This window comes from Anser cygnoides, chromosome 2 (assembly GCF_040182565.1).
Source record: "Anser cygnoides isolate HZ-2024a breed goose chromosome 2, Taihu_goose_T2T_genome, whole genome shotgun sequence".
Lineage (NCBI taxonomy): Eukaryota > Metazoa > Chordata > Aves > Anseriformes > Anatidae > Anser > Anser cygnoides.
In genome coordinates, this window is record NC_089874.1 from 31,612,564 (window position 1) to 31,852,366 (window position 239,803).

Here is a 239,803-nt window from a genome sequence, read left to right on the forward strand (position 1 = left end):
CTTCACACATCTCACCTTCCCTGTAGGATAGTCTCTGAGCTGAACTGGTCCAATATAATTAAAAACCTGGAACTCATTTTCCAGTTCTCCACAGTACCTGTGGATATTAGTCAGGGGACCTCTTCCTAGTTAGATTTTCCCACATTACACAAGACTTGGGAAAGTCAGAGATTTCCTTGGGAGGTGTTTCCTTTGAAAAATGGCACACAACCTTCTCACAAGAAAAATGTATGGGAACTTGGATTGCCTGTAGGACTGAGCCTGCAAGGAGCTTGCTAAGCCTTAACCTTCTCAGTTTTCAGTGAAAGCTAAAATTCATCCTTTCAAATTTGGGCTATAGGAAACCATTAAGTTTGTCACATGCTTCTCTTGGTCTCATCACTCAGAGAAGGAAGACCTCAGGACAATCCTCTTAAAGGCTTCGTAAAAGAAAAATTTAGTCCTGAATTTGTCATAAGAAAGATAACACAGATAACACCTTGTTACCTTGTTTTTCTGTGCACTAGTAGGTTGTAGACATTTTAATTTCATTTGCAATTTCCACTTATTACAAATATTGTATGAAAATCTCATGATTTCAGTACCTCTGGCAGCGCTGTCAGCCTCCCTGCTTTGAGAGGTAAGCAGGCTTCTGAGGAGTTTCTCAGTCAATTGACTTTATCCTTTCTCTTGCCAAACGTTTGCAGTCTTTCACTTTGGCTGAGTTTTCTTGAAAGAGATTAGGAGTCACATGAGGGAAAGGGATGCAGGTTGATCAGATTTTGTTATTCTTCCTGAGCAAACTTCACAATCAAAAGGTGATTCCTAAAGCTCAGCTCAGAACGGGTTCCTAGATTTAAAGTGATTTCTGCTACCTTTACTCAGATGGTTATGATGAGTTCTCAGAGGTGAAGGCTGTAAGTTGCCTATGCTTTCATGGCCTCAAAAACAGACTAATACAATGAATGCATAGTCAGTCCTTATTCTAGTCAGATTCAATGGATTGTGTGGAACATTGCTCTGTGCTTAATCTGTAATATTGGCCATAAGGAATATATTACACAAGGTCTTTGAAGTCTGTACTGGCTTCCTTTTTGCCTCTGGGCATAACTCAGGATGTTCTTATTGATCTATAAAACCCTATATGCTTTGAGTCGTAGGCAATAAATTCTCTTTCCTTTATCTGCCATTATGACACTTAAGATCAGCCAGGACACACTGACTGTATCTGCGTCAGGACGGTTGAGTGCTCAGAGTGGAGGGCACAGTGGCTGGATTTCACTGCTCTCAATGATCTCTGAGAGATCCCTGAGAGATCCCTGAGCCCGTCCTGCTGCTTGGTGTGGCTGCCCACAGCCCCCCGTGTATTCAGATCCTTGAAAAATGGCTGTCAGGAAAGCTCAGGGGAGAAACCTGTTAACCAGATTCATTTGAATGTTTGTGCATGTACCCAGGGATGAGGTGGTACATTTTAACTATGTTTTTTTTGTTTGTTTGTTCTGTTTTGTTTTGTTTTGTTTTTTTTTTTTTCTGCTTAACTGCTTCTTGTATCTTAACAGCCTTGCTTCTGATGGACCTAGATATAGTGGTAAAGCCATCCATCACTCTTCACAGGGAATGGTATCCAGAGGTATCCGCACCTTCAGTTGTGCTTTTGTCATGTTCTGTGATGCAGAAACACACACTTCTCTCCCTGTATGCAGAATACATTGTGTGCAATACGTATGCTCTGTAAAGGTCCCAAAAGAGAATTCCCTTCTTCATAGGTGACTCCATGGTCATTCTTAAGCCTGTCAGGATCCCACCCTCCGTGTTTCTGAGGCACTATAATGATGTCCGAAGGGCAAGGTTTTGTGCAGAGTGCACACACCTGTCGAGCAGCACAGAACAGCCACAGGGAACAGAAGGGTATGCATGGACAAGTACAAATGACTGCCAGAGAGCCTCGTCCTTGCAATCCATGTGATTGCTGAACAAGCACAAAATAAGAAGGATTTTCCAATTTTTCCTATATTTGGACCTGCCCATTTTAAATAATGACAGGAAAGGGCCTGGATGAGAACGATGGCTACGTGGAAAGAAAGGAGTAAAATTAATTTTTGTATTTTATTTTTAGACCCAAAGAGAAGACCATTAGAGCACTGCACTTCTGACTTGTTTCCAAAGTACAGGCTCAGATAAATGACTGCAAAAAAAAGAGACTGACGTTTATTACTTTGCACCTTAAAACAGAAATGACTGTCAGGCTATTTTCTGTTAAGCAATAAGCATATTAGTAATGTACTTCAAAGCAGCATAAAATGTGATTTGGAGCATGATAAGAGAACTTGTCTGAAAGTGAGGTAAAATTGTAATAAATGTAACTGTTGAGAACTTGTAAGCTGTTGTGCAACAAGTTAGCATACTTCTAAAACTCACACAGAAAACGTTAGCGAGATACCCCCACCCGCAAATTCCCAAACCAAAGAGTTTTTAAATACTGTTTTTTTTTTTTTTTTAAATTAAGTGTCCATTTTAAATTTTCTCATTAAATTACACTTGAGTGATCCAACAGAAGACACAACATATATTCTCATTAATGGGCACGGTTAATTAGGTCTGATTTATGTCTTCTTCCTCTCCCTAAGATTTTGTACTGCAGTTTTATTTTTTTTTCTACTTTCTCTTATACATAATGTAGACAGAATAATTTAGGTCAGGCTTTGCCTTCAAAGGAAGCAATTCATCACTTCTATCAAAAAAAAAAAAAAAAGACTTTAAGTATAGACTGAAAAAAAGGAAAATATTTAAGTTTATTTTGAAATTCAAGGCAAATTTACAGCAGAGTGAAGAACTGCCTGCACTAATTATCATCGCCACCTCTTCTTGAGCATTTGTAGTAAGATTTTAAGACCTGACTGAAGACAATGTGGCTTACTATCACCCAAAGTATGTTTTATGATTTTCTGAAAACAGAAGAAATAAAACAGGGTTTTAGAAGCATAAAACTATAGGGACAACGGCTTGTCTATTTGGGGTAACATTTCTGGGAAACTCTTAGGTGGCAGTGAAATGTAACACTTTTTTCTTTTTTTTTTTTTAAGGGATTTGAGGCAATAAAGCAGGATTTTTTAATATGCATAGACACAGAAGTCAACTGGACTTCAGTATCTACATACTTTCTAAAATGTTGCCCTAAGGAGTAAAAGTCCTATTGATTTTCAGTGAGTCAGTCACTTAAATGCTTTTGAAAATTTTACCCTCAGGTTAAAATTCTGAAACTCCTACTCAATGTTAAGCAGGCAAAGTCCCATCAACATGCCCCAGTTGCAAATAAAATAGCAACTGAGTAAGGGTTTTGAAGTCTGTCCTGTTTCTTTACATGTAATTAACTGAACTCTTAATATATCACTATGTTTCAGTAAACTGCTTTGTGTTTCTAATTACGTGGTCTGAAATGATTACAGTGTATTTAAAAAATGCACACTCTACAACAAACCAGCTAAGAAAATCTGGCATAGGTTCAGGATTTACTAAGCAAACACTTGCCAAACCTGTTGTTAGATCCGAAGTCATAATTTAAAAACAAGCCTACAAGGTATCTGGAAGAAGATCCTTCTTTCCTTCCTTCTTCTCCATCTCCCACTCCCTTACAAGGAAATCACTTTCCCTTATCAAAACAGAACAGTTACTGACATTTGTCTCCTGGTAAGAAACCTATCCCTGCTATATTCAGATCCTAGATTTGGCTGGTGCACGTTCTTGTTAAAGAAAAAAGTTACCTTCACCAAGAATGTTAATGTCCAAATTCTTCAATCAGATAAATATGCACAACTCCTACTGAAATTAAGGAAGTACCTGAGGGTAAAACCTGGCCCCAAATTAGAATTTTAATAATTGTAATATTGTGTAATCCCTTCCCTGCCAAGAGACAGAAATGGCCCATCTTGCACAACGAATTCACAGACTTACCATGCATTTGGTATCTGGGTTTCATTCATAACACACAAACCAGAACATAATTGAACAAAGCATATACAGCTTACTTTGTTAAAACAAACACATAAAGTATTACAGTGCATTTATGCAGTATTGAAAATCTCTATTCATTGCACATATAGGAACTTCTACAGTCCAGGGAATGTTTCCCTGTTATCACCCCAAACAGTTTCAAACACTGGGAACCTCAGTTAAAGTGGACTTAACTAAGGGCTTAGCTGTGTCCCTCTCTCAAAGGATCCATAGGAATATCATTTCAACACATTGGTTTTTAGTCTCAATTATTAATACTTTCCTCCTACCTGAAGTTAGTTTTAGCCACCTTGTTCTTTTTAAGTCCCAAACTGTTTCGTGCAATGAGTGAGTGAGTCAGGTTAAATGAAAATAAGATACAGAACTGAGTACCACCTGCCTACGCAGACACTACAACCCATTCCAGATTTCCTTTCCAGCAGTTTTATTTGCCTTGAATTCACAAGTAAAAGAAAATGTAACAGAAGTAGCTAATAGCACCCTGCCAGAGGAAGGTCCGGTCACTGAAATGCTCTAGAATCTGTCTTAAAGCAACAAAATTACATTTCTACTGAACAGAAATATGACCACCCTACAGCCCTAGCTAAGGAATTGGCAAAATTCTCACTGAGAGTCAAGTTTCCAAAATCTTAGGGCTAAGTCCTTAACAGTTTTTAGGCTTTTTTACAGCAAGAACATTTTGTTGTTGCTGTTGACTCGTGTACACATATATAATGTACAGGAACACATGCGCACTCAATTTGGATAGGAGTCTAAAAAATGCTATTGCCATGAGGTTGAGAGATGGGAATGAATATTCAATACATTCCACCCATTCTCTATGTTGCAGATAAAACTTAGTATCAAAACACTTCAGGGAAGAACAAAGAATGGAAATTCTTTGCAGCAGTAGGTGTCAAGATTTCAAAATCTTTTTTTCGATCCAAGCCAGAAAAAAACTAAAATAATAATAACCTTATCTTTCTGTGCTTCCTTGCTGAAGAAATTTTAGTCAAACAATAAAATATTACCAGATGTTATTGCTCAGTTTTGATTTTTCCTTTGATTAATCTTGACTTTTTGATTTTAACATAATGGCGGTTTAACAGCAGCAAGATAATCCCTGCCTTAAGCATGACATCAGGTTTTAAAGGATTATTTATCTTATCTTATCTGAGCCTAGAAGTCTCTTGGTATATCTTTACAGTAATAAACAGATATTAGCTGTGCTTGCTTAATCACAGAGTTTTAAGCAAAACTGTCCTCTAGCCTGAAGTGCACTGGGGGTTCAGTCTTCAGCTGGTGCTCTACGTATCTGTATGATCACAACAGATTAGCATTTTGAATTAAAATGTAGTTAAAGCGATATGGTTACAAAACAACTTAACAATGAGGTTGCTGTCAGCAGAGATGATCAGCGATGATGAACTTAAAATGACTACTTCTCCGGAGATTCAGCTCTGTCCATACCGACCAGCAGGACGATGCATCCGCACCAGCAGTGACAAGAAACTGAGCGGACTCCTCACCGTGTGTTAGGCCTCCTACCCCCTACCCAAAATCTCATCACTCTTCACATCTGTAATCTTAAGGCAACGAAGACATTAATTTTCCAATGCAAAGCACGGTTGTTGTGAGGGAGATTTGTTTGGGGATTTCAGTCTTAAGTCCATTTGGAGTTAGAAACTGGTGTAAGCGACGTGCTGCCATTAGTCAAGCAGGGAAATGTCACAACGGTCTGTTTGTTCGCTCGGCCTTTCTGCAATTCTTCAAAGCTTTTCACAGGGTTGCTTTTCTAAAATGTATCCTCGCATGGAGACATTGTACAAATAAAGCTTTCATAACTGTCAACATCTGAATTTGTTTTCCAGAAGGAATATTTCCAGTAAATTTTCACTCTGAGGAAAAACAGAGTAGCATCCTCCCTTCTGGTAGTTTTCATCTAATATGTAGCTCTCATCTCACACACTCATGCCTGCTTGATCAGGCCAACACAACAGTTTTTGCTGTAGATGGAAAATCCTACAGGTGGAAATCCCTGGCGTGATTCTTCCTTGGTGGGTACCAGCTTTGCCCCCTTTAAGTCCAGGAGATGCACGTTTCCTCCTGAAGGCTGGATGTAGCAAGCTGGCTTTGTATTGAACAGCCAGGAAGAGACGGTGCTTTGGTATCTGCCTCCGACCTGTACAATCTTTATTTTCCTCTTGACTTTATACCTGCTGCGTGTGGCTGGGTGGGTAGCATCACAAAATCCTACCTTCCAGCTTCCCTTCAGACTTTCGCATCCCAGGTGCTCACTTCCACCCACCTGTTGTATAGTATCCCATACTGACTCCCTCCTTTCTCCATAGCAAACTCTGGCAAGCTATCGAGTGCCAGAGGTGTGACGACTGCCTGGCGTTTCCATTTCTATCCACCTGGCTCCTCTGCACAAGAAGCACCTTTAGCAACAAACAGAGGAGATACGGGGTTGTGAAGGTATCTTTCTATATATATATATGTGTATATATATATATATATATTTTTTTTTTTCAGCTTGCAGCAGGATGTTATTTCAAGAGAGGAAAAGTGTTTGAGGTTCTTACCAAGGCCATGAACTTGCACAATGCTATAAGGAGCTAGTAAGTCAGGCAGGTCCAGGAGGCAATTTGGGGACAGATTTCATAAGATTAGCATTCTCAGATTCTGGTAACTAGTAGGTAGCAATGCATTTTGCATCCATTTATGTAAAAAATGAGTGGAAAAGAATTTTACTGGTTTCTATGACATGCAAATTAGGTGTTGCTGTAAAACTCCTTAAAATACTACGGAACCATATCTGAGAGTTTTCTTCTCTTAAAGAATACTTAAATTATTTCTACTTCTAGGAATTCAAGAAGTTCTAGCGTAATTCCTGTTTTATAGTTGTAGAAAATGTCAGTAAATGCTGAAATGCTTATCTTAAATGCTTATGTGAATTTTAAGGTTGAGTCCACTCTGTCCTACATCCAGTTATCCAGTTTTACACCTGCTTCCTACCTGAACTGTACAGCATTTACATATGTAGCATGTTACATATTTTGCAAAGAATACATATTTTGTGCTCCTTCTAAAAAATAATATGGACAACATTAAAGAAGGGTATCTTACTCAGAACAAGATACTTGTTCTGGGCAGCCCAAAACATAATTTTTGTCAACACTCGGTATCATTATAAGGTCTTTTAAAAAAGCACTAAAACTGAACTACTGGAACTAATTTACTCAGTAAGACTTTAATGACTTTCTCTGTTTTTAAATGAAGTGAGGAAAGTGGTTATTTTATTACTATTCATTTAGTCAACAAGTATAAACAAAAATGAATGAATATGATGTTACAAAGGGCAGTGGTATATATGGCCATCAAACACTTTGTTTCATTTTTCATTCTAGGAAACACGTGCTGTCAAGAATGTTATGTGTTTGGCAATAAACTGCTTAAGATAGATCTTTTTTTATAAATAGTAAGGAAGAACAATGCATGCTTTTGCTACAGCATTAAGTTTTTCTAAGGGTCCAATTCAAACCTCATTGAAGTCAATGGAAATCTTTCAATTGTCTTAAAAGGAATTGTGTTTTGAGTCTCCATGCAGTAAAATCACAAAGAGATTTATTGGCAGTGTGCCTATAATCTGTGTTCAGTGTGCACGTTAAATTAACTTAAAACATCTGTCCAGTAGGTGGCATGTGAGATCTCATAGTCTGAAACGTAACAAAGCAATGGCATGTCATCACCAACACAGGAAAATGGTATTTCATCAGATAGATCTAAAAGGCCAATATGAACTATAAGAGTCTACACGCAGAAACCAATGTGGTCTTTTTATTCACTTTTGTTTAATTTGTATTATTAGATTCACATTTCCATGTTAAACAGAACTCATATTCATTGAATAGCAGTTATAAAATACTTGATTTATCCATCTTGTTACAAATAGTCTGTATTTTTCAGTTTCTCCATTACTTAATGTTTATCACTCATGTCAGCACACTTATGCTTATAATATGGTGGCGGTCCTTCCCAGACCTTTTTCCAAACATCTGAGGGAGGACTGAGACAGGCTCTCCAAGGCAGTGGTCACGGCACCGAGCCTGTCAGAGTTCAAGAAGCGTTTGGACAACACTCTCAGACATGTGGTCTGATTTTTGGGTGGTCCTGTTGTGGAGCCAGGAGTTGGACTCGATGATCTTTGTGGGTCCCTTCCAACTTGGAATATTCATTCTATTCTATTCTATTCTATTCTATTCTATTCTATTCTATTCTATTCTATTCTATTCTATTCTATTCTATTCTATTCTATTCTATTCTATTCTATTCTATTCTATTCTATTCTATTCTATTCTATTCTATTCTATTCTATTCATGACTTTTTCTCATTCCTCCTGACTAAAAGGTTAGTCTGCTTAGAAGTCATTAGCGAATGTAGTCCCTCATTCCCTCGAAGTCCCCTTCCCCTCCAACACGCACTGCTTCCTAAGGGCATTCCACACCGAGTCTCTGGTTTCATTCTCGTGCCACATGCAGTTATACCAGTGTAAAAAATCTGGGGTCTTCCTTGAAAGGCAGTCTTGGGAATCCTCCAGTTCTATTTGACTCCTCTTTGTATCACTAACCATTCTTCGTTTTGATACAATAGATAGTGTAGCAGCGACTTAATACCACATCACCACATAAGACTAAACACCACTTTGTGAAACTACAATACCTGAAAGAACTTCAAAATATCTTAATTATCCCACACACAAAGATTAAAGGAAGGAAGACAGTCCCAGAAATACAGAGGCTGCTAAAGGTAATCATATTTCAGGATTACTCTTGGTTATTAAAGTCCTTTTTGGCTAGGGATTTTGCAGAGGATTGAAGTCACTCATTGTTTGCCTTATTACCTTCAGCAAAACATCTGAGAAGCAGCAGCACTGTTTGCTTTCCAAATCTAGCCTTCAGCTTTGTGGCACACATAATCTTTGCATGGTAAAAGTTCAGGCCGTATCCCGAACCCTAATTGGTTTGGGCTCCAGCATCAAAAGTTGGCGGTGTACTTGAAAATATCTCATTAATCTAATCTTGTGACTTTGGGGCCATTACAAGGTCTAGGATTTGCATCTGTACTGTCAAGCATGTGTGGATCTCAGAATATTCTCAAGACCTAACTCTCCCATAATTCACACCACAAACCCTTAAACTAATAGCAAGGCATTATTTTAGCATAAGTGCCAGGAGGTGGAAAAACACTTACTATACTCAGAAACACTGATTATACTCGGTGGTTTTGTGTGGGCCAAGCTTTTGTTCAGGCAAGCTGCCTGGACTGCACCCAGGCAAAATCAATCACAGTAATGGTTCATCAGCAAGTACTGGGAGGTTGTTTTTCCTTACAACAGCATAGATTATTTAAAACCAAGCTGTAAGCGGGCTACGTACAAAAGTATAGATGGAAAATTGTGGGACATGTGGCTGAGTGTGCGCATGTCTGCACTCAAACCCACTTTTCAGTTTGTAGTCTAGACATGGCCTTATGGCTTGGATTTGGAAATGCTGAACCTCAAAGAGATGAAAGTAAGGTTTAATACCCTAAGGCAGATGGGTTGGAATGTGAAGAAAACCTAATAATGCAGGTTACTTTAAAGTCTGAAGTATGACTGTGGTCAATCCTGCTCTTTTAAATGGGGAGGGGGGAATTTCATCTCATCAAAATTTGGCAGGTACCATTCAAGATAAACAGTCTGAATCTCTAGTGACTGTGGTTTGGAAACAAAATTAAGCTTGTAATAAATTTCTGTAAATTTTCTTTCTGAATGTTCTGCTAAACACAACTTCTCTCTTGGAGGCAGCTGTAATAATACAATATTTTACATTTATGAAGCGGTTTTCAGCCTGAAAAACCCCAACAGGCTTTGCAGACTGCACTCATTCACAGTCACCTAAATGTGACTGAACTGCGTCGGGAGCAACAAGCAGACACGGAGGTACATCACATACCTGGGGCCATGGAAGTTTTGGATGAAAACACTGAAATAAAATCCTGTCACTGTTGAAAGAATTACACCTTTTCATCTGCTTAAAATGGGCAGGACCCTGGCTTTTTCAAATCACTTAGTTGTAAACTTTACCAGTCCACTAAATACTTGGGTAGGTAGAAGTGCTGAAATGGTTTGGTTGGGACTGGAATAATTATAGCCAAGGTGTCTTACCACTAATGCTTAGAGTATTAAGGTTACCTGCGAGATAGATCTGGATATCCAGCTCTGTACGTTGTCGCACATGGATAAGACAGTTGTTGGGCACAAAGCCTCAGTGAGGCTGCAGATGAGTAAAAGCACTTCCCTACAAGAGGGTGTCAGACTGAACGTTACTAGCAACTGTTTGCCAGGCTGCCATGCTCCTTTAAAATAGAAAATACTGCACATAGCAGTAATTTAGAAAGAAAAGACGTACTGCATGTAAGGAATTAATGCAAGCAATAGTATTCGGCAAATGGTTAACATCATGGTCTTTTCCATTACAGTGGAAAGAAAATGGAGGATACAGTGAATGCTCATTTTGTTAGCTTACAATACTGTCATACAGCATTATGTTTTGGCATCAAGCATGTTGAAAAATCCAAAAATGCTCAATACAAGTTAGAACTCAGATGTCTACTTCTTTAGAAGAAAGAGCTCTCACAGAGTTCAGCTGAAACCGTGCATAAGTGAGGCAGGATCTAGCATGCTGAAGAGTAGCTGCACCATTCATTGAAAAGCAGTTATTTAAGTCTGGAAAAGAATGGACTTAGTATGTGGAATTAGAAATATTAAATCAAATCAAAACTGCATTTAGTACATTGAGAAAGAAATCTCAACAAATAAAAATATTTTTCACTAGAAGAAATAGATTACACTGATTCTTGGTTTATGTTCTCCATGCTGCCTCACTCTTGCCAAAGGGTAAATCCTTATCCAAATATTTAAAATAAATTATCAATAGAACATTTATATATGAAACACAACTCACATGGTACAGATAATTTATACATAAAAATAATATAAATCATTTTTAAATGTACATTTTCCATTTTTGTTTCTAATAGTCAACTATAATCTACAATCTTTCCCTTTTTTTTTTTGTTTTCATGTATGAAGTTTTGGAAGAATTCTCTTAAAACAGGACCATTTTAATTTTAAAAGAAAGTCATAATAACATCTGATGTTCTTTCTTGGGATCTGTTGTTCATGATTTTTTTTTTTCTCTTCCACACAAGGCCTACTGGCCAAGCTGTGTATTGTTCTGTGCCACAGGCTGTACAATTTTTTATATAGCATTTCTTTGTCTCAAGCATAAGTGTTTAGAAGAACAGAAGGAAAGCACTCTATTTCTTTTTATGTGGATAGAATGCAAACTTTTCTTGTTCCTGGGGTTATATTGGAGGAGAAGCATAAAAAATGAAAAACTGATTTTGGCTGAAGTCTTTAAAACAGCTAAAGGAAGTCATCTGACCACACAAGTTGGTTCACCAAGAGGATTTCATTTCTACCAGCCTTACATTTGTCTGAAAATGACAGCCACTAAAGCAAGACACTATTCCTCGTTAGATCCCAGTAAGGCTATGTAAGCCACACAAAAATATGCAAGTTATTCATTCTGAAGGCTACAGGTGTTGCAAAACTATGTACACACTAGAAGTATTTTAAATGTTATTTGTTACTCTTTTTTTAATAGAAGAATAAACAGAACATGGATCCAATTTTATTGTATTTCCCTATGATTTTTTAAATATTTGAAGGTCAGAGAAGATTGTTAGACAATTATATGAAACACATCCAGGTACTTTTGTATGGAGCTTTCATTTGGTCCCAGAAAGATTTCTTCCCTATACTACCACCCCGTATTTTCCCTTGTAAGGTACAGGCATGCTAGATTTTAGTAATCTCTAAGTCTTTATTTATTTATTTATTTATTTATTTATGTCTCCCTCATCACTATTCAGTCTATCAAAGTCCTACCAAGCTACTCAGCTGAAAACGAATTATTTTTGTCTTTAAGAATATGGTATGAGGCCTACTGTACACAGAGTACAAAACATCGAGGTGTTCATGACAAAAATCTAATTTAAGAATAGTGCTGTCAAATTCTCAGCAGTATCAAAGTGAATAAAGTGAATAATTCCTTGATAAAAACAGTTGTATGTGCTCACACCTTTTACAAGGTTTCTTTTATAATGCAAATAGCTTCTGCTAGAAAATTACTTATTGGGGGAGAGGGAGAGAGGCACCCCACCTCCTTCACTCCTGTTTTTTGACATGTTTTTATCATGTCTTTTCTTTTTTTTTTTTCTGTTTTTATCTACAATAACGAATATATAACAAGAAATGTGCCCTTTTCAGGTTGTTTGATGATTTTTCATTGGATGCTGGCCATTTTTATCTCCACGTAATCCATTTATGCATTCTCTCTAGAAACATCTTACAGTAGAAATTCCAGAATCATTGCATTGATTTCATTGGAAGGTGCTGGTTTATGAATAACTAATAATGATGTTGTCTTTGATTCTTAGGAATCTTTAAAAAAATGAGTCTAAAACTAGACATAAATCAGGAGGTTGGTGCTTTCATGGACATGCAACTAATGTGTTCCTTGAAGGCTGGTGTCATTTGACATGAACTGGGGGCAAGGTTACATGTTTGGGAGAGTACTGCAGGTACAGACCAAAATTTCCATATTCTAGGGGTATATTCCTTCTGTATTCCATCAGGGCGAACTCTTGAATCTCCAGAAGGCCTTAGCAATTACGTGGATGTCCCACAAGCCAGCAAAATGCTATGGTCCAGGTGCATACCAATGAACAAAAGCAGTAAAATGATGACGTTTTAAGCCACCTAAGGATACATATAGTTTTCATTTTGTGCCTTTCCATGAGATTTTTCTTAGTCTGTCACATTTCTTTTCCCTGTTGTTACTACAGATTCAGTGGGATACTATAAGTGAAAATACACCAGAGTTCTCCATTGTAAGATCTTTCTTTTGTGCTGACTTTTGTCCTGAAAAGAGATAAACCATTTCTTTCAGTTTGTCTGGAACACGGATGGGTATGGGCAACATTTTTCAACTGCTGAGTAGTAATCAAAAGGATCTATTTCACCCTTTTTCAAAATTCTGTCATTGACTAGACTGTTGATTATTTATTTATTATTTATATATGCCCGACCTTCTCCTACTAAATCAGCTTGAATAGATTAGTTTAGTGTCAATAATCTCTACACCACGTAGTTTTCCTACACTTAAAAAAAATATGGACACTTGACAGCTTCCTGCCTCCATGGCTCATTGAAAGACAAAAAAATGGGCACAAGGTACTGCACCAATAAAAAGCACCTTTCACCATGATTTTTCCAGATATGGCATTTTGATAAGATTTTATATTTGCCCTTGAATGTTCAAGTATTGAAAAATATTTATGAGTTTCAAAACTCCAGTGTTGGTAACTGTGAAATATAGATGTAGAACCATTCCTCATTCTTTCAGGCAGTTCCTGAACGGTATGTTGTGGGACACCATCTGGTGGATAACTGTAGTTAAAGCAAATATTTATATTTGCAAACAAGTTTTTTTTTGTTCCTTGAAGTTCATATTTGCTCAGATACCCAACAGTTTCCCTAGCCTTAACCAGTCTTGTAATAAGGGAAGGTTAAAGAACTATTCAGATGCAAATCCCTCCCCAACATGACCTACTTACTCTTTAGAAAGTAACGCAGACCATGTAAGACCTTTGTGCCGAAAGTACTGAATTCTAACTCATGTTGAATGTTGATGATTCCCATGGGTGCATTTCAGCATTAGCATTTTAGCATGTGCTTCTGTGGAACTTACCATGCTTTCATTCACATCATAAAGCAGTCTCAAAGCACAGGGATGAGATTCTTTTTGGGTGAGATTAAACCAGAAGATACGCTCCAAAAGCACACCTAACGCTCTCCATCTACAGGACCAGGTTAGAAATACTAAACTTGCCTGATATATGTGTTGTGGATGTTGAGCTCTCAACACAAACACTTCAAATCCTTTCTTATTAGCCTGCACTACTTATGAATGTAGACTTCATGTGACTCGCTTGGACCTCGCTGCAGAGCACAGCCTAGGTGGGCTTTGTGAATCTTACTGGAAACCAGTCCATCACAAAGTGAACTTCAAAATGGAAACAGAGATCAGGCAGGCTTCTCTGCACTTGAAGATTCATTACATGGCTCAAAGGTATGTGATTTAGTCATTGAGTAAAAAGTCCTGAACCAAACCTTTTCTCTTTAGTCAAACAGAGACCAGAACAATTCATTTTAGAACATTTGTCTTTTTTGTTTTGTTTTGTTTTGTTTTCTCTTGGTGTGGCAGGATGAATGTTTTGAGGGATTTCTCTAGAAGCAGGGTTATTTTACTCAATTTCTTTAGTATTTGGAAGACAAGATTACTGATAGTCATGTTACACATGTGCTTGAAAAACATATTTTGTCTGCTACTTTTATATTTCTCTTGAAGCAACCAAACAAAAAGATAGGGTGTCTTTTCTAAAAGTTAAAATAATAGAGGGAGAAAGAATTGCATCTGTGTATAATTATAGCTGATGTGCTGAAAATCTACTGCTCTTTTGTAAGTTCATCCTCAGCAAAACCTCACACGATCAGCTCTTTTTTATGCCAAATAACCCACAAATTTTATAGCCTGGACCTTTCTACATCATAAATGTAAAAATAAAGCAGAGTGTTATTGATGGGAAATATTATTGGCACCAACTATAGTTCTAATGATCTGTAATACATGTATGATAGTTTATAGGTTAAGGCTGGCTGTAAATTTGTAAATGCATACAACCACGTAGTACTTTCACTTTGTGTGATACGATATAGAATCTTAAAATAAACAAGCCATATATTTAAGATAAACATAAATTCTTAAAATTCAGAAAGCAGCAACATTCCTGTAAAGAGAGGACATCATTTACTGGAATTGTTTTTACTAGGAATACCCAGTTTAGACATTTATGAGGTCAAGATAAGCGACACTGATTTATTAAGAACAAATTTAACTATTCAAGCTTTATAGTCACTTTTAGGATTAGTAATGCCTATCAGATTGACGCTTGCATTTAAACAGAGCTCTTAGTTTCACATTAAGAACGTAAGAAAGGCCTGACTAGGTCAAAACAAAGGTCCCTCCAGCTCAGTTTTTGGCCTTCAGCAGTGGCAATAGGAGAGTCTATCCATGGTGAGTAAAGAGCCCCATCATTTTCAGAGGTCCATTCCTCTTTCACTTGACACACCATTATTGTATTATGGACATGAGAAACACATCCCTACCCTATGGAGATATCCCTTATTTGTCTAATCCCTTTTTGAACCTGCTGTCAGTGTTTGCTTCTACAGTCTCATGTGACAATAAATTCCAGAAGCCCACTACCTTGTGTTTAAAGAAATGCTTCGTTTGATATGTTTTAAGCTGCTGTCCTATTATTTTCAACAACTTCTCGTATTATGGGATGCAGTGAACTAGTGGTTCTGCTTTAACCACTATTTTCATCACTTTTCTCCCCAGCCTTCTCCTTTCACTGCTGGAGTCCCAGCTTTTTCAGTTTCTCCTCAGAAGGTAGCTGCTCAGTCCCTAATTCATTTCAGTTGCCCATAGAGCTTTATGTTGTTATGCAGAATGCCAAGACATTTTTTTTTTTTTGCGAGTTTCTCAGCATATTCTGGGATCAAACTGTTATACTGCTGAAAAGAATACTGAAGGTTTCCATATTATCAAGGTGATAATTTTCGTTCTTATTCCTAAGGGTTCACAAGAATTCATACCTGGGGAATATAGTTTGATTTTTTCCTTTCTAATTTCCAGCTACTATTTTATATGTAATGCTATTCATTAATTCCAAATTTAAAATTTTGAGAAGTACCATATTTTTTGCTATAACAAGCTAAGCATAAATATATTTTGCTGTGTTTCAATAATACTTGCACTTTTCTCTAATGTGCTACTTGGTTATTCCTTTAATGCATGTATCTATCTACAGAACTTTTAATTATGTTAGGCTCTTCTGGAATGTCTTTAAAGTTTTCCTCAAAGACTTTGAATCATATATATTCACTACCTTCTCTGACACTCAGTATTTCTCCCACTCTAACAACTTCTGCTGAACACTAGTTTTGAAAATTTTCCTTCATTTGAGGCACGTTTTTTCCACCTCATATGTTAAGGGTTTAGTTCTGCATTAATTACAAATATTATCTACTAGTGCAGAAGCTTACGGCCACAGGTAGCTAACTTCTTTTCTCCCAGGAGAAAAATGCAAGCATTGTGTTGACTGTTTTTGATTTATAGAACACAAAGGCCTCATTCATTCTGATTTCAAGGTCATCGCTATGTGATCTTCTTGACAAGTTCGAACAACTTGCAGATAAGCATCAAGAAGTCCTCCTGAATAACAATGACTAGACTGTCAGGATAGTAATAGTATGACTGAAGGGAGCATCCTCTAAATGCAACACATACTAAGGAATGTGGAGAAAACTTCTAAGACCTACTGTTGTGATAAAATGGCATGTGCCATTTTTAATGTAATGATGAACTGGATTGCTGATTGGAATCAAGAATTAAATGAACCTGCTAATTTAGCTAAGAAGAGAGGGATTTTGACCCTTTCATATAAAGCAGAGTGATGTGTAGGAAGCTCAAAGAATATGATATCTTTCTCTGACTCCTTTGTTCCTCTGTGGGAGGCCACTCTATAACATAGAAAAAATTTCTTGATGCTGCTGAATTTCATATAAGCAGATTGACAGGATGCAGAGTTTGGCACAGTTGTCTTTTTTTCTGATGAGGATTACAAATAGCAGCAGTGGCAAAGATCCAAACTGACCTATACTGACAAAATAATTCAAGTAATTCTTCAGGGAATCTGACCACAAACACATTTAGTCCTTTACTTTCATGTGGACTTCAAAACACTGCAAAAATCTCATGGTATGCTGTACAGTTGTGAGCTCTGTGCTGCACACATTCACTTGGTGTAGTACCACATGAGGCTGAGACAAGCGGATACATACAACAAGGTTCTAAGGAGTGATAAATAAACTGGGTTTATTTCATTCCTAGATAAATTTCATAGAAGTAGGACATGTGAAAATTGGGTGATAAAGATTCCCATGCCCAGCATAACTAGGAATGTCATGTATATTAATTAAGCAAACAGAAACAACAAAATAGTTTGTATGTATTTTTGAGGTGCATACAATTCACAATAGAACAGGTTTCCAGTCTCAGTGCCAGATCAACCTAGCCAAAAAGGATAATTGATTGGTTTTATGCATCATTGCACAGTGTCTAAAGGCACTCATAATCTATGGTTGATTGCATTTTGAGTATTGCCAAAACGAATACAATCCCCTCACTGTTGAACAAGATCATAATATTTATATTGACAATTGAGAACTTTGAATAATACAGTCACATCATGTCTTTTCTATAAAATTAAGACCCTTTTATGTCCAAAATCAAAAACAGATTGCACAGGCCAAATAGTTAGGATCTTGTCAGCATTTTTCAATTAAAATTGCTTATTTGTCTAAGTTGTGTCTTTGTCATATAAATATGAAAATATATTCTTACAGTATGGACTTGGATTCAATTCAACTTCAAGACTTTCTTGTATTTTCTTATAGCAAGCTATCTGCCCTCTCAAAATGAGATATAAAGGAAATAAAGAAAAATGCCTTTTTAGTTTATGAGGCTGAGAAAATACAGAACTGTTCCCATTTAGAAATTGTCTCAAAAGGTAGTATTAAACCTAGAGACATCTTTCAAGAAGAATGACCAGATTCACTTTGACAAAGAACAAGCTGAGGGAGAGTATGTTCTCTCTCTGAAAACCAGTGAACCAAAATTTGGAATAAAAAGGCCTTTTAAAATTTCTTATGGAACATGGAAACAGTTGATATATTCTGTGAGTGTCCCAGTCAAGCAAGAATGTAGGATCACTTTTAACAGACCGTTTTTCAGGCACTGAAAATTTTCTTCAAAAAATTCTTCTCAAATTTCACTGAGTGCCGTTAAGTTTTTTAAAAGTTTCTAAAAGCAGATTATTAATATATCTTTACATCAACTTTTTATTATTATTATTATTATTTATTTCTAATTGCAAGGAGATTTGTTATTTGGGCATAGATTTGAGAGCCAGTAGATCTAAATTTTATTTCTGTCACTGCCATTCTGTGCTTTTAGAATTCTGTGCTTTTATAAAACAGGGATAAAAATAATTTCATTTATATAAAACTTCAGTATCTATTGATGAAACTATCTTTTCAAACGAAGTAATGAGATTAATTTTGGTTGCTGGGATTACCAAAAATAAAAAATAAAAATAAAAACACACCACCAACAACAAAACAAACAAACAAACAAACAACTGCAATGTATCTAGATATCCCAGAACAGTTTTGAGACTTACTCTCCTAAAACGGTTGATCTTTCTTTAAGGGAACTGTGTAACAAGCTTTTACCTGCATGAAAGGCAAAGAGGCTATCCCAGGCCAAGGCAAAAGTACCACCAGCCACACACAATTCTCTTTCAAGGGAATAGTTTTGTTGTCAACAAAACCGGGAAAAAAAAAAAAGTTAAGTGGAATAGCCTCACCATTGCAGTAGATTATAGTACAGTACACTGCAGTTACATTATGCTCACACAAGGCTTAAATTGAAATTCTTGCAGCAAATCTGGTAGGGGAGTTATCTGGAGCCCTCTGCACATTGGATTTGGGACACAGAAGACCTTCTCAGGAGAAGATGCAGACAAAAAGATTGATGTGACTGGTACATTGTGCTGATGCTGTGTCCGGGACAGAAAAAGTCCCACTGAGTACAGTGCTCCTGCCCAAGTATTACCTCCAAATATTCTCTCCTTCATTCCTTATAGGCACTGGGATGGTTTGGGCACCTAACTCCCACAGAAGTCACAGCTGCAGACTGCGTTTTCTGTTGACTATCTTAGTTTACACCATGCCCTGCAAACTGATTTTAGTTAATCACCTCCTAGATACCTAACTTTTCCAAAGCTTTGTGTATGACAGACTCACTTGAAATTCTGAATTTCTCTAAATGAGAGTGGTTTCCAGGAATCGGGTATAGCATTACTGAGTTTTAGTCTCAGACTCATGTCTCCCATTTAGACTCATATGTCTCCCTTTCAAATCTAGCCCAAGGTCTTTTACTTGTGAGTGCTAGATCTGGGGCCCTCAGCACAAGAAGTACATGGAAGTATTAGAACAAGTCCAGAGGAGGGCCACAAAGATGATCAAGGGGCTGGAGCACCTCTCCTACGAAGACAGGCTGAGAGAGCTGGGGTTGTTCAGCCTGGAGAAGAGAAGGCTCTGGGGAGACCTTACAGCGGCCTTCCAGTACCTAAAGGGGGCCTGCAGGAAAGGTGGGGAGGGACTCGTTGTCAGGGGGTGTAGGGATAGGGCAAGGGTAATGGCTTTAAGCTAAAAATGGGGAGATATAGATTAAACATAAGGAGGAAATTCTTTACTATGAGGGTGGTGAGGCACTACTGGAAGCTGTGGGCAGAGAAGCGGTGGATGTCCCATCCCTGTAAGTGTTCAAGGTCAGGCTGGATGGGGCTTTGAGCAACCTGATCTAGCACAAAGTGTCCCAGACCACAGATGGGGGTTGGTACTGGATGATCCTTAAGGGCCCTTCCAACCCAAACCGCTTTATGATTCTATGAATCTAAAAAGGAGTGAATCTTTCCTGGGTGAAGGTGCCACTGAAGCACAGCATTGCTTCCCTCTCATTTTCACGCAGTTAAATTTCATAATGGGATTGTTAAGATGGGGGCATTTATTTCTAATTATTTTTCTTACCTTTACATCTCTGTGATTCTACATCTTAATTTTTTCTTCCTTCTTGTCTACCATTCCTCCACTATTCTTGTGACACAAAATGGCATCAAAATTTCTGACATTCACTGGGGAATCTCTCTGGTACCAGCTCCAAATAGCCATTTGAGTTATTTCTGAAGATCTGTGAGAATTCTGCAGAACTGCTTCCTACCTTTGTTGCAGCTATTTCTTTTGGGCAGCGTGGAAGATCAGAGAAAATGGTGCAGTGTGTGCTATTTAATTCTTTGTCCTCGCATACTATGCCAAAACTCTTTATGTGGTTTGCACAATAATGGAGTAAAAAACAAAGGAAAACCAGAAAACCATTTGCAATGAATAGCAGTTTAGCTTGTTTGTGTGGTTTCATTGTTTTCTTGTTTGTTTGTTTTGTTTTTAGTAGTGATTTTTTGGGAGAAAATAGTATTTAACTACAAGCCCATCCATTCTGGAGTTACAGCATTGCCTACTAGTGACCTCACATTAGCATTTTAAAACACAAGATCTAGTAGTTGTTACTGTTCAAATAAAACATGTTTTAGAACATTCTGAAGGATAAGCTGGTTCTGTATAAACACCTTGCAGATGAAGATTCACCCCCAGTAAATTCTGAGCAATGCACTGTCAGACACAGGGAAATTTGTAGACAACTACCCCAGTGCAGACTGGGCAATATTGTATTCCTGACCATACAGAATATTGTAATTAAGGCATTTATGTATATTAAGTGTAGTTTCAGAAACTGTACATTTTTTTTGTTGTCTTTCAAGCTGAAACCAAGAAATAGATTTAAAAGCTATCCATAGGTCTAGAGTTAAATCAGCTTTCTCAGGCAATTAGATTGCTAAACATTAATTTTTAAAAATTTGCTGGAACTGCATATGACCCAAAGAACCAAGGGTAAACTGCAATAGTGGAGAATTTTCTTAGAGATCCCTAATTTTATCCCAAATGTATTAGCCTGGGGATGTCAGTAACTGAGGCTAAAGAATTAATACAGTCCGTTGAATCATAGGACCATTCAGGTTGGAAAAGACCTCTAAGATCATCTAGTCCAACCTTTAACCTAGTACCAAAGTCCACCACTAAGCAAGCCATCCTGATAAGTTCTAAATCTACACGTTTCTTGAAGACCTCCATGGATGGTGACTCAACCACTTCTATGGACAGCCTGTTCCAATGCTGCACAACCCTTTCAGTAAAGAAATTTCTCCTAATATCCAACCTAAACCTCCCCTGGCACAACTTAAGGCCATTTCCCCTTGTCCTATCACTTCTTGCTTGGGAGGAGAGATCAACCTCCATCCCACTACGACCTCTGTTGGGGTAGTTGTAGAGAGTGGTAAGGTCTGGCTCTGGCACCTCAATGTCCTTGCAGCGAGGGGCCCAAAACTGAACACAGTATTTGAGGTTTGGTCTCACCAGAGCAAAGTACAGGGAGACAATCACTTCTCTAGTCCTGCTAGCCACACTATTTCTGACACAAGCCAGGATGCTGTTGGCCTTCTTGGCCACCCGAGCACGCTGCTGGCTCATATTCAGCCAGCTATGGACCAACACCCCCAGGTCCCTTTGTGCCAGGCAGCTTTCCAGCCACTCTTCACCAGCCTGTAGCATTGCGTGAGGTTGTTGTGCCCCAAGTACAAAACCCAGTACTCAGCCTTGTTGAACCTCATACAATTGGCCTCAGCCCATCGGTCCAGCCTATCCAGATCCCTCTGCAGAGCCCTCCTACACTTGAGCAGATCAACACCCACACCCAACTTGGTGTCATCTGCAAACTTACTGAGGGTGTGCTCAATCCCCTTGTCCAGATCATTGGTAAAGATATGGAAGAGAACTGGCCCCAGTACTAAGCCCTGAGGGACACCACTACTGACCTGCCTCCAGCTGGGTTTAACTCCATTCACCACGACTCTTTGGGCCCGGCCACCCAGACAGTTTTTTGCCCAGTGAAGCGTATGCCCATACAGGCCTTGAACAGCCAGCTTCTTCAGAAGAATGCTGTGGGAAGCCTTACTGGGTCAAAAGCTTTACTGAATTCTAGAGAGACCACATCCACAGCCCTTCCCTCATCCACTAAGCGCGACGCCTTGTCATAGGAGATCAGGTTTGTCAAGCAGGACCTGCCTTTGATAAACCCATGCTGACTGGGCCTGATCACCTGGTTGCCCTGTAGGTGCTACGTGATGGCACTCAGGATAATCTACTCCATGCACTTCCCTGGCGCCAAGGTCAGACTGACAGGCCTGTGGTTTCCTGGATCCTCCTTGCGGTCCTTCCTTTGGATGGCCATCACATTTGCTAGTTGCCAGTCAACTGGGACCTCTGCTGATAGCCAGGTCTGATGATAAATGATGAAAAGTGTCTTGGCAAGCACTTGAGCCAGCTCCCTCAGTACCCTCGGGTGGATAATATCTGGCCCCATAGACTTGCATACATCTAAGTGGTTTAGCAGGTCACTAACCATTTCCTTGTGGATTATGAGGGCTTCCTTCTGCTCCCTGTCCCTATCTACCAGCTCAGGGGCCTGAGTACCTGGAGGACAACTGGTCTTGCTGCTAAAGACTGAGGCAAAGAAGGCATTAAGTACCTCAGCCTTTTCCTCATCTCTTGTCACTGTTTCCCCCTACATCCAATAAAGGGTGGAGATTCTCTTTAGTCCTCTTTTTCTTATTTATGTACTTATAAAAAAAATAAAAATAAAAATATTGTCTTTAAGAGTAATAACCAGATTGAGCTCAAGTTGGGCTTTGGCTCTTCTAATTTTGCCCCTGCACAGCCTCATGACATCTTAGTAGTCCTCCTGAGTGGCCTGCCCCCTTCTTCCTAAGGTCACAAACCCTCTTTTTCTTCCTGAGTTCTAGCTACAGCGCTCTGTTCAGCCAGGCCAGTCTTCTTCCACACCAGCTTATCTTTCAGCATGTGGGGATGGCCTGCTCCTGAGCCTTTAGGATTTCCTTCTTGAAGAGCACCCAGCCTTCCTGGACTCCTTTGCCCTTCAGAACTGCCTCCCAAGGGACTCCTCCAACCAGTCTAACAGGCCGAAGTCTGCCCTCTGGAAGTCCAGGGTGGCAGTTCTTCTAACCTCCCTCCTTACTGTTCCAATAATCAAAAACTCTATTAATTCATGATCAGTGTGCTCAAGATGGCCTCCAACCTTCACGTCACCCACAAGTCCTTCTGTATTTACAAACAAAAGGTCGAGTGGGTTACCGTCCCTAGTTGGCTCGCTCACCAGCTGTGTCAGGAGAGCTGGGTTCTTGGTATACCCTTAGGTATATTCACAGTTCAAATAGAGGAGTCTGGAACATAGTGCAAAAACTAAATTCCTTGATATATAGAATGAACTAGGAAGTAACATGGACCAGAGGATTTTCAAAGAATGGATGTTTGTTACTTCCCCAGAATCTTGAAAGTAAAAATGCATCAGATTGAGAACCAAAATTTTGTAAATATAGGAACAGATAGTTTGACATGAATTTTATGGAATATATATTCTTTGCTTAGATGAAAAAATGGAAAAATTGATTAAATTGAGTATCCTTCTAGATACATTCCTTTCTTCTTGATTATGCAGACTAGTTTAACCAGGGTTTATGTACATATATAAAATTACCCAGTTAAACTGAACCAATGCTAATTTTTACAGCATTCTACTTTAAATTTAATCTATGATTTTTGTTGTAACCAGGAAAGAGAATTTTGAGATACAATAATTAGAAGGTAAATAAACCCAAACTGTATTCTGAACTGTCTGACAAAATGCTAGAGGCCTTGGAAAACAGAATTATGACAAGCAGGATCAGACTTTAGTTATTACTGATGGTGAAGACATAAATAACTAGAAAACATCCACTCCATTTCACGAAAGTCCTTCAAAATTCTGAAATACATCCTTGTTGAACATAACCTTTAAAATATTTGTGTTAAATGGTTTGTTTCAAAGTAGTATTTTTTATCAAAAAGTTCAGATCTTACAATTATCCTTTCCATTCTGAAGTGATGTAAGTTTCTCAGATCACTAGAACTTCCCCAAAAAGTTTTAGTTTTAACAAAACAATATATTTAAGTAGTATTTTCTAGGTGAAAATCTTCTTATCACCTTGAATGAGATAAAATAACAAAAGCCAGTCCTTTGTATGTATGTGTGGCGTTTTTTTTCATCACATCTGATATACAGCTTTTAATAAAAAGCTTTTCCTTCTCATCAATAATCAGACACACAAAAGAGGGAGCTTCCTTCTATCAATAACCTTTAACTAACATCAAATCTTCTGTTTCCTCAAGGCAAACAATCAGGTAGCCCTAACACCTGCAGCTACTGGAAACATTTGTCTAAGAAGGAATCAAACTAGTGGGAGCCTGGGGAAATATAAATACGGTAAATGGATTGCAAATACTTCAGCTGGTGCTTAGAAATTGTCCAGTCATGAAGTGCTACTTTTTGCTAATAAAACCCCCTAGAACTCACCAGAAGTTAGCTTACTGTGGTGTTGGAACAATTATCAAATATATTTAGAAGAGGACAAAGATGCATTATGGATGAAAATAGTGTTTATATACCAAACTGTAAGAAGGTAGAAGAAAAGCTCTCTGAGATGACAAATCACAAACTCAGACTGAGAGACAATTTCTCAAGCATACTAGTGTGCCTATATGTCCAAGCAGTTACATAAAGCTCTTTATACTTCATGTGGTGTTAGAATTTCCTCTGTGCTTAACAGTCCAAAGCATCCACATTGGATTCAAATTGTGCTTTGCTACAATGACTGTTACTTGTTAGAGTTCCCTACAGCTTTTACAAACATATTCTCCAGTATTTTTCGCCCTCAAACAGTTTTATGAACTTGAACACATATCCGTGTTAGTCTTGGGCCCACATAATTCCAGTAGATATCACTATACATGTCATGCCTCTACATACAATGCCTCTCTATATACATTGTCTCTACATACAATGCCCCTACATATCAGTGCAAGATAATAATATGAGAAATGGCATCACGATCATAAGAAATCTTTAATTTGAATTTATTAAGCCATTCCTACATAAGTTAAATCACCATGCCTACCAGCTGTAGAAAACCCTCTAAAGTAAATCACAGCTATATAGTCTGTGAAAATGTCTCAGTTTACGAAGGTGTTCTTCAAGCACCTTCTTGAATACTTCATCATTCAACACTACCTGCTCCCTTTTTCTCAAGCATGAAGACAAGAAATTAAAAATAGAAACAGTCGTGAAAGAGGAAAATAGTGGACTTGATTTAGAAAGTCTCTTCCAGTCCTTTCTATGCAGGACAGTATTGTAATGGTGGCCTTTTCCATGTACACGGATTCAAGAGACAACTGAGAATTAATACATTCATTACTTCTGATATGCACTACAGTGGTGAGATGTCATTTGATCCTCTTTTAGTAGCCTTAGCTACTCTAGTGCCTTTAGCTTAGCTACAGTTCTGAGTATGTGGTAATTGTCAGAGAATAAGAATAGAGAATAGAATAAAATAGAATATAAAAATAATAACGTAGTGTATCAGTAATTCATTTTCACAGCTTGGGTTAGAATAGATTTGGCAAACTAAACAGAAGTTATAGGATCCCAAAACGTGAGACAGATGAGTCAGGGTTTTTCCCAGGGCAGAAGGCACAAAGAAATGTGCCAGGTAGCCAATAAACATAATTTATACAAATTAAGTCTTCATATATGATTAAGATAATAATTTTAAGAGTTCTGGTATTGTGACTGCACTCCTTCGCCCCTGAGTCAATGTACATTTCAAGTTTTTATATGTATATGCTCAAACTCTTCTTCAGACTTCAGTTTTATTTAATATCAGCATAGTTTCGTTTGCAGATATTTCATATATTACAATATGAATTCACTACAGACCATGCATTTTCCATGTTATATCTCCACAGCATTAATTGCACAATTAAGTTATTACACTTTTAAAATTACTCTTATTATTTTACAGGAATGCCTATGTTGTCTGATCAGGTTTCCTGAATCCTTGTTGTTCCTCAGGAAGCATTTAGGGGCCACCAATGGTTACAGAGCTTGTAATACCCAAGGTAATTCATTTAGAGCTGCTTTGGTGTATCTCTGCAAGGCACAGTCTTGCACCATGTAAATAGTCTGATTGCCAAACTAAGACAGAATACCTGAATTTTATATCTGAAAATTACTTTTACAGCCATCATGATTAGGATTTTATTTGAAAATGAGAAGTTAGGGGATGTTTCAATATTTGTAGGTAATGAAACAAGAAAAATGATCTCCAGTAACAAAGATTTCTCTAAATCAATAGGCAAACTGCTATTTGACATCAGTAAGAACACTATTGACTTCTACATCTAGAGAGCTCTGAAGATATCATCCTTTAAGAAACAGTTTTTATTTAAAAGGATGAGGTGGTCAGTTTTGTTAGGAAGTAGTATTAAAAGTTTTTAAAATGCATATGTTTTAAGACAAATACCAACCATGTTAGTAAGTAACATGATTTCACATAGTGAGTATAGAAATTTTTACTTACATGACTAACAGCAATACTTTTATAATTACTTCTCTGTTGGATTATCTTCCCAAGAAGCCTTAAGCATTACAGGCATGTACATTATAGAGGACCAAAAAATCTAACTATCATGTTCTGGAAAGCATATGTGATCACAGCAACAGAGATTTGTTTTTAAATGTTAGGATAGATACAAACCATTGTGGGGGTGTATATACAAAGTTTTGAAATATTAGAATGCAGACTTCTGAGACTAGAGGAATAGGATTGTTTGACATAATGTTATTTACACATCCATAAAAGAACTGCAGCAGACAAGAGTTTTACTTCTGACTGTAGATCAGACTTGGAAGCTCCACGTGCAAAATTTTCAGAGAACGAAGTTAAAAGTGAGTATGTTGAAATGAGTGATACATGGTGAGAAGTAATACTGAGCCACTATATCTGTTCAAACATTTCTCCATCAGACCTGTCACACTTGTGGTGGTGGTCTTTATTCTCCGGGGTAGTATTCAGATGTCAAGTCAGATTAAAGCTGGCTTTGAATGAGCTAGTTCATCCATACCATGCAGTCTACTGGGACTACTTTGCCATACGCTTACCAATGTGCAAGATGTATCAATTTATATTACACATAATACCAGAAAAAAAAAAAATAAAGAATTCGGATTTCTTGTTTCACAGGCACTGCTTTAACCATTCAAATTAATCACTAGTTTCAAACTGAAAATAGCCTGAACTTTTTAAATACAGGGTCAAGTTTGTAATGATTATTGAAAAATAAATGTCCTCCCACAATTCTTCTCCTGAACTTGTTAGTGTCACTGAGATGTGTCGTCAGTACTATCAGCAAGATTAATAGTGTGAGCAAGAGAAGTGATTCAAATCACACAAATGCCTGAGCAGTTTAGATAGTGTGGAGTATTTGAAACATCTGCACAGGGCTTGCAGCTACTGGACCTACAGCAGACCTGCGCTCTTCTGGAGCAATAGCTGGAATGCAGGTGGGATATCCTAGTGATCTTTCCTCAGGCTTCTAGGTTTCACCTGATAAACACTGATAAAATATTTCCGGTAGCATGAAGAAAAAAAGGAAATATGCATTTATCCACAATATATTGCATCTACTTCACAGCTTTCCGAGTCAAATTTATTTACAACCGCAAAAGCATGTGAATTGTACTAATTTCTGTGTAGCATTGGCGTAACACAGGCAATTTAAAATTTGTCCCAGTTACTAAATAGCAGAAAATTTTCTTATTTTTTGGTGGATGTTCTGTAAATATGCAGAACCGTACAAATGTGGGATTGAAAATAATTCTGTAGTAGGATTTGCTTTGGCTGGGGAGTTGGACAAGATGAACTCCAAAGATGCCTTCCAACATAAATTAGCTGATTCTATAAAATGCAGATGCAGTTTTTAAAAATACCTTTTGTGAAAATCCCGTGCAGGACAGTACCTTTGATAATAAGGATTTGATTGCAGAACATAGCAAAGGAAATAATTGTGAAAGCACAGTATTATATGAAGTTTATTTTATTGATCTCTTTTAAAAAGTAGTGAGTGCAATCTTACTATTTTATTTTTCATTGTTAAATATTTTATTTTTATGATAAATATGTTGTAAAAATGTAGGCCTCGTCAGGGAGATGCATTGAAACACAACATTAAATCAGAGGTCAATAAGACTACAAAGCTGAGACTAACATGCAAGTCATTTAAATTATCTGTATGAAAATGAAAGTAAATTTTATTTAAAATATTTGGAACATTGTGTAAAAAATCTTACTATTATAAAATGGATAGAAATGGAGACCTTGACAATAGTAACTTTGAGAAATTATACAGAAATTGAAAATAAGCCCTCAAAAATACAGAACATCATTCCAATAATATCGTAGACAGAAAAAAAAAAAAAAAAGAATTTTGAAGATTTTAAACTTTGGCAACTAAAAATATCATTTATTACACTGTTTTTAGCATTTTGCATCTTTCACAGCTATTGAATAATAGCTTAAATTACAAAGATCCATTGTGCTCTCAATTTTTCAGTACACTTTCAAAACCTACTGTACTAGATTTTGACTGGGAAGTCAAAAACTAAATAAAAAATGGTCGAACGGTTGAATGACCTAGCCCATCACCTAATAATTGTGTTGAGTGTCACTTGCTAGACTAACCTCATGAAGAATTAAATCTGAAATATATGACAAGGCCATTCTAGTGACTACAGCATATTAAAACAAATTATTTAGGGGGGGAAAAAAGGATGGCAGCATAACTTTGGAGGAATAATTAAGCTCAAGCAGAGACATAAGGACTCTTTCTTTAATCCAAGTAATGTCTATCACCACAAAACAGTAATTGGCTAGATTTTAGGTAACACTTAAGCTTGACAAAAACTTACATCTATGCTGTGCATATCATACCCTGAAGAAGAATGTTTAGGATATGGGAGACAGAAATGATAGTAAATACATAATGACAACATGAATGAGAGACTGTTATTTTATTTCTAGAAGAGACAATAAGGATGAGTGTCTGGTACAAGAGGCTGTCATTTTTTGCTGTTCATATTAACACTTTTCACTGGACTGTAAGTGTCCCAGGGAGGTAGCATAAGGCCAAAAAAGAGTAAGTCATGCAGGCTAATTAGGCTAAGTGGCTGTGTTTTGTTACAGCAAGACCATCCCCAAGCCCACTGAAATTACTGGTGCATACACAGCCAGTCAATGGTTTCAACTGGAAATCAGAAGCATCTACTTGCAGCTGGGGCTGAAATTTGAGTACAGACCTCTCCTCCCCTCTCTGTACTCCAGAGCCAGGCTATCAGCTGATCGGCAGCGCTGTCAGCAGCTCAGCAGCCTTGGGAGCCTGTCTCAAGAGGAGGGACAGATCTCCAAGTAATTCTTGCTCTCGTTTGCATCTGTAGGAAGGAAGTAGGCTTGGAAACTGGCTGAGCAGCTCTGTGAAGAACTCTTTTTCCTCCCCAGCTCGTGGGACGAACGCCTTTTATCATTTAACACGGTTAATAAGTTGTAATAAAACTCTCCCCACCACATTTTCCCAAGATACAATAGATAATGTGGGGGACTGGATTAGGGGACACCCAAGCCCATATACAGGGGTTCAGCAATGTGGAAAGAGACGGGTTTTGTTTTAAACCAGGTTTAACCTGAACTTTATTATCCAAAGCAAATATATTTTTCTGTAATGAGGTCTCTAAAGAGATGCAATGATAATCCCCCTTACCCATGGTGTGGGGATGAAGAGTGTACATACTCAAACACCCAAGAATGCTTCTGAAATACCTCAGGGAATAAACGGTGTAACACTGTGGATCACATGAACTCTTCCAGATACCTGTGATTCTGGTGGTTTACACAATGGAAAATCTCCCGAGCTGGCCTACAACCTTTGCCAGAAAAAACATAAGATGTGTGCTTCCCCTATTTTCATATCCTGTTATCACATATTTAAGATCACATTGTCTTGTTACAACTGTGCACCCGTAATATAAGCAAATATAGCATTTTCAGCACAGAAATATAATGAGGACTTTTTGGAAAAATGTATACAGTAATTAAGTCATTACTCTGAATATCCTGAAGGGCAAGAATTCATTTATGCACAGCAATCCAGGAATATGTTTAAATATGTTAGACGTCATGTGTTTTGGAAAAGGACAACACACATGCAACATAAAGTATGCTGATAGTGCAGTTTGAATACAGAAATACTCATTTTCCACCCAGCTTCCTTTAACCTTAGTGGGGATTTTAGGAGTCAACTTGCAGAAAGAGAAGTTTAAAAAAAAAAAAAAAAGTTAACTTTAATTTTAAACAATTTTATACATTTAGGCATATTAGTTTTATATATTTAGGCACTTAGACTAAATCAATAGATATAGATTAATTATTAACAGAGAGATGTATCTCAACAAAACAAATCAAAACAAACCTCAGCACCTCAGCCAATGTGTGTCAAACGTCTAATGGAATGAAACAAAATACCTTCTAGAGGCTCCCTTTCTCTTCATACATGTAAACATGATATGACAAGCAAATTCAGACCCAACTACTTGATAATATGATTTTATTATGAATGCTTTTTCTTTAATAACCATCTCACCTTCCGAAATTCTAAAGTGGCACCTTCATCTTGTTTATTGAAAATGCAGTATTCCAACATAAAATAAAAAATACGGATCTGCGTACCTTCTGCGATCTTCTTCTCAAGTACATTTCCTCTTTTTATGTTTTTAATACCCTAGAGGTATTTTTAGAAGCTAAAATAAGTGATTAAAGACACTTCTGTTGTCAGTTTTATACTTTTAAGATGCCTAGGCTTTCTTATTTGAGGTTTCTACTTGTTTAAAGCTAACTAGCTGAAATGGAAGCCACCCACACAATTTTGCTATGAAAATGAGATATTTGCAACATAATACTTGTACTGCAGTTCCATTCCTCCATCATACACACTACATTTAGTTTCAGTGGTCTGAACAAGCAAAGGCATGCACATAATTAATTCCATGAGGGACAGCTTATTCATATACTCGCACACACAACTCTTGCTCTTTGTATATCAGTTGCACATAATTTACAATGGCTATTTCTGCTAACTTGAGTACTCTGTAAATTAAATTCTAAATAAAGCTCCAAGTTTTCAGACTTATTTTTCTTGTAGATCCATCAAACATTTTCTATTGTCCTACATTCACATAAGTGCATGCACACACCCTGGAAAGGACTTTTTCTATTCTTCAGCCTGTGCTATGTAGTAAAATGGTTTTAAAAATAACATGGCAACAGTTGCTTGCACATGTGGATGTCATAAACATTTTGTGTTACGTTACAATCCAGCTCAATCAAATGCATTTTAGCAGCAGCGGGCATGGGAGTGGATATGGAATGCATTTTCTTAGACACGAAGGTGATTTGAAAGTTGCAAACGGGTAACACATACGGTGCGTATTAGTTGTAAGCTCACAAATGTTTTCCTGGTGACATACATATATGTATGTAGGGTCTGCACTTAAAATAAATAGGAATGTAGTTAGGAAAAGAGCCCGTTTTTTCCAGGATTATAAGAGAATACTGCCCAGGAAATCTCCTGGAGGAGATCTCCCGGAGGCAGAGCAGCACTCCGCGATCCCCCTCAGCCTTCGCGGCCCCGAGGCCTCCAGCAGGGCCCCCCAGGCCTCACAGCCCCGCGGCCGCCCGGCCCCGCCGCGCCCCGGCCGCCTAGGAACGAGCGCCGCTCTAAAATGGCGGCGGCCGCCGGCGGGCAGGTGAGCCCCTAGCCGCCCTCAGCGGGGCCGCCTGACGGGGAGGTCGGCGCGGGGAGGAGGTGGGGAAATGGCAAGTGCCGGGCCCGGAGGAATGGCAGTCGCGGGGCGCTGCCCTTTTTTTCTCCGTGCGCGGGGGGTTGAAGGCAGCACCTGGGGTTTCTGGTCTGAAGTAGGTGCGCGGTTCCCGGCTGCGTGCCTGTCAGTGCCTGGCAGCTGGCCCCAGCTGCAAATCCTCAGGGACAGGCGTTACTCTGTGGGGATGTCGTACAGCTGCTGTTCTCCCGACAGCTTTTCTTTTTCCGTCTGGGGATTTTGTGGGCCATTTGGCCGGGATTTTCCCCCACCTGGCATCTGGGAGCTGTATCAAGTTCCTGGACAAGTGGCCACTGTCCAGCCACCAGCTGTGCTGAGTAAATGGCTGGAGCGCCCTATGGGCCCCACTAGCTCTGTGCTTGCCCCACTGGGAAAGCCCCACAGCTCCAGCCCATTTCCAAGTGTGCCCAAAGTTACCTTATGTCGGCCCAATGACCCCAGGGCATGTTTCACAAACTCATTGCGTGCCTTATACAGGCTGCTCTAAGCATACCCATCAATACTTCCAAGCTTGCAAAGTTTTGTATTTGCAGTTTCATGTTGTAAGCAAGAGTGATCTTAAAGGGCATGGGGCATTTACTAAAGCCATTACTGTTTTACTGATGAGACGTTCTGTTTTTTATCAGCTGCTAGAAATTGAGATCCATAATACTCATGTTACTAGGATTGCTTTTACAAATTATGGCACATAAGCACTATATTCTGAAAATGATATTTGTCTCTACATTCTTCAAAATTAAATATACATGCAGAGTTTTCTGGATGCATAGAATCATATAATGGCTCAGGTTGGAAGGGACCTTAAAGATCACCTAGTTCCAACCCCCCCAGATAATTTTAAAAAGTCATGTGTGTAAAATAAATTTGCAAATTTATTGCAAGGTAAGCCGTTTTCATGCTGATCACCTGTACTGATTTGCCTGACATGAGCTGAGAAGCCCGTTCTCCAGCCAATCTGTTTTCATATATCTGTGAGCTGTGGGTCTCTATAGAAAACTGGAGTAACATAACTGTTGATGTATTTTTTATCAATTTAAAATAGGAACTGCCAATTTGATATCTCTTTATCTGTCTTAGACTATGCTATAGTTTGCAAGGTGCTGTGATTCATACATTAATTTTGGCATGTGTATTAATTTAGACACTGAATATGTATATGTTATAATGTAATGAATTATGCAGTATCTTTTGCTGACAAATGTACTGTGTACTGTCAGGCAGTAGAAAAACAGCTGAAGATCTGTGGCTTTAAGCGGAATATCGATGTCTTAGTATTGTATCTGGCTGGACAGTAAGTAACATGTTTCTTCGGCTTTTACTAAAAATGAATCACATGGTAAGTGGTAACTTTTCATAACTCTTTCCATCTCTGAACATCATTTATATGTGAATTCTCGGTAAATCGTATTTATACCTAGTCTATACATGTTGTGCAAGAAGAAATGGTGGAGATATATATGGATGTAGACTGCAGAACTGCACTCCTGATGAAGTAGTTAAATGCCTCAGCCCTAGACACACAGTCCTCTAGCAACCCAGAATTGCTTGAGGGTCGGTAAGTTCATAGTTTTGCGTGAACTTCTACCACAGGGTACAGAGACGTGAAGCTTAATGGGCTGATCTCTACCTGTTCTAACTGGCTTGTAAGGCTGGGTGAAAGACTATCAAGAAAGCAAAAGCAAAAACACGGGACCTGCCCAGTCTGAGAACTGCCAAATTTCTGACCTCCCTGAAGAAATCTGTTGTTGCAATAGCAAAACTCATTGGTAGCACCTTTGAAATTACCTGCATTGCTACCATTAAGAATTGAAGGGAGGGCAGGGCAACACAAAGTGAGCACGAGAACACTTGTTTGGAGCTGACAGCACTGATCAGAGAAGTGATCTCCTCTGTGAGCTTTATGAAGCAGCTTAAGAGATAGGGCAGGTGAGGAGAATAAACCATGCAAAGTGAAGGAAGGCAAAGCTTTCATGAACCTGTGGGTGATCTAGTTTGATAGAGTGATATGCTGTAGGATGAACATGCTGAGAGGCTACTGTAGAGAGATGGATACATGACAGGACATACTTCAAAGTTTTTGAAAAGCATACTTTGAATTTCTGGCCAGGGCACAATTCCAACTGTTACATACCTGTCTGCAGCCTCACAACTGTGTCTAGTGTTTGTACTGTTGATATCATATGTAAAGAACTAATGTAGTTCAATAATTCAGGGACAACGTTTTAAAAGTCTCTAGGTTTTATGAATGAAAAAAAAAATGTATTACAGGATTTCAGTGATTTTAGTGGAAATTAGGTGCTCTTGAGAGTCTCCATGTGTCCACTGGTATGTCTAAATTCCTTAGCGCATCTCCCGATTTACACCAAGAAAGAATTTGATGCTCTGTGAAAAGAAAATATGAAGAATATAGTTACTGTTAAATTATTATAAGCTTTATTAACTTTATTTTAGAAAGAATAAAACACAGAAAATCCAAGTAAGGAACAAATTTAAATAGAAAGTTACAAGATGCATCTATATATTATTTAAACAATATGATAAAAATATTCTAATGCATATGTGTAAAATATTAAGACTGTATATATATACAATCTTAAGAAGCACATTTTCTGATATTAAATACTTAAATATATGCCCTGACTGGCTTTGAAATACTTTTTTGTGTGTGGAATAAAAAAATGAATAAAAAGAAATTACCAGATGGCAGATACAGAAGTGATCTGTCTTCCCATTAAACCATTTTGAGAAAGATGATGCAAGCTGGCTTCTTTGATGATTGGAGAACCTATTTCCTTTTATTCTATACCAATTTATATAAACCTTGAACCTCAGCCAATCTCAGTGTCAGATCATGCCTCCTTAACTGTTGATTTGACATATATTTCTGTTGGCTAAAGTAAGAAGAAAATGAAAAAATAATAATGAAAGTCAATCAAATTAGAGGGGACAAAATTATGTTTTTAAACTACTGCTATTAAAGGGACATGAAAAAATTTACTTTTCAACACTGAAAGCTGTCATCCTAGGAAAACTGATTAACTTAGCAGTAGGTAGGAGTAGAGGGCTGGAGGCCAAAAAGTATCAGTTTGTAAGAGACATGCAAAGTCTGGAAGGCATACAGAGCGGGACAGGCTCCTTTGGAGGAATTAAACTCTACTTGGGGCAAATTAAATGCCTTAATACCAGGAAAAAAAAAAAAAAAAAGAAAAAGAAACACAGATCAAGGCTTGGATATAGTAGACATGAGACTGTTAAAAGAGAGGGAGTAAAGCCTATGAAAATGTAAACCTGTAAACTAAGTGTAGAATGGCAATGACAAAGAATATGAGGAGATTTGGGCTTTGCTATCTGAAAAGTAGTTCAGGGGTGTACAGGTAAAGCTATACAGAAGAAAATAGAAAATAGTTCTGTAAGAGCTCTGTATGTCCTGTCAGCATTCAAGTGATTATCTTTAGTACTTGCAATAATGTATTTACTTGTGACAATAAAATAAACACATAAATACAGGAGCAGCATGGGGTAATCTGATTTTCAGAAATACAGGAGAATAAAATTACAGCACATGGACTTTGTGGGGTTCGCTCTTGACTTTTTTTTTTCAAGAACAAGATCAGAAAAAGTGTCCAATTCTCCTTTGTATCTGGTGGGTTTGCTGGAAAAAAAAAAACATGGGAAAAGAGACTAGGCTTCATAGCTGGAACATGAGCAGATTGAGTTAGGCTGATAATGTAAGGTTAATTCTTACCAATGCTATTAATTCTTTCTGAAACACTGGCCCTGGTGCTGCAAGATATTCAAATCAACACAGAAAGTTTTATTATGTCAATTAAAATTGTAAATGTCATCTATAATTATTTGAGAGGAAATCAAGAATATTTATTTAAAACAACAAAACCCAGCAACAATTAGTGAAATTACTCAGCAGCTCACCCATATTCTCTGGTTAGTAGGTAATTTATTACTTATAGTACACTAGCAAGCTCAGCTTCAACGTGCTACATACAATTAAACAAAACCCCCTACAAGCGGAGAGTACCAGCTTCAGTGAATGTACAGTTTCATGTAAAACAAAACTGGTAATGAGTATGAGTAAATACGAAAGTTTGTATGAGGACAGGAGAGGAAAGGGGTGAAAAAAGATAAAAGATTTCACAGTGTGCATTAATACGAAAAATAAGAAAAGTACAGTGATGTGCTAAGTGTCTTTCTTGCATCTCTGGCACTGTGGCTGGAGAATCTGCGTTGTACTGAAAACAGCTCTCTTTTTACGTTTTGCCCTCTAGGATGCAAAAATTCTCCTGTGTTTTGAGCAGAATTTTAACAAGCTCCAAAGTAGATGAGACTCATGCTCCCTGGAAAATAAATGCTGTTATGGAAAAATAATTTATAACTGAGTTTGTTCCAATTTCTTTACTGCCTGCTGCTTTGTTATGCTTTCAGGTGTTTATAATGCATATATTGTCTCTCCCTTTTGTTCTGTGTGTCTATTTTTTATTAAAAAAATTATCTGTTTTTTAAGTCAGTAAGCACCATGAATATTAACAAATTTGTTTTCTTTTCCACCAGAGGACTAAGAAGCATTCCAAGTCTATCACGCTTTCATAGGTTGAGGTATTTGTGGATTAACAACAATAAGGTAATAAGGTATACCTTTAAAAAGCAGAACAATGCATTAACACTCCCTGTTTATTGCATCACGATTTTTCTAACATAAAATATGACTGTAGTTTCTAGCAAATTTAACTGATTTATATATGACAGTTTTGAAGAAACAACTGTTTTACATTAGAGTACAAGCTGATTTTGTTTACTTTTTTTACAGATCTCATTTATAAATTCTGTGAAATTAAGGAGCTGAGTTTTTGTACTAATGTTTTAGCAATAAAAAGACAGATTAAGTACACTTAGAACTAAGTTATTGGAAAAATTGCCTGATGCCATACTGATACGTGAGGCCTAGGAGAGCATTTTCCAGTGTAGCTCATAGCCAGTGTACTCTGACCACCAGAGTGGGCAGCTTTTGGAACAGATTGACTTTAAAGTATGCTTACAGAAACTTACAATTTTCCTAGTTCTTCAGGAAAGGTGTGGACTGCAGGAAATGCATAGGTCCTTCATTGTGCCCTTCCAGACATGCCTAGTTGTTTCATTGCAGGCTGGCAGCTGAGGTGAGACTCCTTTCTGCTGTCACGCACACAAGTGACATAAAACCCTTTCAAGTTTGCTCCCGTCTGCACACGAGTAGCACTGCCATGCTAGGATGGATGCAATATCTTCTGTCATTATGCAGGCTGTAATGTCATCTAAACATGTTTGAATTAAGAGACTTTTCCAGGCAAATGACTAGAGTTTGACAATGAACCACTGTAAATTGTTATATGGTCCTAAGACAGTTATACAAACCATGAGCCATACTTTCTCCATCTGTACATATCTAGATCATAGCGCTTACTATATCCTGTATGAGTTCTAAGATAATGCTCTGTAAAAATCTCCAGACACTACATTTTTCAGCCAAGTCTAGAATTATCTGTTTTAGAAATCTCCAAATACATATCCAATCCAACCTTCCCCATTAGCCACTGGTACTTAAACAAACAAACAAACAAAAACAAACAAACAAACACAACAACAAAAAGAAAAAACAGGCTGGAACCCGCTTTTAAATTTCTTATTTTACAGTAGTTTACATGATTTTTACAAAGGGTGCAAGTTCTTAAAACACCAGAAGTGCTCGCTCAGGTAAATAAACAGCTCTGTGAGCAGCAGGAAAAAAAAAGAAAAAAAAAAGCATTCCATGTAATTTAGGAGTGTATGTATATCTGCTGCCCCAGGCTAACATCAATTATATAGCATGTTATGTAGACTTGGTTGAAAGACCTGTGGTTATCCAACTGTTTTCAAAAAAAGCAAAAATACGGATATGTGAAAAGGTTGAACTAAACCCACAGGTACAAGGCTTTCCCTTTTACTTCTAAAGGGCAGTAAAGAATAAGGAGAAATGGCCTGATGACTAAGCAGAGCTGAACTGGTTGATCAGTAAAAGATAAATAAATCTGATTTTTGCATAGATCCTACTTTCCTACTTATGCAGTAACAAAAATCATTCATCCAATATTCTACGTAACTTGTGGAAAAAAAATCATTTTCTGTATAAACTGTGTGGAGAAGCCACTAAGTGGCTGTTCTTAGTAGCTGACTTCAGCTAATAGGGGAAACGTATTTTTCTGAAGTTGGAAGAGCTAAACACTTTTTTCTTTCCTTTAAGAACACATTACAATAATTTTATCACAAAAAGTAAACTTAAGATGATCTTAAAACAAACTTCTCAAAGATAGAGAAATGCCGCTATATACGATAGGTATGTGTAGGCCCTACACTATACAAGGTACAATAATCATTGTGAAGAATGTGATTTTAGTTTCAGATTACTACTGTCTTCACCCAACCAGGTTTTTCTGAACCTTAAAGTATCTTAAGTGTCTTTTAACTTCAAAGTATTTTTTCTTAGAGGATTCCAAGAGAGCTTTAGGAATGTGAGAACCTCTGTCTTACTGCCCTCCTTCCAACTTCAGATAATGTTGATACACACAGCAAAGCACATTTGTTGTAAAGTCAGTGGCACAATTCAAGGACTGAAATAATTCCTGTACTAACGAATCACTTTGCATTACAGAAATTAAAATAGTGTCAGGAATAGAATTCTATTTCTTGTTCTTGTCTTTCAAAACAATGCCCAAAAAACTAGAGTACCATTAGTAGTGCTCCAAGTTCTCAGCTGTTACAATGGTCAGCTTGCTACTCCATTGCATATACTTTCCCTTGCAGTCAAGTCAAGACTGATTATTAAAAATTTCTTATCGTAAACGGGTTTTAAAATAAGCCATGTTTATACTTCTCCAAAGTTAATATCAGAATGATGTATAGCAGTTTTCCTAACTCTAATTTCAGATCCAAGATTTAACTTTCTTGAAGAAAAACTACTGTTTGACTGAACTATATCTCAACGACAATGAGATCACAGATATATCAGGTACAAATCTTCCCTTGTAAGATTATTGGACAGAAACCTATGCTTTCGGTTCTATGTATTGGCATTCAAATTTGTAACAGTGGACTACAGCCAGTTAACTTAATGGTTGAAAGCTCCCATGTATGAGTAAACGTTATTATTTTCTTCCAATGTACTTGAGTGGCAGTAAACTGATAGCCAATATCAAGTTTATGCTGGTCTAAGGGAATGAAATATCATTCACTTTAATGTCAGGCAACTGTAAAATATTTTTGATCTAGCATGACCATATTTTATATTCAAGATGGATATGCAAAGTTCTTTTTACATCTGGTGATTTGTAGTCCTCTTGCTGACCAGGCACTGCATAAGCTGATAGAACCTTCTGGGAGCCATTTATGTTTACGTGATGGAAAACTGCAGTGCTAACGGACTTAGCATGAAAATTAAAAAGCAATAAATTAATAAGTTGTCCGACTTCTAATGTAATTGTTAAGGTTTTGCAGTTTCTTTATGATGCAGTTATATTTATGATCAGAAGCATTTTGCAAAGTTACTGCAAAACCATTTTATTGCAGAATTCAATCTTTATCTTATACATCCATTTAAATTTTGCTTGCTCTTGTAGATTAAAGTATCTATTTCAGACCAGTGTATTTCTGAATGAAAAGCCCAAAACACATTAATAAATCTGTGTATTTTAGATGTTTTAAATGCTAATATTTTACTCTTCTCAGTCCCTATAAACTGTTCAGATGATAAATGATGTCGATTAGTTCTTGTGAGATTTTGAGAAAAGTGAATGTTTGAAAGAAACTTTCAGACACAAGAGACATTAAAGTAGATACCAACATATGTGTTATCAGAAGGGCAGGTGTCGTCAGCAAAGAAATGTGGATGAGAAAAACTGTGTAGAAATTGGAAAATGAGGTATCTAAACCTGTGGTGTGACGATGTGAATACATAGTCTGGGTCAGCCACAACAGTGTTTGGAATAACTTATTTAACACATTTATAATAACTTGAAATTGAACTATTTTCTAAGGCATATGCTATGCATTGCTTGTAAGGCAAAGGCAGTATTAGCTAAGGATAAAAGGAAGTGAAGATGAATTAATCAAAGATCACTGGGACATAGGAGGAAGGAAGGGATACAGGAAGGGAGGAAGAAGGCAGTTGATGTTGATTTGTTGAGGCAAGAGTGATGGAGACAAATGGAAAGAACTGGAGTCAAAAAAACAGCGAGGCACATGTTTAAATGATGTGACTAGAAAGACAAAAGAGATATTGAGATCTCTGATAGTGTTTGTTTTTCTTTTTACTATTCTCATGCAAGGTGTTATAGAGACCTAGGTGGACAACTAGAATGTCAAATTTAGTGTGCAAGATAAAATAATGATTTAATAAATACAATGAGATATGATGAAAATAATCATTTATTTATTTTTCATTTCATTTCATTTCATTTCATTTCATTTCATTTCATTTCAGGTGCTCTGAAACACTTGTGTGCACTACAGATTCTGTTGCTTCACAACAACCAGTTAAAACAACTTGGCAAAACAGTGAAGGAATTAAAAGGAATAATAAGCTTGCAGACCCTAAGTAATACCTTATTTCTATTTTGCAGAACACAAGCACTGTTTTTTTAGTGTATCTTCCCAGGATGTTTCTTGTCTGTTTCCACATCATTTGCCAATAGCTTTTGAAGCTAATTATCAATTTCAACCAAATGTGACTGAAGAAAGTGATCTGTAAGGCATGACAATTCCACAGAGAGTACTGCTACTAAGGAAAAAACTGGTCAGTGAGTTCAAAAGTTAACTGCTTTTGGCTGCTGGCTAGCCAGTCTCCGGGATGAGTAGTGTGGAGGCAGTCAAAGCAGTTTGCTACTACCTGTTCGTAAGGGAACATGGGAGTACACTACTCACAGAGGTGAAGGGAGATGAGAAACTGATGTTACTGCTGTTGAGAGTGTGAGGAAGGTTATAGAACCCAAATTCCTGTCTCGTTAATTACATTGCTTGAATAACTTTTTTTTCTTTTTGCCTATTTTTCACAGAATCTATGGATTTCTGGAGTCTAAGATTAAGATATTAGTCTTCAGATATTAAGTATAATAGTATCTAAGTGGTATAATTTTTGGTATGCTGATTGGAAATGAAAGTCGCATAGGATCTGAAATTTGAAATTAAATTATACAAGACAGTGCTGTCACTCCTGAGTTACAGTGTAAGGAGTAGCCTTCAGGGAAGTAGGATTATATGCTATTAACCTGTTGAAAATGTGAATATAAACAGGGTTTTTTTGCATGGTTCCTAAACAAGTGTTGTCATTGGACATGCCAAACTCTCAGTACTTTGAGGAAACAGGAAATTAGTTTCATGTCTTAACTATCACAGTTAATGGAGGGGAGCATCATCAAACCATACCTCTTTATGCATTCAAAAATGGAATTTCTGACTGCAGGAAAGGAAAAAATGGCTTGAAAAGTATACTTTTAATTGGACTTGCTGTTGGGCTAAAATTCACAAACAAATCAAGTGTTTAGGAAGACAACATGCCAGCAAAATCATTATAATTTTTTCGTTATGGGCAAGACTGAAAAATAGTCCATGTAAGAATGCAGTTGTTTGAAGTGATTAGGCAAAGTCTGGACAGACATCCTATGTATGAATGGTGCTGTCAGTTGAATTTAATGTTATAGTCCTGCCAATTAATATGGTGCTTCAAAAAGCACAGCAAGTTTGTTGTGCTTTTTGCAGTTGTCTATGGGAAATAAAGAGAAATGGTTAAAGTGCTGCTGAGTTATTGTGAGTGGCAGTCACAAAGACACCATGAAAACTGGATGGATATTGGACTGGTCACTGCTACAGGAAAGCAATTATTTAAAAGTACTATCAAACAGAATACACAGAGTAAGCCGGTCTGCCCTGATTAAAAATTCTTCAGTTCAAAGATATGAGAGTAAATGCAAATCATTGGAAGAAACTTAATAATCTGCTTTACAGTCATTCCTTGGTAAGCTTTCAAAAATTTGTCAGTGCCTTTGCTTCAAAGAAATTAGATAGTACTGAGTTCTCAGATTAACAGTACTCTATTAGTTTAATAAAATAAGTTACCATATTTGAAGTAAATGACAGCAATAAATGAACAAAATACATTTTAAAAGTGATATCCTACATATCCTATTACTGTAGCGTTTATCTGCCTGCCTGCAGTGTTCAGAAATGTGAAATGGGTGCCGCATTTGGGCTGTGTATCTTTCAAAAGGCTTGTGCCCATAATTTATCTTTATACAATAAATACTGTTTTGGAAATTGGAAGGTTCTCACTGTTGTGAGGTAGATCTTTTAGATTTATTTAGTTAGCTAGTTATTAGCTGGACAAACTGATTAAAAAAATAAATAAAACAGCTTGCAAACCTTCAATAGAACTTCTGGAAAAATAATACTTTATTATTGTGTAGCACTGTTGGACATTAGAATTATTAAAATGGGACAGTCTAATACGCTATTATTGCTCACTTCAGAAGCAATGTTCAGCTACCAAAATTTTGCATTTCTCTTTCTTAAGGCTCTCATGATTTTTAGCCACTGCACTGCAATGGAATTGAAGCATAACAGCATTCTTCATCACACAGTTAGGGAAGACAGTCAGCTTCTAAAGATTTACTGGATGGGTTTTTCAAACCTGCAGCCTTTTGGGAGATACAGAGGGATTCTTTATGGGCTCACCTTGTGCTCCCATCTCTCCTTTGGAATCCAAGATTTTTGTTATGTACTCTGTAAATTGCCTCAGCTGATTTATTATCCACAACTGATAACATCTTGCTGCCAGTCCTCAGAAAATTTGTTTTGTTCTTCACTGTGTTTCTACCACAATAGCTCCTTTCTGTCTCATGTGGGATAGGCACACTGTTTTCCTACAGTCTCAATTGAGAAAACAGACAAAACTGTGGAGGAAGAAAGTATTATCCCCAATTTGTAGAATGAAAATTACATGACTTTGACTAGAAAGTAGATAGCACAGCCCAAAATTGATCCCAGATGTTTTGTAAAATAATACCATCTTGATCCATACAATGGCTGGATTTATTTTAAGAACAAGCAGCAGAAAAATTTGTATACTCTAAAAAAAACCCCACCAGTCAGTACTGGGGAGGAGGGGTGTGCTCCAAGTAGCATCCAGATTCAGAAGGACTTAGTATCAACCCCTCTTTTTGTCTTGGAAAAATCTCTCTTGAATTGCCATTGCATTCCAGTACTGCTTAAAAAAAAAAAAACACCAAAACTTATCAGCTTTTAGAGAAATTTCTGAAAATTCTGAAATTTCTGAATTTTTGTCTGTAATACTATCACATATTGTCTTGACTCAAAAACAGGCTTATCAGACATATACATAATGTTATTTCAGATTAACACCACCTAGAAAAAATGGCTGTACACTACTGTGTTCAATAAAAATGGAACTTTCTATTGCTGCCACCTTGTGGCTCTCTTACTACTTCTGAATACAGTGATTTTGTTGAAAAGTCATTAAAGAATTAAAAATTTTCAGTTCTTCTCTCTATACATGGACAGACACAAAAGCTGTCATTTGCCCTTTCCAGACTTACTGAGCCCTCAAAACAGTCGGGCAGTACCATCAAACACTGAGCCTTCTTTGGCAATCGAACCAGTCTGAAGAATAAAAAATGACAACCGGTTCACAAATCTGTGTAGAATATTTCCAAATTTCTTTCTTCTTTTAGTATCCCTGAAATATCAGAGCCCTTATTTGTGTCTGTAATACCACCTTTCCCTACGTGCAGAGATTACATAAACGAGAGGATTTTTTTGCACTAGAGTGAATATTAGCGACAGCCTCTCGTCAAACAGAGCAGTGTAGAAGTTGTCAAAGTTATTAACTTTAAAAGATTTTTTTTGCCTTTTCTGATCTTAAGGTAGCAACCTTCTGATTATTTTTACTTTACTGTCAAAGATGAACAGTATTTGTGTAAGGAGAAGACAGCATTATTATGTTTTTAATTTTGAACAACAAAAAAAAAACAACACAACTTTGTTTTCTGATTTGGGAATGAGCCAATTTCTGTTTTAATCAACCTCAGATATCATTTGCATGAACCAAACCAAATCTGGCATGTAAGCTAGGCAAATTTTCCACATCTGTAAAAAGCACCAGCACGGGACTAATACCTGCCTCTGTGTTGGAGTCTTAGTCAAGTTGCCAATGGGCTTTTGAAGCTCACTGCCTCACCTCTTAATGAAAGTTAGTGGCATCCAGGTTCCAGGAGCTTAGGCCCTTTTAAACATTTTAGTCTTTAGGTTGCTGAGTTTTCAAAAACTCATCTTCCATTGGAACATCAGAAAACTGAGTATTTACATTTCATATTGCATCTGTGGGTTAAAAACTTTATATCAGCTCTGATAAAACCTTTGGAGTCCTAAAGCTCATCTTTTTGCAATTAACTCTCTTCCCCTTACAAATTTGGTCTTATCTTTAAGCCATCACACCTAAAAGACTACTACAATTTAAAATAGGCATCACCTAACAATACACAATAAAATCAAAGGCAAGCACTTAGTGGTTTTGTCTGTATGTCGTAAAAAACACAAAAAAAGCTTCAAAGGCTCATAGTGCGTGATGGCACCTTTACTCAGTTGTTGGCTGTGGTATTTTGAATCCTGTGCAATAAGCCAGTTCTTGCAGTCTGTGCTCAGCTGAGTAATTTTGTCTGTGTAAAGAAACTGCTTTATTTACCTAGCATAAAAATAATTTGATTTTTGTGCAAATTCTTTGGCTACTATTGTTCTTTAATTTTCCTGTCTTGCTAAGTTTGTTGTTTTTCTTTTGTTCTTTTGTTGGTGGTATTGGTGTTGTTTATTTTGTATATATTTTGCAGACTTATTCCATAACCCTCTGGCACATGATCCAGACTACCGGCTTTACGTGATACACTTCCTTCCTTCGGTACAGCTCCTTGACAGGAAATGTAAGAATTGCTTTTCTCTTTTCACAGAGATGGTTGCTTTTGATTTTAATCCGTTTGGAAAAATAGGTGAATTAATCTCATCAAGTTTTTTACATGCGCTTGTTGATACAGCAAAAGATCTAATGAACTGGTACCTATTTTGTGCAAGGTTTGTCATGCAAATAGACATTTGGCATAAATAGTTGTATGGCATAAACAGTTTACTTTGTCAAACATTTTCAATTCCTGTCTTTTTTTCTATTTGAATTGTGTATGTTCATCCTGTAGTTGGTCTGTATATTTTGGGGTAAGAGATAAAACCCAGTGTTAAGACTCATCTACCTACATTTTGTATGTGTATGTATGTGTACATGAGTATACCTACATACACCTACCTACCAGGAGTTGGACTCAGTGATCCTTGTGGGTCCCTTCCCACTCCGGATATTCTATAATTCTATATGAATTCTGTGTGCATTCAGACCAATATATTTACAAATGATACTGTGTACTTAGATGGGGATAATATTCTGAGGTGTCTAAGTGTTTCTGTACAGTTTAAATGCATATGTGCACATTTCCTGATAAGATCCATGCTGACCAAGCTGTCAAATATAAATCTTCATGAATCAGGAGATCTTTCACAGCTGTAAATGCTACTGAAAAAATAATGATCTTGAGAATAGCCAGATGATAAATCAATAAACATGACAGTGGAGCCGGGAACTTAGCTTTTTGATTTTGTCTTTGGTGTTGGGATGGCCGTGTGATTCACTGGGAAGCGCTGTGAGAGGTGTTGATTCGTACCCCGCTTCTTCCTCATAAAAAACAATGAGGTGAAACAACAACATCATCTTGAAAACCTGCTCCCAGTCTCTAGGAGAAACAGGATGCAGGACTTGAGATGGCAACCACAAGATGTCTGCATGGGCTGGCAGGTTGCATAGCTCCGTCATAAAGGATAGCTGGCGGATGGGACACTGTTAGGGGTTAGTGGGCTGCTGGATTTGACCATGCAGCCATTTGCCTACATTCATTTTGGCAAGCGTTACCTCCAGTCTCTTCAATATTTGGTCTGGTGTTACACCTGTGCTTAGCACTTCCATCAGACTATTTTACTAATGATCATTTTTGGCTAGGGAGGGGTGACTAAAACGAAACCTGCTGGAAAATACATGTGGCATTTACAGTTCTAGAAACATTTCCATAAAACTTCACGGACTTCTCTCTTCAATACACCCATAATGTAATTAGTCTTGGATCAGGACTTGAGGCATTAATTTGTATCAAACTGTACCCTGGACTTTCTATTTAGTGAACTATTTCTTTAACGTTACAGAGACTGTACTGTTAAATGAAATGTTCCCTTTTTTGTGTTAAATGGAAAATGTTCTGGCCGTGGAACATTCCCACAGCGCTGTCCTGGCTGTCTGCTTTACTCAGGACACGTGCTGACACTTCTGTTACCTCCAGGCACGGCTACTGCAGTTCCTTTCTAATTAGTCCCCCAGACACCATGACTTAAAAACTCCCCTGAATTCAAAATGCTTCTGCCAGAGTTATGTTCTAAACCTTCAGCTCACTTCTATTTCCTATCTGAAGTGCTGGATTAGTATGCAGTTCAAATCATGGAAGTTAAAATCCCCTATTTGACTTAGAGTCTCAAACTCTTTCTTTAAAATGTGAAGTTACTTTTGAAGTAAAGTGCAAAACAGGAAAATGTGAAGCTTTTGGTTGCAGTCCTACAGTTTTCTCTGTAATTGAGCAATGAGAATTGAACTGATCTTGAAGCAGGATTTGTTTTCACTATTCATACAGAAACTTCCAAGTCCTTACTGACTTCTACAGTAGGTCTCATTTAAATGGTAATGAGAGACTTGCCTTCTAGTTTCTTGGTTTAAAACTCCTGATCCTACTGCATCCAAAAAAAATACTTGATTTTATTTGACGGGGCTTCACTGCAAAGCCATAGGAAGTATCACTCCATGGTGCCATTCTGAATCATGGTGAAATTATGCAGTTACAGCACAATTGTTGTAAAACTCTGTACAAAATAACGGGAATTGCCTTCTGCATGCAGATAGTTGATACCAGACTTTTAAGTTGATAGAAATAATATTTTTTTTAATATCACTTTTAACAGCAGTTACACAAAGAGAAAGGGAGTCAGCATTTCATCTGTATAGCCATGAGCGGTCTTGTGTTATGGAGTCAATAGCTTTTGGAAAGAGAGTAAACACACCACTAGGGACTGCCATGGGATGCAGCAGAGGCGCCCAACCAGCCAGAAGATGGATGATGGCCCCAGGTATTTATAATAACACAAATGAGAGCATATACTTTTGAGTGATTTGAATTAGAAGAAAACAAGTTATTTTCATTCTTTACAACTTTAAAGTTCTTTACATTCATCTGATAAAAAGTTGTTGTCTTTAGTAGTAAAATATAAATGCATCAGGATCTCAGCCAAACTGCTTCAAGTCAGGAGCACTGGTGGCAACAGCCAACAAATGATTCCTTCGCCTGTGTATATTATGACAAATACGTTTTTGCCACTCCCTGTCGTTACAGAATTGTTTTTAAGATAGCTGAACAAACAGCATTGTTTTTTCAATATGTATCTTTCTGTTTTGTTGCTTTTTTGTTTGTTTTTGGTTTTGCTTTTGTTTTTTTCTTTTGTTTAGTTAAAACATTTCAGTATACTACTGTGCTGTCTTGGTGATCAGCATCATAGAGTTTTGATGCCCTCTAGTGCTTTTATAAAATAATCTCTTGAAGAACATGCTTCCTCCTAGTGAAGTAAATTTTGCATATCTTGCCTAGTTTTGTAAGCAGAATCCTCTTCATGCTTTCCAAGCTAAGACTATTTTAATGATGTCTTGTAATAGCATATAAAGTAATTTTTAAAGAGTCCTGAAAACATTCACAGCTGTAAGACTGTGTAAGGTCCTGGCACAAGAAAGCAGGAGAGTACCATCCATAACCTTGTGACTTGTATCATGGGACCATTCAGAACAAACCCTGGATTTCCACACAATACTGTCTGCCTTCTGTGAAAGAAGAAATAAATGCATGGAAATGTTTATCTAGGGAAAATAAAATATGACAACTACATAAGCTTAAAAAGAACTAGGTATTTGTTTCCACAGTAATAGAATAAAAAATGGTATTACACATTTCAAGTCTTTCGCTGGTTTTTAGTTCATTTGAACTTTAGTTCATTTGAACTAAAGAGGATTTTAGGATCAGGATGGTAATCCTCAGGTAATCAAAATGCTGTATAGACATTAATGTCTTAATTTGAACTTTTTCTTACAGATCATGAATTTGGAAATCACACAAATAAGTACGTATTTTTTTCTGTACTTTTTTGTTTCTTTTTCTTTTGTATTTCAGAAACATTTAATTAATTTCTTCTTCCTGTACATAAAATAAACGCTAACAAGAGGAAAAAAACAGTAGAAATAATCTTTTGAAAAATTTTCTGATCTTTTGTGTTTAATGTAGTTGTAACTCTGCATTATTCTGCTAAGGAAACCTACTCACTGCTGTTTTAAATTTAATATTGAAAGGTATTCCAGGTATATAAAAATGCTATTTATTTTATAAGATCAAATACTGATTGCTAGAAAGAGCGTGCTTGAAGCATTACTGCATCAGAATAGCTGTTCTGTATTGTGACATTAACAGCTTTCTCCTGGCTGGCTGTTCAGTAATACACACTGTCTGGAAAATATTACTTACCTGTAGAAGGATATTTTTTTTCAGTCTATAGTTGATATTATATTTCAACATTATAGAAATAAATGTAAAATTCACTTCTGTTATCTCTGTGCCTAGACTGAGGCAGTATAATGGCTGCATTTTAATGCGATGACATTTTTAGATGCTATTTTTATACAGCATATTTACAATCTTAAGATATCAGGTTTGTTTATGCTTTCTGGTTTCACACATCAAAATATTTGTAAGATGTATTAAAGGAAATAACAAAGCCTACACATAGAATTTATAGATTTATGCATTCATAGAATCGTTTAGGTTGGAAAAGACCTCTAAGATCGTCTAGTCCAACCTTTAACCTAGCACTGCCAAGTCCACCACATCTACACATTTTTTGAAGACCTCCAGGGATGGTGACTCAACTACTTCCATGGGCAGCCTTCCCTTTCAGTGAAGAAATTTCTCTTAATAGCCAACCTAAACGTCCCCTGGTGCAACTTAAGGCCATTTCCCCTCGTCTTAACAGTTGGTGCATGGGAGAAGAGCCCAATCCTCACCTCACTATAGCCTCCTTTAAGGTAATTGTAGAGCGTGATAAAGTTTCCCCTGAGCCTCCTTTTCTCCAGGCTAAACAACCCCAGTTCCCTCAGCCGCTTTTCATAAGCCTTGTAGCTTCTAGAGCCTTCAACAACTTTGTTGCCCTTCTTTGGACATGATTTCCCTTCTTTAGACAGTATGATGATTTCCTTTAACAATTTGATATTATATAACCATTTACTTTGAGTACAGCTCTTTACAATCAGCCTAATTTATGTTCAGAAATTGTTTCCTGCTTTCAGTAGAGTTAGTTGTCCTCATGGATACAGCGTACGGTTTCCTCTCCATCTTACTTACGTAGATGCTTAGGCTTTACGAGGTACCTGAGCATTTGACAAAGAGCTATACTCAGTGGGAATAGGTATGTGTTACTACAGCTACACATTTGTGAAATAAGTTCTTACAAATTCAGTTTTTAATACTGTATCCGAGTCTAAAGCTTTTGGTCTAACTCGAAGTCCTTGTCAATTCTGAACTGATGTTGCAAGTCTGCTACTTCTCTCTCCCAAACTGCAGCTGTGGCAGGATACCTGAACAACACAGGTTCACGGTGTTCTGCATTCAGTGTTCTGGATTCACTTGCATGGTGACTATTTAAAAGACCCATGCTGAAATAAATGTTGCATTTACATTAATGGATTCATATCATTATGAAATCATAAATTACACAAAGTTTTATGATTTCCACTTTAAAGAATCCAAACATGAAAATGTACAACAATTATACTTTTCGTGAAAAAGAAGCAGTGAAAACAAAATAGCAAGTTCAAGTCTGCTTTAAATGCATTTTAAATAATTTATTGCAGGATTTTTTCCCTTAGAGTCCTATGATTCTGAACTCTTCTAGTTTTGTTTTGCTTTTTTAAATTTGGTAACAGAAGGAAACCTTTCAAAATTAAAATTTTCAAATCCTCGCTGTTATTATCATCATGATTTCTAACTTCATTTTCTACACAAAGTGTGCGTAGTAAGTTAGCTCCAAATGAGTTTGGAAACATTCAGATAATTTACACTGGCTTTGTTCTTTTTGCAGAGTTCCATTTGAGAACCCTGAAGATGCTGTTTTACTACGGGCAATGACAAGATCTGTAATGGAATTTTCCTCTCTTGACTGGAACAAAGTACCCACCTGTCGAGAAAGACGTCTTGAAAACAAAGCAGAAGATTCCCCTGAGAAGCTTACAATCCAATTTAGATGACTGCTTTCTTCCTTAAGAAAAAAATTACTGCTCTGTCGAGAGTGCATATAAACTTCTTACGTAAGTTAATATCTCTATAACAGAAGTACACTAAACCCCACATCCAATTAAATCAACTTCCAGCAACAAAAAGTATTTGTGTAACATTCCTTTTATCATCAAATATATTATGTGGAGAATCAAGAAATTAAGAAATCAAATGATAAATAGTAGCAATGTTACAAGAAAAGATGTTTGAAATGCAATTCTTACCATGCTTCTGTTATCACAAATTATTAGAGCCAAAATGGAAGTTAATTTTTTAAGAAATTAAGGATGAATTATTTTATTCTTTACAGTTTCTACTGTATAATTAGTTCACTACTAGTAATTTGGGTTCCTCCGTCAAAATAAAGATATCAGATAAACCTCATTGAGCTTTTCTAATTTCTTAGAGGAGTTAAAATTCCGATTTGCTGATTTTTGTGCTGCATGAATTCACTGAAAGTTCTTAGCTGTATGAGGATGCTGTGTTGGGTCTCACTGCTGTGGAGCCAGGAGCTCTTAAGTGCTGAAATCTGGCTCTTCTCTCTGTCTGCTCATATTTCCCCAGGATGCAGGCCTCTGTTTACCAGTCCTTGTGGAGACGGGGCATATCATATGAAGCACTGGTCCCAGCCTGCTGACAGTGCTGTAGCAATACACCTGATGCTTTTGGCTTCTCAAGGCAGTTACCACAAAGGGAGCTAGCAGGCGATGTGTATGTAGATGTAAAGTAATACATTTCCTCACATCTTTCCCTCTCCGTTCTGCCAAAGGCTTAGTTTCAGTCAATGCTATCTGACATATCAAAGCCCTTCTTCAGCCCGGGGCTTCTCTTCTGAGTTGCTTCTTTTTGTCCTCAGCTAGCACTGAGTCACAGAGCAGTCTAGGTTGGCAGGGATCTGTGGGTCCAACCCCTGTTGAAAGCAGGGCCTGACATTAGGTTATCAGCACCCTGTCAAGGCAAGTCGAGTATTTCCAGGGAGGGAGAGACCACCACTTCTTGGCAACCTCTGGCAGTGTTTAATTGCGCTCCCAAGCAACTTTCTCATATCCAGATGGAATTCTGCCTGCAACAACGTGGGCCTGTTGGCTCTTGTCCTGTCATCGTGCATCCCCATCAAGACAGTTCATCATCTCTGTAGCTACCTCTAGGTGTTGTAAAACTGATTGTATCTCTCCAAGTCGTCCTTTCTCTGGAGTTGAACAAGCTCCTCGAGCTCTCAGATCACCACAGTGGCACACTCGCTGGAACCTCTCTTGTTTTTTAATGTCTCTCTTGAACCAGGTTGACCAAAACTGGACACAGTATTCCAGGTGTGGCCTAACAAGTGCCAAGTCAGGTGGAATAATTACACCCTTGATCTGCTGACTATACTTTTGTCTTTACCTTCAGTGCTGCCAGGGCATACTGCTGGCTCAGGGGCAGCTTGCTGCCCGCCAGGACTTCCAGGTGCTTTTCAACAGACCCAGACAAATCCCAGCCTGTACTGCTGCTTGATATTATTCCATCCCAGATACAGGACTTCATCTTTTGTTAAACCTTGTAATTCCTTTCACCTCTTTGATGTTAGATTCCTTCCTTTTTGATTTCAGCTTCCTTATTTATCTTGCTTAAAGCTGTATGCATTTTGTAAATGCCCTTAAATCATCCTCATCTCTGTGGTTTTAAAAGGTAGATCAACACCTTGGTAGGTTTCAAGAACATTTAATTTCTCAAATAGAGTAAGTTTACAGAGAAGCTAGATCAAATAATCCCTAGATTTTCTGGGTCTTTTGAACTCTTACAGCTGGCTGTGCTCATGGAGGTAGCACAATGTAATAATTTCATAGCAGCAATTTCACAATCCCAAAATCTGTAGATTCACATCAGATTTCACATGTCATAATAGACATGGAAAAGGCTGAATTTAACATTTTCTCTGAAAGCAGACTGCACCCCACATGGAAATGGGAGTTCAGGTAGTAAGCAATGTCACTTCAGGGTAAATTTCATTGATTTCAAATTTTTGGATCAAATCAGAGGCACAATATTTCTGGCCTGCAATATTTCTTTTGTCCCTGTCTTCTTTTGCTTAAAGAAAAATCAAAGTGAAATAAAGACATATTTCAAAGTTTTCTGCTTAGAAAATGCTAGAATGCAAAACATGAAGAATTTTATTATAGAATCCTTTTTTTTTAACAACTAACTTGAAGCTTTCCCCAAAGAATATAGAGTTTGAAAACAACAACAAAAAAACATTTCACATGTGTAAATCTTAAAGGATTTTAACTGTACTTCTTGTAATCTTCTTGAGCATACAGATGGGCTCAGAGATGACGACTGAGTTACTTTATACTTACATGGTCTTTGATAGTGAGAAGTCCTACAAAACCTCTAGAGTTTTGGCCCTCTCACTGTTGCACACAAACGTCCCAGGAATACACAGAGTAAACAAACAAACAAAATCCAACAGCCTGCCATGGCATCCAGAAGCCCTTCATTGTAGTATTTGCTGCCTGTTCACCTTTGTAGTTTGTAAGTGTTGGATGCTGTCAAACAAACCCCAAGTCAGTAGAATCACCGACTATCAAATCCACCTTGCTCACTAGGCAGTGCTTTCCATTATACTCCTCCATTGAACTTTATCAAAAAGTCTGTGTTTTACAGCCATTAGGGAAAAGATACGTTCGCTACTTATGTACGAAGTACTCAAATTACAAAGGTAATTTCAAATTTTGCTGAAAATTTCCCTTCGTTAGATGAAGAAAATCCTTGAATATCTAACTGCATCAGTAATCTAAAGTGATTGGAACGTGCAATTTTAGTTCACTAGAAAATATACTTAGTTTTAGAAGCTTGTTTTAATGTTCCTAATTCAATCAGATTTCCCAGAAGGCAATAGCAAGAGTAAATATTAAAAAAAAAATAGCCTTGAAGTGAATTAGGAAGCAAATACTGTGGTTCAGCAGGCTGTAGACATGCACAGCTGCTATGTCCTTATATCTAGCACACAGCTGGAAAAGCAGAAGGGAGGACATCATGTTTCCTAGAAAGCGAAGTCAGTGGAGGGGAAAAAAAGTCTTGTGACTCATATACCCCTGAAGATGCAAGAGCTATCTGTTGGCTATGCACTCCACAGCTGTCTTGTCACTTAAAACCTTGCTTAATGAATCAGTAAATTGTATGTGAATTTTCATTCAACATTAAGCTCTGTATCAGTAATGTCACATGAGATGTTTCCTCCAATTCATGATCGTACCAGGGCTCCTCATTATCCCAAGTGTATGCAGAACCTATCATCATTTCCCAACAGAAAAGCTGTCACCAGCTCAAGTTGAGAAAGGCTGAAGTGGCTCTCTTCTGAGGCCACCAGGGCCTTAATTTGTATTGCATTTGTTCTGAGATTCACTGCAAAGAGAAGGAAGCGTAGCATCCTCTGCTCATAACAATTCTGAAGCCTTCTGAAGTTAGAATGAGAAAAACGCATCTACATAATCTCCGCCAGGTAGCCTGTACTTTACACTTACTTCCAATTTCCAGACTTTCCCTGTTGCTTGGACTTTCCTTTATCAAGAAAGGTGTTGGCTGGTAGAAAAAAAGCAGGATTTGTGCTGTGGATTTTATGACACTTCTAAGATCCTGAATCATTTGCTCTGAATGAATGGCATTACAAGTGTTAAAGAGAAATATATCCCCGTGAGCCCCAACAGCTGATTATAGAATTGGGAATGAGGAGCGCTTCTGCGTGTGGTGACAGTTATTGTGACTCCCTATCTAAGTTTCAGACACAAATCTCTTGCTTTCTGCCCCCCGTTGGCTCTTGGCCCCAGCTGTCCTAAAATTAAACTTGCACACCTGAGCTACAGGAAGCCCACACATCTCCAATGAGAACATCACAGTATGCCCCGGCAGCCCTCACAGATGCAGAAAACAGAATTGCCACTCAGCTCCCAGCTTTTGAAAACCTTCCCTTTATTCTTCACATTTTATTCATTTAATCAGTGAAATTAAAACACTCTTGGATCGTACAAAAGATACATTCCCTGCATTTATGTATCCTCACTCTTACAAGTTGAAGAATAATAAACAAAAACTTTCAATATATTAAATAGTAAAAAATTAATAGCATTTTTCCTCTGTATGGAGGGTGGTCCTTATTCTTCTACGTTGAAGGATATTGCCATGTTCAAAACATCAGTTATTCATCCAACAATTGTAGGATATCAAACTCTACCATCCTTCTTATGCAGCAAGTAGTGCTTTAGGTTGTGGCATTCCCTTTAATTTCATAGGAAACAGCAGCTAATCTGAGTGAAAACAGCAAAGTTAAGGGATGCTATTTTCAAGATATGCCATTTAGTTGAAAGCCTAAGTGAAATCACAATTGTATCAATGAATACATGAACTTTCCCATTTAATTCATTCTGACCAGGTTTAGCATGTGCAATATTAAACATCTTTTATGTTTATAAAATAATTCATGAATATCCCAGTGTGCTCAAAGGCATCTTCACCTGAAAGCTGGGATTTAGAAACTATTATTTGTGAGAGTCAAAATATTTAAAATCCTTCTGGTCTTCCCTTCATTAGGCTTTGATAAACTTGGACTATATTTGAGCAAATAAATAATGAAGTCAATTCTCTTGAAACACACATTTCACAGTAAGTTTGAGATATCTGAAACAGCAGTTATCATTTAATAAAGTTGCCACAAAATAGACACTATTGTTGTGCACTCACTAGTCAAAAATATTTACAATAATGTCATGAAAAGTTGAGAATTCAGATGAGTATCTTTAGAAACTTAACTGATACTGAATTCTTTCAAATAAAGCTTCCTAAAGCGGTGTAAAAAAGCAATTTAACAGTTGGCTTCCCAATGTTTTAACTGCAGTTCTGTGTTCTTGCAGAAAAAAAAAATATTTGAACTACAAATAAAATAGATTTCATGTTCTGAAAACAAGAATAATCCAAAACACTTTTTTATTTAAACTAAGTGGCTGATTGACCACAGATACTCATAGATTTTACTATGGTTACTGTTGGTACACATACAGATGGATCTATGCCACTAGTTTTTATCATATTTTTTTGTTATTATTATTTTCATTCTACAACAGATCCTAAAGACAAACTAGCCAGTATTCCATCTCAGTGTGAACAGAGATATGCTTTCATGGGGAGTCTTGCATAGGCCATGCTGTAAGAACTCAGACATGGTCAGCAAAAAAAAATCTGACCCTTAGGGTACAGGGACTTTGCCAGAATGCTTAGTCCCTTCCTTCCCTCCTCTTATTCCTCAGAATCTTGCATTTTTTGAACATCAACGGCAGCTAAGCTAGTCTCACTTTCCAGTGGACTGCCAGGATTCAGGGCTAGTGCCTCGGACTCTTTGGCAAGTTCGGCTTCTTCTGTTCGGTCAGTAGCATGATTTGGATCCACTTCTTTGGTAGCATCTGGACCAGGAGCTGACTGTTCTTCATCTGTGGTACTAGACTCTCCTAGTTGCACTTCATCTAGACAAAAGAGAAAAGCCATCATCAGTAGACACAGAACTCATCTGCTAGCAAACCATTTTTGTTCCAGAAGAATAAATGCTAGGAACCTTTGCATTAAAGAAGTGATTAATTTAACCAAGATTCATCAAAAAAGATGTAAGACATGAGAGTTCTGCCTAAGTCACTATAAGATTATTCTGAAACTAACTCTACACAAAGCTCTCATTAATTTCTCTACATTAATCTACAATTGCCCCAGTTCCTTTTCATACATAGAGGAGCAGAGGAAGACTGCTGTTATTTTTAACTTTTAATTCAAACATGCTTTACTGACGCTACAGTTTGCTTTTCAAAGAATGGCTGCAGGATGATTAAACATAGAATACAGGTGTTCTGTAAAAAAAAAAAATGTATTTATGTGATTATGTAGGAAGCTTTTTTTGCACGTAACAGATTGAAGAAATTCCTGCTAATGAACAGTTGACCACAATGAACTCCAGTTGAAATGAGTCATCCCAAATTTTATAACCTGACTGCACGGAAAGGAGTCAGCTAGTAAAACTTTAATTTTTAAGCAATTTTTTTCAGAGAAAAAACACTTAAATAACTTGATGCCCTGATTCTGCTAAGTGGGGGATCACATGCTAACACTTATGAAAAGAAAGAGGGGAAAGCCTAGTTGGGGGCCCTTCAGAAGGCATCTTCAGAAGTAATTTCCCTTGGTTTCTTATTCTGTTATGACTGATAGCCAGTTGAACACACTGTCCTCACAACCTACAACATTGCCAAAACGTACCATGGTCCCATTGGGCTATGGAGCTAACAACTTCCTTAGTCTATGCTTCAGCCTGTGCTTTCTTAACACTCACCCTTGTGCAGTAGACACTACTAAACTCTTGTTTTTACTTGTAGTTACAGCTGTGGATTTTTTTCTTTTTATCATTTTCGCTGTTATATAGGATTTGTAAGGGGTTTTGTAAGGGGGATTAGTAGCTTTCTGAACTGAAACTACTGTTGATATGAAGACATTTGATGCACCACCATCACAAGGGGACTTGAAGCTAGGATGAGTTCACTGTCTTGTGAAGAACAGATAATCTGATAAGGTCTGTAGTGTGTTAACCATGTGTCTAAAAATTAGTTTAAATTAGATAAAATTAATTAATTAGTTTAAAAATAGTTAAAATTAAAATGTAGGTACTGCAGTATTAACGTTATAAAAAAAGTTAGCCTCCCCTTTTAGAACGGGAGGGAGAGGAGCCATCTACCAAGACCCTGTCTCTAAGGAGCTTGTCCCTAATACCTCCAACGAAAAGCAGAGTGTCATGAAACTTCTTCATTATTTTGTTTTAAAATTTGGATTTTGAAATAGTGTAGTGTAATTCAGAATGCCTCAGTTGCAGAAACCTGTGTAACTCTAGCACCAAAACCCAGGTATTAGAAAGTACACAGCATTTGTAAACGGAAGGACTTGAATTCCAACAACTGCCATGTTTATGTTGTTACATTATAACAAAGACATTTCTTTTAACTTCAGCTGTTACAGATTTTTACGACCTGTTACTGTTGTTCCTTATGTTACAGTTCATGTTGCATTAGTTTCAGCAAGCAAACCATAGATCCTAACCTTTCTTTTGCTTTTTTTCTTGTTTCCTTTTTTCTTTGGCAGCTTCTAGTTCTTGTTTCTCGTGAATTTCCTTCAGGGTCTTGCAGACTTTTCTGTGGGTAAACCAGTGTATTTTCTGGCAGTTCTGGTCGCAGTACAGCACCTGAAAGTTATCAGATCTATCAATTCATCTTCCTGTATTATAAAAATACACAAAAGCCTTACATTTTTTAGAAAGATTTTACTTGAGGCACTATGTATAGTACTTAATGGTATTTTTTTAAGCAATTTGTAAGGTCATAAAGCAATTCTAACCTATATAAAACTCTAGAAGAGTAGTTTGTTTTGCTTAACTCTGAACATAAGAAATTTTATTCTTTCTTAATCCTTAAACATATACACTTGGAAATCCAAGTACGCCTACTTGGAACTGCAGCCATCTCTCCTAGAAGCAGATGACTTGTACATTTGCAGTGCAGGCATACATGTGATTTGATTCCTCATAAGCTTACATGGTAAATAGTCAAACATTCAAAATCCTCATCACCTCAACGGCACTAACTTGTGTGATACCTTATAACTACTTACGGATTCTTACCATTTTACATACTGAACATCTTTTGTCTGCTCCCTTTTCCCCACAAGTTGTACAGAATTCAGCATCCACAAAACCCACTTGACCAGTAATAGCTTGTGTAAGTACAGAAAATGCTGTAGGATCAGAACCCTGAAATAAAGAAGGGGTAATGAGAACAAAATAAATTGTAAAACACAGGAAATACCACAGTTATCCTGTAGGTTTCCGTTAAAAAAAAAAAATAAAAATCAACGTGAAAAGGGGCAATAGAAGAGAAAAACAAAAAAAAGTAATTCAAGTTTCCAAGTGGCCAGCTTAGTCTCACAGAAGATGCTGTAGCAGCAAGAATACAAAACAAAATCATAAAACTTCAAGTAACATTAACAATTTAGCATGTATACAGCTACATCCGTTTTTGTATATAAAGTTAACTTAGACCTTAGCTTCTGTGGAAGGGAAGATAAAAATTACCATTTTTTTTTATTCTGCAAAAAGGAGACGGATTTGAAGGTAACTAGCTCTCAGCTTTTTAGCACATGCTTACATTTTGAAGAATCAATGGCTGCACAGAATGCTCCCTTATCCTGTGCCCTTGTTTTGAATCAATACAAGAAGCATGGTGCAATGAAATTAAAATTTCAAGGCAAAGATAACAGGACTTTTTAATAACTGCATATTGTGGGATTATTCAAGAAGCTCATTATAAAGAATGAGATTTACCCCCCTTCCTTAACTGATGAATACCGATAATTATAAAAGCTATTTTGGAGGGAAGTGTTATTAATGCAGGGCAAATATTTGGATAATGTAGAAGGCACCACCTAAGACATAAGCAGTCATTAAGTATGTGAGTAGTCCTAAATAACACTGTTAGTTTCACGTAGAACAGACAAATTTAAATGTAACAAATACATAGAACACAAAGCACCTGTTTTAGCCTGTATATTCAAACAACTGCTATTTTTCTGTGCAGACAAGGTAGATAATTTGAAGTGTAAATATTCCCCACTGATGCTGCTGCATTTGGAAAATAGATTCCTTTCTCTTCAGAGAAGAGAGTAAGCTTTACTTTTAATGCTCTGTATCATCCTTGAAGATTTATTAATTGCATAAGGTTCCTAAATTAGAAGGCTAGACCTCCAAATGAAGCACTCAGTCACATTAAAACACGGAGACAAAGTTCAGAGGCTTTAAAATACGATTTTTGTACCCGTTGAGGCTCACAAATATATTACTACTAATGGACAGCTTTGCTTTCTTCTTTTCCACCTGAAATAACTCCTGAAACGTGCTGCATGTACATCTATTCCTGTACTACTTCAACTATTTTACTTTTGTGCCATCTGTTCTTTGTGCCATTCTTCTATGGGAATATCCCATAGCTTTTGTTGTTGTATCATGGATGCCCCTGTAACGTATCTGTTGGATGAATTAATGAACTGTTATTAACTATAAATAACAAATATTACTATATTTATTCTTAATACTATTAAGAACTCAGTGGTCTTTTCACAGGCACCCGCTTGTAGATCCCATGCAGCAGGTTTTTGCAAATTAGTCTCTGTGCTGGTGTGCAGGCATTTTTTGTAAAAATGTGTTTTATTTGGCCCTGGTGTACTGTTGTGCTCAGTGTACTCAGACTACAGACCAAACGGTCAGAACTTGGCATTTTCAAAACAATTATTTGCTTACTATTATTTATATATTATTTATTATTATTTGCAGTATCTTTCCCATGCAATACAAGCAGTAAGATTGAGTATATTTTACTGGTAACCATAAACTAAGTTATTTTGGGCAATAATGTAAACAGAGGAAAAAAATGTCAAGTTGCTCCAGCTCTGCGTAAATCCTTAAATAGTTGGACCACCATGGAATATGCAGGGCCCTAACTACTAGACAGCCCAAATCCAAGTAATTGCCAAAGGTTGAGGACTTCCAGGAAATTAAAAATTTATAGCATCTTCTCCTTTCCAGTTCTGTAAAATGGACAAAAATACAGTGTAACAAAGCAGATGTCTTTAAAGGGAGAAGGCAGTAAAGACTGCAAGCTCTTCTAAGAAAAGAGACAGGAAGGAATATGTTTACTCTAAGGCAGCTCTTAATGCATCATGAAGGCTTACGTTTTCATACTGTGTTTATTTTTCTGGCTTAGGCAAACAGTAGGGATCGCATTAAACCTCAGGACATTTTCATTCACTGGAGCCACTTAGGCTAGAGGCTATTTTTAATTCACTCGGCGTAATCCAAGTATGTCACAAAACTGTGCCATTTCCCCAGTGTTAGTGTTTGTAACATCCAGCTCAGACACCAGAGAGTACATAGGTTTTTTAAAAAGAATAACAACTTTTGTGTGTAAGATTTATTATGAACTAACGAGAAGTACTATAATGAAGTGTGTTAGCAAAGATGTATGAGGAAAGCTGAAGTTAGATATTTTACTTGTAATTATGATTTCCTAATTCAGATACACATTGTACTGTGCATATGACATCATCTTGTCTCTCCCTGTGATACAGGGAGCTTCACAGAATGATTTTCCCTTTTCTGCCATCATATATTATCAACTTCTCACATTCACTGGAAATAATGAATGTATTAAGCTTAGGAAATGATTCAATCTGGAAGTCCATTTAGACCCTGGGAAGAAGAAAAAAGTTTCATCTCTATCTGAATCTACAATTTGTAAAACCACATTGGAAAAGAAAAACTGGATGGACATCCCGGAGTAGGAAAAGCAAGCTCTGCCACAGAAACAAACTGTTTCAATTTCCTTTAAAAACTGAGGCATTTAAGCATTCAGTATTGGCACAGGGAAGAAAACAAAACAAACAAACAAAAAAAACCCACACTACTAGGTTGAAATATTTTACAGTACTCTCTTGCAAAATGTAAAATGAATTTCCAGTTTACCAGAGAACTCAGGGACATCCAAAAACTTTGCTTAGCATAAAACACTGAAGAAGCTACTAAAGAGAAAGATGGCTTAGTTTAAACTTAATTTACTATTGAAGTTATTAGAAAATATTTTCTTGATAGAAAAAACTTACTAGTTCAACAGGAGCAATACTTCTCACAAGCTGCTGGAGCAATGTAGCTTCACAGTAAGGAAACTTTCGGATACTTTCTCGAATTAGCTTCTCTTGATATACAGGGAAACCATCTTTATCTCTCCCCTTCAAGAGACTAAATTTTTTAAAAACAAAGTCAAATAAGAAATCATACAGTTCAAGAACAAACACAGTATGCTGTACTCTGTCTTCATTCCATCCTATTCCATATCTCAATTAATAGAGAAGAATTATAATTCAAAATAATTCTGAAACTTTGAACTCTGAAGTGTTTACAATGCAAATGAAATTACTTGTATTCTAATGCACGAGTGTTATGAAATACAAAACTCAGTGTATGCTCTAAAACCAGTAATTAATAATTCAGCCACCCAGTGAAAAATAATCAGCTACAGACGGACTAGTATCTATGTGAGAGTGAAGTAGCAAAATGCTTTGTTGGGGTTAAAACAAAATAAACAGTGAAGAATGCACTGGGATTATTTCAAAATTGATTTGTCAGAGGCTTTACCTAAACTAACCCAACTATTCCTATTATTACAGTTGTCTTTTTCTGATATCTGTAACCCTAGCTCATATGCATACCTTCAGACCTTTGTGTAGAAATACTTACCTTTTGATGAATCCATCTAGTTTATCGTCTCGTTCTTTTAGGAACGTAACGCATTTCTGGAAGATGCAACTGATGTAGTGCATTTTCATAGCAAGTACTTCATTCATATCTTTCTGCTTCATACATTTCTCACAGATTAGATCCAGAACCCTGTAACATTTCTGCAGTGCTTCTACTTCGGCCAACAGAGGGTTCTCTTTTACTAGCAACACAATCTATGAGAAAGATTGAAGAAGATGTAATCCAGTTCAGAGATAGTATTTCTATAAACTTACTCATTAGCATTAAAGGTTAGATAGGGAGTTTCTAATGTTCCTGTACTTCCATCTTATGCTCTCTTCCCCTTCTTCTGTCAGTGTCATTATTTACTATTATTTAGTATACTGTAATATACAGTTCCCATACAAGAAGCTTCCAAAATTAATACTGGTATTAAAAAAAATATAAGGAACAGAGCTACTTGAAGAATTACAGCTATTTTAAAAGAAACACTTACAGAAACTACTACACAATGTCCTAAAATGTATTTCCTTTTGAACACCTAAAATAAACTGGACCTGTACAATTTAAGTGGTTTCATGGAACACATCAACCTCACATAAACTTTATTTTCAGCAAATATACTGGCAAGTAAAAATAAATGTCTCTTGCATATACGTTCAGAAACAACAGCAAATGTTACTATGGTTAACCAATGATTAAGGTAGGAAGATACATGCTGAGACAAGCACTGACAGAATAATGAGAATTGTTTTATGTTTTCACTTTGAGTAAGGCTAGGAAAAAATAAATCCAGAAAAGAAATAATTTTTTGTTTTGTTAAAAATATGAATCTCTCCACTTAAAGGTATTAGTTCAAGGTTCTAACTTATCTGAACACTCAAATAGTTTCAGTTTTTGAGTCATGTCTAGACATTAGGCCTGATTCTTCTTCATTTTTAGAAGCATCTGAGTTAGTAGATAATGCTTTTGATCTCAACTGGATTCATGGAAGAGCTGAATGCTTTTTGACATTAAAAAACAGTTCCCATGCCAATGAACACATACAATCCACACGTTACTTCACCTTAACAGGATGCATGTTAGTAGTAGTAATAATTTTATGGAGAGGCCCAGCCAACTTTACTGGCAGTTTTGGTTCTTTATCTAAGCCTTGTTGTTTAGTATAGTAGTCCAGCCTTTCACGTGGAAAAAAGTTGTTGATGATGGTCACACAATCATGCTGACCTAAAAGCACACAAGAAATAAAAATCACCAACAGAATGTAATCATAACTAAAAAACACCAAAACACCCTGAAACCTAATACAAGCAACACAGATGAGGATTACCCACAAAAGAGCTAAGCTTGATATGCTTTACACTGGTAACAGGCAGGTCTTGTTTTTCCTCTTTATAGCATGATTTACTAACTTCAAGAAGAAAATGACTTCATGAAATTTCATTTCAAGAACTCCATCCCCATCATGCATCCTTTCTCCCTGTTAGGCCAAAACTGAAAGAATAGGTATTTCTCCCCAGAGTTATTTATTATGTTCAGAATCAAGCCATAAAGACGGTATTTTTGACTCTGATGTGCAACTATACTAGTAGCACCATATCGGTGTTAGAATTTCTTAAGGGAAGTTCTCTCCATGTTGCATTTTCAAAAGTTAATGACATTTGCATTCAAACTTCTTACAAGTTCTCAGATCCCAAACACACAGTAGTGTATTAATCTAAATAACAGAACATGCTTAGTATTTGCCAAAAAAAAAAAGGGGGGGGGGGGACACTATGATGAAAGGAAGAGCACGAGAGAAGTTGCGCCCCCTCCTTGTTTTCTCCATCTGACAAAATGATGGATTACTTGGCTGAAGCGAAAGTAACATTTAGCTTCTCTAGTTCAGGGCCACATTCTTTAAATTGACTGATTTATCTTGGCATTAACCCAATTTATCATCAGCGGAAGACAAGGCCAATCAAATTCCAGCATTTAAAACCCTCCACTCTTTTTGAAGAGACTGTTAAAAGCTAATAGAGCACAGGGTAAGACAATGACAGGAGAAGAAGAATCCTCACTTCCCACACAAAGACAGATGAATTGATTGGACAGAGAGTAAAAAGGAAGTGATTCCACTGTTCAGACTTGTGCAGCGTAGCATATCTCAGTACGTTTGAAAATATTTACTCTGGTGATATGATGATTTTAAACAAGAATTCTCCAAAATTATGTTGAAGATGCCACTAATCATTCACTAATAACACAATTCAACATCCCATTCCAAAACACTCTCCAAATCCTAAGTGTAATTAATAGGAGTGGACTTCTTCAGCATGTTATGTGGATAGTTAAGGATTTGCTGCTTGAAACTCAAGTGAGTAATATCAATCTTTTCCTCTTTAAAAGAAGAGGAAATATGATTGAAGTTGAAAGTGCACTAACTCACTATTAAAGGAAGTAAATCTAAACGGCAAGGTAGGGTTTTGAATCCAGAACAACTAATGGACTTGCAGGAAAGTTCTCAGACATTTAAAGAAGATGAAAAGGCTGCATTAAAATGAAAATAGACCCCCATTTTTGGTTGCTGGGGGTGGGGCCATCTGGACAGCAATAGCAAAATCATGAAAAATACACTTTTTTTCCAGTATTTTATCACAAATCTTTGCTGGAAATAAAGAAAAAGAGTGCTATATTTGGGTTGTATTTGGGAACGTTAATCCAGGAATCTTCTGATCACTGCTGAGGTGGGTAAAGAAGTAAAAAGCGTTTAGAAAAAAGAAAAAGGTTGCACATTTTGCCCAGGATTACCTAGCACTCTAATGACAAATCTTTTCTTATTCTAGTCGAGTTTAGGTCAGTAAGTACTGACCTATCTCAGAACAGGTCCTGAGAGTTCCCCCTCTCACATGTGCAGAGGGAGAAGGGCAGGAGATGACTAACCATTGCAGTACAGCATGCTGGTGCCAAAGCTCAGATGAGAGCTCCTGATTTGTAGTGCTGTGTTTTTCCTTCCTACAGAGGAAGCTCCAGTTACACACTTCGCACTGCAAGAGCACATACGTGCACTTCAGAGACCTCAAATATTACAAGCTTCCTCTTACTATCTGCAAAATAACGACATTGCATAAATTTGCACGCTTGGAGAACAGCAACACCTATTCTTATAGATATCATCACTTGTGCATTTAAGAAACAACCATGGAAATAAAACACAAATGGACTCTGTTACAGGATGAAATGTGAAGAAAAAGAACTGTGTCAGTTCAGAACAGGTTATTAAACAATGTTTCGCCAATAAAAAGCATCAAAACCTAACGTTTTACTTTAAGGATTTAGGAAATGATATTACACCTTAACCTTACCCACAAAAGCAGCCATCTGAGCTGCTGTCCTTCCCACAGAGTTGACAACATCAGTCTCTGCTCCAGCCTCTAACATCATCCAGGTGATTTCTTTGTTTCCTGAATTTGGGAGAAGATATGGGGAATTAGAGAGAATAAATCAGAACTTGTAATTCTTCATACTATAGAAGAACAAGGAGTGAACTTCTTACTAAAACCTAATATGATTAACAGTGAGGAAAAATAATAATATTAAGAACATTACTTTAAGAGTGAGCTAAAAGAAACACAGTGCTGCCTCCTTATTTACAGTCCCAAAGCATTACATCAAAGTGAAAACTGAATTAATGCAGGCTAAAATCCTGCCCTTCGTAATGTACATTAAGTTTCCCAGGGAGCTGATGGGAGTCATATGCCTCTAACTATCCTAGCGCTTGGTCCCCCTGGGTAGCAGTACAGAAGCAAATTCTACTAATCCGGTTTGGCAGTTCAACTACAACGCTTGCTATTCTAAGAATAAAAAACAAACTCAGTACTATTATGTAGCAGGAGCATAGAGAAGAGAACAGATTGTTCCTTTCTCCACACTGGGAACTGGGTGTTCAGACTGGGCTAAATACCAAATAAACTGAAGCTAAAATTTGATGGGAAGATTATATGACTTAAATGGTGCCCTTCAGAGGTTACTAAGGGCACTCGTCACTACTTGTGCTGGTTCCGTTTTCAAAGGTACTCTTTATCAGTTTTTGTGTGCATGCTAATTGGAAAAAAATATATTAAAAAAGAAGGGGGTGGTAGGTAGAATTTAAGGTTTCTGATTTAAAAACAAAGGCAATGCATCAGTAGTGCTCGTGTACCTTTTGTGCTCACAAATAACAGACCTTAAAGTCAACACTCAGAAGCATTCAAAGCCAGATGGCAGGTTAAAATCACAGCTGGGAGAAAATGGTAAAAGTACAGCAATTTCCATAAAGATGCAGGCATTTTAACAGCCTCTGACAGTTTGTTCCTATCTATTTGCTGCAGCTCAGGTATTACTCAGTGCCATAAAATGCTGAAATTTCCCAAATCTTTTTACGAAAGTCTTAGCAGAAAAGCAGTCTGATATGCCAGTTAAGAGTTCATGTACACACATGCCTTTTTAAAAAAATATACAAAGAAAGAAAGCAGAATTTAAACTACCTGATATGGAACCTTACATCTTCCCAAAACAGAAAGTTATAGGGAAGTAAGTGTCCTAATAAAATAACTTAGCATTCCCAAATGTAATCCTTTCCCTAGAAGGAACAATGTCTTTATGCGATGCCTTTTCTTCACTCAAGAATATAATTGTTCCTTTCATCAGGGAAAAAGAAGAGCAAGAGGAAAGTTACAAAGCACCACACACACACACACATATAAAAGAGGAGAACAAAAATAATGTAAGGAGAAACATTTTTAAAGCTTACTAAATAAATTTGTAAAAGCCCACAACATAGTTGCAAAAATAATGTAGCAGAGAGGCAAAATTTGAAAAATATTGGATTGACGTGACAAGCTTCAAATATTACTACAAGCTAGTGGTACGAAGTCCTAAAAAAGTATGGTGCAGCATCATTTTCAGTGTAACAGTATGATTAAACAGAACGAATCCCACTGCAAAAGAAAACTGTCATTTGAGAAAACTCCCCCTCTACTCAGCCGTGGTGAGGCCACATAGAGAGTACTATGTCCAGTTCTGGGCTCTCCTGTACAACAAAGACATGAAGCTCCCGGAGAGAGTCCAGGGAAGGGCTACTAAAATGATTAAGAGACTGGAGCATTTCTCATATGAAAAAAGGCTGTGGGAGCTGGACCTGTTCAGCCTGGAGCAGAGAGGGCTCAGGGGGAATCTGATCAATGTGTGAGAGTTTCTCATGCGAAGGTGTCAAGAGGATCAGACCAGACTCTTTTCAGTGACAAGAGGCAATGGGCACGAAGTGAAATGCGGGAATTCCAGCTGAACATAAGGAAAAACTGCTTTACTGCGAGGGTGCCAGAGCACTGGCACAGGTCACCCAGAGAAGCTGTGAAGTCTCCTTCCTTAGAGATACTCAAAAGCTGCCTGGATGTGATCCCCGTACAACGTGCTCTAGAGAACCCTGCCTGGGTGTGGGGGGGTTGGACTAGCTGATCTCCAGAGGTCCCTTCCAATCGCAACCATTCTGTGCTAGAAAGGTGTCAACACTTTCCTTTAGATTATTAATTTATGGCAAACTGTACATGTCAATGCCATAAAAAAATCAGTGAGATAAATTTAGTCAGAAGTTACCTGAAAGCCCAGCGAACATCAAGGCAGTGTACCCATGCTCGTGTTCATTGCAGTTCACATCAGCTCCGTGGCGCAAGAGCAGCCTGCACATGTCCACTTTCCCTTTGTAGGCTGCATGCATTAGAGGGGTCATGCCATGCTGAAAAGAGGAAGAAGCATACGAGAATTAGTTGCATCTCTGTCTTCATGCCACAGACAATTTTCACTTGTTCACACGTATTCAGTGTACCTGCCAAAGCCTCGTGTAATATTTAAGCTAGGAAGAACAAAAAAAGCTCACAAAATCATGATGAAAAAACATGGTTACTAACATGCAGTATATTTTCTATTTTCCATGGTGTCAGTGTTTTCTGCTGTGTTATATATCTGAAAACAGACCAGTCTTGAAAAAAAGAAAGACATTTTCCACGAATGAGTCATCAACACTAACGTCGTATACAGAAGACCAAAGACAACTAATGCTCATCACAGCAGGAAAAGCTTGTTTTTAGAAAATTTGTCAGGTTCCTCAAGTTGTTATTTCTCCCTTGCATTACATGCTAAGTAACAAGAAAATTAGAAATAGGCTCTTATTGCAAAAAAGATTTGCAGTTTCTGAAACTCATCTTGTTTAGTCACACTTACTGATAATTTTACTGTCCTCCTCTCTCCCATTTATCCATCCTTTCGGTATTGTGTTTGTGATCTCACTCCAGTCAGAGCTCTAAATGCCCTTGTAAAGCTATCCAGCTCTAACCAGATGGTAACAACCATACATTCTCAAACCTTGCCTTTTGATAAACTGCACCAGTGTGAAAAAGGCTTACCTTCAGCAAGGGAGGCTCTCAGAGTCGCACTGCTGTAATTACAAACATGAACCTGGGCAAGCCCTAGGGGCAATTTTCAGAACCGTGGTGAACTGTTAATACACGCTTTCTCCCTCTCAAAGGGCAGGGAGAAGCACAGTTATTTTTGAGCAAATTGCATGACATTCGGTTCTGAGATTTTGATACACTTTTTCCAATATACTGTTCATTTCCACTTAACATCAAGTCAGGATTCAAGCTATCAGCCAAGACACAGTAATTGCCTAAAAACATTCTCCAGCACTGAGTACATGGGAATGTGATTTAGTCTGCCCCAGGTGGAAATTAAAATAGCATTTTCTTCCCTTTTTTGCAGGTTAGGGATATGTGCATGAATACACTCATGTAGAACATCACTGCAGCTCTATAAATACAGGGTAGTGTGATCTTCTGAAATAATCTACTTATCAGTTTGAGCCTTAATATATTTTTTGCTTCCATTTATAATACAAAACCTAAGGTTACATTTATCGGTATCATTTAAAAAATGAATCTTAAAGGTGAAAGAAATTGGGCAAGTTAATATTGTAACATCTTTCAAGTATAATTTCATTACTCCCTATCCTAACTGAAAACATTGAAAAATAATTTCTTGATGCACTATACTTTTAGCAACCTGATATACTTTTACACATTGCAATATAACCTGCTATTAAAGAAACAGAAGATCTGAAGAGAAGTTCATGAAATGAGTTTGTGACTGTTTTTGCTAGGTTTCATTTGTGGTCCTGTAAAAGAAAGGCATTCCTTCCTACTATACATAATACATTACATAGACAGTAATTTTTAGAGGCCAGTCCCAGTTTGAAGCCATATTGTAGAAACTCCTCCCTTAGTAGCACAGGAAAGTATCTCTGTAATGTGATGCAACTTCAGGAAGGTTTTTGATTGGAGAAAGAACTTTAAGAAAACAAGGACCTTAATTTTGGTTATATATAGAATGAGGCGTTTCAATTTAAAAATCTGTCTGAAGATCGTAGGACAAAGGAAAGGTATTTTCTTTTGTACTCTCCTCCTTCTGGGAAACTTTCAGGAAAGCCTTTGATTAAATTTTGAAAGCATCAAGCTGTGGTGTGGATCAAAAAACATACCAAGCAAAAACATGTGGAGAGATGTTATAAAACTGTATTTAAAGTCACACTAACATCAGCCTTTTACATTCACAGCAAACTAAAAAGGGACAGGATAAACACAAGCTCATCTGGAAAAGCTTGGTATCTTCTATTATGATCCTATGCAGAAGCTGAAGTGGCTGTAAATGTGATTCACAGGTTGAATATCTAAGATGGGTCCAGAAACAGTCTGTTTTCTGACATGACATTTGGTTTGTCAATGCACCATATTTAAAAGACTAAGCTGGCAGTTTATTAAGCATAGAGATGAAAGGAATTAATTTATTCTCCCATAATGGAATATAGGATGAAGCAGCAGTTTTCTAGCAGCTACTATGAAACCTTCTTCTGTCCAAAAATCCATTCTTCTAAATTCATTCCCTTGGGGAAAAAAAAGTGACTCTTCCCCAGTTTCGTTTGCTTTGTAGGGATGCCACACGGATTCTAAGGAGGAAAATTATCATCTCCTGTCTTCTGCAGGGCTGTAGGCATTCCCTGTATGCCTGACTCTGCCATGAGGATTGAGTTTGCAGAGCCTCTAGAAATTGCTTGGCATCTCCCTGACCCAGTTCTTCAGCTAATCCACCACCAAGGACTCCCAGACAAACAGGGGCTGTGCCTTACGCCACACCAGCCCAGCTCTGTTGCACACTGCCACACCCAGTTCCCGATGCTGAAAACACAGCAGAAGTAGACGAGGAAGAAGATGAGATTTCAAGAGCCATTGCTGCCATGGTGGCAGAAATGAAGAAAAAAATACACACCATGTGTTCAGTAGGCTGAATCGCCTCAGAAGGGAAGAAAAGGACATAGTGGGAGGCACGAGGGGCAGGTGAGCAGCAGAACCAGGGAAGGCTTGGACTCCACTGCTAGAAGTCAGGGCAGAAGAAAGCAGATCAGTATTTCTCTTCTGCACCTGGGAGCTTCTACATCAAGGTGTGCTTCCACAGGATTAACAAAGCCAAGTTTATAAAGATCAAACTGTAAAAACAACCTTCTGTCTTCGAGGAACTATAGAGTAAGTTTTCAACAATGCTCTTTCTCAACCTTCATTAACTGGAGGAACTGGGGGAAAAGAGGAAATGCCAGGGAGCAGGAAGTGGGATAAACCAAAAGAAAAAAAGAATACACATATACCAGTGACCTGTATTTGGCAGAAAAGCTGACAAGCTTATGTGGCCAAACACTCCTGCTGAGTATGTAAGAACACAACACAGGCATACTTAAGTCATTGTTTTGTGGGTAACACTAATGATTTACTATCACAAACTGAAGCAGCCACACGACCTGTGTTACTCAAGAGGAAAAAGGAATCAAAGTAGTACTAACACTCCCAGTGTTTTACACCTCTCACGCTCACTTCATTTGTCTTACACCACAGCCATGAAAACTTGGCCACAACGTGGCACACGTGGGCTGGATCACACCAGAACGGTTCCCTCCGCAGGTTCTCAGGCAAACCACAGCAATGCACTTCGGAAAACTAGCCACCTAGCTAGAGTTCAAGTCAAAGGTGATTTACACTGAAAAAAAAAGGGAAAAACCTTGGCCAAAAATTTGCTGTACACACTTATATGCTTCCACTGCTAAAGAAACCACCTCTCCCCTTCCCAGTTCATTTTGCATTGAGGAAGCCACCCCTACATTACCACGGACAAAGTGTGTTATTTTATTCTTTAGATTCAGACAGTCCAGTTCATTCAGAAAAATCACAATTTAAACGCACTGGCTGAAGGTTTGGCTTTTATTTGAGACAATATTTGGGAAGCTACTAGAAAGGAGACAAATGACACAGGAAGAACAGGTGCCACAAGGAACACATAGATACTACTGAGGAATGTCTTCAAAATCGGCTCCTTAAAATAAAAAAAGGAAAGCATTATTAAAGTTAGAACAACTTACTAGTTCAGCCAAATGTTTGGATCTGAATTGTAAAAATGCATCTAACTTAAAAGAAATGGTACTGAATGCTGCTAGTCTAGTGTCCTAGTTTTGGCAGGTAGGTAGGTACATGACTGGAATCTTCACTGGACAAAAGCATTCAGAAACTCCAGCCTTAAAGCTTTTGAATAAGATTGCCCTTACCTACTTAAGGTTGCTGCAAGAACGTAATTAATAGATATATTAATAAAAAAGTTGTCTAGAGTTAAGTAGGAACTAATTCTAATATGAAACACTCTTCAGTGAGTACAGATCTCCTCGTTACATTCCTCCTCCTTTATAGCCAGTCATCCTGCTGAGCTGCTGTCTTCATGTAGGTAATACATTAAATTTGACTGATGATTTGTTTAACTGTAGTGATGAAAAATTACATTCTACATCAATGTCCTGAACTGAAGTCAGGGAACTCTTAAAAATGTTGAATTTTCTTTGGTTTGTGGATTTTGAAGTACTACGCAAAAATATCGAAAGACAGACATGCACTAATAGGCAGGCTGCTGCTGTAATTTCAACAAATTTTTAAATTCTGCTAATTAGCAAATAGATGGGGACTGTTTCTAAAAGACATATTTTATATTATAGAATGAACAGCTGAATTACCAAACTAGAAAAAAAAAAATAATGCTGCCAATGCCAAGTGAAAGTTCTATATGTGATAAGATTATGAACCTGGAAATTATTTTAAATAGGGAAAAATTGTGAAGTCTTTTAAGGTTAAACCTTTCTGCTTAATCTGCATAAATCAATTATCAGGAAAACATGGTATTGTAGTATTACAGTGCTCCTTCATAACCTTAACTACCAACATGACTGGAGGTAACTTCCATATCTAGAAGCCCAATCTGCTTCTTCTAGATCGTATTTCTGTAGTTATCTTAGTCCCAGTCGGCAAATTGATGGAGTTAAAGTCAGCAAATTGCCAACATGAAATAAGCAATGTTTACAAGCTCTGTACTGCTAGGGGAAAGAAGACTCCTGAACATTTTCTTCCACACCGCATTTCTAAATTAGCAACCTCTCCACCTAAAAATAGGATAAGAATGAATAAGCAGTGTGTATTTAAGTTAAGTATAATTGTGGGTGGGTTTTATTGTTGTTTTGTGTTTTGTTTTTTTTTTTTGCACCTGTTTCCATTGCCCTTTTGTTTATTATCTGAGTATAAATGCCTCTTAGATATAAGCTGACAGAATCAAACAGCTAAAAACTTAAAAACTTAAACTTATGGATGAAGAGCTATGTATGTCTTTGTTTTCACAGGGAAAATATTTAGGCTTACTTAATGTCCTTTTCTGCAACTACCTAAATCCACAAAAAAAAGCAATAGAACAACAACAAAAATGATTTGGTGAGAAAGAACGCTGGGGAAAAAACAGGGCTGTATCTGCTGGATACCTGCACCAATCTGGAAGACTGGCACCTGCAAAGCTAATTTGAATAAAGGGATCCTGTGCTACTTCTAAGTGACCTACTGCTTCCAGTGCAGTACTGCAGATAGCAGGAGGTAAAGGATGAGCAAGTCCTGGACACATGAGCAGTAGAAGCAGATAGGCTTAGAGTCTAGCTTTTTAAAACTATCTAATTTTTAAATATCTGTAACAGCCACAGAAGCAATGCTGCAATACTGTATCCAGCTTATGCCTACACTCTTGAAGGAAGAAGCTGAAACAACTGGAAAGGATTTGGAAAAGAGCCATGAGTATAGCTCAATTACTAGAAAAAAATAACTTTAGGTATAATAGTTAAAAGTCGATGTACTTGCAAGGTACTACAAAGCAACTTCATCCTGTCTAAAGATACATAGAGAAAAGATTGCTGATTGTCATTAGATTTTAACCTAGAGGAAAGTGGACCTAAGCAGTTAGAACATAAGGCTAGAAACATTCAAAACAGAAATTAATGGGACATTGTCTTATGTATTGATATTTTAAGTCAGGAAGTGCAATATGTAACAGCCTTCTACTAGATGTGGATTCTCCAGCACACAAAATTATTAAACTGTGATTGTATATTTGCTGTACCACAAATAGAATAGAGAATTGCATTAAAACCATGCTCATTCTGTTGACTCTCTCATGTTAAAAAAAACAACTTTAAGAAAAGGAAATTGATTCTTAGTTCCCTCCCCTTTCAGTCTCTAAGCCTTTGATTTTGTTAGCATTCTGTTTTCTCATTTCTTAAATTAATAGAATTTAATAAAATAAGTAACAGTAGTAATAAAAGTGATTTTCAAAATAAACAGCTAAGGCAGTTGAGGAAAAAAAAAAAAAGAGACCTGATGCATTCAAAGCAGTCTCCAGTTCTGGCAGCCTTGGATAACAGACACAGCTAATGTTTAATTGTTATTTGTACATATATAGTGTATGAAACATTAGAATAACACATTAGAATTTTTCTATTATGAAATATTTTGCCTCTAAAAGTTGACATGAGATGACCGCTGGATTAAAAATTTTAAATCTGAACCCTTTTTGGTTCAACATGTATCACTACGTACCACTCTTGGGAGAGGGGAGGATGCCAGAAGTCCATCACATGAACTATTTAAATATACCCAAAGCACATATGGCTCAGGCAGATGTGAACACTAGACAAGTATTGTTAATAGTGTTTCTTCTCTAACAATAGCTTAAGGCATAACTCACCTATGCTGTCTATTAATAAACCATATCCTCTCAGCAGTAATGTTGCACTAATACTGCATCATGGGTACAGTCATTTCAGGTCCTCCAGTACAACAAAGTCAAGGACAAACTGCAGCAAGTTAAGCAGGGTAAGACTGGGACGTGGTGGGAGCTCTCAGGTTAGGGGTTGGAGCATTTGTGCAGTGAAGAGAGGCTGAGGGAACTGGGTTTCATCAGCCAGAGGATAGATGGCTTTGTGGGAACCCAGAAGCAGCCTGCCGGTGCCTACAGTGAAGTTCCTGAGAAGACAGAGCCCGACTCTGTGGTTATGGTGGTGGGAGGGCAAGAGACAACAAGCTTAAGTTCTGAGGTCCTTTCTAGCCTGAATTTCCTAGTGATCCTATGACCTGATAAAACTGGGAAAAACACAAATTGATACAAAGTACCTAATCAAGAACATATACAAGCCACTGGCTATTTAAATTAATAAATTACACATTGATCTAACATGCATACTGGGCAATTACAGTTTTGCTCCCATGTTACACTTTAACATTGTATGCTTTTGTAAAGAGAAACATTGTAAAGAGACAATGAAGAGGAAATAAACATGAACCTCATACAAGAGTCTTTTCTCCGACAACTTCCTCCCATCTTCATGTAACACAAAGAACTGCATCTTCTACATGGCTATCACATCTGTCTCCGCAAAAGACAGCATTTTCCACTTTTGACCTAGCTGCTCACTCTCTCTCTCTCTGTTTATGGTTCTGCAAAAGGTGACGTGGTACAGGCCTGAGGGGTGAAAAATGGGGAGAGGTATTCTTTGTTTATGCTGCCTGCTGCTAGATAAACAGATGGACTGCAGTTTGGTGGAGGTGACAAGAAGCCAGGGAGCATCCCCGCATATCCTGCTGTAGTGTTCAACTTACCTTGCAGACACCAAAGTTCATTCAGCAATATGAGAGGAAATACAAACTGTGTACTACCTTATATAACATTAAACTTCGTTAAAGAAACTAAGAGCTCTTCAAAGGTTCTTTATTCAGCTGCAGGCTGGAAACTTCTTCAAAAGAATTCTGATTTCCAAGAGTCTGTACAGCAATGTTATTTAACACCAAGCAGGCCTTTGGACCTAGTATTTTCATTGCTAAACCCAGTATAATGCTTGTACAGTTGTGTCGTACCTCATCCAAGCAATTGACACGGACATTCTTGCTGCCCAGTAGCCTTCCAGCCTCTTCGGTGTTTCCTTTAATTAAAAAGAGACACAGAGAGAAAAGGGGATGAGAAAAAGGAATGAAGAATTAAGGGGGAAAAAGAGCACAACTGATTAGAATAAAAATCTTTGCAGATTAACAAGTCAACCATACCTAGCAAAGAAGCACAGGAACAAACTGCCTTCTGCTCTAGAAGCTAAAAGCCAAGAAGTCACAACATCAAAGAGTAGACTGAGAGCATGCAGCATAAGTAAGCATTCATTTCTTCTGAAGTATCTGATCTACACACACACACACGAGCATGACACTAATATGTCTCTTCATAAACTGCATCAGAACAACTCTGAATGAGTAAAATTATATTGAGTATTTTAACACATACTGTACTTCTAAAGCACCATATGTGTATAAGAGCTACCTAGATTCTCACAGAAGGAAGTTTGCTACAGGAATCTCCTCAGTTAGGCCACAGATGTAAGAATCATTTAAAGCCCACTGACATAACTGAAGGGACCTTTGATGCAACTTCATTCAAACAAATCGAAACAAAAGAACATCGACTCTCAATTCATAGAATTTAATTTATTGCCAATTAACAGAAAGTTCTGATCACCAATTCAATCACAGGCAAAGCTCTTTTAACAGCGGCCTGCTTAAATAAGGATAAACATTATAATCCCTCATTTAACGAGGGTCTTCACATTTTTCTTCATGCATCACAAAGAGGTACTCTTTCAGCAATTTTCCAGCAAAGCAGCTTTTGCAATTTCAGTTTGGGCTCATGTTGTTGCCCCCCAAAAGATTACAAACACCAGAAATGATTTTCTTTCATGAAGTTTTGGTATGGTATGTATACAGGAAGCATAAACTTTCCTTGTATCTGGAAATTAATTGTCCCAGGGAAGAGGGCCAATAACCTGGGTCAGCTGACACAGCTGATGATAATGCTGTAAATACAATGACCAATGGTCAGGGCACCGTCAACTAGCCTGCTCACCCAAATAATTTTTTTCTAAACACACAAGAAGCTTCTTAGGACCTGGTGCAGTTTTCATAACGTCTCAGCAAAATAACAAAGTGTTAGAAACAGCAAATCCTCAAGGCATGATTGTCAAAGTAAACTTTAATGCAAGAAAAGCAAAGAAAAATTGCATTTACGAGTTCAGAGTTCTGCATGACAAACCACCGAAGGATTTCCAAACAAGGCACTAAATTTTGGCAGAAGTCAAGCTTTCAGAGTTGGCTAGCTCTCAGAAGTTGGAGCCAAGCTGCTCATAATGCTGTGTGATAGGAGGACAAGAGGCAACAGGCAGAATTTGAAGGAAAAAGAGGATCATACCAGATGTAACAAAACCCAACATTTTCACTATGGGCCCAGTAAGGCACCTGAAGAGGTTGCCCAGAGAGGCTTTGCAGTCTCCATCCTTGGAGGTTTTCAAGGCCTGATCAGACAACCCCTGAGCAACCTTGTTAGGCCTCACAGCTGACCTGTTTTGAGCAGGAGGCTAGACTAGAGACCTCCTGAGGGACCTTCCAACCAGGATTACCCTGTAATTCTAATTATAAGCATAAGGTAAATTAGAGGCATTTCCAAGAGTAAGGTCTGAAACTGCTTAAAGCGAGCCAGACTGACTCTGAGGCACAGCAAGTTCATCACTGACTGTCCCATGTCTATGTCTGACACAGAGAAACGGGTGAATATAATTGAGACTGAAACCCCAAAACGATAAATAACATTTCCTATTGGTTAAAACTCACTCAAAACCACATACAGAAGTGCACGGAGCACATCAGGTGGATTTTGTTCACCTCCAACTAACAAATACCACTCACAGCTTTCAACACACAGGTCAGAAAGCATTTAGGCAGGGCTGCGAGGATCACTATGCAGCACCATGAAATCCAGCAAGAAGCACAGGAATCCCCCAACCCCTAACACGCACATAACGCGACGCGGGGAAGCTGACAAACCGTACAAAACACAAGGTAACGCGTCAGGAATGCCAGGCGCGGGGGGAAGCCCGAGCCCTGTTAGTTGAGGAACGCCGTGCCTGCAAGGACACCCTGCTGCGGCGGCGGCACACGGGGAGCGACGTGACAGGCTCGGGGCCCGGATTATCCCCAGCAAAACCTCCCTGTCAGGTAAATGGCAGCGCAAATCCCCTCAGCGGCGCTGGGCCTCCCGCCGGGAAGGGGGAAGGGAAGGAGGGGTGCAGGCAGCCCCTTCCCGATGGGAGGGAGCGACCGCGGCCCACCTGTGGCGATGACCCGCAGCAGCTCCTTCTCCTCGGGGCTCAGCTCGCCCCGCCGGGGGGGCGCCATGGCGGCCGCTCGCCTCCCTCAGGGCAGCGCCGCGCTCGGGGCCCAGCCCGGCCCCCCCGCCCCGCTCGTAATGGCGGCTCCACCCCGCTGGCGGCCGGGCGGGACGCCACACTGCTCTCGCCGTCTGGGGGGGGGAGGACCGGCAGCGGCTTTCACCCGCCGTGCCCTCATCCTGGTGCGGCCGGAGCGAGGAGCCCGTTCCTCTTTTATCACACCCTAACAAGCGGGTCGGCGCGGTTTGCGCTGTGTTTCAGCCATTTTCCCCCTCCTTCCCTCGCATCTCTCTGCCCGCTCCCCCGCTCGCCGCAGTGGCGCGGCCGGGCGGAGGGGCGGCGCCGAGCCGCCCGTGTGTCAATGTGCCCGGCCTGCGCGCCTCCATTGTCTGCCGCCGCCGACAGCACCGCGAGCGCTGCTGCCGCTGCTGCCGCTGCCGCCACTGCTGCCCCTGCTACCGCCGGCCGCCCGCCCGCCCTGCCCTGCCGCAGCGCGCAACCACCCGACAGGTGCGGGGCGGGGAGGCGCGGGGCAGCGGGCGGCGGCCGTGGCGGGGCAGCGGGCCTTTCCCCGGCCTCCGCCGGTGCCTCGTGGGGGTTTGGGGTTTATTTTCTTTTTATTTTTTTTTCCGCGGGTAGAGTTAAAGCAGCCGGGTGAAGACCCGGTAGGGCACGGCACCGCGTGCCGGAGGGGGGTGGCGGGCTTTGGGGCGTGGGGAAGCCCGGCCCCGCGCCCGCTGCTGGCACCTTTCTAAAATTAAACCCGCGGCGCGGAGGGAGCCGTGGGGCACGTCCAACTTTCCGATCCCCGGCCGGGCCGAGGGGCACGGCACGGGTTTGTCCTCCGGGACCTGTGGCGGTGTGTGCCGGGGCGGGGAGCAGAGCCCCAAAACCCGGTGCTGAGCGAGGGGTCACCCCGCAGCTGCCCCCGTCCTGCTCCCCGGGTGCGTCCCCTGGCTGCTGGGGCACCTCGTGTGCCTGTAACCGGTGGCTGAAGGCACAGCCTCACCAGGCGACCGCCAGCACTTGCCGGTCGCCCCACGGCTGCTGCTGGCTGGGGTCTCTCAACCACGGCTCCCCGGCGGCGTTCCCCGTGTGCCTGAGCCCCTGGAAGGCATGGGGGTACCCGGCGGGGCGCCGCCTGGCCGCAGGCGCTTTGTGAGCCTGAGCCTGGCTTTACAACTACCTGGGTACACGGCCAAAGCGTAACTCAATTTTATTTTAACAAAATGGTTGAGTTCTGTATGTTTTCCTGCTTTTAAAAGCCGTGGGACTATCATCCAATTTTATTTCAATCAACAAGTGCAAATAAGTGAGACTGCTGCGTTGGGGCTCTAGATTATAGCCGGTTCCCTCAACTTCTTTTCGTGGGGGGCCAAAAACACCTCGAAGGAAACGCTCCGAGGACAGAAGTGCTTTTTGTACGCTAGCCCTGAAAGATATGCCTGTTTGTGCTAGCAGAAGGCTGTCACTGGCTCAGCCATGAAGGCTGAATTTAGGGGTTTAAATAGTCTTTTGTCAGTTCACTGCAGGGGGTGAATTTTACCCGCTGCGAACAAATTTTGTGATATTATAGTATGCTGATAATCTCTGTGACACGGTTAAATAACAAGAGCCTACAAGATTCCTTTCATATTCTAAAATATCCTGTCAGACATTCAATGTACAAAAATATGCACGTTGCGTTTTTTTTTTTTTAAATGTGGCAGTGTCAGTACTGTCATCGCACCCTTGTTCACTGAGTAAATTGGCAAATTAAATTTTTCCTTGGCAGCCTCACTGGAGCTCGTTTAGTGGCTAAGGCTACGGGAGTGCTCCATCTAAAAGAGAAACAGAATACTTTTAAAATAATGCTTTGAAATGTTTCTTGCTCTTACCTAGCAAAGGCTTCTATGTGACCTTCAGTACAGTAGTGAGCGGACATTTCGCAATCTTCTGTTTATCCTTCCTGTGTCCTGATGAGGTAACGAAGTGCTGTTGCCTCCATTTTATGTATAGAATCTGAAGCATGGGGACATCAAATGACTCTTCCACAGTGGCGTAGGAAGTCTGTGTGAGGGCAGGGAACTGGAACCTGAAAGCGTAGGTTCTAAACTCTCGTGTCTTACCCCTTAATGCATTTTCCTTTATCTACTGTGTCATTTTTTTACATACGTTTAAGTTGTGGGTATTGTGTAGTGATTAATAATGTAAGCGTTGGGCATTACAGAGGGAGAAGGAAATGTTTTTTAAGTTTCAGGTGATAAGTATCACATATGGGAATTTCCCATATTTCCTCGTCAGGTTATGTGTATGTCTGGTGCTTTTGATTTCTGAAGCAGGCACAAATGGTGACATGTTTACTCCCTCCAGTTTGCTGCAGTTGTGTTCATGGGAAAGTATGATGGCTGTTGTAATGAATGCACAGGTGATTCTAAACACCTGATTTTTTTTTTCTACGGCTGTCAAGAGCAAGATTGATGCAAGAAAATAACAGGGATTTTTGAAATTTAATAACGTTTGCTTTTGGTGTGCAGTAAGTTTTTTGGGGACTAAATCTAGGGTAGAAGAGACTGTCTTATTTCTTGGACAGTGCACTGTGAAACTCGGGTCTTTGGATGTGAAAGAGAGGAAAAAGAGATGTTGAACTGGTTTCACTGGTTTCAAGCTGTTTTCTCCTTCCCTATCAAGTGACTATCCTTCACTTGTGTCTTGGTGGCTTGCTTGAATCGTGGTGATTGTACTCTGCTGCTCTGCTGTTGGTGTCACGGCTCAAAGGTCCAGTAGCCTCTTTCTGTGCCAGATGATCAGAAACTTGGTCAGACCTGCTACGTTTTCACCTAAGGAAAAATAAAAGAACATGCCAAACAAGTATTTCCATGGCATACTCTCCGAGCTTCCATCCCACTGGCTCACAGCTAGGCACTTCCTGAACGCAGGATGGTCTCTTGGTGCTTACCTTTGAGCTTGATAACCTGCCGTGTTGTTATGGGTTCTTTTTTGGAATTTAGGTAAACTTTGCCTCTGCAGCATCCTGTGGTTATAACTTTCACAGCTGCATGAAAAATTATCTCCTTTTATTTGTTATTGAACCTACTACTTAATGGCTTCTTTTGCTCTTTTTCCTCTTTTTTTTTTTTTTAAATCCCCTGCCCTAGTTCCTCTTTTGAGAGTCAATGAAAAACTGTTCACTGTTCATCTCTGACAGGCACCTAAAGCTTGACAGACCTGTATCATCCCCCACCATTGTCTTTCTGCCACGCTGACATTTTAAGTCTATTTAGACATTCCTGTGTAAAAGCCATTTCATATGGTTCTCAAGTGATTTTTTTTTTAAATGGTTCTGCCTTCTGCATGGCCTGTGCTGTGGGGAGTCTCCTTCAGTTAGAGCCGAGCCTTTGAAACAGACCTTTGCTGGATTCTGGACCTACTGACTCCAATCCTGATAGTTACATCCTGGCCAAAGGAAGGAGTGTCTAACAGGATTACTCATTTGGATCAATTCAAGTTCACGCAAGTTCAAGTTAGTTGTTTTTTTTTTTAATTGCTAGAAACATCTAATTTTTTTCCCTCTCTAAATAGCCTGTGGATAGGTTACATTTTTTCCTCCTCCCTGTTGATTGGCATTGTATAACTCTGACTTCCTTAAGTATTTTTGTTTCATTGTAAACACTTTTTTCTTTTTAGATTTCTTCTGTATTTGCATCTCAAGACAGCTGCTGAATCCGTGGTCTGATCTGTCAACATTGCTAAGTCTTATTTTGAACCAAAAGCAGATTATTAAAATACCTCAAAAAAAAAAAAAAAAAAAACAACCTGAAAGTAGCTATGTGCAGGAGTGAATGATACGTGTTCAAATGCAAAAGATACATCTTTGAATGACCGGGTTTTCCTATAGCCAGGGTGTTCACCTGAGACATGGAGAGAGATTTCCATCTGCTACCATCTCGTATTGGCTGTGAAGTGCATTTCTGAGTATATGCTTTTATTTCTGTGTATATCTTTTAACTCCAAATTGTGCAAGGGCTACCTGTGTGATCTTCCCCAGATAGTGAGGCAGTGTATAAAGAAAGACTTTTGAGGTGCTCGGGTATTGTGATGATGAGGATAATGTGAATATTTTAGATAAATGTGCATTTGTAGTACCTGGCTAAAAGTTTCTTTTCAACATAATCACCATTGCTTTCAGACATGTTTACCCCCTGCTCCATTAATATGATCAGCAGTAGATCTCTAATATGGCAAACAAATGACTCGATTTCGTATTCTCTTAATTGTTTCTTCTGGATGATCCTGATATAAACAACTTGGTCAGACAGTAGGTATTTTTTTGCTTTTGTTTTTATTAGGAGACTTTTAGCCATTATTATTCTCTTTGATTGAGAGAAACAAATTATTTTAAACTTGGCTTTCATGTATATGAATTCCAGGTAGGTAGATACTTTCATTTTAGTCCAACTGTAATAGAACAAATGCGTACAAGCAGCTTTTGGCTGAAAAGGACAGATGTGTTTAGTGGTTGCAGAGTAATATGTATCAGACAGCCAGCTAAGCACCTTTGCAAGACGAAGTTCTTTCCCACTTAAGCTTTGCAACTGGTGTCTCCTACACTGATTGTGGATTACCACAGCTTCTGTAGGAATTGGTTTGCTGTGCCCGTTCAGATAGGTGCTGGTAAAATAAATTAAAAATTCCAGAGATGTAAGGTTGCGTAACACTGAAATACAGCTTTGTGCAGAAGGACACTGGTAAAGTTTCGATGCAGGACCCACTCCACCATTCCGTAGTTGTGAGCACCACACCGGGGGAAGTCCCTGGCACCTGTGTGTCAATAGCTGTTGGTGATGTAGGCTGGAGAGTCCCGAGTTATTTTCTGTCTGTGAGTATCAAAGCTTTTATCTGATGAACGGTGGAGGTAGTTGGCTTAAATATATATGAATAGATCTAATCTGGGAGTAAATTTTTAGCATAAGATTCTTTAAGCTCTGCTTACATAATACAGTCACCTACAGATAACATGTATGTGTTTGCAGACCTAAGCTGACTGTTTAGGAAGGATGAGTAAAATTATGCATTGAATGGATACGTGCTATTCAAATTGCTTTGAGAGACTTTTTTCCCCCCACTTCTCAGCTTATTTTCTGTCTTCATTCCTTCTGTTCAAAGTGAAGAATTCTCATGTTTGTGTTGCACATCTGACAGTAAGCTGTTGTCTGTGCCCATCTCACTGCCCAAGCCTACAAGTAAAATTATTTCCTTTTAATACAAAATTTGTGATAAATTTCACCTCTGAACTGCTGTGGCTCCCCTTCAAACTGTGGATTTGATTACAGGTACTGTTTTTTTTTGCCACGTGATCCACTATTATTAAATATGAGCTCTCCTCAACTGTTGCTCTGTTTTCTTGTTAATTTGAAATCTCAATGATCTGTTCAAAGGTGACTGAAAAACTTGAGGATCATTCAGCGGTAAAGCTGGTGTGCGAGAGGGAAATTGACGAATGGAAAAATCTATTGCTTCTCCCTGGAGAGACCAGTGTGTGGAGTGCAGTGCCTGAAAACCCTTTTGAACTTGCTGTGCTCTGCTTAGATCTAACTGGAGATCTTGTAAAGAGTGCAAAAGTCAAAATAAAAGCTAGTCCAAAGTAAAAAGAGAGTCCAATGACCAGAGGAAAAGTGCAGTGGTGTGGTGCTTGTATGTAGCACATGCACCTTGAGAGCTTCCTACGTGCCATAAAGCTGAGAGCAGAATGAAGTTGAGTTTCAAGAAAAGAGTATTTGTTGACTTTGGTTTAACTACTCTGGTCATCTGTAAAGTGTGGTTGTGTAGTGCAAACACAACAAAGGGCAGTCACGTATTTGTAAGGCATTGCTGGCGAGAGAACCTTCTGGATCGGATCCCAGTTAGTGCCATGGGGTTGGGTGGCTGCAAGGGGCAGTTCACATCCATCAGATTGAGACACTAGGGCATCCTTATGCACACTGCCTAGGCAAAGGGAAAGCTGTTAAGAGGTGAGCTGGCCGTGAGTAAATACAGGAGCTGAAACCTGGGTAAAGGCCGGTATATGTGGTAGCAGCTTTATTTTCTGTTGCTTTGTCGTGTTCCCACTGTGTCTTCAGAAATGCTGTTATCACCAGGTATGTCTCAATATAGGAAAATGCTTCCTCCGTATAAAATAAATAACCTTTTTTTGAGTTGCACATTGTGTTTTGTGAATTCCTAGAAAGCAGGAAAATATTTCCAAGAAGTGAATTAGTAGCAATTCCGACCCTGACAGAGACTCCGTAAGTGCTGTTTGTTTCTATGCTTCATAGAGCTTTTAGACCAGAAATGTGGTTTAGGAGCAGTATTTGCGTTGTTTTTTTCCTGTAGAATTTTTGAAATTTATTGAATGTATCATACATACATGTTTTTTGGAGTCCTGTGTAAGGATTTGCTCTGTGTTGAGTTATTCTTAGTGTCAGGTGTAGGCGTTCTGTATAGAGATTGTTTGTAGTTATTGCAGACTCATAGTAGAGGACCAAGATTACTGCTTTCAGCTTCAGTAAGAAGGATGGATTATCTCTGGTGAGAATTAGAGTGGAGAACAGACAGGTCATGCAAGGAAAAATGCTAGACGCAGTCTGGGACAGAAAGGTCAGTCAGGGAAACGGGAAGGAAACATCTCCTGTGATGTCTTCAGTCCCAGTGAGTTACACCCTTCTGCTACTCTAGATGAAACAATTAAATACAGCTTTGGGGTTGCACCTCATTGCGCTGACCACTGTTTAACGTGTTTTTTTTAAGATGTGTTTTCTTTTCATGCAGAAAAAGAAGTCTAAGCAGCTCAACAGTTTGTAATTTACAGGCTTAAACAATCCTTTAATTTCAGGTTTTGTTTCCATAAATAAAATCCCCTGCTTCTCTAGAAATGATTTGAAGAGGGAAAATCCATTCAGTCCATTGAAGTTGTACATTAATCATTTTTCTTTTGATAAGGCACAGGATGTGGAATCTTAGCAACGTGTTATTGAGCCTTAGTAGATAGAAGGGTAGGCATTTATTTGCACTGACAATTAGAAAAACAAAGTATGCTCTTTAAATACGCAAGAAGTTAACCCTTTTAAGAAGAAGTGGAGATGGTGAGATGCTTCCCAGTCTGCACCTTTCTCTGTGCTAGCCAAGGTTGATGTGATGGGTTTGGCTAGCGTCTTGCTGCTGATTTTGTCATCGTCTCTGTGCCTGTGAGGTTGCTGCTGAAACTTGTACTGGTGGTCTCTCTCCTGCCTGCTTTGACTGTCTTATCTCAATGCGTGGCGTTGTGTGACTGGGACCTACGGACCCCAAACCCTCAGCCAGTGAACTCTATGGAAGCTCAGCGTTGTGCTGTTGAATCCCATCTTCTGTCCGAGATAATTTCATGTTTTTTTCCCCCCTCCCTCTGTTTTGTGGCAAAAGGAGGCCCCAGTCAACATGTCCGCAGGGCCTCCTGAATCCTGAAGCCCAGGGAAACACTCACTTCTCCTGTGCTCAGATAAGAGGATGAGGTCTTTTTTGGGTTTTGAGCTTGGCCACCTTGTTCTGTATAACTCTAATGGAAGACTTTTCCTTGAATTAGGGAAAGCATGCTCATAATTCACTTCTCCAAAGGAAACGAGGTGAGGTCTTTATATTCTCAATTTTTGTTTTAATTCTGTTACAGTGTTAATAGAACCACTGGTGTGTACTGGAAAGTCAGGGTGCTCTCTTCCCAATGTGCACTGCCATCGCTGTGTCATTTTTTTTGCATTGCTGTGTGCCTCCAAGGTCTGTCCTTACAGAGCAGGCTGCGCGGTGACTCCACTGCTAAATTGCCAAGGTGCAGTACAGTCATGTCTCTGCTGTGATGAGGTGGTGTGGTTCTTGAGCTTTCATCTGTACAGCAGTCCCTTACAACTCCTCTGTGATCACAGTGGCATGTGTAACCGAGATTCATAACCTGCATTATTTATTTATTTATTTCTGGGGGAATGCCAGTAGTAACCAGTGGTCCACAGCTCCCTGAAACCAAGTGTTTCAAGACAAAGCATTTCATGGACAGCCTGCGTGGTGCTAGGATCAGTTCAGTGGTTGAATGCCCTCCCTTGGCTGCCTTTGTCTCCTGGGAGCAGGAAGACTTGATTCTTCTCCCCTTTTCCTTTGTTTTCTGTTGTCAGTGTAAACAGTTGTTGACAAGTTCTCCTTTGGTCAAAATACCTTTGCAGTCTGATCTGGGATGGCTCAGCAGTGCGAAATCGGCGTTATGGTGTGAGGAGGCATGGCAAGTCTTGTGCAGCTGAGGGAGAAGAAGTTGGTTCTGGGGGAACAGGCAATGTCTTCCTGCTGTAGACCAAGATGTTCCCCACTTATTCTTTTTAACATCTGTTACCTTAATTTTTTTTTTGTCATCCCAGTATAAATTTCTCAGGTCCTGTTAATAACTAGGTTATTAGATTACTGAATTACCTTAATTAGTGTTCTACCTTAATTAGCGTTCTCAACAATTGGTTAAAAAAGCTTCATATCAACATATCCACAGTCTGAAATACCAACTCTGTTTTTTTCCTCAATATTTGTAAAAGAGGAACGGCCTTGCAGCGTTGCCAAGAATAGAGGAAAAATGCCAACTATCACAAAGCCCCTGATTGGGTCTCATGTTGAATATCTGCCTTCTTTTATTTTACATTAAGAAGAATAGATTTAGATTGGCACTTCAGCCACCTTTGCATGTTATCTTCCATTAGCAAAGGACACATGCCAGGTTTTTCAGTTTCTCAACTCCACTCAGTGTATCAGACTGGGCAGGGCAATATTCAAGGTGGGATGCAAATGCATTGCACTGCATGGGTTTTAACAGTCAGCTCATTGACTTTGAGAATTTGACTGTCTCCATGACTAAAAAGATCTACGTTTGGGGATTTTTAGCAGGAGTTCACTTTTTTTAATGTTGGAAGCAATTTCTCCATCTCACCCCCCCCCCCCCCCCCCACTGTATAGTAGATGCAGTAGCTGTTAACAGTTTTTTTGGCTTTAGAAAAGCTGCTGCTTCTTTCAGAAACCATGAGGTGTAGCACCGAGGGGTATATGCCCTTTTTTCACTGAAAGTTAATGTATTTCATAGAAATCTTTTCTAGATGTACGAGAAATCCACATTCAAGAGCCCTGGGTTAACTGGTGTGACTTTTGAAGTCCTCAGGGAAACTAATCAAGCCTTCCATTGTGTTTTCTCAATTCAGGAGAAAAAAAATCCTTTAGCTGTCTCATTAATAAATCTTTTAAATTCTTAATATCTTTAATTCCTGTAAGAAATGAGTTGTAGAAATCTAACGTAGCTTTTATTGGCGCTCTTACTCACTTCCACGTCCATTTCTGTGTATACAACTCCAGACATGCATCCGGTGGAGCCGTAATTGTGTTACCCTCAGAAGGAGGTTGCTGATGTTGGTCTTTCTGCTGCATGAACAATGATGCTGTAAACAATAAAATAGGTTTCCCTATTAATTGTGTCAAGTACCATTGTGCTGAGCTGACATTGAGGCAGGCCAAACGACTGCAAACCGGACGCACGCTCCTCCTGCTGAAGGAAGCGAGGCTGGCTGGCATAGGGGTGTTTTGATGCCCATTTTAGAAGCTGTTAAACCTATTCTGGTGATTTTGGGTTAGAAATAGGTAATTCCTGCACTGACTCGTGGCTTCAGAAGGTGGGTGGCTTCTCATGGTCTCACGCTTGAGCCTATTTGCCGAGCGTGTTTGTGGTAAACTGGATTTTTAACTTTAAACAATGGAAATTTATGAATCATTTAAGAAAGATAAGCAATTAAGTCTACTGATTTAACTATAGAATTGAATAATACACCATTAGTAATCACACTCTTGTTAATTTTGACTGTATAATTAAACTCTGAGGTATATTTAGCTGTCGCTGAGCTATAGACTTTCACACAGATTATAAATTTACAGGTATGAATTGATTTTGCAGCAGTGTAGAACCTGATGTAGGAAGTTGGAAATTTATGACGGAGTCTCTTTGATCTGGTTAAAAATCTAGAGCTAAAGCTGTTCACAGGAGACTCCCCTAAGATCTTACCCAGAGGTGGGCAAGTAGATTATTTCAGACAAACTGTTTTCTGGAAATGTTTGCTTTTCTCCGTTGTTTGTGAAGGGAGCCAAGGGTTGCGAGGTCAGACTTAGAAGTCTGTTGTTGGTTATTTTTAGAGTTAGGTCAAATGCAGAAGCAGCTGTAGTGTAACCGTCGCTGCCCTCATTTGGGATCTTCTCCATAATATGGTGGAGTGGGGTGGGTGTTGTGTTTGTGCTCTGGTCTGCATCGGGATGAAGTAGGTGCCTCAGCTGAAGGAGTGTTTTTGGCTCTTCAGTGTAAGCACAGGGTGAGTTTCATGCCGATGGCTAAGACTTGGTGCCCAGGTGAGGTGGGGCGACCCAGCAGCGTGCCAGCACAGCACTGAAAGCGCGTGGCTGGCCGCGGGTGGGAGCAGCCAGGAGCTGCCTCTTCCACCTCAGCTGCACAGACGTTGGGCTTGGTTTAGGAGAACTTCAGCATGGCATTTGTGTGATGCCAGGCTGAGTAGCATAGGATGTGATACGGCTGGATTCATTGGTTTGTTGCTTCCCAACATTTTGGGCAGGGTGTGGGGAGCTGTGCCGTGGCCAGAGCCCTGAGCTGCCTCCATGCTCTCACGATTCATAATGGGCAGCAGCCGCTGCTTCGTAGTGCTCCGTGAGGACAGTCGTGGCAGTTGATTTACTGACATCAAAATACTTGGTCCTGTTCAATATCAATTAGTAATAAATTTGACGTTTTGGCAAGTGCCATAACAGGCTATCGACTGAATAACCTGTACCAGTTAACTGCTGACCGATTTCTTCCTTGCCTGGCTACCTTGCTAACCATGGACCCAGACCTCTCATCAGGCAGTGATACCTGTGTAAAGTCCTCGCCACGTCAGTGTTTGCCGTGGTACTAATTTTGATGACAGAATACAAAGAGTTGAAGTAATGCAGGGCTTTCTTGACGCTGAATCAAGCAGCGGTGGTTATTTTCACTTGTGAATATGGATTTAGCTCTTGTGTGATTTCTTGTAACTTGGAGGGGAATTCACTCGTAGTAGCCCCTTCACCTACACTCGTAATGTAGGCTGACATCAGTTGTAAAAATTCAGATGTCCCAGTGCTGAGACTGGTGACATCACATGGGAACAAGCAGTAGGAAGAGAGTAACTGGAACAAAGCAGCTGGCTGCATGGAAGTATTTAACACTGGAGTGCTTCAGCTTTTTGCTTTCACAGTTGAAGACAACCGGTTTAAATGTCTTCCATCTTCTCAAAAAGAAGCAACGTAAAGGCCTCTTATAGGAGTAATATAACATGCAGACTCCAGTCAGTGCTCTTGTGATTTTGGTTATTTCTTCTCCATACCTGGGCTTAACTGGTCTGCCACCCAGCTTGCAGTGCCTTTGGCATAGTGCTCCCAGGTGGAATATTCTGTCATGGGTGATTAACACCTCTCTTGTGCATTTGGGGATTTGGGAGACAGCATTTCTTGAAGTGCAAAGCTAAGGAGCTATGTGGGATGCATGACGCCTGCAAGTTTCCTGACCTCAGACCAAAGCTTGACTTGTTAGGACAAATGGGCTTTTGCTCCCGAGTCTGGTCTCTGAAAATGGCCTGTAGTAGTTGGGTAGGTTTTCTTTAAAAGAAAAGGAAAAAAAAAAAGTGTGTGTCTAAATCTAGATAGATGGGAGCTCTACATTTCTCTTTCTTTCATGCACTTATCACACTTGCAACAATTTTCAATTCAGGAGTTTCTGCCATCCATGTGCTTGATAGCCCTTCTGTTAGACAGACTCTTCTTCCCTGAGTTTGTCTTAAGAGCTTTAGAGTTGCTGCACAGAGGTGAAGAAATTACTTAATTACTTTCTGAAGTAAGACCCAGAGCTCTGATATGTTGGCTGCCAAGTCTTGGGAAGGATAGCAAGTACTGTCCCCTCTTTGCTTGTCCAGTCTCTACTACCTATTTTTTTGACCTGCAAAGGCTAATAGTTATACAGGCACTCTGTGCCACGTGTTGTTGTGTGTGTTTTTTCAGCTGCCAACTTGTTGATAGAAATTCATATTTATTGCCATAGAATTATCTCAGCTTAGACTGAGAGAAATTGGATCAGTCACTGCCTAGAAAACAGCTGTCTGTTTTCATGTTGAAGGTGTGTGGATGTTTAGTGCTCTCATCACCCACTTGAGCAATTTGCTCACCAAAACAACTGCATCCTGTCAGCGTGTTCAGCCAGCCAGGAGAAGAAGCAGCAGCCACAGAGACTGCTTTTGGGATGCAGAGCGATGCAAGTCAGTTACAGGCTCCTTTTCTGTCCGAGTGACTGCTGCTAACAGCATAATCGGCGTTAGTAGGTATGTTTGGAATAGCTGACATGGTGCAAAACATTGCGTGGTTCTGCTGCTGGCTCTTTGTACCATCTCTTTTTAGCCAGAAATACCAGAATTCAAGCATCTGAAAGCCCATTCATTGCCCTGAAGGTAAAGAGCCACGTGTTAACATGGTGAACTCATTTTCCTTGTACAAGCTTTGAAGAAATAATCAGAGAATTTTAAGTTAAAACGAGCTTTACTGCATGCAGCAGTTGTCTCTTACTAAAGCCAAGGCCTTCACCGCTTGGAAGTCTGTGAGAGGTGCTGACTATTAATACATCCCTCCTCCAATTACTGTATTTAGTTCCTGAAATAATAAACTGTTAGCAGCTGGGAGGCAGTGCTTTCTGCAGAATCCATACTTTGTATTTAATTTTTTGAGCTTAGCCATTGTTGTTTTGAAGATAAAGGTTTTCAAATCCTGCAGTGCCGTGTCCTGGAAATACTGGTGGTCTCCTGTGCTTTTGCTGCTGCACAAAGCTTTAAGACAGCAAGAAAGATGGAACCGTCACACCTCTGATTTTATTGATGTGATTGTTGAATTGTATGAGTAGGGTTGATACTGAAAATATTACTGGCAGTGTGCATTAAAAAAGAGGAACAGGGTGGATGTGAGCAGAGGATTAGTACCGTACGTGAGAAATGTGCTCTTGTACTTGCCTCCATTGCCGAGCTGTTCTTATATTGTGTCTGACTGATTCATTGCTACGAACAAGGCTTCTCTGATAATTTTTTAGCATGCTTTCCCCTGCATACTTGTGTTTTTTCGTTTGTGAGTTCCTGGTGCACAGGAAGTATATAAAGTAACTCCAGTAAATGATTTCTTCTCTGTATATTGTGAAGAGCATCTAGTACAACTTTCTCTGCCAAACAGTACTTTAATGAAGGATAGAGCGAAATTGTGGCAATACCTTTATAATCACATTTTTGCAGAACTTCGACTAAACCATGTTCCTTCAGCAACATCATCTCTTATAGTGATAGCTGAGATGGTTGTATTTTTCCAGGAGAAACAGTGCATATAATGCTCCTCTAAATTAAACAATCATTTTTTAGCATCTATGTAGTCCATTGAAAATGGTGTCTTGCATTAAAAACAGACAACAACCAAAAAAAAAACCCACCACCACCTCTAAAAAAAACCTTGTTAACTTTGGAGAAGTGTTGTGTTCTGCTTGTTTTCTAAGTTAACCTGATCCTAATCTCTGCCAATCCGTATTATCGCCTTCTTTTTCTAAGAGGTTTCTCTTCTGGCAATCCATGCAAGCTTTAATTTGATGAGTACCATCACCTTAGAATTAATATTTATTGTATATGAGTGGATCTGTAGCAATACATTGTCTCCATTACCTTGGGGTGCTCCAGTTAGGAGCGCAGCAGTCTGAGAGAACTCTCAGTTGAAAAGCTCCTGCTAATACCTTGCCCTTGCAGAATTATATCTAATAACCCCTTTCAGCTGCTAAAAGAAACCTTGTTACTGAAAGATAGCTTTTTGTGTGTGTCAGCCCAAGTGTATGATTTCATTTGCTTGACTTGTATTTTCACCTGTCAATGATTAAGATTTTTTTTCTCTGTTCTTTTTGACTGTGCCGTGACTCACGCATATTTCATGTGGTTGCTGATTATGAGACACAGAAGCCTGTTGCCTTGGTGGTTCAGTTTGCAGTTCCCTGACTTGGTGGAGTGCATCTGGAGTGCTTCAGGTGTGGGAGGTTTCTGCCTTGTTTTTACCTCCTTATTCAGCTGAGCAGCTTCTTATATACCTCATATTCCTTTTATTCTTAAATACCTGCTTTCCTGAAATCTGTGCATTGGGCTCCGTGTCTAATTCAGTCTGTGATTGTATTATAATTAGTGGATGTGAGGTAGTTTGTGGTTGTTTTTTCTTTTTGACTGTTTTTCAAGAAGCATATCCCTCTGCATCCCAGTTTAGCAGTTAGTTGATGTGATTTATGGTGCGAATTTTTGTGAGTTTGTCTTCTCATTTTTGTCTGCGCTTCCTTAGTTGTCAGCTGGATAACTAATCACAGATTACACAGAATTCTTGGCTGCGGAGTCTTGCGTGAGCACAATTTTTTATTTTTTTGTTTAACGTGGGGTAAGTTTCATTCTGTTCTGGTATTGTTTTCTACTGGTTGAGTTCTCGCTGCAGAATGGAACAAACTCCAGTTGTTTCATCCCTTTGTTTTCTCTCTCCCATTAGACATAGTATTAAAAGACAAGTGCTTTTGTTGCAGTGGGCACTTGCTTTTTAGCGTGGAAAAACACTGTCCTGTAATTTAAAAAAAATAAAAATAAGGAAATTAAGTGCCTTCAGAGCTTCTGGAAAGCTCTTTTGGAAAAGACAAGGCATTCAGTGCTTGTAGGAAACCTTCTACAACACTGTCTTAAGATATTAAACATGATATCCACTGGTAACTAGGGCATGTTTCCAAGTATGAAATTAAAGGTCGGTAGCTAGTTGCTTCGTGCACTGTAAGATCATAAACAAAATTAATCCATAACAGAAGATGTGTTTTTCAGCAATAAATTTGTGAATTAACAGTGTTATTTTACACAGAAATATTAACAGCACAAGGTTGATAATATTTAACTTACACATAATTGTGTGATTGCTTAATCCTTGCGTGTTTCCACTGAGATCATATTTAAAATAAAACCTGTGAGGGAATTTTGAAAGGGTGAGGATATTACAAATGTTTTACTAGCTCTTTGTAATGAGTGAGATCACTGGGAGAACGGTTTCCTAAACGTTATAACTGAGGGCAAAATAGCAAGATAAACCTTACAGCTTCCAGTGTTGCTCTTACTGCTGCTGGTTGAGGTTACAGACGTTCATGTTATCAGTCACTTCTTTAAAAATAAATTATGTTTTGGGAGTAGAGGGCGAGAGCAAGAAAATGGTGATGAAATGGTACAAGTCCACCTGAATGCTTGTAGCTCAACCCTAAGTGAGGGCACTTGCCCTTGCTGGATTTCCAGAAGTGTAATTGAAGAGGGAGAAGAGGCAGAGGAGACGTGTTTTCATAGACCTGCTCCTCTCCCACCCTCAACACTTGCGACCCTGGGAAACAGCAAACAGAACTTTTTTTATTTCCTTAATTTTGTAACGGTGTCAAAGTGAACTTTGGAAGGCTGTAGGGAGTGTCCCTGCTGCTCTTCACGTTACTGACAACCGACGTACAGGCTCACATGGGTAAATACAGGGCTTCTCTTTCATGCTGACCAAATCCGGGAAATGCTGGCACCCAAGGTGAATTTCTTGCGAAGGGTGTGAAAGCCATGTTGTAACAGAAAAGGTTTTATTGCTGCAGCTGTTGCTGCGGTTGTGAGGTGAACGCTGTGGCAAGCACAGAGGTTTCGTGATGGATGTGCTTTGCTTTTGCTCTCCTTTCACTGCGCTGATTTGCAATGAAACGCCTGCAGAAAAAGAATCGCAGCACAGGCTGAACATCACAGTGGAAAGTGGGAAGCCTGACAAGGATTTGGCAAGAACCCGTGGCTACATTACATCCACTCCGTCCTGTCGTCCCCTTAAAACGCTTTGTTCCTCTGCACTGGAGATGATTTATGAGTTTTCCACCTACAGATTTTGTTCACTCATAATCTAACTGCCTGCTGCCTTCCCGGACAGCAGAGGCAGCTGCTCACTGCATGTCGACATGTTTCCGCTCTAGCAGAAGTGCAAGGGCAGCTCTTCCTCTGTGCCACTGGAGTTGGGTAATTTGTTTTTAACATACCCCCTTGGCTTGTTGCTGAAAGACAAAAAAAAAAAAAAAAAAGCCCCAAACCTAAACCTGACATCAGCGATGAGAATGTGAAAACACCTAATTACTTTCCTGGATAAAAAAGACACAATAAAACCTTTTAATGTCCTGGATATTCCACTTCTAGAGAAGCTTCATCTTAATACATGTTTTTTTCATAGAAACTCTCACCATCTATGCTTGTATTTCATTTGACTTTGTGATGAGTACTAATGTTTTGCACGATGTCTGAGTGAGGGAGGGGGTTGGAGATAATTTCTTCCAGCACCCGTTCCCTTGAGAGCTGTGCTCGTGGTGCCCTTGCTGCTCCCCAGCACCACCTCAATCCAATGCCAGCAGTGTGGGGACCGGTGCGGCTGGGACCCACACGAGGGGTTGCAGCCTGCCACAGCGGGCTTCCTCGCTGGGTTGCGCTGCCCAGGGCACACAAGGCCGTAAAATCTTGGGAGGGGAGTTTAATAAATGGTTGCTCTCTTTTGATGTTGCCTGGCATTGATTTCTGTCCTTCTGCAACTGGGGCAGTGAAGTTTTGCTGCCGTGGAGCAACTGGTTTTGAATTCTTCATAAGCATGTTAATGTTTGAAGAATCTCAGATGTTTCTGACATTTTTGTTAACGTGTAAAATAATGCTTTGAAAAATAGAATTGGTTTGGATGAAGGTTTCCGGTATTTATTTTTTCAGTTTGAGCTATATATTTCCACAACCAAATGTTCCCAGTGTTTTAGCTTGGCAGAAACATTAGCTTTATCAAGGCTTTAAATGATTTAGGAGTTAATCATCATAAGAATTTCCCTGTGGCGTGGATAAAAGACTGCATTTTTCTAACTTTTTAAGCAAATTCAAACTTGCTAAAGCTCTGAACTTTCTGTTGCTGTTTTTTATTAATTAATCTTTTTAGTTAATGCTGGTTTTATTGATTGCTACAATTTTTATTCATTGTGTTGTGAGGATTGTTTGATTATAAGAACTGCTGTATCATTATGTGGATCATATCTACAAATGTAGATGTCCCTCAGTTCTGTTTTGCAGAAGCCTCGTAACAAGAGTGCAATCTGGAAAACTGTTTTAAATCATACAATTTTTGATTTTTCTAATAAATCTTGTAGCTGCAGGTTAGTTATCAGCAGGCTTAGACCCATTCTGGACTGTTGTACATGGTTGTCTGATGGTAATGATTTCTGGCACGTCCCACTTGAGTCAGCCCAGCTTCGCTTGTGAGACACCTGCTTATAAAATACCAGATATTTGGGTGTGCAGTTTGAACACACGAATTTTCTACAGAAGATTTTCTGGATCCAAAAGAGAGAATCAACAGTGAAATGGCTGTTGCTCTGCCTCTCCCATTTTCCCTAGAAGAGTGGGGTCTGTGAAAGAAGCATGCTAAGGAGCTGTCACTGCCATATCTCTTGGTCTGTTTCCTGCTGGCAATTCACACAAATCCTGGAGGGTGGTGGACTTGAAGATGTAGGGATGACTCTTGTTTGGGGTTTTCTTTTTGAGGATATTTCCTCCCTACCCTTAGCCATCCTCTGAAACCACATGACTTACCTAGCTGGTGTTCCAAACCTTGCCTTTGGCTTTGAGCTAGTCTGTAACTTTCAAAAAGGAAAGTGTATGTAATAGCTCAAGGTTTTTATGATTTTAAGGTTTGATAACTACATGACACAAGGCAGGCTTAATGTGGTGCAATCAAACGTTCTGTGCAAATTTGTATGCTGTCATGTTGAACTTGCAGCCTTCAGCCATCAGTTCTGTGCTGACTTAGATTTTTTTTCCTTGCATTCACTTCTGTAAACATCTGGTATGGTAGCAAAAGCACTTCAAAAACTCATTTGCAATACCTGGTGTCATTTGTAGTAGAGAGAAGCCCCGTGGAAAGGACAAGACCTATGAGGAGCAGCTGAGGTCCCTTGGTTTGTTCATCCCAGAGCAGAGCAGGCCGAGGGGAGGCCTCATGGCGGCCTGCAGCTCCCTCACGAGGGGAGCGGAGGGGCAGGCGCTGAGCTCTGCTCTCTGGGGACAGCGACAGGACCCGAGGGAACGGCATGGAGCTGGGACAGGGGAGGGTCAGGCTGGGTGTGAGGGAAAGGTTCTGCACTCAGAGGGTGGTCGGGCACTGGGACAGGCTCCCTAAGGCAGTTGTCACGGTACCAAGCCTGCTGGAGTACAGGATGCATTTGGACAATGCTCTCAGGTATTTGGTTTGGTTTTGGGTGGTCCTCTGTGGAGCCAGGAGCTGGACTTGATGATCGTTGCGGGTCTCATTCAACTCAGGATATTCTATGGTTCTACAAATCACTGGGATAGTTTTGCTCAGGCTTGTGCTTCTGCAGTCTCCTGATGACAGCGCCTTTGCTCCCGCTGGGCCAGTGCTTTAGGGAGTGCCTTATAAAGCCCGGCCCTCACTCGAGCAGATTAGAGCACGATGTATTTAAAGCTAAATATAGAAGAAGGCAGATCCTGTGTTCCTAGTAATTAACTGTTCAAGAGTCTCTTCTGTTGCACTGAACCTCTAGTCATTAAATCTGCCACAACTTGCAAGTCTTTAACTTTTTTTTTCCCGTTCCCAGCTGTCTTAAAGGGCATAATTTATATTCACAGGAAACTTTTAAAATCCAGTAGACAACCTTAAGGTGCATGCAGCTCTTCTAGCAGTTTAAAAATACACTGTGTCAAAGGAAAGAAATCTAGTGCTAGAAGTTGAGCATATGCATTTCTAACTTTTACAGCAAGTGGAAAAACATACTGGTAGTGCTAGGACGAGGTCAAATGCCTTTGTTCATTTCTTTGCCCCCAAGCTTCTATTTTTTTCATAAAGGAAGTAAGCAGTGTTGATACTAGCCCAATGGCACATTTATGCTCTGTAAGAACTGAGACAGGAGGATTAGTTCTTACCTGTGGCGTGGCTTGCATGATATTTTACAGACCCCATGCCCGTGGGGTTTGAATCTATTGAAACTAACAGTTGCGGTCCCAGAGCAAGGGATGAGGCATCACAGGCAAAGCATTAAAAAAAAATAAAATAAAAATATTGGAGAATATTATACCTTGCAGTGTCTTTTACAAATAAGAGATGACGACAAAGATAAAGTGTATAAATACATCACACCTAGCCTGGCAGTGGCTGGAGGCTGGGCTGTTGCTCATCGCAGCTGGCTGCTGGATCACCTGCCTAAGGGACTTGAAAAGCACCTCCTGTTTCTTGGTCGCTGAGACAGCTACATGGGGGAAAGAGATGTCTGAGCTCTGTGTGAAGAGAAGCTCGGATCCTAGAGCATTTTTGAAAGATCCTGTGGTATCATGGTTTGCCATTTTAACTCTCCTTGCAGATGTGTGAAATCACTTTCCAGAAGGCTATTTAGTGTTGCGGTTGTTTTGAAATGCTCTTAGTCTGTTAAAGCAGTGGCTCTAAATCGTGGTTATGAATGTCGGCCTCTCAGTTTAACTCTTGATTTTTATTTTTTATGACTTGCAAGAAACAAAACCAACCTGGACTGTGAACTTGACTTGGCACTTCCCAATGCGTGCTGGCATTTTCTGACTGTTAATAAATCGTAGACCTAGACTAGAAAGCAGCGGTTTGCCAAGTTACACATTTGAAATACTGCTAAAGCGTCCAGCTAGTGACATTGCAACTAGATGGTGAATGGGAACGTGTTATACAGTTAGAGCACTGTTAACAGAGTTAAGTAAGCTTTCAGGGTAGAGAGACCATTGCTTACATAATACGATGTGATTGATGGCGTCTTTCTAGCCACAGAGCTTGAGTTTCTCTTTCTTCACGCTAGGAAGAAGTGTTGGCAAAAGTACGTACTTGTAAACCGGGCCTGCAGCAGCATGAGCTTCCTGTAGTAAAATTTTAATTGAATGAGTCCATGATGAAGAAATAGTACAAATTTATGTAAAACTAAACTTCTTTGGCGAACAGATCCAAAGGACAAAGCTTCTTGTACGGTAAAGCTCAGTCCTGGATGAGCAAACCATCAGTAAGGCTGACCTTAAGGCCCTCAGGGGGTGAAGCAGGTGGCTGGTAGGTCCCAGCAGTGACACCTCTGGTGGAGCAGGACCAGGACAGCGGTGACAATTGCGACATGCAGCAGGGCTTTGCTGTATGCGTGGTTATTTGCATCCAGCTGTCAGGTTGGCTGCTCCTTGCGCAGGCTGTGTCTTGAGCGATTGAGACAACTATATCCGTAGCTGAAATATATATATATGTGTGTATATACATATATATTTGTTGTTGTTGTCGTTAGATAAAATGGTGTTAACTTATCTGGTTCCCAAATATTTTAACGCAGTATGATGAGATCTGCAATTAAGGTCTGAAGTAATAAGCCCAATATTTTTCACCGTTCTTGTTACATGATTTGCCGTATAGGTCCTTACCTATGTATTTGTACACAAAAATGATGGGTGGAAAAGTCGGTTATCTTTTATTATATTCACAACAAGCACATGATAGCGTTTTAGGAAATGAAAGTTCATCAATGCATCTTCAGCTTGGAAGAAATGTTTGGGAGAGAACTGATGGTTAAGGCGTTATTTCTCCAGCAGAACAGCGTGTAGCCCTGAGACTCCAGCAGCCCAGCGCGCTCTCTGGGCTGGTCGGGTGGGCTGCGCTGTTGTAACCCTGCCCTGGCAGTACAGACAGAGGCTCCTTCCTTTTTCTGCTTGGCTTTGAACCCTGTCTTGTGTGGGGACAAGTGGCTTTTCTGTCCGTTTCTTGTATTTATGGATGACAAGCAAATGAAGATGGAGGCAGCAGGGGGACAGGAGCAGTAGTTTGCTTTTGCCTGCTGTCCAGCTAAGGTATGAGAGAAGTACATCTCAGCAAAGTTATTATTGGCTTGTAATGCTCTTAATCTTCAAAATAATGTGCATTATTCTTTGAGTATACATCAAGAGTTTCCTTTCCCTTTTCCACACCAGTATTTTGCTGTGTTGAATGTTTGTTTTGCCTTTAGGTTAAAATGTTGTCTGTGAATGTAATAGTGAAAACCTTTTTTCTTTTTTTTTTTTTTTTCCTCCAGAAATTTTATGAATAAGAATCAGAAGCCGGTGCTAACAGGCCAGCGGTTCAAAACTAGGAAGAGGGGTAGGTTAAGCTACATGTTTTTATTTTTCTCTTTGTGAAAACTACTAGAAATGGAATAACTGATGTTTAATAGATTAAAGTTTTTCTCTTAGCCATATTAAGAATAAAAATGGTATTTGTTACTGAGCTATAAAGATTCTGTTATTTTCGCTATATATTTAGGACGTTATTGTTACTTAGTTTGGTTTTACTTGCTAGTAATTCTTAAAAAAACTTTAGTTAAAGAATTACATTCGGAATGAATTTCTACTGCATTTATGTATTAGGAAGAAAACTTACGGAATGTTTGTCTCAGATATTTCTTAAAGTGCCCCTTCTGACTAAGAAAGCAAACTATGAGCTTTCATTTAAAGTTTGCATAAAGAAAATAATGTGGAATTTTTGTTTTTATTTCTTTGACTCAAGTCAATGCCAACTCTATAAATGAACCTTTTACTTCTAAAAAGGAATTCTCTCACCTTGCTTCTCTATGAGACAGTCAGATCATCTCATTGGACATGCTTTCTTGAAGAGCAGAGGTCAGAAAGCTCCTTTAGAAAAATAACAAAACCACAAGCAACCAAAACTCCCACAAATATTTTTCTCCTCTGTTGATGTAGTTTGTTTGCTTCCAGTTGTTAAAAGAAACACTTAATTGCCGTGGCATAAATGCCCTATTTGTAATAGTGATAATAGGGATTCTGATTTTCTACAAACATGACCAACAGTCTTTTTTTTTTATATACTCTATCAATTTTTAATGAGGGCAGCTGGTGCTGATTGTAGTGATCATCCAAGTACTCTGTATAGCAAGTGTCATTCTGACATGCTTGTTCATATAGAGTTCATTTATCACAATTTAGGTGTTTGAGACAAATGAAAGCCGAGCACTTTGATGCAGAGAGCAAAAATATTGATAATATATTGATCTACTCAAAATATTGATAATACAGTAATTGATGATCTTTTTCAGAAGATGTCTGGTTTGTGAAAAGACAACCTTGACATCTTTTTATTTTATTATTTTGGCATGCACAGATGGAGTTTCTATCTGTCATGTTAACAGATTTTTCCCATCTTGACTTTCCTGCTTCTCGTTAGAAGCTAACACCTGGTCTGAGCTTGTTATGACAGATAATGTGAATACGAGCATTTTCTCAGTATGGATGAGAGAAACAAAAAGAGTTTGTAGTCTTTCTCAGAAAATCACTGATTCTACCACGAATCTGAAGAGCTGAGTGAATGTATTAAGATCTGTGAAAGTCGCAGAAAGAGAACTGTGAAATATTTTTTGTAGTTCTGTTTAAATATGATTCCAGCTTTCTTTCATCTTTCCTCCCTTGCACACATTGCATCCTCTGTTATTTTGACTGTCACAGTTCATACAAGTGAAGGGGATCTCTGAAGTTGAAAACGTCCTTCCTATGATGCACATACAATGTTTATAGGTAGAACTAATTTGAAAAAGAAACCTTTAGTGCTTGCAAATAAATGTCACAGGGCTACAGTAGTTAGTGGGATTAACTTTCTGTCAGCATGGTTCAGAACAGCATTAACCAGCAACAGCATAGTTGTAGCTGGAGGGGTGGAATTAGCAGTCCCTGAAAAATACCTGTCAGATCAACCAGTAATGGCAATCCAAGATATGCATACTGCTGGATTGATTAAATGTATTGTTTGGTCCAGGTTAGTCAGTTACGGTAGTTATTTGCCATATTTGTCTCAGACTGTTCTTTCTTTTGTAAGAGCATTCTTTTCAGTTTGTGTTTTGCATTGTATTTAGCATAATGAGGTCCTAACACTGATTTGGTCTTTGAATTCTGTTATAATACAAGTAATAATTAAAGTAAATAAAGAGTTTGTATTTGTAATTCTGTGTGCCTATCTATTAAATTTCTGTTACAGTGATTAGAAGTGGCAGTAGATACTGGGTGACTGCATGGAAGAAGGAAAAGACTTGGAGCAGGGGTTGGAAGATTAGGGGGGCTGTTTGTTTTTCGTTTTATTTTAAAAGATTACTTAATAGAACTGGGGATGTTAAACACCTTTACTATAGAATTTGTAACATGCAAACACTTCTTTGTGTCTAAAGTGTAAGCAACGTCTTCAAAAATGGTGACATCCTGGTTGCCTTAATATTCAAGGCTCCTGCTTTGAAAAACCTGTAGATACCTGTTTTCTTTCTAAAGGCAGAGGAGTAGAAATGACTTCTAGCATGTTTATTCCTCTGCATGTATATACATTTCATTTTGTATCATGGCAGTGTTGCAGACTGTGTCTTGGTCTTAGACTAGAAGATACTATAGTTGTTTCTATCCTGACTTCCAGCATCTCAAGGAGTCATTAAATTGTACCCAGATATGACCGAGCGCAGTGAGTGTGGTTTGACCATGGCATTTCAGAGACTACTCTGTGTGCAACAGGCAGGTCATTAGGAGGGGCTGAAATGCACAGGGGGGAGCTGGTTGAGTGAGAGCTGATACTTCTTGACAGTTGATTTGTGTCTCAGGATACTGTTTTTCCCCTTCTACAGCTCCTGCTAAGAGCACTGCCACCTGAGGAGCCAGCAAGGTGTGATGCAGCAGTCAGGCATTTAATGAAAATACTTGTTCGTATGAATTCTGTCACTGATCATCTAGCTGCAAATGTGGCCAGTTTCTGAGCTTTCAGAAAGCAGAAAGGGAAAAAGACGATGTTGTTTTTTCCAATAAAGTTTGAAAGTGTTTTTAGTGACTAAAATATGTTGAAAGGAGAGCCATGATCTGAAGAAGGAACTTGTGAATCCCCCTCCTTCCAGTTCTATTAGTTGACCTAATAAAAGGTGTAAACCTTGCCTCCAGTGTATGTAGTGGCAGGCATTAAAATCAGTTTAAAAGATTTGAAGGAAGAAACCTGATGTTGTAAAAGGAAAGAACCTCTAGGGCAAGGAGGCAGCTCACAGTTCCATGTCAGGCTTTTGGCAATCTGGGTAAATAGTTTGGTTAGTTCCAAATAAAAAGTAAATGACATCTTAAAAAGAAACTAAGCAGGGCAAACAATGCATATTTACCTTCTTTCATGAAGAAAATTATTTAATAATGACAATATTAACACCTTTATATTAACGTGAAGTCAGAAGAGGTGCCAAACAGGGCAGCTCGCTTTTCTTCCACAGAAATACAGTTGTGGGCCTTCTCTTGAAAAGATAAAATTGATTCTTATGGAGGGAGGTACAAATGTACTTCGTGATTTCCTTACAAGCAAAAGAAAGGAAATAAGGATCTAGGAACATGATGAAAATGAAAAGCTGTGTGTAGTGCTGCTGCATTGGAAATTGCATGCATCACATCTGCGAGCTACACCTGCCTCCATTAGCCTGTGATTGAAACTGTGCTTGTTCAGTAATTATGTACTTGACAGCTCAACATACTGTCACCACTTCTTGATGATGGCTTCTTACTCACCCTGCTGTACGACATCAGCATATTCCTCCCCAGTACGTTAGTTCGGTAGGAAATGTTTAAAATAAAATTATAAATCATTTTTCATGCAGTGAGTTCACCACCTCTTCCTGCATAAATTTTTAGGTTATGATAGACGAGAAAATAGTAGGGTGCTCCAAATGACACGAGGACTTCTGGGGCAGGAGAAGAATCCGTTTAAAATAGCTAAGAAATATTAATCGTGGTGTTTGTGTTTGTACTGAGGACTGTATACCCATGCTACCAAGCACATAACACCTTGAAGTTTAAACATGAATATCACAGGATTGTAGGGGTTGGAAAGGACCTCTGGAGATCATCAAGTCCAACCCCCCTGCTAAAAGCAGGTTCCCTACAGCACATTGAGCAGGAGAGTGTCCAGGTGGGTCTTGAACATCTCCAGAGAAGGATGCTCCACAACCTTTTTGGGCAGCCTGTTCCAGCGCTGTCACCCTCACTGTAAAGAAGAAAAATCTTAAATTTTAGACAAAATACAGTGAAAAAGGAAAAATAAGATTTTTTTATTATTATTATATTTATTTTTTACTTCAATCTTACTTTTTTTTACTTCTTTCTTACTTTCAGACAGAAGTCTGTCATCTTTCTGGTTACTGAGTTACCATGCTTTTTTTTTTTTTTTTTCCATGTAAATAGTGCATACTTATGTGGTATTTAAGAGAATAATTATTCTTAGGTATTTATTTATGGGTGGAGCTGTGTTTCTTGTGCACAAGTCAAACTGGCTGAAGTACATATGCCAAATTACTTGCATTTAAGCAAAAGGCTTGCTTGTTTCTGGGTTGGTTGGCTTCTTGCTTTAGTGCTTCAAGATAGAAGAGAGCTGCACCTGAGTATTTGGTAAGCAGTCTGATAGCTCAGGTGGGATTCTGGTGGTGTTTTTCTGTAGGCATGTCCTTCTGTTTCCCTGCTGGACCCTCTGTAGTTTGCCCACCGTGGGCTACCCCCCGTGGCAGCTACGTGAGGCAGTTGCTCGGTGGGGTTGAGTAGGCCTCAGCTCTTCCATTTGGAGGATGGGGCTGCAAGCCACTTGGAGGTAGGAAATAGAGTCAACAAGCCACTAAAAGCTGGGCATAGCAGCAGGGAATTGTTGAAAATTAGGTGATTAGATTAGAAGGGATGTGTTGAAGGAGGGGGAGAACATCCAGGTGATGTGCTGGAGGTGGTAGAACAAGTCAACCGCAAGGGCATGCGGGGAAACAAGGAGAGCTATAAATGTTTCAGTACTGTAAGTGTTAAAGCTGATAAGAGTGGGCATTTAGCTAAAAGTTACTTAATTGCCGGAAGGCAGGAGGAAGAAAGGCAATTAGGATCCAAGGTCTTTTGGAGTTGCTTTTGACTTGTGTTTGGGGTAGCATTGCTTTTTCTGTGCTGCAAGTCCCAGAGAAAGGAAACCTGCAGCCAGAGGATGGGTAACGTGGAGAACCTCCTCTCCCGAAAGCCTGCCACAGCCGCACCTGGCACCTTTCAGACTACAGCAGTGCATGCTTATTTAGACGGGAATTTTACCAATTATCATTTGCATTAGTAACTAAAATCTCTGGATTTGTCTTCGGGTTATGGTGTGTGCAGGTTTGTTGGTTTTTTTGTGTTTTTTTTTTAAAGATTTTTTTTTTTATCAACACTTAAGTTAGCAAGTGGTAAGAAAGTAGGTTCTCTTTTTTTTCTTTGGAGTGTCATAGAACTGTTCCCAGATGTGTTTCTGAAGTTCAAAGTTATTTAGATGGTAACAAGCACTTCACCTGTGCCCTTGTGTAAAGTCAGGACTTGTACAAAGCAAGTTATAAGGTATTAGCTGTCTGCAAGAAAAAGCAGCAGGAGGCATGTGTAAAACCTGCCTAGATTTATCTGGAGTTTGTGGCTGTGTCTGTTGTGACTAATGGCCTTGGCATAAGGATGTGTTTGTGTGGGGGTCAGACTGTATCCTAATTTAGTTCAACCAGGGACAGCTGTAGAAAATGTGGTGTTAGTGCCGCATTTCTGCATTCTTAGTGCTGCTCAGGTCTGTAAATGAAAGATAAATTTTTGGTTACACCATATTGCAGAGTACTAAATGTTTACAGAAAAGCTATTTTTATGAATACCTTGATCTTTTTTCCTGAAGGCTTGTCTCTTTGAAAACATTTCAGATATGCAACCATAATTATTTAAAGAAAAATATTAAGAAGTGGAAAATGAAGTACTTGTACAGTGAGATTATTTACACAAAACTGTCATACCCTTTATCCTGCTATCATTTAAAAATACATAGTGGTATGCACATTCTGTAATATTTTCAACAAGTGAAGAGGATGAAATTTGAAAGCAATTTCAGTATTTGTCTCCCCTTTTATTTATTTATCTCTGTTTGTATGTGTCTTGGTATCTGGGGGGAATGAAGAGGAGAGGGAAGTGAGGGTAAACACAGCAAAATTTCCGGAGGCCATGAAAGCCAGCCAGACTTCTGTACAGTGCGTTGACCAGAATGGGAAGAATATGTTTAGGTGCCGTGGTCATTTGAATTGTTGGTGGATACAGGATTTTAAAACTGTCCGCCTCTCTTTTTTCTTCTTCCTGTCTCTTCCAGATGAAAAAGAGAAATTTGAACCCACCGTCTTCAGGGATACTATTGTCCAAGGCCTCAATGAAGCTGGGAATGACTTGGAGGCTATAGCCAAGTTTCTGGATGCAACGGGCTCACGGCTTGATTATCGCCGCTATGCTGACACACTCTTTGATATTTTGGTAGCTGGCAGCATGCTAGGTAAGTTGCAGTGTACCCAATGCAAAATTTTGAGGATTAGCCTTGCTTCTTTTAAGATGCTGTCTTCCTTTACAAAGTGGAAATTATAAACTGTATTTCAATTGCACTTATCTAGCTACTTTATGGATCCAGTATCATAGAATATTTTATTGTTTGTAGTGACACAATACCTAGGGACTTCACCTTGGCATTCTGTAAATACAACAAAAAACTGGTACTGTTCTGAGAAGCCCTCAGTCGGAGTTGAAACAGCATACAAATGCAATAGCAAGCAAAGAAAGACACTAACTAGGGGAAACCAGAACTTACTAGCCTGAAGAGTTGTCATACGGCCCTCCAGGTTATTAGCTGTTGCAAAGCTTTCTTCATAGACCTTGCAACACAGGCTATCTGAAAGAACTGAAGGACAATGAGGAGTGCTTTATGGATGTTTATGGGGAGTTTCCCCCCGGGTGTTAGTGGCAGCATGGGAGAGGACCCCTTTTGCCTTCCTCTGTGTTTTGAGTAAGTGGGCTCTTTTTCTAGTTACGTTAGTTTGATTCCTGCTTCCTGCTCTTTGGTAAGAAGAAAGATATTTTTGTAAGTCTTAAGGTAACGCAGGAAACAAAAGCCGGTGGAAGTTCTATTTAAAAAAAAAAAACAACACAAAACTCTGAACAAAGTAAGCCAGGAGAAGTCTTTTGTGTCAGTGTTTTGAATGTTTACATGGGGTTGGGAGGATGTTCTGAGTCCTCAAATTAGTAACAGAGCACTAATACTTTTACCTTTGGAAATGATTTACATTATTGTGGTGTTTAAAGTAGTAGTTAAAATAAACACAAGAGTTATGCTGCAACCTGTTCTTATTTGAACCCACTCCATGCTCCCAAAAGCAGCTAAGATTCCTTAGTGTGACCTGAATGTCTTTGTCCTTCGAGGTTTGTGATCTCAGATGCAGTGTATCAGCCAGCTGTCCTTTATGATGGGTGCCACTACAGCTTGATAAAGTTTCCCCCTCTACACTCTTCTCTCCACTGCCCGTTTTCACTCCTGCCTCATACCTCAGCGGTACTAATGTAAGACTTACTAAATCTTACTGTGTTTTTCTTTTGTTTGTTTTAGCTCCTGGAGGCACACGCATAGACGACAATGACAAGACCAAGATGACCAACCACTGTGTATTTTTTGCAGAAGAAGATCATGATGCCATCCGAAACTATGCTCAGGTCAGGATAATAAAGGGATGGTTGTTTTCCATTTATGAATCAAAAAGGATTATAGTAGAACACTTGTAGGCTGCCTAGAGTGCAACTGGCTAATTGTAGGGTAATTGAAAAATAGTTAACCAGTAAGCTGCCCTAACTAATAAATTTTAGGTAACAAAATAAAGTGTCTATGATTATCTGATCACAGCTGTCAACCCTTTCTTTTATAGAAAGCAGTCTTACTTTTTTCAGTCTACACTTGGGTTCAGTATATTTTTAGACACCATCCCTATTATTTCTGTTGGCCTTTCCTATATGCAACCTTAAAGATTTGCATAAACATATTTTTAGAAACATTTGAAGGATGTTGCACAAGAAGGATGTCAATCTGTTAGATTGGGTCCAGAGGAGGGCCACAAAGTTAATCAGAGGGCTGGAGCACCTCTCCTATGAAGAAAGGCTGAGAGAGGTGGGGATGTTAAGCCTGAAAAAGAGAAGGCTCCAGGGGACCTCACTGGAGCTTTTCAATACTTAAAGGGGATCATAAAAAAATAAAAAAAATAAAAAAATAAAAAAGAGGGCGACTCTTTGCTCAGGCAGACAATGACAGGACAAGGGAGAATGGCTTTAAAGTAAAAGGAGATTTAGATCAGAGGTTAGGAGGAAATTCGTTACTCAGAGGGTGGTGAGGCACTGGAACAATGCCCCATCCCTGGAGGTGTTCAAGACCAAGTTGGACAAGGCCCTGGGCAACCTGATCTAGTGGGAGGTGTCCCTGCTCATGGCAGGGGGTTGGAACCAGGCAATCTTTAAGGTCCCTTCCAACCCGAGCCGTTCTGCGATTCTATGGTTCTGTGAATCGCAAAAAATATAAAGCTCAAGCCTCCAACCGTTGGTTGTTTAGCTAGTTAGGATTCAGACTCATAGTGAAGAAAAGCTCTTGAAGAGCTTTCATTTCTTCTACATATGCGCTGTACAGTTCCTTTTTACAAGAATAATACGGCTTGCACAAATAGGTCTATGGGAAATGAACACAAGCGATGAAGCCAGAAACATTATTGAAGAGAAGCTAATGTTGCATAACTCCTTAACATAAGATAATTATTACATGAGAAAATATAGTAAGAATTCTAAGTTCTAAGTCACTATGCAATTCTGAATACATGGTAGGATTGCATAAAAAATGAAGCATCGTTGAAACTCACGTATGTAAAAAATATATTGTTAATTAAGTAATGTTCATCTTTTTAATTAACTGGTTATTACTGGTATGTTGAAGACTAAGTAAAAACTAGGTGATCCTGCTTGGCAGGGGGGTTGGACTAGACGATCTTCAGAGGTCCCTTCCAACCCTGCCCATTCTGTGATTCTGTGACTTATCAAAATACACATTTTATTTGGAAATATGAACAAAATTCTAGGTAACATTTTTTTGTCTTTCACGTCTTACTTTATTAGACTTCTGTATGTCTTTGCCTTTCAGCATGGTCAGAACTTGTTAGTTCATTTCCATTTCACTTGTTCAGAGCCAAAATACTACCATTTAGGGTGCTTGAGTGTATTTTACGTTCTCTGAAAAATGAATTGAAACTTTCTTTTAACTTCATTTCCTCCTTTACGTCCCCCATCCAGCCTGATAATAATGTCATTTTTTTTCCCCATGTAAATCTTTTTGCCTGTGACAGCGAGTTATATGTTTGGTGTACTTTGTATATGTACTTTGTTCAGTAATAAGGGCAGTTCTTTGCTTATTTAATTTCTTATCTCTCACTTCTTCTATCAGAATGCAGTCTGCACCTGTGCTGCTTCTGCTTTCATAATCTGGGGTCACAAGGTGGGGAACAAATAGTGAAGACTAGAGATCAAGCATTTCCAAGAACATAGTTGTTGTAAAAGCTTTGTAAAATGTTCTTCCTCTTTCCCTGACAGCGGTGAGTCTTATTGTAAGCATTCGTGGTAGTGGATTTGATAAAGATCCTGCCTATACTGAAGGATGACCAGCAGTGCTACCTGACTGCCTCACTCCATTGATTTACACCTGACAGCTTCCCCAGACAGCTGCTTTAACAAAGGAAGGGGGCAGAGTGCAAATTTCCTGTATCTGTTAACCTCTTCTTTCCCCTGCTTTTGATCTATGGATAGGGTGTAAAAGAGAGGGAGAATAAAATTTTGAGAAGTAGGAAGAAAATGAAAACTCTCAAACTGTAGTAAATTCACAGATTCAAACGTTGCTTTATAAATCAAGAATTGCAGAATTCATGGTTTCCAATTTTGAACAAGCTAATAGAGAAGGATGTTTCATAAGTCATGAGATGGACAGTATGTCAGATGATGGCAGAAATATACTGCTGGCTGCTTATTTTCTGGAAACAATGTCTTTATTGTTGTCTAAAGAAAAAACAGATAGCAGAACTTTAGTATGTAAGAAGCCATCTAGGCTTCCTACTTTTTCTTTCCTGTTGTGAAGACATTCAAATGAAAAAAATAGTCTCATCATGGTTTAGCCATGGACATTCTTTTTGGGTTCAGTAGCATCGGTCTTGTTTCTCTTTGCCTTTTTTTGTAAAAGAAGATGGGTAAAATTTTTACTGTTTTTTTAAGTTAACCTATGTTTATCTTTAGGTCTTCAATAAACTTATCAGGAGATACAAATATCTGGAGAAAGCATTTGAAGATGAAATCAAAAAGGTAATGGTGGTGGTGGTATCCTTAAGGGTGTTTTTTTTTTTTTTTTTTTTTTTTACCCTATGTCTAATATAATTTTGTATGTAAGTGCTGCTCTGTTGTGTATTTTATTTAGCTCTCATGGAAAAGAGGATGGAATCTACAGTTGGCAGGGGTGGCAGCTTTAGTGTGCAACTTTAGCTCCGTGGGAATGTTGCTGGCAGCACTTGGTCTTGAGTAGTTCTGAATTAATGCTTCCTTTGGTTGCTTTGACCAAACTCACCTTCTTATTCTAGGCTTTTTCTGTACAGGATTTCTGTGTGATTTGGGTTATAGTTCTTAGAGAAAAGTTTACTGTCCTGCTAATAGAACAGTTTTTTGTGTGTTTTTTTTTAATATATTTTGTGGTGTTTTTTTTTTCGACATAGAATAAATGCAAATGTGCTGTGCAAAACAGCACTTGATTTATGAGTAGTAAATTGCTCCTGTGTTGCCGAATGAGTCCTAACCACAAGTTTTAGTATTTGAGGCCACAGATATGTGCAAGAAAAGTCATCACCACACTGATGGAGATTTCAGGATTTGCCTGTTAGATTCCAATAGATGTGGATACTGTTTTGTGGTATTGAGTTCTACCGATGTCTCTCCTGTCTCCTGATAAATTTCTGGAAGAAATATGTGAGTTTTTGAGCTCCTGGTAGCAGATGTAAACACCTTTTTCTTTTCTAAATGGCCTGAATAAATGATAAACTCTGTGCTGTGCTGTAAGTTAACAGGCCTGCGGGTATTGGCAGAACCTGTCCTGTGACTAAACGTCATACGCGTTAAAAGGAAAAATGTATTTTCATGTCATCTGAGCATTAGAACGACTGCTGCAGGGGTCAAGTGAGGATAAGTCTGGAGTGTGATGCCTCACCACCACCTCCTGTGGCTGAATTAATTTGGCACTTATTTTTGTACATTCTTGTTCACATTGGAAATTATTTTTGCACTTGCGGCCAGCATGCCTATTAACTGATTCTGATTGCTCAATACATCATTCTAAAGACCTAAATTTACCTCTCTCCCCACACAAATCTAATGTTCTTGCTCTTAATTACTATAATCATTGACATGAGAAACGCTGACTCATAGCATTCAAGTTTCAGAGAGTGTTCAGCTTATTAAACAAATGCCATGTCAATCCAAACCGCCTCCTCTCTCTCTTGTAACTTGCTTTTGAATCCTTTAAGTTTTTAAGAATTCACTTTTCACAGTAGTGACTGGATAAGACCATGGTCAGTATATAATAATTCGACTCTTCAGCTGAGGAACAAATGCCTTTAATCTGAAGATTAACCATTTGCTACCTTGAGACAAAGCAGTAATTTGAGGTACAGTTTGGCTGGAGTCCTGAAATCTTGTTTAAAGCTGTTGGGAGCATCCTGGCTACGGCAGCATGGGGCTCATAGTGAGCTTGTTCAGCTTGCAGATCACAAATTTCAACTTTATGTACATACTTTTTGCATGGTTTTCAGCATCCGATTACACACATCTTGTGTGACAAATTGCAGGAGTAGGTTTGCACACTGGTCGTAGGTTGGAATTAATTTTTCCACCCGCCCTTCCATTGCCACCCTTAGCTCTGTGCTCTTGTGTAAGTCTTGGTGTGGCTCCTGAGGACCAGGACTTTAAGCACAGGTGCCAGATGCATTCTCTTTGTCGGTATACACAGTTTATTTGCCAGTGCTGTGGAGGCAGTAGGGAAGAGTCCTTTAATACACCGTATTGCAGAATTAAAAACTGGGAAGGTTGTTGCCCAGATTTGGGCTTATGTTTTGCATGTGCACTGTCATTGCCTTAAACACTTGAGGACTCTCTGTGTTGCCTTCTGCTCGTCCTCTGTTTTTGTGAACCCATACTTCAGGTGTCTGACTTCTGACAACGCTACTGGATTTTTACTTATTTAATGCTTTAATCAATGTGGGTAGTAATGTGTATGAGAGTAGCAGCCTGTAAAGAAGAGTCACATGATAGATGCATTAATATTTCTAGATGATGTTTCTGCAGGAGTCAGTAGTTCAAAGGTTACTACAGTTTGGCAGCAGTTAGAAAAGAGTGACTCCTAAATGTTTCACTCTTTTTTTTTTTTTTTGGCAGTTTCATTAGGCAGTTAAAGTACTTGGAGGGAAAACCAGCTCTTCTCACAGAAGTCACGCTTTAAAAAAACAAAGCAAAACAACACAAGGCAATACCAGCAGTTTCATTGTAATGAAGCAGATGGTGTCAGTGGGACTTCTTTTTCAAGAGAGTTTGTCTTAGATGGCAGTATTCGTACAAGTATTTGCTTTATGTCTTCTAGTTCATAATTTTATCTTTAGGATGTTGTTATTTCCCAGCACCCTTCCCTTTTGTTGAAAAGCTTCTAGCTTTAAACTATTTTTTCTTAATTCTTATCCCTCAAAATTGTGAATTATTCTTTCTTCCAATGGCATAAGTAAACTGTACATCTGAATTTCTACATCTTAATTATCTTGTGCAAGCAGTTTCAACAGAAGGCGAAGATGTTTAAGTGCATTTCTCACCTGGTGATTTTTAATATGGTCAGTTTAAATTCATATGAGTACTGCCCAGTGTTCCTGTATAGACCTGTGACCATGTTTTGCAATAACTTACGTAAAACTCTCAGTTCCAAATTTGTGTTCATCTTTCTTATGTAAGTATTTCTGCTTAGGTCAGTCGATGAAGTATGCAGTGTTACTAGCTGTCTGTATCCTAAATGTCTGAATAATATTTTGAGACCAAATATGACAATTCAAAACGGTGACAATTCAGTGCTGCCTACAGTCGCAACAGATTATCAAATACAAAAGCAACAGGCTACTTCAGATAGTGAAGATATAAAAAGACACCTTGCTCCCTGCGTGGATAGAATTCCTTAATTTTCACTATTAAGATCTCCAGATGGTAATAGAAGAGTAGAAACACTGTTTTATTTTATTTTATTTTTTACATGCATATCTTTACTTGTGTATGTATTATATACCTAGAACTTGTGACTGAAAGACTTTTTCGTAGAAGACGAAAATAGCACGGAACAGAACATTAGGTCTGGTCTTGTGCTTATTAGGCGTTCTAAACTCCCACTAGAATAGGTGGGAGTTCTTATAACTATGCTAGAAATATAAAATTGTGGGCCAGAGTTGTGCATTTTATGCCTAGAATCAGTCTGTATTTGTAACAAAAGCAGTAATACCAGTGCTTGTCTAACAGCAGGGAAGAATCAGCTTGGAACTTTTTGTGGGTGTTTTCATACTGTTCTGAAATAACTTGGACATTTTGTGACTTCCCTGCAGAGGTTTGTGATAGTGATGGTAAAAGAAGAGCTCTTAAAGCAATCAGCAATAAAAATCAGAAACAACAGCACTGAACTGAACATTCTGTTCTTTTTGATGGTTTCTAAGGGGGGTTAATTAAAGGTTTTGATTCTTCCCATCACCCAGTCTCCTCCTAAATTACTTGAAAGTATAGAATAATATCCTAACAGCAGAAAATGGCATGTACTAGTTTGTTAGAGATGCTTTTTGCAAATCATAAAACAAATTATGCTATTTGCACCAGCAGTACTTTAAGCAGCGAGGGACATATAGATGACCTGGTTCCTGCTCAAAAGATATAGCCATGGGTACAGCTCGAGAACATCATAGTTCAAATTCATTGAAAGAGACTTGCAAGAAGCATGTTTCAGCAAAAGGCGAAGAGGAGGAGGCTGTGAACTTCATAGGTGCATGATTTCAGACCTTCCAAAACATTTGAACAATTACAGATTTCTCAAAACTAGAGTTGATAAATGTTTGGATTCTTCTCTTAGGGTCCTTTTGCACCTTGGGTTGCATAACTCTCACTTTACAGCTGGATTTACTGGTGCTGTTGCTTTCATGACTGCAATCTGACATAAATGGGTACAACTCAACTCTGTTCATGGTCTGCTCATTACTGACAAAACCCAGTGCAGGTTAGGCCTTAGAAATAAGTCAAGACTTGGTCTATGGCATTCAAGTAGTCAACATGACCACTTTCTACTCAAAATCCGTATCTGTTGCTTGTCTGGGTGCAGAAGGAATGAGCATTAAGTAGGCTACACAAAAATGAAAAGCTGTTTCATCTTTATTAGCAATCTTGGTCTCAGTACTTACAGTAAAGAGCATAAGGTCTAATTCAAAGTTTTTTCTCATACAGACTTCCTTTTGGTACAATATTGTTGATTAAAGCTTGCGTAAGGAAAACTTAAAATCCCTAAGCTTCCAATCAGGCTTTATATTAGGTTTATATTGAAATTCTGTAAAAATGACTTTTGTCTTTACATTAAAGGTGGCACTGGAGTTATTTTACCTGCTCCATTGTATATGCCAGTTGCTACATTTGGAAATACAGCCTAACATTTGTCTCTCGTCTATGCATTTAGAAATAATAAATGCATTCATCTGCATCCCAAATTTTCATCCATTTTTTAGTTGAGTCACAGTTTGTTGAAATAAAATGACACCTTGAGATTTTATAGTTTGATATTTTTTCTTTTGAGCTAAAACTGCATATTGCAATCATTTGTCTGGAGCCCACTAAAAAGCCAAATGATATGTCTGTGGCTGAATCATTCAGGCTTGTGTAAGCTGTAATTTAAAGCTGATGTTATGTAAGTGCTACCGTATGAATCAAAAGAGCTTTTTTCTGGTTTTGTTTGCGGGTACAGATCAGAGGTATTCATAAAACTTTGCATGCCTTTTAATAACTTAATTTGTTATCTGGATTTTTTTTAAATGTTGTTACACTTAGAAATATTTACAGTTATTGGTAAGATTCTTGGATATCTTTGAGAAGAGCTCTCACTGTCCATGGGAACAAACAAGTACAGGGACGTATCTGGTGTCCTATCCCTTTGTATGTGTAGGTATTGCTAATTATGAAATACACTTTATCTGGAAACTGGGTGCAAATTTTCCATTAGAATGAGCTGCTCTGCTTTGATTGCATCTGGTGCTCATTTGGGGAAGGAAATAAAGGTGATGACCACAGGAGGCACTTGAATCAAGTGCTGGTAGCTGGAAATGGAAACGAAACTTCCTCTTTAAGTCCAGAAATTCATGCCTGCAGTCTTTTTTTTTTTTTCCCCGTCCTTTGCTGTCTAGCTTCCTCTTTCCCATCACCCATATTGTGATTGCTAGCAACACATTAAGAAAACATCGTTAATTCTAATGCTTTTGAGAAAAAGTTATTTTGCATAACTTTTTTCTTGCTAAAAAGGAAAAGAGCTGTAATGCTTCAATATACTTTCCAAGTAATTCCTTCTAACGTATGAAATGAAGAAATTTAAAATAGACATAAAACTTAAAATTACACTTTAGAAGATCTGCTTATTTACCTTTTAGCACTTAAGATCTAGTGAAATTTGTATTTTTTCCTCAAGCTGTTGTAACTAGGAGTGGGAATGGCCAGGTCTTCGAGCAACTTGTGGTCCTGTCTTTTCTTTGTCAGCTCCACCAAGAAGGTCTGAACTTGAGAATTGTAACTTTAGCCAATAGAAAATCTGGAATAATTGTGCTGTGTTTCCTTCCTCAAAAGGAAAACGGGGAACTTTCTCATCCTATTATTGTTTGTATGAATAATGGTTTTTGCTAGCTAAAAAAGGAATGGCAGTTGTGTGGGGCTTAGTCCACAATTTGGCGATGTGAATGGGCAGGCTCCTGTCAGCCTGTTGCAGTCAGCAAGTCTGTGTTCCTGAACAGCTCCCGTTAATTTCTGTGGGTGTTATGCCTTTAACGAGCATTTTTTTTTTTATCACTTATATACTTTTTTTGAAGAAGATGACAGACCTTGTCTGTCTGAGTAAGGCAGTATTCCACATGCTTGTATCCCTATGGAAAGTGAAATTGTAAGTGATCACTGAAATGGCACTGCCATGTTTCAGGACAGATTTTGATATGAGTGCTACTAATTACAGCAGGAGCTGTTGAGAAATGAATATTAATGGATAGTTTAATTCTTTATCTCTGTTATCACTGCCTATGGCTCAAATGTACCTGTCTTTTCTTGTCTGTCCTGCAGCTCCTGCTGTTTCTTAAAGCCTTCTCTGAAACAGAGCAGACGAAGTTGGCGATGCTCTCTGGGATCCTGTTAGCCAATGGGACTCTTCCTGCTACCATTTTAACAAGCCTCTTCACTGACAGTATAGTCAAAGAAGGTAACTTTCTATATGACCTTTTTTCTTACATTAGCTTTAATAGGAGATGTATTTTACTGCAACGTATTTTGTATGCTGGAAGCCTGTAAAAACTGTTAAACAGAAAGCAGGATTTTAAAGCAGAAGCATATACAGACGACAAAGGGCAATGTACTTTCTGAAATATAACAAGAAGGCAGTCAGTAGTTAGCAGAATACCAACAAAATAAAAAACGACAACAGAAAACTTAAACCACTTAGTTTTTTTGGATATTATACAGCAAAAATGTATTATGTCTGGATTCTTGTGATACTATACAAGTATGAAGTGTAACATCTTTTTCTGAGATATGCCTAGTAATGTTTTGGCAAGTGTTGCCAATATCTTGCCCAATTAAATGTGAATTGGGACATAGCATATACAGAGCAAGTGGGTATTGCAGAAGGGAACAAAATAATTCAAGCCATCAATCTTGCCTTCATACGAGTAATGATGAGTATTTGATGTGCTTCTCCCATAGACTCATCTTTACCGTATGATGGGTAACAGTTCTTCCACTTTTGAGGCATTAATGCCTTTTTGTGACAAGGGTTTTGGTTTTTTGTTTGTTTGGGGGGGGGTGGGGAGGGAGGCGGTCTTGGGTTTTTTTTTGGAGGGCTTTTATTAGTAATTTATAGCCATCTACCTTGGAATGTTATTTTCCAGGTGTTTGCCCGACAATATCTTTCTCTGCCAGTTACTGACGACCTGGAATAATAACAAATGCATTGTTAGTGTTGCACAGCTTTCATAAAATATTTTTTTAAAGCTATGTATTAGCTAAAATGTATCCTAACTTTGATTTATTAAAAAAAAAAGTATTCTAACTGCACATTATTGTTTGCAGCATGCATTTGTTTTCTAAATGCTGCAGAAAGAAAAGCCACAGCTGCAGTTTTGCTCTGTCATCACCCACAACTTTCAGTATCAGAATTAAAGTAGGAGAAAATTCAAACAGAAGTAATAATCCCTGTCTTAGGGTGATGGACTGCAATGTTTTTAAATCAAATTCTGTTCTTAGTTACAGCAATACAAGAGGCATCTGAAAACTCAAATTTATCTAACCAACTTTTTTTTTTTTAATTTAACATTTCAAGAATGCAATTGTTACGTACAAATGCAATGCTAGAACAAATTTCATTCGTATGATCAATTTATGTTTCTGAGAGCTCTAAACTTTTGTCGGGATCTTACTTACGGTTTTGTTTCTTGGTATATTTGTGTGTGTGTGTGTGTGTATACACACTCATGCATGTATATACAGACAAAATGTACCCATATCACCATTTGAGGAAAAGGTTGTTCAGTCAGTGTTCTGGAAAAGATGTTTTATGGAAGAATGATTAAAGATGCAAATACAAATGAAACAGAAAAAGGATCAAGGCTTAAAGCAGGTAGATTATATAAGAATATATCTGATACCTTTCCTTAAATTATGGAAAAAAAATTGCTGGAGGCAAGTGAAGATAAACTTTTGTAAAATACATGATGAAATGATTAGTTGAGCTGATGGAGCTGTTGGATAAAAACAGGAATTGTAACATGGGCAAAGAAAGGATTGGCTGAAAGAAAGGTAAGGGTAGTTTGTACTGATAGATGATCTGTCAAGTTTGAGGGCAAATATCTTATTGATTTTAGTATTACCCCTTTTCAGTGTTCTCATTACTTTTAGAGTGACATATAAATGGGAAAAAATGTAATCTGGGGATGTCTGACATTTCTAGCAGAGACAGAAAAATGTTCATGGTACTGGTGAAGCCTTATCGTCACTCGTGTTGAAAAACTAATGCAAATACAAAGAACAGCTAATGGGGATAATCACTAAAGTGAATGGCTGAAGTTGCTGTCTGCCAATAGGGTTGATAGGGGGGGAAAAAAAGAAAAAGACAAGCTATTTTGAAGGAAAAGACCATGGCAGACAGGAACAGAGTACAGCAACTGACCAGTGATGAATTTGGACTGTAAATTAGAAGTTTAAAAACATGAGGGTGGTGAAGCCTTGGAACAGCCTCCCTCTGATACTGGTTACTGGCTTAAAACTTGTCTTGTTTTAAGATAAATCTTGAGAAAAGGATTTAGGACATAGTTATGGGAGCAGTGCTTGGTGACAAAGACAGTTCCATTCGATCTTGGTCACTATTCTGCAGGTCTGAGGAGGAGTGCTTTTCCGTTGCAGGCATGCTTTTTTTGCAGCTGGTCGACATTTTTGCTATTCCATACTTGCTTTTATAAGGAAGAAGCCTGTGACTTAACAAGCTGCAGTGTGGATCTTACTGACATCTAATAAAAGAAGAGTTTCAAGCCAAATTCCGACGTGTGTGCTACCAGGCACTGCTTACTGAGAGGTTATAGTGATGCTGCAGTGGAGAAATTCTGTTTGCATTACCCTGCCCTCTGATATGAATGGGTTATATTGTCACAGCTTTGTATAAGTACTGTACAGAGCATGTGGGCTGTGAATAATGATTTCCAGCTATAAAAGCCTCTGACTTCTTTATCAAGTTCAGCCGCAGCTCTGCAATGCACGTGCACGTTTCAAGTAGGCTGAATGGTGTTTGCAGGTTCAGAGTTACAGGTGTGCGTTATTCTGAGGGCCCCTGTTAGTTGAACCGGCTTGGTCAATTCATGACTGGTCAGCTCATAGCATATATGATCACTGCATCGTGCTGGTTTCATTTGGAACATGATGCACAATATGTAAAACAAGCCCAAAGTGGTATTTTTAGGTCTCTTTCGTGGCATTATGCATCCATAGTTACATATAGTACTTCTCAAAGGATCATGCCTCACAACTAAGCTCTTGAAATAAGGTTGGTGAAACTGTCATAACAGTCAAGATCTGTAATGAATGTTAATGAAGTTGATGCTGCTTGGGGAATAATTGCTTCCATTTTTGTTTGGTGACTCATTTAGTCAATGTATCCTAGAAATAAAAAGGAATGGGTATCAATTAAGTGGCTAGGAATGACTAAGCTACTTCCCATCAGAAGGAGCCATGTAGATGGAACCATGTAGATCTTAGGCTTTTGGGACTGTTTGAAGTGGCTGGCTGTACACAGTTACATATTATCACCACCCTCAGTAGTACTGTAAATGTTGACATAAATGTAGTATGGAGAAACATAACAGGGACCACTTCAGCAGGGAAGAGCTGAGTCTCCAGCTCTGAGACACTGCAGCTCACTTTCAGCTCCTTGCAGCCAAGAAGCTGGAGCAGAGCTGGAAACCTGCAGGTAGTGGAAACAGAGTTATTTTGGATTTAATGTAAAAAATAATAAGTTGCCTTGAGGAAGGATTTTTTTCTCCTCTAAATAGTATTTGTGCCTGGGTCTACCAACTTCAAAGTACCTTCTAGGAGGATGGGGTACAATCGGTTGTTACCTTGAAGCTGTGAAGTTATTTAACCCTATCCAGGACTTAAAAAGCCCTTCGAGTATACTTTTTATTTCGAGTTCTTATTCCTGACTGTCTTTTATTTTGTGCATCAGTTTCCTAGCTGATTTAACACATAATTTTTCCTTTTGCATTATATTTGGTCTGTAACTTGGGGAGGTAAGAAAAATAACTGTAAGCAAAATCTTTGAACAGTTAAATATACATGGGTAAAAGAGAATGAAAGGATTTTCAAACAGCGTAGCATACTTCAGAAAATTAATACCTCATTAAAGAAAAAAGTGCACTTCAGCTTCACATGTTTGGTCCTGCTGTCATAAATGTATTTTCATTACGTATTAAATTCTTGTAACCAACTCTAATTCATGTTGAAAATTGCTGAAACATGTTTTGTGTATTTTCTCAAACAGGGATTGCAGCCTCTTTTGCTGTAAAACTTTTTAAAGCATGGATGGCAGAGAAAGATGCCAATTCTGTTACCTCTGCTTTAAGAAAAGCCAACCTTGATAAGAGATTGCTAGTAAGTACAATATATTTTCAATAATCCTTATCTCTCCTTGAGGAAAAGAAGGAAATAAAATGCAGGTGGTAGTTTGCTCTAAGCATGTTAACTCCCCCTCAGACTCTCTTAGCATTTTTAAAATATTTTGAATCTCAGCAATATTGTTATGGCTGTGTAGCATTGATACAGGTTCTGGAACACTAAATAACACGTTTCAACATTGTCTCTATTTTTCCTGTAGTCAAATGCCTTCTGAAAGGCTGTATACACGGCGGTTGGGAATTAATTAAATGTTTCTTTCTAACAAAACACACCACTAGCAACTGTGCATGAAGGTTTTTATTTTTATTTTTAATGTTTCACTTTTGTAAATAAGAATTGAAGTATAAAGAGTTTGTGTAATCACAAAAGATGAGCATATAGGTTTCCAAACCGACAATGTTTGAATAGTATGGAGGCAGCAGAGTAAGCTAATTCTCCACAGCAGTAGCCATCTGGGTAACATAAATGGTCCTGCAGTGATGACAGCAGAACGAGTAATAGCAATGCAGAGAAAGCTTTCAGCCTTTTTGACTCAAAACCTGTGTTCTTGGTTTGTAGCAATGGCCTGAGGTGTTCAGTATATATGAATATGGAACAATGTCATATGCCTTTCCCTGCCAGTTTATTTCTGAAGATCAATAGTTTTTTTAATCTTCAAAAAGATTGCTGCGATAATCTGATCAGATGTGCTACATCCTGTGTAGCACTGCCTAGAGAATTTCAGCAGTATTTCCTGTTTCTACTTCAATAATTTATGATTAAGCTAGAATCTTTCAAAAGCAAAGCAGCCTCCCACACCCCTTCATCTCTTCAGTTTGTATTTGATTTCAAGAGTCCAAATCATAAATCATTTGCCACAAAGCTGGGAAATGGGCTAATTACACCATTTATTAGAAGGGAAAAAAGCCAACTGTGTCTTATTTCCATTTTGAACTTCAGTGACTAAAGCTTTCAGCTGTTGGCTCTCATTATGCTGCTATATTAAAGAACTATCAAGTGTCAGATGCTGTTGCTTAGCAGAGATGAGTTGAGGAAAGTTTCTTCTTAATCTGCTTTTCAGTAAACAAGTACACTGAGGGTCTGGAGTCTCTCTGGGGGAGGGTGGGGAAGTACTCTCCATTCCACCAGAGTTGCATTGTAAGCAAATACCATTGAACTCATGCTGAGACATGGCATACACTATAGCAATTTTTAAGAAATATATATTTTTTAAGTAGCTGGACTTTGACAAACGATATATTGACAGTTTCTTTGAATTAGAAGCGCCTCCATGAGTTCATGTTAACAGTGTACATTGTGGATGTTGTGATTTTTGTTAAGTGATGCATTAGTGGTAACCATTGCTCAGCAGAGTAGTGATATTTAGGCCAGAGTGCCTGTACCAGGTATGTACTGCTGAGGTAAACGCGTGGAAGCACTGGGAGGGCATGATAAACGTGCTTAGCGTATAATGGCTTTACCATCTGTTCCCTTGCACTTTCCCTACAAGACTCTCGGAACTTGGAAGGTGCTCAACTGTTTGGAGCACAGTCATAAGCTCACAGCTGTTCCTAAGTATGTGCCCTTAATATGTACCCTTAGTATGTGTAGAAAGGGTGTTAGGCTTTTTCCACAACTGACCATCATTTCTTCCCTCTGCTCTAACTAAACAACAACGGGAATGAAGTGTTGACTTTTCCAGTGTTAATACAAGCAGTAACAGGTGCAGCAACAGGTGATTCCCATTGAACAGTCTTAAAAATTTTTTTCCTTCCATTTTGTCAAGAGCACTTGTTTGTTATTTACGTAACAGAGCTTTCCTGTCTTTTTAGGAACTGTTTCCAGCCAACAGGCAGAATGTGGATCATTTTGCCAAGTATTTTACTGAAGCAGGTTTAAAAGAGCTCTCAGATTTCCTTAGAGTTCAGCAGTCACTGGGGACTCGTAAAGAACTTCAAAAAGAGCTACAAGAACGTCTCTCTCAGGAATGCCCAATTAAGGAGGTAAAGAGTGTTTTACAACTTCGGTTTATATAATCATAGTCAAAGACATAAATAAAGAATAAGTAGAGAGGAGCAGATACAGACACCTGAAAGATTTCCTCTGTTTTTCTTTAAATTATTTTAATGTATTGATCAACTCACTCTGCCTTCAGAAGGCCAAAACAACAAACCACCTTATGGATTTACAAGTGTAATTGACTACATTTTTATGTTCAGTTAGGCTTGATGAGAATGAAGTTCATGTACCTGCATTAACTGTTAGTTTGAATGGGAAGGAGAAAACTTGTAGTCAAGTAATAGTAATGTTGCTAAATAAAAACATGGTAAATGCTTTGTTTTTATTCTTGTTCTAAATTTGTTTCTTGTTGTTTCTGTACTGTGGTGATGGAGTTGTTACTGGCTGATTGGAAATGTTGCTCAACACAGCATTTTATTTCATGCTCCAGGTAGTGCTTTATGTAAAAGAGGAAATGAAAAGAAATGAGCTGCCAGAGCCAGCAGTGATTGGTCTCCTGTGGACCTGTGTAATGAATGCTGTGGAATGGAACAAGAAAGAAGAGCTGGTTGCAGAGCAAGCCCTCAAACATCTAAAGGTGTGTACCTGGGTGACGAAGGGAAGAGCTTGCTGTGAAACAACACATTCTAGAGCTGCCAAGTTCTTACTTGTTAAATCCAGGAGATTTAGTCTTAAGGGCTAACAGTGATACCAAGCACTGCAGTGTCTTGTATGTAGTAGCTCCTCCTTCATTCACAGTAATGCTAAAATGAGGTTCAGATTATTGAATGCTGTACTGTCCCCTGAGGCATACAGTGCAGAAAACCAGGGCAAGCTGAGGTGGTTGTAGCTTGAGTGAGTGCCTTTGCATTCTGCTTTCTCAGCGTGCTGAGAGGCTCCTTGCCTGGGGCACAATGCTAAACAAATGCTGAGGCTTGAGTCTTTTTAGACCTGACTAGTAAGCCTGCTGGAATTGTCTTTGCAATGTCTTTGCCAGGAGCAAAGAAGTTTTGGGAGCATGGTGAGGCAGCACCTGTGCTGGCTTTGCACAGAGCTGGTTAGATCCTGGCAGGACTGCTGAGCTCTGAACTTGTGAAATGTTTGATGCTGTTGTTAACTGAGGGAGCTGGGTAGCTGCTACTCAGCTAATAAGACAGGAGCTGACTTGAGAGCCCTTGCACTGTGTAGTGAGTGTGCACTTTCTAGCCCAGATGCTCTGCTTAGGGATAAGAGAACTAAATCCATAGAAAGCCAGGCTGTGATTTTTTTTAAGTGATGACAGGCTGCAGTGTCACAGCTACATACTGGTACAAAAGCCCTTGCAACCTCAGGAGGAAAAAAAAAACACAACACAATGCAGAATAATCAGAGTCCTTGCGACGGTTAGCATTCCTCAATCAAATCGTGAAGGATTGCGCAGTGCAAGACACTTGAACTCAGGACATGGAAAGAAAGGCTTTTCAGTAAACTTAATCCTTTTCAGCTGGTAAACCATGAGCAAAAAAATACTCCCTCACAGCAAGGACTGCAAAAATTTACCATAAGACAAAAGCAATTAGTACTTTTTTTTTGGTGATAAAATGGATCTTGAGCTTGATCAGAATTTCTTTCCTCTTTGTATTGGTGCCTTTCTCTATTTGAAGTTCCCACATCAGTTTAGCTCCTACTATGACTGTCGTTTCATCTGAATTCAGGTTCCCAAGAGCAACATCAGTCATCCTAGAAACTTAGTCACTCGGGATCTTGTATAGTCTTTGATGGTAAAATTGAATGCCTTGAAGTCTTCTGCAGCTACAGCGACCCAAAAAAACAGTAGAAAGATGAGGGAGTTTCCAGAAGGAGGAGAGACGTTGTTTTTCTTGTTCTTTTGATGTAGTGATTGATCACATCTCTTTATTTGAGTTGTAACAGAGTATCCATTGAGATTTATCATCTAGTACCACAGGGCAAATTAACAAATACTTCTTGGAATATTTGAACAGTGGGAAGAGAAACGTATCTGGCTTTGTACAGATACTGTTGACTGGATGCTTAGTCCTACAAGCCTCGCTTACCAAGCCATCAGCTGTGTGTGTAACACCACTAAATTAGGTAAAGCAACTTACCTACATAAGATATGCATCTTCATAACTATGTCCAAAGGCTAAAATCAGATGATAAGTTTGTATGGGGTGTTTACTATTTATACTTACAGGTAGGAGTTTAACAGAAGCGCTAGAAATAGAAGCATAGATTTTACTAGCTGCTGCTTCTTTACTTGTCATTGTTCAGAAATAAACAGCATTTGTTCCACATTGGTCTTGGATTTCCCTCTTTGGGCTCTAAGCTGACCAAATGTGTGATCCAACTCCAGAAATCAAATTGTGTTAGCGTGACACACAGCCCAGTTCCTCCCGTGTGTTGACATTCCCTGAAACGATTATGGAGTTGCTTTGCCCTGATGGTGTGAGTCAGTATGCATATAAATACCTACTCGAAGTGGAACATGCCAGGTGCTATGATTTACTCTTGTATGGCTGTACCAACAGATAACTCACAGTTCTCATAGCACTGACGAGTAGGTACCAGGCTCTTGAAGTCATTAGATTCCTTTTAGTAAGCTGTGTGCAATGGACCCCTGAAAAGAAATATCAAGGTGCAGTAAACATGTGGATGTCATGTGTGCCATCTGTACAGCAGGACCGGTAAGTCCCGAACTGAGGAGGAGATGTGGAAAGCTGTTAAACCCTGAATCTTACAGGGTAAACTCCTCAGCCTTCCAGTAACCTCACAGCTACGCGAGGACTTGACCCCTAGGCCACCTCCAGTTTGGCCCCCTTCTCATGCATGGGGAGAATCCTCTAGACAGTTCTCACTGCAGACAAGGCTGTGGTGTCAGCATTGTGACACTAGAGCTGCTGACCTGTTGCAACATAACCTGAGGCAAATGGAAAATAATGCAGCTTTGCTTGGCCAGCAGTGAGAGGAGTCTAATTTTATGGTTCCTCAGTCATTTAGACACTTGTGAAACTTACAATTGTAAGTCTGTACCAGTTAATGAGTGAGAGGAATGTGTCGGGCAACTTGGCGATATGAGGATCTCTTATTTCTAAACTGAAAAGCTAAGGTTTTTTTTTTTAATAAATTACTTAACACTGAGAGGCAGTTGTACATCACAGACCTGTGGATGGGATTGGGTTCTGCTGATACTACTAAATAGACATAAACTGCAGTGTATATTGCCCTGCCTCCCTACAACTTGACTAGGTAACAGCTGGATATTTACAGGGCCAAAGAGGAGAAAAGGATGAATCTTGCTACCCAAAGTCTCCCTATTTTTGCAGAGTAAAAAGTAAATTGTTTCTGAAAAATGTATGTATACCTTCCTGAAGTGGAAAAACTCAACTTAGTGTTTAGCAGTGTTGTAGTCTTTTTTTCATAGTTAGTTTGTAAGATAGTTTCTTCCAAAAGTAATTATACTGGCTGCCTGGCTAGCTGATCTTACTAGTTACTGTATGATTTCTTGCTCTCTAAGTTAATAGCTGATAAAGGTTGTTCTAGAACATCTTTTGAAAAATAATTCAGATTTTGCTCTTTTTTTCATGTGTTTCCATTGTTTTTTTTCTGTGGATCACATTGAGTAAGATCCTGAGGGATTTAGCCCCTTGTAAAGATGTCCTGAAGCATATTTTTGAACATTGGTATCACTGCTGCTGAAGGTGCTCAGTTACCTGACTGCATCGGTCGGGAGCCCTAGTCACACAGGTTTAACACCATTATGTCAAGCCACTGCAACTCCAGCTGGCAAAAGCTAAGCGGTGTTATTGAAAACAAAGAAAGGCTGAACTGATCAATGCAAGGACAATTTAAATAGTAATGTTAACATATATTTATGGCCGGGGTTCTGAAGATCATGGGTATTCTTTCTTCCTTCAGCTCTGAAAAATGCTTTTAATATTATCTTAAATTTAAGATTGCAGCCTTAGCTGGACTCATTACAGGCTAAGAAAGGAAATTGGAAAGAGAGATGGATATAAACACTGTCATTTTTTAAGGAAAGAGTGAATCAGATTTGATCCTTTAATGTAATTTCTAATTTTAAGATCTGAAATAATAGAAATTGCATAAAGTGAAAAATATTTTCTTATGTTTTATTATATTAATAAACTCCAGGAAAAGATGATGAAACGTACAGCTGTTGTCTTATCAGGATCTCATTAGCACTTAGTGCCATGTTTTGACAACCTTTGCTTTGGTAAACAGCAATGTTTTCATGGTAGTTTGATGGTGATGATATGAAAAAATAATGACACTTGAACACAGTTAAACGGGAATAATTGAATTTCCCTGAGACTTCTGAAACCCCTGGGAAACTGGAGATTTGTATTTTTATGTGCTTCATCCTTGGATATCTTACATAATGATCATCAGTAAAGTGTTATTCCTTAATCTACATGCTGTATGGTGTCTTGTGAAGTACTTAGTGATGTGGACTTTATAAATTCATTTTACAAAATTCAGTATCTAAAAGTAGTACTGAAATTTAGTTCACAGCATGCAGCACATCTTACAAATGCTCGTTGATATTTATACGTGCACTGTATGTATTTAGGTAAATGTATTGGCAAGTAAATCTAAGGTTTCAGTGAAACATTTTCAGGGATGAAATTCATGATGCGTACAATTAAGAAGTTATGTTTATTTTATTTTCACTATACTGATATGCATTTTGCTTTTTTTTTGTGTCCTCCTTTCAGCAATATGCCCCTCTGCTTGCTGTCTTCAGCACCCAAGGCCAGTCAGAGCTGATTCTTCTCCAGAAGGTGCAGGAGTACTGTTATGACAACATCCACTTCATGAAAGCCTTTCAGAAGATAGTGGTACTCTTTTATAAAGGTAAAAGTCTATAGCCACTGTCACGTACTGTGCATGGACATTGGACCTGGCATTGACTTGACCATGTTGAACTAAGTTATTAAGCACGTTATGGGCATTTATTACAGGCAGGGTTGGACTGTAGCTCTTTTGTAGGGAGACCTTAATTTTGAACTCTCAAACCATTCTCCAGTGGCATAGTCTTCCTATGCCAACTGCTCACCTGTGATGTAATAGGAAATGGATGTTCTCTAGATAACAGCATATGCAAAAATATGTTTGAATTGAACTCTGAAATACTTTATGCTTTGTTAGTTCAAAGGAGTGTGTGGCAACAAGTCAAACAAAGCCCTTCTTTCTCTGTTTGTCCTGCAGGACTTGAGCAGGATATAAGCAGTATCTACAGTCTGAGGGGATTTTTGTCCTAGTATATTACCAGGTCCGCAAAGAAATCTCTATACATTTCTGACAGCTTTAAAAAACAAATTTAAGTTTAGTTTTTAAAAAACTTGAAAGTGCAAACCATCTTGGCAGAAAGATTTTTTTGTTTTTGGGTGTTTGTGGTGATTTTGCCCTGCTGGGCAGCTGAGCTCCACCATAGCTGCTTTCTCAGCCGCAGGGGAACTGCTGCTCCATGCCTGGAGCACCTCCTGCCCTCCTGCTGCACTGACCTTGGGGCTGCAAGGCTGCTTCTCACTCCTCTCTCCCAGCTGCTGTAGCAGAGCAGTTCTTTCCCAGCTTTTATTGCCCAGCGTGACATCAGGTGGCATGGAATATCCCTTTGGTCGGTTTAGGTCAGCTGCCCTGGTGATGTCCCCTCCCCACCTCTTGCCCACCCCCAGCCTACTGGCTCTGGGGGTGGGGGGGTTGGAGGAGGTCGTGGTGCTGTGCCAGCACTGCTCAGCAATACACATATACTGGTGAGAGATCAGTGCTGTTTTAGCTACAAATGCAGAGCACAACACTAATATGGGCCGCTGCAGGGAAAGTTAACTCCATCCCAGCTGGACCCAGTACAGTGCTATTCCCTCTCTGCGAGAATGGAGCTCTTCTTACTTTAATTCTTCTCCTTTTTTCTTTCCTGACAGTTTCTTGCAGATGCCACAGTTTGACAGATTTTTTTTTTTTTTTTTATTGTAAAGTAGACTTCTTAGCAAGTTTATTCAGATCAGGTTGTCATAGAGACTAATGGTCTTGCAGCGTGTGTGATGGGTGAGTGCCAAACCGTTTGTTCTGACATTCTTGCTATAAATAGTTGAAGGAGAAAAATCAGCAGGAGCAGAAGCCCAGTACCGACCTCTGTTCACCCTGTGGTGTCCAGGTGCACATTCAAGTCAAATGAGTTCAAACCGATAAAATAATTTCATGGCTTCAAATTTGAAGCAAGTGAATCAGACGGATTTATTTCCATCCTCCTGTCGATATACTGTGGCTTCAGTGATTAAATGAAAAAGCAGTACACCTAGTGGTCCCTTTGCCTTCAAATTCTATAATTTGTAAAGATCATTAATGACTGAGGAAAAACCTGACAGTGCAACCTGCAGCAAGCACTGTATTGAGTTTTCTGTGGAAAAGGAAAATTCACTTTGCACATGGCATTGTAACAGCTGCACACTTGGACAATAAGTGATGGTTAAAACAAATACTTTTGTACAGGATTCCTTTCAAAGTTTTTTGTAAGTTCACTGCTGCATTAGCCTGCAAGAATAACCCTGACAGTCCACAGAACTTAAAAACAAAATACTGATGGGTACATTAAACATAAGGTGCTGCAAAAATCCAGTTCCCACGTACTCTGCTCACCCCACAAGCCCTTGTTCTGGCTCTGGAGATGTACATGGGCAGGCTAGTTAGGAAAGATGGGAAGACCTTAGCCTCAGCACTACAGGTGTCACAATATCCCATAATGTCTAGAAGAACGTTAGGAGCCATGGCCCATCCATGAAAGCGCACTGCAGCAAGTAGTGCTTATAGAGTGCAAGAGTGCAAATAGAGTGTCCAGAATGTGCAATACTCAGAGAGCACGTGCCCGTATCTGTCTCGAGTGTCTTGGGCAGGCGTGCCAGAGCACCTCATGCTCTGTCATATGATGCAGTCATGAGGCAGCACAGCTGCCAGCCCTTCCTGTCCCCATTTAGGCTGAAGCTGTGTTTGCCCGTTTGACAAATGGACTGTTGCCTACCATCAGTTGCAAGCCCGATGTTACAGCCAGTAGTAGTAGGACCCCTTTGAGCCTGGGCATGGTAAGGAGGTTATTAGCTCCATCCATTTAAGGCAGCTTTGGTGTCAGAATGCCTCCATTAGGTGAGGGTGTGCTTCTGCATTAACCAGGAAAGATTCTGGGAGCATTAGTGCTCCCATTCCTGTTTTTCCCACATGATCCTTATTATCACACTTGAGCTGCTCATGACTTTGCTTTCTCTAGAGGAAGATATGAGCCTGAAATGGGGACTGTGTGCTGTCTGCCTCGGCTTCATTTCAGTGCTGCTGGACCTCGCTTTCCTCCCCAGCTCATACCTCTCCCCTAGAAACAAGCCATCCAGTCCTTTTAGAGACACATGCTTTATCACAATTTCTTTGCTGATGACAGTGTATCTTATGTTTCCTATTAGTCAAGGAGAACAGCCCCCAAAAGCTATTAATGGCTATGTTGGCAGTGAGGGAACAGCAGATGCTTGTATTCCCCTTTCTGTTGTGCTTCATCTGTAACTTATATAGGATTTGGAGAGGTTTCAGGGTACCTAGAGACAAATACAGGCATCTGGATATCTGTGGATGGGCAGTCAGAAATGCAGCTATTTACCAGCAGGCATGTGGACTGCTTATTGCTTGTTACTCATCATGAGGGAGTGTTTCCTGGGCATGAAGATGATTATCAGTGATGTGATTGTCACCCATGCTTTGACAAGTTTAGTTTAACGTCTTGCGTTTAAATCCTTGCCATTTTCACATCATAAAATAGCCCTTGGATTACTTTCCTAGGAATTATCTGGAAATGTCTGAATATATTAATTGGAGTGGTTGGTTCATTACTATCTAGAAGGCCTGAAAACCTGTGGTGTTTTTAATTGTTCTGAAATCTGTCCCATCTCTAAACAATGTGGAATACAGTATTTTTACCGGTTTGTAGGTATAATCTACAAAAGCAGTTCTGCAGTTGATTAAAGCTTGTCGACATTATTATATCTTTGTCCTCCTGGTAGAGTATAGAGGAAAATAACCTGTCCTGTTCTGTACTAATCCCTGGCTGTGACATTGCTTCTCTGGTTACCACTTAAAGCCAGTGCACTGTAATCAGTGTTTAAGCCAAGCTTAAAGAGCACAGCTACAGGATCAGAAATCAGAGCAGAAAAATTGCATATCTCTTACACAAAATAGCCCAGGCTCTATGCCAATATGACCTAAAGCCTTAGTGGTTAATTAGGAAAAAATAGATGACATTTGATCTACAAAGGGTGCCCCAATACCACGCTAAAAACAATGGGATTTTTCTATTTTCTTTTTTACCTAAAAAATAAAAATAAAAACATCTGCTATTCTTACTGAATATATTTGTGTAGAAGAGTAGCGGTCCTTGATATTCTTTTAAAAATGGCTAGAACTACACTTAATCATAAACTGTCTTCGTACTGCATTTTGACCTGTATTCTAAAGGACAGATGCAGAGTAAGAATGACTGAATTTTTACTGAATGACACCTAAATTTGCCAGCTCCTTTGCTAGTTGTGCAGGCACTGTAAGACTTGTGCTGGTGTTTGTCCATGTTGCAACATTTCTGTTAATTGTAGTTGAAATAAGCATTGCTGCTCCTGGATTGCATGTTACATATATAGTATTCGCTTGCAGAATCTCCTTTCTTCTAGTTTGTGTCCAGCTTGGAAATTTCTTGTGTGAAATCTTGACGCTATTGAAATTAATAACCATTCATGAGGATCAGAATTTCATCCTCTGAACAACGAACAGGCACAAAGTGTCTGTGTACCTTTGCATTAAAAGTTAGGTCTGTTTACAAAATAACGGGGGCGGAGGGAAATCTCATGTGCATGTGGAACAGAACTGCAGTCAACTGTAGCACAATTAGACCTCAGAGATGCTCTCCTGCAGTATGGAGGTCTCGTAACCAGAAGATGCAGACTGTCTTCTCAAACAGTAGGAATCTTGCGCTTACAAGGACTGAATCTTCAAGTTCTGCTTGACAATCAGGTTTTGGTGGTTTTCTGTTCTTGATAGAATCCAGTTATCTTTAAATGATCTTCAGTATTCAAGTACCTTCTTTTGGTACTGGATGCAAAATCTTCCCAGGAAAAAAATAAATCATAAAGACCATAATTGTACTGTGGGTGACATTCCCCATATTGAAAGAGCTCTTGCCCTAAGGCTCTGTCCTCCCAGCTGAGTTGTCTGCAGTAGAGTTGAGCTGAAATCTGCGGATTGATTGACTGTGCTGGCAACTGACAGCGTATGCTTTTGTCTTTACCACCGATGGCTATGCAGTTTGAGTTAAAAGCAGAAGCGCGTTCATGCTGGGTGATTTAGTACAAAGCTGAGACCTAAACTTCGAGTAACATTCCAGTTAACCCTGCAGTAAAGAAATTGGGCTCTTCGGAGTCTGTGCTTTGCAACCTCTCTCTTTCAAGACAGATGTCCCTGGAGGCTCTCGCAGTGGGTGGCTTGAGTGGAGGGTGGCTGCACCTGCAGGAAAACCGTCTCTTGGGCTGACATCACCTGGGACTGCAGTGAAAATGATGCGCACATGCCAACAAACCACAGAGTTCAGCTTCAGCAGTTAAAATATACCTATAATCAAGTTTAATGAGAAATAACTCATAGATGATATAGCTATATGAGTTTATATAAATGAGTCATTCCCTTCTTCCTTCTGTCCCCTCCAGTGTTCCTGTTGCTTCAAAGCAACCTAGGGGTATGATTAACTACACCCTGTCCTGCTTGATTGCTAAATTGAGCATCTCTGTGCTGACAGGAGAATATCATCTCTCATGAGCACTGGAGGCATGAATGTAGTTCAGATAATATTGCTCAGAAATGAAAGGAGAGTTGCAGTTGTCCTTTTTGCAGTTGAAAGCGTTTTTTCTTCTCTGTTGGTGTAGGAGGCTTATTGCTATGGAGTTATATACAGGCAAATTCCTCATCCACCCAGCTCGAGAATGTTTTAATCTTCGGGCACGTTGTGAGATTGCATACTGCTATTACCAGATTTAGGGTTGCGGGTGGAGAGAAGTACGTTTCCCCTTCCTCTTTGGCAACAAACCCACCAAGTTTATAGGCTGCAAATCAAGAAAATGATTGACATACAAGGATGAAATTCCAGCTTCATGAGACTCCATGTGAAATATATTTTAAGCTTGGTAAATGAAAATCCTGAATTATTAAATGCTGTAATGCTTTTGAGGTGCTGCTACAGACTACTGACAAGTATTTAATGCAAAGTGAAACTTCTTCCTTAGCTCCAGTGCTTCTTTTACTTTTGGGGAAAAATTCACTGGGGGGTGTCAGGATTTCTGAAAGATAACAGCTTTGTGTTGCTTGTAGAGTTCTCTCAGCACAACTTACATGCACTGAAAAACAACATACAGCCAGAGCAGTCTTGCTTTCCCTGTGTTTTCAGCTTGCTGTCAATTGCAGCAAACTGGTTTTAGTTTGAAAAAGTGTCTGAGTGACAAGGTAACTTAAAGTCACATGCAGTCACTGAATTCCAAATTTTCAGGGAGATCTTTTGCATTCAGTTACTATGGGATGTCTTGGGGTAGTTTTGATTAAGTTCAGACGTATCCCAGGTTGCCTCCATCTGTTTATTATTCAACAGCATATGTGAAGTGTGTCTACTCTGTCTGGTTTGATCAGATGCATTTGATCAGGTGTCTTATTTCAGTTTGCCACCTTCTCTTCACTGCCACATCTGCTGTGACCTTTAGGCTGTGGCAGAAGGTGATGGTCAGGGTTCACACTTCAGCAAGTGAATGCCAAATCGGCGGGACAACTCCGAGGAGTTCAAGGCAGCAGAAAAGCACTCAGCACAAATGTGTTGATTTTGCAGAGCAAGGGAGGGTAGTGTGTTCAAAGACAAGAAGAATGGAAATTTTAATGAGATGCAGAAAGCTGTCTTTAGTCTTTTTATAGAACAAATACAGTTTGATTTTTGTTCTTTCCTCCTGCATTATGTAACTGCCAAAATGCCATTGTGGATCCCAGATTTTGCCTCCGCAGCCATCAATTACTGAGATATTTGGCTTGGCTGGATCACAGAAGCTTTGTTCCTGGGGCTAGAGGTCTGTTGCTAGACCTAAATTTGCATCTGTTGGAAACAATAAGTGTCCTTGCTGTTTATTAGGATTTCTTTATTCTGAATTTTACTCAACCTCACGCTCCCTCAGACAGTTATTTTGTTCTTGATACTTGACAGAAAAATGTCAGCTGTGCTGTCCATCTGAGCAGTTCCCTTAAAATGGGTGGTCTGAATGAATGGTGGTCTTAATTTTTTTTTAGCTAAAAGCAATATAAAACTTTTATGGAAAAATGTCCAAAAGTCCCTATTAGCTCTCCTTTAAGTGCAATCAGGAGGTGTCTGTCACTTCAGATTTCTAGAACAATGTACAGCTCTGTGATCTAACCGCAAGAAAAAGCATAATATTTCTTCTTGTGGTAACTTCTGAGATGTGTAGATGGATTTTTAATCAACCATCTTACATGGTGTATTTGAAGCAGATGAATAGAGAACTTCCCTTTGTGAAAGCACAATATTCAGTACTTTATTTTACATCTAACACATTTCATTGCATCTGGGATCCCTAATATGCATCAGATACTCTGTCGTTATAGCCTAATATAGTTAATGCAAAACTTGTTCCATTGTGACCATGTTAACTTATTTTATGCTGCCTTTAAAAAACAAAACCAGGCACTATCTTTCTTCCCCCTGTCTTTTAACCTCTAAAAAGTACAATGACTTCATACAAATACTGATCTGTATTTCAGCCGATGTTCTGAGTGAAGAAGCTATCCTCAAGTGGTATAAAGAAGCACATGTTGCTAAAGGCAAAAGTGTTTTTCTTGACCAGATGAAGAAATTCGTGGAGTGGCTGCAAAATGCTGAAGAAGGTATGGATTCATTTAAAGAAATGTGTCAGTCTCTTTGCAAATTCAAATGTGTTTCTTTTCAGATTTTAGTTGTACAAGGCACATGAAGTCGACAGACTTGGAATAAAAGACAGCAGGTTTGGCTGCTCCAAATTATGTACAGTCATGCCCAAGCCTAATAACACTTGCTGCTTCTTAATCTAAAGTGTCCTTATTAATTCCTTAAGTCATCAGGTACCACCTGTCAGTAGATACATTCTTAAAGCTTCTGCAGGAAGGATAAAATCATTGGGAACATCTACACAGCTAAACAACAGTGCAGGTGTAGCATGTGCTGACATCATTGTGCTACCTGTACTGACCAAATGAACATAGCATAAGCCTGTCTGTGCCACCGCAGTTGAAATTCATTCCATGTGAATGCTTAGGCTAAGATATGTGGTCTGTATTTGCTGTGTTAAAATGGTTACTGGGGAGGGGAACTGGTTTCTTTGGTCCATAACTGTTGTTATTTGTACTGTACAAATAGGCTATCACTTTTGCCAAGCTCACATCCTTCAAAAAGGAAGTCCATGTCAAAGTCCATGTCAGATGGGATGATCAATCCATGTGTAATAGCTAGGGATATAATTCTTAGTGTTCATTTGCATCCCTGTAACATCAATACTTTTAGTGGGAACGTAGTAATGCTAAGGAGCAGGTAAGTCTTTGTAGCAATTCAAATATATATATAGGAAAAACAAAAATGATAGCTCCTTTCACACTGTAGACTAGCAATCTTGGTCTAATTAAACACGTTTACACCCTCTAATCTTCTGCTTGTATGCCTGTTTCCCTTTTTCACTCTTTTCTGCATGTCCTCTCTCTCAGATTTCCTTAATTACAAAGTCCAGTACCACTGAAGACAAAGTATTGCTGTTAGAATATGCAGATCGTGTTAGATCAGATTTCTCAGAGCAAACATGTTATATTCGTGTCAACAAGCCCTTTCCTGTCAGGTGAACACCAAGACAGAAATGCAATATGATGCAAAGTAGCTTTAGGTGACAAAAACGCTGTGCATGTTCCTAAATTACTTCTTAATGTTATACTATACAAATCATTAAAAAAAATCATGTTTGTACTGATTTCATACCTGCTGTAGAGTAATAGGCTGCATGATGATCATGACTGATATTTGCAGAGCACATAGTTAAAAGGGTGCTTCCTGGATAGTAGCAGTACAGCCTACTCAGAGGTTAGAAGAGCAAGCAAATGATGCTGATTCTTAATTAAACTCAGCTCGGATATGCATTGGTTGGCTCTGCAGATGTGGACCAGAATCATTCATAGCAACCTAGAGTCGTAGAATGTCCTGAGTTGGAAGGGATGCACAATGACCATCAAGTCCAACTCCTAGTAACATAACTAGTGAGAGATCCCTAAACTAAGGACTACCCCGTGGAGTGTAACAGTGTAGATCTTTGTCTTCTGAAGCTGTGCATTGCTTTCTGGTTTACTCTGTTTAATCTGTCAACCCTTCCTAGGAGGTACTAGGTGTGATGAAAATTTTCATTGGAATTTTGGAAGGATATTTTTTTTTTATTTTTAAAGAACTGCATCCCTGTCCTTGTGCAAACTGCATAAAATGTTTTGCTTTCTTCTCTTCTAGAGTCGGAGTCTGAAGGGGAAGAAAACTAAGATGGTTTAACAAAGCACAGTCTCAATCTAGGTTAATGCCAAATGCGCTTGGGAATGCCGTACTGTTCAAGCAAAGAGGCTTTACTTCAGTGTCATACAGAAAACTATAGGCTAGGCTTTCCTTTTGTTTAGAAGAATAAAGGTTTTTAATGGAGCCCTGAGGCATTAGATGCTTTACTTGGGACTCTACCTCTGGTTCATTGTACACTAACTTAGGCAAAGACATTCAGCAAGGAGCCATATAGGAAAAGTGAAATGAAATACTTATGGACTCCTTTTTATTAACAGTCTTTTTCAGGTACTATGGTATATGAACACTCCAATTTCTGTTTATAGAACTGTTTGGTCTGTGTTTGTAGCTCAATATTGGCTTGTGTATGTGATTTGACACCACCACATTTTTTTGAATAAATTGCTTTTATATCTTAGTCTTGTGGTGTTAGTGTGTGTTTTAGAGATTTGGTTTGCCACTAAGTTTTTATGATTCTTCGAGTGAAAATTATACACAAGAATGGCAAGAGACTGTTCTCACACTTCTTACTCACAAAGTGACCATCAATACTTAATAGGGATCAATGGACAGATTAGTGAGATTCCATAGCGAAGGCTAATGGATTCAATTACTTACAAAAATGTACGGAAACAAATCCACAGAGTCCCAATTTTGCATGTACAAAATTTATGTAAATGATAAGTAGATTAATATGTCTTTCTCCATTCAGACTATGCTCTATGGGGATGGTTAAGTTTTGCAAGAAAAAAAGCATTCATTTTAGAAGCATTAACTTCAAACCATGCATGATGTGAAGTCTGAAGTGTTTTTATACCAGTGTGATGTTACAGATCATAAGATATTTGACTGAAGTACACAAATGAATATGGAAACTTCTCAAGACCCATCCTGCTTTCTTTAATATTCCCTCGTGCCTTGATGTGATATGTAATTTACAACTCCAGTGCCTGGGACCTGGCTAAGATGTTGCATAAATAGAGTCAGTGTGCAGCTTTATACATTCATTCAAGCCTCAAAACCCAAGCCCAGAACTAGACGTCTGACGTTATGGGAACACACAGCCTACGCTCAGGGTCAGAGCTCCTGGAGCTTGTGGATGTGAGCTGGACAGCAAAGGCTCTGTGCAGCACGGTCGCCTGACTTGAACTCTTTTTCACACAGCAGTCAATCAGATAACAGTTGCTGCCATTTCACTTTCCACAGGCTAAATTACTTTGTAATAGTTGTCTTCTGCCTCACCTCCCCCCTCTGCTCTCCATGCCTCTGACCATGCTGGTGCTGAGAATAGCTCGGGCAGTGAATCAGCTTGCCAGTGTATCACAGCACTCCAGTTCATCTTCTCTCTAAGAGTGTATTATTTAAAACACTGCATCCTTCCCTTTAAACAGAGTTAAATCCACATAAATGAGAAATTGAATTGGTAAGGCTTAGAAAAAGGAAATACACTTACGGGGGAAAAAAACATGGAAGCATAATTAACTACTGAAATGGTGTATTTTGTAATTCAAAACCAATAAGCTATCTAACAGTACAGATTTTTCTGATGGGAAAAGTCAACACAATGTAAACCACAGACCCTGTGGTTTCAAGTCTTACCTCAGTGTGTATCTAGCTTTACAGGAAGCAGCAGACAGCAAGCAGAAATCAAGTACTGTTGAAGGCCAGCTTTCCATCTAGAACAATATCTGTTTTTGAACAGGTATTGATCTTTGAAAGGGGAAATATATAACGTGGGTCTTTCCAGTAACTTATAGCAACAGTAAGCAGACAGTAGGACAGTCATATTATAAAGCAGAATTGTGGAATTAGCTGGATGCTTTCCATTTCAGTCTTTGTTACTAGAGAAAATAAATCTGCCAGGCACTACGGACCTGAGATGATCTCTTTACAAATTCTGCAGCTCCAATGTAATAATATTGATTCATTTTTGACACAGAACCACTATTGCTGGAAGCGTTTCAAATTTAAGAAATGTGCTTTTCAAAGGTAGTAATGAATATTCAGTTGGGTCTATGTAAAAACTACTTTTCCACATAATCTAAAACAAGCTGACTTCAGTGGAGCCAATCTAGAATAATGCACAAAGGACACAATAACACACCTGTAGGTGAGATTGCCAGGAGCTGGTGAGACGTGGCTGGTTGCAGGCTGGCTGAGCCATCTGCTGGAGAGAATAAACATTGTCAGCAATAATCACTGGCAAAACAGCTTGTCTTCCATGCATCTGTGCCTTTAGCATGCAGCAGGTACAGGCAACGCCCCCATCATGCTCGGTGGAGTTTGCTTCACTGAAGTCTGGTATCTACAAGCCAGGCACCCATCACAGATGCAGGATGCAGTTGTTTCCTACTCCCTTAGTTGCTGGGTTGGAAGGAAAGGGGTGCTTTTAGGATGGGGCCAAGTTGAGACCTCCTGGAAGCCCCTTTCAGGTTGCCCACCCTCAGCAGAAGATCTCTTAGTTTGCTTAGGCAGGGTTTCTGGTACTGGTTTTCAGGAATTTCCCCCCTTAATTTTTGAGATCAGCTGGGGATTTTCCATGCATGTATATTTTCAAGCAGCATTTAGGATGTATGCTGGAAGGTGAACTAGGTAGGGGCACAAATATACAAACACAGCTGGCTTGTATCCGACTGAATTTCAGTACAAATGTGTGTGATGATTAGGCTTTGCAAAAAAGCCTGTGACAGAATCCGAACAGAGCTTTTGATGTGACTCTCCCCAGGCAAAGCACCAATCTATAGAAGCCTTCACAGAGTCCAAATCTCAGTTAAAAAAATCCCCAACCCTAAGCATTTCTTCAACACAACCCATAAATTAGTATTCCTCTGCTAGAGAAGTGAAAATTACAGTCAATGCTAAATATATTCTTCAAATCTGGAGTCAGTTATCATATAAAATAAAAATAAACTTCCAAAAAAAAAGTGTTTCATAAAATATATTGCATTTATTTTGAAATATCAGTGGAAACTAAATGTCAGAACTCTTAAGTATCTCTTTTACTCAGCAGTAAATTGCAATAGGATGCACTTTCAAATGGGGATTATTGAATTTGAAGGTGAAGGTGGGATTACTGAAGGTGATTGCTCCCTCCTGGCCTCTCCCTTCAGAAACCATGCTGAGGTTTTAGCTGAGATTTTAACTAAGAGCCATTTATATTGCTTTAAACCAATCTTCTAGCATGCAAGTGCTCTCCAGGAGAGGGATCGCATCGTACCTGTGATGCAAAAATGAGTTAGATTTTATGGCCTCCTCAGTTAAAGCACTCATTAGAGACCTGAAAGGTGTTGATACAGTTTTTATTTCTTACTGCTTCTATGCAATTGCACTGCAGCCTTGTAACAAAGGAAGCTCCTACCCCACAAAGACCTGTAATTCTACACATCCCCAAACAGCAATGAGCCGATACTCCATGCAGCACTTCCAGCAGCAGTCCTGCTTCCCCCCTGGCTATGCTTTGGCTGATAAGAGATTTATTCCCAGGACACTCAGTGCTGACCTTCCTCACCTGATCCCTCTTACCTGTTGGGCCAGCACATCCCAAACCCAGCAGCCTGTGCCAAAATGAGTGATGCAGAAGTCCCTGGACTTGTCGCTGGGGCAGCTCCAGGCTGGTGGAGTGAGGAGGGGCTCCTCCAGCACCGAGGCAGCAGCTCCAGGCTGGCGAGACCCTGTGCAGGTACCCAGGGCGCAGCCCCTTCCCACGCTTGGGAGTGGGATACCTGGGTGATTTTGTGTGTGAGCTAACATGTCTTCACAGAAGTGGTTCTCAATAATTAGTTCTAGCAATTTATTTACCAATTGACAAATTAAAGATTTATTTTATAGCTTTTCTCTTTGTTGAGTTAAATCTGTAAGTCTTTTTTCTAAAAAACTTAACTACACAAAGCCACTGAACTCTAGTAATCACTTCCTTCTGATTAAGGCCCTGACCATTAATGCTTCCATCAACACATTTGAAAATGAAAAACTTTCTGAACATTACTTTGAAATATAAATAAAATATTTAACTATTAAAAATGCTTACTATATATTCTATATAAATATTTTAAAATATCTTGTTGCTAAATATATAAATTTCTGAATGTATTTATGCATTATATTTAAGTATCTTTAAACAATATACAAATAAAACATTTTATAAAATGTAAAATTATTAAAAAAAAAAACACAAACATTTAACATGTACACTAGGGAGAAAGGCATAGCCCTAATACGATATATGTGTGTAAAGGAAAATAATTACATACAGAATATTTTGACTAGAACACAATTTCAGCCCATGAGATAAGCTGCTTCTAAATGAATAAGCCAGCTTGTAACTTAAATACTTCCCAAATACATAGATATTTTATGAGCATTATTAGCTTGACTCAACAACTTTGATAAAAATGCGTAGAAAACTTAGAACACCTGGTTTTTGAAGCATTGTTCGCAGATTAGAAATCCCTTGAAAGACCAATTCTTACATCAAGCATAATTCAGGATACACAATTCGTCAATAACTTTACTTGTAATGTAGGGATGCCTTGGAACACAGGTGCCAGGACACACGGTGCCCTCTGGATGCAATGGAGAAGCTTCTCCTCCTACCGCTTCTTTTGGGGGTCTTGAAAAACACCATCCAGAAGGTCTCCTGTTCTGTATGAAGAGATAAGAGTAAGTTCTCTCAAATCCCGGGTAAGACTTTAAAGTACCAAGCATCTCATGCTTATTTGAGCAACCTGGTCTAGTGGGAGATGTCCCTGCCAATGGCAGGAGGGTTGCACGAGATGATCTTTAAGGTCCCTTCCAACCCAAACCATTCTGTTGTTCTTTTGTCTGGCATACAATGGAGAGCTGAGTGTGCTCAGAAGTGCCTTTACTGAGATGCTCAGTTTACCTGGAAATTATAACATTTCTCGGACACCTCAGAAGGATTCGCTTTACATTCCTGACATGTTCATGGACAAAAGTAACTACCTTCAAAAATCCCATTTGCACATTAAAATGGGGCTTTTTATTGTCTAAAATAAGGCTCATGGGCTGATGAAGGCAAAACAGCCCTTCCTCCTCAAGAAGAACCACAAATAACATCACACAGGTTAATTACAGCCAGTCCTCCAACACTGGCTTAGCTGCGCTGCTTATGAAAAAAATAAAATAAAATAAAATAAAGACAAAATGCATAACTATCTTTTCAAAAAAGGGGAAAAAAAGCCACATCTTTTGAATTTGCAGCAAATATCCCAGGTATGAGAGGTGTGAGGAGGATAAAAAGTGAATCTCCAGGGGGCCGTGATTCCTCCCGCAGCAGGCCTGGCTGTGTTAGCAGGGTTTCAGATGCTCGGCCCCGCACTGGAGAGCTCTCCCGCCTGTCAGAAGGCATAAAGCTGCTCCTGGAGGAGCATAAGGCTGGCTTCTGGACCGTACATTGTCAGTGGTCTGCCCTGGGTAAACTCCTGTGCCTTCAGAAGGAGCCACGGGAATGCTTTGAGGTGATCCTGACACGCAGGAGAGTGAACAGCGTGGGCCTGCTTCCCCCCTGCCTCTCCCACCAGGGAAGGTAAGCTCAGAGGAAGAGAGATGCATGTCTCAGGCTCAGCGGTCACCCAGCGGTCACAGAGCACGACCACAGCCATGGCTCTGTTTTGCAGACGTACAGGACATGTAGGACACGTCCACTACCTGCTGGAGAGGCATTGCTGTCTGTCCCACGACCTGCCATCATCTCCCAGTCAGCAAGAAGAAAGAGGCCTGTGCTGAAACTGCTAATGTGGCACAGCTGTAGGCCGACACAGCATTTAGGTACTAGAGTCTGTCACTGCCGTGGCTGCTGGGTGCCAGAAACTCAGTTGCCTCTACCCAAGTGTCTCATTTAACAGTTCATCATTAATGACTGCCACCGAGTCCCGCACTCATCGCTTCTGTGCCCGGTGTTACAAGGCTTTGAGTATTTGCCTCCACACTGTCCCCCACCATTCACCCTATGGGACTGCAAAGACAGTGCAAAGCTGTGCTGCTCTGGGACTCTACTAACAGGGAAAAATAATCACCTGATTTATTTCTCTGATGTTCTCTGATTTATGAACACATATGAATAATAATAAGAAGAAATGACCCAGAATAAAAAATAACTACATCATCACAACTCCATAACGATAACACGCATTTGTGATGCAGTCTCTTTCAGTACATCAACTGCCTGAGATTTTTCTATTCATTTTTCCCCAATGAAGTTTAGGAACATTGCTGACAGGCCAGCACGACTCTCTCCCTCACTACTAGCTATTGCTGGGGTATTTGAATAACGCTGGCAGTCATAAATTATGCCAGAAGAAATAACAAAATAGTATTGTTGATGTATCCAAGGATACGACCAAAATTAGTTTTATAGGCAGACCTATGTTGCGACACCCACTCATCTAGCTGGAGAAAAATCAATAAGCTTTCAAGTACATCAGTCCTTTTCTAGGTCCAAAATAGAAGCAGCAGACTTGAAAAAATAAACCTCAACTGAGAATAACAGCTCGAAAATTTAGTTAGATTTGTATCAATGAGACCACCCGAGAGAAAATAGATGGTATCTGTGATACAGAAGGACATTCTAAGGGGAAGTCAGCAGGCAGGAGGAAATTATAAGGGACTATCTGCAAGGAAAGAGACATAATTTACAGTTTGTGGCATATGAAGGACAAATCAGTGGAATAAAAGGTTAATCCCTCCCTTTTACCGTGTTGACAACATAGAGAAATTCAAATATAGGAGATTCAGGCTTCTCCACCTTTGTTCAAGGGTCACAGACAACGCTACACCAGGCAGGAACAAAATGGTGTTTACCACGTGGCTGGGTGCCCATCCCTGCACCAAGTCTGTCCCTTCCCGTGACAATGTTAACCTTTGAGTCCAAGCCTTGTGCAATGCCAATGCAAAGACGTCTTCTGAAAGAGCCCCACAGTGAGGCTATAATTTCACAACTAGAAATTTCTCTTGCACCATGATATGGGAGCAGCATGTGAACAGACCTGGAAGATTTTCCCCTCCTTTGAGTATTTTGAACATTTTTCTGTCGTTTTATTGAGACAGCAGAATTCTGGAGTTAACAGAAGCAGAGTTATATTTCTTTTTGCTATTGCAGAATTCCTACCTGCTGCATTTTGCTCTGAGTTTCAGACATTAGCACATTTAGTAACCTCAGAACATGGAAAGCTGTTCCACAAGAAATCATTAAGTCTGATTTTAAATCAAAGTGTATCTCATCCTGTAGCCAGATGAACATGTCCTGAATGTGGGGCAGGAAGGGGAGGGGAGGGATCCATCAGAGGGGCTGGGGCAGGGACGTTTTTCTGGGCTCTCCATGGTGCCCCTCCACCGTGCCCACAGCCTCCTGGCCAGGCCCAGGGAAAGCTGAGCACATGGCCCACATCTGATGGCACGCTTTTTCTCTTGCTTGGGAAAATCTGTGTCGAACACAAAAATACTCACAGCAGTCAGATTTGTTTGGATACATCCTCTGGAGATCCCAAATAGGGCAGTATTTTGGCAGGGGAAAACTCAACTCCTGGAAATGCTGCAAAGAGAGAGAAGGAGCATCCAGTACCATTCCCGAGAGGAGTATGGGACACAAACACCTGGACAGAGAATTTGGAATAACTGCATAAATCAAGGTCATATACTGTCACTTCTGCACCACATATATATATATATTCATGTGCTGCTCTTACAGTCACACCACAGAATCCTGTTACAGTGACAGAGATTGCTTTATCTCCATTTCTTCCCTTTTATTTTGGCTTTCAACTTCATTTTATGCATATTCAGATTCAGTTTCCTTTACATGTTTTCTTATCTTTATGTGGTTAGTTTTATTATTTTTGCAACAGCTAGTTATAGTTAAGTGATTTATGTACCATATATATCACTATAGTTATGTTTATGTAATCTTTTTTCTTTAAAGAAGCCTTCCTGAAACAGCAGCCGATGGTGCTCCATTAGCTGAAGAATTCTAAGGGCAAAACGCACCTCAAAAGACACAGGCACACAGCTGGATGATTTATTTAAGCCTAAATAACACAATCCCTCCTTCAAGGACTAGAAAAGCAAATGGCCACTGGTTTATGCTCTGCCTGTGTGCAAAATCACCTTTGTACCTTCCAAAACTTGAACAGGATACCTGACATGCAAGAATCAGATGTAGGCATGAAAAATTAACGTGGATAAATCAAATGTATATGAATTTATCTACTAAAAAAGTGCTAAAGCAACTGGTTCTCACAATCCTAGACTCCAAATGGTTTCCACAGGGTCTGGGAGAGGTCCGTCTCCAGTTACAGCTTTCAGACTACTGACCAAAGAGGAACACATGGTGGTGCTGATGTTGCAAAGCAACCCTGAATTTTTAATATGAAAAAGGCACAGAGGATAAGTGCAGTCTTCTTGGGAATACTAATAGTCAGAGAGGAAGAAAAAGTACAGCTTCATCCCATCTCAAGTGAAGAATCCAGTAGGGAAAACTTAGTAACGTAGACTGGAACCTAAAAGTAAACTCACAGAAAAGCACAAAAGCATTTGGCTTCTACAGACATAAATGAGAGAGCAACAGCAGAGCAACAACCTTCCAGGTGAAGTCCTGCATCAGTGGGAGGGTCTGAATTATGCTGTAGATGACATTTAAACTGAAATTTTCTTTTCTTGATGAAATTCATGCTAGTTGTTCTCGCAAAACTCACTATCAGAAACACAGAGATATTTTGGAATTCTCACAGGTTCTCATTCCACCACATAAAATGGAAATGATGGAAAACCATATATTCCCCCAAGATGAAGGTGTCAGAAGCAGAAGCTTCCAGTTCTAGAAAGGCATTGAACGTTTAATTATGTTACTGACCCCACTGTTCACCAGCCATCTTTCACTGCTGTGCTAGCCTGTAGTGTGCAGAAACGCATCTTTCTTAAGCAGCAAAATATATCAAATGAATGCGCTCTGTTCTCCTATTGCATAAGTGTCTGCTTTATTTGGTTAGTGCAGGGCGTGTGCACAGGGGATGTCAAACAAAACAAGCATTCAATCTGAAAGAACAGTCCTAGCAGCCACCATAGTCAAGGATTTACCTAGTATTTGGGGTAAATCCTGTACTTTTGAGGCATCTTCTACTCTGTTCTGTCAGACCCATGACTTCTTGTCCTTTGTCTCAGAGGTGGAGATGACACTAGAGGCAGACAAGAAGATACCTGGAAGTACTGCATGAATTATGACAACAGAAACTTCTGGGATGAAGAGGTGGACTTTCAGCCCCTGCACAGGTACAGCACTGAGAAGCAGAGGAAAGACACCTGAAGTCCACTCCTGCTGGTTATCTCAGAGACAAACATAGAATCATAGAATTATTAGGGTTGGAAAAGACTTCCAAGATCATCTGGTCCAACCATCACCCTAGTACTAATGTCACCCACTGAACCATGTCCCTAAGCACCAGGTCCAACCTTTCCTTGAACACTGCCAGGGACGGTGACTCCACCACCTCCCTGGGCAACCCGTCCCAATGCCTGATCACTCTTTCTGAGAATAAATGTCTCCTCGTTTCCAGCCTGAACATCGTACCACCAAGAGTCAGAACTGAGACTGCAAACAAACCTTGACCTGCTGTTAACATGCAGAAGGCCATAAGGCCTACCTGACTTTTGTTAATCCACTTCTATTTTAACATCACTTGTAATAGCTAAGAGCACTCATAATATCTATGACCACTCATGTCAGCAATCCCACTGAATGCCTGCAAAGAAGCACTGCAGTGCACTCAGGCAGCCAGTGCTCCAGGCCCGTGTGCTCCTAATGTGACTGATTGCTTGCTTTGCCTAGATTACATGAAGAATATTTCCCGGGGAAAAGCAGACTTTAAGAGCTCTTTATGTTAAGTGTATCATATTCTCTTAAGACTGGGCACTCTAAAAAGTTCATATGACTTGCTACTGCTGAAATGGCCTTGCTTTTTGGGAGCATCAGAGTTATCGCGGCTGTGTCGGCTGCTGTGTCTCTCAGCACAATCAGCAAGGCAAGCAGCACTAAGTATACTGTTAGCTGCCATGATTGCAGCTGCTCTAGGAAATTTGTGCTGTAAGACAAGCTTCCATACACGTCTGGAGGAAAAACCACTCCTGTGGTGGCAGGCTGGCGCCTTCCTGAGCTGACATCTCTCACTCGAGCACAGAAAGTGGAAAAAAACCACAGTTGACACAGTGGTCAACAGTCAAAAAATGCCTTCCAGCTCATCCTGAGAAATAAGTTAATTACTTTAAGTTCAAAATCCACCACCATTTAAAATTCTCTCCAGTACTAATTAAGTTTAGATTTGCCTTTATACTTACATTCGGTGTACTTTCTGTAAAGCACAGTCACTGCAAATTTTCTCTCAGTTTGTGATTGTCATTCATTTTCTTAAAAGAAAAAAAAAATGTAACAGCATTAAACCCTCTGTGTTCTTCCTTCATCCCTTGCTGCTGGCCCCTCTTACTCCCTTGCATAAGGGTTCTTTACCCATGTGAAGGCACATAATTAAATGAAGGCCGTATTGCCATACTAACAGGGCATGCTTCTTTGTAAACTGCATAGAAAAAAGTAACTGCATAGGGAGAAAAGCCGTAACGCCTGGCTGATTCATATAAATCCATATTGACTGATTGCTGTGTTGCCTAGTGCTGACTAGCACGTGAAAACCACAGCTTCAAAGGGGTGAACCCTAATGTGGGAATGACGTGTCATGCAGGCTGGCAATCCAGACAGCAAAAAGAGGAGAGTCTTGGGACTCTGAGAAGAAATTTTGGTGAAAGATAAGCCATGTCCTATCAACTTTATCATTCTTTTAGGGAAATTGTAATAAGCAAATTTAACTGTCAGAAAATTCCTTTGTGCTTAAGGGATTAATTACTTACTGCAAATATCAGTACCTGACTGTCAGCTTACATTAACATCCCTAACCCAGATGTTTGGTACTGATAGCCTTAGCAGAAAGCCTTAGATAGAAGACTGATAGAGGACTTGATAAGCAGCTAACCTGAAGGATAAAATATGAAGCTAAGTCTAAGCCTACATACTGCTTAACTAGCTTAAAGTCAGCAGCGCTCTCCACACAAACAGACTGATTGTCACGGTGATATATTTTCTGCTGTACAGGGGCTGGATGGATATCTCAACAGCAAGAAATAAGTTCAGAGTAAGTGAAAGACTTTGTGGTTTCATCCTCAAACTCTAGATTTCACCTGACACTCCAAGTAACAAACTGTGACAAGGGCTGTTTCATCTTCGATAGTTTCTAGGCACCTGCTGCACTATCGGCATCATCTGCTTGCAAAAAGACCACTGAGAAGAGCTGTGCTACCAGATGAACGTGTTCCTGAGCACTCAAGTTACTTTACATATTGGAGGAGGGTTAGATATTCGTTCACTGCTTTCAAGGGAAAAGACCAAATGGTGAAACTGCTTCCCAGCTTGCGCACAGATGATGGTGGATATTAAGCAGAACTGGCTGGCAGTGGCAGATTGCTAACAAGAGGAAACAGCCATGGCTTTTTCTTTATGTTCTTTACACACACTAAAAAGTATTGCATTCGCATTACTGGCAGCTCATGGCTGTAGGTCTCCTCTTTGCAAGAAAAGAAGCTACTCTGCTCTATTAAAGAGAGATTTTAAAGAAAGATGAATTGCTAGGGGCACAGAGTATTATTACTTACCAACTGCTTCAAAATGTATGTCAGGTGTCTCAGTTATGACACTATAAGACTATGATATTATGAAAGAAATTGGGTTCTTTAGATTTATCTTCTGAATTTTGAACCATTTACTGTTCTTATTTTCAAGACTTTGTTCAAAACTAAGTTGTTTCTGAAAAATTCTCACATCACCACAGGACTGCAGCAGCTAACTTTACTACAGATAAGCCAAGCTCATGGAGCAGGGTGAGCATATTACACATATATACAATATGTACTTAGGGCTGGTGAATAAGACACCTTCCCACGCATTCTGTCTACCTTGCCTTTTCTAATACTTCTCAGCTTTCTGTGGCCCTGAATAAAGGGGGAAAAAAAAAAGTATTTATTTACTGGTAATCATTAAGCAAATGGTATAGTGCTAGGGAAAAATACATTCACTTGCAACTCATGCCCTTGAGAAAGAAAAAATCAGCTGGGTGTGTTTTGGAATGAACTTGCTTATCTGGAGTATGTACAACACAGACCAGCTGAAAGAATGAGGTGAAGCTGAAGTGCAACATTTTTTTTTTCTTAAACTGAAAGCATGCATTTCTGAGAATAAATATTCGATTTCTTTTTTGATCTACACTTTTAACTTGTGACTGGCCTAGAGAAGGCTGGTGCCACAATTTCATACAGTTTTGCAACACAGTATGCCATAATTTTTGAATTATGAAGAAAGATAACCTTTAAGTGCAGTGGCTTGATGTGCTAAGTGAAAAGAAAGGACCTGTTGGGATCACACGGGTCACTGCATCCAGTCCCTAGCAGCACAGGCATGTAAAAGACTGCCTTGCTCCCTGAGCTAACTGTGTAGTCTTCACACATACTGCTGAAATGTAAAGGACTAAATCCCACAGCCATAACCTCATGCCACAGGTAGAATAATAGGCAGAACAGGACTCTCACCTTTGGTATTTGGGGTCCCTGGTGAAGGGTAACATGAAGGGGAGCAGCTCAGTAGAAAAGGACCCATGGAACTGGTGGACAAGCTGAACGTGGGCCAGCAGTGTGCTCCTGTGGCAAAAACAGCTGACCACCGGTGGGGCTGTATTAAAAGCATCGCCAGCGGGTGGGAAGAATGGATTACTCTTCTTTACCCAGCACACCTCTAATACCACTTCTTGGGTTTGGCTCCCGAGTTCAAGAAAGTTACTGACAAACTGGGGAGAGTCCAGAGGGCCACCAGAACAGCTAGAGGGCTGAACTGTGTAATGTACGAGGAGAGGCTTATTTAACCTAGATAAAAGGAGGCTGAGTGCAGTCTTCCACTCTCTAAATGGAATTAGAGCAAAGCTGGAACCAAACTCTTCTGACAGTGACACAGCAAAAGAACAAGGCAATGGCACACGCTGCAACAAAGTTAATTCTGATAATGGAAAAGCTTTCATTGAGAGTACTCAAGGACAGGAACAAGCTGCCCTACCAGGTTGTGGAAGCCCCATAGTTGGAGATGTTCCAAGATTTGACTGGACGTGGCCCTGAGCAATCTGTTTCACCGTAGGAGTTAGCCCTACTTCAAGCTGAAGGTTAGATCCCATATTTTCCTTTTCCTTTTTTTTTTTTTTTCCAGGCACATGACTCACCAGAAAGCTCACATGCCCAGCACCAACAGTGACACAGTCAATAGGCACACCTAATGACAAGCACTTACCTAAGCAGCTTACATCAGAAGCTTGGTGCTTGATTTTTCCTTGGTGATGTAAAGCTTTTCTCCCCATCCTTCCACTCGCGTAGGACAAGGTCTTATGCTCAGGCCTTGCTCTACTGTTCTTCTACATACTCGTAAACATTTTAGATTTCTGCTTCTTAGCATGTGATGCCTGATTACTTCAAGATTTCTTGGAATGCTTCCAGGGAATCACCTGGGAAAGCACTCAATGGATGGTATCCATTTTCCCTTCAAATGGAAACCAAGTGGTGATGGTTTCCACCTGAACCTGATCAAGCAGTAACCTTTGGGAGGTGATGATAACAAGAACCCGCAGCGGACAGAAGACCTATAAAAACTTCACTTAATTTTAAAACTATTGATTCTCCCCGCTGCTTCCTCTCTGCTGTTAGTTCCCAGGCATTAACACACCTTGTTAATCTGGGAGTTATTGTCTTATATCGAACGTTGAAGTTTGCTGGTTTTATCTCAGACCTGAAGAAGAGAATGTGACAGTGGATCAGGTGCCAGCACACTGCACTGATATGAATGATCCACCCACCTCCTGGTAGAACAGAGTATATATAATGAATATTGTCTCCAAAAGGCAATCTATGCTGCAGGTCTGTCTCTATAGAGACACACAAATGCCTTATACTTAATGCCCCAAATATATTTCAATTTGGCTGCAGGAAATATTAGCCCACTCAGCTGCCTGGATCTAGAAGTCTGTCTTTTTCTCTTTCAGACTTAGCTAAAATCAGCCCATTCCAGCATCGCTGAATATTTACCTTAAACAGAAGGAAGAGGCTTTGTGTCAAGCCTTTGATGTGTTACTGTTCAATGTACCACTATTCTGCTATTTTCAGCCTCTAGTTACTTGTTTCTTTAATACATTAGATACAACAAACTCTCCTTATCCTAATCCCCTATCAGCTTAATTCAGAATGGATTTTAAATAATGCTGAAAGGCAAATCTTACAATTATAATAAGAGCTTCAGAAAATCCCAAGAACTAGCTTTTAATCCTATGAAACCATTATTTGCCTTTTTAAATATTTTTAGAAGGTTGACCTCTGAAATACAAAAAATAATGTTTTTAAAATCAATGTCCTGGTGGTTTTTTTTTTTCCTTTTTTTTTTTTTTTCTCCTTCCCCTCTCACCTGCCTATAAATGTAACAGGGACAAACTTCACCAAGTCTATCTTTTGTCTGGAAAGCACTGTTCATGGGACAATTCAAATGAAATGGGTATCAACTGAATTAACTACTAGACATGCTATTGTTACACTCAAATGTTATTTTCACCCACTGCACGGTGGATCATGGGATTTTAAAGAAAGACTCAGTCCTGAACAATGGCTTCACAGTTGCCTGTAGCTGTTTTTGCTTGAAAAGAGACTCCATTCTAAGTAGCTTTCTAACAGTGATTTAATTTTCCAGGCTTAACTCAAGAGCTTTATGCCATTTTGATTTTGGTCAGAAAGTTTCTTAAAGAATACATCCAGCATTTATCATTCTAAAAGTAAAGATGAATGAATTGTTCTTTAATCATTAGTCACTTTTAACCGCTTGTCAGAATTATTAAACTGACAATTTGCTACATCTTTGTGCTTTTGAAGGAGCTATTTTCAGACCTGGCTGTGGGTTGCTCTAGCCTCTGTACTTAAATGGCATGTTTTCCTGTCCTAATTTCCCTTTTTTTCATTTACAATGTTCTACTCACTAAAAATAAATAAAAGTCCCAAAGAGTTTTGTACATTTTTTCTTCTCTACAGAGAAGTTTCATCCCATACACCACAGGCAAGTTTATTCTATACGCCAGAATTGAGCCTCCTTTGCATCTGGCTCACAATGATCATCAGCATAAAGCACCGTTCCAACACCTTGTGCGCCTATGCCTGCACCCATACGATGGCCATACAATCCCTGAACAGACAGATACGCCTTGCCTATGCTGTCTTCAGTGCCTGGTGCCAGAAAGGGCTTCCTTAAGGCCGGGGGTGGAATGGCACATGCACAATAGTGTTGCTGGTAAACCCATTTTGTTCCAGGAAGTGGAGAGAAATTCACTTCTGTGGGCAAATACTTACCATGGCACAGTGAGTTCATGACAAACAATACAGTAAATAGCTGGAGCACGGCCGCTGGACATTTGCACTGAATTTAGCTCTTAAAAAATATTGCTGCAGACAAGGTTTTAAGTGTACCCTTTATTGACTCCATATATTCTTCCTGCTGCTTTACTGGTAATCAGGGTGACTAATTGACCTGGCAGAATAATTGAGGTGGTTCAGGTGACCAAGATGACTCAGACTTCCTTTTTTTAGTGACAATAAATGGCTCGATACAGGAACCTCCACTTTCCATGGAGAGATGCAGTTGATTGTACACAGATTGTAAATGTCATTTTGATTTACAGACTTTGCTGACTGTAGCACAGACCCTGGAGCTATCAGCAAACTTCAGACACACTTCGGGGCCAAGCACAGGGATGTGCTTTAGTGGTCAGGTGCCAAGGTAGTTTGAGCCTTTTATATACTCCACGACAAGCTAGCCGAGACCCTGTCCCCTTGTTCATATTCACTATGCGCCTCAACACTAACATTAAAAAATGCCAACTGTGTGCAATAAATATTTTAAACAAAACTTAGACTGTAGATGCTTGGCTTGTTATTTTGGGCTGATGCAGTAAGCTTTAAAAACAATCCTATGGGACCTTTTTGCATATATAAAAGAAAAATGAGAAATTCTCTACCTGCTGCATCATCATAGTGACAAGTACGACATTATTGTTTGTAAGACTATCATTTGGAGTTTTCCTATAGTGCCTTAAAGGAAACAAAAAGCCTGATGCTAGACTTAAAAACAAATGAACAAAAAACAAATTCCAAGAAAACACACACACACACACAGAACCAACCAAAAAACACACAACAAAACAAGCAGAAATACCAAGACAAGCAGGCAGAGAAGAAAATTGTGCAAGGTGCGTTTCAAATTTCTTACAAATTCTCATGGAATCAGCAAGTTTTGAACAAGCCTGATTGTCTTGCAACTCAGTTCATATCATTTAGACCCACTACCTGTATTTTTTCCTACTTTTACAAGTATTTTGTTTACACATTGAAGGAGAAAAAGTCGAAGTAAAGACTAACTGATACTAATTACAAAGTACAAATCCTGCATGTGGCATTCCAGCTCTGGAAAACACCTGGCTTGCTTTACCCCAGCTTTTCCCCTCCCTGATTTTGATGTGCTTGAGAGACTTTATACAAATAACAAGGGAAGAAAAATGACTGCGAGACAAAGAGTGAAAGAAACTGCTCAGGGTGCTGTCAACCGCACATTGTAAACATGGGAAAAATAAAGCGATAAAAATCAATTTCTGCAAACAATGTTTCGCTTACAATGTTTTAGGTACTCTGTACTAGTACAGAGCAAGATCAAGTGTCACAGTGTCGTAATTTTAAGCCAATGGTATACACTTCAAGACTACCTAGTATACACTTGCACCTCCACATTTCAAATTTGTACTCAGGAGTGACACAGACCTTTAGATTTCAGGCACATAATAAGTAAAATAAAACAGCAACAATAATGTGGGATTGCAGCCTATTGAAACAGAAGAGATTTTGCCCGAATGCTCAGTTTGCATTGTGAGTGCTTTCACAGGAGGCCCCATGCAGAAAACCTCCTTGAAATTACCAGTCTACATGGAAATGAACAGCGAACAACCAAAGTGTCTCTGCTTGAAGCTCTGTTGAGTTGCTAGAAGCACGCTGGCAGCGAGCCCCAGCAGCTCTGCATTTTCACTCCCCTCTCTCCCTCCAGGAGCGCTTCCTTTCGCCCAGTCCGTCAGGGCTGCCCCAGCAGCAGCACAAGTGCCCAGTGTTCTCTCCCCCCGTCGCAGTTTCCCATGGAAGAACAACTAATTCACACTGTTTGTAGCTCCTCCTGTTGCCAGCAGTGCCATTGAAAGGCAAGAAAAAAGGGCAGGAGAACAAAGAGTGTGCAAGGAAGCGGAGACCAGGCATCAGAAAAAGTGGGGGAAGAACAGGAAAAGTCATATTCTGCTCTTGGTTATGTCTGGCAGCTCTGGATTAATGTCACAGATGGGAGTGCAGAATTTGTCCCCTACAGAGACAAAGGGTGAAGAGACATACTTAGGATTCTCACTTGGACCAGCTGTTTAAATACCTAAGCTTAAAAAAAAAATAAAATCAAGTAAACACTCTCTATGCTTTTCCTACAGAGAAGGAAAGATTCATCTCCAACTACAAAAGCGCCTTGTTGTAACTGACAATTTGAAATAATCCACTAGAGAAAAAAAAAAAAAAGACAATTTAGTTCTAGCCAGAACCAGAATCTGATACAAGTTCTTCAGCCCGATAGGAACAGGAGCACAGATGTACTTCTGGCCACTACCAGAAATTAGAGCAGTCATGCGGCTCAGTGCTGTAACAGCAAGTTTTGTATTAAATCAAAACAATATTATTCCAAGATCCTACTGTAACTTGTGAACAGAATCAGAGGTGTGGGAGAGAAAAGCCCTAAACCCCAGCTGCATTTGTCATAGCTCTATTTACTTAATTGAACCCTCTGATTATCTATCCAAGCTGAACTGTGCCCCACAGAGTTTATCATTGTCTGAGGTGGGGACAAACCAAGTTGCAGTGGATATGGTTGGATGCCCACTCGAATCTGAAGAAGTAATCCTGTACTAGGTAGGACTGTAGGAGCTGTGTCCTTTAATATGAAATACTGGCATTGATTAAGAAAGTGGAGGCACACCTTTTAATAATTAATAGGGAAAGAGATCTTCTTACAAGAAGGGCAGTGGGTGATAATATTGAATAATTCAGCACTATAACAAAAGGAACAATGGTACGGTAACTTAATAAGTGAGAATTTGCAACAAAATCCAACAAAACATTTGATAGGCTAATGGCTTCTTACATTCAGGAAAGCGTACACATTCAAGATACTATTTCCTATTGAGAGGACAACAAACAATTTCTGAAACTGCTCTTCACAACAAAATTAAAAGCAGCTGGTAAAACTGCATTGAAGCAAGTGACTTTATACTGGGCTTACGCTCTGCCAGATCCGGGCCCAAAAGTTCAGAAGAAGGGCCCAATAAACCCAGAAGCTCAAGTCAGTAAATCTGTGTTCCCAATAGCAATAGGCCAAATTAGCTACAATATCAAGCCAGCTTAATTAGCAAGAGGAAAAAAAAAGCAACAACAACAAAAACCCACAACATATTTTTCACTCATCCGGCCACTTCACAGAGCTCCAGCAGCAGGGATAGTCTGTGTCTGTCAACTTGGGAAACAAACAAACAAAAAGCTTTAGCAGCTGTTGAGCATTCAGATCTAATTTGTGGTCAGGAGTATTGGAGAATTTTAATTTGTTGCCTGGCTAGCAGCTGAGAGGTAGACGTACATCAGTAAAAAACTATGAGTCTTCATTACTGCATGAGGAAAAAAAAAAAGCGTTATGTTTAATTGCAGAAGTCGGGCAAAACATCAAAGAGCATAGGAAAAAGATGTTAAAAAAAAAAGAGATCTGAGTGACAGCCCAGGAAAGACAAAGCCTGCTGTTGTTTGGCCTCTTTCTGTCTCACTGCTGGCAGGAATTACTAGCCGGCTGTGGCTTTCCTTAGCAGACAGAGGCCAGCCAAATTACATAAAACAAAACGTTTTTGGAATTTCCTTCTTAAATTGCTTTGATGACAAGTTCCTATTAAGAATTGTCGTGAATTCGTCAGAAAGTAGATGCAGCTTCCTCTGCTAACCGGGAACTGACCATCGCCGGCAACTTTTTCTCTGGCACCAAACTTTGCTGCAATAAAACCGCAGTGCTACATGCGATAGCAAACACCGCAAGTGATAGTGGTGGAGGAATCTTGTCTCTTTGTGAAGCCCAGTGAAAAGATAAGAAAACGTTTTGGACACTAATCCTGCAACGCGTGCGCACCCTGAAGTAGCTTGCAGTTATGGGGCCTGTTGTGTTTATTGCATGGCATTACTCCGCAGGGTCTGAAGATGGGGTTCTGGGGAGTACTGGTGAACTGGGGCAGTGCTTCAGTCAACCAAAACCAGCATCAGAAATTTGGTAAGGCTGTTGGGAAACGGTAGAGATGGGTTATTTCGTGTGGCTGCCCGTAAGTAACAATATTTAACTCTCACACTAAGGAAACATGCTGATGTGAGCTTGTAGGAGAGTAAAGCTTAACAGTACTCCAAGTACCCCAGAAAAATAACCCCTTGAACGTCTCCTTTTGATTACCCAGAGGATAGGTTATCGATCACACACCCGCGCTACCAGGGGAGGGGGGAGGGAGGCCGCAGGCGGCAGCACACCAAGATGGCCGAGGCGGTGCCGACCCCCCACGCCGGGTAACGCCCAGCGCTGCCGTTCCCCCCGCATCCCCGGGCCAGGCCCCAGACGCGACAAGGGGCCGCCCCGGGGGAGGTCGGCGGGGGCCGAGCCCCGAGCACCCCGCGCTCCTCAGGGGGCGGCCGGCGCCACCGCCATCCCCTCCGCGCCCCTCGTTTGCATATTTTTACCTTTGCGCCGGGGCCCGGCCAATCAGCGGGCGCCGCTCACCTGCTGGCGGCGGGGCGGGGGCGGGGGCGGGGGCGGCGCGGCCTCCCCGCGGCGCAGCTCCCGCGAGCCGGGCCGCACCGCACCGCGCCGGCAGCGGTACCGGTACCAGCGCCATGGTGTGCGGGGGCTTCGCCTGCTCCAAGAACTGCCTCTGCGCCCTCAACCTGCTCTACACGGTGCGGCGCGGGGCTTCGGGTTTGGCGGGGAGGGCGACGGAGAGCCCTGCGGTGTTTGTGTGTGAGGGGGGGGGCGGGTCCCGGTACCCCCCGTTGGGTTCCGCTGCCCCCGAGAAGGGAGAGGGGGCACGGCTGGAGGGAGGGGGGCGGCGTGCGTTAGGGTGAGTAACTGCCCTGTGGGGGGGTCCTGCCCTGGGGCGGGCACCTGCTCTTGTTTCGGTAAGCCTGGGGGCCGGCGTTCCATAGAGAGCAGTAACATTGCGGGTTGGGGTGTGGGGTTTTTTTTCTTCTCCTCCTTACCCACGCTCGCATGAGCCAGCGCCGGGAGCAGGGCTGCGCGTAATGGCTGCCCCCGGCGGCGTGTGCCCGCGGCGGCGAGCTGCTGGCCGGTGCCTCGCTGGCGGTGCTGGCCGAGCCCCCGCCGGGGGGAAGGCAGGGGGCAGGCGGGTCCGACGCTGCTCACCCGCCAAACCCTTCCCATCACCGGTGGCTAATTAGGTCGGGCTGCAAGCCCCGCGACAGGGCGTCAGTGGGTGTAGGGGTGCCTCTGCTGAAGGCAGGGCTGTCGCTTATCGTTGCGGTTGGAGCAGCGGGTGACCCTAGAAAGTCGCATGGGAGCCCTGCGGCACCGTGCCTTGCCCGCGTTAGCCCCAGCCAACAGAGCAGGTAGGCATCGTCTGCTTTGGCATCTGTAGTTAGAGGTAACCTTCGTGTACGTAGACCAAGGTGAAGGTAACTTGGGAGTGCTCCACCCTGATTTCTCTTTTAAGTAAACCAAGATGTAAAGCAATACATATATATTTATTTATTTCTTGTATGACAGAAGGGTGAGAGAAATGTGGGTCTTTCTAACATAACATACATACACAAATCTCATTCCGGTGTCAGATGGACAGTGCGTGTTTTTCCTGGACATCTCATTGCTCATTCTGACAGGCAAACAGTAACCAGATCTAAGGGGTCCGGCAGGACTTCTGAGCATATTTAGCCTCAGAAGGGGTGGGTTGATCTCCGAGACTTCTGTGGTACCATTTGTAACACCTGTGCAATGTACCTGTGACCTGAATCTTGCTCTGATGTCTCTGAGTGGAATTTACTTTGTGGGCGTCACTTGGTATTCATCCGTCTCACCTGTGCATAGCATATGCTTTTGCTGAGAGGAAGGGGTGACTTTAAATTACAGTAACTGGGATATCCACCTGTTATTGTTCGTGTCGCCGATTAACGAGCGGCAAATTACAAGACTAACACTTCTCAATTCTGAGTTGCAGAAAAATCATACAAGGTTTAGTTGGCCCGGTGGAGTTGATGTTGCAAAATGTGCAGGTTTCCCTGTTCCTGGGTTAGACACAAACCTGACAACGCAACAGTTGGGTTGTAACAGCACAATGAATTACAGGCTTCTCTTCTCCAAACTGGAAAAACACATGGAAGACCACCAGAGAATGAACTTCACCTTTTTAAGCAACAGTAATTCACAGCAAGAATTGGTGAGAGGAGTAGTGGGGGGAGAGAAGCTCAGTTAGGTAACGCTTGAACATTCAGCTACATCAATGTGTCTGTTATCACGTGCTTGGGGGAGTTACAGTTTGTATTAATCTTTTTTTTTTAAGCACTTCTAGAATATCTTGAATTTCAAAACAACAAAGTAGGATATTGGAGCTTGCTGTCTTGTTTTACTATTGTTTTCTTGTATACCAAGAAAAATACATATCCTGGCAGTAATAAATCAGTTACTGGCTTAAGGTAAGAAACCAGAAACTGACCTAATTGCTCGCTTACCATTCTTTTCAGGTGATATTTGCTGATGTGTTTTGGTTTTTCTCTGGACTGAATTAATGTCCTTAGGCACAGATTCTATTTTAAAACTTATCTTTTGTGTGTAATTCTGGCATCTATGTTGAGTCTTGCTGACTTCAGTATGGTTCCTTATGGGTATAGGAAAGGTAGAGAAAAATAATTGAGACTGTTGACTTAGTATGTATAAAATGAAATGTATTGCTAGAATAAAGTTTTACATGGAAGAACTGTCTGCATACAAGAATTTTTAAAGTTCTAGCTTTGGGTATCTGACCAATTTTGTCTTAGTCAATCATGTTTATGTTTTCCTGTGAGTGTCAGACCAATATAAACTGTTTAAAAGGGCTGTCCGTGGAGTTCAGCTAGATTCAAGGATGCATTGTAACTACAGATTTCTAATCGTCCAGGTATGAGAGAACCCTAGTTGCTGGCCTCACCGGTATTTGCTCACTTGAATCAGACAAGGATTTCCTTAGGTAGACAGTGTTCCTTTCAAGGAAGTCTTGAGTAATTCTGTTGAAGGCTGAACAGTTGATATCTTATTTCAGATCAGATTCTCAGAAAGGAAAGGGAAATTCCCAAGTCCTGGCTAGTGATGAAAGATTGAAATGGTGGCTGGGACGCAACATTAAATGTATTTAAATTAAAGGAAAAAAATACATTTCATTTGGATGGTATGTGCTGTTTTTAATCACCTGAGCAGCTACTTAGTTATTCCTGCAGCACCAAACATTAACTGTTTGTTGTCAGTATGTAAACATCTTGCCTTTGTTTTGATGAGCAGGCGTTCAGTTTTTCTTACCCATAGAGTGGCTGTTTGATTTTAAAGTAGAACATTACCATTAAAAGTATTTTTTTTTAGTACTACAGGGTTCATGCCATAAGAGCATCCATGTTTCCTCATAATACTAGAAAGTACCTTATCAAAATCATCTACTTCTTATAGTGCTTTGCTCTCTGAACTTGTTTCTAGACTGCCTGTTCAGTGCCCTCCCTGTTCTTTGCATCGCTATGCAAAGTATTGTACTTGAAAGTTTTTGTTTTTTTTCATCTTTGCCTATTGCTGCCTGTTCTCCGGGTGCAGTAATCACTGAAAGTGTAATTACTGCATTTGTGCTGTCTGCCACCTTTGTCAAAATTGCTTTCCCTGTATTATGTAAATATATGCAAAGATGAGGACAGAAAATCCCAGATTTGGGCAGCAAGTGTTTGGCATGGTGGGGCTTGTAATAATGCTTGTGGGAGTTGCACAGTTCCCAGTGCAGAGGGGAGAGCACCTTGCGTCCCGCAGGAAGTCTGCAGGCTCCACGTCCTCTCTGCATAGAGGAGAGCTGGTGTCAGAGGCAGGGTAAACATTTGGGTTGTCATAGGGAAGGGGAATGCAGCTGTTGCTTGTGCTTTCTGGTAATTTCCTGGCCGCTACAGTGGTTATGCAGACCCAGGTATTAGCAGCCAGTAATCAGAGAAACCCAATTCCTGTCCTACAAAGCAATTTCTTTCACGGTGGTAGAGGAACCTGTGATCCCTGAGCTCAATTCCCTTTTGGTTCGAGTAAGTCTTTCTGCTACGAGAAGTAAGCAGCAAATAGCCTGCTGTTTGCTGTGCCTGACGCTCTCCAGTCTGTGTACAAGCGCGCGGGTTAAGTTTGCTGCAGCACCTGCCTGTCTGTTGGGCTGCTCTATCTCATCGTCCTAACTATGGGTACTCAGCAGATGGGGCAAGCTGCCTTGGAGCCGTTTCCTTCTTTCCCAAGGACAGTGTGAAGGCAGCAGTACGAGCTGTGCTATCTGTTCTTGATGGGTAAGTCCAACAGTGGTACAGAAGCTCCCGAGTGTGTGGCAGGGAAGGTCAGCGTTGGTCATGTTAATTTAGTCTGTTTGTTTTCATTGGCTTTTTTTGGAAGGCTTCTGTGCTCACACTTGAGAATGCCGAAGAGTATCTACAGCGAAATATATTTTAAAACTGGTTGTCAGTCCTTGGACATGTGCTCAGATGTGCCGTGTGTCAGTTTGTAGCCAAAATGACAGCAGTCTGTGGTAGCAGGGTCAGAATTAAGACGTGCTGGGTCTGTAGATCAGATATGAGTGGTTTTTTTTTTAAAAAAACCATCTTGTGCAAAGTGTGTAGTTGCAGTTGGAAGGCCCAGGAAGGCCAGACCACCATGATTAATGAAAGAACCGGAGAATGATAGGGTGCAGATGGAGGGGGTTGTATGGAGCATGATATGTTTTGTTTTGTGATGTTTTCAACCATTCTAACAGTGCAGGTGGACACTTTAAAGCCTGCATAGTTGAGAGATGCACATTGAATGCCCTGAAGTAGTCTTGGAGCTTAAATCGTTAATTTCTACTGATGTTTTCAGGTTGAGGGAGAAATATGTGTGGAAGAAGGATCTGTGGGATCACTGGGCTTCCTGAAAATATTTTCCATTAAAAAGGGGGGGGGGGGGGGGAGGGCCAAAAGTAAGCATCTTTGAAGATAACTATTCCCATTATAGAGCAGAAAGCTTGCATTTCCAAAAACCATGGAGTACAAAACGGGTTAAATCTCACTGCTGGTTTAACCTTACAGAAGCTTGTTACATGGTCAGCAACAATTTGTTCCTAATTATTGGCCAACAACACAAAGAACTCTGAACTGGGCCATCAAACCTAAGGAGCTGGCTTCTATGATAAGAGACAGGAATGCTGCCTTTCACATAAATTGCTCATTCCACATCATGTCTTCCAAGGCTGTTCAGTAACCAGACTACTGATTGTTCCTCATGTAAATAAAATAAGTATTGTAATTGTGAAAGGTTCTGCTTTCTGATGGAAATCCTCTGGAGGTGCCCAGAGCTTTACCGCTCAACCTTAACTTTGCTTTCAGTAAAGCTGAAGAAATACTGTGAGGTAAAGTTGCTTATGGGTTGGATAGCTTGCAGGCATGATAAAAATCAATTTCACTTAGTTGTAGCTTGCTAAAGATGCACCAACACATACTGCTTGTTGTATTAACACGTTGTTTTTAGATGAAGTGCTGGGGACCAGAAGAATTGTCTTCTAGATTCTCTGGGGATGTGAAGAAATGATTGACCAAGTTAAAGGGCAGAGTGGTAGAAATCTTTGACTTCAAAATATATACCACTTCAGGTTTAAATTTTAAAGCCTCTTTAAAAGAAGTGTTATGATTATGAATTTGTATAGAGAGAGAGGGGTTAGGGAGGATGCGTTTCATCATGTGTGCAATCTCTCTGATTTTAGTTCCTGTTCCTTATCCAGTCTGACAGCTCTTCTGTAAATATTTCCTTTGCTGATAGTGGTGTGAATGCTTTATAGTCTGTCTATGTAGGAATGGCGAGGCCATATTTCTTGAAATTTAACTTAGGAAACGTAGTTTTTACTAATTCTGCTTTGGTCTGAGGCTACAAAGAAACACTGAGAACGCTAAATTCTGTGTGTGACTTGCTTCCCAGCAAGCAGTTGAAGGTAGTTGAAATGCTGAAAAGTTGCTAGTCAGTGAAAATAGCAGATTTGGTTATGGCGTGCTATTGAGGGAAGGAAGAACTGGTATGGGCATTTGAATTGTTTGTCAGTGGTGGTGTCTAGTGAAATCATTTCTCTGTGTCTTGGTTTCTTTTTGTAACAGAATTTAAGCTTGTGGATAAATATGTGGGGTAAGTATGAAGGGAAATGCATTTATCTGGTGCAGTAGTGTCGCAAATGAGCAACCTTGTGCACAGGAAAACTTGGATTTAAAGACTATAGAAAATTAAGGCAATTTGTTTTCCTTTTTACTTTTAGATGAGTTAAAAGAGTAATTTATGCAGTAGTAAGGGAAAAGAAAACCAGACAGGTACTATAAAGGCTAATGCTTTATTCGTGTTAACAGTAAGTTAACTGGAGAGTGGGACAAGCAAACTTGTGATGACTTCAGCTTCTGTCACAAAGAAATTCTACTTTGTCTATAAATTATTTTGAAACATCTCTGAAACTTGAGTGTGTGTGATGGACATGTTTAAAAAATGCACACACAAAAGTGTAATGGAAGAAGCTTCAAGTGGAGTCTGATTCATTCCACTGATCTTGAACATACAGTCCCTAAAATCTTTCCTACAGAGATGCTGACATGGGAGTAATGTTTTCTCTAATGGCAATATGCGTGATATTCTTACTTTTTTTAAGATTCCGTAGAAAAAGTACTTGACCTCATAGTGAAAACTACTCTTCTTCTCTTGGGACTTGTGCTGCCTGTAGGTTTGTTCCAGGAAAGCATTTATTTAATTTCAAATCAGTGAGTTTATATATTGGGTTATGCTAAGCCTGTGTTTGTGTGTTTTTAGAAAAGGTTGCTGGAGTTTGTACTGATGAAGATAGTATATAGTAGTAAACAAGGGTGTATTGGGTTCACGTGGCAGGGGGGCTGCAGGGGTGGCCTCAGTGAGCAGAGCCCAGCAGCTGCCCCATGTCAGGTCAGGGCCAGCTCCAGCAGGGACCTGTCGCTGGCCAGAGGTGAGCCAGGGAGCAACACTGGTTGGACCTCTGGGAGAGCAGATCTAAGGAAGGGGGTGGAAAAAACCAACTGCTGTGCTCCAGGCACGCAGCACCAGTTCCCCTGCGGCCTGTGGAGAGGCCCCTGGTGGAGCAGGCTGTCCCCCTGCACCCATGGGTCCCACACGGAGCAGATCTCCACGCTGCAGCCCGTGGAGGAGCCCCCGGTGGAGCAGGTGGATGTGGCCTGGAGGAGGCTGCGGCCCATGGAGAGCCCCCGCAGGAGCAGGCCCCGGGCCGGAGCTGCAGCCCGTGGAGAGGAGCCCACGCAGGAGCAGGGGGTCTGGGGGGAGCTGCCGCCCGTGGGGGACCCGTGCTGGAGCAGTTTGCTCCTGGGGGATGGACCCCGTGGTACGGAGCCGTGTGGGAGCAGTTCTTGAAGAGCTGCTGCCTGTGGGCAGCCCCCGCAGGCTCAGTTCGGGAAGGACGGCATCCCGTGGGAGGGACCCCACGTGGAGCAGGGGCAGGGAGTGACTGTGAAGGAGTGGTGGAGATGAAGTGTTGGGGACTGACTGCAGCCCCCATTCCCCTGGAGGGAGGCCATAGAAGAGGGTGGACGGGGGATAAGGTATTTTTAGGTTTCTCACTGCTCTAGCTTGGTAGTAATAGGCAATAAATTACATTAATCTCCCTACGTGGAGTCTGTTTTGCCTGTGACAATAATCGCTGAGTGATCTCCCTGTCCTTATCGCATTGTATTTTCTTCCCCTTTCCCTTTTCCTTTGGGGAAGGGGAGTGAGAGAGTGGTTGTGGTAGAGCTCAGCTGCCTGGCAGGGTAAAACCACCACAGAGGGTTTTAAATTTACATTACTGGCTGTTGCTTTCCCATATGCGCACACTTCCCGGGGCTCTGTCTTGCTTTTCTGGTTTGTGGATAGTATGTGCTTGTAGTATCTTTCCATGAGACAACTTGGTGTAGTTTGAGACTATAATAAATCCTTTTGCCCTTAAGTGAATGGGACCTTTTAAATCACTGTGTAAGTACTTGTGAAGAATCATTCATTGCTCTTTTATTGAGAACTGTTTGTAAGAAGGTGTTTTGCTGTTGCATGGCCTAGGAGATTGTGGTATTTAATGAGGCAGGTGGTTCAGCAGAGTCCTTGGTCAGTGCTAAACCTGTCCCCCATCCTGGTAAAACTTGTATTTTTTTGGTGTGGGGAGTGGCAAAGTTTCCATGGTGGAACTGCTGGCAGTGGTGGTTGGAGGGGACTTAGGGGCCCACCTGTCTGGGCTTCTGCTCTGGGCAGGATTATGAGCAACACTAGGTTGCCACCTGTGGTTTCGTCTACTTCAGTCTTGAACACCTCAGAGAACAGGGATTCCATCATCTTTTTGAGTGCATCACCAAACCACCTTGCAGATTTTTTTTATGTCCAGAACCTTCCAAGCCATTGCTTGTGGCTGTCGCCCTTGTTTTGCTGCCTGTCAGTACTGAGAAGTGTGTGCCTCCATTGTTTTCGTAACGCTCCTTCATCTTCAGCTGCTATTTGATTATTACTGACTAAACAAACCCAGCTCCGTCACCTGATTCTCAAACATCATCCTCAGAGCTCCAGGCTATTTGGAGACCCTTTCCAGCTTCTCATATTCTTTTTTGACTTGGGGGATTTGAAATAGGACACAGTACTTGAGCGTGCAGCTTCTCCAGCATTGAGTTTCCTTTGACTGTCCTCCTCTTGGCTTTCCCTTCACAGTGAGAGCAGACTTTGGCTCGTATTCCACTGGGCAATCTGTGTGATCCCCAGGTCGATCTCGGAAGGCTGTTGTTCAGTCAGTTTGTTCCCAGGCTGCAATGACGTAACCCAGGTGCACAGTTCTGCACTTTGTGAGATTTTTCTTGGCTCACTGCTAAAGTTCATCAAGGTCTGAGCTGAACCTCTAGTATTTGGAGAGTCAGTCCCTCTTTCTTGTTTAGTATCATCCATGGACGTTTAAAGGATTTGTTCTATTCCATCACCTAGGTTGTTGATGAAGATGCTGAGGAATGTTGGCCCCTGTATCAACCTCCTTACCAGCTACCAGCAGGATGCGGAACCATCCATTACTACCCTTTAAGCTCAGCCATCCAGCCAGGTTTCATTCAATCTAACAGTCCAGTTCTCCAACCCATGTTTTTCCAGCTTATCAATGAGAATACTGTGGGAAAACAGATCTGTCCTATTCACTAGAAACTGGGCTGTGATTTGATATGTTTCTGGTAGATTTATCAAGTAAATATTTGAAGCACCAGTAAGGCTAGCTTTACATAATGTAAAATTTATATAGAGAAAATAGTTTCACTTGTATTTCAGTCTTCCAAGGATGACATTATTTTCTTGGGGGGGTGGAGGGGCTTGCTGCTGTGAAATGTACTGTTAGTAAAATAAAACATGACATTTGGAAGATCTGTAGAGTCCTTTTTTTCTTTATTTAGCAGAAATAGATGAGTTTTTAAATAAATAAATAAAGCTGTACCTTTAGAATGTATGTATTATTTATTTAAAAGTAGTTAGGGACACTTATTCTTTCAACTATGTTTTATTTCAAAGTCATAGTAGGTTCACTTTTAGAAATATTGCATCTAAATTCTTTGTTTCAAAACACCTGAATATACATTGTTGAGTAGTAATTCCTAGCAGCTAAACAGTTGTTTAACCTAAGAATCTTGCTTTGTTTTACAGAGTTGTAAAAACTCTTCCCAAAACAGCTTAAGTTCTTTTTCCTGTTTGTAGTAGTATGTGTTTACTTTAGTTTTTCACATTATGGCGCTATAAAACTGCATATATATCTGCCTTTATTGCTTAACGGAATGAACACTAACAGGGAAAAATGCCTTTATTCTTTGGAGGAAGGGGACAAAAGAGTTGAAAAGCTTAGTTTACTAGACAAGGAGTTTGTTTCTTGGAGACCTACATCTGAGCAATTAATTACGTCTTCAGTCTGGATCTGTAGCTGCTGAATCGCATGTCTGACGCTTCCTGACAGCCACCTGTCGACCTGGTAATAAGAAACCAGAGGGGATGATTTCCAGTGTCAAACCACAACTGAAAACGAAGGAATAACAGCAATTTCATCTTTCAACACGCAGAAGAGGCACAAGCTTAATTCTAAGTCCATTTTGAGAATGGTTTGTAAGCCTTCAGTTTCCATTTCAGTTTTGAAATACACAGTCAATTTTCCACACTTTCAAGTGGCCGAAATTGAAGGAGTCTGGAGTGGCTTTGATCCAAATCATATATCTGACTGATATTGGATGAAGCTTTCTCACATCGCTTGCCAACTGGAGCCCAGTAATACAGACCTGTGATTGTAACGAATTTCCAGATGTTTTGAAGAATTAGACAATGGTCAGCTTCATAAAGGAAGAGAAAACTTCTCTTTTCTTTTTTTTTTGGTCAAAGCTGGCCACCAGATTTTTGAATGTTTGAGATGGAACAACAGGTTTAAGAGTCAAGAAGAGTATTTCCCCCCCCCCCCCCCTTTTTTTTTTTTTACCATCTACTGAAAATCATAGCAGTTCCAGATTCAGTATGTGGCTCTTACTGCCACAAATGCTTTTTGGCCCAGGGGATCACAGTAATAACTTCTAGTGTCATATGCATTTGTTTCATGTACATGTCCTTGGAGCAATGGAAGCTGAGGCAATTAACCAGCAGCAAGAAGTAAGTAGTACGCTGCAGCTCACACACCACATATATCTAAGAATGTTTTAAGCACAGATTTCGTTTAGATGTCCTGTTTTTGATTTTGATCCTTTTAAGAATAAGTTGATTTCATCTAATTATTTTAAAATTTTTAAGAAATAACTGAGCAAAGATCTGGACGCTTCTGACACTCACGTAGTAAAATCTCTGTGGTACGAGGCAATGAAATAAAGTGAATGGGCATAGATCAGAACAGGAGGATCTTGCACTTAGCTGTCTGATAGTGAGGCTAATTTTTAACTAGCAGTATTAGGAAGTTTATAGCCTTATGCAGCATACGTTCAGAAAATCTGTCTGTGGCAGAGCCAAGGCGCTTTTGTTGTTATTTTCTTATTTTTCACTTCTCTGTAATTTAGATTCTTGACATCTTGGCCCAGTGTTTTGATTTTCACTAAACACGATGATTAAGGCTTTTTGTTTAAGAGAAACAAATACGTGAATTAATCCTGAAACTCTGCCAGTATTGAACAACTCCTTCCACTGTTATATTGCTCTTCTGTCTCTTCATGTTGTGAACGGAAGGTGTAGGGATGACAAATACCCTTCTTTTCTTCTTGCAGACTGATTAAATTTCTCCTGAGGATTACTGGCATTTTGTTTAAAAAAAAAAAAAAAAAACTTTTTTGAGATGTGTTTCTGTCTGAACACAAGTTGGGGGAAACTCCCACTATGTTTTGATCTTGCTGAGCATCACAAGTTGTTCTACTAGCTTTCTTGATGTTCTCTTAGATTTCCTTGTCTCAAAAGCAGCATTACATCAGCCAGTCTTCTAAAAGATACTTTAGTTGAAAAAATATACTCTCATAGAATCATGTTTAGTATTAAAACCTAGAAAAATGCCCTGCTTTAGGGTTAATATACTGAAAGGATGGTTAAGCTGGAAATTTACTTTTTTTTTTATATCCCTCTGGTAAGTAGTAAAATGTCATGATGCATCTTGCTTGAACAAAAAATAATGAGCAAGTCTAAGTGCTGCTCTATATTTGTTGTTGAATAAAGCCACAGGGTTGGACTAGATGGAGCGCATACTGCTTTTTATAATGATACAGCTTCTGGGTATTTTTTGGTGAGGTCAGGCTTTTGGAAAGTTGAAATTTGCACGTCGAATTGATGTTATTTAATGGCGAATGTAATAGGCGATATGTGACGCATAGGTCTAACTGTTTCAGATGAGTGTTAGGCATCTTGTGTCAAGGACATCTGGCTTGCTTTGACTGCTGCTTCCCTCCTGTTGTAACTCATTGCAGATTTCTCTGCAGCTTTTCATGTTGGAAATTTTTTTTCTGTTTTTCTATGTTTTTGGGCTGGAAACAGGAAAGGCTGGAGCTTCCTGCCCACATAAACAATGAATTCTAGCAAACTAACTGGGACAGATTCTGCTTGCTTTCCCTGAATACCATCTTTAAAAGGAAGGAAACAGCATAGGAGCGCTTTGGGCATTGAAGTAGGATTGACCTCATAGTAGAGCTAATTTCCTGATGAAATACATAGCGGAGACAGGACAGCTTAATTGTTTCGCTGTATGCAGTCCTTGAGATTCAACATTTTTGTATGACCTTTTTAACTCTTGTGTTATATCATGTACTACATAGAATCTTCTCTAATGATTTCATACAACTGTATTTCTGATTACGGTAAGTTTTGGCAAAGTGCAGTTTTTTTACATGTTCAGAGCTGTGGAGCTATATTCCATAAATATGCTGTGTCACAGAAAACATCTGGAAGCGTCATTCTTCCATTCTGTAAATTAAAGCTGATGATTTTTGTCTTATTTTGTCAATTCTGTTATAATCCACACCAATTCAGTGTTTCCAGTCAATTATAGTTCTGCAACATGGCTTGACTTGTAGGTACGCTGAGTTAGAACAGTTTCTCCGTAACAGTGTTGAGGAATATGTGTGCCTTAAAACATCTGATAAAGTCATTCCAGGATGAAGTGGGGAATTGGCTTGTTTAGCATTGTGCTGTTTCTCTTTGAACTGGAAAGAATTGTACGTTTCTGATAACAACCTTAACGTAAGGAATGTAGCTGTGTGTTGGTTGAGTCTCTTTTAACATGCAGACTAACTCTGTTTTCTCTTCCCTCCAGCTGGTAAGCCTGCTGCTGATTGGAATTGCAGCATGGGGAATCGGCTTCGGCCTCATCTCTAGTTTCAGAGTTGTCGGAGTGGCAATTGCAGTAGGCATCTTCCTCTTCCTCATTGCCCTAGTCGGATTGATTGGTGCGGTGAAACATCATCAAGTATTGCTGTTCTTTGTATCCTTCCTGTGTGTTATTAGTGCATGGATCACAGCTTGATTCAAGCCATGTAAACAACCTGCTCTGTGGGCTGACACTTGCAGAAGGTGCTTCAGAAACAGAACAAGGCTGTGAATTTCTGTTTTGGTCAGGTGCAGTTTAAATTAAACATCATACCCAGTTTATTCCAGTTTCCTTGTTCTGCCCTTGTTTTCACTTTGAAGACAGAACTATTCCCTCCTTCTCTTTTTAAAAATTAAAATATTTCAGCTTTTTGAGAAGATTTTACGGTGTGCCACTGTGTTAATGTTGCAAGCCCTTCTTGCTGTGTGCTCAACCCTCTAGCAAGCTGGAGTGTGTGAACTACTAATGTTTAGCAATGGAGGGAGGAAGATATTTCAGACAGCAAACTGGCTGTAGCTGGCAGAGGAATGCGTTGTTACCCATACATGCTGCCAATAAGCACTTTCTTTCATACCTAGGCTGTAATTGTGAACCCAGATTTGAAATAAGCACAGGCCTTCTCAGTGTGCTGTGCTGTCCCTTTGTGTGTACTGACACCGTGTAAGCTATCTGTGGTGCTGCCTTGCATAACAAAATTGATCTGTTTGGATGAGAGAAGAGATTAATCAGATAAAATTCTTACTTTTCTGGTTGTGGTCTGTGAATAAATAGTGATGTCTGCGTCACACACAATTTAATTACATGAGGTAAGTTTTTTGCCTTGCAACATGGCAGCCAAATTGAGAATCCAGTGCACGACTTTCAAGACGTGAACAAACAAAACTTGTTCTTTTTTGGTTTTATACTGTTTTCAGATGCATCAGTGCAAAATTGTGTTCCAAAAGCAGCTCTCAGTTTTTATAATCTATCTTAAAGTTACCTTTTTAATTAATTACAGTGTGATGTCATTGAACAAAGAAAAAAAAAACATGTAATAGCAGGAGAAGTATTTTATTTATTACTGTAAGTGAACTACCTTAAAATGGCAACTTCAGTCTGTAAAGATAAAGGAACCAACTATAGATTTTTTTTCTCTCTCAACTTTCGTTATTTCTTTGTTCATATTGTCTTCCTAAACAAGAAATACTAAACCCAGAAATACAAGCTGTGAATACTAGTAGCCAAAAAAGAGATAACATATGGTGATTGAGTTCTGGGGACATTATTTGTGTTATCTCTTCCACATCTAGGTAGAATTTTTCTGTAGTTCTTTTGTTTCAAAAGACCTGTTTTTATCCAATGAAATAAGGCATGCCATTAGTCATTTGTGTTCTATAAACAAAATTAATTTGAGAGACTGTCTTTAACTACCACTTCCAGTACATGATTATCCTCTTGCTAGTCTTTATTGTCCAGTTTTCTGTCTCCTGTGCCTGTTTGGCACTAAACAAGGAACAACAGGTAAGAAATGTTTCCTGACTTCTCAGTTAATCTATAGCATATTATTATTTTTATTTCATATAAATATATGTATGCGTGTGTGTGTGTATATCTATACAGATGTATGTAGTCTTCCACCAAATGTGGAGTGCATGTTTTAAGAAAATCTGGTTTCAAAAATGCCCTTCAGCTGTCTCTTATTTTTAATTATTTTGGTTTTAAGGTGCCCATCTAGGTTTACGTTCACAATTGTAGCAGCATGGTATCTTGATTATATCATGGGTTCAGCAGTTCCAGATAAGCTGATGAAATCTATGGTAATCATAATGTAAAGGTGATAAATCCACTGAATTGTTCTTGTGTAACTGAAAAGGTTGTTATGACTACATTAGGTACAGAGGCGACTGACCCATAACTGGAAAAGTAAGACAAGCGCCTGTGGCATATGGAGAATAATTCTTACTGCATAAGTAGGAGGCAAGGGTATAGTGACTAAATGATCAGCTTCTACACGTAAGCGCAGTTTGTTTAAAACCTGAGCAATCATGCTTAGATTAGTCATGTGTTTATTACTCGTGCTCTTGTTAGGTTTAGGAAAAGGATTGGAAGAAAATGACTTACGACCATAAACATGCTGCTGCTAAGTGCTGCAATCTCATTTGCTATCCAAACTATTTGAACATTGAAGTCATTCTTTAATATGTTATTCTGTTAGGCTTTGGGATCTGAAGGTTTTAGTTGTTAAGGGCTATACAATTGGTGGAGCAAAGCTAGGTAAGCAACGGATTCTGTTATTTGGATGTTCCTGCTCAATGAGAAGCTATCAGATAAGGTTTCTGTTTGAGCTGTCTTTGGGGAGTCAACTGTTGTGTTGACTATTATGAAGGAAGCAAAAAGAATCACCTACTTTGCCTCATATATTGGTTTCCATTGATATATAAAACAGATCAATTAATATGTATTTGCTTATGCCTTGTAGAGTCAACTTCTAGAGGTGGGATGGAATAATACTAACAGCGCAAGAACAGATATTGAGAGAAATCTGAATTGTTGTGGATTCAGAGTCTTTGATCCAAATGAAACCTGCTCCTCTGTAAGTTTTTTTTGAAGTGTAAAAAGACCTCAACCTTCTCTCGTTGAATTTGTTCAATAATGTATAATTGCTTTCATAGTTGAAGAAAGCAGAGATTTTTAACAAATCTGTAAGTTAGTTGTTATGATGATACTAAGGTCCTTATTTAACTTACTGGAAACCTTACAGAGCACTTTTAAATGCAGAGCACTCTTTAAAGGTTGTATTTGTGTACTTGCTTTTTTGGAGCCTTGTAACTCCTAAAGCTTTGTCCGTGGCTTGTAGTCTTCTATAAAGCTAACTGGAAGCTTTCAATGAAGCATCATCAGAAAATGGAGTGCAATTCTCCATTTGTATCTGTTACAGGATTGCTTTAGAAGTCACCAGTGTCAACCATGTGCACCGATAATAGAAGAATATTCTGGAATGGTGCTCAGATTTGTTGGAGGCATAGGACTCTTCTTCAGTTTCACAGAGGTAAGTAGGTTAGAAAATAGTGCTTTTATTTTTATTTTTTTTTGCCTGTAATTGTTTCACAAAACAAAGCCTTAAGTTTTAGGGGGTTTATTACAGGAACTCACCATATTGTCAAACCTAATTAGGTCAAAGGTTTTTATGCTATCAGCTTGTTTAAGTCTGCCAAAAGTAGGGCTTGTCTTTATTCAACACTTGGAGTATTTATGACTTTCTGTTATTTAGGCTACAAACTTACTATGTAGCACATTAAAATGTGGTGCTATAAAACCGAGATTTTGCAAAAAGTTAGCTGTTCAGGTTTACTGTTATCCAAAAGTAATAAAGTTGTGCTGTTGCTTTTAGCTTATTTCCATATTCTCCCTGCTCCCTCCATCTTTCTGTGCTTCTTTGTGTGTTTGTTTTGGAGGATTTTTTTTTGTGCCTCCTGTAGTGCAGAGAGACAGTACCATGATAAATGAACTGTATTTTAAGCATTATGGTGTGTTTTCATTTTTTTTTTAAGTCTTTAGCTCTTTGCTTTAGTATCCAGATGGTTCATATACTTGCTTTATCAATCAGTGAATAAAAATCCTTGGAGCAGATCTTTCATAACTCCACAGTACGGCATGTTAAAATGATGCTCCTGCTGTGCAGTGCAATTTTCAGACTGTTTGTAGATATTGCAGCAGCAAGGGATATAGCAACTTAAGCAGAATTACTGTGACTTCTGCCCTCAATTTCTGTATTAAAAATGTGAAGTTGCTGTATGGGGGTGTGCGTGTGTGTGTTTATGCAGAATTTGAAAATGTGCTGGAATATAGCCCTATTCTTAAGCAGTAGCTGATGAAATGAAACAATTTGTAGGATATTATTTTATTTATCATTATCCTAAAAACAGGCTTATGAATATTTATCCTTTGGGGGGGGGGGGAGGATAGCTCTAGATACTGTGATACTAGATATACTCTGATAAATATTTTGCTTGGCATTGTGGATACAGTTTTGCCCTTACTTTCTTCTCTCTATTGCTAGATAAGAATTATTTCTGAGAAGGTGCATTCTTTTTTAAATTATGGTAGTTGGTCTGGGGTTGTGCAATTTCAGCAACAGTGTAATATTCTACACTCATATACTATAAATTAGTTATCGGGGTTTTATGTTTAAAACAAATTTAGTAAAACTGATGGAAGATGACGGTGGAAACCCTCTGCTTAATAATATCGTTGGGTTTTTTTCCTTTCAGATCCTGGGAGTCTGGCTGACCTATAGATACAGGAACCAAAAGGATCCCCGTGCAAACCCCAGTGCATTTCTTTGATAAGTTTATAAAAGACTGAATCTTCTCTCTGCACCCTCTACTTCAAAATACTAGATCCATAGTTTGACACTTCCCTGTAATAAGGATTCTCCATGTACCCAAAAGAAAACCTTTTCCATAAGAAGTTTGCAGTTTTTATCTTTAAATTCCCACTGTTTTTCTTAAAAATCTCTATTTTGAAGTAGATTGGAGTATTCAGTAGCTGGGCAGAGTCAGAATAATTCTGTTCTGACTTCAGTAGTTGGTGTGGTGAACTCTGTTCAGTGAGTTTTGTAGCACTACTGGCTTCTCTGCTGTCCAAAAACCCAGAAAGTATTTTCTGCTGTATTCATTGATTACAAAAATTCACCTAATTTCTCATTAAAATGATAAAAATTACATGGTGGGTGTGTTAAGCTGTATGATTTTATTAAGATTTACAATGAGTTCTAGTCAACTTTTTTGTCTTAGTAATGTTCTCCCATTCTTCTGTTTCTATTTTTTTAAAAAGGTAAAGGTGTTATCTTTTGTAGTGCGTATAAGTATGTATTAACTGACTACTGTAGTCTTCACCCCTTCCCTACTCTGTTTATTTTGTTTTGTTTTTGGGGGGGGGGGGGGGGGGGGGCAGATTTAGAGTTTTTTTTGAGAATTAAAAAATAAAGAAGTACTTTTATGGGCATCTTCACTATGAGAACTATGAATGAAGAAAACCAGAAGATGTAATCTGCAGCTAATTAACCTGAGCCTTTTTTTCTTTTGACAACTGAATGAAACTTGGTATTTGTACAACATAAGCATTGATAGTGGTCTATCATCTTGTTTATGTAGGAAACTTGACTTGGTGTTCGGAAAGCTGTATAAATATTTTTACAGATGGTATAAAACTATAGTTGCACTCACTCAGCAGTATATATTCCTCTGTCATCCAGCTTCAAGTCTTGATTTGATAAGAGAGTAGTGGGGAGGAGAAAAAAAGTGGTGTTTTCCAATAGTTTGTTTAAAAAAAAAAAAGAAAAGGATTAAGGTTAGAATGGTACATCATCCACATGCTGAGTGTTGTGTAAGCTGAAGGAGAGCACAGTCCCTGGTCCAATCTCCAGCACGAGCGATACATGAGCTGGAAGATCTAAGCAGCAGAGGTGCACGTTCCATTTGTTTCTAATCACAATGAATTGCAGACCTGTACCTTTTCTTCATTAAATTGCTGCTTCTAGCATGGTGTAGGCAGCTTCTGTAGCCTGAAAGACAGCTCTGCAGGAAGAAAAAGGGAAGTGTATTAAGGTCATCTGCCAAGGCACACACAGTATCTGAGTGCGGTGGATGGGCAGTCGATGAGTGCAAATGAAAGAAGGTTATTATAGGGGTCTCCCTTTGCTAGGCAGATGCCTTCTTGCTTTCACAAAGAAGGCAGAAACAAGTTGAAATATCTGCTTATCAGAACGCTTTCAGACTTCATGTGCCCAGTGCTTCTCAAGAAGGAATTGTCTCGAGTTTTCAAGGGAAAATGCTGAACCTGAACACGGAGAGGACTATGAGGAGCTTAAGACAGCTTCTTGTCAGGTGATTTTTCAAAATCTGCTAGCAGCGCCATCTCCTGGTGTTGGATCTGTGAATTCCTGCTTCGAATGTCTGGAAGTACTGCTTTCTGCTTCAAGCACATGCTGAACCCATGTACTGAAGGAGATGGGACCTTAAGAGCCTTCAGACTGTTACTGAGATATAATGTAAATATGCACAGCCTTTTTTTTATTTTCTTCCAAGTGCTGTCCTGTTAAAGGGTACTTGCCCTGCCATCCTCAATACATGTCAAGAGGACAGTGGTGATCTCAAAGCTGTCCTTAGCAACAGCTAATTTTCCTAGTCTAGATGGGCTTTGTATTCTGTGCATTCATGTCATAAATCAGAGGAAGAGAATTAAGGAGAAGGTTTCTGAATGTTAAAATAACACTGTATCATTGCTTCAACCTTGAAATTTTTCTTCATTGTATTTAGAGCTTGGTTTGGGGTGGTTCTAGTTTCATGATTATAGTAGGTGATACTGGAGTGTGTACATGTGCGTTACTGAAGAAATACTGAAAATGTTACTGCTTTAGAAACTGTCATGCCTCAGAACACTTAATGTGAATTTGTTTAAGTGTTCAAAAGACAGATCAGTGGAGCATAAGGTTTGATTAAAATTTTTCTATTGTATTAATAATACTTTGTCCAAGATTGTTTTTTGTTTGTTTGCTTTTAAAATCAACTACGAACCTTGAAATTCACATCAAAGATACGGATTCACTTTCAGAATCTGATTCTTAAGAGGGGGCAGTAAAATACATTTTTTAAAAAAAATATACCACATACACCATCTGACCATTTTCATGTGAAGATAACTTTATTACAAGAAGAAAAAGCTTGCATATCTTGAATTGTTACCTGTAAAATGTACCTTAAAATCTGTAGCTGATAAGGAATAGGACCTTACAGGACTATACATGACCTTGCATTGTTATTTTAGCCATAATTATTTAAAGATTTTTGAAGTATAATGGAATTGCAGAAACCCTATTCATCCAGTGCACTTCAAGTTACTGAGCATATACATTTCAGAAATGATTTCTCCAGGTTTTCAGGCGAAACTATAAGAATTTTTATAAGTTACTTGGCTTTGTGCCTCTAAGTAATTGGTGTTTAGAGGAGGGAATGAAAAGAGCAGAATTAAGTAAACCATTTCTGTATTCTTGAAAAATTGGCTAAGGTGAAAAGCAAATTACAGAAGTATAGCATTGAGTGCAAAAAAAAGAGTTTCAAATTCGAAAGTGATTTTTTTTTTGCGTACTCGCAGGCTTAACTAAGAGTACCCCTAGACTTGCAGAATATGCCATACTGTAGGTGCACTGTTGAGTCAAGCAGACAAAGATGATTCTGATAACCAGTTGTTCCTGCCTTCATCAGTGCTGTCCTTCTGCTCATTTGTGTAAAAACTATTTTTTATTGTTTTATTTTATTTTATCGTGTGTGGCCAATGGCTGCTTCTAGAGAATATTTCTGCCTCAGCTGCCCCATTTTCCACCACTTTCTTCTGCTTGGGAAGAAAAGGAAAGACCTTGCTGTAGCAAAGAATTTCCTCACCACAACTAAAGGATGCTGCAATAGAAGGGAACATCTTACTGAACTGCTGAAGGGATGCTGAATCATAGAAGGGCTTGGGATGGGACCTTAAGGACCACCCAGTTCCTCCTCCTCCACGTGCAGGGATGCCACCCACTAGATCAGGTTGCCCAGGTCCTCATCCAGCCTGGACTTGAACACCTCCAGGCATGGGGCATCCACAGATTCTCTGGGCAGCCTGTGCCAGTGCCTCACCATACTCTGAGTCAAGAATTTCCTCCTAACCTAAATCTCCCTTCTTTTAGTTTAAAGCCATTCCTCCTTGTCCTATCATTATCTGCCCAGGTAAAAAGTTGCTCTCCTTTTTTATAAGTCCCTTTTAAGTACTGAAAGGCCACAATGAGGTGTCTCCAGAGCCTTCTCTTCTCCAGGCTGAACAACCCCAGCTCCCTCTGCATGTCTTCACAGGAGAGGTGCTCCAGCCCTCTGAGCAGCTTCGGGCCTCACAAGGGCAGAGCAGAGGGGGACAATCCCCTCCCTCGCCCTGCTGGTCACCCCGCTGTTGATGCAGCCCAGGATGCAGTTGGTGTTCTGGGCTGCAAGTGCGCATGCTGCTGGCTCATGTCGAGCTTTTTGTCCACCAGAACCCCCAAGTCCTTCTCTGCAGGTGTTCAGCTGCAGGGTGTCTTTTAGTTCTAACTTTTGTTGTCCCTTTTGGGCAATCACAAGCCACAAAATCAGGAAACCAGCCATATAATCACTACAATATAATTTCTGTTAATAATCTCAGGGATTTACTGAATTCCAATGTAAGCAAAAGTCTTCTACGGGAAACAGTGTTTAACTTTTTTTAATTTTTAAAAAAGATCTTCATGTAGATGTGGTGATCTCAGATCACTTCAGAATGCAGACAATTTTAAAAACAAAAAGCAAGCACAACAAAGCTATATGTAAACAACCACATTCTCTACTACCATGTGATTTTTCTTTATTTAAAACTGTTTTCCTTCTTAAAGGCTCAAGCAGTATGCACATTACCATGTAATTAACTGCAAACACAGAAGAGTTTTGTAAAAGGTTTGCACTTCTTGTTATCTAGCTGTAAAGAAAGGACTGATGAGAGCGAGGCAGGGGTTGGTGTTACAGGAAAGTAGATGGTGATAAAGTAAACTGAGGAACAAAGCTTTACGAGCTGCTGAATCGAGATAAAAAGTTGTTTTCTTTCCAAAGTGCTTAGATAAGAAAGTGCGAGGGGTGGTCTCAAGTAACACTGATTTTACTCTTATATTAGGAAATAATAATAAGGGGGAAAAAAAAAAAGCCACAGCAATGTTTGTATGTAAACACTTGAAATAGATTTATTAAAAAAAAAATCATTTGTACAGTTGGATCATACAGTATTCTGTACGCCTTAAATTAAAAGACTCCAGCCTTTACAAATGCTGCCCAGTACAAAAGTGCTAACATAAAACTAGCGTTTATGTGTATAAACCAGCACTATACATCACTAAACATCACCCTAAATAATCTCTTCACCAGCGTCAATGAGTGGAGAAGAGATGGAAGATCAGACTTCGTGGTGTTTAAGGGCTTCCTTCTTCCCCTTACAGTTCAGTCTTCAGCAGCTTCAGTGCTTTCTGCATGTTTGAATACACTAGAAATGAAATATTCAAACATGTTATTTTTTGTTGCAACTTTTCCACAAGGAAGTATTTTCAGTGTTTGTACCTGGGCAGGTTAACATGCCGAGGTAAGCCATGCGGTTATACCCTACCCAAACCTTTCCTTGGCTTATGTTGGCTAACTGTCCTTCAGCCAGCACTGATGGCAAGTGTGTCACGTCTGGCTTTACTCCATGCCAAGTGAAAAATGTGGCTGCTTGGAGAACACACTACTTACACAATGAAATGTCAGAGGGCTCGTATGCATAGAGACGGTTTGAATATCTTCCAGTAATATCAGCTCTCACAGTCAGGGAAGGATCTGGAAAAAAAAAGAGGAGGAAAGTTGCAGAGCGCAGGATTAACCCTCGAGCAGAAGGAAGCAAACCTTTCTGCACTTCTGTTGGCTTCCTAAGTGTTTCTGCAAGACAAGTCTGCTCCCACCAACAACCAACAGGTCGTTGTTCTGGAGAGTTAACTGCAGTTCTGGTGCTGAGATGTGTTTGCAGGTTTGTTGGGGAGGTGATCGGTTTGATTCTGATCATTGCTGATCAGCCTGAGACCCCGTGTCGCTGCACAGTACATAAATTAGCTCGACCAGCTGAGGGTGCTTTCAGGCTACAAATGTTAAGAAAGAAATAACGAAGGCAGTTGTTGTGGTCTGATGAAAATGGTCATCACGACCTAGATTTGTGCAGATATGCTGATGACGTGTATATAAGTATGCGAGGTAGTGTATCTCTTCTGGGAGAGGGAATACCTGTTTGCATGCATGGCCACTGGTAACTCCCCAAAATACAAGTGATCGTGAGGGATTGGTGCAAAGTGCTGGAGTCGAGCTATGGACTGGGCCTAGAAACCAGCCCCTGAAGCAGCTGGCATCACTGCTCTTCCTATGATGTCTGAGATCGTGTCTGAGATGAAATCTCAGGGGGAGGAATTCCGCACCTATGGCACTGCTAACGGCAGGGCTGGGGCTGCTTTGCATTTTAATCCACTTTAGAGAGTGGCAGCTACAGGGGTTAAAGGTGGTAAGCTCCCCGATCAGAGCCAGACCAGAGGCAGGCTTTTCCTTTTCCATCTCTGCTCTTATCCTTGTGCCCTATGTGCACCTAGCCCAGAAAGATGCTCTTGCTCAGCTATTTTTTTTTTTTTGAGTTTTCTTTTCTTACGTGCACCAAAACCAATGTGAAATTCTGTGTTTCTCATGGAATAAAATCCTGCTAATAAGCCTGAGGGTTTGAGATTCATGGCAGGGACTTCGATCTGAGATGTACTCACCGATGAACAAAATCCGAGGGACGTACTGGCCGTCAGGTGCCAGGTTCTTGTCTGTGGTTTCATACTTAAAGAAAACAGATGGGGTTCCCGGTCAAGATTGCAAGAGGGCATGTTACATGATTCTTTCCTTTATACTCAGTGCTATCAAATACAAACTAAGCAATGCATTTCACACTTTCAATAAATCCACTGCCTGGGTTACAACATTTAACAAGCTAGAGCTGTATATTGCTCATAACATTTAATGATATTGTTACATTAAACTTTAAATTCCTTTATATTTTGTCAGTTTGATACCTTAAGATGAAAGAACTTTATTACTAAATCTATTACACTCCAGCACTGGCTGTTTTTCCTAGCCAATCCTGGCTATAAAACTGCCTAGTTATAGCTAGAGAAGCCGTAACTGGAAATAAAACTTTGTTGCTTTCACTTGAAGTGTAACTAGGAAACTTACCACAAGGTTCAGGAGAATGAATTTTTCAGCCAGTTTCTGTATTTCTTTATGTTCAGCAAAGACCTTCTTGAGTGCTAGAGTGAAAGTAATGAGAAATGATAGTTAATATAAGAAAAGCCCCTGAAATAGTCCTAGGAAAAAAAAAAAATCAAACAGAATAATCAAAACGAGAATTTCCAGTTTACAATTACAGCAAATAAAGACTTGAAGTTCATTTCACTGAAAGGTGATGAACTCAGCTTTATTCTGTGGTAAAGAGTAAGTATAATGGTACAAAATGTCTCTCCTTCAGATAGTGCAGCTCTCTCAAAATTTCTGCTCAAGTTTGAATTTGAGCATTTTGCCCTTTAAAACCCCTTTTCTCCTCTTGCAGCTTCTAACTCCAGTTCTCGGGGCATGGCCAATGCATTGTGGAGATATAGGACCTCAACCTGGAATATCTGAAAGGATTGAAAGGATTTTAACCCTTGTACACAGCTGTTGAGGGATGCATGCCTCTTGCCATGTGGGTCAGCTCATGCCTGTGTGTGACAGTGACACGCTCAATGCTCCCTGTGCGTGTGCAGGTTGGCATTTGGCTACAGTTTCCCCAGCAAGCAGATTTTCATATTTTTTTTTTAAACAGCATCTATCTAAAACTGAAACCCAGCTATTTTATTATATTTATTTTTTTATTTTAATGTTATTTACTTATTTATTTTATTATTTTATTTATTTTAATTTTATTTTATTCTGTGCAAAAGAATTACCTTGACTGTGTGGGCAGTCATCCAGGTGGTGGATAATCATCAGGGGTTTATTGCTGGGAAAGAAGATTCCTCATTAGGGCTGGTGGGGTGCAGGGGAGGTGCTGGGGGACGCTGCAGCGCAGAGGGGCACGGAGGGGCACGGAGGGGCTCGGTACCTGTTCTTGGCGCGGAAGAGGGCTTCCTCGTACGTCTGTGTCCAGATGAGCTGGTCTCCCCAGCCTGCGAGGGAAAGACAGGAGGCATGTTACAAGCAGAGCTCGCATCTGACCCCAGCCCTCCTGTGCCCAAGAGGGTTTTGGACAGACAAAGCTGGAGGGCTTTAAGTCAGGAAAAAGGAGGGGGTAGAAAATACTAGAAAATATGTTCGCAGAATGGGTTGCAAGAAAATTAATTTCACAGAAAATCATAGGAATCAAAATTTTAGATTGTTTAAAAAAAAAAAAATTCATTCATTAATTTATGTTTACCTCTGGAGAGTGTCTGAGGCAGTTTGGGCTTAGTGTTAGTTTCCTTCGTATCCTTCTTGCCCACATCCTTGGCCAGAACACAGGAGATGGCAACGAGCAGCAGGAACACGGACACGTAACTCTTCTCCATGGCTGCTCCTGGGACGGAGGAGAGAAACTACATTTTGTCGTGCCTCCCAGGCTGCTGCTCTGAGGCTTGCAGCAGATAAGCAGGTCGGGTGTGCAGCAGGGTGAGCCAGGGCTGAGGCTGGCTGCTCCCGTAGGGGCCTAGGCTTGGGGGAATGTGCAGGAAAGGTGAGGTTTGCTTAGCAAGTTGTCATGAGGGACTTGGCTGCTTTCTGCTGCTGTGTTTGTGCTATTGAGCTGTGGTTCTCTTAAGACGAACATTTCTGTGTCAGTTTCCCTCTGTTCTTTTTGCATGTATTGAATTTGCTCAGTAAAACAACAGAGTTTTGGCCATTTCAAAAGTACTTTTAAGTACTCATAAATTCTCAGTTATCTCTGGATCTCCCAGTCTTACAGTAAATGAGCAGGTTAGCAGCCCAGGGGCTGAGAAATTCACCTGTCTAGGCTCTTCCTCCGTTTTGCAGTAGGAGTGACTCAAAGGAGATATAAAATTTAAAGCTAGGTATAATTCTGATACATTAACGTAGATGCAGGTTAATCCTGTTGTTGAAACTTCATATCCTGTCTTCTCCCTTAAAGTATCATCTAATCCTGAAAAACAGTCAAATCTATAATAAAAAGAGAGGGGAAGAGTTGCTCGGTGGAACACTGAGAAGTGAAATGCAGTTTGCTGGTTTAAGCAACGCAAAGCAGAGTGCTTTTCCTGAGCCTGACCCTGGGGCATGGAGATGGAGATGAGATATGTCCAATGGGAAGCTCCTCAGCATTTCAGCTGGGATGCTTTGAAAGCGTTGCTAAACACTTTAGTAACATGACCCTATTAAATTTCATTACATTTAAATTTTCATTAAATTTCATCCTGAAAACTGGAATACCAATATACTGGGTACAGTAGGAAAACCCAAGATATTCCATAAGCAATATGGAAAATTCAAAACTTTCATGCAAAAATTACAACAGACTGACAGCTCTTAAAATTCAGACAATGAAAATGAAAATTCCAGGAAAATTGAAGTATTTTTCCAGGTAGGAACTGCAGGAGGAGGCACTAGCTGCATCTGCATCAGTGATACAGTGCTCTTAGCTACTGGGAAGTCCAACAGACCTCAAGCATCCGCAGTTACCATTTCAAGGACATCAAATGTGATTTTGCAAGAGACTGCCTGTCCTAAGAAAAGTCTCCTTGGCAAGGAAGAAAATTAAATAAGGTTAGATTAAATGCAGTGGATTTTCAAGGTTGCCTTGAATTGCTTTGACTAGAGCCGTATAGCGGAAGTAATGCTCATTTAAAAAAAAAAAAAAAGTATTGGACAACCAGGAAGTCAAAGACCAGGCAAAGTTTACTCTATTGCCAGTGCAGAAAGCCAAGACAGAGAAATATTAAACCTGCCCTTTCAAAACTTCCCCTCAGGAAAGCTGTGCACACTTGTTCTAAGTTTTCCACCCCTAAAAAAAAACCTTCCTCTCCTGCTTCTTTTAACTTGTAAAGACGGCATTTCTCTCTATATAGTTCTTGTTAGCAAGCTGTACCAAACCATTCCTCCATTGCTACAGTCTTTTCTCTCCTCTGACTAGCTGCCACAGCTCCGGGCAGCCTGAGTGCTCCCGCAGGCAGCTCCCAAAGCCGCGTGCGTTGCCTTACCTTGTTTGCTCTGCCCACTGGGGTGCGAAGGTGTTCCCAGTCCCAGTGTGAACACCACGGCTCCTTCTGCCTATTTATGCACCTTCACACACCCCAACCCCACCCACAAGCTTTGAATTTGAATACTACTTCCAAAGAGCTAAACTTTCCAGTTTTTCCCCCTACCAAAACGTTCTGGGTTAATTTTGCAATTAGTTAACATCGCGGTTTCCTGACGAGTGCTGTGTATAAAGCTTGGAGACATTTCCAGAGACTTTTTGAACATTTAGAAAAGGTGATTTTAAAATGTTGGCAAAGGTCCAAGTCCAGGTAAGCTTAAGTCAAGACTCCTGATTCGCCTGAAGAGTGATTTGTCTTTTTTTGATTGGCTGGAAAGCGAACATGGGTCACCGTTCTCTTATTTCTCTGAAAAAAAGTTAAATTGATGACTCAGAGTTTTAGGTGTTAATGAGATAATTAATTGTGCACATTACACAGATATATATGTATGCATGCAGGTATATATATATAACACCACACAGGAAAAATTTAATGAAGTCTAAAAGAAAGGTTATAAAGCTCTCCACAGGAATGTATTTGGAAGCTATAACAATGTGTTCATAAGTTGAGGTCTAAATAAATATTTAACTTAAATTTCACATTTAACTAACTGTGTAGACATTTATTTTTAACTACGCCATGAAAACCAACCATTTCAGTTTTCAGATACATGTATATTAGAGTGCAACACTGAGGAAAACTGGCCCTTTCCTAGGTGGCTGGAAGGCCAGCCCTGGTACTGCACTGCCTGCTGGTGGTCCTTCCTCAGAGGTCAACGCGGGGAAACCAAAGTATGTTGTGCTTGGTGCATGCCTCATATATTTTGTTGAGATTAAAATCACATTCGCAGGCAGTGAGCACTTAAAATTATTCAGCTGGGTAGGTGAATTCCATCAGATATATGGATTTTCCGGTCTGAAATTCACAGAAATTCTGAAATTCACTTTCTAATGGCTGCTAATGACACACATTTCTTCTGAATATATTTAAGAGAAAATAGTGCTTTGGATCACTTAAAAAAAATCTTTTGTAATGAGCAATTAGGAAAATGAGGCGAAGAAGCAAGATGTTGAACTCAAGCAAAAAAGTAATTACTTTTCCTTACAAAGAACAGTAGTGCCATGCTCTGATTGGATGCTTGACTTATCAGACTGGCAAAACCAAACCTCCCAGGGAGGCCAGTCATTGTAACTCCCATTTCCATGTGGTCTATGTCATGTATAGCCTAATCAAGGAATAAAATAAGAGAGAGAGAGAATACATATGAATTCGTGCTCCTACTCCAGTACTTCTCTCTAAAGAGTCAGAGATGTGTTTTGTTAACTTCAATACTGTGTATCCAAATCACAACCACATAAGTTTTCTTCTAAAACATACACCAAAATGAATTTCCAAGATCCATATTTGAGCATGCGAGTACTCACTTTGGACTATCAGGTCACATCTGTAATCCACCTCAATGCAGACACAGAAGTCAAAAGTTAGGCACCCATTTCTGAAATCTTGATCTTAGGCAATTCTTAACCATAATTTAATATGCTCTTGCTGACTGTCTTCTCAGGTCACACCTGGTAACATTTAAGTCTGAAGCAGAAGTTCTAGTTGTTCTCTGGTTAAGTGAAGAGATAATGAGCAGGTAGGGTCCCACTCACACAGTTGGAGTAAAAATGAATTTTGTCGAAAAACACATTCTCAAAACTAAGCATGCACCCAATCCTTTGCACCTGCCTTAGATGCATTTCCACGTAATTTGTACCTTTCTCTATTCAGGAGATGCATTCCTTTAGCATATTTCCATGTAGCTTTGTGCTGCTTTTTAATAATTTTTGCCTACTGGAAACAATAATTCAAACATAGGTTCTCACAGGGACTCTGTCATCTCAAACCCAGTGATTTCAAAGAAGCCAATTGAATATGTCTCTAAACCAGCTGTGTGCTTTGTTAATGAAGAGAGAGGATTGCTCAGCCTTTCCCACAGCTCTCTGCTTGGGTTCTGAGCCACTGAGCTTCCAGCTGCTTATGAGATGACTACTTGATGCGCCTCAGTCACCAAATCCTCCTGGAATTGCCGCGGGAGAACTTGGAATGAAGTAGGAGTATCCTGGAAGTTTTTTTCTTCTTTTCCTATAAAGATCTGATAGCTGTTTATCAGATCTATATTATATCAGATTATATTATTTATATTTATTTAGGTATTTTTTTTATTTTTTTTTTCTCCTGAAATCTACTTGGATGAAATTCGCCTGATAGTTTTCCAGGAAAAGCTTTCACCTTACATTTTAGGAGTTCAGACACCTTTGACACTTATGGCAGATGCAGGTCTCATTCTCTCTCTCTATATATATTTTTTTCCCCTGAAATATTTTAAACCTTTATCTTGTACATTAGAGTTAACATGCTCTCTGTATTAGGATACAACATGATGATTGATGTTCCCTGTCGTGTGTGTCAATACTGTTTTCTTTTTTATTAATAGCCATTCATGCTGAAGGAGGTAGCAGACCCCAGATAGCTCACTTCTCAGCTTGGTATTTGCTCTGTTAAGGAAGAAAGTGCTTTTATTCTCCTGTCGTCTCAGGGAACTTTTGTTAAAGAGAGTCTAGGAGGAACCTGGTATCTTATAAGAAGTCCAGACACTTGAGTCTTGGAAAAGCATCGTTCAACCAGTCTCCTTTTCAATTACTTTCAGTACAAAACTGTATTTCAGTACAGAGCTGAGAACCCAAAACTTCAGCAGATTTCTACTTCTGAACGCTCAAAGCTGTTATCTGGAGTTCAGGTAAATGTATGCTAAGAACCTGATGATTTTTCTTAAAGGATGATGACTTCCCAAAATATATCAGCCTAACACATTCCCCTTTTTTTGTTGTTGAATGAATTACTCTACTAGCTTGGAGTACCTACAGCTTATTGTTAATATTTTTCAAAGGGGATAACAGAAGAGATGGTTAAGATTTAAATTATTGCATTCTTAAAAGTATCTGGCCCTTTTTTTACTGCTTTCAAAAAAAAGACCAATCTGTCAGGATCTTGAGATGCCTGAAAACATTCTCATTTGTATATGGCGGTTTATAATACAAATCAACACCATTTGATACAAATCAGCAGGCTGAAATGCAACCATGAACCATCCTTTACATAACCTCAGATAAAGATGGGGATTTGTCATGGGACCATTTCCTATATTATGCTCTGTTCTGAGCTATGAAATACTGGAATGTCTGGAAGGCATTGCTGAAAGATGTGTTTTAAAATCCAGATGTCATTTGAACAGCCATAGTAAATACACCTGCTCTTGTATTGTTTAGTGCCCTTTTTCACAGCAGTAGGGAAGTTATCAAGATCTGTTACCAAGGAGTCTCAAGGTTTTCAGCATATGTGGGGCTTAATTGTTCACCTTACATTTGGTAAGAGACAGCCTGATCCTAACGACTCTTAGATTTAACTTTGAAGTGAAATTTTCAGTGAATGAATTGTTTTTTTGGTAGGAGGGACTGGGAAGCTAGGGATGTACCTCAGCCTGTGGAGAAGACAAGACTGTTTATCAAGTCTTCATAATTAGGCTGGTTGGTTATGATTGGGAAGGCTTCATACTTGAAATTGTTGTACTTAATTTTAAGTAAATGCATTTTAATTAATTTCAATAATTAGCTTGTTTAAAAAATATATGTATATATATACACACTCAGGTATTAAAGCCAATGACTCCTCCCCAGTCTGAGCAACTGATGTTTGATTTTCAGGATTGCTTGAAGTCTGTAAACCAAAAGTTTTCTATTTTTAATGTTATCTATGAAGATGGTGGGAGGACTCTTTGGTTTTGAACAACTTTGTTTTGTACCTGGTATTACCTGGAGAGTTTTTATTTAACCCTTTTCGTTTATAAAACTTGACTCCCCTGCTCCCTGGATGATAAGCTCTGTTATGAACGAAGTAGCTTACCCCCAGTGTCCATAATTCAGTGACTCTCCTGGAGCTGCCGCCTTCCTGTGATCTTTCTGTTTGCCTCCTTGTATTCATAATTCTTATTTTGAATTTATGTTTGGTTATCTGTAGCCCAGACTGACACCATTCAGTTTTCCTAATGGCTTGCCTCAAAGATCATAAAATTTTGTCTTCTAGTCAATATTAGTGCCCTCTGCACCAGTAAAAGTGTCTGCATTTTTTCTCTGGAACACATCAGGTGCCAAACCCCATTCACATCTCAACCGAAGGAAAGAAATAGTCTCTCCTGCAGTGGATGTAACCCTGTGCCACTATGTACTCTGCTTTTCTAAAAGGGCCTGACAAGTGACCACTGATACAATAAACAGAGACGAATCACACAGTGTCAGCTTTGATTCCTAGAATTGGTCCCTAAAGCGTTAAAGAAAGGATTCTCTTTATTCTTACTAATTTACCTGAGTGCTTACAAAAATAAAGGATTGTTGTCTCATTTGCTTTTTTTTTTTTCTTTTCACAATGAGCAGTAAACTTGTCTGCTCTAGACTGCTATGTGTCAGTAGTGAAATTCCAGCTGAACCCACTGATACAACTCCTTTCTCAGCCCCACTATGGCTTGTGTGCTAATCTCACATTATTAAATATTACTTTTGTGTTCAGTCCAATATCATAATCAACATCACCTCTGCAACGAAGCTTATTTGTTCTGCCAAGTTTCTCTCTGTTATTGGTGCTGTTGGTAATTTTCTCCAGGCTGTGTAGGCTGTAGTGGTGTTGGCACCTTCTGGTCATCATGATGTGGTCCACAGCAACCTCCATCTTCTCCCAAATTCTTGACATTGCCTTGTCTTGTGTATTTATCGCAGAATGTGAAGCTGCAGTGAATAACAGATTGCTCAGTTTTAAAGGACTATTTCTCTGAGGCTCAGCTGCCATTCTGTAGCAGGTCTCACAGTTGTCATGTTTCAGATTTTCCACTCTATCCCCACCATGTCCATCTCACAGAACCCTTTGTCCTCCCTCTGCTTCAGTCAGAACTGGATGAGGGTCTTTGCTTGGACAATTCCAGTTACCTTGTCAAGGTTAAGTCTGGGATTTGGCGCACTCATTTTCTGAGTCAGATTTCCTGAGTCCTGAATATAGTCTGGTATTTTGTCAGGGCCTCAGCCATGAAGTTGTAAAACTGACCCTTCAGCTTTAGATCAATGATAAAACCCTCCAAGTTTTTACCTTATTATCATTATTATTTTCCTCCAGAGTGCAGTAATCTTTAAATTTCTGTCTGTTTTCATGGCTGACCTCCTCTATTAAAATTCAAGAAGTTAGCTGGGCTTGTCTAATCTGTGGAATAGAGACTAAGGGACTACATAACAGCATCCTGCAAGTACCTGAATAAGTGTTACAAAGACAATGGATCCAAACTGTTTGGGGTAGCAGTGGATGATAAAACTATGTATAAGAACCATGAGCTGTGTCTTGGAAGATTCACGGTGGACATCAGGAAAGTCATCTTCACGAGAATGGTAGCAGTGGCACAGGTTACCCAGAGAGATGGAGGGACAGCTCTGCTGTCGGGTTTCCAAGAGATGGCTCACAAAGTTAGAATCTTAACGTCATTAGTCAGTGATCATGTAGAGGGATGAGGCTGGAAAGAGTACCTTCATCCTATGTCTGACCTTCAACTGTTTAACAGTTTATAACATGAACCTTGAAATAATGCAGGAGCCTGTTCCAGCTGGTTCATGCTATGAGTTAGTTCCTAACGCAGATTGCTGAATGTGAAGGCTTCTCACCACGATTCTTGTCAGCAAATATTGACATACTATACTTCCTTTAGTTACACAGTATCTTAATGACGTGTTATAGACCACTGGTTTGCCTTCCCATTGAGAAAAGTCATTCTGTCACAGAGTGAAACTGAAATGCCTGAAACTTCACATTTTCCTTATTTTAAAATTTATTTTTTAGCTTGTTCATATATATATACATTGTAGATTGCCTACATATCTATGCTACACTGATATTCTAGTTTCTGAAATAATTTCATATTTGCCAATACAACAGGAACATTAGAGACATATATATACCTTAAAAAGGTCTTAAACAAGGTCACCCTTAAAAATCCCTTTAGAACTACAAATCCTAATATATGTCAGGATTCTGTCATATGATAGAATTCCTCCTCTTTTTGCACTCCCTCATTGTAATGAGTATTGATTTTTCCTGGATTTTCACTATTCCTCCTGTTTAAACACTATTTACTGCAAAAATGGTCCATCTCACAGGGAAGAGAGTCTTTCCCTCTATTTCTTTGAAGAGTAGCGTTTTATTGCCAATAATCTAGCACACTTTACCAGTACATTACCTTACCTTGAGTATGTGCAGGATGCTGGCAAAGGAGCAGGATCAATGACGGGGGCTTCTCAAAGATCATCCATCATGAAGGAACTGGGCCATTCTCTCAGTCAGGGAACACATCAAAACAAAGTGACCTTGGATGAGTGAAGATACATCTGCCATAACATCCCCGCAGTAAAACTGATAAACTAAGGACTAACTAAGATGTGAGTGACATGGATCGAAACCTGGCTGAATTGCCAGGCTCAAAGGGTTGTGATCAGTAGCACAAAGTCCATCTGGAGGCCAATCACTAGCAGTGTACCCCAAGGGTCAATACTGGGGCCAATATCATTTAACATCTTCATTAATTGATTAAAAGAGTGCACCCTCAACAAGTCTGCAGGTGATACAAGGCTGGGAGGAGTGGCTGACAGACCAGCTGGTTGTGCTACCATGCAGAGGAACCTTGACAGTTGGAGAAATGAGCCAACAGGAAAGTAATGAAGTTCAACAGAGGGCAAAGCAATGTCCTGCACCTGGGGAGGCACCAGTGAATGCTGGGGTTCAAGTAAATGGAAATGAGTAAATGCTAGAAATGAGCTGGGGGGTCCTGCTGGACAAGAAGTTGGACATGGGCAACAATATGCCCTTGTAGGAAGGGCAACCGACAGCATCCTGTGCTGCGTTAGGCAGAGCATTGCCAGAAGGTCATGGGAGGTGAGGCCACATCTGGTGTTCTGCAGTGCTCCCCACTACAGGAGAGATATGGGCATAACGGATCAAGTCAAGAAAATGGCCTTAAAGGTGGTAAAGGGATGGGGCATCTGTCATTTGAGAAAAGGCTGAGAGAGCTGGGATTGTTCAACCTGGAGAAGAGAAGGCTCAGGGGTCTCTTGTCAGTGTATATAAATACATGAGGGGGGAAGTAAAGAAGACAGACACGGAACCTGCTCAGTGACATGAAGTGACAGAATGAGAGGAAATGGGACAAAACTGAAATTCAGGAACTTTCATGCAAATGTAAGAGTGCTTTTTTTTTTAAAAAAAAAAAAACTGTGAGAATTATTTGGTACTAGAAAAAATATTGCTGTATTATCTGTAGCAGAATAGCTAGCTGTCTAATTAAGCTAATTAGAATAACTTAAGGGTACGTGTTCTTAAAGTCTTGTTTAAACGTTATGGCCTGGAAACGGTAAGCACCCTCCCTCAGGCGGTAACGCTAAATAAGCACTATCAGTCATGGGGAGCTGATAGGAGAATGGGTGTTCCCACTCTCCTGCTGGCCCCATTCCAGCTGGTATCATGAAGCTCTATCTCTGCATTCAAATGCAGTGAAATACTCACATGCTGTTCCTCTAAAACTGCATTTTTGTTGTAGCTTGCATAAACAACACTATCCTGAATCTTAGCTTGCCATGGTCAAACAGCTGAAAGATGTTTCAGTTTTGCTTAGCCTAGATATTCAGAAAGTGGGGAGAGCAGCCAAGTCTCATTTCTCCTCCCTCCCCATGAGGTCATTCTGGCAGCTGAGAATGGCTGAAATAGAAGCGAGCTTAGACGATGTGGTCTCCTTCCAGCCAGCCATTCCGTGTATCCAGCTGTACCACTGGGAGGTTCCGTAAGACATCGGGAATTCCTGCATGGTCAAGTCACAGGTGCCCTGACCGCCAATAAAGTTGGGTGGGAAAGATGGAGGCGGGAGAGTGATCTGAAAGCAGAGCATGTAAAGCCTTAAGAAGAGTAACGTGTATGTAAAATTGCATGGACTAGAGATGCTATGTCAGTGGTCTGTTAGGAGCCACTTGTGCTTTTAACCTGTCTGAAAGGAAAATACGAAATAGAGTGCTTCTCTCTCTCTCTCTCTCTCTCTCTCTCCTGTTGAAAAACACAAAGCTGTCAAACTTGGATTAGTTAAGTTTTCAGAGTCAAATGCAAGGCATTTATGGACTCCAGCAGGCCGGAGATTCAGTTCCTGTACTGCTGCAGCACACCGTGCAGCTGCTGGCGCTGCAGAGCAAACATGCGCCTGGAGCAGGGCCGGCTGGCACCAGCAGCCCACCGCGCTCCGCAGGTGTCACCAGGCGGAAACGACGCGGGGATAACTGGTAGCACCCGCCTGCTTGCTGGCATGGGTGGGGGGAGGTAAACCAGCAGCACTGTAGGAATGTATGTGTCTCTGTATGCCTGGCCTTTGCTTGGTGTGAAGCCCTGCTGTTGCAGTGTCTGCTGCTTGGGTGGGTTGGTTAACAGTTCTGAGATCCAAGTTATTAATTCAATCCAGAGTGCTGCTCCCTCCAATTCCTGTCAGTTTTAAATATCAAATATTTTACTAAAAGCATAAAAAACAAACAAAATGAAAGCAGTGAATATCTGACTCAGGTAAATTATGCCAATTTCCTGGAGAGTAGCAAATTGTCTAAGGCTATGTTCTTCAGTAATGCGCAATGATGTGGGTACAGTGTGCTTCTGCTGACAGACCACAGGGATTGGAGCCTGTAATGGGCTTTTCTTGTTTCCTCTCATCCTGATGGAGTGTCTGTGTGCATCAGTTCTCTCATCTGTAATCCAAAAATGATGATCATTAATGTTATTTTCATTATAAGTGTATATGACGGAGGTAACTTTCACCTTTCTCGTGTGATGATTAAAATAACCTGCAAATAGTTGGTATGCTCTACCATCTGTTCTAGCTACCTATACTTTCTATTTTAAATTCCAGAAAGAAAGGCCCAGGGAAGTCATCCAAAAGACCCAGATAACTTGCAGCTTTAGATGAGATTGATGTGGACACGAGTGTTGCAATGTTGTGCCTGTGTACATGAGAAGCTGTGCCCTATTTTTAGGAGTTGTGACCTCCAGCATGGTCTCCTGTAAAATATTTCTCTTCTCTCCTATCACAGAAGAAAATTACAGTCTATTAGACTGAGTGTCCAACTAATGTCTCCACTGTTGTTTTATTAAAGCTGTACATTATACACGGGTTTCTTCTTAATATTGACCAATAAGATTGTAGCACCTGTATTTCCTTGCACACTTCCTGGTTGATGTGTGCAATGTATCAGTGATGTGTGCAGGAGCAGTCCCACTTTCCACTCTTGCTGTTGTTGCTGAGTCCCCCAAATAAATAAATAATGTTCTTGTAAATAAATGATTAACCAAAGTAGAGTTGTCTGAAGAGCCTAAGAATTGATGTGAGCAGCAGCAAGCTGCTGCTTGAACTAGGAGACCATCCTTCTGGCTATTGACACTGCTCGGCCTGTGAAACTTAAGCCTGAATGCACTGCAATAATAGGAATTTTCCAACAGTCTCTGCAAGGCAATCAGATTGGTTTTGAAATAAAACCAGCCCATTTCTTCTGTTAAATACAGGAAACGGGAACGTAAATCTCCTAATGCCAGTAGCTATCACTTTTTAACTATTTCATTGCAGGCTGTAAGATTTTCTGGGAGTCTATGTGTATGTGCTTGGACTATTAGAGCCTGTGCTGTTGAAATGTGTTGTACTAAGTGCACTCTGAGGTTCACAGAAAAGGCAGTGGGACCGCTTGCCACATGTGCATGTGGTTAGCAGAGCTAGGACCTAGATACTCACAGACTTTCTAGTTTCTTCTGATTCTGGAAATGAGAAAAAATGATTTAATTTAACAAATCTTTTCCAGATATCTGACATGTGCCTTGGAAGACTAAAGATATTTAAAGATGTCCAGGTTAAAGGTTGAAAGATGTTCATTAAATTGAAGAAGTGTTAAATTCACTAAAGTGCGGGAAAATGAAACTGTTGCTCAGTGTTCACAGGTAATTTAAATTGAAAGAAGAAATATTCCAGAGGCACCATTTTACTGCATGATCATAAAGATTTCTTTCTGTTACTAATGTTGGAATGTCATTTTTACTAATGTAAAAAAACAGGGAGATGCAAGCTTCCATCTTCTCTGTGCAACTCTCTTCAATCTATCTTAATGTAATTTCTAGAAAACATTAGGTTAAAACAAAGTTTTGTTCTTGACTGCATGTAAATTCCTTTTTATAAAGGAAGCTTACACCTTGATGGTCTGTTTCAAGACTCTGAGTATAAAAAATGTCTCAATTTTTAAAGGTCAGCCCTTGTCAAGCCAATCTCAAACTGAACACCTCTTGCTTTTCTTGAGTGTATCAGCTGGTTTAATAGAATAATTCACCTTTCCTTAGAAACTGGTTTATATAGAAATTTTGCTTGATAAAATGTTTTAAAATGGAAGATATATCATGTCAGGAGCTGAATTCTGAAAAACCACCTACTCAGGTGTGTGAATATGTTGCACTGATTTTCTGTTTCATTGAATTCTGCCTGGGGAGTCTCACCCAGGACAACCTGCAGAGCTGGCGAGCAGGAATCTGGAATAGCAGCAGCAGCCCTGGGTGTTGGCTCTCTGCTCTGTGGCACCATAGCAATTTGGGAGTGGCTTTGTTTAATTAATAATCAAAATACACCACTTGCTGCCTTTAGTTTTATTAGGGAAGAGGACAGAGAGCAGCTGTGGCTGGTCACAGTAATGAGATTTAAGTGTTACAGGAGATGAGAGAGACCCTTTTCTATTCATGAAAGATAATATTGTCTTCCTTTCTCTTTATGTATTTTATGAAGGATGGTATTTTGTTCTGAACATAGTGGACAGGGCATCCTAACGCAGCTCTCAGTTAGCAGATACGAGACATCTAAAAGTTAATGCTGAATTTATTGTGCTGGTTAAACAATAGCTTGCAGCTAAGTTATCCAGAGAATATGACTGCAGTTTTTGCTAACAGGAATTGAATCAGATATAACAGTAAATGCAAATAAAAGCTCCACCCTGGATTTTTTTTTTTTTAAAAGTTTTGTTATATCTTTCTCCATTTTTAAGATTGCATTATTCTCCAGTTCATGCTATATCAGTGTTAAAGATTTTCATGACAGACCCAGAAGCATTTCTTTCCTCATTAGCTGCATGTGCCAATGTTGATATTTTGAAAAATAAATGCATATTTGGGAGCTGTAATAATAGCACTAGTTCTTTGTTTTAGTGAGGATGCTCCCCTCCCTACCAATGACTTGTTCATAGCATTTTCCTTCATTCATTCATCTTTCATTTCATTCAGCCTTTTGCTGAGGGACCAACTATGACTAAGGCAACCTTTTTGAATGGACTGACTGGAGATCCGGAGAGTTATTTGCTGTAAATAAATACTTTACAACTACCAGTAAAAAAAATCGTAACAAATTTTCCCACAAATACCAAATTTTCCTTACGTTACAGTGCAGAGCTAGCTTGAAGCAGAACAGCTTTACCATGGTATCAGTAAGTGTTTTGGAAAATGTTAATATTTTTATGTCTATTATTTCAATTCTTGATCAAAGTATAGGATTTTTTGCTGTTTCAGACTGTCATTTTGAAAAAAATAATCCACTTGGGAATGAAAAGTAAGACTTTTTCAAAATTTCTCATGCAAAAGAAATGAAAATTGTTTAGAAAATGTTATTATTTTGGCTTCCCTTCCCACAATGAAATTGTGTTCCAGAGCATGGCCTCTAACTTGTGGATATCTGGTAAGATCTGTAAGTGTGAAGAATGCTTTAAATGAAGGCACGAATCAGTCACAAAGTCAGTGCTTTACAAAGAAATTAACTAGGTAGGCAGTTTGATGGGAGATTATTTGGATGAAATTGATTAAGTCATAAAATGACAGCACAAAATGTGGCACAACAGATGGAATGGTGTAAGTAGTGCTTCACAGAAGCACTTCTTCCACTCCTGGTAGAAAAGAGGATAGCGGAATTTTGCCTGGAGTAAAACAGTGAGTTTAAGAGCTTCTTCAAGTGCAGTGAGGCTTTTGAAAACATGAGAGCAAAATTTTCAAATTTTGAAGTGGTTATTTATTTGAACTGTAACTCCAGAATGAAACTTCATGGATATTTGAGAAATTTTGGACATAGGTCCACAGCCCAGTTTTGCACCTGAGTCTTACAGTTGCTGAAGGTACCTAGGATTGTGTCACCTGTGCCAGGGCTGCCAGAGCAGAGCGATGTACATGCACGCAGCGGTGAAGGAATCAGTAGGTCACAACACAGCGACATGAATGCTTGAAAAAGCTCAGTCTTTGGAGTGGAAAATCTTAGCTTACATGATATGATACACTGAGATATTTTAATCCCCGAAGGAACAAAATCAGCCTACTCAGCACTGAGGTTATGTTGGGAGATAGCAGAGAGGATAGTACTGTCATTTTGATAGTTTATAATTACGGATGATCCATTAAGTGCATAGCCAGGTGCCTCCATCCTATACTGTCCCTTCCTCTCAGTCACAGAAAAACTTATCACTTCATCTTGTGCAAGCTTTGCTATATTTCTGGACACCCCTTCAGGGTATGAGAAGAGTTTCACTTCTTCCAGACATGGTATTAAAGTTAAACTAGCTGAGGTATGCCTGTGGGTCATGTGTAAGTGCTCAGCCTTGTCCTGGTTCCTGGCCAGTTTCTGGGAACTGGCTTTGAGCTGAGGCACCAGCATAGAGTGCGCGTCCCACACCCCAAATGACGTGGGTGCATGATGATGCATGCATGTGTGATTACAGTTCTTGGTTTTAAGATAATGTGGCAAGGCAAGTTTTTTGTTACCTGCCTTAAATTTTTTTAATTCACTCCCTCATTTTTCATTTTTTCATGGTTATAGAGATGTCAAGATTTAATAACCTTTGAAACACATAATGTGGACATCTAAGTCACGCACACGATGGAGCATGTATGTGTTCAGGCATCCTGATACCGGACGTGCTGGCAGAAATGTCCTGGAACCACCTTCCTCATAATTCCTGCTTTTAGCTCACTTGCAAAGCTAATTGGATAGAGTTTCTCAGTGTAAGCTGTAGCTTGGCTTGTGTTTCAGCTTGGTTTAATGACTAATCTCCTTCCAGTCTATATATGTTTAATCAGGAGGTGACCTAGGTCAGATAATATGTCTGCTGCAAATGTTGTTCTACTTGCAGCATGTTTCATTAAACGATAGCAAATCTGTTCAGAATTCCTGCTATGCAGATCCCTTTCAAATCACTTTTACTGAAGGAGAGAATACGTGTTAGACTGTGAATGGCTGCCTCCCTATTTCTTATTTCCTTCCTGTTTTAAAGAGCAGTTTCAGGGCTACAGTATACCCATGCTATATATATCTGTGAAGGTTTCCGTTTCTCAAGCTGATGCTAATTTAAGTTTCAAAGAACTTCCTTCTCTATTAAGCAATTATTTATAGAATGCTTAGACTTAAATAATTTGTTCTAAATCTCATGCCTGTCCTAAATCTTGTTCACTTTCATCACTGTTATCTTTCTGGTCTCTAATCAATGTCAATCTCTATGTATCATTAAAATCTGCTTTACGAATTTCAAATTTCTGTGTCTGTCTATCAAATCTACATTTTTTTATCATCTATCGGTGTATGACTATACATATAAAAACTGCAGAAATGCAAGGGGTCTTACTGAAGCGGTGACACAGTAGGCCTCTTTTGGTTAATATTCAGAAATGGGAAACAAGCTTTCTTCATGGCCATTTCAAGCATTTGATATCCATTAAGATCATTTCTTGCTTTTGCAAAATTGAGAAGTCTCATGGACTTCTCTGCTTGTTTTGTGCAGAGTGATGTCAACGCTACCCATCTGAGGTTCTTTTCATCATGGTCAGCAACCAACATACAGCACTAACAACAAGCAGCGACACCAGTAATCCTACCCTGGGAAAACAAACAAACAGACAAACAACAAACCACACGTGAATACCTGCTCTCCTAGGGGTGAATCTACTCCAAACCAACAAGCCATGCCTGGGGAGGGGGACTGTCAAATTGGAGGAATCTGCCCATTGACATGTCATGTGCTGTCTCCAGTGGGTGTCAGGCCTCCCGCGGCAGCACCTGGTGGAAGGTCCATGGCACGGCTCGGGGTGCAAGGAGATGGCTGCCTCTCCAGGGGCTTGGGGCTGAGCAGTGCCTCCTGCTGCTAAAGGGCCCCAGATATGAGAGAGTATACTCTGCTAAACTGCTGCTCTGAGGGAAATCTAAGGAGGTTTTTCAAACAATAGCCTGCTCAACAAAGACCTTAAACATACCCATGTAGGGAAAAGCTGTCATTCTGACCCTGGCTATTTTTTCTTTACTTTCTGCTTATTGCAAATGAATGTGATGCCTTCCCCCCCCCCCCCCCCCCAATATTATGGGCTTGAAGGGAGCATAAGAAACAGAATATCCTGTCAAATAAAATGGCAGGGAACGGTTGCTGAATGCTTGATCGCTCTTATCATATTGTTTACAGGCTCCTTTTGCATTGTAAAGACTCAGGAAGACCTTTGGTCCCTAAGCTGGTCATGTTAAGTTCATTGCTGAGGGTGAGGCCCTGCTGCGCGCTCAGTGAAGTTATTGTGTGTGGAAGAGAATTAAGGGGCAGCCGCTCTTACACAGGCTGCTTTGTGTAAACTGGGCTGGGAGGAGAGATGTGTCCTGGAAATTAAACCCCTTCCTCTCTGCTTGAGCTGTGCTTCTGCAGAGGGAGTGGCATCACTGCAGGCTCACTGCTGCAGCTGGCTGCAGAGCTTTTCTTGCTGTGTTTGCCTAGCTGGGTGGACTCTCTGAGACAAGGGAAGGTGAACAGGAGCTCTGACTGATATACCTGTTTTGCATAAGATCCTTGAAAAAGGTGTGACAGCCAGTGACAACCCTTTCTGTTTCTTTCCTCACTGGTTGCAGCTCTGTGCTGGGGGAGGAAACAGAGTCAGGATGGTGATCCACATGCTTATGGTGTGAACTTCTATGAAGGAGTGACTGCATCAGCTACCTGGACTCCTGTAAGGATTTTGACATGGTCCTACAAGACATCCTGATCTCTAAATTGGAGAGAGATGGATTTGATAGGTGGACCATTCAGTGGATAAGGAATTGGTTTGAAAGTTGCACCCAGAGACTGGTGGTCAATGGCTCTATGTCCAGGTGGAGGTCGGTGACAAGTGATGTCTCTCAGGGGTCTGTCCTGGGACCAGTACTGTTTAATATCAATGACATAGTGGGATAGAGTGCACCCTCAGCGAGTTTGCAGATAACACCAAAGTGAGTGGTGTCAGTCAATGTAACAGAAAGAAGAGATGCCATCCTAAGGGATCTGGGCAGGCTGGAAAAGTGGGCCCATGTGAACCTAATGAGGTTCAACAAGTCCACGTGCCAGGTGCTGCACCTGTGTCAGGGCAATCCCAGACAGGAGTACAGACTGGGTGAAGAACTTATTGGGAGCAGCTCTAAAGAGAAGGACTTGGGGGTTCTGGTGGACAAAAACTTTGACATGATCTGGCAGTGCGTGCTTGCAGCCCAGAAGGCCAGCTGCATCCTGGATTGCATCAACAGAGGAGTGGGCAGCAGGGAGAGGGAGGGGATTGTCCCCCTCTGCTCTGCCCTTGTGAGGCCTCACTTGGAGTGCTGCATCCAGATGTCCCCAGCACAAAGAAGGGTGTGGAGCTGTTAGAGCAGGTCCAGAGGAGGACCACAAAGACGATCAAGGGGCTGGAGCACCTCTACTATGAAGAAAGGCTGAGAGAGCTGGGGATGTTCAGTCTGGAGAAGAGAAGGCTCCAGGGTGACCTTACTGCAGCTTTTCAATACTTAAGGAGGGCTTATAAAAAGATGGAAAGCAACTTTATGCTCAGTCAATAATGACAGGACAAGGGGGATTGGTTTTAAAGTAAAAGAGGGGAGATTAATATTAGAGGTTATGAGGAAATTCTTCGCTCAGAGGGTGGTGAGGCACAGGAAGAGTTTGCCCAGAGAAGCTGTGGTTGCCCCATCCCTGAAGGTGTTCAAGGCCAGGTTGGATGAGGCCCTGAGCAACCTGGTCCAGCAGGCAGCATCCCTGCCTAGAGCAATGGGATTGGAACTAGATGATCTTCAAGGTCCCTTCCAACCCAAGCCGTTCTATGATTCATTCTATGATTCTATGATTTCTGCAGCATAGGAAAGGATGCTCTTATCTACTGCAAGCCTTGTAGGAACAATTACAACCACTCTTGACATGAATAACCTTGAGCAAGTGCTTAGCACAGTCTGCAGTGAATAGCTGCATTGTGAAGGGTTTTGGCTTGCTTGTGTTCCCACTGGTGTTTCAGAAAAAAGGCTCTCAAGGTAAACGAAGATAAATAGAATCAGTAATATAATAAACCAGAGAATGACAAAGAAATGTTGAGCAACAATCAAAACTTTGTAAAGGGACGAAAAGTTTACCCTCAATGATACATGCCCACTTCAGGCACAAATACAGGCTGGGCAGAGAATAGATTGAAAGCACCCCCAAGCAGAAGGACCTGGGGGTGTTGGTTGATGAGAAGCTTGGCATGAGCCAGCAACACTTACTTGCAGCCCAGAAGGTCAACCCTATCCTGGGCTGCATCAAAAGCAGCATGGCCAGCAGGGCAAGGGAGGGGATTCTACCCTTCTGCCCTGCTCTTGTGAGACCCCACCTGGAGCACTGTGTTCAGCTCTGGGGCCCCCAGCACAAGAAGGATGTGGAAGTATTAGAACAAATCCAGAAGAGAGCTATAAAGATGATCAGAGGGCTGGAGCACCTCTCCTATGAAAACAGGCTGAGGGAGTTTGGGTTGTTCAGTCTGGAGAAGAGAAGGCCCCAGGGAGACCTTATAGCGGCCTTCCAGTACCTAAAGGGGGCTACAGAAAAGCTGGGGAGGGACTCTTTGTCAGGGAGTATAGGGATAGCACAAGGGGTAATGGCTTTAAACTAAGAGAGGGTAGGTTTAGATTAGATGTTAGGAGGAAATTCTTCACTCAGAGGGTGTGAAACACTGGCATCAGTTGCCCAGAGAAGCTGTGGCTGCCCCATGCCTGGAGTTGTGCAAGGCCAGGCTGGATGGGGCTTTGGGCAACCTGGTCTGGTGGGAGGTGTCCCTGCCCATGGCAGGGGGTTGGAATTAGGTGGTCTTTAAGATCCCTTCCAACCCAAACCATTCTGTGATTCTGTGATTTCTGGGTTATTTCATTTGTGCTACTAACTCTTTTATACAGATAAGATAAAGTGATCTATTAGTGAGAAAAAACTTCTATCTTACCAAGAATCTTACCTAAAAATTAATGGTTTCTTTTTATGGCTTTTTTTTTTTTTTTATGATTGTGAAAATTCCTTTGGTTTATTAATAATAATAATTATCTGTCAGGGTGACAAAATGATACTGGAGTAACTTTTGAAAAAAAATCATCTAGAGATGTATTTCATTATTTGCACACAAATAGAGATAGAAACTGTCAGTCTTATTTTCTTTTGATTGATTCACTATCCAAATGGCCTTTCTTTGGCCATGCCCCTAGTTCCTTTTTGTCTTGGTCCTGGAAGGTCAGGCATAGCCTGCATACATGAGGAAGCTGCATGCTAGTTATATGGGAGGGAGAAACGTGTGATCGCTGTTAATGGAGAGGACAAATCAAATCTGTATTGTAGCTTCTCCTTTGTTCCTCTACTGCCTTCCGGAATCAATCTTGCCTTTGACATTGCTTTCTTTCTTTTTTTTCCTCTTAAATCAAGGAAGGATGCAAAGTTTATATAGTCAGGTCAGGTAACAGTGAGCAGGAGAACTGAGAGGTAGTGTTTTTTATGAAAACAAATGAAGAAATATACCACTCTTATGTTTGTTAATATCCAATATTTTGCATTATATTAACTAAACTAGTGGTTTAGTGACATGGGTTGCTAACAAATTTATCATGCTCATCTGTAGTCTCTCGCTTTCTTATCCAAAGAATGAGCTGAATTATAAAGGTGAATTTTAGGTCCATGTGGCAGATGTGGTTTTGTCAAAATGAAAAAGGAAAAAAAAACAGCTGCAGAAAGAAAGAACTTTTTTTTTCTTCTTCTTCTTTTTTTTTTCTTTTCTTTTTTCTTTTTCCAAATTTAGCTAATCTGTAGTGTGGTTAATCCTTTTGATTCTACATAGTGCTGTAATTTGTGTTCCAGACCAATGTAGTAGTGTGAAGTACCTTAGGAGTTCACATGGCTCCCCGAATCTCCCTGTGGTGCAATTTTCGGGCTAACCTTCCCAATTCTGTAAGCAGTGAAGCCGTTATTGCCATCTTATGCTGCTAGGCAATACAGTACAGTAGATGTATTCAATTAGTACCATTTCCTATCTCCTGGTTAGGCCTGCTTTCTTGTCATTTGCTGAAAAATGCACTTGGCTACTTGATATGTTTCTTCTAGGATGTTGGCTTTTTTATTGGTTCACTTATTTTTTTTACATGTCAGTGAAGAGATCTCACTAGCCAGACCAATATCCAGAACGACTTTATGTAATCTCAAATGTCTCAGACATTTACAACAGATTCTTTAAATCTAGAGCAATTGCTAAAATTAGGGTGAGAACATTCAGCTTAGCTAGTGACTTGCCCTTTGAGCAGAAGATTGAGATGATCTGTATTTTCCAGTAAGAGCCTTAATCAGATGGCAAACAATTTTTGGTTACCATTTATCTACATCAGTTTGCACTTAAAAGAAATCTGTACTTTAATTCAGCATCTACTCTTTCGTAATTATGTCTTCAACTGTGTAAGTTGGTATTTTTTACTGAACAAGCTAATATTTATCTGCTGTTCTATTCTGGTCGCACGAAGCCTAGCTTATACAGGAGATGACTTTGAAAAATTTCTGTAATCTTTGCACAGTAATCACCTCGGTAAGAATGTGGATAATTAAAGAAAAGTTTTGTTCCACTGAGAGGTGTGTAAAGTAGTAATTAAAGCTAACATTTGCCAGGAGGATGTGGCCTTTCTATTTCAAGCTTTTTATAAGTAGAGATTATAACCACCCCCACAATTTAACTGCAGAAACACATTTAGAATGTGCTCAATGTTTAATGCATAGTAAATTTATATCCTTCTTATGGGCAGTAAAATAAGTAATTAAAAATGCTGACACCCATTACAAGAGAGACAATATGTTAAAAGTATGTGCCTAAATTGCATTGTTGTGCCTGAAAAGTGTCTGAAAAGCACTTGATGTGTAGGTAAGTCCCTGAGGCACATTGAGTATTAGGTCCTCATACGCTCATGTACGCTCACCTTCAGGTGCATATGGACATCAGTGCATCTGTCCTAATTCAGACACTTTATGTTAATGATTACTCTGATTTAAGATTAATACTGCTAACATAAGAGAAGAAAACTTGTAAGAAATCCTCAAGACCTGGACGGTAACTAGCTGTGCACTGAAAACTAAAACTCTTCTCTAGTCCATCACTGCTCTCTAAACAGAATGTAGTTCACTTTGTGATAGATTTAGTGCTGTCCCTTTACACTTGTAGCCAGCTGTGATCTGTAGTGGATGTCCTGGCTTAAGTTTAAAGCCTTTCCCTTGAATTTGAACAAGGCCAACTAGCATTTAACTACTTGATAAACTTCTGATAAACTTGTAATAATCAAGGAATTATTATGATTGTTTAATCATGTATCAAAATGAACCAAGAAATGCAATAATAATACATCAGCTACCATATTTTCCTGTCATCAAAGCACAGCCAGTATTGTTTACTACAAAAATTGCAGAGACCCAGAGCTTCAGAGGTGGCCTCACCAGGCCTGAGCAGAAGTGCAGGATCACCTCCCTTGACTTGCTGGTAATGCTCTGCCTTATGTAGCACAGGAGGCTATTGGCTGCTTTTGCCAAAAAGGCACGTTGCTGGTTCCTGCTCAAATTCTTGTCGACCAGGATCTCCAGTCCATTTTATGCAGAGTTGCTTTCCAGCCACTCAGCACACTGCTTGCACTGGTGCATGCAATTATTACTTCCCAAGTAGGGTGGTCACTGAGGCACTTCTCAGCACTGGGCTGCTAAAGAGACAGCCCCTAGGTGCATTGCCATTTTGCTGAACCTCATGAGTTCCCTGCCTGCCCATTTCTTCAGACTGTTGAAGTCCCTCTGAAATACCCATCTGGTCTGTCAAATACTCCCTCCAATTTTGAATCATCTCCAGACTTGCTGAGCTACCTGTCCTATCATCCAGCTCACTAATGAAGGTGTCAAGCATATTGACCCCTGGGGTACACCACTAGTGAATGGCCTCCAGCTGGACTCTGTGCTGCTGATCACAACTTTTTGAGCCTGGAAGGTCAGCAAGTTTTCAGTCCACCTTGATGTTCACTGTACTGCACTGTACTTCATCAATTTGTGGGGATGTTATGGGAGAAAACTGCTAAAGTTGAGATAAACAATATTTAATGTTTTCCCCTCATCCACTGAGACTGTTTTTTTATACAGGGCTATCAGGTTAGTCAGACATGTTTTCCCCTTTTTAATCCATACTGATTTCTGCAAATCACCTTCTTCATTCTTATGTTTCAGTATTTTCCAGGATTTTTTATCCCATCAATTTCCTTGAGATTGAGCTAAGTCTTTACTGGCCCAAAGTTCTTCGGATTGTTTTTCTTGTCCTTCTTGAAGGCAGAAATGATATTTGCTGTCTTCCAGTCCTGAGGAACCTCTCCTGGTTGCCATGACCTTGCACATATAATCACGAGTAGCCTCATGATTATATTAGCCAGCGCCTTCAGCACTCATAGGAACAACCCATCATGTTCTCTGAATTTCTGAGAGCAAATCTAACCAGTAAAGCCAAGGTGAAGAGGGCACTGATTACCCTAGTCTTTTCTATGTACTCCGTCATCAAGGATCCTGCCCCATTCAGCAAGGGGGGAACATTTTTCCTAGTCTTCATATTGTGGTTGGTACTCCTGTAAAACCTTCCTGTTGCCCTTCATAGTCATTACCAGATTCAGCTTGAGGTGCATTTTTTTTTTGTTTTGTTTGTTTGTTTGTTTGTTTTTTAAATCCTGCATGAAGGTACAGCGTCTCTGTATTCCTCCAAGGTCTCCTGTCTCTATTTTGACCTCTGTTATGCTTCCTTTTTATGTTTGAGTTTCATCTGGAACTTCCAGTTCATCCATGCACATCTTCTACTGTCTTTGCTTGACTTCCTGCCCTTCAGCTGACATGTTTCTAGGCATGGATGATGTGATCCTTACAAGTCAACCAGCCCTCTTGGACCCCTCTTCTCTCCAGGCCCATGTCCCATGGGACTCTTCCAGGCAAACCCTGAGCAGACCAAAGCCTCTTCTCCTGAAGGCCAGGGTCGTGATCTATTTGCTTTGTTTCCTTCTCACAGGATCCTGAATTCCACAATGTTAAGGCCACTGAGCCTATGACATTCACATTCCTGACAGGTTCTTCCTTGTTTTTAAGTATGAGGTCCAGCAGAGTGTCTTCCCTCATTGGCTCCTTTGTAACCTGTGTCAGGAAGTTATCCTCAACGCACTCCAGAAGCCTCCTGGGTTGCTTGTGCTCTGCTCTGTTGTCCCTCAAGTAAATATCAAGGTCGTTCAAGCCTTCCACCACAAGGACCAGATCAATAACGGTGCCTTGTCAGCACTCATTTGCTGTAGGCATACCCTTGGGGTGGGCCCACTTCGTCCCTGTTTTCTTGGTTTTCATATCCCTCACTTGCCTACTACCAACTAACATATGTTAGTTAATATAGTATTAGTACTCCAAATTAATTTTGGATACAAAGACCTCTAATGTGTTATTTGATAATATGTTGTAAAAAACCTACAACTTTATTAGAGAATACTTTGTTGTGGTGGGGCAGAGAGGGCTATTTAATTGTTGGAAGCCTTTGGTGTCTAGATAGTTTCTGCTGAGAACATTAGCAGCAGTCTTAGCGAGCAACGATACTTTTTTTTTTTTTCCTCCTGTAACATCATGCAAAGCAATCTGTATTTCTATAAATGAAATACCCTTAAAAGCATATCGTTTTATTCTAGGTTCCATCACTGAGATTTGCCAAAACATTCAGAATTTAAGCATGCATTTGGATACCTTTTTTTTTTTTTTCCATACTGTTTTAAATTACTGTTCTTATGGAAGATTTTACTTGTTTTTCAACTTTGCTGTTTCAAAATAAGCTTATCAGCCTGACATCTTTTTGGCAACTTGCCTCTATGGTTACTTCGTAGTTCGAACATTTCCATGATTTATTAGCAAATAGTCACAAATATATTGAATCTACATGACTGAAATATACACACAAAGCAATGCCAAAGTATTTTCTGGCATTGGCAATGCTTACTATTTTTAGCCTTGGAACCACAGCTTCTTCATTAAATTAATTTTACCTTTACGTAGAGAAATGGTAGCTACATTAAGACCTCTAGCTAAAACTGTGGAATTATCTGTTTACCACAAATATTCCTGGAATTTACTCTTTCTCAATGACATTGTTACCTCTGGGTTTGTTTATTATGGCTCAGTAGAGCATGTCATGAAATTATATAGCACAGGGAGAATTTTCTTTAGCTTTCTTGGTGAGTCATCCTTTCTCCACCAGAAGGACACGTATCCCTTGATTTGTTTCAGTGCAGGAAGGAAAGGCTTTATGCTTTAAGGCATCTGCATTGGTTATAAAACTGTGGATGTTCTCTCATTTATCTTAGCACAGTGCCTTTTTCTCCTTCATTTCAAGTATTCGAATGACCAATAGAACACATTTCACAGTCAGAAAAGAAGCTATGCTAATTACTCTGTTCCTTTTTTTTTTTTTTTTCCTCCCCATTCATACAAGCTGGTTAAATGCATCTTCACTTCTTTGCCCTGCTACATGGTTTTTGTGTGATCTTAATCTGCTAATGTTTTAGTTACTTCTGTATGAAAACACGGATAACTAAACATCCTTAGACCCTGTGACTCTTTTCAGGGTAAATAACCAAAAGATCTATCAGTCTCTTGAATACTTCTCATTTATTATAGGCAACCTTCAGGCAGCATACCTGCCTGTGGATAACAGCATTGCCTAACGCCTAAGCTGTCTGGTCCTTTGTACTCCAGAGATGCCCTATAGCTGTACTTGAGGCTGTACAAGTTCAACTCACTCTGTAGTCAACACATTTGGTCAGGAAAGGCAGCCTTCATGTATCTCTGAGAAGACCTGTAGTCCTACCTGATGGTGTTAATATAGTGGACACCACATAAGCACTTAAGACGGGCTCACATTTGCATGGTAGCCTTCTAGAATGATTTCAAGAAAGAATACTTATTCATTTAAAAATCTCTATTAGAAATTAACAAAAATGTTGCTTGGCTCTTATACACAAAAAAAACTCCAAAGCTTGCTTTCTCTTTAGAGGAGTGTTCCACCTCCCATATCTTTAGTTGAAGAAAGCAGAACAAACCATAATATGTTTTCAGTAGAGTGTGGTTTTCTATGGATTAATTTGTTTGGTTAGTAAATAAGAAAGGGCATTCTTCCAAGGAAGAAAAGATTGAGTTTCCAGGCTTAGTGTAACAGCTGCACTGAATCTTTGAAGTCATTCAGGCCTGTTGGAAGTTCATTATAGGATCTAGGCATTTTTGTCTTTTTCTCATTAAGACCAAGAGTATACAAATTAATGAGAACTAAAACCTCTTAGGCCATGAGGGAATATTTCTTTCTATTAGGGTGAGATTTTGTCTCAGGGAGTATGTACATGTGAAAATATTTGATAACAGTGAAGTATATTGTATGTGGAACTGTTTTCCAAGTTGTAGATGCTTGTTTCATGGTTCTCTGATAGAAATGTTCAAGGAATGTGTAAAATCACAGCCCCACCTGCTTATAGGCTTGAAACAACAAAGACAACAAAAACATCTTGTCAGATCAAGGCTCCTTTTCTTCTATCCTGTACAGTAGACCTTAACTTAGCTTCTTTTCTAGTCAGTCACTGTCATCTTCCCTGTGTGTGGACATAAGCAGTGAAGACAGAAGTGTATATATACCTATGAACTGAGTTCTCCCCAGCTGGCTGAGTACTAAATAGCAGAATGGTTTCCTGTGTGCCAGCCTTTTACAAACAATCTACTGGGGACTGGCAGCCAGGGTGTGCTGTAATGAATGACCCTCAGTGTACATGGAAAAAAAGAAGACATGGTAGATCTTTTAAGAGTATTTTTAGGCTCTTTCCTGAAGCCATAACCAAATCCGAGCACCAAAAAATAGAGTGTTTTCTCAAGAGCATTATAACCTTGAAAAACTGTCACATATAGCATTTTCTCTCTTTCATACAGGTCACATATATACAAAGGGTGACTTGATGAATATCTACTTAAGAATACCTGGAGTTGAAATTATAGGGAAATTTGGAAATGCAGTGCTTGATATGTCAGTGTGAACTGAAGGATGGCTCCACTGTATTTGGATTCTTTCTTATTATACAAAGATAAAGGATATAGCTGTGTGTCTTCTGTTGTTCTAAAGGGTTCTAAGCAAAAATCTGATACCTTTTAAAAGAAAAATGTCTGCTGAAATGGATCCACATGGTCAGTTACTTTACAGTGCACAGTAGCAACCCAACATGGTAAGTGATGAATATTATGAGCACCTTGAATAGTAAGGAAAATGTATGAATATTTGAATTGTTAATTCTGGAGATTTTCTGTTGAAGAAATAAATATTCCTCCCCTTTTCATTGGCATTTATGGACATTTTAATTGCCATGGGGACTTCTTGTTTCCATCTCACACACTCTGAGGATCTGTGCAAACCTTTGGAACAAAGGAAGAAAGAAAAGGAAACACAGCAATGACTTGGTCAGTCCTGTGAAGGACACCTCAGCATTTGGAAATTTCTCTGTGTCAGCCTTTGGCAAGAACACGTGTAGTACATGAACCAATCCACTGTATATCAGTCTTATTTTGCAAGACAATGTTACTTTTGCTATTTAAGTGCTGAGGTGTCCCACAGTCTCTTGTCTCCACGGTACACAAAGTTATGGTGGCTTTTCTTTTGTTCTGGTCCCTCGCAAATATTTGCACACTGGGAAATGTTTTAGCTCTGCAGACCAATACATCAGCCATCTGCCTAGAAAAGCCAACGCCTTTCTGCTTTGAGACGGATACATAGGGGAGGATCCTGTTCTGTCGGTTCACAGATTCCTGTGCCTCACCTCACTGACGTTAAGTCCACGTTTGTTTGACTACCCTTGGTCTGATTACAACAGATAAGTCCAGGCAGTGAAATAGGTATGGATATGTGAACAAGTGGCAATAAAGTTCGCTTTCCAGAATATGTTGTGGTCAGAGCAAAGGCAGAAATCAGAGAAGTCTTTTATATGAAATATCTGTTTCCATAGGTGATACTACACTCACGTTAATATTAGCATCCATGCATATAATATAAAGGTTATGAATTCTATAAAGTACATAAGCTACACAGATGGGCTTTCTCAGCTATAGGTCCTTACATTATGATTGAATTCATCCTGTTTAAAATAGCTACTGGTTTCACACTCACATTTTCTGTCTTTTGTTCTCTTCCTTTAGCTCTAAACTGAACAACAGAGGTCAAGTAAAGCTGGTTGTTTTAATTCTGGTTAAACAAAAAACAAAAGGAACAGTTTCCCAATCTATTTTAAGAAATGGAAGTAAACAGCATGAATAAAGATCTGCCCATTAATATTGTGAATACTGTGGCATGCCAGCAGAGAAGAGGAATCATTTATTCCAAAGGAAAAAGGGGGAAAGAATCATGCTGTGTCTGCCCTTGCACAGGTTACAGAAATGTTATCTTGTCCCTGAGCAATAAGAATTTAATCTCAGATCTGAATTTCTGTTTCATCAGGTCAGATAATCTCCAAGGAAGAGAGGGCAGAAAGATAGTATCAGCTGTAAAATTACGGATGAATGTTGAGCTAAGCTGTGAACAGAAAAAATGTTGCACAACATTCAGGGTGTTTTTTACCTGAATATCTAGCTCCACCAAAAGGATTGCACTCGAATCTTTAAGAATCACAAAAATTTAGTCCTGTTTTCTCAAGGCTACACGTTTCAGCCTGATGTCTATAGGGATTTGAGAAGTCAAAGAGAAGGGCTGAATTCCATTTGGCCACTTGGCATAGCAGATCTCATCTGCCACAGAGGGATTCCTGTGCCAGTAATATTTCTGGGAAGTGGTTGCTGTCTGCTTGGATGGGTGGTGCATCAAAGCTGTCAAAAAATTCTGTAGTGGAAAATACTGTTCTACATTACAGATGTAGCCTGTATCTGTAAGACCTTTGGAAATAGATCCTGATTTTCTTCGAATGTCAAAATCACAAGCATTGCAGTGTATATACACAGGTTAACTTTCTTTCTAGAATGGAACTCAATGATCTGTATATTGTTCTGAGTTTTTTGTTGTTTATAATATTCCTTATAACAAGGAAAAGGACAGTAGGGTCCAGAACTTGTGTTAATTGTTTCTTCCACAATGCCAATAATTGATAATTCTACCATTTATTTTCTGTTACAGCAGTGAGACGAGACTGTGGAGTTTAGCATTACTGAGCCAAGGTGAGTTCGGGAGTGTAGTCATGAATCACAAACTTTTTGAATTGATCTACACAAAAAGTGACCCAAAGGTAATCCCTAGGCATGCAGAAGTCTGTGTAAAATAATAATTAGCATACAACTTTCAGATCAAGAAAGTTGACACCCATCTGGTCGTAGCTAGGCAGAAGCAGCATAAATACAGGAGTCTGGTGCTTCTATAGGGACTAAGATGTATTTGTTTTGAGTATCTAGTTTTCTAACTTGAGATGCTACCTGTTGCATCACAGATACTAAGAGAGAAGCATGACAATACTATCCATTTTCATTTAAGCCTGTGCCAGCCAAGGTAAATATATTCAAGTATGTATTTTATTAGCAATTGTTATCAACAGTGAAAAATTAATAAATCTGATTTTGACTGAGTGAGCAGAGCCAATATATGCTATCTCTAGAAAAAAAAAAAAAGAGCCAAGGCTGCACATCTGGATTTCTCAAAACTGTAAATTGTCTGAGGACAACCACAGATATGAGATGTGGGTTGAATTTGGTAACCTGATCTCAGAGAGACTCCAGTGTGTCCTTGTATCTAGGAACATCTCCTGCACATTAGCTAGTCACCAGCTGTGAGGGCCGCCCTTCGTCTCCATAACTTTGACTGTGTAAATTGTAAAAGTAAGACCTTGTTGCTGTGAATTCTGTTGTTTTTGCAATTATGCTCCATTCAGTTAAGCAAACCAGTCTTGTTTTATATCAACTAACTTGCATTTTTATCTGATAAAGAATTCTCTAAAAGCAGTGTAGTTATAATTTCAACTACATATTTGCACTGAGTTGGGACCACTGAGTTACTGTGCTGTGACACCGGACTGCGTCTGTGGTTTCCCTCTGTTATAGTAACGTGGGTGTGAGCAGTGACAACAATCAGCACAAAAATGCTGTCATCCCTGGGTTTGGGCTGTATGTTTTGTGCTGTTGTCTATTTATCTTACAGGAGAGAGGAATTAAAATGTTCATCCACTGTATAATCCCAAAGGATCCCTCAGCATATTTATGCTCTTCAGCTTTTGCGTGTATGAGGATACCCTTCCTATAGCAAAAGGCTGATGTAGTATCTGCACTGAACAGGATAGTCCACGAAGGTAGCCTTTTATGGCTGACACTCATCTTTGTATCTAGTGGCACAGTAGTAGTAGGCAAGGAAGCAAGAATACCATGAACAAAGCTACTGGAGTTGAAGGGATGCCGACAGTTTTGTTTTGCAGCTGCTTTCCAGGTTTGAAACTGAAGGTTTTTCTTTCACACTGGAATGAAGGCTTAGGCATACAGACACTTCCAAAAGTACAGCCTTGCCTTAAATACCCACCAAGAGCCTGAAACCTTTGTCTTCTGAAGCTTAAATAGGTCAAGCAGGCATTGGCTGATAGTGTAACTGCCTCACATTTGTTTTCCTACCCAAGTTAGAGCAGGAGTTGTTTCAAGCCAATGTCTGAGAAGGACTTGGGGGTTCTGGGGGTTTAAAATAAAAGAGGGAAGATTTATTTTAGAGGTTATGAGGAAATTCTTCACTCAGAAGGTGGTGAGGCACTAGAACAGGTTGCCCAGAGAGGTTGTGGGTGTCCCATCCCTGAGGGTGTTCAAGGCCAGGTTGGATGAGGCCCTGAGCAACCTGGTCCAGCAGGCAGCATCCCTGCCTAGAGCAATGGGGTTGGAACTGGGTGATCTTTTAAGGTCCCTTCCAACCTGAGCCATTCTGTCATCTTGGGAGATCTTGGCCAATGTTCTTGAAAATGAATATATGGAGGGAAAAAAAATCCTCTGCAAAATGACAGTAAAGACCTACCACTTTACATCTAATTTTTTGGTAATATTCTGAATCTACGGTATGCCAGCACTTCCAAAGTTATTTTGTGCTGTGCTACTCTCCAGTGTAAAGCTTCTCTTGACCCTACTTTGAAAGTACTGCCGTAGCTATCTTGTGTCATGTCTGGCAGCTAGCTCACATCCCTTTCTCCTGAACATCTCTGGTGTGCTCAGGAGAGGATGTGCCTACAGTGTGGGAAATGTTACTAAATCTGAAGTAGATTTGGACAGAAATGATCAGAACTAAACACAATTCAAAGGAATGTGATCACCAGTTTAATTTTGTTTCTAGCATTTTCCCACAGGTTAAAAAACAAAACAAAACAAAAACAGAAACTTTTAACAGATTATGAAGACAATATACCGTTAAGGACTTATACAAGATTATTTTCTCTGATTTTACCAACCACTTATGACCACTTTGTTGGAATATGTTATTGTATCCAAATTTTACATAACTATGAAGACATAGATAGCCACAATATAACTAATTTATGATGAATTATTACTCATTATTGTAAATTAGCATAGATGTCCTGCAAAGGACACATCTTTCATAGGAGCTTTTAGGCAGCATCATAGGAAACGGCAGGTTACACAGGTAAGTGACACCGGTTTCTTGTACGGAACTTAACACACTTGCTTTTCCTGCAGATTAATGACTTACCATCTTGCTCTAGTGAAAAAGAAAGTTGTTGGGATAACAAACTATCTCGACTGACTTAAGCTTTTTACTTAAAATAGGTGCCTGCCCTTCCACATGGTGGTTTTGTGAAGAAGAGTTTGTATGTACAGATCCCTTCACTACACTTCCACCATGATGTTTGAGTTGGGATGCTGCAGAAGAAGGAATGGCCTGTGATGAGCTTCACATGCCTTACATGACATTTAGAAGAGCTAGGAAAAGCCTGCTCCTTTTTTCCATATCAGGCTTTACAAGCATGACTTGGCCTCAGGTGTGGATTTCTGGGATTATCTCCTTCAATCTCTCTTGCATCACTGTATTTTTATCACGGCAAAGCCTGTAGTTATTTGATGATTATCATCACTTCATGGAGACCACATGCTCAGAATAATATATATGTTCTGTTTTCAGTTATCAGAATAATAGTTAAAGACACAGAATAAAGCTAAGCCTAGATCTCAGATTTTTTTCTATATTAGCTATTCTAAAATCTATAGCAAGAGCCTTCCTGTCTGATTTGCCAACAAATGAGAAATAAGCATGTAAATCTGAGCTACACTAAAGACTTACAAGCTACATGAAATAAAAATTAGGAGCTGAGATGTAGATATTACATTACATAATAAATTGTAAAGTGACATAAAAAAAAGATTGTCTATAGCTCTTGGTCAGAAGTTGTAGCTGACAATGAAGCTATAGTTGAATTAATAAAATGCAGCTCAAAGTTGCTGCACCTTAAACCATCACTTTCAATTATTCAGAAAACTAACTTCAAAGTGTTTGATAGATTTCTTCTGTTTCCCAAGTGGCCATGATGGCCTTTTTATGTTTGTTCTCCAAATCATGCATATATATTTCTTACGAAATCTGGTATATTAAAGTTGCTTGGTTAGAGTTCAAAATGCTAGTAGAGACAGAAAGGTTAACTAAAATGTTTTAAAATATTGGATATCCTGGTGCAGCTTCACACTGTAGAGACTATGATCATTTCACTGTTTGTTACAGTTCTGTCTGAATGAGACGTAATGCTTTCTTCATGTTCTGTATTACTGAAAGAAAAATAAATAAGAACAGTAAAATGTACTTAAAATGCATTGTACAATTAAGAACATCTAGTTTGATTAGTAAATTATTCACTATAAAATTTATTCAGGGTCACATTATATTTTAGAGCTTTGTATAGTACATAGTAAAAATTCTTGCATAAGAATGCTAAAGATGAAGGCAAAAACTTTCGTGAATCAAAATGTTTAACTTAAAGGGATTTCACAAGATTACTTTCAACTTCTTTACTTCTCAACAGCAAACCTGGTAATCAGATGTGACATGCACATTTGCGGTGAGATACTGCACTGGTGTCAGGTAGATGGTATAGTGTAAGGACTAGCTCAACTTGAAAAATCACATTCCTTTTTGAAATATGGGTCATAGGTGGTACTCAGGTAACCACCAGCATTTTTTTTTTCTGTTTTCCTCCCACCACTAGCTGTTTACATATTGCAGTTGGATACTATATTGTAGTTGAGCCATAGTGACTTTCACCACTCTCCAGCAAACTGCTCAGATCCTGGTCCTGATTGTTCTCACATAACTCTCTTTCAACTTGTCTTACCTGAGTAGTCCCAGTAAATTCAGTGGGACTACTACAAATGGGCTAAAGTGTCTTGCTAGAACAGGTTAGATGATTATAAATGATTGTAAATGCTCACACACATTCTTTATTGATTACTTTGAGATCTTAACTGATTCTCAAGCACAGATGATTGGGATTAGTGTGTATCTCGCTGCTTACAGTGTGAAATGCAAAGTAACACCATAAAGTGGGCACTTACAGAATGGTATGTCTTGTGGCTCATAAGCGTATAGCCGATTAGAGTATCTTCCTGTGATATCAGCTCTTACTGTGAGAGATGGGTCTGAAAAAGTAACCGTATTAATCACTGCTTTCCACAACAGCTGAAGGCGATGCCCATGGTGCAGCACTGACAGCCCTGTTCCTGAGAAGTCCTGATTTCATCAGCCATGCAATTACAAGGCCGTTACGCTCTGTTCCAACCAACTGCTCTTTATGCGGAGAAATCCTGAACAAAAGCTAGAGCTCAGTTTTATATTATGCAGGTATTTTTAAGGGATTGATTACGCATGCATTTCATCCATATTTAAAGAAAAATATCCTGTATAACAAGTTCTGGGGTTACCTTGGAAGAGTCCAGTTTGGATGCACTGATAGTGAAGGTGATGCAGACTTAATGCAATATTACCATGACCTACCGAGAGCCTTCAGAGCTAAGATCTTGTGGTTCTTAATGTTTCTATTGTGAAAGCAAGTTGTTGTGAACATTACTCAACAGGTTCCCTTTACAAGCTTTTTGTTAATTAATCATCAAACTCCTGTTGCTACCTTGCTCTGTCTGAGTGTGGACTTCATCCCACCTAACTTTGGATGCTATGCCAGAGCTGGCCGCCTTAGGTTCCCTGCACAGTCAGCAAAAAGGAATGTGGACTGTGGGGCACGATTCATTTGGTTTATTCCAGAAGTCAACTTTATGATGCAAGAAATCATTACTTAGACTCCACTGACCATTGACTTTGTGGTAATGTCTGCACTATGGACATCTACGTTGTTAGGTATTTGACTGCTTTCAGCAAACTTTATCACATAACAGTGCTAGCAAAAAAGACAGAGAGCTAACAATGGTTAACAGAGGCCCAGATGCTAATAGATATTTAGGCACCTTGTTCCCAAGCACAAGGTACCCCCCAGAACATATCTGTAACCTGAGGAAGTTCCCTGGGGCTGAAGCCTCCGATAGAGGGAGAACTGAACTCAGGTCTGCCAAATTCCAGGCTAATGGTAATGACAAGTTCTGAGCTATTTTCTTTTTAAAAAATTATTCATTTTGATGTCCCCAGAAGAGAAAACTTGCATAGATTCAGAAATCATACCTTGAAAAGATGCATAAATATTGTACCTACCTATGAACATGATTCGAGGCACATATTGTCCATCAGGTGACAGGTTTTTATCTGTAGTTTCATGCTGGCAGAGAAATTAAAGCTAATTATTAAAATATTCCTGTAAATATCTATTCCTGGAGTAGGGCCCCTTGTGAACAATCTCATACCAGAGGACAGAAACACCAAAGGTACTACTTGTGTGTGTATATCCACACACAAATGCATATATGTGCATGTAACTGAAATGCCAGAGGTACTTAGCTAAAATGGCATGAAAAATTCAAGACTTAGAAAGAGAAAACACAAGCCAAATAGTGATACCTGTCAAATCTCCCCAAACCTTTCATACCATGAGATTCAGCATAACGAAGTTATTTTGGGCCATTTCTTGTACCTCTTCATTGTCAGCAAAAGCTTTCTTCAGTGCTAGAAAAGACATGAGCATTTTGAAGTCCATCTCCAACACTGCTTTTCCTTCTGTGTTTGGGCACTGGAGACTGGCCACATTGTCACTGCTGATTCACATTCCTGAGGAGACACTTCAGGGCTCTGTCACAGCCTTTTTTTTTTTTTTTTTTTTTTAACCCATGTCTGTGCAACCTCCCAGCTATGAAAATGGAAGCTCTCTTCTGTTATTTATGAAGCCTGTAGTTTCAACAGATACCATGTCTCGGCTTGACAAAAGTGCATTATTCTCAGAAAATTCTTGTTAGATCAATTTCAGCAGTCTTGTCTGCTTCTCTAGTTACCCGTTCAGGAGGGCCAAACAATATTAAATCTGTTCAATGAGTCAGTAGCAAATATGTTACTCTTAATTTAAACTGACAAGTGCTGCAACAGGGATAGAAGGACAGCAGCGTTGAATATTTTATGTTCTTTTTTTAGTAGGTTCATAGTGTACTTTTTGTAAAAAAGTAGTTATAAATTCTTAGCTTTTCAACTACAATTTCATATACCTATTTCTTTAAATAAGTTTTTGTAAGTACAAGGTAAATATATAGATATTTGTATGTATTATGTTTACAAAAATTTAACACTCAAAAAAAAATCAAAATTACCTTGGCAGTATTGGCAGTCTTCCAAATGGTGAATGACCATCAGTGGTTTGTTACTTTATTAATAATAATAATAAAACATGTGGTTAGATAATTTGACAAGTACATAAATAGATGATTTTACTAGCAGACTGGAAAAGGCAAATTGCATTTCGTCTTATGTTAACTCACAGGAAAACCATATGGGCATTCTGTGAGGGATGACAGGCTTTTTTTGTAAAAGAGACAAAGGAAACAAAAGAAAGTAGAGAAACAGAGTTTCCTTGTCTATATAGTTTTTCTAAAGCAAAAGATTCTACAAGAGAGATACCACAGAGTCAGAATCATTTCATTCCCAGTTAATATACAATCAAACTATGAGTACTGAAGAGATATTTAATATTGCCTAGGTGTGTAATTCTCCATGATTATTAAAATAAAAATAATCTGTAAACTGGAATGAAATAATTTTTATAAAATTAGGTTTCTCATAAAATGCTCCCTATGGAAAGTGTTTTCTTTTTCTTTCTTTCTTTCTTTCTTTCTTTCTTTCTTTCTTTCTTTCTTTCTTTCTTTCTTTCTTTCTTTCTTTCTTTCTTTCTTTCAAGCTGTCTTGATCAGATGTACTGTACCTTTTACTTTTATTTATTTATTTATTTAGGTAAATGTTTTTATAGAGTATCAAAGTTTTATATTCTTTGGATGTCAAAACATAAAACAATTCTATGCATTTTCTCCTACGTTTTTTCAACTTGTGTTACTGTTCAGTCAATGAGTTATTAATGCTTGATTTGCAGTCACTGTCAAGAACTGTTCAGTTCCTAGACATTTTCACAGGGTACAAGAAATTGATTGCCATTTACTTTAAAAAATTTGATTTCACAGAATTGTAGGGGTTGGAAGAGACCTCAAGAGATCATCAGGTCCATTCCCTGTGCCAAACCAGGTTCCCTAGAGCAGGTTGCCCAGGTAGGCATCCAGATGGGATTCCTATAATATAAATATAATTTTAGACTATAATAGTGTAGCACAAAATATTGCTAAACTGAAATTTCAATTTGCTAAATTTAAATTTAACAATATATTGTGCTACGTTATTATAGTCTAAAATTAATGTGATTAATAGTGATTTAAATAAGTATTGTTATGAATCCTCAAATATATTTTCAGCTGAAACCCAGAGAATGACTCATTTAACTTTTGGTCCTACCAGGATAGTGAGAAATTGTGGTAGGTCACCATGCAAGAACAAATATAATTGATTTCTAGCTGTTGATTGAGGAGGAAATCAGAGATCCATGATACATTAAAAAACAAACAAACAAACAAAAACTTCATTATTATTATGTCTATTTATCATTGCTTATTCAAATGACAACACTGCTGTTGTTGAAAGTGTCGTCTTTCCACAAAGAAATGACAGTGTTCAAAGCAGACTTGCCTAATGGCCTAATGTTGCTTCAGAGTAATAAGATCGCTACAACCGCTTTTATTTATATGCAGAAAATCTGTTTTATTTGAGTGAGTGGTCTGCAAATCAGCTGTGACTGTGTTTCTTTGTTCTGTTTCATTACAGTGTGTTCAGGCATGACCATCTGATTAACAACTTTGTCTCAAAACTATTTGGTAATCTCTTACCTTTTCTTTGCTTGATAAAGCCCTTCTTCATAAGTTTGTACCCAGGTTATTTCATCTCCCCACCCTAGAAATATAAGAAAAGGGTTAACTGGTGGCCAGGCAAGTAACTCATAAGAAATTACATTTTTGACATTTATTGGTAGTTGTAAAGAAATGGGATTTTTTTTTCCAGTCAAATATTCCCAAACACTGTGGATATACAAACTCTAAATCTGCTGATAGGTGCATTGGGATATTTAAAAAACAGACCTCAGCTGGCTGAGGATTTGTACCCAGTTCAAGTCCTTTGGCAAACTCATTAGATCTCTTTCTGAATACTCAGAGGTCCCTAAATCAGTGACAAAATTCTTTATATCTTCATATTTCTTCTTCATATTGTCCGCTCTGTATTTAATGTAGATGCTGGGGATTAAAAAGAAAGCTGGCTTATAAAAATGAGAGAGAAAAATAAAATATGAAAAGTCAAATAATATTAACTTTAATGTGAATAGTTTTTGAAGAATACATAGTTTTAAACATAACTCCTGAGTCACAAATTTCAATCCATGGAGTTGCAAGTACTTCATTAAATTAAATAATTTAATAAAAGAATGTCTGTTAAATAAAAATCTCCTCCAAAACAGAATCCTAATGAATCACCAGCACTGCAGCCCATCCATAGCTGAAGCACTGAACTCAAAAAGCAGACTGTTAGGTTTCAGGCCTTCGTACCCCAAAGATGTCAGAAACAATGCAGAATGTCCCTGCCTCCTGGGCTGTGTCACCTCTGTTCACAAAGGCCTTCACAGGAACTGCATGTGGCAGAATAGCTTCTGGGTATGGACCACATTAAGTCTCCTGTTCTTTTGCAGTGTCTGGGCAGTGCTTGGTCCAGCCTTGGTTGTGCAGAGATTTACCGTTAGCCTTCTCATGGGACAATTGCTTGTGAGGCTACTAGGCCATCTCTTCTTTCAGGAAAGTATTATTGATTTCAGGTCTGTCTGGTTGATGGTGGGGTTCTAGCTTCTTGACCAGTGTGTTCCCAGCTCTGGCTGAAATCAACTGCTGACGTAGGTAGTCACACAGAGAAGTCAGCTGGGGTCATTTTACAGCATGCTTAAGTATTCCCTTTTGATCTGTGAAAATTACATGTAATGTTCTCAAGGCTCTGCAGTATCCCAAAATCCCATAAACCAGAATTAGAAAACTGACACTTGCTTTCTGTGATAATTTGTTTCAAAATTGACACAATAAAATTGACTCCTTGCTTTTTCTTTTTAATTTTATTTTTATTATTATTTTTTGCATTTAGGTGGAGTGGGAAAAATAAATTCTGATCTAGGCAAGATAGGCAATAGATACCAGATTGGGTATAACTTTTCTCCGTGGATACTACTTATGAAAAGTGATTTGACATTTCTCTTTAGGTAGTCCAAGGGTTAGAAAATATTGTCTTGTATCTACAAAGTTTTTCATATGGAAAAGCATTTATCCTTGTTCCTGGTATTTTATGAAGCCTTTTGACTGCCCTGTATTTATTTATTTATTTTTTGCCATATGGAATAACTTACAACTTCAGTACAATTCCTACAGTTCTTCTGTTCCTACACTTCCTTTTGCTGCCCAGATGCCTCCCGAGCAACTGGCCTCTGATGGCACCTGTGTGAATGCAGGGCTCTGCCAAGGCTTCGTATGGGAAGAATTCAAATGTGAGTCGTGGGGTCTGCATGCTTTGCACAGCTTGCAGTGCAGCTCAGGGAGGGAGCTGGAAATTTTGGGGGGGTGAATGGGCCTGAAAGGAGAGGAAAGACTGAGAAGAGGAAAAGACCTCAGCAAGCTATTTTTCCACTCATTTTTTCTTGATTAGACATAAAGAACTTAAAATAGCATATTCGTTTAACATCCAGGTTGAAAATTATGAACCACAATAGAATCCTTTAAATGTGAATATCTGCTAATAAGGAAATGAAAGTGAAGAGGAAAGATCATCCCAAAACCGCCACAAATGGCTCAACCTGTTGTTCTATGTATACAAATGGGTCTGTAGAAAAAAAAAATTGCACAGAAACTGAAGTTATGAAATTGTGTTTCAGTAGCTATAAGTTACCATATCAAATTATATTTTAACAGGCATCTGAAAAAATATTTTTTCACTAACAGTTCTTCAAGTGCAGCTGGGTTTCAGAGAATCAATTTAGTTTATTTGCTTCTACTAGGTCACTATGAGTGACATAAATTACAGAGGCTATATGAGGCCCTCAGACGTATCCTTAAGAACAAACTGATGGAGTGAAATGACATGGAGGAAAAAGATACACTACTTAGTGTTTCACTTATCCTTAGAGAATCACACCTAAGAAAGTATATATATTCTTCCAGGTATATTCTAAATAAAAACATTTCCGGATCTACATGGTAAGATGAGGAAATATACATTACCTCTTGACAGTGTCTGAGGTGCTCTTTTTTCCTTTTTGATTGCCATTGCAAGGTTTGATGAGACTGCAATTAGCAGGAGGGGCAAGGCCAATGTTGAATGGAGCATTATTTGATCCTTTTCAGTGCAGCAAGGAAACTGGAAAACAAATCCTAACTTTGTGAACCAGGGCATTATCAGGAAGTCACTATCTTGTGAGATAATTTTCAAACAAATATTCTGATTTCCAACTATTTCTCATAACAAGAACTCAAATATTTCCCCTATTCTTCATGGCATTTAAAAAGTGATTTCCATCTCAAATTCTTCTTAATAAAACTATCCACCAATGTTCCTGTCTGCTTCCATATTCTGAAGGTGATTGCTTCTCTTCCTGACAAGATCACTATAAGAAATTCAGTAACTTCTGGTCTTGATAAAAGTCAGAGAACAAAAGTGATGGTTGAGGAGAGGCAAAACAAAGCCAAATATTTTGAATAAATAACTCTTCTTTCTGCCCTGTACAGCTGTCTTTAGACATAAAAACTCTGATGTTCAAGGCAATATCCAATGATTTGTACTAGGTTAGAAAATGTAATCTGTGTAGCCCAGGATATCACGCAGTCAGCTTGCTGATTCTCACCGGAGATTCATTTTTCAAAGGCTGAGCTTTAGGAGATGCCAGAATGACCTGCTGATAAAGTGCTTTGACTTAAACAGACAAATAAAATTAAAACAAACAAACAAACAAAGAAACAAAATCCCCCAAAGCACTTTTGCCTGCATTTATAAAGAAAATTTCAAACTTGAATTTAGTAGTGACATCTAGGTGGAATTACAGCCCTGAGCACTGGCAAAACAAAATGCTTCACGCTTCTCAGGACATGAAGGCATAAAAAATGCAGCACGTTTTATCCTTTCTTTAATGAATCCTCCAACACCACTAACATCACTGTTAACAGTTCAATTGCTGGTGAACAAATTCAAATAATGCTTCCAATAACTGGCAAACTCAAAAAAGTATTCTATCCAAGTGACTGGAAAACAGAAATGCACATTAAGAAACAGAAAAAAAAAAAGTATCATCTTATTGTTGCAATTCTGTGTTTCTGAAGAAATTTCCCCCAAATGTTAAAATAATTAATACACTCATAATATTTATTCTCCTCAGACTTGTCCATCACAGTTCCCTTTCACCCCCAACATGGCATCAGAGTTGTTCTTTCTTTCACATACCTTCCACCTTAAATTTGTTCATCCTTTCTATTATTGAGTGAGTTTTAGAAAGACACATCCTTCGGAGCTTATTAATTCTGCATACTAATTTAAAGATTGGACATTATAGAATTTTAATAAGAAAACATAAAGTTTTCCAGTGTTTCATAAGGAAAGTTTATAACTTTTAGCTACACTTGCAGGATGAGAAATTTTTGGGAATAGAAACTCCATTCAAATTTTCACTATGTTGGTGCAGACCGCTAATTTGAGTCAGCAAAAGCAGATCATTATACCCCACTTCTATGGGGTGTACTACTACTCTTGACAACTGAGTTTTTAAAGCAACTCTATGTGAAGGCTAACGACTTTAACATTAGTTTATCTGTCAAATGTTAATAATAAAATATAGCATTTATATTAACCTGTTAACACTCTATGTAAACATAAATAGTTATGGCTTTGAAATCGCACCTGATATGTCACTATAAATCAAGTATGGAATGTGTGAATTAGTTCTGTCTTTCATAATGTATTCACAAAAAATCAAAGTGTAAATCTCTCCAAGTCACATGATTATTTATCTGAAGCTTAAATAATTGATTACCATCCTATTGAAAATCCACAGGATCTTGGAGGGGTAATTTATGGAGTTGTAGCTGGAGGCAGTTTAAATTCAATATTCTGAAATTTTGATGCTACAGGATCCAATGTTAGTTAAACTGAGTACAGAAAAAAAAATGACAGCCGACACCATAAAAATCACCTTCATCTCTCCATCAGAACATATATTTTGCTAACTAATTTCTAAGCATCTATCATTTGTCTTTTTTTTTTTTTTTTGGTATAACTAGTCTTGTAATGCATTTGTCAGCCAAAACTCATTTCTGTATCAAAGGAAAGTTAGGAATAAGAAATGTTTTCTCACCAGCGGCAATCAGTTCTCTTGTTGGAAGGTCCTTTTTCTGAAATTACTTAGGTAAAAAAAGTGATTTAAGCACAGAACGCCTGAGCTCTCCGTATCTCTGTGTAGCAACAATGGCACATTCACCTGAGAAAAAAGGGAGAGACCTTTTAGCTGGAAACCGAATTCATGCATTTCCACCCTCCCCCTTCCTTTTCTGCCATCCCTTCGAAATTCACTCTTGTGAGTTCCCATGCTTGTACACTGAATCTTTGGATTTCTCTTCATCTTGGCTTGTATCAGGTGTCTTGTATGAGGATCAAAAATAAATAGTGGCTTATGTGTGCCTGTTACTTCCCCCCTCCAACAGTTTGAGTCTGGCTTATGCCCAGTGAAAAAAGAAACCACCAATGAAAGCTGGAACTGTAGGGGCTTTTGTTCCCAGTGAATGGCTGTGCTCACTGGTGCCTGAAGACAGGTATGAAGCTAATAGTAACAAGGGTTACTTTGTGTAGAGGAATGTAATTAACAAATAAAGGTAACTTTTTTTTTTTGAGGGGGAAATAAAATTCTTTATTTAAAATACAGTATAAAGTATCTGATTATTGTCCCATCCCTGGAAGTGTTGCGCCATCCCTGGAGGTGTTCAAGGCCAGACTGGATGGGGCCTTGGCCAACCTGAACTAGTGGGTGGCATCCCTGTCTATGGCAGGGGGGTTGGAATTAGATGATCTTTAAGGTGCCTCCCAACCTGAGCCATTCTATGATTCTATGATTATTGCTTCTCTGAGTTGTAGTTTAAAAATGATCTGATTCTTGGGACATGTTGCTTAATACAATTTTTATCTATCTTGACTAATATGGGAAAAGCACAGAATCACAGAATTTTAGGGATTTGAAGGGACCTTGAAAGATCATCTAGTCCAGTCCCCCAGCCCTTTATTTATTCCCTTTGCACAAACGAGGAGTTAGCTGGATCACCTTTTCCCTCCTCCTTGGATAGCCTTTGCATGGGAATCAGGAGCAATCCCCTTTTGGTTCTTCCTCTCCCATGTATTTGTTTATATAGACTATATTTTTAGATTTTCCTTCTCCTTTTCATGTGAAGCTTGTTTAACTTGGATGCTTTGATATATTGATGTCTGTTGTCACTGAAATATATGTGATTAATAACATATAATTCTTGTGTTGTGTTTTTCATATCTATTCAACAAGCTTTTTCAGTATGATTTCTAATATTTGTGCATAAAATATTACCTTTTCAGGTGATATCTCTGATTCTCTCCTTTCTTCCTCCTAAATATTTGCTGCTACAAAAAAAATCAACTGATTTTGTAATAAAAAAGTGCAAAATACGACCTTCTGTATTTTTGGTGGTAAATTATCTTTACCATTTTTAATGGAGAATTCAAACTTGCACTTCCAGCTAGCTGGAAGCTGGCTGAGCTGCAAGAACTCTGCTTTGTGGGCATGAGTGTAGACAACACCGGGCTCAGTTAATATGATAATCATATCAGATTTTTTAACCTTTGCAAATTTGTTTGAGCCTTTAAGCTGAATACAAATCCGAATTTTTTGAGTGCATAATATGAGAATTCATAGTGTGAGAATAAAAGAGGAAATTAAGCATCTGAGAGAATTTCTAGGAAAAAGAGATGCCCCCGTGACACATCTTCACTCTTTCTTGTTTGTCATAGGTTATGGCTTCCCCTCGTAAGGGTAGGTGTAGAATCCCTAGAATTACAGCTCAGTAGAAGAAACCCTTAATATAAGTAGAGAAAGCATATTCAATTCAAATTAGAAAGAAAATTTTCACTTTTGTTTTTGACTGTTTAAAATGTCCTCCTTCAGCACCTGCAGAACTGAAACACCCTTGTCAGGTACCTCCTGTCTGCTGCTGCCGTCCCTTTGGGTCCCATGTGCTCTCCCCGTGCTCCAGGGAAGGAATGCACAGGGTGAAGCACAGCACCGCTGCAGTAACAAAGGGCAGTATTAAGAACCGTTAAAAAGCCGTTTTCTGTATTAGCATCTATGATTTAGATGCTTTGTTGGGTCCTAATATCATAATATATCCTAATATTGGAAGCATTATAGCTTTAAAAAAGGGCAGAACCGGTCTGGTTACCTGTTTTGGAAGGAGCCTGCTGGGCCTGCTGTCTGCTGCCACAGGTGAGCCGGTCTCACTGCGGGAAGCTGAGGGGGGGCTTGAAGCTCAAACATGTTAAACCCTGACCACGTTTCTTCAGCAAATGAAAACAAATGGTTTGACCCTTTGTTTTGTAAGCCAGACAGTGTCAGCTTCCTTCTTTATGACAGTAAGACAAAAAACTCTGGGTTTAAAAAGAGAAGGAAAAGTGTTTCAGCGTCACTGATGAAGGAGAGAAATGATAATAAAGGATTCGTGTTTCAGTGACAAATTACACCTATATAAAAGATTTTGTTCTTTCTCCTTGTGAGTTGTTCTTCCAATTCCCACATGTGATGGGTGTGAATTTTTGATAATGCTGCTGCTTGTTTTGGTTGGACCATGTCATACTGAAGGCTGCGAGCAAAGTGCCTTGCCCCATGGAAGTCAATCAGCTTTTGCTTGGATGGTGAAAAGATTTTCCTCTGGAGTTTTGAAGATTGCTGCTTGTGCTAGGTATTGCCTTTCAGGGGGCATTTGAGCAACCTGGGAAGGTTACCGTGTCTCATCCAGTGCTAGTGAACTGGGTGACTCAGCTATAACCTTAGCAGGGTTAATATTACAGTTGTGGAAGTCTGTGCTCAGTGTATATGTGCGTCCAGTCACTCCTTGATTCACTGGTACCAGGGCGTGGTATGGTGGGGCAGACGTGGCACCCTGCTAACCAGTGCCTGTGAAAGCCATAAAAACCCCTCTTGTACTCACCCTTGGGCAGGCAGAAACTGAGCCCTGCAGTGGCTTGAATTCCCATGGCAGCAGCTCTCTTACCTGTGTGGAGCTCCACTGAGGTTCTGCATTTCAGAGCATATCCACCTTGGGAAAGTAGCAATTACAAAAGCCGTCCTTGTTATTCACCCTACCCGGTGGGCCATTTTGTGGGGAACACATCTCATGTCATGGAGAGGCAAGATACCAGCCAAGATCAGACAAGATATTGAGTTGATAAGATGAATTCTAGAGGTAAAATACCTTTACAAAAACAAGGCAAATAACACCAGAGCAAAGATTTGTAGAGGGTAATACTGTTGTTTGGTTGACTTCATCAGTAAATAACATGGCATGACAATTAGTTTGCAATATACACTCATTACATTATCTTTACAATTTTAATCACACAGGCATTTGTGTGGAAAGGCTTATAGTGAGTTAAATGATGATGGACCACACTGTGATGTTTGTTTCTTAGTTTTTCTTTAGTTACCTAGGAAAGCTGGTATCACAGCGAATTCCTAGTTCTGCTTATAAAAACTGCTGTGATGCATTAGTAGGGATATTAATCAATGCACAATGGTAAGTAGATCTTTTTTTCTTTGTTTTTGAACCTGCTGAAGATAACCATCTTGCGAATGAATATAATTCAAGTGCATTGTGTAATAACCAGAAATTATTCAAGAAACCCAGATTCACAAGAGGATGTAGGCACTGCATTTAATCGCCTTAGCTTTGACAATGGCAAAGGCATTGCACCCAGCAGTGGTCCTGGCAGGGCTGATCAGCTTTGTGCTGATTTCCTGGCGAACTCAGCAAGGGTCCCATAGCACATGTGCCTGTGCCTAGTTCTGAAGGGGCTTCATCCAGCCATTGGGCTCCTGTAATTCTTGTGCCCCACCAGCCTGCTCCCCAGGCTCCCCTGGTACGTATGTGCCAGGATGACACTGGAGGATGTTCTTTCTGCCTGTGTACACGGGTTTCCTTGAGCAAACAAATTTTAATACCAATTCCTTCTGTGTATTTATTCCTGTGTTACTGATACTATTTTTATTAAGCTTTTTTTTGGACCAATATAATCATAAATAAGTTCTTAGGCATATAGAGATTTTTTTCAGTTCAGCATGGAAAAATAACAGGTGGCAGATATCAGTGTCACATCTGACTGCATGAATCCTGGAGCACTTGCTTAATCATTGTACTGCCTTTCTAGGATGTGACAGTATAATATTTTGTGTCTTCATATTTCCTTTCAACCTGCTTGATCCCTTCAAATAATATACATACCTTATGATAACAGTCCTTGAAAAATTATGTAAGGATTAAACGATGTTGATGGCAAGAAGCTGGGAAGCCCTTGGGTCTGTCTTACCTAAAGACAGTACCTCACCTCCATCTAGCACATGCTAGCAGCCAGGCTGATCATCACAGGCTGATTCAGATCTGCTTTCACAGAAAGAAAAGGTGCTGATGAAGTTCTTATACTGTACAAATCTGTTTTAGCTCGTATGTACATAGCGATGAGAGCACAGCTCCCATGTCAGCCATAATTCTGCATGGTTCCTGCAACATCCATCTATAATTCCATGAAAGAATTTTACACATGCCTAATATGCCTTGCAAATCAATAAAAAAAAATAATTAGGAAATTACATAGACACAATGCCCAAGCAAATTTTACAAAAAACAGCACGAGAAGGCTTCAGAGAGCACATATTTTTGTGGTTGAGCGGTACATCTGGCTCCTACTAACACAGGTCTGGATCTGAGGGCGCAATCAAAGAGCAAATAGTACCAGAGATGAGAACTACGCTTCAGGCTCAGAGTACTGAACATTAACTTTCACTGCCAAACAGAAACATGAATAAATGGAAAAACCCTGCAAGTGTCCGTTAGGCTTAGGCTTTGACTGACAGCCAAAAATCATTTTTAGAAAATTTCTGGTTCATTTCAATGAAGCCATTAAAAGAAATCTAGATATGACATGCTGCTTTATTTCTGTGTGTGTCTTTCAAAAAAGTCACCATTGTGGAAATGTCACTTCTGGTATTACAAGATGATTCACAACAGATGCTGCTTTTTTTTTTTTTTTTTTTTTTTTCCCCTCTGTTGAAAGCAGAGCTCTAGGTAACAGTCAAATGAATAAACTGCTCCAGTCTTGCCTGAGCCCCAGAGGTTTGATTCCACTGGACCACTGTTCTTTTTTAGCTTTGTATTCCTGTAAAGACATAGTTATGGAACATAAGCATAATAATATAACTGGAAAAAAGATTTATTGAATTAGATTTTACAGTGGTTATACTGGCTGCAAGCTGTATTCTCAGCTTCCCAGGCCAAAGCCTATGTTTTCACTTCTAAGCCTTCATCTTATTCCAGTACTGTCACCTTCAGCCCCCTCCAGTGTTTTGTCTGCTCTTTCGGGATGCTCTGATTCCTCTTTCCTTCAACTGCGCTGTGCTACAGCCCCAGGAAAGGCTTGTATAGGTGTCAGGGGAAAAATGGAATCTATTATTTTTGATGGTTTTCACTGAGATTTACAGAATAAATGCATTTTGGTAAAAGAGGGACACCAGGACTGGATCTTGTTGGCTCCACCCTCCAGCCTAAAAGTACAAACTGTTCTGTATGGGATGTTTATTTACTGCTGTGTCAGATCCAACAGGCAGAGCTTCCTCTTCCACCAACAGACCTTTATGTGACACTGCGTTTCTAACTGTGCAGCTTTCAGACAATCCTCTAGAGTTCTGCCAGAAGAAAAGCCATCTCTATTTAGGTTCAGGTGTCTCTCTATCTGAAGATCAGTGCAGAGGTATAGAACCTCTGGAAGGCATTTTGGCCCCCCAAGCTGCTGGCATGCCCCAGGGTGCACACTGCCAGCCCCCTCCTTGGGAGGAGTAGTGTGTGCACATATGGCGCATCCTCAGGCATGGAGCATCCTCAGGCACTTCAGTTTTCTCTGCACCAGGAGACTGCCCACACATAGGTTGTGTTTAACTTGGTGATAAAACAGTGGGGGAACTGTGGAGAAGTGTGCACCTGGAAAGAGCTTTTCCCCAGGGCTTTGTTGCAGTAATAGGAGGAGGCACAAGGACCTGCAGAAGGTCCCCGATCCTCTCTGCTCCAGCGTCCTCTTGCCAGATGCTGGGAACCTGCACACCGTTATGCCCCACCATCACAGGCACTGAAGGGGCCGCCAAGCAGGGCCCTGCTTGGTGAGGCCACCTTCAGGGCCTGGAAGTATTTTTCCAAAGGTTTTTAAATGGCTTAGCAACTCTTTGAGGAGCCTGAGGTAATCTGAGATCTAACTTGTTTATATCTGAGTTTCTGGATAATGCGATTTTTAATAGAATGATAACATTTGTGGTGTTTGGATTCAATAAATTACTTACTGAAACATCAAAATCTACAAAAAATTAAATGCAAACACCACTGTGTTTGGAGGTTTGGCATGGGCTTTCTGTAGAGTAAATATGATCTTTCTGTATTTATAGCTCTACAACCCTTCACATTTATTGATGTGGTCCATAAGACAAGAATTTGATCATTCCCAATGCCTCTAGTTGGCACTGTTGCATTACTAATAGTTAAAGGACAACTGTTCTTATTTTAGATTTGCTGGATTCCAGTGATAAGTTCAAAATACAAATTGTTTAAATATAAAAGTGATTACATATAAAAATTCACAAAGCTTGGAAAATCAATTAAAATCAATTTTGAAAAATAAGAATGCTTTTAATTTTATATATATTTTTTAATTTCAATTTTGGAAGTTACATGCACTTAAAGTAATTTGTGAGGGGACAGGGGTAGAAACCCAGACCAGATTTTAAGAAAGAGAGCCAGGAAATTCAGCATGTGTTTTGGAAGAGATTGAGAGCTCAGAAATATTCAATGAAACTTTCTGACTGCCACAAGAAATGAAAAGCGGCTGCATTCCCCTACAGTCAGAGTGTCCCAATAAAGACTTCACAAGCAGGAATGCTCTCCAGAAACACATTGGAGTACTTTGGTGCAGCTGTGAGAGTGAGTCAAGCAGGCATCTGTTGAAAGACATGCCTGTTGCTGCAATGTTTTGTGATGTTTTCCTGCAGTGACATCACTGTATCTGTTTTAAAATGTAATACCATATAACAATCACAAGACATTGTAGGCTGTAAAAAAAGAGCGTTCACAGTATCTTTGTGTCTAAGTATTCTGTACAGGTATTCCTTTAACTTTTATTATAATAAGAGGTTTATCCCAGGGCTTGCTTCCATGAAAGACTGACGCAAGAGGGCATGAGAGTAACTCAGTATCTCTCAGCTTTTGTCTCCCTTTTACTCTCTGTTCTTCAGCCAAACCTTGATCCTGCAAATTTCTGAGTCCTTGGCCCCATTCCAGCACAGCACTTGATGCATATTTAACTTTAGGCACATTAGCAGCCCTATTGATGTCTATGGGACAACTCATATGCTTAAAGTTAAGCATGTTCTTGTGTGTTTATACTGGATCAGAGAATACAGGATTGAGCTCACTGGCAAGTCTCCAGGAAGGCTTCTCCTAAAGCAGCCAGACAAACTTCTCTCCTGATGTAGACCTGTACTGGTGCAGCAGTGTTTATTTGCAACAGGCAGTTACTTGGAAAGGGCTTTTGCTGATAGTTTCTTGTGGACTGAGAAGACCATGCTGCTTTACCAACAGAAAGGTTTCAGCTCACCTGAGTGAGCACTCTGTGGAGTCACAACCCGAGGTCCCTGAATGAAGTGTGAGCTCACTCACTGCAGTTGATCCATGGAGTTGTCATCCCATCATCACCAACCTGTTGTTGATGTTGAGCAACACAGAACATTTTTCATTCAGTCTGAAAAGAATAAGTATATTCATAATAAAGAAAGCTGCTTTTGCATATATTATCTTTCACAATATATGTCAATATTTAGAGTATTCAGAAAACTTGAATCAGATTTTATATTAAAAAAAAAAAAACAAACACAAAAAAGCAGTGCCAAAACCTTTAAGGATTACTATGGACTCCTTTTAGTACAATTCACACCTGAGAAGAAGGACAAAGATAGTATTATCTAATTGAAAACAATTTCTCTTTGAGTAGGTCTTCATTCTTCTGAACCGAACAAAGAAGAGGGGTTGAGTTCTTCATTGCAAGAAATCTTCTGTATTCACCAAGTCTACTTGCCCTTTTCTGTATCTGTTCTAGTTCAGGTTTCCTGAACAGAAGCGTACCTCAGTATGACAGATATGATCATACCTGGGGCCTGTATGACTGCTTTGTCTCTGGAAGTACATTGTCTGATATGACCCAGTGTTACATATGACTTTCTTAAGGATTTTCTGTATTAATTGCTAATGTTCAATCATAATATGATCCATCCTATGGTTGACCATGAGTCACATCTTTTCACCACATCTTTATTTTCCAGGATTTTTTCCAATTGACAGTTCTCAAACTCTGAGCAGAAATATCTGCTAGTAGTCTTTGTGGAAATAATTCTGTGTAGGAATGTCTTTTCCATCTTTAACAATCTTTATAAGATCTAGATGGGCTAGCCTGTACTGTGAAGAGAACTGGAACCACTTGTGTTTCTCCCTATAGGAGGATTCACTCAGTCTATACCTAGCCTGAAGAAGTTAGTCTCCCTAAAGCTGCTACTTTAGGCAATAGAGATGAAAATAGATGAATGCAAACGTATTGGTTAAATCTACTCTAAATCACCATCTGGAGGAGCCAAATGGGACTGGGATGGGAGGTGACAGATGAGGAGACCGTAAGAGTTTGTCTCCCACTGGCTAATGTTAGTCTCATTAGGTATCCTTCCAGCCACATCTTTGGAGGATCTCATTATATCTGCATTCTTCTTTAGTAAGTTCATAAAAATAGATTATGTTAGACCCCAAATGAACCTTAGGAGACTTTAAGCCCCAAGATCTGGATATGTTAAACACTGAAATCTGTGTTACTGATACTCAAGCTAACCTAAGTGTGTCTATTACGAACCCTAGCCAACAGCATGCACCTGTTTAAGTGATATTCTGATGATGATAATTTCCAAGACCTGCATAACAGCTTCCAGATGTGGCATACTCTGATATATATATATGATTAATATTAATAATATATATATATAATTATTTGTTATTATTTGAGAATAAAGGATGATTTGAATTAGTGAGGTGTCTCAGAAAACAGGTATAACCTGACAGTTATATGTTATTGTTGTTGGTCATGTTGCACAAAAGATGGCGTAAGTGATTCCAGTGGCTTTATCTTTTTCCCTTTCTTGAAAAAGTAACTTCTTGTTGTTGCTTATACATGTGAAGTTCTGCAACAGGCATTTGGCCGAAAAATTTCGGTGCAAAGTTTCAAGATGTGTGGCTTGTGGTGAGGTGGGGTTTGTAACTGCCATGGAGTTCTGTTCAGGTTCTGCCTTGCTGTACTTCCATGGTGAAATGCAAATTGATGAACTTTCTCTCTCAACTTCCACCGCTGAAAATTAGACACAGCCCGCAGAGAGACCACTACGTTCAGATTAAAGGCTGTGAAGTGGTATTCATGTTTCTTAACTTTATGTTCCCACTGAGAAAGATACCTTGTCTATGCTAAAAAAGACTAAGCTAGACTCGTGTTCTCAGTCACCATTTTGAGAGGTCCTTTCTTTCTCAATTGACCAAAGGCAGATGTTGAGGAGATTGGCCTCATCTGCTAAGTGAGTGCTGTGCTATCACCTCCAACCATCTTTTTCTTTTGGAAATGTGGTGGTATTCCTTCTGAAACATAAGCCCATCTTTTGACAGTATGCAATTTTATCCAGAAAGTTTCCCAATTGTTTTGATAATAATAACTATATATAGTTTTGAAAATTATTTTTCTGTCAAGGTTTTCCTAAAAAAACTCTAAGGAAAAATCCTTATTTTAACCATAGCAATTCAGGATACCATATAAAAACCATTCTTATGCTGTCCGAAAATAATATTGCCACTCTGTTAAACAGCAGAGCTGGCTGAAGTTTATTTATTTATTTATTTATTATTTATTTATTTATTTTATTTTTTATATTTTAAAATATAATAATAATAATATTTTATTTAAATATTTTATATTTATTTTATTATATTTATTTTTTATTTTTATTTATTTATTTATTTTTATTTATTTATTTTAATTATTATTCTTAGGGAAGAACATGAATGATAGCGAAGAGAGAAAAATTTTCATAAAAAGCTGAGTTTACAGGGCTGGAAGTTAGGGCAATGTGAGGGGATATTTTTACTTATAAACTGAGAAAACTGTTCAAAGTTTGTCATTTGAGACGTGCATGCAAATTACATAAGGCTCTGTGACATCCCTTGAGTGAGGACAAGGAAAATTGCATAGTTACACCAGTGCTTGTATGATTTCAGTGCTGCGACTTGAATGAAAAAGAATGTCTGCCAATGACTGAGCTAATTTGCCCATACTCCAGGAAAGACAAATTTAAAAGAATTAATAAATAAAGGAAATAAATTATGTTATTAAAATATTTAATTATTGCAGGAAAATCCAACACAAATTACATACCAAAGATCAGGAGACTTGCTGGAAAGCCTGTTGTCTGTCATAAGAACATGAACTGGACCGAATTCTGAACTGTGTCCACGATGTAGTGATACTGGAGAGCTAATTGGCACAGGTTCTCACTGGTGGGAACGGGACTGGTTGGGAGAATGCTAGTGGCTTACAAATACTTTCCCCTTCTCTTGCATGTTGATTTAATTCTAGTTCAGCTTGCTGGTAGCCATAAGTTGCATGAGAGTGCTATGTGGATGTAACAGCACAATTTACTATGTTTTTGTATCTATCTGAGATGAAATACCCAGATCCAGTGTGATTATAACACAAATGCCATGGGAATTTTCCCTCTGGCAAATGAAGACACCTGAAATATGGACACCTGCATCTGAGCAAGCCAACCTGTCTCTCTTTGCAGTCAATGGAGATCAGCTCAGTGAAGCCAAACTGGGATTACTCTAAAGAGCAGGTCTCTTACATTCACAACATCCTCCAAACCAAAAAAAACAGGCTTAGTCAAAAGATGGGCCATGACAAGATGTAGTGGGTTTACGTGGCAAGGTTTGGGTAGCAGGGGGCCATAGGGGTGGCTTTTGTGAGAAGGATCTAGAAGATGCCCCATGTTTGGTAAGGGCCCCACTGCTGACCAGAGCTGAGCCAATACGTGATGGTGTTTTGCGCCTCTGTGAGAGCAGATTTAAGACAGGGAAAAAAAAAACGCTGCGCCATACAGCAGCTGGGAGAGTGAGAGGAGTGAGGAACAGCCTTGCAGGCGCCAAGGTCAGTGAAGAAGGAGGGGGAGAGGTGCTCCAGGCGCCGGAGCAGAAGGTCCCTGCGGCCTGTGGTGAGGACCGTGGTGAAGCAGGCTGTCCCCCTGCAGCCCATGGAGTACCATGGCGGAGCAGGGTTCCATGTTGCAGCCTGTGGAGGAGACCACGGTGGAGCAGGTGGACCTGCACTGACAGAGACTGCGGCCCGTGGAAGACCCCTGCCGGAGCAGATTCCGGGCCGGAGCTGCAGCCCATGGAGAGGAGCCCACGCAGGAGCAGGTGACCTGGCAGGAGCTGCTGCCCGTGGGAGACCCATGCTGGAGCAGTTTGCTCCTGGGGGATGGACCCCGTGGTACGGAGCCATGTGGGAGCAGTTCTTGAAGAGCTGCTGCCTGTGGGCAGCCCATGTTGGATCAGTTCGGCAAGGACGGCGTCCCGTGGGAGGGACCCCACAGCACAGGGGACAAGAGTGACCGAGAAGGAGCGGCAGAGAAGAAGCGCTATAGACTGACCATAACCCCCATTCCCCCGTTCCCCTGCGTAGCTTGGGGGGAGGAGGTGGAAGAGGGTGGATGGGGGGGAGGGTGTTTTTGGTTTCTTTCCTTTGTTTCTCACTTCTCTAGCTTGTTAGTCATAAGCAATAAATCTTACTATTTCCCTATGCTGAGTCTGTTTTACCTGTCACAATAATTACTGCGCGATCTCCCTGTCCTTATGTCAACCCTTGAGCCCTTTTCATCGTGTTTTCTCCCCGTTCCTCTTTGAGGAGGGGGAGTGAGAGAGCGGTTGTGGTGGAGCTCGGCCACCCACCCGAGTAAAACCACCACTTAAGAATAGGAAAAAAACAGCAATTCCTTGTACTACACTGATCACATTTCAGAGAAACTCTTCAGAGGTACTTCGTGAAGCCAAAATTAATTGTATACCACTGAGACAGTATTTGGGTAACAGGGTGATAGGGTGATACTCTAAAACCTAGTAATTTATTTCCCGATCTTCCTGTCTTCTTCATTAATCTCTGTTGGCCAGCAGGTCATGATATTTTGGTTTCTTTTAAAACATGCTTTTAAAACTGGAGAAATCAAAGTTTTCTTCAATTGCTTTAGCAGAAATCTATTTCCCATTTTCTAATTGAGTGCAAATTGTTTGAAAAGTACCCTTGGGAGGTCTCTTCTAGTCTCGTGTTCAAGGCAAGATTGACACTGAGTTCAGACAAGGTTGTTCAGGGCTTTGTCCAGTCAGCTCTTGAAAACATTGGAGGAGAGGTATTCTGTGACTTTTCTGGGTAATTTGAAATGATTAACCATTTTTCAGAGATTTTTTTTTTTATTGTGGAACGAAGGAACCTCTCTGTTGTTCCAATTTATATTCATTTTCCCTCCAGTGGAAAGTCTGATTTCATCTTCTTTATAACCTTTATGCAGGCACTGTTAAGTTCCCCCTAAGCCATCTCTTCCTCACACTGAACAAGACCAAATCTTCCAGCCTTTCCACAAAGGACATTTGCTCCAGCTCCTGACCATCTTGTTGGCCACTTGCTAAAGCGTGCATTTTTTGAAGGGTACAAAACTGAATGCAGCTTTACAGATGCAGTCAAATAAGTGCCAAATAAAGGGGAAGAATCACTAACAGGACTCTTGTTAATTCCGTCAAGATTTTTTTTTTTTTTGGTCTTTTTGAGGACAGGGCATGCTGCTGGCCTATGTTTAGCATATTGCCAAACAAGACCCCAGTCCTTTTCAGGAGGGCTGCTACTAAAGCCAGTCAGTGTCCAGACAACATCACTGTAGTGGATTAGCTCAACACAGGTTTTTGCAGGACTTTGTATTTTTATTTCTTGAATTTCATTACACTCCAGAAATATAATCATATTAAATCTGGCTTAGAACAAAGCACATTTAGTTCCTCACCCTGCTCAAACAGCCAGCAGAAATGGTTAGGATGGAAAAGCAGAAATAGTTAGAATAGAACAACACAGAATAAGACAAAGCAATTTAAACCAGGCAGGAATCTAAAGGGATACTCTTGGTTTGATTTAACAGTTCACAACTGAATATTTAAAGATAGAACCTACAACTTTATATCCATAAACATTCTATTTTCATAACCAAGTCCTAAATGAAGGAAAAGTTCTTGGGCATGAGAAGAACCAAACTGGTTTTCTCTTTTGTTCATGACACAATCTGCAAGTAACTCTTTAATCTACCTTTGATATACTCATATGTCTCTCATATTCATAGAGGAAGCATCTGGAAAATGATATTTGAAAATTTATATATCAAAATTTATCCCAGAGGTGGATCTTAAAATATTTTTTGACCTGTCAAAGGACAGGAAAACCTGGAAAAAATCATCCCAGCAGGCATAATTGAAACTAGTAGACTAGCTGTGCCGAAAGAAATGGTATTGCAAACTTATAAGTATAGTTATTAGAGAAAAACAAAACAAAACAAAATGAAAACAAACAAAAACAACAAAGAGCTAATTATCTAAGACTATCCTGAGCACCCATTTTACATCTTTATGCAACTGTACTTATCTTTCTTTTCTTCTTTTCCACTGTCCTTTGGTTCTGACTTTTGCTTTTTAACAAAATATTGTACACAATGTCTTTGGTGAGTGGTGTATCTTGACTGTATTCATTTACACAAGAAAAAGGATGTAACTTGATCTCTGATTTCTTAATCAATACACCCAACAAACAATCAATATTTACTAAATCACTGAGAAATGTTATCAATGAAAAATAAACATTTGGACAAAGTTATTGCATAATGAAAATAGCAGAAGAAATAAGGGGAGAAAGTAGAAAAGGAGAACAAAAAGGTCTGATACCTCAAGAAAAATTTCAGATTGCATGGTTCTTCACTGCCAGGGTGCCAGACACTCTTAAATAATGCAGAAAACAAATTCACAGTTTTTAAATGTCATTTTGAAATGACAGAACAGTTATATTTCTTCTCAAGTTGCAATAATTCATCCTAAAAATGATGGTCTAGTTAATCTGATGCAGGTTATCCAAGCCAGTTGTTTGGGTCTATCCAAAATGCATCAAAAAAAGTCTGGAACGCAAAAAGGTCCAAAGCTTTCTTTATGCTCTCTTAGCTGTCACATTATTTTATGCACAACACTCCTATCTCAACAGCTGCCTGTTGCACCACAAGATCAAAACAAAACACAAAATTAGTGCTCTCCAGTCTCTAGCCATGTCCTGTTTCTTTCATGAGTTTCATCCTACACCAATGAAATCAACTGTGATGTGGAGGAGGCCTTAAGTTGGTGATTGATAAAATACATTGCTCTACATCACAGGAGTGCAGTTGGTATAACCCACTGAGGAATGAGCTGGTGAGGTGAGGAAAGCACAAGCGATGCAGTCAATTGCACAACAGGTGAAGATGAGGCTCCACGATTGTCTCTGGGAAGGATGAGGAGGGATTCTCATTTATTCTCTATTCTAAAGTATTGCTGTGTAAACTTGAATGAGAAGAATAAATTAAAAATATCTTTTGTAGCTGTGAATGCAGACATGCAGACTTCTTCGGTGACTATTGCCGTTGAAGAAATATATCTGCCTCCTTTGATTATCTTTATTACTTAAAGATAATTAACTTAAAGATAATTTACCTCAGTGAAGGAATGAATGAGAAAGTAGCTTTGGAAATTAATTAGTTCCTGCATCTTTTCTTTGTACATCTTAATAGTGCTTGAACATCTTGATAATGCTCCAAATTTTTTAACTTAAAAGTGAAGATCTACGGTAGGTTTAAGGTAGGTTACTTACAACCAACTTCTATTAAAAAAGCAAACTAAAAACTCATGTGGTTTCCTTGTAACTCCTTATTCTATTCTCGTTCAAAATTTGTATCATTATGTTATATCACATTTACCATTGTCTTCGCATGCTTATGATGGCTGACATCAGGAAAATAGCTCTTGATCTTTGTCTTTGACTTAGGTATTTTGCTTTCCAAAGTATTTAATAATCTGTTAATTTTATGTCACAATTTAACTATTAATCAATATTTTACAGTCATTCTTATTGATTTCCCTGAATTTTCTCTTGTATAACATTGGCTTGAATAATTTACCCAATGTTTGCTTGAACTATACTTTCTGTAACTCTGTGGCAATGCCTGTAGGTCATACTCATAAGGAGTCTCAGGAGCTGTATTTCCCACTCCTTTGGACTATCAATTTGATAAATGACTTTGGAAAGTCCCATTTCTGTATTTTGATAGCAAGGTATTTTTGGTATGCCCCATTTCTGTATTTTGATAGAAAGGTATTTTTGGTATGTTTGTGCCCTTGGGAAATGTAGCATACTGTATTATGATGATACTGTCTACTGGTTCTAGTTATAACTTTTCTATGCTTATATGTTATCTCATATTATATCTTATATCTTTATTACATATTATATATTTATTATATATTATATATCATATATTATAGTGATACATTCATCAGAGCTTTCATGGAATAGTTCTGACACAGAGTTGTAAAGTCCGCGTGAGTTTTCATAGAAAATTTTAATGTAGCCCAATTGTAAGCTGAGCAAAGTGAAGACTACTAGGAAGTTGAAAAAATCAGCAGTTATATTTTCATTATTCCTGTTCTTACTGTAACTAATATAAAAAAAATGAACAGTAATAGAAGTTTTTCACGTGAAGTGTTTAATTTCTTTAATTTGTTCCTCATTATATGAATACTACATCCTGAATTATTGCTTTGTATTTTCATGGCAATGGTTGTGGTAAAAACAATTCCTTAAATATTAACAGTATAAAGCAATGAGCTTCTAAAAGACAATGCAGGTGATGAACAGTATTAGAAGACAAGGGAAAATGTAATCTCTTGCATTAGTGAGATGGAGATTAACTAGCAAAGTACTTACAAGGAATCTCTGAAAAACAGTGCTACCTTACTCTGGAAGTTCAATGTGCAGTCAGTTGTGCCTCTCCTCAGCTAACAGCATTATTTCCTACCACAAAAAATAACTTGTTTGAAGCTTTTAATAACTTTGCTTCATTCTTCTTCGGTTCAGAGAACAGGATGTGCAAGAGAAGCTTAACAAACCACTACCTGTATCAACCAAACTACTTTTACCACAACGGGACCTAAATCTTTTTTCAGAGATGAATAAGGTGTAGATATGTCTAAAAATGCCTAGACGGGACTTCCTTTTCAGTACTTGGCAGTATTGTGATACAAAGCAACATTCTGATAGCTTTTTAAATTTCATATTTCAAAAAAGGAAGGATGGTTTTAATAAAATAGATCTCTAATAAAAGATATCTTTAATAAAAGGGGGAAAAGTTACGCTGATGTGTTAAAGCAATCAATTACTGGCAGTTCAGTGACATCTTTTCACAGATGGAGGTGCTCCATGGTACCGTAGCTAGTTTAGGTCCTTGCACACAGGGGTGAGCCACTGTAAGGTATCTGCCTAAGGAAATCCCTTCTGAGGGACAGATTTCAACTTAATGAAAACACCTTGAATTAAGATAGGGTGGGAAAGAGATTTTGGAAATAGGCAATGAGGATTTCTGCTTTTGGGGTTCTTCAGCTAATGTGAAGTCTATGTTGGCGTTACAGAGATTATAGATTTGAGTAGGCAATAGATACTTTATTCATGGACTCCCTCAGTTGTGTTAGAGGCTATAGATAGAAAAGGAGTATTCCTTCCTTTCTAACTATCTCACTGGTGAACTTTGCAGAGGAACCAAATTATCTCAGTTTTGCAGAAACTAAAATTAATGAATTAGCACAGGTTAAGTAATACAAATCCATGCCTGCCTGACAGATTTTGTTTATATCATGTACCACAAGATGATTTCCTATCTCTAAATCACCCATTTCAGAAACTGATAATTTATTGTTTTAAAAAAAAGATGTATTTTGTACACAGCTATCTGTAAGGTCTCTCGCTTACATTTTCTTTAAATTCCTGGCTAAACAACAGAAATCAATAACCTCATCCAAAGTTTTCATTGTCTTTGAGAGCCTTTTCACTGACTTTAGAAGGTGCTGCCTTTGGCCATGAAGAAACAATGTCTATTGATACTTACCTCTATTTGCCTGGTATGTTGGCAAGACATAACTGTAGATCTTGTGCAGCTCTGGCCACAGTGGTCAATGAAAAAATCAAATTAAATAATCCAGTACAGCTATATTTCTCTCATGATTTCTATCCTTTCAGTGATTGCCTATGTACCTGAAGTAATTCTTACTATGAAATGCTGTTTTATGTATGCAGTCTGTTCTTTCTTTCCTTCTGAGACTGACATGTACAGAAAATTTCAATAATCATGAAGTCTGGCTCTTGACAGGTAATGTGACCCAAGCAGCTGCCCTTTAAGTAAGAAGTTGTGATTGAAAAGGCATCTTCTTGAAACAAGTAATTGAAACTATCTGGCCTTATTCTAGACATTTATGGTAGTGTACTGGATTGTTATAGGAAACATGAAGGGATGACAGAAAACATCTTCAGATGTGGTCATGGACCTCTGAATGTCTTTAGAGAAAAACAGAGTTCATAGAGTTCCTGCATATGGAAAACAAACATTTTTTTTCACATACTTCTATAAAAACAGAAAGTATAGTGCATTTTTTGTCTTTTTCAAGCCACATGGCAATATTTGGGAAACATAATGCTACAATGTTGGATAACCATAGAAAATTCTAGTTTACACTGGGATGCTATGCATAGATCCATTTAGGCTCAAGATCTTTGTCTTAAGCTCCAATACTTATCTTAAGAAGTGACAGAGACCTTGTGCCAACAAGTAAGTCCATGTTAGTTTGGATGGAGTATTATTTTACCTCACAATAATGTAAGGATTTTTAGAGGAGTGCAAAAGAGGAGAAGGGCTGAAAGAGTGACAGATGGAAGGGATGAAGAATGCAATAGAGAGGAGTTAGCTGTGTAATTGACCTGACAATTTGTTAGTAAAACTAAGGATGAATGCAAATGTGGAACTTATATATGGTGTATAACAATACTGGGTAGAAAGACACACATAAGATTTGTTTTGTGTCTGAGTTATTTGAGCTTCTGTGTACAATTTGTGTCTATATAATCCTAGAAGCTAGTGCAGTTGGAATAGACTAGTCTATGCAGGCCATAGCTTGTAAGGGGGTGGTGCGCCTGATATTAAGTACAGTCACTTTTGACCTTCCAATGTGAATAACCAGGTAGCTGTTTCTAACTTGCTTGACCAAAGTCAAGGTATGGGGTTCTAACTCCTTCTCAGCACTTACAGTAAGACCTACCCTGCTAAGTGAATTTAGAAACACTGCAGATTGGAAGAGTGACATCTTAAATGTGATAAGACAGCAGAGAATCTTCCTCTTTTGCATGACCTAGTTTGTTTGTGTATAATGCTTCAGATCACCAGTCTCCCAACACTTAGCTCTGTTCAGGAGCTTTGTTATTGAGGTCTGACAGCAGAGTGCTCAGCATATGTGTTTGGCCAATATGCATCAGTAGCTAGCAAAACAAATAGGATGCTTGAATGCAGTAAATTATGGCTGTGAAGTGGAAGAGAAAGTGTTATGGACTCAAGCAACATCAATCCATGTGTTGACATGTAGTAAATCTCAAGGCTCAAAGATTTTGCTAATTAAAACACATTTGAAGGGGAAAAAAGAGAGTGTTACTCCAGAGTTTAGTAATGCTAAACACAATGCTGGAGAATGTTCTTGGGGGGATGGCAGTGTAGTGGAAAATATGTGTAACTCTTTACAAGAATCCAAAAGAAAGAGGGAAAATGATGTCATTAATGCATTTATTTAGACGTCTTCCTAGTGTTATTAATTTTTAGTGGCTGGCATAGAATGAGAAGAGATCTGTATGTTTGAAACATCTTGTGCGTATGAACTCATATTTTAGCTGGAGCTCTGAAACTGTCCGACATAAATGATAGTAAAAACAATACTGTGGTGGATTGACTTTGACCAGTAGTACTGTTTCCCTTAAGCAGTAGTTAACCAGACTGTTAACTACTCTGAATTAATAGACAAAATAGCAACCCAATTTTTTTGTATGCTCTTCTATATATAAGTTATGCCTATAAGTTATAGCATAAGTTATTACTTATTATACATTTATATAAGAAGAGTCTTTTCCCCGCCAGTTTCCCCATCAGATACCTGTCTTTTCTTAAATATACATAAAATTAAATATACATTAAATATACATATAAATAGTGGAATGTTAAAATATCTCCACTGTTGGACATTTTAAAAAGAAAAGACGACACCAGGGGTATTTTTTCAGTTTTCAGAACACAATGTCATCAATACATCACGAAGTGGTGGTTGTATTTTTTTCTTCCCTCCATCCTAACAAAACTGAGTCAAACTTTGTTCCTTAAAATGAAAAGGTAGGTTTATCTGCATTTACCTCAAGTATTTTATCTCCAGTTTTTAAAGTCCTTGTTCTTCCTGCTTGGCTGTCTTCCAAAATTTTTTTGATAAAGATCCTTTTAAGTTCCTCTTTTTTCTTCAGACACTTTATTGCAGTTTGTCCACCAAAAATACTAGTTCCAGGAGACACATGTGAGTCTCTAAAGATCTCAACACTGAAAAAATACACACAGAATTCTAACACCTTGAAACATTTTTTTTTTAAGCTATTAAATGCAAATCATTAAATAAATGTAAG

General features: G+C 39.5%; 6 protein-coding genes and 2 long non-coding RNA genes across 17 annotated transcripts; 3 read left to right on the forward strand and 5 right to left on the reverse strand.

Moving 5' to 3' along the window:
• Positions 1-13,720: 13,720 nt before the first annotated feature.
• On the forward strand, positions 13,721-50,693 carry LRRC72 (leucine rich repeat containing 72). 6 transcript variants are annotated; one of them, XM_013183499.3, is made up of 10 exons: positions 13,991-14,211; positions 25,853-25,949; positions 32,994-33,067; positions 36,343-36,412; positions 38,728-38,809; positions 40,280-40,393; positions 44,694-44,783; positions 46,906-47,070; positions 48,081-48,108; positions 50,116-50,691. In XM_013183499.3, exons 2-10 carry the CDS (start codon positions 25,923-25,925, stop codon positions 50,279-50,281), a joined length of 816 nt encoding a protein of 271 aa, XP_013038953.3. In that variant the 5' UTR covers positions 13,991-14,211; positions 25,853-25,922; the 3' UTR covers positions 50,282-50,691. The 6 variants fall into 6 exon arrangements, with proteins under 6 accessions (XP_013038954.1, XP_013038953.3, XP_047924360.1 ...); XM_013183500.3 differs by lacking the exons at positions 25,853-25,949; positions 32,994-33,067 and adding an exon at positions 13,721-13,951 and having other exon boundaries at positions 14,034-14,211; XM_048068403.2 differs by lacking the exons at positions 13,991-14,211; positions 25,853-25,949 and adding an exon at positions 31,490-31,683 and having other exon boundaries at positions 50,116-50,692.
• A 3,542-nt stretch (positions 50,694-54,235) lies between these two features.
• Positions 54,236-77,413, reverse strand: ANKMY2 (ankyrin repeat and MYND domain containing 2). Its single transcript, XM_013183435.3, has 10 exons — positions 77,258-77,413; positions 74,970-75,034; positions 67,264-67,402; positions 64,995-65,093; positions 62,717-62,877; positions 61,651-61,865; positions 61,017-61,152; positions 57,988-58,116; positions 57,411-57,552; positions 54,236-55,801 (listed from the first exon to the last, which is right to left on the reverse strand). Exons 1-10 carry the CDS (start codon positions 77,322-77,324, stop codon positions 55,578-55,580), a joined length of 1,377 nt encoding a protein of 458 aa, XP_013038889.3. The 5' UTR covers positions 77,325-77,413; the 3' UTR covers positions 54,236-55,577.
• Positions 77,414-77,684: 271 nt separating this feature from the next.
• BZW2 (basic leucine zipper and W2 domains 2) lies at positions 77,685-134,852 on the forward strand. Its single transcript, XM_048068399.2, has 12 exons — positions 77,685-77,827; positions 98,532-98,596; positions 104,621-104,797; positions 105,899-106,002; positions 108,604-108,669; positions 114,727-114,862; positions 118,685-118,794; positions 120,630-120,800; positions 121,247-121,393; positions 125,532-125,670; positions 132,643-132,765; positions 134,396-134,852. Exons 2-12 carry the CDS (start codon positions 98,539-98,541, stop codon positions 134,422-134,424), a joined length of 1,260 nt encoding a protein of 419 aa, XP_047924356.2. The 5' UTR covers positions 77,685-77,827; positions 98,532-98,538; the 3' UTR covers positions 134,425-134,852.
• LOC136790035 (uncharacterized) lies at positions 134,567-137,353 on the reverse strand. The gene is made up of 2 exons (XR_010829162.1): positions 136,539-137,353; positions 134,567-136,110 (listed from the first exon to the last, which is right to left on the reverse strand). It is a non-coding gene; the product is annotated as an uncharacterized lncRNA (long non-coding RNA).
• Positions 137,354-137,470: 117 nt separating this feature from the next.
• Positions 137,471-154,487, reverse strand: LOC106030167 (uncharacterized). Of its 4 annotated transcripts, none has more exons than XR_010829154.1 (6): positions 154,388-154,487; positions 147,816-153,938; positions 144,779-144,847; positions 141,899-141,983; positions 137,957-139,075; positions 137,471-137,651 (listed from the first exon to the last, which is right to left on the reverse strand). It is a non-coding gene; the product is annotated as an uncharacterized lncRNA (long non-coding RNA). The 4 variants fall into 4 exon arrangements; XR_010829156.1 differs by having other exon boundaries at positions 137,481-138,156; positions 138,946-139,075; XR_010829153.1 differs by having other exon boundaries at positions 137,481-139,075.
• TSPAN13 (tetraspanin 13) lies at positions 154,444-173,262 on the forward strand. Of its 2 annotated transcripts, none has more exons than XM_048068405.2 (6): positions 154,444-154,603; positions 166,705-166,872; positions 168,178-168,258; positions 169,217-169,330; positions 169,676-169,786; positions 171,009-173,262. In XM_048068405.2, the coding sequence occupies exons 1-6, from the start codon at positions 154,541-154,543 to the stop codon at positions 171,081-171,083; spliced, it is 612 nt and encodes a 203-aa protein (XP_047924362.1). In that variant the 5' UTR covers positions 154,444-154,540; the 3' UTR covers positions 171,084-173,262. The 2 variants fall into 2 exon arrangements, with proteins under 2 accessions (XP_047924362.1, XP_066847894.1); XM_066991793.1 differs by lacking the exon at positions 154,444-154,603 and adding an exon at positions 155,253-155,269.
• Positions 173,263-175,490: 2,228 nt separating this feature from the next.
• AGR2 (anterior gradient 2, protein disulphide isomerase family member) lies at positions 175,491-180,578 on the reverse strand. Its single transcript, XM_013171788.3, has 8 exons — positions 180,542-180,578; positions 178,774-178,911; positions 178,462-178,525; positions 178,307-178,359; positions 177,558-177,631; positions 177,101-177,164; positions 176,058-176,141; positions 175,491-175,812 (listed from the first exon to the last, which is right to left on the reverse strand). Exons 2-8 carry the CDS (start codon positions 178,901-178,903, stop codon positions 175,763-175,765), a joined length of 519 nt encoding a protein of 172 aa, XP_013027242.1. The 5' UTR covers positions 178,904-178,911; positions 180,542-180,578; the 3' UTR covers positions 175,491-175,762.
• Positions 180,579-209,353: 28,775 nt separating this feature from the next.
• Positions 209,354-220,158, reverse strand: AGR3 (anterior gradient 3, protein disulphide isomerase family member). The gene is made up of 8 exons (XM_013171775.3): positions 219,954-220,158; positions 217,834-217,969; positions 215,416-215,479; positions 213,802-213,854; positions 213,093-213,169; positions 212,762-212,825; positions 211,618-211,701; positions 209,354-210,834 (listed from the first exon to the last, which is right to left on the reverse strand). Exons 2-8 carry the CDS (start codon positions 217,937-217,939, stop codon positions 210,785-210,787), a joined length of 498 nt encoding a protein of 165 aa, XP_013027229.2. The 5' UTR covers positions 217,940-217,969; positions 219,954-220,158; the 3' UTR covers positions 209,354-210,784.
• Positions 220,159-239,803: the final 19,645 nt, after the last annotated feature.

Coding starts and splice junctions, on each gene's coding strand:
- LRRC72 (XM_066991785.1), top strand. CDS start 32,946: ATGAATTATGCAGTATCTTTTGCTGACAAATGTACTGTGTACTGTCAG. Junction 33,068..36,342: donor GTATTGTATCTGGCTGGACA/GTAAGTAACATG, acceptor CTTTTCCACCAG/AGGACTAAGAAGCATTCCAA. Junction 48,109..50,115: donor TTTGGAAATCACACAAATAA/GTACGTATTTTT, acceptor TTCTTTTTGCAG/AGTTCCATTTGAGAACCCTG.
- ANKMY2 (XM_013183435.3), bottom strand. CDS start 77,324: ATGGCGCCCCCCCGGCGGGGCGAGCTGAGCCCCGAGGAGAAGGAGCTG. Junction 62,878..64,994: donor TCAGATGGCTGCTTTTGTGG/GTAAGGTTAAGG, acceptor GTGTGCTTTTAG/GTCAGCATGATTGTGTGACC. Junction 57,553..57,987: donor GATGTTCAGTATGTAAAATG/GTAAGAATCCGT, acceptor GATAACTTTCAG/GTGCTGTACTGCGACCAGAA.
- BZW2 (XM_048068399.2), top strand. CDS start 98,539: ATGAATAAGAATCAGAAGCCGGTGCTAACAGGCCAGCGGTTCAAAACT. Junction 125,671..132,642: donor AGTGGTACTCTTTTATAAAG/GTAAAAGTCTAT, acceptor TCTGTATTTCAG/CCGATGTTCTGAGTGAAGAA. Junction 132,766..134,395: donor GCTGCAAAATGCTGAAGAAG/GTATGGATTCAT, acceptor CTTCTCTTCTAG/AGTCGGAGTCTGAAGGGGAA.
- TSPAN13 (XM_048068405.2), top strand. CDS start 154,541: ATGGTGTGCGGGGGCTTCGCCTGCTCCAAGAACTGCCTCTGCGCCCTC. Junction 168,259..169,216: donor CACTAAACAAGGAACAACAG/GTAAGAAATGTT, acceptor TATGCCTTGTAG/AGTCAACTTCTAGAGGTGGG. Junction 169,787..171,008: donor TCTTCTTCAGTTTCACAGAG/GTAAGTAGGTTA, acceptor TTTTCCTTTCAG/ATCCTGGGAGTCTGGCTGAC.
- AGR2 (XM_013171788.3), bottom strand. CDS start 178,903: ATGGAGAAGAGTTACGTGTCCGTGTTCCTGCTGCTCGTTGCCATCTCC. Junction 178,526..178,773: donor GCCTCAGACACTCTCCAGAG/GTAAACATAAAT, acceptor TTTCCCTCGCAG/GCTGGGGAGACCAGCTCATC. Junction 177,632..178,306: donor TGACTGCCCACACAGTCAAG/GTAATTCTTTTG, acceptor CTTTCACTCTAG/CACTCAAGAAGGTCTTTGCT.
- AGR3 (XM_013171775.3), bottom strand. CDS start 217,939: ATGCTCCATTCAACATTGGCCTTGCCCCTCCTGCTAATTGCAGTCTCA. Junction 213,855..215,415: donor CTTTATCAAGCAAAGAAAAG/GTAAGAGATTAC, acceptor TTATTAATAAAG/TAACAAACCACTGATGGTCA. Junction 212,826..213,092: donor TCGTTATGCTGAATCTCATG/GTATGAAAGGTT, acceptor TTTCTCTGCCAG/CATGAAACTACAGATAAAAA.